The 288,358-nt window shown below is 45.6% G+C and overlaps 2 protein-coding genes and 1 pseudogene across 5 annotated transcripts; 2 read left to right on the top strand and 1 right to left on the bottom strand.

The window, feature by feature from the left end:
- Window positions 1–34,080: 34,080 nt before the first annotated feature.
- LOC308553167 (keratin, type I cytoskeletal 18 pseudogene) lies at window positions 34,081–35,173 on the top strand (annotated as a pseudogene). The gene has a single exon. The product of its transcript is annotated as a keratin, type I cytoskeletal 18 pseudogene (transcript).
- Window positions 35,174–47,500: 12,327 nt separating this feature from the next.
- Window positions 47,501–174,675, top strand: CRACR2A (calcium release activated channel regulator 2A). Of its 2 annotated transcripts, XM_081124309.1 has the most exons (21): window positions 47,501–47,622; window positions 65,240–65,394; window positions 65,711–65,782; window positions 67,035–67,085; window positions 99,493–99,743; window positions 107,816–107,927; window positions 109,070–109,253; window positions 113,245–113,391; window positions 131,519–131,609; window positions 135,304–135,399; window positions 137,238–137,425; window positions 142,560–142,631; window positions 146,300–146,345; window positions 148,314–148,420; window positions 150,482–150,821; window positions 154,123–154,255; window positions 158,895–158,976; window positions 159,090–159,204; window positions 169,654–169,755; window positions 171,897–171,973; window positions 173,547–174,675. In XM_081124309.1, exons 5-21 carry the CDS (start codon window positions 99,528–99,530, stop codon window positions 173,629–173,631), a joined length of 2,193 nt encoding a protein of 730 aa, XP_080980435.1. In that variant the 5' UTR covers window positions 47,501–47,622; window positions 65,240–65,394; window positions 65,711–65,782; window positions 67,035–67,085; window positions 99,493–99,527; the 3' UTR covers window positions 173,632–174,675. The 2 variants fall into 2 exon arrangements, with proteins under 2 accessions (XP_080980435.1, XP_080980434.1); XM_081124308.1 differs by lacking the exon at window positions 67,035–67,085.
- Window positions 174,676–192,866: 18,191 nt separating this feature from the next.
- On the bottom strand, window positions 192,867–275,280 carry PRMT8 (protein arginine methyltransferase 8). 2 transcript variants are annotated; one of them, XM_081128941.1, is made up of 10 exons: window positions 274,732–275,280; window positions 245,305–245,490; window positions 232,062–232,217; window positions 229,439–229,502; window positions 216,235–216,377; window positions 215,525–215,612; window positions 209,070–209,185; window positions 202,840–202,990; window positions 194,470–194,591; window positions 192,867–193,718 (listed from the first exon to the last, which is right to left on the bottom strand). In XM_081128941.1, exons 1-10 carry the CDS (start codon window positions 274,804–274,806, stop codon window positions 193,635–193,637), a joined length of 1,185 nt encoding a protein of 394 aa, XP_080985067.1. In that variant the 5' UTR covers window positions 274,807–275,280; the 3' UTR covers window positions 192,867–193,634. The 2 variants fall into 2 exon arrangements, with proteins under 2 accessions (XP_080985067.1, XP_080985068.1); XM_081128942.1 differs by lacking the exon at window positions 274,732–275,280 and adding an exon at window positions 257,687–257,879.
- Window positions 275,281–288,358: the final 13,078 nt, after the last annotated feature.

Genomic DNA, 288,358 nt, shown 5'->3' with positions numbered 1-288,358 from the left:
TGAAAATAAGATAAATTCTGCAAAGCAAGTTATGTTCACAGTTCTCTCAGCTCGGAATAGACTTGGACCATAAAATGCATGATAGATAAAAAACTAAATTTTAAGCAAAATGCACTAAAATAAAAAAGAATAAAGTAGCAGAGATTGAAGGTATTTTCAGTGTAGCGAGTGGTCTTTCAGAGAGAGTGGACCCCTTGCCAGATGACCTTTGAGAGCCCAACCTACTCTTTTTTGTTAAATGTATCAGGGTGACATTGGTGAATAAGATCATGTAAGTTTCAAGTGTACAGTTCTATGATACATCATCTGTATATAGACACAAAGTTTCATCTCCTTCTGTCACCATGTATTTGACCCACTTTACCCTCTTGAAGCTCCCCCTAACCTGCTTCCCCTCTGGTAACCACTGTCCTGTTCTCTGTGTCTATTAGCTTTTTTTTTGGTTTTCTTGTTTGCTCATTTGTTGCTTTCTGTTTTATACTCCACATATAAGTGAAATCACATGGTTCTTGTTCTCTTCCACTTGACTTACTTTGCTTAGCATGGTGCTCAGGGTCCGTCCACACTGTGACACATGGCAGTAGTTCATCTTTTCTTATGGCTGAGTAGTATCCCATTGTATATATGCACCGTACCTTTACCCAATCACCCACTGAGGGACACTTAGGCCATTATCATGTCTTCACCACCGTGAATAATGCTGCAGTGAACACAGGGATATATGTATGAATAAAAGTTTTCAATTTTTTTGAGTAAATACCCAGAAGTGGGATTGCTGGGTCATAAGGTAGCTCTATTCTTAATTTTAAAAACATGGTTTTATTGATTTGAGAGAGAGAGAGAGAAAGAGAGAGAAACATAGATGAGAGAACCATCGATTGGCTGCCTCACTCCCCCTACTGGATATCCAGTCCACAACCTGGGCATGTGCCCTGACTGGGAATCGAACCGGTGACCTCTCCGTGAGGGCTAATGCTCAACCAACTGAGCCACACCGGCCAGGGCTCCATTATTAATTTTTTTGAGGAATTTCCATACTGTTTTCTATAGTTGCTGCACCATTTACATTCCCATCAGCAGTATATGACAGTTCTTTTTTTCCCCACATCCTCTCCAACGCTTCTTATTTCTTGTTTCTTGATAATAGGCATCCTAACAGGTGTGAGGTGGTAGCTCTCTCATTGTGGTTTTAATTTGAATTTCCCTGTAGCTAGTGAAGTTGAGCATCTTTTCATAAATCTGCTGTCCATTTGTATGTCTTCTTGGGAAAAGTGTCTGTTCAGGTTCTTTCTCCACTTTTTAATGGACTGTTTGTTTTTGTTGTCGAGATGTATGAGTTCTTTATGTATTTGGATATTAGCCCATATTGGAGATACTGTTTACAAATATCTTCTCCCATTCAGTTGGTTGCCTTTTTGTTTTGTTGATGGTTTCTTTTGCTGGTTCCATTTGGTTCAAATGGAAGAGAACAAGAACCATGTGATTTCACTTATATGTGGAGAATAGAAACTTTTTAGTTTGACACAGTTCCCATTCATTTATTTTTCCTTTTACTTCCTTTGCCTTTGGGATCAAATCCATAAAATCCTCTTTGAGACCAAGGTCCATAAGTTTAGTACCTACATTTTCTTCTATGTATTTTATTGTTTCAGGTGTTATATTTAGGACTGATTCATTTGGGTTCATTTTTGTCCATGGTGTCACATAATATTCTAGTTTCATTCTTTTGCATGTGGCTTTTCAATTTTCTCAGCACCATTTATTGAAGAGTCTTTTTTCCCCTCCATTGTATGTTTTTGTCTCCTTTATCAAAAATTAGTTGCCTACATACATGTGGGTTTATTTCTGGGCTCCCAATTCTGTTTTATTAGTCTGTGTGTCTGTTTTTCTGCCAATACCATACTGTTTTATTATTTTAAAAAATATTTTTAATTGATTTTAGAGAGAGAGAAAGAGGGAGGGAGAGAGAGAAACATCAGTAAGAGAGAAACATCAACATTGGTCGGCTGCCTCCTGCACACTCCCTGCTGGGGATCAAGTTCACAACCTGGGTATGTGCCCTGACCGGGAATCGAGCTGGCAACCTTTCAGTGCATTGGACGATGCCCAATCAACTGAGCCACACCAGCCAGGGCCATTTTATTCATCTTTTCATCTCTAGCCAGACTTGAGCTTATACCTTTTAGGCAGAGCCTGATAGCCCAGGATTCCCACTGCTTGCCTGGAAATCAAAAGTCCTGAATTCAGTTTGTGACTCATTGTATGATTTTGACCAAAAGACATAACCAAGCCTCTTGCTTCCCCTGTCTGCAAAATGGGATCTGCTTTAGATGAAGGTCTTCATGTTTGTGTAGTTTCAGGAGACAAGATGTAATTCACACAAGGGACTATTGAATTCAGCTGCAGCAGATGGTAGATTAGAACAAAGGCAATTTCATCTTAAAGAACCTCAGATGGAAGTTGAGGAGCACTGACAGCACAATATGGAAAGTAAGAGAAAAACATCAAAAAGGAAAAGATAGAAATCCTGACAAAGAAATCACAGTGCATGTTTATTGAGGTTTTTCATTTTGATGATAGCAAAAGGGGATACATTTGCATGCCATGTAAATACTGTGTATCCTTAACAAAAGTCCTGTTTCTTTTCATAGAGCTCTTGAAGGACAGAAGAAACCCATCTCTCTGAACACCATTAGTCAGGGAACTGGTTAACGAGTTACCTTCTGAAGACTCTTAAACCCGGTGTCTACACAATACTTGAACTACTAGGGAAAGAACAAAACACAAGGAACATTGCGGGGGGGGGGGGGGGGCGGGGAGATAACTTCCCTCTATCTTCTGAGTTCTTGGCTGAGATTCCTGTAATGAAAGACAGATTAACAAGATGGGAGCAAACAGGTTTATTAACATGTATACCTTATGTATACATGAGAGGTATCCAGGGAAAAACAAGTAACTCCCTGAGGTGGCTTAGAATTCAGACTTCAATATCATCTTAATAGGGAAAGGTGGTGGTGGGTGAGGTGGGATAGAAGAAATGTAGGCCTCTTAGGAGACACTAAGTGTTTTTCAGGAAGGATGAACGGGTCCTTAGAAAAATAGATGGGAGGTAAGATAGTCTGTGACAGTTTGCCTGGGTGTGGTGGTGACTTTGTTTGGACACTGGCTCTGCTTCTAGCTCTGCTAAACCTCCAGCTGCACATTTTCCAGGACTGATCTAAGGAAAATGGGACTGGAAACAGAGAGCTATAATTAGATGCAAATAAACCTTCCACCACATCTCATTCTCCTGTGTGAGTCTTAGAAAATCCTTTTTCTCAAGATATCGCAAGAACCCCACTCGTACTAGCAATGGAGGAATTTCACCCATGCAGTCCTCCGATAACACTTCTAGTCTACTCTCCTATAATAAGAATCAATCCTCCCTGGCTGCTGAAACTCCTGAGGAGGGGAATTATGCAAAGTGATTTTTTCGGAGGATCTGTCTTTAGGCAGATAAAGGGCATTCAGAGAAAGCCTCTCCCTGCATTGGCTGTTTTTCAAGAGCCTACAGCTCAAAATTATCAAAGCAGCAAAGGTACATACATTCGGGTGGCATGTCCTGAACTCCTACAGTCATATTCTGCAGTGGTAAGTTCTGCTACCCTTCATTAATACAGGTGTACCTAGGAGATATTTCAGGTTTGGTTCCAGACCGCTGCAATGAAGCAAATATCATAATAAAGTGAGTCACACGAGTTTTTTGGTTTCCCAGTGCTTAAAATTATTTTTATTTACACTGTACGGTAGTCTATTAAGTGTGCAATAACATTATGTCTAAAAAGTAATGTACATACTTTAATTAAAAATACTTAATTGTTAAATAATGCTAACCATCGTCTGAGCCTTCAGCCAGATGTAATCTTTTTGTTGGTGGAAGGTCTTGCCTCGATGACGATGGCTGCCGACTGACCAGGGTTATGGTAGCTGTAGAAATTTCTTAAAATAAGACAATAATAAAGTTGCCTGATTGACTCTTCCTCTCATGAATGAGTTTTCTATGGCATGCAGTGCTGTTTGATAGCGTTTTTACTCACACTAGAACTTCTTTCAAAACTGGTCAGTTCTCGCAAATGTTGCCACTGCTTTATCAACTAAGTTTATATGATATTCTAAATCCTTTGTTGTCATTTCAACAATCTTAACAGCATCTTCACCAGGAGTAGATTTTATCTCAAGAAACCACTTTCTTTGCTCATCCATAAGAACCCAACTTCTTATCCTTTCCAGTTTTATCATGAGGTTGCAGCAATTCAGTCAATTCAGGCTCCACTTCTAAGTCTAGTTCTCTTGCTGTTTCCACCACACCTGCGCTTACTTCCTCCACTGAAGTTCTGACCCCCTCAAAGCCATTCATGAGGGTTGGAATCTACTTCTCCAAACTCCTGTTTAATGTTGACATTTTGACCCCTTCCCATGAGTCACAAATGTTTTTAATGGCATCTAGAACGGTGAATCCTTTCTGGAAGGTTTTTAATTTACTTTGCCCAGGCCCATCAGAGGAATCACTATCTGTGGCAGCAATAGCCTTACAAAATGTATTTCTTAAGTAATAAGACTTGAAAGTCAAAATTACTTCTTGATTCATGGGGGGGAAGAATGGATGTTATGTTAGCAGGCATGAAAACAACATTAATCTTGTTGTACATCTCCATCAGAGCTCTTGGGTGACAAGGTGCATTATTAATGAACAGTAATATTTTTAAAGGAATTTAAATTTTTTTTTTCTGAGTAGGTCTCAGCAATAGGCTTTAAATATTCAGCAAACCATGTTGTAAACAATGTGCTGTCATCGAGACTTTGTTCCTTTTATAGGTCACAGGCACAGTAGATTTAGCATGATTCTTAAGGGCCCTAGGGCTGTCAGAATGGTAAAGGAGCATTGGCTTCAATTTAAAGTCACCAAGTGCATTAGCCTCTAACAAGAGAGTCAGCCTGTCCCTTGAAGCTTCAAAGACCAGCATTGACTTATTCTCTCCAGCCATGAAAGTTCTAGATGGCATCTTCTTCTAAATAAACATATTCTTCCAATTTAAGGCTATTAAATCTACATTTAAAATCGGCTTGTTTAGAGTATTAATTATCTTAGCTACATTTCCTGGGTGATTTGCTACAGCTTCTACATCAGCACTTGCTGCTTCCCCTTGCACTTTTATTTATTTTTTCTTCTTCCAGTCAATAATAACTTTATTCTTAATTTACAAGTCAAAGATACATTAAACAAAGAATTTCCTGAAAAGCACTTTCTAAAATTTAAAGAGAAATTACAGTCTCACCTGCACAGCACTATTAAGAAGGCAGCTATTTTGTCCTGGCCCAATCAAGAGGCCTTGGCTCGGGGCTGGGACAGCACACTCCCAGGCTGGCACACTTTTCCAGGATTGCCACCCAGCTTCCATAGGAATTTCACCCATGCCATTTTCAAGCAATTTTGTTGGCATTAAAGCTAAGAATTATACACTTATGTGATATTTCTGATAAAATGGTGATATCTTGAACTGTCCACTGAAATTCACCACAGTCTATTACAGTAACATAAGCTCCTGAGTCCATATCTTTCCTGATGCTGAAAAGTTTGAGGACTTTGTCAAGTAAAAACAGGGTACATAAACATTAAGTTCTAAAAACTAAAAGAGAAGGCTATTTTAAACGAGGCCTTAAAGATTTTTTTATGTGTTAAATTTTAAAAGGTATTTGTGTAGCTTAAGATGAAAAAGATTTTTTTTTAAAACTGCTAAAAATAATGTCGATGAACAAATCATTTTCTTCAAAGCACAAGCCATTTGTCTTGATAGTTTGAAAAAGATGTAGCATTGGCATCTGGCACGATTCCTTTGGACATTTGTTTTCCTTATGCTCTTTTAATAAGAAAGAAGGCTCTCTCTTTCTCAGGTGAAGTTATGAAAGGTGACTCTGTATTTCATATCCATGTGACCAACTCTTTGAAGACTGTATCTGTGGTGGTACAAGTTGCATTCATTTCTTGATCTTATAATGCACACATACTGCACCCGGCCCTTTCTCTCCAGCAGGGCACCCCCCCGCTGGCCCAGCGCCGCCTTGCGCCCACACCAGGCTGAAACGCCAATCTCCGCCCACCCTGCGCTGCACTTTTATTTTATGGGATGGCTTCTTTCTTATACCTCATGAACCAACGTTTGCTAGTTGCAAACTTTTCTTCTGCATTTTTCTCACCTCTCTCAGCCTTCATAGAATTGAAGAGCTTTAGGGTCTTGCTCAGGATTAGGCTTTGGCTTAAGGGAATATTGTGGCTGGTTTGATCTTCTCTCCAAGCCACTAAAACCTTCTTCATATCAGCAATAAGGCTGTTTCATTTTCTTATCATTTGTGAGTTCAATAGAGTAGCACTTTTAATTTCCTTCAAGAACTTTCCAAAGGAAATTAAACCTGGTTAACTGGTGCAAGAGGCCTAGCTTTTGGCCTGTCATCAGCTTTAGACACACCTCCCGCACTAAGCTTAATCATTCCTAGATTTTAATTTAAAGTGAGAGATGTATGACTCTTCATTTCACTTGAACACTTAGAGGCCATTGTAAGGTTATTAGTTCGCCTAATTTCAATATTCTTGTGTCTCAGGGATTAGGGAGGCCCAAGAAAAGGAAGAGATGGGGGAGCTGCCAATTGGCGGAGCAGTCAGAACGCTCACATTTACTGATTAAGTTCACCATCTGATATGGGCACAGTTTGTGGTGCCCCAAAACACTTACAATAATGACATAAAAATCACTGGTCATATATCACCATAACAAGTAAAATAATGAAAAAGTTTGAAATATTGTGAGAATTACCAAAATGTGACACAGAGACACAAAGTGAGCAAATGTTGTTGGAAAAAATGGCGCCAATTGACTTACTCAGTGCAGGGTTACAAACAGACCTTCAGTTTGTAAAAAATGCAACACCCGCAAAGTGCAAATACAGCAACAAGCAATAAAACCAGATATGCCTTTATTTGCAAATAACAAAGTGTTTCTTGGATTGGAAGCAATGGGCATCATTACCCCAACAGTATTCGTTACCTTGTAGTTTAAAATCACTATAATTTGAGATACATTATCTGAGGATTTTAAGAAGCAATAAATGGATATGTCTGTTTTTAACAACTAATAGTACATCAAATTAATTAGGATCAAACTAAAATATAATCTTGATTTCCCTCTTTACTCCTCGTTTTGCCAGTTGGTTATCCCTAAGAAGGTGATTGATTATCTGGATGGAGAGCAAACTTCCCTTGTCTTCTAAAACTGAAGTTTAAAAGTGAACTTCCGTGGGTTTTCATAGTGATAAAGTGTTTTTCTAGGATGCATCATGGTCTATTTATTGTCCTTGGGAGAAAATTCCTGACCGCCTTGCACCTGTTTACCCAACATCTTGCCCACATCCAAAGGCAACTTGCACTGTCCTCCATGTCACCGCATTCCCACAGACGCTGGTTTGCCATGAAAATGAATAATGGTGTCTGATTCTTGCTTTCTCAGTCAGTCCATGAGGGGTGATCATATCTAGAGCTCAGAAGGAACTTCATAGCAGTCCTCGGTCCCCTAAAGAGCTACTATGCAGAAGATGGTGACCAGCTGCTCTGTCTTCTCTGAGAGCAGACTGGAGGGACCGGATTTCAACTACAGCGCAAGATCTTTGCGTTAGACATCAAGAAGAGTGGCCTGTTACAGGTTTCAGACACAGAATTGGTGACCAAGAGCAGCTATGAAATTTCGTGCCTTGAGGATCTTTAACAACAGGAAAGACAGGTAGATGGACCAGGCAACCTGCCAGGGTGGAGGTTATAAAGAGGCCACCCTTCACTGATCTCCCTCTAGGCAGACATGGACTTGCTCTTAGAAATGCTCTTTCACAAGACTTATGACAAGGTAGGTTCATAACTTATCTACTCTACTAGGCCCTAGCAATGTTTAGGGCAATGAGTGCTTGGCATGGTGCCTTGCGCATAGCAGACAGTCAAGAAAGATTTAGGAGTGAATGAATTCGACTCACATGAAATGTGTCTTTGGAATTCCTCAATTCCCCACCTTCTTTTTCACCCTCTTTCTCCTTTCAGCACCCTTCCCATCTCAGGTGACCTCCAAAATCTCTCCCGCTCAGAAGTTTTCGTAGTCTGGATTTCCCCGCATTGTTGCAACACCATTGCACCTTTCTTTGGAAACACTGATCTTATAAGCCATCCTTGAATGTGAATCCCTTAATAATAGAACAAAGCTTCCAATTATATATACATATTAGTTCACAAATCTATGGACTAGGCATTAGCAACCCCATTTTACAAATAAGCAAACGAGAGCTTAGAGAGATTGCAACATATCCAAGGCCAAATAGCTAATAAGGATGTAAGCTCACACCGGGCTACCTCCAAAGCCCAGCACTTAAACACAAGGCCATGCACGTTCTCTTGCCCAGGACTATACAAAATGTATATATATATATACTTAATATAGCACAAATATATTGCAAGGAGGAGAGCCCAAGACATCAGTCTCCAATGAGAGCAAATCCTGTTCACTGGGGTGAGAAAGACAGAAATTGAACTGTATGAGGAACTAAAGCCCCACCTTCATTCAAGACCTGTCCTGGTATCTATCTGTCTGCCCAGGTCTGCGTGCCCCTAGCCCAACTACTGCTCGGTGCCTGCAAAATGCAGGCAGGGCCTGTTGTCTACTGAGATGGTGAGTGTCGCAGGTGCCAGAGGCTGTAGAGGTGCTTAGGGCCCTGATACTTGAGTTTATGTTACTGCCTTGCAATCTGGGGACTCTAGCATTTCATCCACCTGCAGAGTTAATATCCTTCCTTCCCTTTCTGGCATTTGAACCACTGGAAATAGGATCTCTGTCAATAGTGCAGTCTGACAGTTTATTTTTACTCCTTCAGTTGCTTTTCATTCTCTTCTTGGATCATTAATCTGCTGTGGGAGGACTTTTGCTCAGACTTGGATCACAGAGGACCAAGGCTGTGATGGGTGTAGCTGCTATATCAGAAATAGCAAATACTGAAACCGTGGCACACTCTGCCCACGGGCCTTGTGCTCTGAGTTCTCCTAGCAAATCTCTTGCTTTTTGACCAAATCTGTCGATCTGCCCAGACTCCTTTTAAAGAAAGTTACAGATTTCCTCCCTGCAATTATAGTGTAATTCCCTGGGAAAATGTGGTTTAATTTGTACATAATTTTCTTGGATTGAATAAATCACCATAAAGCTATTTTCCATCAAAGTTTTGTTATTACATAGACTGAGAAAATTGTGCGATTATCATTTAGTGTGGGGACTGGCTTATTTTCAGTGGCACTTGTCTTAGTTTCTAACAACTATGTAAGAAATGATAGTTAGGGTAGGAGGAGCTAGAACTTGGAGCCTGTTTTGTTAGGATAATAAACTGGGAATATGCCCACTAAACTTAAATTCGCTGAGGATAAGGCCTATGTTATACATTTGTATCTATTAACTGTGGCATAGTGATTAGGACTATAGACTCTGAAACCAGACAGCCTGGGTTAAGACTCTGCCACGATGACCAGCAGGCTGTGTGCGTCAGTGTCTTGGTTAGTGAAACAGTACCTGTATCCCAGGGCTGTTGTGATGGTTAAATGAATTCATATATGTGAAGTGCTTAGAACACAGCCTAGAATGTAGTAAGTGCATTATAGCTAACATAGTACCTGCTGCCTGGTAGACTCAATAAACATTTGTGAGGAAGTAGCAGCAGCATTCCATGCCTCACCTGCAATAATCCCCACATGGTACGTTACCACTCCATCAAAAAGAAACACTGAATAGTTGAATTGACTGACCAAGGAGGAAGTGACATATTTCTCTTTGGGGTTTTTATAATGATATTGACTCTCCCCAGTCAGAGATTCCTGTGTATAGTACTTTATATTTACATGGAGCTAAAGACCTGGGGAAGAGCCCTGGCTGGTTTGGCTCAGTGGTTAGAATGTTGGCTTGTGGACTGAAGGGTCCTGGGTTCAGTTCTAGCCAAGGGCAGGTACCTCGGTTGTAGGCTCAATCTCAGCCCTCTGGGGCAAGTGTGCAAGGCAGCCAATGGATGTGTCTCCCTCACACCCATGTTTCCCTCCCTCCGTCTCTCTCTCTCTCTCTCTCTCCCACTCTTTTATATCCTTGTGTGAGGATTAAAAGACCTGGGGAAGAAAGAAGCACAGCGAGTTCTTCAGACGAAGGAAACAATTGTCCTCTGCTCACATTACCATACGCTAGTCCATATTGCCAACAAGCCACTGAGTTCCACTAGAGGGCGCACTGAGGTGGACATATCCTGAGCCAATAAATGCTGGAGACCTTCCCAGGGAGTTAGCCAGTGCCACCCACTCCCAGGGAGTCTCCTGACTAGATTTCTCAAGCATTGTTCTTGGTTCCTGGTGCATTTTCACACCACGGTGCCTCACACTACCAGCTGTCCCACTCATCATCATCCTTTGTCCCCTTTCTTGTGGCCCCAGCCCTCTGGGTAAGAATTATATAATTTATCAATTCACCATATTTAGATGTCATGGAAAACAGGGTTCTCTGATCCATTGGAGGCGAGTTGTTTGGTGATTTTCTGAGCATTATAGCTGTGGCAGATTCACTTCACTTCAGTGTGTCTTTGATATATGTTTGTACGCATGTAGACATATGCATATATACACATATGCATAGTATTTATAAATAATCATACTTGCATATACTTTTCTGTGATTTGAGAGAGAGATCAAGATTGATTTATTGTTCCACTTATTTATGCATTCATTGGTTGATTCTTATATGTGCCCTGACCGGGGGATCAAACCTGCAACGTTGGAGTATTAGGACATGTTCTAACCAATTGATCTACCCAGCCAGGGCTACATGCATATACTTTTTTTTCTTTTTAATATATCTTTACTGATTTCAGAGAGAGGAAGGGAGAGGAAGAGAGAGAGATAGAAACATCAATGAGGAGAGAGAGCCATTAATCGGCTGCCTCCTGCACGCCCCCGACTGGGGATCAAGCCTGCAACCCAGCATGTGCCCTGACCAGGAGTCGAACCGTGATCTCCTGGATCCTAGGCTGACACTCAACCGCTGAGCCACACCCAGCCGGACTACATGCATATACTTTTAAAAATATGTTTGTACTCATATTGCCCTAAACTTTAGAATCCCTTACTTCCCCTGCTTGGGCTTTCTATGTTCCTTCTACCTTCCAGTGACTGCAATCTACTGAACACTCACATGTCACCAAATATGAGGTGTAGTTCGATGCCTGGAAGAGAAAGAAAAGAAAAGGAAAAATTTGTTCCTTCCATACTTTGAAAGCATGAGAATGCTTTGTATTTTTCAGAAAAAATTAACTTTCCCAGCAGGTAAATTTGTAATTGCTACAAAGTCCAGTAGCTGACTATATTTTATACATACTTCAGTTTTGACATTTCCTTAGTAGATTGTCCCTTATCTCCACATAAGCCCTGCCTGGATTCCTTATCCTCCAGACTCAGCATGTTAATTCACTTGATTGACTGATTGACTGTGTGTGTGTGCCCATGCATGCTTGTGTGTGTGTATGTGTGAGAGAGGGGAGAGATCATGTGTGTGTGTGTGTGTGTGTGTGTGAGAGAGGGGAGAGACCATGTGTGTGTGTGTGTGTGTGTGTGTGTGTGTGTTTGCAAGGAGCAGAAACTCACTTCTGCTATCTCAAGAGGAAAGGGGTTTAGGACTGCATGAGAACTGGAACTGAAAAACATATCAGGATTTTGAGTTTTAGGACACCTGCCCTCTTTATCCTGCTTCAGAGTCTCTCATGACAACTCTTTTTATCTCCACATAGATGCTCTTCTTCCCTTTGGCTTTCGCTGGTCCATCTTCTCTATATTTTCCAGCCTGAATTCTGACTAGCTTGGCTCATTCCTACTACTCTATTGGACAGCACGTTTTTTGCTGCCTGCCTCATGGATTGACGCTCAGTCTCCGATTGGGCTACCTTGGGTAGTTGCATACTCTGACCTAATCAGTGGCCACTCCTGCCAAAAAAACTGGCCCTGCTATTTTGAAGGAGGAAAGGTGGGGCTATGGGCAGGGTGGCTAAATGGAACGATTAATGAAACAGGAACATTACAGTTCACCGCAGAGTATCCCTGATTGTTCTGGTATCTGTAACAAACAAACAAGAATAACTGTTGGGTGTTGTTATGTGCCAAATTTGTTCTATGTCCTTCATATGTAATCACTCATTTGGCCTTTTAGGATGTAGTATCAGGGTTGCCATATTTATCAAATAAAATACATAAGATGGATGTCCATGCAATATTTGGGACATCCTTATACTAAGAAATTATTTGTTGTTTATGTTAAATTTAACTTTAACTGGGAGTACTGTATTTTCTCTGGCAGCCCTATTTATGTCCATTGTACAGGTGAGGACATGGAGGCACAAAGAGACAGTTTGCCCAAGGACATACAGCTAGGAAGTGGCAGAGCCAATTTGGCTTCAATTCCTGTGTTCTTTACCACTGTGCTAAACTACCACTTTAAACCTATATCAATGGCAAGCACATGCAAACACACACACACAGGAGTCTTTTGTTCTTGTCATGCTTCAAAAATAAAAATCAACACTAAAGTATCCTTAGATGACTATCAGTCAGAATCCAGGCAAGAGACAGAAATCACAGCAGAAATTTGAATAGGGAAATTTGAATATAAACCCTTGTTAACCATTGAAAAGGTTGTTAACTATTAAAAGGGGTACAAGAAAATGCTCAGGGGGAGAGAGGCAGGAACTGCAGAAGGCAGCTACTATACCTAGGACTAAGGGAAAAGGGGACAGGAAGAAACTTAGAAACTCAGAGAAAAGGGCCGTGAACTGCTGGATTCAGACCTCTGCGGAGAATTTCCGGTTGTCACCGGAACATGCTGCTCACAGCGCAGTGAAGAGGAAACTGTCTGGAGGACACCCACTGTTGAACCACAAAATGCAGCCTGTTGCTTTATAAAATGCTGCTGGGACACTTGCAGAATGATCTGCTTCCTGCTACACTGAAAACCAGAAAACCAGAAGAAGATCCTTCTTTCTCTTCCAGCCTTGCTTTGCCTCTCCCACACTCCTATTATTGTCAAAACCTAACATCAAGACAGCTGGGAAAAGGGAAATATAGCCCGTAGAGTCCAGCTCCAGTATTACAAAGCAAGATAAACAAGGTAGGTTTGGAGCTGAAAGACGTTAAATTAATAACTGGCACGGATGGAAAGTACATGTTTCATCCTAGGGAAGGAAAGAAGCCCAAAACATCATCACACGAAAGGAAGATAGATTGACTAAGAGAGACATTTGGGCCTAAAAAACGGATGGTCTGCTTGAAAACATCACCACTCTGAGTAGAGCTATAAAATGCAGTCTGCTGCCAAGGTACTGGATAAGCAAGACAAGGTGTTTTAAAACCTCTTATGGAAAAATACACAGAATGCAGACAGTTTTTCAACTGAGCAAATGCCCAGTACAGAGTTATTATAGCTGAGAACTTAATTCTATAAGAAATTGAGTAAAAAAAAAATCAATCATTAAAGGATAGATGACTCTTTAGGGAATCTCTTTAGTTATTACTTTCCAAAGGATGGTGGTAAACATTTACTATGCAAACTATCACCCACCTCCCAAATACTTGACATTTCTGGAGAGTCTAACACTGATGATGGAGAGGCAGGAGCATAGACTTGGTGAACTGTGAAGACCCCATTCACTGCCAGAAGGGAATGAGTCTGAGGATGATGAATAGAGACAGCTCTCTCAATGCGAAGGAGAGTAAGTCAGGCATTGGGTCTGTTACCTTTACTCCTGAGATAGTAACTGTTCTACGCAGTCAGCAGTTACTTTTTTTCTACAGAACCCTGACTTTCCTGGCTCCATAGCAGTTTCTCTAATTGCAAGGTGTCCTCTCTGATTTGCTCTCCAGACAATTATGTCTGTCTTGCAAAGTGCTGACTCTCAGCCTTGCTGGGCTAATTGAACACATCACTCTTTGAAATGCCGATGATGCCAAGGTCAGTCCAAGGGGGCATTCTTCTATATTGGAAGCATGCTTCACCCTCCTGCCTACACTGGCAGTGGTGTCTCTTAGTACTTATGAAACATCTACCCCAGCTGTACCTGGCCTGCACTGATTGAGTCAAGGCCCAAGCCATTCTGTAGGCATGATGATACCTCCTACTTGTAGCTCATGCTTTACATTCATCCTCTTCTTTAAATTTGAGATCAGGGCTACATCCTACTCCTTTTTCAAATATCTAAGTGTGTTTTCATTTTCCTAATACTTCCTTGAGGAGCAATATAGCATAATGCTTAAAAGCAGGGGCCAGACTTCCTGCATTCAAATCCCATCTCTAACCTTTACCAGGTATATTAATTGGGTGAGATTTTAAATTCCTCTATGCCTAGTCTCCCCCCATATAGAATGAGCATAGTGCTAATATATATTTCAGAAGGCTATTATGAGAACTAATGTACACATAAGAAACATAGAGTAGGATCAACTGCCTTGGGAACTACCTTCTTGCCCTAAAGAATTAGAAGGTATTTGACAACAGAGAGTATAGAACTATGATTTCTGAAAGAAGAAAAACAAACTGTGTGAGCCCTATAATTGCCCCAGCTTACTGACTGGAGGCAGTTTACAGGCTGCAAAGCAGATCAAGGGAATCCAAAGGAAATCCTGCAGTCTCATTAAATTGATCAGTGCTCAGAAATTGGGGAGTCCAGGGAAGATAGAATTTATGGTGTAGAGAAGTGCCAGACAGCTGCAAAGTGCAGAGGGTTCCCCTCAGGTCTTTGGCTATTATATGCATTTGTGTGGAACAAAACTACACAAGGCTGAGGAAATAATCACAAGAAACACGTAGGCTAAGAAATTCCCAGAGCTCACACAAGGCTGGGGATAGTTCCCATTCCACTGACCAGAACAGAGAAAAATTGGGCAGAGTTATTAGAAGGGTCATTCTTTATAGGCAAGCTTTGCTTGGACCCACTTTATCAAGATTAAAAGCGAGCCTTAAACAAATAAACATACCTGCTAGCAACAATTATATTCAAGAACAAAACCCCAAGATTCTTTAAAGGAATAAAACAAGATCCAACATCAATATCATAAAATTCACAATGTTTATCATACAATAAGAAATTACCAGGCATCTGAAAATGCAGAAGAATATAACCTATAATTAGTAGAAAAATAATAGGAATGGATCAAATAATGAGAAAATGATGGCATTACCAGGTAAAAACCTTGAACAACTATTATAAATCTGCTAAAAGATGTAAAGAAAAACATGAACATGATGAAAAGAAAACTAGAATATATAATAAAAACCCAAGTACAACTTCTAGATATGAAAAATATATCTGATGTAAACAATACACTGAATGAGACTAGCTATAGATTGGAAACAGCAGAAGAAAAAAGTAGTGAAATTGATGGCATAATATAGAAATGACCCACATTGAGAAAAAAACTTAAAGAAGAAGAACAGAGCCTCACTGAACTGTGAGACAATATCAGTCTAAATACGTGTAACTAGCATCCAAACAAGAAGGGAGAGAAACAATACTTGAAGAAATAACAGCTTAAAGTTTTCCATTATAAATCTACAGATCCAAGAATCTCAACAAATGCCAATCAATGTAATCATAAGAAAAACTGCACCAAGAGACACCATATCAAACTTCTGAAAACAAATGATAGAATGAAAAAAATCTTAAACCAACCAGAAAAAGAAAAAGATACATTGTTTTAGCAGAACAAATAAAGAATGACAGCAGACTTCTTGTCATAAATTACTCAAGTTAGAAGACAATACAACAACATGTTAAAGTGCTGAAAGGATTAAAAAAACCCAACCACCATTTATATAGCTAGGGAAAACATCTTTCAAAAATGAAAACAAAATAAGCCTATTTTTCATGTGACTAAAAGCCAAGAGAACCCATCACCAATGACCTGCATTGAAGTAAATCTTAAATGAAGTTCTTTAGGCAAAAGGAAAGTGATAGCAAATAAAGATTTGGGTCAGACACAAAGAGGTGGAGAATGCTGAAAATGGCAAATATGTAGGTAAATATAAAACATATCTTTTATTACATTAAAAAAATTTTAAAGACAATTGATCATGTAAGGCAAAAATAAAAACACTGTATTGTGGAATTAATAAAATACATAGCAGTAAAATGCATGAAAACAGTAGCACAAAGGAAAGGAGAAGAAAGTGGAAGTATAATTTGTATGTTTCTTTCACAAGAAGGTGAAGAAGTATAGTATTATATAAAGATAGACTGTGATAAATTTAAGGTGGATATTGTAAATCCTGGAACAATTTCTTGTTTTTTTTTTTTTATTTTTTTTTTATTCATTTTTAGAGAGAAAGGAAGGGAGAGGGAAAGAGAGAGAGAAATATTGATGTGAGAGAGAAACATTGATGGGCTGCTTCCCACACACACCCTGACCAGGGGCCAAACCCACAACCTGCGCATGTACCCTGAGCAGGAATCAAACTGGTGACCTTTTGGTGCACAGGATATGCTCAACCAACTGAGCCACACTGACCAGGACCTGGAGCAATTTCTTTTAAAAAGAGATGAATAGTTAATAATTCATTAATGGAAATAAAATAGTATTATAAAAATTATTTAACTGACTCAAAAGAGGGCTAGAAAAGAGGAAAGAGGGAATAAGAACACAGAAGACACATAGAAGCTCTTAGCAAGATGACATTTAAACCCAAAGAAATTAAATAAAATATAAATGTCTAGACAGTTCAATTAAAAGCCAGAGATTATCAAATTGGATAAGCTGCACTCAAGAAACCCACTTTATACTGAAAGACACAGATAGGTTAAAATATATGGGTTGAAAAATATATACCATGCAAATACTAATTAAAAGAAAGTGGAAATGGCTATATTAATAATAAACAAGGTAGATTTTAGAATGAAGCAAATTATCAAAGATAAAAAGATATTTCACAGTGATAAAAAGTTTAATTCATCAAGAAGACAAAACAGCTTTGGCCAGGGTTGTTCAATAGGTTGAGCATTACTCCAAGCACCAACAGGTCACCGGTTTGCCCAGGTTGTGGGCTAGATCCTCAGTAGGAAGAAGCTGATGGATATTTCTCCCTCTCTCTCTCCCTCTCCCTTCTCTCTGAAATCAATTAAAAATATATTTAAAAAATTTTTAAAAAATGTATCACATCACTATGCATCTGTGTTTTTTTTTAATTTTTCAATTTATCTTTATTGTTGAAAGTGTTACAGATATCCCCCCTTTTTTCCCCATTATTCCCTCCACCCCATATTCCTGCCCCTCCCCCCCAAGCCTTCACCACACTATTGTCTGTGTCCATGGGTTATGCATATATGCATATAAGTTCTTTGATTAATCTCTCCTCACCCACTCCCCCACCCCCGACTTTCTACTGAAGGGGGATTCTATGTCTGGATCTATTTTGTTCCTCAGTCTATTTTGTTTATTAGATTCCACATATGAGTAAGATCATGTAAAACTGAATCAGGAAGAATCAGAAAACCTGAATAGGCTAACAACTAATGAAATCGAAGCAGTGATGAAAGAAAAACTCCCAGCAAACAAAAGCCCTGGTCCAGATGGCTTCACAGGGGAGCTTTCTAATTCTTTAAGTTGTAGGGTTAGATAGATTACTAAAAATTTTCTTGCTTTTTGAGGTAGGCTTGCATTGCTATGAACGTCCCTCTTAGGACTGCTTTCCCTATGTCCCATAGATTTTGGGTTGTTGTGTGTCCATTTTCATTTGTTTCCAGAAAGTTTTTGATTTATTTCTTGATCTTATAGGTAATATATTCAATGTTTAAGAACATGTTATTTAGCTTCCATGTGTCTGAATGTTTTTGAGTGTTTTTACTGTAGTTGATTTCTAATTTCATGCCCTTGTGATCTGAGGTGACTGATATGATTTCAACCTTCTTGAACTTGTAGAGACTAGTTTTGTGTCCTAACATGTGGTATATATTTGAGAATGACCCATGTGCACTTGAGAGGAGTGTATATTCTTCAGCTTTGGAGTGAAATGTTCTGTAAATGTCAATTAAATCCATCTGATCTAGTATGACATTTAGTCACTGCTTCTGTGTTGACTTTTTGTCTGGAAGATCTATCCAGTGAAGTCAGTGGAGTCCATGACTATGGCTGTATTGCTGTTTATCTCTCCCTTAAAGTCCTTAAGGTTATTATTGATAGGTCCTTATTTATTGACATTTTAATTCTTTATGCCTATGTTTCTCTCTCTATTTCTTCTTATTATTACAGCAGTCCCTTTAACATTTCTTGCAATGCTTCTATTTCTACTTCTAATTACAGCAGACCCTTTAACATTTCCTACAATGCTGGTTTGGTGGTGATAAACTCCTTTAGCCTTTTTTTGTCAGGGAAGTTCTTTATTTCACCATCTATTTTGAATGACAGCCTTGCTGGATAGAGTAGTCTTGGATTTAGATCCTTGTTTTGCATTACTTTGAATGCTTCATGCTATTCCCTTCTGGCCTGTAGAGTTTCTGATGAGAAGTCAGTTGACAGCCTTATGGGAGCTCCTTTGTAGGTAACAGATTGCTTTTCTCTTGCTGCCTTTAATATTCTGTCTTGAATTTTTGGCATTTATGATGTGTCTGGGCATGGGCCTCTTTGGATTCTTCTTGCTTGGGACTTTCAGTGCTTGCTGAACTTGTGTGTCTTTTTCCTTGACCAGGTTAGGGAAGTTTTCTGCCATTATTTCTTCAAACAGGTTCTCTAACCCTCGTTTACTTTTGACCTCCTCTAAGACTCTTATAATGCAAATACTGTTACATTCCATGTTGTCCCACAGTTCCCTTAGACTGTCCTCCTGTTTTTTAATTGTTTTTTCTTTTTGGATCTCCAATTGAGTGATTTTTTTCTACCCTGTCTTCTAATTTGCTGATCTAGTCTTCAGCTTCCTCTAATTTGCTGTTTATTCCTTCCAATGTATTCTTTATTTCTGCTATGTCATTCTTAATTTCCTTCATAGTTTCCATATCTTTTCTCATGCTGTTGAGCATCCTTACAATCAGTATTCTGAACTCTATATTTGATAGATTGCTTACCTCTGTTTCATTTAGCTCTTTTTCTGGAGACTTTTCTTGTTCTTTTATTTGGGGCTTGTTTTTTTTGTCTCCCCACTTTGGCTGCCTATTTGGGTTTGTTTCTATGTATTAGGTAGGCCTGCTAGGACTCTCAGTCTTTTTGGAAAGTCTCTGGTGCAGGCCAATGCCAGACACTGTTTGTGACTGGCCTTCAGAACCCTGTTTGGAGCTATCAACAACCCACAGCTTGAGGTCCCCTCTGTTGGGGCTGGGTGTGTTTGGACAGGACCAAGATACACACTAAAGTCTGCTTTTCCAAGGCCTGGGTCTAGAAGCAGATCAGGCAAAACTCAAAGCACTCTGAAGTCTGCCTCTTCCTGCAGGCTGATCAATCTAATTCTCTTAATGAGCCTCAGGCTGTAGAAACTCCACAGGTTAAGGCCAGAGTTTTCCAGCAGGGTGGGACAATTGCTTGCCCCTCAGGCAAAAGCTGCTTAGAAGGTAAATGTCTGCTTCTGCAGTATGGGGGAATGACTCAGCACAGGAATCCAGAGGAGTGCCCTCTGAGCTCTATCTCCAGAGCCCACAGCCCTAGATTCTTCTCACACAGCTCCAGTCCACTCTGCCCTTCCTCTGCTGGAGCTCAAGGTGAGTGGTTGCACACAAAACTTTGTGTGTTGGCTCTTTAAGAGGGTGCCTGCATTTCCAGCTGTCTCTCACTGGCAGACAGAAACCTGGCTGCTTTTCACAGCCAGATGTTCTGAGGGCACCTTTCTCAGTCTTGGTGCTCTTGGCTGGGGAGCCCACCTGGGGTTTAGGCCCCAGAGTCCTCAGTGGGAAACCCTCACAGCTGAGATATCCCTCCGAATTTTCAGCTGCTGCCTGTGGGAGCCCAGCCAGCCCTCTTGCGCCTCCACACTTCCTATCAGTCTCTATGTGGTCTCCACTTTTCCTCCTTGGTTATGATGGTGCTCCCCAGCTAGTCTTCAGTTGCAGTTGATTATTCAGGATGGTTTTGCTATACTTTAATTATAATTCCAGTGTCAGTGTAGCTTGCACTCAGTCTACCGCCATCTTTAATCTTATGCATCTATGTTTTTTAAAAATCAATTTAAAAAAAAAAGTTAAAATAAAGAAGACAGCCTGGACTGTGTGGTTCAGTGGTTAGAGCATTGGTGTGTGCACCAAAGGGTTGGGGTCCGATTCCTGGTCACAGGCAGGTACCTGGGTTTCAGGTTCGATCCCCAGCCCTGATCAGGGTGTGTGTGTGAGGCAACCAGTCAATGTGTCTCTGTCATATCTATGTTTCTCTCTCTCTATCTCTCTCCCCACCACTCCCTTCCACTCTCTAAAAAAAAAAAAAAAAAATCAATGGAAAATATCCTCGGGTGAGGATTAACCAAACAAAAAACATAAAGAAGACAAAACAATTCTAAATTTATAGAACTGAAAGGAAGAATTGACAAATACACAGTTATAACTGGAAATTTCAACTCTTCTCTCAACAATTGATAACACAAGTAGAAAATAATAGGAGAGGCTCTAGGAAGCTCAAAGGAGCAGTATAGCCTAAGTGTTATTTATAGCACATTCCACCCAACTAGAGCACAATGCACATTTTCTTAAAGCCCACATGGAACACTCACCACGATAGACCATCAACTGGTATATAAAATTGGTCTCAATAAATTTAAAATAATTGAAATCATATAGAGTATATTCTTTAGTCACAATAAAAAATAATAACATAAATACATCACAAAATCTGCAAATTACTGGAAACCCACAGTCAAAAAAGAAATTTAAAAGAAAATTAGAAAATGCTTTGAGCTGAATGAGAATGAAAACATTCATATTAAAATTTGTGAAATGCAGTTATAACAGAGCTTAGAAGAAGAGTTATTATATTGAATGATCACATTAGAAAATTTAAAAGGCCTTACATTAATAATCTTATCCTTCCACCTTACAAAACTATGAAAAGAAGAGCAAGTTAAACCTGAAGCAAGCAGAAAGAAGGAACTAATAAAGACAAAAAATAAACCAGTGATACAGAAAACACAGAGAAAACCAATAAAACTAAGAGCAGGTTCATTTAAAGAAATCAATAAAGTTGGATAAACCTCTAGCCAGCCTGATTATTAAAAGGAGAGAAGACACAAATTACCAATATCAGGAATGAAAAGGGGAACCTTACTACAGATTCTACAGATATTAAAGGAGTAATCAGAGAATGTGAACATTTTATGGCAACATATTCAACAATGTAAATGACACGAAAATTCCTTGAAAAACACAAAGCCCATTCAAGAAGAAGTAGATAAACTGGGAAGCTGTGTAACTATTTAAAAATTTGAATTTGTAATTTAAAACCTGCCCATGAACTTCAGGGCCAGTAGTTTCACCGCTGACCTCTAACAAACATTTAAAGAAGAAATAACACCAATCTTACACAAATGGCTTTAAAAAGCAGAGGAGAAGGAATGCCTTCTAACTGATTTTAGAAGTTCACCAGTATTCCAATATCAAAACCAGACAAAATTATTACTAGAAAGCTACAGACCAATGCTCCTCATGAGTATAAATGCAAAAAACCTTAACAGAACATTAGCACATAAATCCAGCAACATACAAAAAGAATAAACATCATTGCAAAGTGGAGTATATCCCAGGAACAAAATACTGATTTAATCTTTAAAATCAAGCAATCTAATTCATCACAATAATAGACACCAAAAACCCAAACAAACCCATAGATCATCTCAATAGATGTAAAAAAGATTTGAGAAAATTTAAATGTTCATTCATGATAAAAACTGTCAGCAAAGTAGGAATAGAATGGAACTTCCTCATACTAATGAATGGAATCTATGAGAAACCAACAGCTAACATCAGTGAACAACCATATGCTTCCTCCTTAAGGTTGGAAAGAAACGAGGACTTCTGCGCTCTTCACTTCTATTCAACATTATACCTGGTCTCTTTGTTAATGCAGTAAGGTAAGAAAAAGAAATGAAAGGAAGGGGGAGGAAGAAATAAATTGAAAATGAAGAAATAAAGCTATCTTTATTTATAATTGCTTTGATCTTGCATATACAAAAAATTTAATCTACAAAAAGTATATAGAAGTACAAAAAGGAATTGACAAAAATGTGAATAAAACTAATTAGATTTTAGCTAGATTGTACAATAAAAGGATAATACACAAAATATCCACTTTATTTCCATATACTAGCAATAAGTATTTGGAAATTGGAATAAAGACAATACAATTTCCAATAGTGCCAAACAACCTGAAATACTTAACAGTAAGTTTGCAAAAACATGTGCAAGACCTTTACACTAAAACTATATGCTTATGGATCAGGGAACTCATTATTGTTAAGATATCAGTTGTCCTCAAGTTGTTCTATAGATTCAACACAATATCAAGCTGATTCTTAAATTTATATGGAAATTCAGAGGTTTTAGAATCGCCAAGACAATTTTGAAAAAGAAGGAAATTGATGGGCTTGCACTACTTGATTTCAAGACATAGTAAAAACTGCATAAATCAAGAAAGTATGGTATTGGAATAAAGATAAACAAAACCCTCCAGAAATAGACCTTCACATATATGGATTTTTGTCAAAGCTACCAATTCTATGGGCAGAATGATAGTCTTTTTAATAAACAGCATTGGGACAAATGGATAGCCATATGAGAAAAAATGACTCTTATGTCATACCATACATAAAAATCTCATAATCTCATACCTAACCACAGAGCTAAAATTTTAAAACTTCTAGAAATGATAGGGGAAAAATTTTGAACCTTGGGTAGGTATAGATAGGACACAAAGAGCACAAACCAAAAGAACTGACAAATTAAACCTCAAAAAAAATTAACAGCTTTTGCTTTTGAAAAGACAGTGTCAAGAAAATAAAAAGGCAAGTTACAGACTAGGTAAAATATTTGCAAAACATATATCTGATAAAGGACTTGTGTATAAAAAAAGAACTCTTAACAATTAAATTACATGAAGATAAATTATTTATATTTTTAAAAAGGTACAAAAGATTTAAGTAGAACACTTCATAAAGAAAATACACTGTGGGGGAAAAGTAGATTTATAGTTGTGAGTACGCAAAACAATTTATTCTTGTTTTATCATTTATTAATTATTGTATTATATTCCATACAAACAACTGTAAACCCATTTTGCCCCACCCTGTATATGAATAGCAAATAAGCACATAAAAAGATGCTCAACATTATTTAGTCATTAGGGAAAGGCAAAGTAAAGCCATACTGAGATATTATTATATATCTATTAGAATGGCCAAAATTAAAGAGACTAGCAATATAAAGTGTTGATAAGGATGTGGATCAGCTGGAACTTTCATACATTGCCGGTGGGAATGCAAAAATGATGCAGCTGCTTTGGAAAACAGTCTGACAATTTTTTAGAGGGTCACTATATCACTCAGCAATCCCACTCTTATATGTTTACCTAACAGAAATGAAAATCTATGTCTAAAGGAAAACTTAATTGTACATGAATTTTCTTAGCAGCTTTATTCATAATAGCCTCAAACTGGAAACATCCCAAGTGTCCATGAGTTAGGGGATAAACAAATTGTGATATATTCATTCACAGTAAGACTGCTGATATGTGCTTGAAGTCAGAAACATTATGGTAAGTAAAAAAAGACACAAAAGACTACACGGTGTATGATTCCATTTATATGAAATTCTAGAAAAGGCAAAACTATCGTGATAAAAACAAGTAGCGCCTGGGGTCATGGATGTGAGAAGGGACTGATGGTAAAAAGGCCCCGAGGGCACTTTTGGAGATGATGGAAATGTTGTGTGCTGTTTGTGGTGGTGGTTACAGGGTATATATGTTAGTCAAAACTCATCAAACTACATTCTTAAAATGGAGAATGAATAAATAATGGAATAATATTCAGTAATAAAGAGATACAAACAGGTAACAATTTGGATAAATCTCACAGACATTGTGCTGAATGAAAGACGCTGGATACACAGGAATACGTATTGTATTATTCTGTTTCTTTGAAGTTCTAGAACAGGCAAAAAATCATCTAGGGCGAAAAACAATCAGGGATGTGGCTGCATCTGAAGCCGGGCTGGGGAGCATTTCCTGGGGAGAGGCCTGAAGTAACTTTCGGGGTGGTGGTAATATTCTGCGTTTTGAGTGAATGTGGGTTACACAGGCGTATACATTTGTCAAAACTCACTGAACTGAACGTTTAAATATCTATGGATTTCATTGTGTGTCAATTATTCCTCAGTACCATTTTCCTAAAAATAAAAAAAATGCTTTTATGTACACTGTTTAATTTATTCTTCAGGACAGCCCGAGAGAGGAATGCAGTGAAAACTCTCACCTGTTTCGTATTTCAAAAATGCAGTGTCCACTGAAAAACCGCATGACTTGCCAGAGGTCACACAGCTGGGGTCAGAGTTCAGTGTCCTCAGGCCTGTCGCGTTCCCCTGTTGCTCGCGCTGTGGTGGTTGTGGCGCACGGCCCACGGGGGAAGGAGAGCCTTTCGTCAATAAGCAAATGGAAGGTGGTGCTCCACGCACACACCAAACCTGTGTGTTTTCTGAAACAAGAGAATTCAAATAAAAACAGGAACAATAAAAACACTCTCCCCAGTGACATGTCACCTGGGCACGGCACAGCGTTTAAGTTGCCGTCCGTGTGCCGACGCTTTCTCCTCCCTTTGTTCAACTGTAAAACAAAAACACTCAAAGGGTAACAGAGCAATTGCCAGAGGACGCCTTGCAGCTGATCAGCAGAGCTGCTGGGTGCTGCTGCGCTCCACCTGCGCTTGCTGTGGAGCTCGGAGCCTGTGAAGCCGAGGCACGGTCAGCCTCACTGCAGAGGGCTCGTGCCCACAGGGAGGGCCCCCTCCTGCCTCACCGCCCCTTCTCCTGAGGCGCGGTCACGGCGGGAGCGACTGGTTTCCCCAGGCCGAGGGGCATCAATTTACCACTGATGGGATATGACATGAAAGGAGCTGGAATCTCAAGGTCCAATTGTATGAAGTCACAAGGATTTAGGGACGTATCGTCAGAGGGGAATAACAGCTAATACCTTGCTAGTTCAGAGATCAGATGGCTCAGTGGTTTTTCGTTCTGACTTGCCATGAAGAATTTGAGGAATACTCTGTACTGTGAACTGACTTCCAGATATTGTTACTGTTGATTGGCTTCTTTAAAAGGTTGCTTTGGTCTAAGTTCCAGCTTTGTCTGGTCCATGGTTTATATTTCCGGAAAAACTTCAGAATGGGCCTGTTCCTACGTCTTTCTACCTCTAGATGGGGCTCTTTTCATTCCATCCCAGATTTCAGTCTCCAAAAATGCCAGGGATGATAGCACAGGCATTAATTGGCATGCATTCTTTTTTTGAAGGTTTTCACACGAAGAATAATCCTCCCTCCCTCCCTCCCTCCCTCCCCCCCTCCCTTCCTTCTTTCCTTCCTTCCTCCCTCCTTCCTTCCTCATGCTCACAACTGTAACCTACTTTTGCCCACCCCGTACTTCGAGCCCAGGCAGTGAAATGGACTGAATCAAAGGAATGGAGAGTTTAGAGGTAGATGGGACTTCAGTGGCCAGTTAGTTCAGCTGAAGAAAAAGGTGCCCAAGTTAAATACAGCTTGTCAAGCGGCCGAACTAGGCAAAGAACCTAGGGCGGTTTAATTACATCAACTCAGTCTGAACTCTGCTTCTGATGGAAGCAGAAGACATTTTCGGAATCCTGGTGGCACGTCTTATGCTGGCCTTTTCTCGTCTCCGTGTTAGCGCAGTTGAATTTTTCAACTGTCACATGCAAGCAGCTAACCTCATCATTTTTCATTTCAGGGCCATTTTAGATGCTGCTGCTGGATTTGTGGAGAAGTTACTGCCTTAGCCAAATGTGTGCTTGTTTTTTTAATGACACTATTAGCCTCCTCTCACCCTCCTCCCACCTGATCTTTTAAAATGTCAGCGCCTGACTTACCACACCTCTCACCCCTCCATTACTCTTTCTGAGCTCCAAGCCCTCTCTCTCTCTTCTCCTTTCAGCTTCCATCGAGGGACCTCTGGCCTCAGCAGGTGTATTACATTCACCACACCAGCCGGCCCAATAGTCTAGGGAACAACAGTTGGAGTGAAAGTGAATAAAGATTTTGCATAATTGTCCACCTTCTCTCGATTTGGCCTGGAGCTTCCCTGATCCTCTGTGGGGTATTACTTAAGGATCTTTGTCCATACAGTGGAATTAATAGTGATCAGACAGATCCCAAAACAGCACGATGCACACCCGTGTTTGCCTACCACTATGCTGGCAGTGGCCACCAGCCCACCTGGTATTTGAAACACTAGGGACTGTGTTATGCAAAGGCCACCCTAATTTTCTAAGCTGCTGAAGGTACTGACTTCTGAGCAAATCATGCCCTTGGCACCTCTCCAGGAGGCCCTGAGCCACAGGTAGCTCTGCTCACCTGGGACACCAAAAGACAGGAGCTCATTTTCTGTTCATGGCCTCCTGGAGGCCACCAGACTTCATGGTCTCAGACTGGATGGGGCCTAAAGGTCATCCAGTACGACATCCATATTTTTGTGATTATATTAGAAAATCCTCTGGGTGTAAGTTATAAACCTTGTCAAGATGAAGCCCAAGTCTGTGTCTCTATTATTTAAATGCCTTTGGAGTCAAGAGGAGGTTAATATTGCCTAAATCTTAACTGGTATTCAGTGTCCACATGATCTGACTCCAACTTATACCTGTAGTCATACCTGCTACTGCTCTATAGTACGAAGTCTGTATTTTAGCAAAAGGATATTGTTTGTCTCCCAAATACTTACTGTGCTTTACCATTTCTAAAATTCTCTTTGTCCAGGCATATGTCCTTTCTACGTATATTTGTCACAGTCCTTCAGCTCTGTCACTCAAAAGTCATATCCAGGCCCCTGATTTCAATAGCACACTCTCCATAAAGACTTTCCAGTTGCCCTGGCTGAAAAGCTTCTCCCTTCCTTGCAACTCCCATAGCTCAGTTTGCATCCCTGTCGCGTGCTGTGTAATGGTTCAGTTATCCGTGTACACACTATCTACCCTCCTGCTTTAATCCCATTGTAAACTGTCCAGGACAGACCATTTGCTGTGAGCTCTACATCCCCCACAGCATGTAGGGAAGGCTTTTGCACCTAATAGGCAAGTAAGAAAACATTTGTTGTGAAATTAATGAGAATCATGAAATGAAGAGTTAAGGAATTTTGGAGCCTGGGAAAGCTCAGCTGGTGACTGGGGCCAAAGTGAAAGAGAGAGGCAAGAGCAGGAAATGTACTAGTTTGATCTTTCTTCGGAGGCAGCCAGCTGTAGCCCCAACTAAATTCTCTCCTTTAAAAAAATAAAAAAGGCAAACAGCCACCAAAATTGGCAGAGGAAGTGATGACGTCAACCTTTCATTCCTTCACAGCTGTATCACTCAAGTAAAGCTCAATAGCTCAGACACTAAATTATTACATCTTCAGCCCCCTCCTCTTCCACCTAGGTTTTCTGGAACACACGCGCGCGCGCACACACACACACACACGTTCCTGGGGGACAAACAACAAGTATGTTTTAGAAGCTTGGTAGGTATGCCTGGTAGAGCAGAAAGTGTCATCCAGAATATGTGTATGTAAGGTACACTTCAGTTCTTTGGTAAAGGCCAAGGTTGTAGATAAGAATTTATTTTTGTTAGATTTATAATGCACATGGACTATTATTGGTTTCAGAGGTATCTCCATATCATGATGCTGAAAAGTATTGAGCAAGTGTCTGGAAGCCTGGCACGTGTCCCAGAGATCCTGAGAGTCCACAGAGATGAAGGATGGCTGAGTAAGACTGGCTTTGGCTAAGGCTAAAGAGCAGCCAGTCCGCGTAGGTCAGTAGGAGGGAGAGGGACTTTGTTGTAGCAGGATGCCATTGTCTCCACAGATGAGGAGCTGTCACTCTGGGCTTTGATCTTCCAGAGGTCACCTCTCCCTTGCTGAATCAGTACTGAGCATCAGATTTTCTCTTATAGACTTACTGATGTATCATTTACTCACCTTACAATTTACCCTTTCAAATGTGTAATTTAATTATTTTTAGTAAATTTCTAAAGTTGTGCAATCATCACGATTCAGTCTTAGAACATTGCTATCATCCTGAAAATTCTATTAAGTTTATTTGCAGTCAATATACACTCTCACCCACCCCCTTTCTTGACATTTAATATAAATGAAATTACATAATATATATAGTTTTTGCACCTGGCTTCTTTAAGCATGTTTTTTGTTTGTTTATTTTTAGGTTCATCCATGTTGTAACCTATAGCAGTATTTTGTTCCTTCCTATTGCTGAATAGTATTTCATTGTGTGGACATAGAACATTGGGCTTATCCATTCACCAGCTGGTAGACATTTGGATTACTTCCAGTTTGGGACTACTGTAAACAACGCTGCTATGAACATTCACTTACATGTCTTTTGTGGACATGTCTTCATTTCTCTTGGATGGATTTCTTAGAGTGAAATTGCTGGGTTTGGAGGTAAGTTTATTCTAATTTAAAGAAACAATCAGTTTCCAAAGTAGATGTACCGTTTTCATTCCTGCCAGGAATGTGTGAGGGTTCTGTTTTTCCGTATCTTCATCGATACTGTTCTTCTGAGTATAGCATTGTGAGGATGTAGTGGTATCACATGATTTTGAATTGCATTTCCTAATGACCAACTTTTTGTGTGTTTACTAGCTATTCATAAGTTTTCCTTGGCAAATGTTTAAGACTTTTACCCATTTTTAATCAACTTGTGTACTTACTATTGAGTTGTAAAAGTTTTTTACATTCTAGATACAAGCCCTTAATCAGACACATGTTTTGCAAATACTTTATCCCAGTCTGTAGCTGATCTTTTTATTTTGTTAAGGTTGTTTTTTGAAGCACAAAGGTGTTTACATTTAATAAAGTGCCATTTATCCATTTTTTAATGGCTCCTGTTTTGAAGCCATAAAGATTTCACAAGTTTTCTCAAAGATTTTTCTCCTGATTTTTTCTAAAAGTTTCATAGTTTTAGCTCTTACACTTAGAGCTATAGTCTATAGTCACATTATAGAGCCATAACGTGAGAGAAGGCAAGGCTCTTCTGTAATGTGAGAAAGGCAAGGCTCTTCTATAATGTGAGAGAAGGCTCTTCTTATTTTACTGCATATGGACATCCTTTAACCCAGACCCTGTTGTTGTAAAAATTATCATATCTCCATTGAATTATCTCATTACTTTGGTTGAAAATCAATTGACCATAAATATAAGGTTTTATTTCTGGACTCTCAATTCTATTCCAATAATACGTATGCCCATCTTGATGCCAACACCACATTGCCTTTACTACTAAAGCCTTTTAGTAAGTTTTGCAATCATGCAGTGTAAATCCAACTTTTTTCTTCTCTTACAAAATTGTCTTGGCTACTCTAGTTCTTTTGTGTTTCCATATAAATTTTAGTATCAACTTGTTATTTCTACCAAAAAGCCTGATGGGATTTTAATAAGTTGATCCTATAAACCAATTTAGGGAGATTTGACATCTGAACAATATTGAGCCTTCCAATCCATGAACATTTTGTCTTCATTTATTAAGATTTCACTTTAACTTTAATTGGTTTTTCTTTTTCTAGGTTCCTAAAGTGAAAACTTAAATGACGGGTTTTAGATCTTTCTTTTCTAATATATGCATTCAATCAATGCTATAATTTCTCTCTAAGCACTGTTTTCACTGCATTCCACAAATTTTGATAAGTTGTATTCCATTTTCATGTAGTTCAAAATATTTTAAAATTTCTCTTCAGACTTCTTTCACCTGTGTGTTATTTACAAATATGATGTTTAATCTGCAACTGTTTGGGGAATTTTCCAGTTACCTTTCTGTTATTGATTTCTAGTTTAATTTCATTGTGGTGAGAACATACTTCGTATGATTTCTATTCTTTTAAATTTGTTAGGGTTTGTTTAATGGTTGTATACCTTGCTAAATATTCCATATGAGCTTGAGAAGAATGTGTATTCTACTTTTGTTGGATGAATTATTACAGAATGCCAATTAGATCTAGTCGATTGATTGTGCTGTTCAATCCAACTATATCCTTATTATTTTCTGCCTACCCAATTCATCCATTACTGAAAGAGGAGTTGAAATCTCTAACTATAACACTGGATTCGTCTATTTCTCCTTGCAGTTCTGCAAGTTTTTGCATATTTTGACACTCTGCTGTTAGGTGCATACAGGTTAAGGATTGTGTCTTCTTGGGGAACTGAGCCCTTTATCACTACGTGATGCCCTTCTTTATCTCTGATAATTTATCTTGTTCTGCAGTCTGCTTTGTCTAAAATTAATACAGCAACTATAGCTCTTTTGATTAGTGTTAGCATGGTATCTCTTTCTCCACCCCTTTAATTTAATCTACTGGTGTCTTTATATTTAAAGTGGGTTTCTTATAGACAACATATAGTTTGGTCTTGTGTTTTTATCCATAGTGACAGTCTCTGTCTTTTAATTTCTGTATTTGCCATTAACGATTGAAGTGTTTTTTATAGTTGGATTAATATCTGCTGTATTTAGAAGATCTTTTATTTGTTGCACTTACTTTTTATTTAAAATTTTTTTTCCCTCTTTTCCTATCTTTTCTGGTTTTTATTGAGCATTTTATATGATTCCATTCCCTCCTCTCTTAACATCAATTATACTTCTTTTAAAAATATTTTAGTATTATTGTAGAGTTTAAAATATATGTTTACAACTAATCAAAGTCCACTTTCATTTTTTTTATTTTTAAATTTTTTAAAAAACTATTTTATTTTTTTTATTTTTAAATATATCTTTATTGATTTCAGAGAGAGGAAAGGAGAGAGAGAGAGATAGAAACATCAATGATAAGAAAGTCATTGATCGGCAGCCTCCTGCACGCCCCCTACTGGGGATCGAGCCCGCAACCTGGGCATGTGCCCTGACCAGGAATTGAACCCCGATCACCTGGATCCTAGGTTGATGCTCAACTACTGAGCCACGCCTGGCCAGGCTTAAAGTCCACTTTCAAATGTCTATATTTATAATTCTCAATTCCTCCCTCCTGTTTCTTATAATATTGCTGTTATTCACTTATCTATATGTTATAATCATCCAATACATTATTACTGTTATTACTTTGCACAAATAGTTATCTATTAGATCAATTAAAAATAAGAAAAGCAAAATATTTTACTGTACTTCACTTATTAATTCTCTGATGTTCTTCCTTTGATTATATAGATCCAAGTTTCTGAACTAAGTCATCTAAGTCATTTTTTAATCTCTTTAAAGAGCTTTTTGTAAAACATTTTTTGGAGGGCAGGCCTACTGGTGATACATTTCCTCAGCTTTTGTCCAAAAAAAGTATTTATTCTTCACTTTTGAAGGAATATTTTGCTGAATACAGAATTCTAGGTTGGTAGGTTTTTTCTTTCAAAAATTTAAAATGTTTTGCATGACTCTCTTGCTTGCATGGTTTCTGATCAGAAGTTCAATGTAATTTTTATACTTGTTCCTCGGTAGGTAAAGTGTCCCTCCCTCACCCTGACCTAACTTTTTAAAGGACTTCCTCTGCCTTGGTTTTCTGAAGTTTAAATATGATATGCCTAGGTACAGATTTTGGGGTATTTATCCTTTTTGGTGTTCTCTGACCTTCCTATAGTTTGGTGTCTGTCATTAATTTTGAAAAATCCTCAGCTATTCTTCTCAGATTTCTTCTGCTCCTTTCCCTCTGTTTTCTTTTTCTGGTACTCCCATTACACATATGTTATACCTTTTGTAATTGTCCCACAAATTCTTGGATATTGTTCTTTTTCTTTTTTCTTTTTTTTCTTTGTGTTTTAATTTGGGAAGTTTCTATTGACATGCCTTCATTCTTGCCAACTCTTTCCTCAGCTGTGTGGCTCCAGTCTACTGATGAAGTCGAAAAAGGCATTCTTCATTTATGCTACAGTATATTTAATTTCTAACATTCCTTTTTATTCTTTCTTAGAATTTTTATCTCTCTGCTCACACCTATCTGTTTTTGCATGTTGTCTACTTTTTTATTAGAGCACTTCACATATTAATCATAGTAATTTTTATTTTATTATTTTAATTTTTTTAGAGATTTTTTATTGATTTCTAAAGAGAGAACAAGGGAGGGGGGAAGAGAGAGAGAGAAAGAGAGAGAGAGAGAGAGAGAGAGAGAGAGAGAGAGAAGAGCATTGATCAGCTGTTTCCTGCATGCCTCCTACTGGGGATTGAGCTTGAAATCCTGGCATATGCCCTGGCTGGGAACTGAATCGGCAGCCTTTCGGTGCATGGGATGACATCCAATCAACTGAGTCACATGGGCCAGGTCAACCATAGTTATTTTTAATTCTCTATCTCAGAATTTCAAAATCTGTGCCATATCGGAGTCTGGTTCTAATGCTTACTTTGTCTCTTCAGACTGGTTTTTCTTGCCTTTTGGCATGCCTTGTACTGCCTTGTTGAAAGCAGGCATAATGTATTAGGTAATAAGAACTGAGGCAAATAGGCCTTTAGTGTGAGGTTTTATATTAATCTGGCTAGGAGCTGGGCTGTGTTTAAAATTTATTGTAGCTTAGGTGCCAGAGGCTTCAGTTACCTCTAACAACCTTGTGTTTTTCAGCTCTTTCAGTTGTAATGTGCTATTATTCTACTGGAGCCCTGTTGAGGTGGTGGTGAGGTGTTGGGAAGGGGAAGCATTCTATAATCTTATGATTAAATCTCAGTGTTTTAGTGTGCCTGAGTTTCTGGGCTGTAACTTCAGAACTTTTTTTTTTTCTTTGTCTCTTTTTTCCCCTTTAGATGAGACGGGAAGGCTATAGGGAGCCTGAGTTGGCTAACTGCCCTTCCCCCAAGGTTGATAGGCTCTGGAAAAGTTGGTCCCTTGGAGAGAAGCTTTTGCTGTGGAGGAAGCTCTGAACACATATGCAAATTGTTACTTTTCCCCTCACCTCTGCCTGAAACATGAGGGCGTTTTTGTTGGATCCTCACCTTGAGAATCTGGTGGGGTTCCCGAATGTAAAGCCCATGAAATTGCACCTCCAGGAGTTTCTCTCTCTCAAGCAAATCCACATTGAGCCTCCAGCAATTCATCAAAATGATCATTTAAGTGTTCCTACCATTTTATGGCAGCAGTGGCTACTTCCCTAGGTAAGCTGATAGAGAATGTGATTTCTCTGTATTCACCCATCTCTCCAGTTTTGAGGGTAGTGCTTTGCCCTGGGGCACCAATTTTCTGATGAGTCTAAGAAAAGTCATTTACTTTCAGTTTGTTCAGCTTTTCTTGTACAAGGATGGAAGTGATGAATTGTAAGCTCTTTCCATGTCATAGCTGAAACTGGGATCCCTCCTTTCTTTTACTTTTAGTTTCTTTGTTTCTTTGAATCTAAGCTGTTTTTCTTGTTGACAGCACATAGTTTTTGGTCTTGCTCTTTTTTATTCATATGATAATCTGTGCCTTTCAAGTTGTGAACGAAAAAAGGACCACATACGAAACCTGACAAGCTGAGGGGAGTCCTGCATGGCAACCTTACAAACTCAGAGACTGGAAGTAACCACATAGAGTGGTTTGAAAGGAAAGCTTCCTAACTGGGTGCTTGAATCTGAATCTTGGCTTCTCACCTTACTTCCTGAACAACAAGAGCTTCAGCACCTGCTCCAGCTTCTCCACAAACTATTGGACCCTGGGCTCCCTGAAGTCCTACTGGGCCAGGCTAGCCAGCTGTGCAGCCAGCAGCTACACAGGTGCTGGGGGCTGGGGATCCTGGATCTCTCTGCCCCACTCCACCAGTGTGTAGAGTGGCTAAGGGTTTGAGGGCCTCACTGCAAGGATGGCCAAGGGTCTGGCAGGCATGGGGGCATCCAGAGTGAGGAGACTACACAATGCCTGAATGAGGCCTGGCCTCCTACCTGAAGAGGGTGAGAAGCTTGGCGGCTGATAATTGCAGACTGAAGAGCAAAATCCAGGAATACCTGGAGAAGAAAGGACCCCAGGACAGAGCCTGGGGCATTATTTCAAGACCATCAAGGATCCAAGGACTCATATCTTTGCAGGTTCTGTGGACAATACCCGCATCATTCTGCAGGTTGGCAATGCCCATCTTGCTGCTGCTGCTGACTTCAGAGTCAAGTATGAGACAGAGCTGGCCATGTGCTAGTCTGTGGAGAGTGACATCAATGGGCTCTGAAAGGTCACTGATGACACCAGTAATGCTCAGTTGCAGCTGGAGACAGAGATCGAGTCTCTCAAGGAGGAGTTACTCTTCATGAAGGAGACCCATGAGAAAGAAATAAATGGTCTACAAAACCAGATCGCCAACTCTGGGTTGACCATGGAGTTGGATTCCACATATCTCAGGACCTCTGCAAGATCATGGTGGACATCTGGGCCCAGTTTGACAAGCTGGCTCAGAAGAACTAAGAGGAGCTAGACAAGTACTGGTCCCAGCAGACTGAGGAGAACACCACAATGGTCACCTTATGGACCACTGAGATAGGAGCTGCTGAGATGACACTCATGGAGCTGAGACATATGGTCCTATCCTTGGAGATCAGCCTGGACTCGATGAGAAATCTGAAGGCCAGTTTTGAAAACAGCCTGAGGGGGGGTGAAGATGCGCTATGCCATATAGATGAAATAGCTCAACAGGATCTGATGCACCTGGAATCAGAGCTGGCCCAGACCGGGCAGAGGGGCTGTGCCAGACTCAGGAGTATGAGGTCCTGCTGAACATCAATATCAAGCTGGAGGCTGAGATCGCCACCTACTGCTGCCTGCTGGAAGGAGGGGAGGACTTCCATCTCGGTGACTCTCTAGACAACAGCCACCCCATACAATCCATCCAAAAGACCACCACCACCCTCAGGATTGTGGACAGCAAAGTGGTGTCTGAGAACAATGACACCCAAGTTCTGAGGCATTAAAGGCAGCGGAAATGGGGCACTCCTTGGGAGGGAGCAGGCAGCCAATAAAAGTTCAGAGATCATTGAAAAAAACACATACAACAAAACTTCCTAATTAAAGGCGAGTCATAGTGGGTAGGCAAGTGCTAGGCCAGTATCTTCCTTGACAAAGGTCAGTCTTTACCTGAACTGAGCCTGTCTATCATCTTTTTGCATCTATGATAACATACCTTTAGAATGTCAGAGTAGCCCCCTTTGCCCAGACCTCTCAGGGCACAACCTCTCACCAGAGCCCCTCATTGCTATCTTGTTCTCTGGCACACCATCTCTATGTGCTGTACCCACCAATGTAAAAGAAGTGTGTGTCTATCCATTTTACTTTTTATCCATTCCCAGAGATTTCCCTGCTTTGCTTTCTCCCACCTCCATAATCTATCACCACTGAATTTCATGTAACCCCTTTATGTCTTTCCCTTTGATTCTGATGTATAAAATAAGTGGTAAAGCTGTCATTTTCCAAAGCATTTTTTCAATCTGTTGAGATTTTGCTTCCTGGCAATTGTCATAATTTTGGCTCAAATAAACATAAAAATTCTCTACAGGTTTGGACATTTCTTATGTAGACAAAGTGGAATGTTTAGTTACAATTCTGTTACCAATTCCAATGTGTGGAATTTCCCCTCATATTACCAAGCAATTCTCCAACACCAGCTGGGTGTCCTAACAATTCAACCCAATTGTGACCACACAGTATCCCCAGAGATAGCATCAGATTGCACAGGTTAAGTGCTCCAGCCCATAAGACTGCCCTCACTTCAGATGCCAATCACAAGTCTAGGTTGCCACCTGTGCTTCTGACTGACTGGCTGGAAATCAGAGGTTCCCCATGACACCCTCCTTGGGTTCAATTAATTTTCTAGAACAGCTCACAGAACTCAGGAAACAAGTTTACTCACTAGATCACCAGTTTATTACAAAGAATATTAAAAGACACAAATCAACAGATATGTAGGGCAAAGTCCAGAACAAAGGAACTTCTGTCCTTGTGAAGTTCAGGGCCTGCCATGGTAGAACGTGGAAGTGTTCTTGCTCCCCAACCCAGCAGTTCAACCTGTGGGATTTCCCCCTCCTTTTGGGTTCTTTTGGAAGCTCCATTACACAAGCATGATTAATTAAATCATTGGCCATTGATGATTAACTCAATCTCTGGCCCCTCCCTCTTCCTCAGAAATGAGGGGGTGGGACTGAAAGCTCTAAACCCCTAATCACTGTTGGTTCCCCTGGCAACTAGCTCTCCTATCTTTAGGGGGTTTCCAAAAGTCACCTCATTGACATAAATCCAGTTGTGGTGGAAAGTGGTTTGTTTTGAATAACAAGACACCTATTTCACCTTTATGGCTCTAAAGCAATTTCAGACACTGAGGACAAGAGGCCAAATATTATAATCAAAGATGCTCCCATTGCTCTGAATTGCTTAGGAAATTCCAAAGGTTTGAGGAAATGTGAGTCAGGAACCCTGGACAAAGGCCAAATACAAATTTAATATAAATCATAATATCAGAATAGTCCATTTATATCTAGTGCAGTTACTGATATGGTTGGATTTACATCTGCTTTTTTGCTATGTGTTTCCTATTTTTCTCCCTTCATTTCTCTCCTCCTTTACTTCCTTTTCTTGTGTCAAATAATTATTTCTAATGTCATTTTAATTCCTCTGTTGATTTTGTTGTTATATTTTTAGTTATTTTCTTAGTGGTTGCTCTAGGTATTACAATATACATCTCAATTTATCATAATTTAATTCAGAATAATACTAAATTAATTCTAGACATTTGCGCAGCCTTTATGACTCAGTTGGTTGAGCAGCGTCCCACGCACCAGAAGGTCGCCAGTCTGATTCCTAGTCAGGGCTCAGTTGCAGGCTCTATTCAATCCCCAGTAGGGGGCGTGCAGGAGGCAGCTTATTAATGTTTCTCTCACTGATGTTTCTATCTCTCTCCCTCTCCCTTTCTCTCTCTGAAATAAAAACATATTTTAAAAAATAGAAACTTTGTTCCAATATATCTTCTTTTCCCTTCCCCTCCTTTGTTCTATTATTGGCATAACTATTTCTACATATGTTACATATTAAACAATACAGTGTTGTAATTTTTGCTTTATATAACTTTGTCTTTTAACAAAGTTAGGAGAAAAAAATGAGAATACATATTATAGAGTCTTTTATATTTACCCACATATTTGTCATTTCTGGAACTCTTCATTCGTACTGTGGATTTGAGTATTATCTGGTATAACTTCCCTTTCAGCCTAAAGGACTTCTTTTATTTTTTAAGTTTATTTTATTTTTTTATTGTTCAAAATATTACAGATGTCCCTTTTTCTCCCCATTGCCCCTTTCCATCCCTCCTCCACCCCTCTCCCCAGTCCCACACCATATTATTGTCTGTGTCCTTGGGTTGTGCATATATGCATATAAATTCTTTGGTTAATCTCTCCCCACCCACCCACCCACCCACCCACCCCCACCTTCCCTCTGAGATTCGTCAGTCTGATCCATGCTTCTATGTCATTGAATCTATTTTGTTCATCAGTTTATTAAGTTCTTTAGGTTCCACATATAAGTGAGATCATGTGATGTTTGTCTTTCTCTGCCTGGCTTATTTCGCTTAGCATAATATTCTCCATGTCCATCCATACTGTCCCAAAGGGTAAGAGATCTTTCTTCTTTACAGCTGCATAGTATTCTGTGGTGTAAATATCCCACAGCTTTTTTATCCACTCACCTATTGATGGGCACTGTTTCCAGATCTTAGCTATTGTAAATTGTGCTACTGTGAACATAGGGTGCATATATTCTTTCTGATTAGTGTTTCAGGATTCTTAGAATACATCCTAAAGGACTCCCTTTAGCATTCCTTATAAGGTATGTCTGCTAGCAAAACATTGTCTTGGTCTTTGATTATCTGGGAATATCTTTACTTTGTCTTCATTTGTGAAGAATAGTTTTGCTAGATATAGAATTCTTGGTTGTCAGACATTTTTCAGCACTTGACTATGTTGTTCCACTGCCTCATAGCCTCCATTGTTTTGAGTTGATTTATTTGTGTAATTTCCATATTTTTATTGAGATTTTTAAATTTGTTGAATCATTGTTGTCATACTTTACTTAAATTTTTGAATATAGTTTTTTTGTTTTTTTTTAGTTTCTTAAACATATTTCTAATAGCTAAAGATAGTCTGATAAACCCAAAATCTTAGGGACACACAGAGATAGTTTTTATTGACTTTTTTCCCCACTGAATGTAGTTCTACTTTCTTATTCTTTTGTTTGTCTTATAATTTCTTTGCTGAAAATTGGGTATTTTACATAGTGAATTTTAGCAACTATATATTCTAATTTCCCCAAGTGTTGTTATTTTGTGTGTTTAATAATTTCCCTAGACTAAACCCATAAAGTCTACCTTTTCTGAAATGTGCATCCACAAATGTCTCTGCTGTTTTGTTTTTCTTACTTTTTGTTCTTAAGCCTAGCTTCCTATAGTCACCTTCATGTCTGCCTAGATTAGTGTTCAGCTGAAGACTGGCCAGAGGTTGTATTTAAATACCTTGAGCCAGTAAGGCCTCCACTCTGTTGATAGATCTGTGAATGAGATGGGGAGCACATTGAAATGTCAAGCTTTTGTTTTTAACTCTACCCAGGCTTCTATTTTCCAACAAGCCCTTGAATCTCTCTGTATGTATAGGTAGGTTCCACTGGCGAAGGAGGTGAGGGTGGCTTGGGCTGCTCCTGTTGCTGTAGCACATACACACAACCTTGATCAACCCATGACATGTGGTCAGTGTGGCTCAGTTGGTTGGGTGTTGTCTCAGGGCACAGGCACAGGTTGTAGGCTCCATCCCTGGTAGGGGGTTTGCAGGAGGCAGCCAATCGATGTTCTGCTCTCACATGGATATTTCTCTCCCTCTCTCCCTCTCCCTTCCTCTCTCTAAAAATCAATAAAACTATTTAAAAGGAAAAATAAAAAGGAAATAGGAAGAGTGTATCCATCTTCCCATGGCTGCTTCACCTCCTTCAATTCCCTGTTAAATTCCCCAGTCCATGGTTTGCTCTGCAATTTCAGGCTAGCAGAGCTGCTGACCCTCTCTGTCTGCTTGCTCCTGAGATCACCCTTTAAACAGATGCTGCTCCAAATCAAGTTAGACCACTTTACCAGTGACAAAAAGCAGCTGGCTTGTGTGTGAGTTTTGTTTGTTGTTGCTTTATGCTCCTGGTTTTCACAGCCTGCCCTGATTGAACTAGCAAACAACAGAGTGTGTGGGATGGGGACAGCTCCAGGCAAGAATACCACATACTGGTGCTAACCTTATGCAAAATTCAATAGTCTTCATGAACAAATATTTCTCAGTATGCTGCATGTCTCCAGTCAGTTCCAGAGTTCTGAAATGGTGGTTTTTGATGGTTTTGACCAAGCATTATAGTTGCTTTTTGAAAAAAAGAAAAAAGGTTTAACAACCTCTTAACATTCTTGTGCTGGAAATTACTCTTCTGAGCATAAGGTTTTTAACAGTGTCCTTCTCAAGCCTGGAGAGGTGATATGCAAGGTGGGTAAGAGCTCTGGGTGGCAAGCTTTCTAGTATGGATTCTGCTAATGACTAGCTCTTGCCCTTTGCAGTTTCCTTAACAGAAAAGCAATGGGGGTTGGACAGGGTGATCTCCTCAACTCCTTCCATTTTGAAAATGTGAAGTTTCTAATAGAATTCAGAATTCAGCTAATAAATTTACACAGTGGACCTGAAAAGATTAATTGATTTTGTCCTTTCTATAACCTCGATGTAATTTTTAAATAAAATTTTGTTTTCAAGGAAGGTTGTGTGTGTGTGTCCATCTAAGATGAAGCAATGGTCTTTTGGCTCCAGTGGATCAGGAAGGTATGGTTTTGTTTCTCCTCCCCTCCCCTCTTCTGCCCTCCCCTCCCCTCCTCTCCCCACCCTTCTCTCCCCTCCACCCTCCTCTCCTCTCTTCTCCTATCTCTCCCTGCCTCTCTCTCTCTCATCCTAACACTGTGGGCCCTGACTTAATCCTGGACACTGTACAAAGTGATTTTTACCTGAATGATCTCATTTACTTCCCACAATAACCTCATCAGGTAGCTCCTGTCCTTAATTTTACAGATAAGTGAGGAGAAAAATTCCCCTTTCCCTCCTTGGGTTCTTCTGGCTAGCCAAATATTCAAATCAACAAGAGACAGATTGACAAGAGAAACTCAAATTTAATTTTCTGTGCACGGGAACCCCAAGTATATGAGAGAGTCAGAGACTCTGCATACACAAGAGATTCCAAGACAGAAAGGAAACGTGTGCTATTTATGCTATTCCGAGCTAGGGATGAAGTAAGGCACCCTGGGGCTTCAGAAGGTCATTGCAGGGAGAACATATGTTCAGTAATTAGTAGTTTGCCCTGCCCTATAGAGAGGTCAAAAAAAGGTTATCTCTAATATCTTATTATGGGCAAGGCCCCTAATTATAATTCTTATAGATAGTTAAGCGGGGTGAGGGAGGCAGAAGTTTTTCTTAGGCCTGCAGGGTCCCAGTTGCTTTTAGCTCAAAGTAATCTGCATACCACAGAGGCACATCTTGGGTGGCTGAACCCTACTTAAGAAAACGGGAGATCAAAGAAACTTCCTGGTTCGCTCAAGCTAAATAGTTAGTTGGTCTCTACCTCTCAAGCCCCTTCCATTCCACCATACCAACCCCACAAATAACTGGGTATTAAGACAGCATGTGAACATGTCTCTAAAAGAAGTGGCTGGGAGTTAGGAGCAAGCTGCTCTGAGGCGTGAGTGAGGTCTTTCTGCTGGAGGCAGTATCAGGGCCAGATCTTGCTCTAGACTTTGGATAGAGATGGCGGGAGGGCCCTTCAGACAGCAAGACATTGCTGTTAGAAAGTCAATGTAGGGCTCTTTATAGCCCATTTGTGGGTGAAGAGTGAGAGGCAAGCTCGGAGGTGGTTTTGGAAGCCAGCCTAAAGGTTTTGGCTTTTATTCAGAAAACACAGAAGAGGTGTTCATGGCAGGTGTCTCTATGAGGGAAGGGACACATCTGGAGCTGTGCTTTACATATATCATATCTGACAACCGAGATCCTACAGGCTCAAGAAAAACTTCTGGCCTCCTCAACTATCTAGAAGAATTTGAATTAGAGGCAGAGACTAAGAACAGAAGATCAAGGTAGTAGCTGAGAGAGAGGTGATGAAACCTGAGACAAGGTAATGAATCAGGAAAGGAGACTATGGGAGGCAAGAGGTATTACAGAGGAAGCCACGGGACTTAGGTGGACTTGACAGCCTTTTTTTAAAAACAAATTTATCTTAAAATTTATCTTTATAACAACCTTTTGAATCAGTAGCAAAATTTGATTATACTTCTGATATTTTATTTCTATTTAATTTTCTACTTTCTAGCCTCTGGATTGTTTGTCCTAAAAATAGTGTTAAGCAGTTGCTGCTTTATTTTTGTTTTCTAATGAATCAAGAAATGGCTGTATATTTTTTAAATAGGTCATTTAACTCTTACTTTCTTAAATTACAGATTGTCAACTAGTATAATTTTTGATGTCTAAAATCTATTCTTGGTTGAGAGCAAACACAAGCTTAGAAAAACCAAAAGACTTTTCCCTTACCAAAACAAAGCACCTTCCAAAAATGGTGATGTTTCTTGGCAAGCATTTGATGGTGGAAAAATAAGGAAATATGGAGCCATCTCATAATGAGACAGGCAGCAGCTTTCCTTTTTCTTCACCACTCTCAGGACCTAGTTGGGTCCCCCAGACTCGAGGCCTGAACACCCTCTTTGGCTTACAACACTCTCTGTTTTTCTTTCTTGTGTTTCTTGTTTTCTTATTTATTACATTAATAGCCAGGGTACTGTGGTTGGGTGTTGTATATACGTGTATACATGCCCAAGAAAGCAAAATTATGAGGAAAAAAAGAACTGTACTTTCCTTTCTCAAACATTCTATAAATAGAAAAATACTAGATACAAAACATTAATTCCATCATTCCCAGAGGAGCTAACTTCACCTCTATTTTCCTGCACTTTGGGGGCAGCACATTACTCATTATAGGGTCTTAAAATTTTTTTTTTTTTAGCAAAAGTCATGATATGGCTTCTCCTGTCCTCTAGGAGACATCTTTGATTATATGGTGCCTTTTCTTTCTCTGCTCTATAAACATGGGATTCAGAGATTTGTGATAGAAAAAACAATATCCCATATAAGGCAGCACCTGGTCCTCAGTCTCTCAGAGGCCACTTGGAGGGAGGAGGGGATGGAATGAAGTCTTGCATTCAAGGCCAGGAGCAGTCACATCACTACACCTCTTGCCCTGGACCACAGTCACCTCATCTGTAATACTTGGCTCTACAATGTTCAGTCTCTTCTGGCTCCATAACTCTCTGCACCTGAATGATGAAGTCCATTCTTGTTCCTGGATAGAGAGTAGGTCGTTGCTCTGCCCTGTCCTGCCTCTGAAGGACTCCAGGTTTATGAATCTCATAAAAGAAGTACATGGCTTTCATAATATCCTCAAGGAGACCTTATTTCTTCTACATTCTAGCCTTATTTTTCAATAACAGCTATAAGCCTGTACCTGGCCCCTGTGATCTTATAAAAAAATGCCTCCTGTCCACCCAAGCCCAACACAGTCAAGGAGCTGAAAAACAATGGGTGTGGATACAGGGCGGTCTCCCTCTGGAGTCGGCCTGCTCTGGTAGGGCGGCCAGCCCTCTAGCCCTCGCGGCTGTTTGATTTGGCCTTTGCTGGGGAGGCTCTGGGAGGTGGGGCAGATGCTGCCATCTGGATGGAGCCCCGGAGAGTCAATATTGAATAGTCTGTTTGTTTGCTTTGGCCTCCACCTGTTGGAAACTTTGTAATTGGAGCCACTCATAAAAGGGAAGGAGGACAGCAGAGGAATTCCTGTACTGGAACGGAGAATGTTTTCAGTGTTCCCCTGCCGGGACCACGCAAGAGAAACTGTCCTTTAGTTATAGTTGAGAGCAGCATGTGAAGCAAGAAAACAGTCAGCAATGCCAGGAGGAAGGGTGCCATGAAGCTTAAAGGTGACTCAGGAAACACACCTTCTGCAAGGATCTCTGCGCCCTCCAAGCCCACTTGCTACTCTCCCCTATTGGGTGGCCTCCACCCACCCACTCCAGAGGAGGCAGCAACTCACAGCACCACTGTCTAAATGCCATCTGCCCCACTGGTCTACCCAGACGCCCCCCCCTATTATCGATTTTCCTATGCCATAGAGAAAAGGGCCCATCATCTAGGAGCTCCACCCACTTTCCGCCCATGCCTCTCTCATCTTTATCTCCTTCCTCCTGTTTCTGAGACCTGGTGGCTTCCCCACGCCCTCTTGTCCTCTCCAGTCCTCTCGCTTCTTTTTGGACCAGAGCCGCTGACCCTCCGTACTCCCCATCCCTTCTCTTCGTCAGATTCTTGACCTCAACCTACAAACTTCTGCAAGGCCCCCCTGAGCTTCTCTTCTCCCTTTAGCGCCCACACTGTCTCCTTCCCTCCCCAGCTAATCTCCTTGAGAGTGGTCCCTCCACACTCCTCCATTCCCTCACTTCCCTTTCACTCTCAAACCACTCTGTGGAAGCTTCCGGCATTATTCCAAAACAAAAATGAAAACAAAATGAAACACAACAAAATCCCCTGTTCTTGGGCCAGTGAACTTCGAATTGCCTGCTCCAGGCTTCATCATGTGCATTTACCCTTCATACTCAACTATCGTGAAGTAGATTCCTCTTACATGTCAGGCATATAGGCTAGGAGAATACAAAAATATCCCTAATAAAGCCCAAGTGTCCTTGGATGAAGAGCCCATTCGGTTGACTTTATTTACCCTTTTCCTGGAGCCAGCTGGGTCTGGGCAGGTAGAGGGAACCAAAGGCTTGTAGGAGAGGACTCTGGGGTAAAAGGTGAGGTTTGTGGGGGGGATGACATGAGCAATGCTTATAGGGCTCCAACCACACACATTTCCTGGTATTTCCAAGATAGAGCAGTGGCCTGCCGGGTCTTGCAGCAGCTATTTGGGGCTACAGCTATTTGGCAAGCAGCTGGTGGCGGGGTAGGCTAACGTAGCTGGGGAAGGTGGGCTGAGTGAGCTGAATCCTGGCCATGTTCCCGCCCTGTACTCCGCAGCTACCCTGCCTCTCTCACAACAACCATCTATTCCCTGGCCAACTCCCTGGAAACCCAAGAGCTCCAGGGAAGACCTAGGTAAAGAACCAGCTGTACAGCTTGCAGGGTCCAATGCAACATAAAAATGCAGAGCCTCTTGTTCATAATTAGTAAGAATTCAAGGAGGTGACAGCAAAGCATTAAACCAAGCAAGAGGCTCTTCTGGGGTTCAACTGTCTAGGTCAATGCCCAGGAGGCTGGCCCTGACTAGCTTTTTATTCATTACCTTGTGGTTGCTCAACAAGTACCCTTTAAATGAATGAGTTTGGGCTTCTCCAGCAACTCTGGATAGGAAGTTGAAGATCCGTATCCTTCCTGAGCTCCAGGATGCCTGCCTAGCGTGGGGCCACCAGTGAGGGCCTGCCCTGCCTCAGTTTCCTGTATCCAGGCATGAAAAGAATCATCTCTGCTGCGGGCTGAGAGTGAGAGATGCACAAGCTGCACTTTCAGCTCTTCATGCAGTGATTCTGTGATTTTGGAGGAAGCCACAGATGTGTTCTCTGAAGGGGATGTGCCAGGCAAATTAAAGATGGCACCATAAAACCCAAAAGATATGGTTAGTGTTCGCAGCATGAAATGTCTGAGAGTTCTGGGATAGCCTAAAGCAGCGATTTTCAACCGGTGTGTCGCAGGGATTTTTAAAACATGCCATACCTGACTGTTTAGTCAGAGGCACTGACCTCTTTTCCTTAGATTGTCAAATAAAAGAATGACAACAGCCAGCACAACAATAGCCATCCGGTGGGAATGAATCAAAATTATGCCTATTTTTTGTCAGATCGGCAGAAAATATATTTTTGGGTGTGCCGCAGAATTATAGTAATTAGTTTATGTGTGCCAGGAGATGGAAAAGGTTGAAAATTGCTGACCTGAAGCACAGTTGTTTTTCCGCCCTATGAGACAGGCATAGTGAGACCCAGAGACCTGCGGAGGGGTGCCCTTCTCGTGATGGGATCCGACAGGAAGCAGAGTCACGTCAGAGACAAGTGCATGTTGCTCAGTGAGGAAACCAGCCCTTAGTAGCAGTAACTCCTTAGATAGATGAGTCCCAGCCTTTCCAACCTTCTTATGAAATAATTCAATCAATGATAACAAAAATATCAAAAAGAGCAAACACATTTGGCATTTAAAAAATATATATGTTTTTATTGATTTCAGAGGGAGAAAAGGAAAGGAGAGGGATAGACAGATAGAAACATCAATGGTGAGAGAGTCATCGATCGGCTGCCTCCTGCACACCCCCTACTGAAGACTGAACCCGCAACTCGGGCATGTGCCCCGACCAGAAATCCAACAGTGACCTCCTGGTTCATAGGTCGATGCTCAGCCACTGAGCTACACCGGCCGGACCACATTTGGCATTTTTACATACCAGCTAGTGTTCTAACCCCTTTAAAGATACATATTTACTTAGATCCCTAGAACAACCCTGTGATACAGGGACTTTTACTATCCACATGCTACTTATGAAGAAAAGTTCAGTGACTTGTCAAGGCCATAGCTGACAACTTGGAGCATCAAGGTTCGAATCCAGCTCTGGCTTTCAAAGTGAGTATTTAACCATAAATATCTTAATCCTTCATGGGACTGTGAGGGCAAACTATTGCCAACATGTGGAATTGCTTTAGAAGAGAAAGGCAATCGAAACCTGCAAGATAACAGTATTAATGATATTTAACAACAGTAACAATGGTAGATACCTCTGGTGCCACTGGATCTCTCCAGCCTCAGTTTTTTCCTCTGTAAAATGGGAATGGGTAAGTTTTGCATCAGATAATCTCTAAGATCTTTTCCATTTCTGAGATTCTGACATGAAAAGTGCCCTTTTCCTCACTCGGGCTGAAAGAAGGGCAAGCCATTCAGTGCAGCCTGTTTTGCTCCTTAGGAGGCCAGCCCCCAAACTTGTGTGTTTGAGCAACATCAGGGCCAACCACCCTGACCTTGGAATCAACACAGTAAATATACCCCAGAACTGGAACAGAAAAGACCAATGCATAGGACTGGGCATAAGACCAGAAGGAAGGCTGGGGAGGTGGCCCAACAGCCTCCTGAAACTCTAGTGGGAAGGGGAGACTGGTGCAGCTCTTCTCTTGGGTGGGTGGGGTTGGGGGAGGTTGTGGACTGGTCACTCCCTGGGCTTCAAGGAGAGGAAAGGATACCACATGGATTTATGATAGCTGCTTAGTAAGTGTTTATTTCTGTTCCTCCAGGAACAGGGCTAGTGTGGAGGGATGGAGAGAGGAAGAGGGAGAGGAAAGGGAGTCTACTATATACACCAGCATGAGAATGACAGGCTCATCAAGAAGGGGCTGGGCTCTTCTGCTGGGGCCAGCGTCTGGGGAAGGAGTCACTGAAAATGGGTCATTTCAGTGGGGCCTGGCTGGATTAGTATTTCAACAGGCAGAGAAGAAAGGGGAGGGGCATTCCAGGCAAAGTGAGAACTCCCAGCAGCTGGAGTTTGGCAACACCCTGTGTTTCGAGAGCAGGGGTGCATGTCTGTTTGGGGGATGCGAGGCGAGGCTGGAAAGTTAGTTTGTGGCCAGAGAGCAGGCATGGAGAGCCTTGTGTACCAGGGTGAGGGTTTCCTTCAGCCTGATGGCCTCAGGAGGCCTTTGAAGATTTATTTAAAGCTTTATTAAACATATTCATTGGATGCTTTTCTGTTATACAAGCATTCATGCCCACAAAAGAACATACAGAAGCGACAGGAAAGTATAAGGACAAAATCCCCAGAGAACAGCTGCAGAGGACTGGAGGTTGCAGGTTTTCAGGGATGCATACCCATACCTCTCTCCAGCGGGCCGCAAGGTTCTGGACTGATTGACCTCCTCTAAACAAATGCCAGGCGCTGCAACCTGTTAACCTTCTGGAATCAGTGCCAGGGGCTTTAGGGGGACTGGGGAACAGAGGGGCCCCACTAGTCAGGCCTACCAAGTCAGCCGCAGCCCCGCCCTCGCCACCGGGCGCCCTGGCCGGCTGAGATCTCCTCCCTCTCTGCCCGGACCCCGCGGCGCGCCGAGCGTGCAGATTCTGGAGGGCGCCCAGGGGGTGGCGGCGGCAGCGCGGACTACCGGCCCCGCCTCCGCTCTGCGCCGCGGGGGGCTCGTCCAGCCCGCGGGGCTCCAGGAGGACAGAGTCGCCCGAGCAGCCCGCGGGGCAGGCGGCTACCTGACGGCTGTGAGCCCAGCGGGGCGGCGGCAGTTGGAAGGGAAGGCGGCCACTCCGAGGTACGGGGGAGGAAGGGGACGGGTGGGCGTTTTCCCAGCCGGCTCCGGCCCGCGCACGCCGGGAGGACGGCACCTCTGCCCGCTTCCCCGCGGCAGCCCAGTGAGCATATGTGTGCGCAGCACATGGGGTTCCCGGGAGGGCCGGCTGGAGACTGTGCGCTGGGGGGGAGCAGCTGAGCGCCCCGACCGTGCCCTGCCTGGCCTTGCTCCCTTGCCTTAGATAACTCTGCCACTCAGAACCCCGAGGGGGACTGGAGGTGCGCCTGGGAGCAGTGGGGCTGAGATCCGGAAAGGACCTCAGGGGCCTTTGGCCACATCCAGCCTCTTCATTTTACAGAGTGAAGTGACTGCCCCAGGGCCACAGTTCTAGAAACCAGAACTTCTCACTTGCAGGTCAGTGCTGCTAGGAACTCTTGCCGCCTGGGCCTAGACTACCTCACAGCTGTTGCCACTTGCAGAAACAAAGGACTGGGAGAGACAAAGTCAGAAAGTCAGAAAGAAACAAAAAGAGAGCTTCCCAGAGCAAAGAAAGAAGGTCAGGAAATGGGCTGCTGCTGGGGCTGCACTTCCTCCCTGGCCCCATTGGTGCTGTGGTCTGGCCTGTGTGACTCAGCTGCCTTGCTGACTCTGGCCCAGGTGTGTGTGAGTGTGTATGTGTGTGTGCATGTGTGTGCAGGAGTGTATGTGTCTGTGTATGTATGCACGGGGAAGCGGTGAATCTATCTGAGCATTTGGGAAAGCCCTCTAAATCTGTATACCTGTCCGCTTACAATGAACTTGTTGGGAACCTGCCCAGTGTTTGGCCCTTGGAAGGATACCAGGAATCCTAAATGAATTAGCTTTGTGTTACTCTAGAGGGCAGAAAGGGCCCATGCAGGAGTCCCTAGGGGAGATCAGAGTTCAAGAGGGAGAACCTGACAACCTGACTCATGAGGTAGTGAGTTCCCTGTCTCTGGAAGAAACCAGACCATACCAGAGAATTTTCTTCTCAAGGATATGGGCATAGGGATATGAAACTAGGACAGCTTACTCCACATAGAATCAGGATTTTAGTTTGAGGGTCCAGGGTTCATGCCCCTTTTTTAGGTAAAATCACCATGCATGACCTCATTGGGTGATGTTTGCCTGTAAGAGCTACTCTGCATATTTTTGAATGAAAATTGGGAGGCTTCACAGATGACCTCTGAGGTCCTTTCACCTCTCAGTACTCTACTGTAAGAGTGATGAATGCCATGAGTCTCGGGGACTTTGGAGGAGGGGTTCCACTTCTGGAAGGAGTGGATCAGGATGGCATTCTGGAGGTGGCACTTAGGCTGTGCCTTGAGGAGGAGGCTGGGTCTGGGCATTTCTGGGGCAGGGATGCCTGAGCAGTCATGGAGGTGGGATGTGTCTGGGGACAAGGGAAAATGTAGTGGAGATGTGGTGAGGAATGTAGGTTGGGATCAGATGGCTGGAATTTTTGGAATTGTGTTGAGGAATGGTGGAAGCCTGTAGCATTAGGCTAGGGAACTTGAACTTCATTGTTAAGCCTGGGGGTGTTTTGATGGGAAGGGGAATGGTGCTATTGGGGCTGGGTTCAGAAGAACTTCACGTTTGGCAGCAATATTTGAGATGCACTAACAGTGAAGGGAGCGGTAGGGGGAGAACCTGGGAAGGAGAAGATTGCAGTGACCATGTGCAGCTGAATAGGACTGTTGGGAATGGAGCGGAAGGGGCATGACCAGAGACATTGCTAAAAGGGATGTGTGTGTCGGGGAGAAATAGGCCAGGGCCCATGGTAGCACCTTATCACACATGATCTTATTTAATCCTCCAACAACTTTATGAGGAGTTTATTATCTCTACGAATTTTGTAGAGGAAGAGAATGAGACTCAGAGGTTAAACAACTTGTCCAAGGTCACGCAGTGAATAAGTGGCGGGGCAGGGATTTGAACCCAGAGACAGATGAAATAGATCCAATCTGGTAGCTGAATAAATGTCAGAGGCCAGAGCAGAGGAGGAGACCATGATGATGATTTGGGTTCCAGTATTGGGCAGGGAACGCCAGGAGGTGGGTCAGGTTTGGTGACTGATTGCAGGTGTGGGAGCCTGTGATGTTACCGTGCATGGGGACAAGGGCTGCAGTGGCCATTGGTTTTGAACCCCCTGGCCCTAGGCTCCTTGCCGTGAATTTGCTGAAGGTGCTCTTCGAGCCTCTAGGCTGCTGGAATGGATGCTGGAAGGTGCTGGGAGAAGTTGTGCCAAGGGAGATTGGTGGGGATCCCCTGGGATCTGGCAAGTCAGTCACTGAATTCACATCATTCCCTTGCTTTTCTCCCACCCAGAAAAATTGCCTGTTCTATCTCAGTGCACAGGGGACTCAGGTATTTGCCCTGACTCGTTGGGCTAGAGTTAGTTCAGGTTATCATGTTTCCCCAGGCTTGGTTCCTCCTATATTTGACTTCTAAAAAGGGCTAGCCAGGTCCTAAAGATGTGGTTACAGACTATTGTGGAACAGTTTCAGGAGCCTAAGAATAGGCCCGGGCCTCTTACAATGTCATAGCATCTGGTGATCTAGGGACAAGTATGCCCTATTTTGCAGATGGGGAAACTGAGCTTCAGAAAATCATGGTCCTTGACAAGTAGTTAGTGAGTGGCAGAGGGGAACAGACCTTTGGGCTCCTGACTCTCAGGTTTTGCTCTCAACACCGCCACTTGGGGAGGCAGTTGTTTGGAGAGCAGCCTCCAGCCTCCCCCATAAAATAGCCCTTGGGACTGTTTTTAGAGATAGGTTCCAGCATTCGATGGACCATTGCAAGCTGTTATTCTCTTTTGTCCCCTTAAACAACACAAACTCACGCACATATACAAAATACCACATTATTTCCACTCATCTGTCTAGTGGGCAGGCAATTTCTTTGACATCTCAAGTTGTTTCCTTCCTCTAAGAGAAATTTGGTAAGGCATAGTTTAGTTAGAGAGCCAGAAAGTGTCCTATCCAAGTGTGCAGGGCAGTGCACGAAAGATACCTGTGTGCACCTGGCACCCTAGGGCACTGATGGAGCCCAAGAAAGGAGAGGATGGCTGTGCGAGAAGAGGAAGGAGAGGGAGAGGCAAAGTAAAGAGAAAAAGGAAAATTCAAGTTTATGGCACAGACTCCTCAGTGCTCATGGGCAGAACTTCCCTGGGGACATACACTGTGGGAACCTGGCTCCCCAATACTCAGAGAGGCAGCACAAAGCAGGGAGAGAAAAAAACACACAAGAGCTAGTCAGCCTTAGGATTTATTGTGCAACCGTTCACTTTTGAGAGTGAAGAGAGAGTATTAATAATGATGCTGGGACAACAGGCTTAAGCCAGGATGTCCTGGGCACACTGCTCATCCTCAGGACAACCAGTATACATTAAGTACCAGACATGTGTTTGCTTATTTAAGCCTCACTACAACCCAACTGAGTAGGCACTGCTATTATTCCCATGTTATAGAAAAATTAATAGAGGAACAGAGAGGCAAATATCATGCCCATTGACCATGCAGCCGGTAAATGGAAGAAGCAGGATTTGAACCCAGGCGGTTTGGCTCTGCCAGTCCATGCCTCCAGCATCACTCTATGCTAGCCCTCCACTCAACTGCCCTCTTCTAGGACTCAGCAGTGACCTTTTGGGTCTTTGTTTCCCACTGGAAGCTGCTCTCAATGGCCAATTTAGTATGATTTATCTGCATAAAAAATGAATTTGTGGTTGCGGCCGAGGTGCTGGGATGGGGTAGGGAGAAGCGCTCTGTAGGTTTTGTCGTCTACACACTGCTCCTTGTTTAAACCAGCCTTGGCCACATGTCTAATTCATTCTCACCTTGTACCCACTCGGCCCTTTCAGACTAAGTCACTGAGCACGGATGGACTGGGTTGAACATAGAAAAACCCTCATGAAGGCCATTGTTGGGAATGGGTTCCTGGAGGCCCTAATCTGCCTGGGGTAACTCGACAAATTTGATGGACAAATTTGCATGTAGGGTCTAGACCCCCTAGCTTGAGGAATATGGAATTTTCTTTTGTAACAGATTTTTCCGGAGACAGTGCATTCCCTCCTTCAGTTTGCTTTGGCTCTCAGCCCTGGCTTTCTCTGAATGTCAGCAGGGCTCTTTCTTGCCCAGCCTGCTTGTTGACACATCCGGGATGGGCTGGTCAAGGGAGGCATGTACAGGGGCAGAGCCTGACCCTAGGTGATGCTCCAGGCCTTTCTAGGAGATGCAGGGAGGTGGGGGCAGACAACTTCACACATGATTCAGAGTCCAAGGGCCTCTGTCCCCACTGAACCTGAGCTGAAGACCCCTTATTCACACAATAGAGATGCCCTACCCAGGGCTGGAAAAATGTGTAGCTGGGCCCAAGAACTCGTGGAAGGGTGGGAATTGTGCCTGGTGTAAGAGAGCTCTGGCGGCGTGGTTAGATTGGCTCAGCACCCAGCCCTCTGCTCTCAGCTCCACTGGGTCTGTGCAGTTCTGTGCCCTGTTGGGCTTAGGAAAAGTGAAAAGGGTGAGACTTAGCACACATGCTGTGGGTGTGCCAAGACCTGATGGGACCAGCTCAGTGACCTCCCTGGGCTGCATTTGCATTTCTGAACAGGCAGCTTCCTAATTCCCTTTTAAACTCACAGTAGCACAGGGAAGTAAGAAGGTGGCTACAATGGCTCAATTACCAGTGCAGACAAGAGGAATATCTCCTATTATCTGGGTGATTGGTTTATTTTCACTTTATTTACTTTAGCGATTGCTCAGTATTGAGCACCAGGACTTGCAGCTGGTCTGAGTTCTCCTGGTAAAGGCTCGCTGCTTTGCCACACTGAATCCACGTCAGCGCATACCCTCACCGCTGGTGTGGAAGGTCGGCTTGGTGCTGACGTGGGGAGGGAGACCAGCTTCCTGCAGCCCCACCCTGATGACACACGGAGCTTCAGGGACTCTCTTCCCATGGCACCTCTAGGCTGGATGCACATAGTGTACCAGGCACGGCTGAGAGCTTGGCATAAACAAACTCAATCCTTCTTACGGCCTGTGGGACAGGTACTATTACCAACATTCTCCCCACTCTATAGATGAGGTTTCTCGGGATAGAGCGACTTACTGAAGGTCAACCAGTTATTAAGAGGCTGAGTTGGAATTTGAACTCAGGCAGCCTGGCCCCAGGGCCATGTCCTCAACCATCCCTCAGCCTGCCCCTCCGAATGCTGAGGTTCTGTAACCGGTCATGTGTTCTCAGGATTCACCCTGTAAATCCGAGTTTCTTCCCCCTTCAGTGAAATGGGAATAATTACCTGCCATTTCATCTCAGGTGAGCACCTGGGTGTGAAAAGGCGCCATGGTGAAGGCTCACCTGGCCTTGTCAGTTGTGGTGGCTTTATATGTTGAGAGTTTGTTCCTGAGTTCTGGAGTCTGGAGTCCAACTTCCCCTTGTTGGTCCCTGTCCGCGTGCCAGAATTCCTCAGACGGCCAGGACAGAATCTCTTACCTGATTAGCAGTGATGCCCATCGGGCCAGCTCAGGGTCCCAGGGGATCTGGTTAAGAAGAGAGGGTGTAGTCCCTTCAGCCACCATTTACAGGCCCCTTGGAGGGAGGATCTAAAAAGATAACCAATGCCGTTAGAGTTCATTGACTAGCAGAGTCAAGGGTATTTCTTGTGGCTTCACAGAGGAGGTGGGGTTTGAGCTGGACCTAGAGGAATGGGCAGACTCTGGACAGCCATTGGGCAGAATGGGAGCATTGAAAGCAGGGTCTATGACACAGCATGGAGCATGTGCGCAAAGCGTGTTGGTGGATGGCAAGAGGGTCCTCCTGCTTGGAGGGTCCCCTGGGGGTCTGTGTCACCAGCTCACTCTGTCCAGCTTCTAGGGGCTTTCAATGACTGGGAAGTGGGGGAACGATCAGCTTGGAAATGCTGTGTGGTCAGGCCCAGGCCGTGAGCATTCACAGCCACTGTTCCCTGAGGCACAAGGACAGCCCTTTACACCCTTCACATGGAGGTCTCAAGTTGGCATGCCCTTCTGGGGACACGAATGAGGTCAGAGAGGTCATGGAAAGGGGGTTAGAGATGCTGGCTGGAGGGACTACGCCTGTCTTCAGCCAGGGGTTGCTTTTCTGTGCAGAAGAAGAAGTAGTCTGTCAAAGCCACTGTCTCTGTAGCCTGTGCGGCAGTGCAAGGTAGCAGCTTTCCTCCCGAGGGCAAGGATTTTCTGAACAAGGCAGCAGCCCCGTCCCCAGATAGGAACACGGAGTGGGAGGGGAAGGGGTCCTTGGAAGTTTCATTCTCTTTCATCTGATTTATGGTCAGAAATTACAATCGGGAAGTACCATCAGGCAAGACAAATTGTTCTGCATAAGAACCTTAAGATCTTTCTCTGGTGTCCTGGTCTGTGGTAGCTTTTGGTTTTCTGGTCTTCCTGGAGCTTGTATGAGATGGACATCTGGATAAGCATCAGCTCCGTGCAAGGAGATCTTGACTCATGGCCTTCGGGGTCTGGGTGTCTGGGTGCCCCGACCCTGCCTTCCCTAGGGAATCCCGCAGATAGAAGGCGATTCCAACTCTCCTTCACACTGTTTTTGTTTTAGTGTCTAAAGTGGCCTGAGAATTGGGTTTTAAGATATTGTTTTTTTGTTTTTTTTTGTAACTTAGTCTTTCTTTTATTGGAGTAAAATATACATCACATAAAATTTACAATTTTAACCATTTCTAAGTGTAAAGTTCAGTGGTATTAAGAACACTCACAGTGTGGTGCAGCCACCACCACCATCTCCAGAGCTTGTTTTATCTTCCCATCTAATTGGTATTAACCCTGGCTCCAAAGAGTGCCACAGTCTCACTCTGTCTCAGCGTCCCTGGGCACAGTGGCCTCACCATCGGAGGCCCTCTCTACTTGGGCCATCTTTCTGCTTCTATTTCTTGTTACTTTCTAGTTTTTTAATTCTCTGCTTCAGCCAAAGGAGCTTTTGTGAGTCTCCCCTCCTTCGGGCTGGGTTCTGTGCTAAGCACTTAATATAGCACTTTGTACATTTCTCCCAATGGTCCTATAAGGTGGTTATTATCATCCACCTTTTCCTGATGAAGAAGCAGCATCAGAAATGTAACATACCCAAGGCCTTAGCAGTTTCAGAGCCCAGATTGGATCCTGGACTCTCTGATCCTTCTTCCTTCATCTGGAACGGAATGTCATTGTATGAATCAAACACAGCCAGTCTGCCTCACACATTTGTGTGTACTCTAAGAGGTTTCTAGAATCTGCATGAATTTGGGTATCTACTATATGAACTCTCTTCCATTAAGACTCTTAATTGGAGTCTTTAGCCAAAAAGAATTTGCTTGAAAACAGCTTAATTACATGCCATAGATAAACAGCTAATGGAACTTACCAAACCACTAAATTAAGCTTTTCAACTAATTACACATGTATTACAGAAATTCGAGTTTAGCCTTGACCCTGGGCTCTACACAGGCAGAGAGATGTGGAATCTTCTCTGGCCTGCAGGGGCTTGGTCACAGTGTCAGTTCTTGTTCTTGATCATGATCGCTTGTGCTTTTCTGTCCCTCCTGGAGTCTTGCTGGAGCTTGACTCTGCTCAGGGCAAGGCAGGTTACTCCTAGGGTATGATTGTCCTGGCTGCAAATATGGCTAAGAGCATTTCCTATTTCTTGAGCAGGCATTCTTCCTGGCATTTTTATCTTCTGCTGTGTATCTCTCTGGCACATTTCCTGTTGCTTGTCCTTACCCTCTCTATAGACTGCACTAGCCCTGCTGTGTTGCCCTGTGCGCAGATTTTGGGGGTTGTCTTTGTTTGGGGCTTGGGGTTCCAGCTTCAGTAGATGTGGCTTAACTCTGGGAATGAAGTCAGCACCCAGCAGACTTTCACATGGACCCATGCATAATAAGATAATTTATTGAGTCCCACCATATGTCACACACTGTTTCTCATTAAGACTTAATATCTCCAATTTATAGACAAGGAAACTGAGGCTCAGGGAGGTTATAAAGTTTTCTGAGTTCACACACCTAGTTCTGGTATAGACACCTACATCACAGACACCTCATCCATGCCATTGATCCCTCTGCACCAGACTGGCTCCCTATGAAGGGCTGACCTTTTGGGTTGTGAGGTCTGCTGGATAACAGAGCTCTCTTAACACACCTGTGAAATGGGAGCAGGATCCCCTGACTCCAGATTGGGTGAGCTGCCCCAGGCATGGGCCAGTCAGAAATATAGGGGTGGACCAACCATAATTTAAACAAAGTCTGCCATAGAACTTCTTTTTAAGGAATGCAGTTTTAATGTAATTGAACCACAGCTTGAATTAGAAACAGAGACACAAAAAGGAACTGCTAAGTGAAATGAATGTTAATGAAAAAAAAAATTACTAGACCTTCATTATGTAATCACACATTGCAAACAAAAAAATTTTTTAACATGCAAGCCCCATTTACTGGAGTTAGAAATAGAATAAAAAGCTCTAATTTGTACTGAATAATAATCATATTATATCACATAGCACACCTGAATTTTTTGATACTTTAAGGGTAAATCAATGTGGTTTTACTGAATGCTAATACCAAAAAACAAAAACTTCAAAAAAACAAAATGGATCAACAGATACTTATTGAGCACCTACTGTGTGCAGTGCATTGTTTTGGGAGAAGGAACAAAGGCTATAATACTTCCTTTGACACATATGTGACTAGTGGCAAGCGAGAGGGACAGATGATATGTGCTCTGTAAGGAAACGGGTTATGGTTAAGGCTTAAGCAGTTAGGTAAGAACTGAGCTGGGCCTTCCAGGATGGCAGAATTCACCAGATAGGTGGTAACAGGAAGTCTTGGGAAGAATGTTCCATGAGGGTCCTTAAGTTCACTTTATTTTACTTTGTTATTATTTTTTAAAATATATCTTTATTGATTTCAGAGAGAGGAAAGGAGAGGGAGAGAGAGATAGAAACATCAGTGATGAGAGAATCGTCATTGATCAGCTGCCTCCTGCACGTCCCTGACTGGGGATCGAGCCCACAACCCGGGCATGTGCCCTGACAGGGAATCAAACCTCAATCCCCTGGATCCTAGGTCGATGCTCAACTGTTGAGCCATGCCCGGCTGGGCCTTAAGTTCATTTATTAGACCATGCTTGAGGACCAGTCTACATGGAAATTAAACCAGTGAAGTTCTACCCAGGCCATAAGTCATGCCTCTACCCTAGCAACATTTCTGAGGGTTACCTCCTCCCATGCTGGCCTTCACCAACTCAGTTTACCATGTAAGAGATGTGAGGAGCCAGGATGCGATTCTGGCCTCTGATTCTCCTCTTCCATGTAGACAGGGATATCCTGTAGAATCAAACACATCTCGCCCTGCCTGGGCACGTGAGTGTCTACTCTGAGAAGTTTCTAGGATCTGTTTGAACATGTGTTATATGGACCATGCTGCATTAGGATGGAGAAGGCATTTAGAACCCTGTGGAAGGTGCTGTGGGGCTGTGGAGTGGAAGCTGGCATGGCCTCCCTCAGAGACTCGCCCTCTTCATACAAAGCTGTCCACCAGGAAAGCCAACCAAAACAGACCAAGGGGAGAAGCCCAGGCGATAACTCTGAACAATAAGCTCACTATTCTTTCACGTTTGCTACCGGATTTCCTTTCAGTCCTGGTTATAGGGCCCAAGGCAGCTTTTCACAGTTTACCATGTCTGAGGCCTGGTAATGGTGGTTAGTCCCATCCTCTCTAGCCCGCCTGCCTGGGTTCCTGACTTGTTAACAATCTGTGCCGCAGTCCTATGCTGTCTGTAGCCTGCCAGAGCTCCCAGAGGCACTTTAGAAAGAGGTGTCTACTAGCACAGTGACAGTGACAGCTGACTGTCTTGCCCTCACCCAGATAACACACGTGTCCACTCCACTGCTGATGGAGGGTAGCCTGTTAACTCCAGGCTGACTGGGTCTAATGAGTGCTCCTGAGCATGTTTTCTTGTTCTGGGCTAAGTCACAGCTGAGTGACTAAGTTGTGCCTAAGTCCTCCTTCCATGCCCCATCTGAATGATGCCAACTTGATGGAAGTCCTGTACGGGCCTCTTAGGATGCATTTCTTCTAGGACCTCTCACAGGAGAGTCGGCCAGAAAGCTCAGGCAGAGCAGTTGTGCTCGGCAGCAGACTCTGGCAGGAAGAGCTTCTCCACTTGCTCACTGTGGGCCTCAGTTGCCCCGGGAGTAAAATAGCTGCCCTTCACATCTCTTAGGCATGTCATACTGGTAGAATGAAACACTGACAACGTGAAAGTACTTTATAAAGATAAAGCATTTTGAATGGGGCTGCTTATATTTTTTGCAGCCAAGTAGTTTCCATCTATTCATTGGGTTGGGCTAAATTAACCATTTGCTTCATAGGTCATTATAGTAGGTCCATGGGGTGTCAGCTCAGGCCTTAGTGCCCTTCACCAATGGATGAGCTGCACAGTCCAGTTAGGGAATTGAGGCTCAGCCAGCATCCCCTAGTCCAGAGCTCTCTGGCCTGGCAAGCAAGACTCTTGGGCAGAAGTGGGGAAAATCTGGGCTACATGGGGCCTGGGGAGCCAGGCTCTGCTTCCATCCAAAATAGCATGAGGATGCCCCACAAGTATAGTGGGAATCTGAGGCTTTATTGTCATTAAGAAACAGTCCATGGTGTGTCCTGATATCCAGAGCTTCTGCCCTTCTTTTGCAAATATTTGCCCAGGGGTGTGGAGAGTGGAGATAACTGCAAATAACAAAGTTGGAGGGTGATGTGTCAGTGAGTGCAGAAGGGTGTGGCCAGACATCTGTCAGCTTGACTTGGTATAGATTCAAGTCAAATCTAATTCACCTAGTACCTCCCTGAGCTACCACATGGGACTATTATTATCATCCTTAACTAGAGGTGAGGAACTTAGAAGCTAAGTAACTTGCTCAAGGACACAAAGCTAGTACATGTAGAATCTGAATTCAAATGCAGGTGCTTGGACTGCAGAGCCCATGGACTGCACAGTTGACCCCTGAACAACACAGGTTGAAGCTGTGCGAGTCCACGTATTCGCCGATTTTTTAAACTAACTGTGCACTTACTCCCATTATTGAAGGGTCAGCTCCTCTGGGAATTTGCACATGCATGGATTTTCAACTGTGTGGGAGGCGGGCTCCTCTAACTCCCATGCCGCTCAGGGGCCAACTGTAGTACCTGGTGATGATCCTTCTCATTGCAGACTCTTTGTGCAGTTTGCACAGTAGTCTCAGACTCTGCTTTTAAATTTTACGACAGTGCAGTGAGGTATTATGCTGAGTGTTGTGCATCTTAAATTAAATTATAACTGAAAACAATAAACTATAAAATGCTCTACAAATACATATGATCTAATTATTGCCTTCAATTTACAGGTGAGGAAAACACAAATAACAAATGTCAGAGTAAGGATGTGAGCCCAGGTCTTAGAACTCCAGGACTAGTGCTATTTGTTTCCTTGACCATTAAGGAGAGATTGGTTCTGGGTTGATCTGTCCCCCTGCCTCCTTACCCACCAAATTGTTGCCAAACGAAAATTAGGCAGAGAACTTAAAGGAGAATAAACTAACTTTTCTTATCAGCTTTATATTGCTTAGACTTCTTTGTCCTTAATGAAACAAAGGATTAAGGATGGATCTGGGGAGGGTGTCTGAGCACGAGTCCTGGGGTACAGAAGCTACGGCTGAGGCATCATTTGCCTGCTGCTGTCTCTTAGTTGGGGGAGAATCTTGGGGAGGAGGTTGGGCAGGATTGGCCACTTTGAACCTGTGGATGGGCCAACATGTATTTTGTGACCTCATAAAGCTGAGAACACAAATTATTTTAAAATTGCGAGTTAAACTGGAATCCAGGGTATAGCCCTGGGACTTGCGTATACACATACACTGTTTTTTGAATAAAGAAATCATAAATGTTGTTTGAAAGATCCTAGGCTTGATACTGAAAAGACGAAAAGAAAACAACCCCTAAATGTCAGTTCTGTAGTAGATTCACACAATATGAAAAGGTGCCAGAATTTTATCTCCTACCTGAAAGCAAGTAATTCTTTGTTGCTAACAATATGTTATTTGCTTGGTTAGTCATTAATGTTTGAAGATAAGGAATTAACGTTTTTTTTACACTTAGGTGCTGAGCTAAATTGAGAGCATTATACGTGTTTGCTCCTGTATTGCCCACAAAACCCTTGCATAAGTGGCACTATTACATGAATTTTTAAGATGAGTATATCAAGATTCTGAGAGGCCCTGGTCCAGTCGCTAAGTTGGTTAGAGCATCATCCTGATACACCAAGGTTTTGGGTTCGTTCTCCGGTCAGGGCACATGTAAGAGTCAACTAAGAAAAACATAAATAAGTGAACAATAAATGAATCTCTCTCCCTCTCTTCCTTGCTCTCTGAGAATCAATTAAAAAAAAGATTCTGAGAGATTAAGTAACTTGATTCAAGTATCCCAGACTGTAAGAAACCACAGCAAGATATGAATATGAATAGGTCTGTCTCCAAACCTATGTTATTTCCTCAGCAACAGGCTGAGAAAATCCATTTTCATTTCCTTTATTCTCCATTCTTTCGTTAATCTCAGATCTTCCACCTAGATTCTCTTTCCTTCTGTCTGAAATACATCTTTTTAAAAATGTCCTTTGATGAGGGTCTGCTTGTGGCAGACTCCCCCAGTTTTGTTTATCGGATAAATGTCTTCATTTCCCTTATTTTTAAACCATATTTTCTTCAGAATTCCCAGATGACAATCAACATTTTTTTAGCATGTTGAAGGTCTTCTGCCACTATCTTCTGGCTTGTAATCATTTAAAGGTAACTTGTCTTTTCCCTCTGGCTGAGTTTGAGGTACTCTCTTTGTCTTTGGCGTTCTGCAGCTTCACTGAGATATAACTGGGACTCATTGGCATTCTTGTATGTGTGTATTGGTATGTTTCCTTACTTATGGAAGATTTTTAGCCATTATCTATTCAACACTCTCATTTTTCCTTTGGGACTCCAATTAGACATGTTAACCACTATTTTTCATGTCTCATAAGCTCTTTCATATTTTTCGGAGTCTTTATCTTTCTGTGCTGTGTTTTGGCTAATTGATTTTAATGTAGCTTCCAGCTCACTGCTTCTTTCTCAGACTGTATCTAACATGCTGGGAAGTCTGTCCATAGTTTGTCATTTTAGTTATTTAATTTTTATTTCTAAAAATTCTCTTTGGTTCATTTAAAAAAAAAAATTCTTGGTTATTTATGATATTTTTTTGTTCCGTGCACCTATTTGCAAGCTTGTCTTTAACTTCTAATTAATATTACATTATAGTCATTATCATAGTCAGACCTGGACATTCCAAAAAAGTCCCTGGCCAGTGAATTCCTTCCCTTTTTTGCCAGCTTTTAGAAACATAGTTTTTTTGTGTGTTTTTTAAAATACACTTTTATTGATTTCAGAGAGAGGAAGGGATATAGTTTTAAAATATTTTATTCAAGATTTTTATTTGTTTTCAATGGGAGGGTCAATCTAAGGCCTACCGTATTGCTGGAAATAAAAGTCTAGCCTATTTATTTAAAATTGATAAAATGATGAGAGGGAAAAGTAATCAAATGGAAGTTAGCTTTTGGGACCTGGAATTGCCCACACTGTACTGAAGGCATTTTATGAATGCCCCGAACAGTGTATGAGGTGCCTTAATGAGAAGCCACCTACAGTGTGGCTCACTTACCAGAATGGCAAGACCATGGACTTGATCTACTTGGCACCCTACCCCCAGAAGACATGACACCACAAGTACATGACAAAACCAGAGGACAAGATTTTCTGGGGACTTCCTGTTAGAAGGAATCATTTTATCTCTAGGGGCTTAGAAGCCCCTTAGGAGAGGAATGATTCCTAAGACTTGTTTCCCACTTGGTGGTGTGAACCCTACCAGAGTCACTGGAGCTTAGCCTTATGTCTGCTTGGAATTCTGCTTTAATTCTTCCATCTCAGTAGTCCTCTGGGAGTATTCAGAATAGATGTAGAGGGACCACAGATCCCAACTGGCCTCAACCTCTCCTCCTCATTTATTGCATCCAGTCTCTCAGTCCTCTTGATCTCACCTTCTAAATAGCTCTAGAATCTGTTCATCTGTACCTACTTATCTGCCACCACCCTGGTCCAGGACACCACCATTTCTTGACTGAACTGTAATAATTTCCTAACTGATCTCAATGTATCTATTCCCTCCCCCTCCCCTTTCCTCCTAAATTCATTCCCCACAGCAGCCAAAGTGATCTTTTAAAAAATGCAAATTAGATCATGTCTGTCCCAAACTTTTAGCTCTTACTTCAGTGATTTCCTGTGACTGCTTGGATAAAGTCCTAGGTCTTCAACCTGGCTCACAGAGCCCTGTTTTTTAACCTTACCCCCAATCATTCCCTGCTATGTTAAAACTGTTCTAGCTCCTTGGTTTCCTTCTATTTCCTGAACATATGAAAGCTCTTTCTCCCTGAGGGCATCTGTAGAACACCCTTCATCCCATTTCCTTTTTTCATTCCTACTCATCTTGTGGGACCCACTGAAATGTACCTTTCTTTCCCTCATCTTCTGTCTGGTTTAGTCCTGGTGCTCTGTGCTCCCTATCGCAAGCATGCTATATGTCTTCATGTCTTTATCAGAGCATTTACCTCAGTAGTGATCCCATAATTATTTTGTAGTTTCTGTTCATCCCCACTACCTGTTAAAAGCTGGTTCATGTACGTCCTGCTCGTCACTATATCCCTGACACAGAGCACAAAGCCTGGCATGTAGTAGATGCTGTTCATTTAGAGGCCAAATCTCCGAATGAGTCTGGCTGCTGCCCCCATCCCTTCACTGGAACTGCTCTTGCTAAGTTCACTCATGACCTCTTCACTGCTAACCTTAGTGTTTCTTCTCAGTCTTCACTTTTGATGCCTCTATGTTTGAAATCGGTGTCAACTCTCCATTTCTTTTTTTAAAAAATATGTCTTTATTGATTTCAGAAAGAGGAAGGGAGAGGGAGAGATAGAAACATCAGTGATGAGAGAATCATTGATTGGCTGCCTCCTGCACGACTCCTGCTGGGAATCGAGCCCATAACCCGCATGTGCCCTGACGGTGAATCGAACCGTGATCTCCTGGATCCTAGATTGATGCTCGACCTCTGAGCCATGCCAGCCAGGCAGCCCTCTCTTTCTTTAAGCATTCTTCAACTTTCTTCTTCCTTTGATTTTGAGATGTCATTCTTTCCTTTATTTTCTTCTCTCTAAGCTCTGTTTCTGAGCCACCCTTGCTATCTTGCTCTGGCTGCCACTTCAAAGCTAGCATCCTGCCTGATTCCAGCCTTCACTCCTTTCCTCCTACACAGACTGAGCAGTCTTAATACTACCGTCTATGGCTTCAACCATCCCATTGATGCTGTTGAACCCCAAACTTATGTATCTAGTGCTGACCCGACCCCTGAGCACCAGATGCCCTTTCTCCTTCCGTTCTGAACATTTTCATCTCGATGTCCCACAGACATCTCAGCCTTCACATTTCCCAAATGGAGCCAAGTGTCTTTCCTGCCAATCTTGTTCATCTTCCAGCGTCGCCAGTCTGGCTGAATAGTTTCACCAGTGACCTCACCTCTGAAGCTAGAAGCCCTGGAGTCATCCTGGATACCTCTGCCAGCGCTGTGTGCGATGTCCAACTGTTATCTCATGCTGTCTCTCGAACCTGTGCCCATTCCTCCTTCCTCTGTGCTGCCACAACCTTAGTGCAGCCCCCGCTGTTGCTGGTCTGACCCATCGCCTCACCTCTTACCTGGGCTCCCTCGTTCCGGCCTCTCCCCCCTCAAGCCCATTCATAACATTGACACCTGAGATCTCATCCCAAGAAAAAAGCTTAATCCTGCCACTTCCTGCATCACTTCCACCTTTCTCCCTAGTGCCTGTACACGAAGCCCATCCTCCTTAGATGATATGTAAGGTTCTGCACATCTCCCCAGTTTCCTCTTCTGCCCACCGTTTATATTCCTCTGAATGTGCTTGTCCTTCTCATTACGTGCGTATAGTGCAGAGCAGGGGGTTTCAAAGGTAAGCGGGCATCAGACTCACGTGCAAGCCTTGTTAGAACACAAAATGCTGGACCTCACCCCCAGAAGCTCTGATTTAGTAAGTCAGAAATGGGGCCCAAGATCTGAATTTGTAACAGGTTCCCAGGGGTGGCTGGTTCTGGCGACTAATATGAGAACCACCAGCATGGGCTGGTAGCGAGTGTGAGCCCACGAACATTACTCACTTCCTGTCTCACTGCACCTCTCCGTGCCCCAGTTTACTTTTCCATAAGAAGGGCTAATAATATGAGGTGCCTCATGGGCTTGGGGGAGGATTCGACGAGTTAATACTCAAAAAGCACTAAAAACAGTGCCTGCTTCATCGTAAGGGTTCAGGGCATAGCTCGTCATTAAATATATCTTTATTCATATCCTTGGTGATGAGTGTCTGCCGCCTTCACTCTTTTCTGCTCACAATCTTCTATTTTCTTTTAAGAAGTTTCTTTTCCGAGGTGCTTTTGAAAACCCTCCCCCTCGCCCCTTCATCCTGCCACCCTGGCTCCTCCTCGGCCTCTCCTCTTGCTCACACCCCAGTGTGCACATCCTACCGAGCGTCCGCCACATGGCGCTCACCTCCTGCCGGAGTGGTCTCACCCGTTGCGCACTCTTCAAGGCTGTGACTGTTCCATCACAGGGACTCGAAAATGTTCATTAAATAACTGAATGGGCTTATGTTGTAGAACTGAATACTATTGAAAATATGGTAAAACGTGCCCAGTCTGGGCAAAGGACTGAATGCTAAGAAAAGGTGGAGCGAAGAGAATGACATGGAAGTTCGGGAATGTTGTAGTCAGTGTAGTGGGATTATGCTTCAGGAACGTGAGCCTGTCTTCCCAGAACACCTGAGTGCACATCACTTAGGACAGTCCTACAGGCAGCAAAACCCCCAACGCAGTGGACATAAGCATCGAGGATATTCATTACTGTTATAACAGGATGCTGGAGGAAGGGTGGCACCAGAGTTTAATGCAGTGGGTCAGTGATGGCATCAGGGACCCAGGTTCCTTTTTCTTTCTTTGCTTTTCCCTCCTGCTTCCCACTCACTGTCACAGTGTAGCTGCAGGTCACAGTGTAGCTGCAGAAGGTCACAGTGTGGCTGAACAAGGAGAGGTTTCTGCATCTTCCTTTCTAAGAGCCAGGAAAATATTTCCAGGATCCTTCCCCAAGGAGGCCCCTCTTCATGTCTCCATGACTAATGGTGTGTCAGAAACCTACCTCTAGCCTACCCCCTGGCAAAGGGCCTGCATTTGCTTTGTCTGATGAGGCTCCTGAGCTGGGCATACAGTGGCACCATGAATGGTGAACACAATTGGAGTTCTGTTTGAAAGGAGGAAGTCATGTTGTAGAGGTGAGCAACAGTGTCGGCCATGAAAACCTGACCCAGAACCTGGATACAAGTTTATTTGAGAAGTCACAGGATGCAAATTAAATGATTGTAAGAGTCTTTTCTACCCTGAGAATCTAAAATGAATTACTTGAAGTCAAAGTCAGGAGACTTTCTTCTGTCTGCTCCACTTGCAGGTCCTGCCCTGACCACAGCTGCCCTTCAGGATACTGGCTCGGAGCCACAGCTGGGCCATCAGGCTGCTTGTCAAAGGTGGGGCTCCAGCGACTTGTGCCGTTTCTCATGAGCCCAGCCTGGGGCTGCACCTGGCACTCAGCACGCCACATCCCAGGTGAGAGCTGCAGGAGGAACCTGGGATTCAGAGGGAGCTTCAGGAGAGTTCAGTTAAGGTGGGCCGCCTCCCCATCCCCAGGTGTGTAACTGGACGCGAAGTTTGCTTATGGAAAGAATTGGAGGCTCCTAGAGGCAGGTATGGGGAGAGCCTCTCCTGCAAGAAGGCTGGGCCAAATAAGCAGATGTTCTGAATGACACAGAAAACAGTATCTCTGTAGGCGTCTCTGGTTTTCTGTAGCCCTCTTAGAAACTGTTAGTCAGCTTATCAAAGTGGACTCGCAAACTACATGGATCTTGTGTTCTCTGCTTGTCAGATTCGTGGAGAGCTGCGGAACAGGCTCTTCATCCCTCCAGGCTCTGGCTGTCTGAACAGAAAAAGAAAGCTGGTAAGAAACATGAGAGGAACTCCCACCCAGGGTAGCAGATAATGATCATGGACAGCAGCGGGTATCCACAGTGGGTAAGAAGTTTGGATCATGCTAGAAGTGGTGGTAATAGCTTCTAGAAGTTGTTCACTAGCCTGACATTCTAAAGTTTGCCCAGTTCTTCCAGACACACAATCAGGAGCACTAAAATGAAACACGTGGAAGACTGAGTCCGGGGCAGTGCAGTGGGGTTTAGTTGCGAGGGACTTCTATGGTATTCGCTGGTTGGGGGGGCGAGTGCAGTATCACTAATTGGGCCATTATATGTGTTGTTACATTTTATGTGTCTGTCTTAAATCTTCAATCAAATTGTCAACTCCCCGAGGCCAGTAATAAAATATTTCATTTCTCTTATATTCTTCACAAGGTCAGTACTCAGTAATTATTACTGGTTGATTTTTCAATGTACACCTAAACAATGAAACTGTCGGTAAAGGGCCTAGAATTTTCATTCATTTGGGCAGAGCTGTCATCACTATCCATTGAGCACCTTCTGAGATGAACAGCGTCAAATACCTTTGCCACTTGAACTGGCCTGAGTATGCTCATTTCCTAGGCCTGTCTAGACAAAATACCACAAACAAGGCGATTGAAAACAACTGAAATGTATTGTCTCACAATTCTGGAGGAAAGAAGTCCAAGTCAAGGTGTTGGCAGGGCCCTTATTCCCTCTAACCTGCGGGGGAATCCTTTCCTGTCTATTCTTAGCTCCTGGTGGTTTGCTGGCAATCTTTAGTGTTTCTTGGCTTGTGGTCACGTAATCCAAGCTCTGCTTCATTGTCACATGGTGTTCTGTCTACCTGTCTCTATCTTTATATGACTACCTTCTTATAAGGACACCAGTCATATGACCTCATCTTAACTAATAACATCTACAATGACCTTATTTCTAAATAAGATCCCATTCTGCCGTACTGGGGCTTAGGACCCCAACTTGCCTTTATTTGGAGATCACAATTCACCCCAGAACACAAAGCGAGCTCATTCACGGGGACAAGACTAGAACATACAAAGGGCTAGGGGTAAATATTAACTTTGTCCCGTGGCGCTGACTGGAAGGGGCAGGAAGAAGAGGCAGCAGGGCCACATGCCCTCTGCTCTCTCGTCACTCTCCGGGTACCTTTATTTGGGCTGGGGCCCAGCTGGACACACCACACTGGTGTCTGTGCTGCAGCGGAGGAATTCCATGCTCCTATTGCTCCTCTTTTCATAGGACAAGTCAGGAAGCGGCCTCAATGCTGGGAACAGATCATTGGGATTCCAGGTAACCTTAACTTTGGAGGAAAGGGGAGGAGCCCCACCTCATCCTGTGGAAAGTTGCCCCCTTTGCCCTAAGAGAGGAAGAGCTAATGGGCCCAACCTGCTCATTGCCAGGTAACTCAAATAGCGTTCTGGATACCAGATACTGAACAACCTGCTTGTCTCCAAGCCTAGTGAAACCTGGACTTCATGCTGCCAACTTTCTGCTTCCCCAGTTTGAGATCCTTTAATGCAAAAATTGTAAACCAGAGGCCCACCGGCCATTTGTAACCTGTACATGTGTTTTGGTTACCGTGGCTGGTGTTCAACATATTTTTATATTACTTTTTGAATAAGCAATATATTTACATAGTTCAAAAAACAAATCATTATAGAAAGATAGCTAGTGAAATCTTATCCTGGCCTCCATCTGCCTGTCCAGCCCCCTCCCCTGCTATCACTTTTATTACTTCCTTACACGTTCTTCTAGAGTTTCTTATTGCAAATACAAGTCAGTACAGACATGCATTTTGCCTCCATCCTTTGCTTTCTTACATAATTATAGTGCACTATACACTTTTTCTAGCTTGCTTTTTTCACTTATCTTGGAGATCTTTCCCTGTCAATATGCCAAGAGCTTCCTCACTCTTTTGTCAGGGGCATGTCAACTCCGTCGTGTAGAGGCACCATCATTTATTTAACCAAAACCCTACTGACGGACGCAGGCTGTTTTCAGTCATTTGCTGTTTATTACCAGTCGTGCTGCAGTGAGTAAAACTGCCATTTTGTACTATAATATAATATCTAGAAATTCTGAAACATCTTTGAATTATCAAAATGGCTGGAAACACTGGGTTCTAAGAACTGTATGTTGACAATCGTTTGGACTGAGTAGCTGCTGTTTCTAAGGGTCCTTAACACTGGGTCCGGCCCGCTCCCCGCTGACTTTCCCCCACCACCTTTCCTCCCTCTGTTTCTTTGAGGCTGAGTGCTGACTGCCCTGGAGCATCTCGATTGTGCTGTTTTTCTTATGGTAGATTCAGAAGGAAGGGAAATCGCTCTTGTACTCATGCTCTTTCAAGTAGAAAATAAAAGCCAAGGAAGCTGTTTTTCTCCAAGAAGAAAAGGGGCAGGCAGATTTCTTTGTGAATGTGATTCTGTTCCTTTTGCATGTGGTGAGTTGGCTCATCGGTGCTGCTCGTCTGGGGCTTGAGTGTGCAGCCTGGCCTGGTACGTCCGTGCCCTTTTCTCATCTCCTAGTAGAACGGAGGAACTCCACTTGCTGGCTGCTTTATTTAGCACATCCAAGGCAGCTTCTTGCAGACCAGCAATAAAAATGAGCAAGACAGTCAAATGTATTATTCTGTTACATGTATTCTCTCACCAGAGCCCCATGAGGATGTCATATTCCTATTCCCATTTCATAGACAAGGAAAGAGTAACAGAGTGAAGTCGCTTGACCAAAATTCATAACTTGTACTTTGCAGAGCTAGTATCTGAAACCAAGAACTTCTGGCTCTGGAACCTGCTGTTTTAGCCAATATATTTTGCTGCCTCCAAACTCTTTTTTTTTTTTTTTTTTTAAGAGTGTGGCTTACAGTTAAACTTCTCACCTTTTCAGTTTGTTGTCAATGGTGGTATGGTGACACGTCAGGACAAAGATGAGAGAACATCTCTGAAATAGGTGGGAGGTGTCAGGACAAAGATGAGAGAACATCTCTGAAATAGGTGGGAGGTGACGTGCTTCAGAGAAGGCATGAGGTGAGAGTGCGCTGTTGTTCCCTCACAGAGGCGCACCCTTTGTGGCCTGTCACACTGCATAGAGTGGAATTGGCTGCAATGCCCCCTTTGCTCTTGCAGTGCCCAGGCGTGTGCAGAGCAAGGCACGGTGCCAGATGGGAGATAAGATGAATGGGCCACACCCTGGTCCAGGAGCTTACTTAGGACATGTCAACAGAAGCTGCAGTGCCACCTGGTGAATGCGGCACTGGAGTGACATGCATGGGACAGGCTGGGTCCTGAATGTGATAAAAGAGATAAATTCACTGTGGGGTAGCAAGGTGGGTGGCTTGTAGTTGTCCTGTGTCTTTGTCTCTGCTGGATGGAGGAAGGAAGTGAGGCCCGGAAGTAGAGGCTGCCCGCTAAGGTGTTGAGCCATCTTTCTAGCCACAGCCCAAGGTGAAGGTGACAACGGCTGCAGCTGTGGAGGCTGTGGACTCTTTGGAGATGAGCTCAGTCAGGGTTGAAAGCTGGGCTGGAGGAAACTGCTTTCCCCTTTCCTGCATCCCTTCTCAGCTTTTCTTATTCCTGGCCCTTGGTTTAATGGCTGAGCTAAGCTGCCTCCCTATGGGGCACTTACCCTGGGAGTCAGAACCCCGCCAGCTGAGGGGGAGTGGGGGAGGACAGGAGGGCACAGTTCACAGGTCACCATGTTCCACCTTTCACATCACACTTCAGCAGAGGGATCTGCAGGCCGGAGCTTCTTGTCTCAGAGAGAGAGGCTCCTTTCCTGGCTTTTTATTTGTTGCCTTTCTTCTTTCTTCTCTCCCAAGTTTGCATGCACAGCATTTGTCATCTCTGTGGTTATCTTAGAACAATAGGGGTTCTGCTTTTTACTTATTCTTTCTCTGAATGTGACACTAACCACAGCAGCCTCCAGGCAAAGGGAGTGGGGCGGGGCCAGTTGCTCTTTGTTCAAATACTATACCGTGGTCTTTAAAAGCAAAGCGCAGCTGATGCTAGTGGTGAAATTATACAAGACAGAGGTGTTGAAACTTGGTCCAAGTGACTGTTGGGGTTCTGTTGCCAGTGCTCCTGTGGATGAGTAATGGAAACTCAGCTTTTTCTGGTTAAATAGGAGATTTCACAGTCCTGATGAAGTACAGACAGCCAGCACTACAGGGCTACAGCCACATGTACTTCTCTGTGCTGGCATCTGTGTGGACCTACAAGAGAAGTATCCCACCCTCTTCCTGCCCTCAGGGAACTTATTGACAAGAAGAAGACAAAACATACAGTTGACCTACCCTCTTGGGCCCATTTCCTCATTCGAGAAATGAGTGAGGTTGGGCTTTACCAGTTTCCTCCCCGGGTCAGCGCTGCCCCTAGAGGAGTGACTCAGTAACTCTCTGCGGGCGCACGGACCACCTGGGCTCGTTAACATGCGCGTTCCAGCTCAGGAGGTCTGTCCAAGGCTTAAGTTCTGCACGTCCAACAGACTCCCAGGTGCTGCTGCTGATGCAAGGCTCGCAGGGCTTTGAGTACTCTGGCCCTGGGGGTGGCTCTGAGTTGCCACAACGGCAGGGGGATGCCCCTGGCACTGCTGGGTGGGGGCTAGGCAGACTAGTCATGATTCTAAGTGCAGATGTCCATCAGTGAATTGTCACCTGCCAAACTCAATCCACTGTACATATAAATCAGTAAGTACTTCTTATATAGTAATACTGAATGTTTTCAGAGAAGTTATGCCAAAAGCCCAGTAATCTAGGAGACCATTGCTTTGGGAAGAGAAGCCTAAATGGAATAAAGACAAAGCCTTGACATGACTGGATAATGTCTCCACTGCCTGCATCCTGCCTGGATCAGAGCATTTCCAGGCACACGCTGAGCTGGAAAGCATGTCTGTGCAGCATGCAGTTACCGCAGAAGCAGGGAAGTCACTGCAGATTTGCAACAGGAGACTTGAGATGCTGTCTGACAGACATAGACCTAGGACAACACATTGCTAAATTAACAGAAGCATATGAATATCACCGTCTCAATGAACTTCTATAGAGAAGCTGTTTTTAAATTTATATTCTAATCTATATAATATATTTATACTTATAGTGCAGTGATAAGAAATCTCTTGGAAAAAAATGGATATTACAATGATTTACTTGGGGGTTGCCTTTGTTTTTCATTCTTACTCTAATAGTCTCCCTAGGGATCTACCAAACAACTTTTTCTGATCCACCTCCTTTCCCCCTGCCTACACAAAAGGGACATGGTTTCCAAGGCTTTTTAATGCCAAAAACAATGTGTACCTCTGCTCTGTGGGTGGGGTTTTCAGTCCTGTCCCATGTTTCAGCATAATACATAACTATACTTATATGTAAGGCTTAGCTCCTACAAAAGAGGAATATGCTTTCCTGCTTTCTCTACTTCCACATGTGCAGTTTAATTCAGCATGTTATCTCTGCTTCAGTTGAAGTTATTACCTTCTCCCTATTGTCAGATCCAGACAGGATGGTGGGCTTGTTGTTTCTCGTCCTAGCGTTTTTATTCTGCGGTCCTCTGGTCTTTCATTCCCTTGTAGTCTCTGAGCAGTATTGAGTCTAATCTCATCCACTACACGTAGGTGTAAGCGTTGACTACTTCATTATGTGTTCCCATGCAGTCGTGCGTGAGCACTTACATATTGAAATACTTATTATTTTATTATAAATTGCATTCCTTTTTTCTCCTTTATATTACAGTTAGAGCTAAATTTTGCATACGGGCTGACTGACTAATCTACTAGTTTCACTTAAGGCGGTAAAGAGAAGATTTCCAAATATTTGTTATGAAAATGGTGCATTGATTGGAGCGGGTGGAGCACCCCTGGATTAAGTGATCTCTCTGACATTCTTTGTGCAACATTTAAAGAACAATAGATGATGGTGTGATTTGTGACTAACTTGAGAATAATCCTAGAGGAGAAAGCAATCAGTGAAAGATGGTATTGCTTATAATTACTGCCTGGATGAGATACCATGAGTCCTTAAGACTTAAAATAGTGGCTTTCCCCAGGTTGTACTTTAGAAACTGGGAAATTTAAACACACATTCACACAAGCACTTACACACACACACACACACCTCACACCTTGACCCCACCCAGAATCATTTGAAACTCAGTATCTGGATTGAGGCCTAGGTACCTGGAGCCAAAATCTTTCCCAAGGATTCTAATGGTTTGTGAGGTTGTGATGCTTGTAGCGGGGTGAAGGGTAAAAAGATAGGTCCCGTCTTAACTGCCAGAACTTATAAATGTGACCCTCTCAGAAAAAGGCTCTTTCAGGTTACAGATCTCCAGCTGGGATCATCCTGGATTATCCAGGTGGGCCCTACGTTCAGTCAGTGACCTTTTAAGAGGCACTCAGAGGAGAGACACACAGAGAGAAGGCCATGTGGAAACAGAGGAGAGACACACAGGGGCACAGTCTGGAGTTATGGAGCCACAAACCAAGGAAAGCCTGGAGGTGCTAGCAGCCAGAAGTAAGGAATGACCTGTCCCCTCAAGTCTTCAGAGGGAGCACAGCCCTGTGGACACCTTGAGTTAGGACTTCTGGCCTCGAGACCTGGTCAAGCATACATTTCTGTTGTTCTGAGACACCTAATTTGCGATAATTTGTTTTGACAGCCCTAGGAAACTAATACACTGCCTAAAGGGTGAATAAAATTTGGTGAGATGGGAGGAATATAGGAGCTTTTCAGATGTGGAAGCAAAATGAGTGAAAGTGAGAAGGCCTGACTGGAGGAGAAAAGGGAGGCAGGACGACTAGAAGAGTGGCTGAGAGGAGAGGAAGCGAGTTCTATAGAGCTCACCAGAGAATGCCCTGTGTGGAAGGATGCCCTCCTCTCCGTTCTGTCCTGTCCTGTCCTGTCCTGTCCTGTCCTGTCCTATTCAGGGAGTAGTATTTGCTGCCCCTCCCTAGATCCCCAAAGGCCCAAGAAGCCAGGAGAGTGGGTTTGTACTTCATTCCACAAGTGGGAACCACTAAAGGATGCTGAGGGGGAGCAATGTGGCGAGGTTGTAGGGAGGCCTGCCTGCCTGGCCTGGGTCGCATGCCTGAACACTGGTGCCTGAATCCTTCCTGCTGTCCACCTCTCCCCAACACCAGCAGCCCCATCTTGCCGTGGTGGCCTCATGAATGTGAGCAAAGCAATTTGTTTCCCAGCTGGAATTCCAGAGGAAAGTGCTGACTGGTTGGGTAGATCTGCCCGTGACTTGGGAGTTGATCCTTCCCACAGATCCCTGCAGGAAGTCACACAATTTTGAATGAACTCCAGAGGGCCCATCTTCACCCACTGCGTTGGGATGAGAGCAGCCAGCCTTGAAGCACGCACAGTGCCTACTGGACTTTCTCAGTAACCAGCCAGTTATCTTGTGTAGGCATCTCCCGGGCACGGCTTGCTTTCTGCAGACTTAGGCAAGGGAAACTTTCATTAATGATGCTTGTGAAGTCAGAGTCCTCCCTGACTTCTCGGGCTGGCACGGCAGGAGCTGAGGGGCGAGAGTGCTTGTACAGGAACTCACTAATCACATTACAGGTGATTAGGTTTGTTTCCTGAGCTCCCTCAGAGAGGGCCAGTAGTGTGGGAGTGGAGAGATCACCCTGAGCATGATTGCCTTAGGGTGGAGAAGCCATTATGTACTTACTGCTTGGTAAGAACCATCTAGGGACTGCACTGCACTGAGCTGGGATGGGGATGGGGTCCAGACTGGATGCAGATTGAAGGGGACACAGAGGGGAGCCCCGACCCACAGTTATTCTTAGTCTTCAGCTGTCGGATGGGTTGGGGATTTAACATTATCCATCGTCCCAGAAATGAACAAAGGGCATAGGAACCCCTTGATTTCATTTTCTGGGAATGAGTATCTTTAAAGGAAGGAGGTCATTTCCTTCCATGGATGGCACTGTGGCACTGTTAGGTCTGGTTTAGCGTTGAAAGAGATGCTGCAGGGCGCTAGGTGCGGGTCAGAAGGGAGCTATGGGCCTCAAGGAGAATTTTGGGATCCCCTGGATAGGAGACCCTGGTGGAAGTCATTCTGGGCATCTTTTTGCATACAGGAACCCTGCACCCATCCCTGCCCATTGTGGATTGTGATGGAGAAGGGCATCTTCAAGTGAGAGGTGGAGCTGAAGTTAGGGGTCAGGGATGGAGGGCGATTGCTGGTGTGGTCTCATGGGCACTGAGCTGCCCTCTCTCGAGACCTTAATTTCACTGGGATCCTAAGGCAGAGGACCAGTGACCATGTTTCCAGTTGAGCAGTAGAGTATTCTGAATGCAAACACTTGGTTTCAAGCCTCCACTCCACTCTTCCTACTTCCAAGAAAACCTAGAGGATTTTCCCAGGGTTGGTGGAGGGGTGGATAAATCTGACTCAACTGACAGTCTGAACTGTGAGGAGAAACAGTGGACTCCAGACAGCGAGCTCCGTCAGAGAATCCCAGCCATGGTGAGAGGGCTAGTCTGGCTGCTTTCCCACACGTGGCTTCAACCCAGAGAAGGGGCATTCCAGAGACCAGCCACAGATCTGCTCAACAGACATGCTGAGTGCTGCTTGGGCTCACCCCAGGAAGGCGCTGGGGTACTCCTGGGAACAAGACGGGCCCTGGCCGCAGGGAGCTTACAGCCCCAGCTGGAGAAAGGTGTTAACTCATTACACATGTGCTTACTCATGACAGTGGCATACATGCTAGGGAGGGCTTCCAAGTCCCTGAGGACACACAGTAGTAAACCTAGTCTGGAGGGTCTTAAAGTCATCTGTGCAGCTTACCCAATTTACAGATGAGGACATTGAGGCCCAGAGAGGGGAAGGAAGTTGGTAGAGCTGACTAGTGAGTCAGTAATCAAGATGGGACTGGACACCACCCCAACTCTCAATCCTGTTTTCATCTGGGCAGGGGAGTTGATTTCCATGTGGTCCTTATTACCTACAAAATAAAGAGTCACACCCTCAGGTTTCAGTTCATCCTAGAAGCATCTGTTGACTCCTGTTACGTGCTGTGACCTCTAGGAGCTAAACATTTAGTCGGGACAGGCATGAATAAATGCAGTGTGTTGAGTCACAAACACAAAGGACCATAGCAACACAGAGAACAAGCAACTAAGTACTTGGCTTGGCATTCGGGGCCTTCTAGCCCCCTGCACCCATGCTTCTCATTCCATGTGCACACCCATGCATGCTGTCCTCTTACATTTCCCCAAGTGCCCTCCCCTCACCGCAGCCCTGGGGACACTTTGTGCTGCTCCTCTGGCTGGAATGGTCTCCCCCCTCCCCTCCCCTCCCCTCCCCTCCCCTCCCCTCCCCTCCCCTCCCCTCCCCTCCCCTCCCCTCCCCTCCCCTCCCCTCCCCTCCCCTCCCCTCCCCTCCCCTCCCCATTCTACCTGTCCTGCAGCAGGGCCCATGTGCATACTCCATCCTCCAGGGTCGTGATTTATCATCCAAATCATGTTATCATTTGCTGAATTTTTCTTGAAAAACACATTTTATTGTATAACTAATATATGTGTATTGTAAGAAGAAATCAGAGACTGTGGCAAACAGTAAAGAAGAGAATAAAAACTACCCAGTAAACAGATAACCATTTTAACATTGAGGTATATTTTCTTCCCACTTTTTTTCAACATTGTGTGTGTGTATGTGTGTGTCCACGCACACACACATACACACACTTTTCTCATCGCCTTTCCTCATTCTGCTTTACATTTTCGTCTGTTGCGTGCACCTATCTTTTTTAGACTGTGAGCTGTTTGAAGGCATGGATAATGTCACTCGCTTTTTATCTCTGCTAATAGCACAGCATCTTGCACTAGGAGTCTCTGCACATGTTAGCCGAGGAGAACCACTTCATGAATTTGTTTGGCTTTGGAACTCAGCACATAATTATTTTGAGGAAGCAAATTGGCTGCCCTGACGACTGATGCTTGTTTAAAACTTGTTTGAGTTCCTTGAGCACCAGTCTCTGCCGGCCACTCTGCTGTGTGGCTGGGGAAGGGACTGGAAATCCAGTGATTCAACACGTGGCTGAGACACGGGGTGATTAAGCGAGCTCTGCATCCCGAGTGCAGTTGTGTTGAAAGCAGCTCCACCCTGCTATCCGACTGAGGCTCCTTTCTTGCTTTAGAGCAACACCACTGATTCTGGCAAATCTTTCTTTATCCTTTCTGATAAAAAACAGTGTTGGCGGTTCACCCGGGGGGAAGTGGGTGAGATTTTCTTCTCTGACAAATCAGTTTGGGCTCTAAATACTCTTTGCTTAGATTAACATTCAGGAGGCTCCTGAGCTAGGGTTGGAAATGGAAATAGCACAGGCTCTTTTCTAAAAAGCTCAATGTCAGAAGTTGGGACCAAGTCAGAAGGGGTGTTCACTCCACAGGCCACGGGTGAGAGCAAAGCAGAGCCCACGAGAGGATGTCAGGGGCGGAAAAGCAGCAGAAACTGTTCACGGAGCCCCAGGATCCCTTCAAGGCAGGTGTGGAAAACACGAGAGGCTGGTGCATAGATGGCAAAGAACAGTAAAGGCAGATAGGAGGGGGACAAGCCCGTGTGCCCTCTGAGCTTTGCAGTTGACGATGGCGGGTGTTTGTGATTTAGATGTTTTTCTTTCTTTCAAGAAGATGTGGCATAGCCAAAACTATTCCTAGAATTAAATATTTCAGAGGGAATTTCATTATCAGATCAAGGAAAAAGTCTGCAAGGTTTTGCTTCTGATGAAAAACATCTAAAACCAAGTAAAACCAAAGAGAAGCCTTAAACAAACAAGTTATTGATTTGGGTGATGCTGAGAAATCTCTGCTGGAGCCTCTTTTGGAGCAAAAGAGTGGAGAAGAGAGTGAGGAAGCGCTTAGGGCGCTTAGGGCTCAGCTTTTGAGCCTGCCTTCTGCACACGGGTATTTCTCTCTGTACACACTGGGAAAAAGAAATGAAATCAGTGGGGTCTGGTGGTTTACACAGTGCAGATGAGGATCTGTGGGCCCTGAGGCAAGGCCAAGTGACTTGCCCAAAGCGAAGACATTAGTGGTATTGAAGGAATATGCTTTAAAAAAAATCCCAAATCTGGTTTTCTTTCGGCCAACTCTGTGTTGCCTGTGGGACATAAAGGGTTTTAGTGGAAAGAACATAGGTTTGGGATGCAATTGGTTTGAATCCCGGCTGTTTTTTGGACAAGTTTTTAATATTTTTTCCAACCATAGTTGACTAATTTGTACAAAACACAGGCTGCCCCTAAACTGCCTCAGGACTGTCCCCACTTTCTCAAGAATGACCTCCAGCTCTTGAAAGCTCTCCTCCAGGCCTCATACACTCACTGGCTCTTTCATTCACTCAGGGCCTGCTCCGGGTGCTAAGGACACAACAGGGAACCGAAGTGCCAAATCCTTAACCTTCACCAAACTCCTGTTCCAAACCAGGCTGTGCAGTAGGAGTATAACATGAGCCATGCATGCAATTTTCACTTTTCTACTAGCTGCATTAGAAGAAGTAGATAAAGTTAATTTTAATATTCTATTTAACCTAATATACCCCAAATATTATCATTTCAGCATAGTCTCGTTCTAAAAATTTATTAATACATTTTACATTCTTTTTAAATTAAAGTATAATTGACATACACCATTACATTAGTTCAGGTGTATAACATAATGATTCAATCTTTGCATATATGCTGTGAAATGATCACTCTTAGTCCAGTTAACATCTGTCACCATACATAACTAACAGAATTTTTTCTTATGGTAAGAACTTACCCACTTTCTTAGCAGCTTTCAAATATACAATACAGTGTTATTAACTCTAGTCACCACGCTATACTTTACATCCCCAGGACTTACTATTTTATAACCAGGAGTGTGTACCTTTTGACCACCTTCACCATTTCACCCACCTCTAACACCCACCTCTGGCAACACCAATCAGTTGAGCTTGGTTTTTTGTTTGTTTGTTTTTTAAATTCTACATATAGGTGAGATCATATGGTATTTGTCTTTCTCTGTCTGACTTGTTTCATTTAGTATATGCCCTCAAGATTCATCCATTCCTTGTGTTTGAAATAGGTTACTCTCCTAGGACATTTCAGTTTGGACTGGCCACATTGCAAGTGCTCAATAGCCTTGTGTGGCTTGTGACTGCCGTACTGGACAGCTCAGTTCTAGAGTTCAGAAGCGGGACTCTGCCATTCACCCAAGTATGAAGCTCTTCACTGCAGGCCTTGCCCAAGGGAGAGTGCTGCCTCCTCAGCCAATGGGCCTCTCCCAGGGTCACCAGGCCACCCTGCTAGAGCACCCTAATTTCACACAGAAAGAAAATACCACACCACAGAGTTCTGTCCCATTCTCTGAGTTGAGATGAGAGAATGACATTGAGTTGTCCTCTCTGTAATAATAACAATAACAACAAAAACATAATTAGTACTCAGTGAGTGCTAGAAATGGGGGCCAGGGCCTGTGCTAAGCACTTCATTATCTTCACTGTGCCTTTATGAGAGAGGTACTATCATTACCCATGTTTAAGAGAGGAGGAAAGTGGAGACCCCTCAAGATTCCACCAAAGAACTACCAGATTTGAAAAATGAATTCAGTACAGTAGCAGGATATAAGATAAATATTCAGAAATCTGTTGCATTTTTATACACCAATAATGAACTAACAGAAAGGGGAACTAAGAAAACAATCCCATTTACAATTGCATAAAAAATACCTAGGAATAAATTTAACCAAAGAGGTTAAAGACCTGTATTCAGAAAATTATAAGATCCTGAAGAAAGAAATTGAGGAAGATAGAAATAAATGGAAGCATATACCATGTTCATGGATAGGAAGAATTAACATCATTAAAATGCCCATACTACCCTAAGCAATCTACAGATTGAATGCAGTTTCTATCAATGGCATAGTTTACAGAGCTAAAATAATCTAAAAATTTATATGGAACCACAGAAGACCCAGAATATCCATGACAACCTTGAGAAAGAACAAAGTTGGAGGTATCACACCACCTGAAATCAAACAATATTACAAGGCCATAGTAATCAAAACACCATCGTACTGGCATAAAAACAGAAGTATAGATCAATGGAATAAAATAGAGAGCCCAGAAATAAACCCACACCTATATGGTCAATTAATATGTGACAAAGGAGGCAAGAACATACAATGGGGTAAAAATAGTCTATTCAATAAATAGTGTTGGGAAAATTGGAAAAATACCTGCAAAAAAATGAAACCAGACCACCTTCTTACGCCATACACAAGAATAAACTAAAAATGAATTAAAGACTTGAATGTAACACTCAAAACCATAAAACTCTTAGAAGAAAACATAGTAAAATCTCTGTCATTTAGCAATATTTTTTTCTGATAGATCTTGTCAGGCAAGGGAAACAAAAGAAAAAAGAAACAAATGGGACTACATCAAATTAAAGAGTTTTTGCACAGCAAAGGAAACCATCAACAAAATGAATAGACAGCCTACTGAATCGGAGAAGATATTCGCCAATGATACATCTGATAAGGGGTTACTATCCAAAATTTATAAGGAACTCGTACAAGTCCACACCAAAAAACAAAACCACAAACAAACCAAAAAAACAATCCAAGAATACAGATGGCCAATAGACATATGAAAAGATTCTCAGTGTTACGAATCATCAGAGAGATGCAAATTAAAACCACAGTGAGCTATCACCCCATACCTGTCAGAATGGCTACCATCAATAAATCAACAAACAAGTATTGGTGAGGATGTGGAGAAAACAGAAGCCTAGTACACTGCTGGTTAGAGTGCAGACTGGTGCAGCCACTGTGGAAAACAGTATGGAGGGTCCTCAAAAAATTAAAAGTGGAACTGCCTTATGATCTAGTGATTCCACCTCTCGGTATATATCCAAAGAAACCCAAAACACTAATTCAAAAGAGTATATGCACCCTTACGTTCATTGCAGCCTTATTTACAATAGCCAAAATATGGAAGCCACCTAAGTGTCCATCAATAGACGAGTGGATAAAGAAAGTGGTCATACATATTTACAGTGGAATATTACGTGGTTATAAAAAAGAATGAAATCTTAACATTTGTGATAGCATTGGTAGACCTAGGGGGTATTATGCTAAGTGAAAAAAATCAGTCAGAGAAAGACAAGTACCATATGATTTCACTTATATGTGGAATCTAAAGAACAAAATAAATGTACAAACAAAATAGAAACAGACTCATAGACATAAAGAACAGATTGATGGTTGATAGAGGGGAAGGGTGTTGGAGGACTGGGTGAAAAAGGTGAAGGGATTAGGAAGGACAAATTGGTAGTTACAAAATAGTCAAGGGGATGTAAAGTACAGCATAGGGAATATAGTCAATACTATTATAATAACTATGTATGGTGCCAGGTGGGTACTGGAAATATCAGGGGGGACACTTTGTAAAGTGTATGATTGTCTAACCACTGTGCTGTACACCTGAAACTAATACAAAGTTACTATTGAATTAAACTGTAATTGAAAAATAAAATTTAAAAAAGAGAGAGAGAGGAGGAAAGTTGCTCAGAGAAATCAGATAACTTGCTGTGGGTCGCATGAGTCGTAAATGACAGACTTGGGACTTGAACCCAGGGCTGTCTAAAGCCAAAGCTTTGTGTTCTTCAAACAACAAAAAGACAAGGAGATTCAGGATGAGCACAGGTTTCCTGAGCTTGCTCACAGTGCACCTGCGAAGCCAAAATGCTCTGGAGATGAAGGTGTTAGTGACGATGGCTCAGTGTCACAGTGAGGGGTATATGTGAGACCTCTGGCACCCCCAGGCCCAGCCCTCACCAGCTATAGTCCAGGATCCATAACTACTGGCATGTTCATATTACAAATGAGATATTAACTCATAGGCATAGATGACAAAAATCTCTGTTGATTCTAAGGCACCATATGAAAGCTTGCTATCATTATTGTATGGTTATCACTATTATTCTTGTTCAGTCGGTGGTGTGTCCAGGGAACACACCGTAGCCCAGATCACTGCAGTGAGACCTACAATATCAAATGGCAACTGAGAACATACCCTGACTTGAATATCTGTTCTTAGTAGATCCCAGCACCTGAAAGTTTTTGAGCTTAGCTTATGGATATTTTGCAGTAAAACCCAAGTGTACATGCACTCATTAGCCAGGTGTTTTCATCATTTACCAGCTTGTCTGGTGCTGAAATCAGTCTTTATGTTCAGCCTTGGGTGACCAGCAGCTGTCCTGCCTCTTCAGAGATTCGAGAGACACTTAGAAACCCTTAAGCTGACATAATAGCTGAGCCCCAGGCCTCCTCTTTCAAGTCTCAGGACAGGCGAGAGGCTGGGAAGCCAGCCACCCTTGTCCAGAGGAGAAAGGGCCTACAGTGGGTGGGGTGGGGCTGTTTGTGCTGCAGGTTTCTTGGGCATTCTCACAGCTTGATAAATGGGATTACCTGGAAGAACATCTAAATCCCTTCACTCTCTGAGGCCCACCTCCTCCACAGAAGCCTGTCCTGACCTGTCAGCCCCCTCCAGTCCTCTCCCACCTCTAAGGTCCTATTGTCTTAAATGCCTGGGCCACCCACTCAGACTCTGAAGCCCTGTCTTGAATTGTTAGCTACACACTTTATGTATGGCTGTGTCCTTTTCTTTCCAGTCCCTTACTTCTGTGACCTCTCCCGGGGACAATCACATGCAGACTTGTGACATCTCTGATGATCTGGTTGGTCAACATCACCTTATTTCAGAGAAGGCTTAAGGAGGCTATTCCATTACTGTAAGTGCACATGATGTCCATAGTGAAATTTTATTTTGGCTTTGAGTGCTGCCTCTCCATCTAGAATGTATGTCCTTTGGAAACTGGGATCTTGTCATCTTGTCCTCAACAAGAATGTGTGCCTGACATTACTTGGGGACTCAGTGACAATGTATTGCTCAATACTGAGCGAAGGGCTAGTGTCCCAATCCAGATCAGTGCCCTCTGATGCTAGCCATTTGTGAAACACCCTTTACTTTTCTTTTACACAGTTACCATGATTTGCATCATATATTCATTAATTTGTTAAGACCTTTCCTCCACACTGGGAGACCTTTTTGGTTCCTCTGTGTCCCCAGCACCCAGTACAATGCCTGGAACCCAGTAGGGCTTGGTGAAGATTAGGTCAATAACTGCACATATGAACAAATCCACTTGGTCTCTGTAGGAGAGGGTGAAGCTGGGGAGAGGAGGGAGTTAGCACCTGGTGCTGGTGGCTTTCTGAAGGGAGGTCAGCTCCAGAAAGCCATGTGGAATAATGGCAAACACATTGGCTGAGATGTCGGAACCTTAGTGCATTGTCCTGCACTAAGGTCTATTCTTTATGTAACCTTGAGACGATCTTGTGAGGGTTGAAGGAGATATTTTTGCAAAATTGCTTTGTAAACCATAAAGTGGCATGGTACGATGTTATTCATCATCCTAAGATCTGGTCCCTGCCTGCCCATCCAAATAGATTTCTTATTAATTTGATTTATCTAGGCCGTGTTCTCATTTTTAAAAAATGTGTTTTCCCCTTATTGCAAAAGTAATACAGTATAATAACAAAACTATTAGGAAATTCAAAAGGAAATAAAAAAATAAACCATCTCATAAGATTACCACCTAGAAATAATACTATTAACTTCTTCTGTATAGCGCAACTATATATATTTGTTATGTAGAGCCCTAAATGTGTATAGCCTAAGTTTCCCAGGTGTTGGCAGTTGGGGGCAGACAGGGCAACATTGCTCTCCATTCTCTAGTGCTCTGGCTTTGCTGAAGGCCGCTGCCTGGGAAGCCACTAGAGGGTGGAGCCTCCCCACTCTGCTTCCAGCAGCAATGCCAGAGGGGTAGGTACTGAGAACTCGACTTCCTCCAGGACTTTTTGCTATCTGAAAATACTTACTGGGTTTATGTATGTATTGTTCGTCTCTCTCTAGTGGGATCTAAGTCTACCAGGTCCAAAGCTTGCTGGATTTCCATTATTGCTGCCTCTTTGGCACCTAGAACAGTGCCTGCACATAGCAAACACTCACTGAATGGACGAATGAACACCCAAGTACTGTATTACCTCATATGGAATACCAGGCACTTGCTTCAAATAAGCTATGCCTGTGAACTGTACAGAGAGAGACCAAATTCAATGGTACTATACATCTGGTCTGCCAGACTAGCTATTGGGAGATTTGGCCTCAGCAGGGCTACGATAGAGAATCCCAACTTCCCTTGCAATCACTGCTGTTGCCTGCAGTAATTTCAGGCCTACATGCTCTCAGACCATGTTACTTAGCATGCGGCCAAAGCACCCTGCAAAGTTTGTCTCCAGGTTCACAGCGCTAATCAACATCACCAAACTGGCCCATCGTCTCCCTGTCTCAAAGCCTGCTCCAGCACCTTACAGGTTGGTGTCCTTATGGGGCCCTTAGGCTTTTCTTATAAATCCTACCGCATCTTTCTTAGGTAGGACAGTGATTCTGGCCACAATTCTCTATCTTCATCTTCAAGGGTGAGCTTCAATGGTGCAGGCAGCATTTGTGGATTGGATGCAAAGAGCTGAAAGATGATTGACGAAAGCTGGGGCTGCTGAGAGGAGGTGTCCAGTTAGCCCTGAGGCTACCTCTTTCTCATGCACAAGAGTCTCCCCTGCTGGGCTGAACCGGGCTCCAGACTCAAGTCGATAAGCAGACTTCCCACAGTACTACCTCCACCTCTCCTCATCTCCAAAACCTGGAAAACGATGGGACCAGCCCAGTCTTCTTCTGGGTCATTGCAGCACTAATGGGAGGGACATTCTCCCCCAATTGCCATAAACCCCTTCCCCTGTGGCACCCAGGGGAAAACAGGTGCTTTCATCTCTGTGTTTCCCAGGCAGAATTCAAACACGGGTCACAAAAGTGCTCTCCAGACTTGAAGAGTTATCCATGCTCTCAGGGGCCAGGACCTGCCAGCTGAGTGAGAGATCAAAAGGCGACAGGGCACCCCACAGCCCCTGGTCCTCAGGCCTCAAGTCTGTGAAGTCTGTGTGGGTGCCTCTGCCTTTGATTTTAATATTTATGAAGATCATTAGCAGGCACTTAGATTCCAGAAACTGAGCTCATCAGACTGGCCATTATTTTCTCAAGTCTACTCGAGGACACAGTTGTCCCCCGCACCCCAGCTTTATTGAAATATAATTGCCATACACCATTGTATAAGTTTTAGGTACACATAATGATTTGATATATGTGTATATTGCAAAATGATCAGCACAGTAAGTCTAGTTAACATTCATCACCACACATAGTTACAATATTTTTTCTTGTCATAAGAGAACTTTTAGGATTTGCTCCCTTAGCAACTTTCAAATACACAACACAGTATTGTTAGCTATAGCCACCATGCTGTACGTTACATCCCCAGGACTTACTCATCTTATAACTGGAAGTTTGTTCTTTTTGACCACCTTCACCTATTTCTCTTTCCTTTCCCCCACACCCCACCCCTGGCAGCCACCAATCTGTATTAGGTACCTATGAGTTCAGTTTGTTTTTTGTTTTGTTTCTAATTTCACATGCGAGATCATATAGTATTTGTCTTTCTCTGACTGACTTATTTAATTTAGTATAATGCCCGCAAGGTCCCCAACCATATTGTCAACAAATAGCAGAATTTCCTTCTTTGTTATGGCTGAATAATCTTCCTTTGTGTATAGATACCACCTCTTCTTTATCCATTCATCGTTGATGGACTCTTAGGCTGTTTTTATAACTTCACTATTGTGAATAGTGCTGCAGTGAACACAGAGTGCCGCTATCCCTTTTGGATAGTGATTTCATTTCCTTAGGACATATATAGTGGTGAGCAAAAGTAGGTTCACAGTTGTTCCCATGGAAAGAGACATGCAGGTTATGATTATTACAATAGCTTTATTAACTCTGTGTTTTGTGTAAACTGTAAACCCACTTTTACCCACCCTGTATACCCAGAAGTGGAATTGCTGGATCATATGGTTGTTTTATTTTTAATCTTTTGAGGAACCTCCATACTGTTTTCCATAGTGGCTATATCAGTTTACATTTCTACCAACAATGCACAAGGGTTCCCTTTTTTCCACATCCTCGCCAGCATTGGTTATGTTGTCTTTTTTGTGACACCCAGACAGGTGAGAGGTGATATCCCATGGTGGTTTTGATTTGTATTTCCCTAATAATTAGTGATGTCGAGCACCTTTTTATGTACCTGTTGGCCATTTGTATAGCTTCTTTGAAAAGATGTCTATTCAGGTTCTTTGCCCATTTTTAACTGGATTATTTGGGTATGTTTTTTTTTATGCTATTGAGTTGTGTCATTTACTTATATATTTTGATATAATTAACTCTTTTCAGATATGCCGTTGGCAAATATTATCTCCTATTCTGGAGATTGTCTTTTCACTTTTAATCATTTCTTTTGCTGAGTAGAACCTTTTTAGTTTGTGGTAATCACACTTGTTTGTTTTTGTTTGTTACTTGTGTTTTAGGTGTCAGATCCAAAAAATCATTGTCAAGACCCATGTCAAAGAGACTTTTCCCTATGTTTTTTCTAGGAGTTTTATAGTTTCAGGTCTTACATTTAAGTCTTTAATCCATTTTGCATTAACTTTTGTGAGTGGTATAGATAAGGGTCTAGTTTCATTTTTTTGCATGTGGTAATCCAATTTTTCCAGCACTGTTTATTGAAGAGACAGTCTTTTTCTCATTGAGTATCCTTGGTTCCCTCATCAAAGATTAGTTGACCACGTATGCATGGGTTTATTTCTGGGATCTTAATTCTGTTGACTGGTTTATGTGTCTGTTTTTATGCCAGCATCATACTGTTCTGATTTTTATAGCTATGTAGTATAGTTTGAAATTAGGAAATGTGATGCCTCCAGTTTTGTTCTACTTTCTCAGGATTGCTTTGGTTATTTAGGGTCTTTTGTGGTTCCAAATGAATTTGGGGATTTTCTTATTCCATTTTTGTAAAAACTGCCCTTGGATTGAATCTATAAATGGCTTTGGGTAGTATGGACACTTTAACAATATTAATTTTTCCAATCCATGATCCCAGAATATCTTTCCATTTATTCATGTTTTCTTCAATTTCTTTCATTAGTGTCTTACAGTTTTTGACCTCCTTAAATTTTATTGTTTTTTATGCTATTTTAAATGGAATTGTTTTCTTTATTTCTTTTTCAAATAATTCATTGTTACTACATAGAAATGCTACTGATTTTTATGTATTGATTTTTGTATCCTGCAACTTTATTGAATTTGTTGATTGGATTTAACAGTTTTTGGTGGAGCCTTTAACATCTTCTATACATAAAATCAGGTCATCAACAACAAACAGTTTTTTTCTTTCTTTCTGATTCAAATTACTTTTATTTTTTTTCTTCCTTGATTATTCTGGCTAAGATTTCCAGTACTATGTTGAACTGAACTGATGATAGTGGGCATCCTTGTCTTGTTTCTGATCTGAGTATGATAATTGCTGTAGGTTTGTTATACATGTTCTTTATGATGTTGAAGTATGTTCCTTCTATACCCAATTTGTTGAGTGTTTTATCATGAATGGATGTTAAATTTTGTCAAATGCTCTTTCTGCATCTATGATTTTTATCTTTTATTCTATTAATGTGATGTATCACATTTATTGATTTCTGTATCTTGAACCACCCTTGCATTCCAGGGATGGTGTATGATCCTTTTAATGTGTTGTTAAATTTGGTTTGCTAGTATTTTGGTAGAATTTTTGCATCTATATTCATCAGGGATATGAGGACACAGGTTCTTAGATACTAGATGACAACAATCTGCTCCATTCCACTTGGGAATCTGGTGAAATAAGTAGATATTACTTAAGTTTAAGAGATGATTCTGGAAGAGGCAGCTCTTTTACATGTATGCAGAAGAGCCTAGAATCTTTGTTGGCCTCTCTCTATGAGGAGCCACTTGTCACTCCACAGCTGCTTATCACTCCCAGGAGCCAATTCTGCCATGGAGCATTCCCCTGCCCTCCTCTCTCTGCTCTCTGACCTCTCCCATGGCAATGATGAGGATATGTTAGCATATGTGCACAGCATCACTGTTCACTTTCTTATCCAGTGTCTCCTCTGGCCCTCCTCCACCGGGACAGGTAGGAAATAGTTATTTCCACTTTTTCAGAGAAATGAACCAATTTCCCAAGGTCACATAATGGTGAAGTTAACACTTGAGCCTGATTTTTTTTATTTTTATGCACATGCAAAACCTTTCTTGGGTATTGCATTCCTGCCATCCTCCTGAAAGAGGGGCTTAGGACAGAACAAGAATGGGGAATGGAGAGGTAACTCAGATGAGGAGTTAGATGGGGAACGGGTTGGGAACTGCTTTCTAAGTTGCCAGTTGGGGTTATTCCTGAAGGCTGGATTCTTTGTTGTCCTTATTCTCTACCAGCCACTAAACTTCATGCTAAGAATGTGCCATGCAAACTCAGAGTGATCCCTGCAAGACTGTGACTTGGGAGAAAATGTTTGAATCTAGCTCTATGAGTGGCCGCTGCCCCACTTAGTACCTTGCACATTAAACAGTGGTTCTTGGTTTTCTGCTTCAACTTGAATCAGAAAAAAAACATAAGGTTATATACTTTTTAAACTTCTTCTTACATATGTTCATTTATTTAACTTAATCAATGAACCAGATATTTTGTTAAGTGCAAGAAATGATATATGATTCCTTCTCTCAAGGCATTTGCAGGTGTGTGTGTGTGTGTGTGTGTGTGTATGTGTGTGTGTGTGTGAGAGAGAGAGAGAGAGAGAGAGAAGGAAGGAGGTGGGGGAGCACAGACAAGTAAATCTTTAATTTCTACAGTGGATGTAGCCCGGGAGGCTGTGGAAGCCCAGAGGAAGAGCATATAAATCAGGCTGTGCTGAGGTCAGGATGACTTTTCAGAGAAAGTGCCTCTTAACATAGACAAAGGGAAGGTCATGCCAGTCAAGTGAATGGTATGTTTGAAGATACAGAGGCATTAAAGAGCTGGAGAGAATAGGAAATAATTTGGAGAGAAGAGAAAGTGCTGGAGATAAATGTAAAGAGGTGGTGGTGGTCCTGTGTGTTTAAGATGACTCTGAAGCTGTTTCCTGAGGTAGTACTACTGTTTTAAAAATGCCAACCAGAATTAAATACAAGCTGCTTTTTTTTGGATTATCCACTCATTTGGATTATCTCTGCCAGAACTGACCTCCGTGTCCTTAAACACTTAAGATTAAATAAATGAAACAGAATAGAAAAGTATGGAGAGTTGTGGTTAGTGGCTTTGCTTTGGGGGCCATTCTGAGTTGTTTCTTCTGCAGTTCTCCTTGTATGCACACACTGCTCTTCTCACATCGTCTCTCTCCATTATTCGTATCTTGTCCCCCTAAAGATTGTAAGTTCATTGAGGAAAGGGCTGGTCTTAAACATATCTTTATAACTTTCCCAGCATCTGCCTGGTTCAGTGCCTTCTATGTGCCCGGGGAGAGCCCAAAGATGAGTTTTTTCAGGAGCAGTTGGAACATCATGATCCAAGGGAAAATAGGGGCTTTGAGAGTGAAGAGCTAAGAGTTGGGGGCCTGAGGGTAGACGTAAAAAAGATAAATATTAGGGTTGGAGACTTGGCAGAGAATGTTTGAAACTGAGAGGATGAAGGAGAACGTATTTAACAGAAAACATGCAAGATGTTCTCATTAGCGCTGAGTCAAGAGAGTTGTCTTAGGTTGGTTTCCCCAGAAGCGCATACTGAGAGGGGGACCCATGTGCAAGTGATTCATTCAGGAAATGTTCCCAGGAGGACCCAGCACAGGAGCAGGAAGCAGGACAGAACAGGGGAAGAAGCCAGAGTGTGAGGTTAGGCAGTTTCAGCCTTAGCCTGGACCCACAATGTGTTCAAAAGTATAATCACTAGTCCGCATTTGGCCCTGCTGGAGGCCAGGGCGCTGGGCTTTCATACCTCTGCACCCGGCAGACACTGGCTAAGGGGCTGTTGAGAAGTGACTGGGAAACTTCAGGCACTTCTGGGTTGGTCCATGTGGACAGAGTGGCTCGAGCAGCCCAAGGGCCAGCCTTCTCAGAGTCAACGGGTGTAGGGAGTTAGGAGCAAAGGCACATAGGAGCTGGGGGTGGGGCATGGGGAAGTATACACATATCTGAGGGGTGTGGGTGGGGCGTTGAGAGGGTCACCTTGCTAACTGCACCCCTGTGTCCAGTGGTACCTCCCTGACCCCACTTCCTCCTCTGCAAAGGGCAGATAGTGTTACTTGCTCATATTGCAGAATGATAGCGAAAATGAAACAAAATGAGAGGGGGCGCAGACTGGTGTTGACAGCAATAAGACATTACGTAAAGCCAGGTGCTATTATTGCATCTCTCCCTGCCAGGCCCAGAGGCTGCATTAGCTCTGCTCTTCTCCAGGCACCGTCTTGCAGGCATTGCACTGATGGTCTTTGAAAAGAGCCTGTTTGTGCTGGAAAGAAAACAGGCACTTTTTAAATGTTGATAAATTTTGCAGCAGTTTCTTTAATATATACTAGCCACCTTGAACTACGTCTAATTAACCACCAGACACCATGCTGTGGCTGTGTTTGGTTTTGATGTGCTCATCAGCATATGGAGAGCTAATCATAACAGGACTTAGCTCTTATAAAATGCCTTTTATCTTCAAAGTGGTTTACAACCACTAATTATTAGAGGAATTAGGAGGAACAGCAGCCATCTCACAGATACCTGAAACCATTAGCGAGGGCCTTTGATGTATCTTATAATAGAGCAAGAGAAGTGTGAAAGGGGATGTTTAATAATAGTTGTCCAGACCTGGAAGAGGTATTTTATAGAGGTAGGACACAGCTGTTCCCTTTCTCCCTTGAGGCTAGAACAAGGAACTTGAATCTAATTTGAGGAAAAAGGAGGCAAGATATAGTGGCTGCATAAACAACAGCAGGCCCCAGAGTGGTGAGGCCTCCCTCTCAAAGGCGCCTCCAAACACTTGCCCCTTTATATGGGCTGCCGGTGGGGCACGTGGCCCTTCTGGTGGCATGAGTTTCCATCCAGCTGGGGCAGTCAGTGGTAGATTGATGGGCTTCTTGGTTGTATCCCCTCATGTAGTATTTTTTTGCTTTGTTGCTTTTTTGTTCATTAGTTTATTTTGTTAGAATTTTTCTGGGGTATAGAATTTGAATTCTATAAGAAGAATAGTGACAGGAGCTGACACTCATAAGGTACTACCCCACCCATCATTTTACAGGTGAGGAAAGAGGCTCAGAGAGCCAAAGAATCCTGTTTGTGGCCATGTGGCTGGTGCCCAGGTGGTCTGCCCTTGGAGTTTGTGCTCTTATCCACGGTAGCAGGAGGCCCATCAGAGAATGGGTGGGATTTGCCCAAAGCTCCCCTGCACTACGTGTCAAAGAAGCGCACAGCCATCTCATACGGAACAGGGAAGGTCTTGTTTCCAGGCTGGTCTGGCTCCAGTGCTGATACTTGAGTCTTGAGCGATGGGGAGGTGGGGGGGTGAACGGTGCCCCTCGAAGCAGCACCTTGGCCTGTCTGTCCTCACTGAGAAGATCCTTACATCTGCTTCGCTGCCCTGGTCCCACCAGAGGGTTTACCCTGGGCCATGGGGATGAGGAGTGGGCACGAGCATGAACAGCAGCCAGGCCACCTGTGAAACTGGAGGTTTGGTTAAAGCACTTTTCTCCCACATACTAAGATGAATTTAAAACAGGCCCTGTCCTGTAAGTCCAGGGTGGGAACAGCCTAAAGTGGCATCAGCCACTGTGGCCTGTGCAGACAGTGCTAGGGACACAGAAATGACCTCGCAGGACACCTGGGCAGAAACACGAGCCTCACAATTTCTTTCTCAGTGAGAGCTGACAATGGCCACATGGAAAAATGACACCCTAGAAATAGGGGGTTATGATAAATTAGGGCTTTCCCCTACCTCGGCCCGGAAACTGATCGTTACACACTGTGCTGTCTTTTTCCCCCAACACCATTTCTGACACCAAATGTGTGTCCTATGACTCAGTTCAATTTTGACACTAGCGCAGACCCCACAGGTTAAGGGCTTCATCTCACAAGACTGTCCCCATTCAGATTCCAGTCCCAGGCTGTCACCCATGTGTCTGACTGACCAGCTTTACATTCTGGGCTTCCCACAACCCCCTCCTCAGGTTAAATGATTTGCTGGAACAACTGTCAGAACCCAGGAAAGTGCTTTACTTACTCTTACCAGCTTATTATAAAGGATGTAACTCAGGAACAGCCAGAGGGGAGAGATGCTCAGGGCAAGGTGTAGGGAGAAGGTACAGAGCCTTTCAGAGCACACCACTTCCCAGGTCCTCAAGGTATTTACCAACTGGAAGCTCTCCTGTCAGCTAGGGCTTTTATGGAGGTTTCCTGACATAGGCATGATTGATTAAATAACTGGTGGTTGAACTCAAGCTCCAGCCCCTCTCCTTCCTAGAGGTGGAGAGTGGGGGGACCAGAAAATTCCAACCCTCTAATCACGTGGTTGGTTCCTCTGGCAACCAGTCTCTATCGGAGGCTATCTAGGGTCTACCTAGAGCCATCTCATTATCAGATACTCAAGATGGAGGAAAAGGGCTCATTATAAGTAATAAAAGACCGTCCTTCCACTCAGGAAATTACAAAGGTTTTAGGAGCTCTGTGCCAGGAACTAGAAACAAAGATCCAATATATATTTTTCATTATACCACAACTATTTACCACTCTGAGCTCTCACTCTTAATGGTCTTAATAAGAAACAAACACACATTTATTGAGCACCTGTTGTATGCAAAGTACCAGGCTGGGAATTGGTGGGACATTTGTTCATTCAAATGAGCAAATATCAATTTCATTCTTATTAAGACTTATTGATGGGGCTTCTGCCTTTGAGGAAGAAAGAAGAAATATCACGTACACTTGAAAATCTAGTTCACCAGACCAAGAAGTACGTTTTAATGCCCGAAGCATGAAAGAGGACTCGGAGAAACAGACGCCTAAGCAGTCTAGCCTGGGTGGTCAGGGAAGTCTTCTCAGAGGAGGTGGACTTAAAACTCGGCCCTGAAGGCATGTACAATACCGAGAGCTGGAGCGGACCTATAGAGTGTTCTTACCGGAGGGAGAAGGAATTGCAAAACTTTCCTTTGTTGAGTCCTAGAAAACAATTACAAGCCCTATTATGCACCTGGTCTTTTCTCTTAACTCTCAGTGGTGTCAAGTTTGAGTCCCAGCTCTGCTTGCTCAAGACCCTAGATGTGTCACTTAACCTCTTGGAAATGAGATTCTCATTAATAAAAGAGAAAAAAGGCAGCCAGTCCTGACATCGTCACAGGATCACTATGGAAATGAGATAATAGAAGTGGAAGTTCTTTTTAAACTGTGGAGTGCAATTAGTGTCATTATTGGTTTATAGTATGTCTTTCATTATTTCATCACCTCCTGAAGTGTCATCTTACTATCAGAATTTTGAACTAAAAAGGATAATACTGAAAATGCCTTAGAAATAATCACAGGAGCTCACATTTACCAACTCCTTACTAGGTGCCAGGCATAATTTCTAAGTGTTTAACATGTTTTAAGTTATTTAGTCCTCACATGAAGTATATCTGTCACCTACATTTTACAGATGGGGAAACTGAGTCCTGGAGAGGTTAATAACTTGCTCAGGGCCCTGCAGCTAGGAAGTGGTGGAGGCAGGGTTTGAGCCTAGGGAAATTTGGCTCTTACCATCCTGCCATGTTGCCTTCAGGAAGCTCAAGTTAGGTGGGATTCCTCTTTCTCTTGGGGAGGAAGAGAGAGATGGAGCTTTCTCTCTGCCCTGGTCCCCAGCCTTTCCCCACCTCACGCTCCACATTTTCTCCTGTTGCTGGTGGAAATGGGGTTCTTGCGGTGTCATGAGAAAAGCATTTCGGGGCCATGCAAGGGAGGACAAGGTGTAATGGTAAGATTTATTGAAGCTGGAGCAAACACAAAGATTGTCCCCAGGTCCCTGGAGTCTCACCCATGGCCGGGTGGTTCAGCTCGGTCCCACTGTGGAAGAAGTCCAGCATTGTCTGCACCAAGCCCAGAAGAAGGGCCGGGGTCCAGAAATCCCGTGTCATCAGTTCAGCCCATGCCAAAGCTTGATCCAGTTCAGCCGCCGTCCCCATCCAGCTGGTTTTCTCTTTGTTCCCGGCTGTGCTCGGGCTCGGGCTGCATTGCCAAACCCAGGCCTGCGCTTGGAGCTGCCCTTGGGCCTGAGCCTGTGAGCCCGTGAATGCGCGAGCAAAGGACCGTGTGTTACCCAGAGAGGCCTTTGTGAAGTTTTGATTATATAACCTCAGGCTTTCAAACTGGCCGGTCTCTTTCCCAGTCCTTCCAGGGCCCTTTTCCCAGGCTAGATGCCTCCCCCTTACGTTCACCACCTTGGCTCCGGATGTGTGCCCAGCAGAGGATTCCCTTCTGTCGTCTTATCTTTCCCGTGGCAATTCTGGCAAACGGCCGGTGACCCATCTGCCCTGCCCGCTTCAGGTATCAGGTCCCGAATGGAGGATGCAGCGGTCCCAGAGGGTGTGAAGCTGTAGCTCTCAACCAAATGAAGCTCAGCCAGTTCTGCTCCCTTGTTTATTAGGCTTAATGTCTGATTCCGTGTGCTCCCTTCCTTTGTTTATAACTAACTACTTATGCTAATGTTCCCTAGGGAAAAGCAGGGTTGGGGTGCCTCAGGGTTGGCCCAGAGCCTCTCCTAACTCCACCTCCCCATGTGACAAATGCTGTCAGGGTCCCACCCACATCGGTGGGCCTGACCATTTCCATGTCTTCAGGCAACTTGCAGCTGCCAGTGTCTGTCTCTTTGCCTGGGGGCTTTTCCGCACCCACACCACACACAAGGCAGACTGGAGTGTGGGGAATTAATGACCCTCAGGAGCAGCCCTCACGCAGTGACTGAGGGTTTGGTATATAAATACCCAGCTCCTTTGCCCTTGGGGTTGGATGATTGAGACATGGGGTGTACACTAAGTTGCAGAGCTCCCTGAGATTAAGCTCCAGGAAGGCACAGCTGCTTTCCAATAGCTGGCTGCAGCAGGCAACATTTATTGGCTCCCTTCCCTTCCGTTTCACTTCCCACTCTCCGGACAGACCACTTGTACTCAAATCTTTGTCTCAAGGTCTTCTGTGACATCACCTGTTAAGGGTCGAATCGCATCCCCCCAAAAGGTATGTTGAAGTCCTAACCCTCAGTACCTCAGAACCCTGTGTGAGGACAGAGGTAGAGATTAGAGGGGTGGTGTGGCTGCGAGCCAGGGAACACCAAGGACTGCCAGCCTCCGCCTGAAGCCAGGAAGAGGCAAGGAGATATGCTCCCCAGTGTCTCAAAGGAGCACGGCCCTGCTGACATCTTGATTTTGGACTTCTGGCCTTCACAGCTGTGAGAGAATGAATTTCTGTTGTTTAAAGCCAGCAATCCTAGGAAATGTATACAACTTCCATTTGAGGCCTCGATTCTTTCTTAACTCGCTCCTTCCCAAGCGGCCCACCTCGCACCATTCTCTGAGCTTCCCACACCCATTCTTACGGGGGCTACCTTTGAAACCCTTGCTCAGCAAGCCCCCTGGGCCCTCTGCATTTTGACAGGGCGCACCTGTCTCCGCCTTCGTGTGACACTGCCAACTCAGAGCTAATGGCTGAGAGCTGGGCTACGGCTGCACATGGAGCATCCCTCCACTGGAGCTGGGTAATTAAGGAGATTTGAATGGATCCTGAAGATGCTTTGGGGCTTTTGATTTCCTAACTGTGTGCTGTAGGAGAGATTCAAGGGAGATCAGGGTGGATTAGTGGCTCCTTTCAAGTTTGCAAGGGGTGTGATGTGGAGGGAGCTACCAGCTGTTCCCCATCTCTGATGAGCCCAGGGTGGGGGGGAAATTAGCTTAGAAACCTTTAGGAGGGGTTTAGGCTTGATCTGTGAACTTTCTGACTGCGGCAGTTACTAAGCTGTTAGAATTACTCTGGGAGTCTGGGAAATATTCCTGGAAATGGTCAAAGGCTGGATAATTTCCATCTGTGTATAAAGGCTTTTGTGGACTCCTGGAGGGAGAGGAGTGGTCTGCACGCTCGGGGAGAGACAGGCAGATGAACAGTAGTTTCTCTGACCATACTGTTGAATGTCTTGAGGTTTTTTTTTCTTAATCCCTTCTCCTTTGTCACCTAGCCTCCCTACCCCTTCCCCTCTGACAGTTATGACTCTGTTTCTATTTTGTTTGTTAGTTTATTTTGTTCATTAGATTCCATATATAAGTGGGATCATATATGGGAGTGGGGGGAGGCGAGAGAGAGCACAGGGGGGATAAATGGTGATGGAAGGAGACATGACTTGGGATGGTGAGCACACACTACAGTATATGATTGAGGTGTTGTAGAACTGTACACATGAAACTGATATCATTTTATTAACCAATGTAACTGCAGTAAATTCAATTTTAAAAAAAGTAGTTTGTCTGTTCCCTTTGTGACGGTGATAGCCCCTGCCCCCTGCCTTGGACCATACCCCACCATTTCCCTTTTGTAAGTATGCTGTCTGTTGGTCTAAAAACTCTTTGAGACAGAAAGCTGTCTTCAGCTCTGAGCCCAAGACATCCTGGGCTCCATCCAAATGTGCGACAGCCGAGCCTGTCACAGGGCTTCCATTTTGTTTTGAGATGAAAGTGGAGCACGTCTGTTGTTCTGTCTTCCATTCCCTTTAGAAAACCCACAGATACTGTGCAAAGATTGCAGGTCAAGCAAAGCCAAGCAGTAAGAGGAAGGGGGCTGAACTCGCAATGGGGAATGGGCTTCAGGAGGGGCTCTGCCTGCTCCCTTTTTTCCAGCGGGACTGAGGGTTTTCACAGGGAAATTACTTAATTTTCAGCCATTTCCTGCCTGCCAGAGATGAATGTAAAAGGAGGAATCGAGCCCCTGAGATGAATGGCAGTAGGCAGGGCTAGATTTGCAAGTCCCGGAGGGCATAAGAAGGTTCTGGTCTAGACCTATTCTATTTTTAAAAAAATACATTTATCGAGCTATTGACATACCTGAACTGCATATATTTAAAGTATACAATTTGATGTTTTGATATATATTTGTATATATGTGTGTGTATGTATGTAGATATCTCCATGAAACTATTACCACAACTGAGACTGAACATACCCATACCCCCCAAAAAGTATCCTTTTTCTTTGCAGTTCCTTCCTTTTCACCCTTCTCCTCTCTTATCTCTTTTCTGTCACTATAGATTGTCTTCAATTTTATAATTTTATATATATTAAATCAAATAGTATGTACTCTTGCCTGGTCAGTGTGGCTCAGTGGTTGAGTGTCTATCTATGAACCTGGAAGTCACGGTGCGATTCCTGGTCAGGGCTCATGCCCGGGTTTCGGGCTCGATCCCCAGCAGTGGGCGTGCAGGAGGCAGCCGAGCAATGACTCTCTCTCATCATTGATGTTTCTTTCTCTCTCTTTCCCTTCCTCTCTCTGAAGTCAATACAGATATATTTTAAAAAATAGTTTGTACTCTTTTTGTCTGGCTTCTTTCACTCACATGATTATTTTGTTGCTTGGATGGATCTGGCTTCCCTTTCGTGGGAGTGGCATTCCATTGTATGCACACACCTCAGTTTCTTTCCCATTCTGCTGGTGAGCATTTCTGTTGTTTTGGCTACTGTAGCTAAAGCTTCTATAGATATGCGTGTACGAGTCTTTGTATGGACATATGCTTTGATTCTCTTGGGTAAATATTTAGCAGTGGGGTGGCTGGATCATTAGGTAGAAGTTTGTTTGACTTTTTAATGAAGCTACCAAATGTTTTCTAAAGGGATTGTACCATCCTACAGTCCCACCAGCAATGTAAGAGAGTGCCACCTAATTGTGCCACATCCTTGCCAAGACTTGGTATGGTCAGTCTTTTTCCTTTTAGCTATTCCAATAAGTGTGTGATGGTATTTCATTGCTGTTTAAATTGTATTTCCCTTACGATGAATGATGTTGAACATTTTCATGTAGTTATTTGATATTCATATATCTTATTTGATCAAGTACCTCTTCAAATGTTCTTCCCATTTTAAAAATTGAGTTGTTTATTTTTTTTAGAAGTTTTGAGAGTTCTTTATATAATCTCGATCAAAATACTCTATCAGATATGTGCTTTGCAAATATTTTCCCCCAGCCTGTGGCTTAAATGGCATCTTTCAAAGAGCAGAAATTTTAACTTTTGATCAAGCCCAAATTATCAGGGTCACAAAGATGTTTTCTTCTCGAAGTTTTATATATTTTGATTTTACATTTAGGTCTGTGATCCATTTTGAGTCAATTTCTGTATATAGCATAATGTACGAATTGAAATTTTTTTGCATATTGATATCCAATTACTCTAATACCATTTGCTGAAAAGATTGTACTTTCTCTGCTGGATTGACTTTACATCTTTGTCAAAAATCAATTATATATACAGATCTATTTTTGGATTCTCTATTCTGTATTCTGTTTCATAATCTATTTCTGTCTTTATGCCGATCCCACACTGTCTTGATTACTATAGATTTATGTCTTGAAATCTAGTGTTAGTCTTCCAATTTTGTTCTTTTTCAAAACTGTTTTGGCTATTTAAGTTCTTTGTATTTCCATACAAATTTTGAATTGGCTTGTCAATTCCTTAAAAAAACCCCCAAAAAACCCAGCATCTTGGGATTTTGATTGGGATTGAGATGAATCTGTACATGAATTTAGAGAGAAATTACTTCTTAATAGTATTGAGTCTTCCAATTCATGAATATGCATATATCTCCATTTATTTCTGTTTTCTTTAATTTTTCTTATCAATATTTTATAGCTTTCAGTGTACAGGTGTTACACATTTTTTGGCAGATATATCCCTAAGTATTTCATATTTTTTATGTTATTGTAAGTGACATTTTCATTTCAGCTTCAACTTTTTTGCTGGTATACAGAAATACAATTGATTGTTATATAGAGAACTTGTATCCTTTAACTTTGACAAAGTCACAGATTAGTTCTAGTAGCATTTTCTGGAATTCATCAGATTTTCTGCCTAAACAATAATGTTGTCTAGGAATAAGGACAATTTATTTCTTCCTTTCCAATCTAGATCTTTTGGGGGTTTTTCTTGCCTCATTGAACTGGCTAGAATCTCCAATACAATGTTGAATAGAAGTGGTAAGAGCAGACATTCTTATCTTTTTCTTTATCATAACGGAAAGCATTTGGTTTTTCATGATGAAGTATGATGTTAGGTGTTTGGCTTTTTTTTGTTTGTTTTTTAAAATATATCTTTATTGATTTCAAAGAGAGGAAGGGAGAGGGAGAGAGAGAGATAGAAACATCAACGATGACAGAGTCGTCATTGATCAGCTGCCTCCTACACCCCCCCAACTGGGGATCGAGCCTGCAACCCAGGCATGTGCCCTGACTGGGAATCAAATCATGATCTCCTGGGTCCTAGGTCAGTGCTCAACCATTGAGCCACGCCAGGCCGGGCTATATTTTTAAATTCAAATATTGTCATAAATTTGAAATTTGGACTTAGTTTACTTCCCAAAAGTTCAGATGGAAAACCCAAGGATATTGATATTTTCTTTTATCACATTAACCCAATTTTTCATTAATAACTTTCTATTATTTTGAAATGTCAGACTTCCAGACTGTTAGATAGAGAAGGGTCCTTAAAGACAAACAGACCCAGTCTTCTCATTATACAGATGAGAAAACTGAGGCCCCAACATGTCACTTGTTCAAGGTCTCTTGAGTAGCAGCGGAGTCCAGACTAGAAGTGGGTTTTGTGTGCCTTCCTCTATGACATCACACTGCAGTGCACTTCTGGAAACACTCCTTCAGGGGCTTTAAGGACCTGATTTAGGTGTGGGATTTGTGATTCTGTGTTGGCTGAAGACATCCTCAGGTGTCACCAAACTACGCCTGGGAAATCCAGTGCAGCAGGAAACATCTTGACGACAGGATGCACTTTCTCATCCATCCATCGTGGTCCCCACAGGCCTGTGGCAGAGGCCAAGAACTTGTTGATTGTGAGTGATATAGGAGAGTGCATCTGAGTGAGGGGAGCCTTCCACCCTTGGCAATACTGAGGAGTCAGGACAGTGTGGGATATCAAATACAAGCTACATGACCTTGCATTTAAATCACAGATTTGTACAAACTGTTACGTGGCCTTGGTCAAGTCACTCAACCTCTCTGAACCTCAATAAAATGGAGATGATAATATCTATTTCAGAGAGATGAGAGAAATAAATGACGAAATGTATACAGAGACCATTACTTGGTGCCTACTTACAAGTAAACACTCAATAAGTGGTAGCTGGTCTATCAGGATCTGTTTTGTTGTTTGTTTAAATTAAGAGAATTTATTTTCAGGCTTCCTCTACCTACTTCCTCTCAATCTGGTAGTGTCTATTTTCTTTCCCCGCTCTTCTCTTTTCTCTTTGATGGGCTGGCTGATCTATTAGCGATCATGGCACACTTCCCCTTGTCCTGAGCTTCTGCTAATTAAGAGGTGGTTGCTAAGAGATGCTGGGGCATACTGGTGAGCAGTTCTGTGCTTCTCTCTCGCCCCCTGTCATTCTTTCTCAGCCTCACTCCATCCCCATCACACCCACCTCTCTCTCATCTTTTATTCTCAGGGTCTGAAAAGACTTGAAGAAACTGACAAACCTAGATGGCTACCCCTGACCAGAGAGTGGTCTCTCGACCCCGGAGACCTACCCGAGGACCAAAGGGGAGTCGGGCCTGCCTGGGTTCCCTGGACAACCTGGAGTGTACGGAGACCCAGGAGCTGGTGCTGGCAGAGGCAGCCATGCTGAGCAAGGCACAAGAATTCTTCCAGACCTGCGATGCAGAGGGCAAGGGCTTCATCGCCAGGAGGGATATGCAGGTAAGAGGGGTCCCCCTGGGCCTGTCCACCTGGAATGCCAAACGGCCCGAGTCTCCGTCTCAGGTTGGAGGCAATGTCTTTAACAGAAAAGATGTCATTAACTGTGTCCTGGAAGGAGACATGAGTCCAAGCTCTCCTGGTTTCTGTCTTTTTCTGGCCTATGCTTGGTGTCGTACTCAGGGGTTATTTCCCGTCTCTGAGTCAGTAACTCCCCAGGGTTGGGGAGAGGGTGACGGCAACATAAGGGGCTGAAGTAAGAGATGGTGAAGAACCCTCTGAATCAGAGGTGGAAAGGCGCCGACCTGTTGCTTCACAAGCTCTGAGCTCTGCCGAAGTCCTTCCTGCAAGGTGCCACTTGTGTCGGGGCAACACCCTGGAGGAAGGCGTTTCTGGAGCTCATCTTGTCTGCCCCTCACCCTGAAACCCAACCACACTTACCCTCTGTAAGCATTTCCAGAGCGAGGTCCTCAGTGCATGCCATTTCCTAGTGTGGGGCTCAGCAAACTGTCTGTAAAGGGCCAGAGAATAATATTTTAGGCTCTATGGGCGAGGGAGTCTCTATCTTGACTACTCAACTCTGCGCTGTAGCATGAACTGCCATAGGCAATATGTAAATGAGAGAATGGCCTTGTTCCAATAAAACTTTATTTATGGACACTGAAATTTGAATTTTATATAATTTTCATACATCACCAAATATTTTTTAAATTTTTTTTCAACCATTTACAAATGTAAAGGCCATTATTAGCTCACTGGTCATACAGAAACGGGATAGGTCAGTTTTATAGCCCAGGGCATAGTTTGCCCACACTTGGTCTGGTGCCTTTCCATCTTTAGTGTCAAAAGGTTCTTCTTGGTGTCTCACTTAAATCTCTTATGCTGCAGTCATGATTTCACCCTGATGTGAGCAAATAAAATGCAGGTTCCACTAGAGCTCTATGGAAGCATCTCTTTTCCACATCTTGTCACCACTTGCTCTGTCAAGAACATTTCTGGAGGGAAACCTAGCTATGTTATTAGGAGAAAAACCTGCAATGGCCAGGTCTTTCTAAGTCTAGGTTTTCAAAATACACTAAAGTTGGACAATGAAATGTAGACCTCATTAGTATCAGTCCCATCACTGCTCACATGTGTGAGTCACAGGTGTATAGGCCAAGAATGAGCTGGATATTAGCTGGCCCCAGAGGATGGTGCCTCCAGGCTTCTCCCGGCACCTTCCACCATCCAGTAGTTACACAAATTGAAGGAAAAGACCTGGGAAATAGAACTAGCTAAGCCCACAAGTGAGCTCAGGCCACCCTTGTTTTCAGTAGTTCTGTCACTGAAACTCATTCCCAAAGGCTCACGTAATTTCACATGGAAGATTTAGTGTATTTTGAAACCAGTGACAAAACCCTGTCTGCGAACTTTATTCCCAGGTCTGTGGTAGTGGTGCTTGGTGGTCATAGTTCCAATGGCATCCTTCACTTTTGCTCATCCCCTCCAGAAACGAAGGAAGGGAATTCACATTTATTGAGGGTCATCCTGGGCCGCATGCATTGTGCAGTCACTGAATGGATCCCAACTAACCTTCACTGAAGCCCACTCCTTAATGAAGGGAGGGAGACGCATGGAGAATCTACACTGCCAAGTGTAAATTGTTAAAGAAATCTTGTATTTGACTTGGAATGAAGTCAGAAATGTTGAGCCCAGACATACCAATTCAGCTATACCCCTCCTCAGTCTTCCTCCCTCAGTCCTCGCTCCTGACCCCAGCACAAGGGAAGGGGGTAGGCATCCCACCCAGCAGATGCATTTGCATCCATGGCCCTTATTTCTACCAGCTCCTCAGTTGTCTGAAATTTCTGCGTAACTGTGAACAGTGAAGCATTGGAAACTTTTTATTTTTCAGACTAAGGAAGTGCTATGAAGAGAGAGAACACAACATGTCATTTAAGTACCGTCTATCTGATGCTTTCACTGATTATGTCTGGAGAAAGGTTCCCCAGGGTTGGGGAACCTTTTTTCTGCCGAGGGCCATTTGGATATTTATAACATCATTTGCGAGCCATACAAAATCATCAACTTAAAATTAGCTATGAAAAAAGCTCCTAGATTTATTGAATTTCAAGTCCCGCCTGCGGTTACCTTGGCAGGGCCAGACCAAATGAATTCGCGGGTAGACGTTCCCCACCCCTGATACAGACAATGAACAGCCTCCTCTCGTCACTGACCCTGGGCTGTCTGTGTAAGGCCCACGTGCCTCATGGTTCTCCTGGACAGAATTTACAGATATCTGCCTGTTGCCTGTCACTCCCGCATGCAGCTCCTTTACAGGGTGGTCGTCGCTCCTTTGGTTGGTGGCCAGCTCCTTGGACCCGGCCACTACCACCTTTCTCAACATCAGCTCCTAGCACAGCCTCGTGGGAATGGGGGGAGGAGAGTTCAGAGTGTTCATAGATAAAAAAGCCCAGCCACCAGGAAAGGCCCTGTAAGGCAGAGAGTGGCTCTCAAGGAAGGAGAGGCTGTGGGCCACATGGGATGGGGAACCTAGGGACTGGAGAAAGCAGGTGGAGAGGCAGAGCTGGAACAAAACCATGGAGAGCTCACTGCGCTTTTGAAAAATGAATGCAAGAGTTAAGCTCCTCCCCTAGTACTCCTGTTCTTTCTCCTGATTAACAAAAATCCATGTGCAGAGGGTGAGATGGACTTCATGGTCATCTGAGCGGTGGGGAGACTGCCACAGTGGGCTGAGCCCCCGCAGGAGGCAGTCGGCCTGCCCTGATGGAGGAGGGAGCACAAGAGGAAGGAGCAGGGGCCAGGAGAAGTCTTTCTCCTTTGAGATCCCTGAAGGGACCCGAGGTGGGGAGCATTGAGGACAGGGGGGCAAGCTGCTTTCTGCTTGGGCTCCTTGTGCAGATGGCCTGCTACAGGGACGGCAGACGGTGGACCCTGACCTGTGTGAACAGTTTGGGCAGCCGTGTGAGAGTCCTCAGCTCCACCCATAGCCCCTCAGACTTCACTCCCCCTCCACAAGGAACCTCTCCGGGTTCCAAGGGATCACTCCAGGCAGAATTAAAGTACAGATTGCTTTTCTAGGTGGGGTCTGTGCAGTCCCCCAGAGAAGCAGAGGGCCCTGGAGGCCCAAGGGCCCCAAGTGAAAGTCAGTCCTGCCACACAGGGACAGAGGGGCATGAAAGAGCCAGGATGGAGAGGGCATGGAGGGACTCCTGCCTCTGGGGGAGGGAGATGGAGGACATGATGGGAAGAGTTCTCTCTGAAGAAATCTAGAGCCTCAAAAACCCCGTTTCCCTGATATTTTAGAGGAGTGAAATCATTATCTACCTCCCAACACTGCCTAGAACTTCTGGCTTAGCCAGACTGTTAAGAATCATCTAGGAACTGGCAGACCAACCAAGTCTGGCCCAGCAGCTGTTCTTGCAAGTGGAGTTCTATTGGAACACGATGTGCTCGCCCATTTGCATACGGTCCACAGCAGCCTTCACACTCCCAGGGCAGAGCTGAGCAGTTGGTGACAAAGACCACAGGGCCTGCAAAGCCCCTTTATAAGAAAAAGTTAGCTGACTCCTGATTTAGGTTAACAAGAAGACTTTTAAAGATTCTTTTTTGTAAATTAACCTGAGTTTTAATCCTGAATCTGTAATTTACTAGCAATGTGAGTTTGGATGTCTCATTGCCCTCTGGCCGCGGTTCCTCCCCTGTGAGCTATTGTAGTGCCTCCCAGTGTAGAAGAGAATAAGTGAGCAGATGCAGCAGAGCGCTTAACCCTGAGACAGGGCCTGGAAATCCCTCCGTACACTCACTTGTGTGTTTTTGGTGCAGGGTGGGAGGGGGACTTGTATCCCATGTCTTAACCCAGACCCCAGTGTCCTCCACACTGTGGCTTTTAAAAATTGTGGTAAATTGTATATAACATAAAATTTACCATTTTAACATTTTTTCAGTGTATAGTTCAGTGATATTCAATATGTGCCCTTTCTACCATCCATCTCCAGAACTCTTTCATCTTGCAAAGCAGAAATTACGTGCCCATTAAAGATTACTCCCCACTCCTCCCCCCAGTTCCTGGTAACCACCCTTCTACTTTCTGTCTATGAATTTTACTACTCCAGGTACCTCGTATAAGTGGAATCACACAGTATTTGCCCTTTTGTGACTGCCTAGTTTACTTAGCAAAATGTCTTCAAGGTCCATCCACATTGTAGCATGTGTGAGGCTGCCCTCCCTTTTTAAGGCTGAGTGAAACTCCATTGTCCACACATGCCTCATTTTGTTTCTTTAGTCACCAGACAATAAACCCTTGGGTTGCTTCAGGTCCTTGAGTTGAATAACAGTGCTGTGAGCATGCGTATATAAATATTCTTCAAGTTCCTGCTTTCAATTATTTTGGATATATACCCAGAAGTGAAATTACTGGGTCATATAATAATTTTTAATTTTTTGAGAAACTGCCATACGGTTTTCCATGCTGGCTGTGCTATCATGCTGTGATTTTAAGTGCAAGTCATCTGTCCTTCTTCAGAGATAAACAAAGGACTTTTCTGCTGAAGAAGGTGCCTTCTGTTTGTGTCTAGCTGGTGCTATTCTTGTTTGTGTCCAGTCTACGTGAGTGAGGGCAATTTTGCTTCTTATAAGACACTTGGCAAAATCTGCAGACATTTTTTATTGAAACAACTAGAGAGGAAGGTGTTACTGGCATCTGCTAAGTAACGTCCAGGGATGTTGCTAAATATCTTATAATGCACAAAACAGCTCCTAATTCTCTATTCCAAATGTCACTAGTGCAGAGGTTGAGAAACCCTAGTCTACACCAAGTAACCAGCTGGAACCAAGCACATCAAACCACAAAGCAGAAAAAAGGTAGGTCCTGCCTCCCAGAACTCACATTCTTACCTTGAAGGTTTTTGGTTCTGGAAGCTGAGCTCTACCACAGGGAAGAGAGTGGTTGGTACTGGGACAGAGATCTGAACAGGATGCTGTGGAAGCCCCCAAAGGAGGGACACTCATTCTGGCCATAACGATGGAGCTCTTCTGGTTTTCTGTTTAATGAGTGTTTTCTTAGACATATTTAAAGCAGTGCAAACATTTGCTTTAAGCTACATGAGGCATGTTACTGGGCTGATGACCAGGAAGGTAGAGGGGTCCGGCTGGAGCGCAGCAGAAGACAGCATTTTCCTGAGGCTCTGGGAGCCTGAGCCCTCAGTGCTGCTGCTGCAGGATTGCACCCAGGTCCAGATTCCCCAGTTTGTACGAATCTACAGTATGCTGGTCAGGAGTCTAGACCAGTGTTCCATAAATAGGAGTTCAGGATCCCCTGTGATCACTCTTAGTCACACATTTATTTATTCAACAAATATATAAATATTCTATGTTTGTCAGCACTGGGCTAGATCCTGGGGACACACTAGTGAAGAAAAATGATTGGGGTTCCTGTTCTCAGAGCTTCCAGTCCCCTGAAGGAGCAGACACTATTCCACAAATCACTTCTACAGTATGTAAAATACAGGCCAAGGTGAGACCTGTGAATGAGAGAAATGAGTTTGGGGAGCCTCTATGTGCTGGCCTAACCTGGGGCCACAGAACTTACTGAGGAAGTGAGGCCAGAGCTGAGAGGGAAGCGGGAATGCAGAGTTACTGGAAGGCAGAGGGAGGCCAGTGTTCACAGGAGTCTCGGGATTCTGAAGAGGTGGCGAGGCCCTGGGCCATGGGAATAGGGCGAGCTGACGTCCTCCCAGGTCTCTCCTCTCCCCTGCCTGCCCTTCCAGGTGGTGGAAGTTAAACAGGGTCTCTGCAAACCCCGGACGTGGTGGCGCTGGCCAAAGAGACTCTCGGCGGCAGGTGGGCAGGTGTGGGATGGGTAAGCAGACGGAGTGAGAGGGCGAGTACCCCGGAGGACCGCTGGACCACAGCAGGAGCCCGGGGTGGGAACTGGGTCTTCATCCCAGCGCTGGTCTCTGCTGTGACTTGAGGCAAATCTCAGAGCCTCACAGGTTGCTTGTGCGGTGGGATGAATAATCTGGTCCAGAGACAGTGCACTAGGTACCCAGGGGATGAGACCACAGTAAGCTGATTTACATGGCGCTGCTCGCCCCGAGAGGAAAGATAAATAAGAGATAATTGTAGTTATTAAGACTAAAGGATTTTTCAAGTATGGCCAGTAAAAGGGGCTACAGAATCTGGCGTGGTGCAGCTTGCAGAGAAGGCTGAGGGGGGGAGGGAGGAGGAATATTCCCAAAGGATTGGAATCTGGGTAGAGCAGGAGCGTGGGTTTTCACGCACCTCCAATGTGATGCGTTTTGTTTCCGTGGAGCCAGTAAACTTCCTGCTTGTAAACTGGCTCCTCACTCCCCATTCTTTCTCTCCCTGTGGCTGCTGAGACAGCTGGCTTATGGATCGCTGGGAAGCCAGAGGCTCTGCTGTATGCTAAGCAGATGCACTTCTAGAATTTTGCACACACCCTCACTCCCCTTCCTTTAAAAAAACAAAACTCATTCATGTTTAATTCAGTTCTCCTAAATGGCTTTCACATCATTCCGTCTTCCTACTTTGTAATGCATCATAGTCTCCTGTAATGCACATACCTGCCAAATTAAACTGTAAGGCTTATCAGCTAGCAGATTGTCACAGGATCAAGCCAAGTATTCTTGCATGTTACGTTATGGGCTTTCACACCTGCCAGCTCTTTTTTTTTTTCCTGTCCAGATGAGTATATACTTCTTTTCTGCAGCCCTGTGTTCATTGACTTCAGCTGTCAGTCACTTTCACATTGGCAGGCAATTAATTCTGTGCAGTTGTCCTTTGGGTAACTGGGAGGGAGGATAGGGTCCACTAGGATAGACAATGAGTTCCTTGAGGAGTCCTCATTTGGAGACTTAGGTTACTGGGGTATAAGAGGAAATTTGTTTCAACTATGCAAATTAACCTTGACTTGGGGCCACTGCACACCAGGCAGAAGGCGAGAGGGCAGCTCAGCCACGTTCTTCTTCATCCCATCAGTTGGTCCCTGGCTTCCATCCCAGTGCGGTCCTAGTCAGCCCAGGATTCAGGTCGGTGTTATTTATGACCTCCTCACATGCCATCTTGCCCAGGTTCCCTTAAAACACAAATACTCTTGGGAATTGATACCTAAGCCCATGACAGTTAACACCCTATCAGGAATTAGTTGGGAGCCAGCAGGGAGCAGGAGTGGGGCACAGACTGGTGTGATGCATGCAGCTCACTCAGAGGGAAGAAGGGGCCAATCTAGTCCCCACTCAGAGCTGAAGGACCAACGTGTGTCCAGAGAACTTATGAATGTGGTGCTGGGTGCTGGGACATGAGTGGCCTTCATCATGGGTCTGAGAGTGTGACCCATGCCTGCACCTCAGCAGGGAAGTTGCACGGCAGAGGAAAGGGGCTCAGGCAGAGTGAGAAAAACTGGGCACAAAACCTGCTTCTGCTGGTCACTCACTGAGCCAGTGGCTTTGGTGGGTCAGGATCTCTCTCTCCCGCTCTCTCTGCCGGGCACTGTGCCGTATTCCTTACATTTGTTACCTCATTTAACTTGACAGCACCGTGTCATGTGGGTATCACCCTACAGCAGGATTCAGTCCTGTACAGTTTCAGGTACAGTCAGTCCTTTACAGTTGTGATGAGTGCCAGCTTTGGAGTCAGACCTGGATTTGACTCCTGGCAATGTCACTTACTGGCTAGGCAACCTTGGGACAGGCCGTTTAACTTCACACTTCATCTATAAGATGGAGATAATAATGCACACTTCCAAGGATTGTCATGAGAATTCAATGCAAATATACATTTATAAATATAAAAATATATAAATATTGTGCCAAGTATATCCACATTTATATAGATATTTGTAACTCACTTAGCAAATTGCCTGGCATGTTGGTAGGCACCCAGTAAACGGTCGACATTCTAATACTCTGAAAAGGAGAAGGGTGGTGAAGTGGTCTTTAGAAGCTCGCTTCTGGCTTTGGTGGGACAGGGCTAAGTCTGGACATTTTTTGGCAGGAGGTCCCAGGCCGCCCTCTGTGGTCTTCAGTGTTAACCAGTGCGGTCTGGGTTGTTTTCAGAGGCTCCATAAAGAGTTGCCCCTCAGCTTGGAGGACCTGGAGGATGTGTTTGATGCCCTGGATGCTGATGGCAATGGCTTTCTGACACCAGAGGAGTTCACCACTGGGTTTAGTAAGTTCTGATGGGTGCTGGGGCCCCAAGGTGTGGGTCTCCCTAACTCTACATAAAGTGCACCCTCCCCCACCACATCTGAGCACAGCTTTCCTGCCTTCCTGAAGTCTTCAGGCTCTGGATTTCAGAGCCTCTTTTCACATGTCCTCCTTGGCTGCTCACATCACTGCTCTCTCAGTACTCACCACACTGTCACTGCCAAGTTCCCTGCCACCCAGGAATGGCAAGAGGAATACAGAGAAGCTCTGGCAGAAAGCCTGGCATGAAAGGGGGAGCTGAGTTGATATTTCCAGCCTCTCCTTTCTGCCTTGATACTGGAGGCCGACAAAGTGAGATGACTGCAGGGCTCGCTCCAACGCGAGTCTGGCCGAGTCTTCCGGGATAAGGGGGCCAGCGACCAGAGGTCTTTCTAGAGCATTTGAATAGGCCAGTCATTCTCAAGGTAACCAGAAGGAAGGAGATCAGAGACCCATGAAGAATACAAAAGCCAAACAAACAGTTATGCCATCAAGTTAGACTGATCCAATATTGATTAGAGCAGGTACTAATCAGATAAATCAATAAGCAGATTTCACCACACATCATGCTCATACAAGGTGCCGTATAGTTTGCTGTGAAGGACCTGACGCCTTTCCTGGCCTACAGGAGCTTGTAAGTGACTTAGGAGGATAGACAGGTTGCTTCACTACTGGGCCAAATGAGTACCGAAAAGTGCCCCCAAAGCCGGACAGTAACCTGTGAATGTGAAGTACAGCGATGCTGCTGGTAGGGACAACTAGATGATAACATGGAGCATGGGCAGTCAGGTTGCTGGGGTGCAACGGAGAGATAGGTTTTGTCGTTTAGAGAAGAAATCAGTGAAGAGAGGAGTTCTAAGCCAGACTTTAAAGCACTGAGAACCACCAAGGTGCCCGAGTACTTGTCATGCATCTTGCCTTTCCCTGGTTCTAGCATTTCTGACAGAAGCTCTTGAAAGTAGGAAAGACACAAAATCCAGAACATGGTATCCCAGGATCTTTGCTATGGGGGTTTCCCTTTTCTTCTCTCGGATGAACCTCAAATGATTCCTGGCAACTGAGAAAGCAAAGGTCTTCCTGGGTGAGTATTGCCTGATTCAGATCCTCCTGCCATGCATCCCTCAGGTCACTTCTTCTTCAGCCAGAATAAGCCAAGTCAGGAAGATGCAGGTGAACAGGCGGCCCAGCTCCCGGGGGAGAAGGTGTATCAGTCCAGAGCAGAAGGAGATCTGGGTGACATGGACGAAGATGAGGAAGCCCAGTTCCAGATGCTGATGGACAGACTTGGAGCCCAAAATGTTTTGGAAGAGTAAGTGATGACAGTGAGTGGGGGCATAGAGCCCAGCCTAAGAGCAACCTCTTTACCTGCTCCACTCAACCATTAATGTTTGATAAGCCCCAGAGCCAGGCCCCAGGGCCTGTGCTGCCAGCTACAAGACCTGCTCCATGCAGCCTACCCTTTGCAATGACTTGTGTGTCACAGTCTAGGGGCTCTGTCTCTTCTTTTCCCACTTTTTCCTTGGGAGTCACTCTATCCCCCTGCTCTCCCACTGTCTGCATCTCCTACTGTTCATTATCAGCACTACCCGTGGCTCAGTGAGCAGTGCTCACACATCAGAGGGCTTGCCAGGCCCTGAGGGTTTCCAGTGCGTTTTGCCTTAGACTTCACCATCAGCTCACCAGCATTGCCACCTCCATTGGAGCCAACCCAGGGTCTCTAGGGCTGCGGTGCATCCCAGCCAGACCACCGTGGCGTGCTCCTGGCGAAGGCACCCTATGTGGAAGTGTCTGCACATTGTATCCCGGAGCCAAACCAAACCTGTCAGGAAGCCGAAGCAGGAAATTAATCAGTTTTTACCAGCCCACCACTTGTATAATCAGCAGCTCAGCTGAAAATTTTAGATGGTTGGAACTTCAAACAAAACATAGTACCCCAGTTTCATTTTTTTGCAAAAAGTGTTTTGGAATAAAGAGACATATGAATCTGAGCCCTAACGTTTAAAATGGAATGAAATGAAATGATATAAAATAAAGTGATGGTATAGCTAATGGAAACCAGACAGTGGCCTGAAACATATGGAATACGTTTTGCCCCTAATTCCATTGCCTTTCGCCTTTACGTGTTTGGGTCTCTGGGTCTTGGGTTTGGTGTGTGTTTCACGTGGGGTGGGAATGGCCTAATGATTGACGCTAATGTGTCCTGAGCTTGGGAAGAGGAGACTCTGTGGTGGAAGGTGATAAACAGGAAGCAAGAGAGAAGGAGCCTGAGACAACGTGCAGGCCAAAGAAAGTGTATTGCTCTGTGAAATTTTTAGCAAGTGACAGAGTGTGCAAATGATTTGATTGACTGTGTCAGAGTTGAGAAAGGCTGGGAAAGCCTGTGCCAGGCAAGGAAGAGGCAGGCAGAGGCCTAGGAGAGAGCCCTGTGGGAGGCTCTGGCCAGGGAGTGAAACGACACAGAGGCAGCGGCAACGGTTTTGCTCGGCCTTAGAGGGGCTGGTACAGGCGCAGATCTGCAGAGCTGGGGTGGGGCAGGCGGATGTGCTGGGAGCAGGTATGTGGGAAGCTCGCTAGTCAGACACCTGACTCAGCTTCTCCAGGGACATGAGGCTAGAGCACAGTGACCACTGCCAGTGACTCTGTGAGGCCTCCTCCTGGAGGAGGGGGAAGGAGAGGGCAGTGTGGGTGAGCCCAAGGACTGTAATGACAGAGAGGTGCCTCTCTACCCCCATCACTTGTGGAGTAGCCACCTTCTTGGCAGGGCTCTCAAATCAGAGTCCAACAGATGTTACTCTGGGGACTTATGTCAGAGGCAGAACTGAGTCAACACAAGATATCCTGGAGAAAAGAAGGCTCTGGGGAAGGTTTTAAGAGTGGTCTACAAAAATCGATACACAGAAGATGGTGCCCAGCAGTTTCCATCCTCACTGAAGTTGAAGAAGGAAGTAGGATTAGTTGCAGCATGAGGGTCATGACCGTGGGACTCCAGATAAGGAAAGAGGAGACTGTGAAGACTTTAAGACTTCACGCATCAAGGTGGTTTGTGTGTTGTCCTGGAAGCAGGGAGATGGACACATTGACGTCCCAGAATACCTTCTAGCTTTGCACTCTTATATCTTTCCAAGAGGAGTACCCTGGGTATAGAATGGACATCTGGACTCCCAACTTCTTTTTCTTTTTTTAAATTAATCCGCCCTCGATGATATGTTTTTTTAAAATTGATTTTTAGAGAGAGAGGAAGGAGGGAGAGAAAGAGAGACAGAGAGAGAAACATTGATGTGAGAGGGAAACATTGATCATTTCCCTCCTGTATGCACCCTGACCAGGGATTGAACCCACAACCTCGGTATGTGCCCTGACTATGAACATGCAACCTTTTGGTGTACAATACAACACTCCAACCAACTGAGCTCCTGGCCAGGGCTGAATTCCCAACTTTTTTTGATGGTCTAATGCACTGAGTGATTTTGCTGCTTATGGGCCCGGCTTATTTTTTATTAAGGGTTGAAAGACTTGTCTCTTCTTCAGAAACCTGGAGGAGGTGACATGGCCATGACTAAGTGGTTGGAAGAGCTTTGGAAGAGGGTCAGGTGGGTCTGCAAATCTCACTGGAAGCTCCACTCCAGTTGGTGGTTCTGTCAGGCCCCATTAGGAATGTGGCAGATGTGAAAAGACAGACCTAAGCTAGCAAGATGAATCTTGATTTTTGTAATGCATTTACTTCATGAGAGGAGCAAACTGTCACAGTGACAGGAGGCCACTGTGGTATCTTCCTGAGACCTTTTATCCCTGAAACTTTTGTGCCATGTCCACTGTGCCTAAATAATTAAGAGGACAGCCACAACGTGTTCAGTGTGGGGAAAATGGAGCTCATTATGAGAAACGAGGAGGCTCCTTACCTCTCCCTCATTTGTTTTCCAGATTCCCTCATGTCATCTGGTTCAATGCCAGGTTTTCAACAGATAGTAAATACTTGTCAGGTGGATAGGTGGGTAGATGGGTAGGGGAGGTGGTTGGATAAATGGATGGATGGGTGGATGGATGGGTGGATGGATAGGTGGTCTAGATGAGTTGGATGTTTGGATGAGATGGAGCAAAGGAAGGAAGGAGGGAGGGAGGAGGGAGGGAGGGAGGGATGATTGGACAGGTGATGAGATAGATAACTAACCAAAGGTAGTCTGTTTCCAGTTGGCCTCTTCTCATAGAGAGGTATCTATGTTCCAGGCACATTGCGAACATGGAAGTGCCTGGGGTGATATCAAATATCACTTTTGAGGGAAGTTCCTCAAATATGGTGCTTGTGATAGAAGCACAAAGGATTTTATTCGTTATCCTGAGGGTTTCTGGTCATAGCTACCCTCATATCATAGTGGTTTTAGAATTTAAGGGGGTGCAAGTCAGACTGCTGTCTGGCTCAGTGGATCATTGGCTGTAGATTACGGAGTTTCTCCAGAGAGGGGAGCAGAGTCCACTGTGAACACATCCTTATTTCTCTCTGCTGGCCAGCGTGACCCTACATATGCATGCACACACATATGTGCCCAGTGTGCCTGTTTCGGGGGGAGCAGTTTCTGGCCATGTCCCTGTATGTCTTTGTCTCTCTGCCTGCTCTGTCCCTCCCGACTTTGTCTTTCCATGTATGTGCACACATCTTTCAGACTTGCCACTTCCCTTCCTTTCACCTGTCAGTCATTCCTGATGCCACCAGGCCCCACTGGGGTATTGCTTACTCTCTTCCATTTCCTGCAGTGACAACTGCTTTCTGCGATCCATCAGATGGCATGCTTTTCCCTCTCAGCTGTGAGGACCTTCCTTCCCAGGGCAGTCCCACAGCACTTTTCCCCACATGCACCGGGCTCCCGTCCTGCTCTCTTCTTCTGGGCGTCTGAGATGTGCTCAGCACGTGGCTGTGCATGCTCAGCACCACCAGCCCATCGAGAAAGATGGGGGAGTGGAAGCAGCCAGGCAAGGCAGATAAGGAGGCCAACACGGGAGGCAGGCAGCCCCGAGTTTGCCTCCCAGCTCCATCATTCACAAGCCGAGTAGCTGAGACAGCTCCTTCACCTCTCCTCTCTGCATCCGAGTCCTCGGCTGTGAGTGGGTGTTGGCAGCGCCTGCCTCAGAGGTTGCTGTGAGATAAAATGAGCTACTGGGCACGCAGCAAGCACTGGGTGAATGTTAGCCATTGTTGTCATAATGATAACCATATTTCTGGCTGGCTGTTTCACATCTGGGGACTTCTGTGTTCCCTTAAAGCCTCATTCCCAACTCCGACGTTAACCTCTCTTTTCCTCTTGCAGTGAAAGTGACGTCAAGCAACTCTGGCTGCAGCTGAAGAAGGATGAGCCTCACTTACTCTCCAACTTTGAGGATTTCCTGACCAGAATCTTCTCCCAGCTCCAAGAAGCCCACGAGGAGAAGAACGAACTGGAGTGTGCCCTGAAAAAGTGGGTACCCTCAGCTGCTCTCTGTGCATCTGTGTGAAAAACAGGAATGCAAAGGGCACGTTCTCTTATATTCTGTAGTGCCAGGGTGGGGGCCGGCCCTGTAGCTGTCATAATGTGTGTGTGCGCGCGCGTGTGTGTACATATATATGTTTAAGTCCTTGTTCACATTTATTAGGCCCTCACCATATGCTAGGCACTATTCTAAATGCTTTATATAGACTAGCTCATTTGGATTTATTTTATTTTTTAAATTTATTTTTAAATCCTCACCCAAGGATATGTGTTTTTTTTAATTGATTTTAGAGAGAGAGGAAAGGAGAGAAAGAGAGAGAATCATCAATCAGTTGCCCCCCATATGTGCCTCAGCCAGGGATCAAACCTACAACCTTTTGGTGCACAGGGCAACACTCCAACCAACTGAACCACTCAGTCAGGGCTCATTTGGATTTATTTTTATCCATGTTACAGATTAGGAAATTGAAGGACTGAAAGGTTAAATAACAAGCACCAGAATACACGGCTTGCAAATGGCAGAGCTGGGATTCAGAGAGAGACAGCCTGGCACCCGAGACCAGTTGGAAAAACTACCTGTCTCTGGACAGGAAGACCCCAGCATCCTGGACATACCTCTCCAACTCTGGACTGGCCCTTGGTTCACTGAATTTCCCCCTCCTGATCACTCTCTGCCTTTATGGCCTCATATCTCTCCTGCTGCCCTCTTTGCCCCCAGGGCCTCTCCAGATAACTAGAGATTTCTAGGATTCCTCCTTTGCCTGGAGGAGGCAGGGCCAGGCCAGGTGAACACCAGCACCTGTAGAGGCTGCTTAGGAATCAGATGGGAGTCAGCCAGGCCCCTGTGGGCCACAGATGCAGGACCAGCCTAGTGATGCCCACTCACCTGTGGGAAGGGAATGAGTGTGCCCTTGGGGCGCTGTGCTTGTCCAGAGCCATTGAATGTGCATTACAGCAGTGAGCTCATGTGTTGTGAAACATGATGCAACTAAGGATGATGCATAATCCTGAATGTGCTGCCAAATGGAGGGCCAAGTGTAGGTAGAGCTCGGAAGCATGCTGAGGTGGCCTTCCTCCATGCCTCAGCCCCCACCTTGTCCTCACCTGGAGATCCGCCTATATTCCACAGGAATCCTCAGCAATTCCAACACAGACAATGCACCCCTCTGTGCGGATACTTCCCCACAAAGCTTCCTGGTGCCCCGACCACCTCCCGGGGGCAGTGTTTCAGAGTCTGTGTGGAAATGGCCTTAGTGAAAGCACTCAAGCCCCTAATTTAAAGAGATTGTCATGTGCCTTACTGTGCAGGTCAGCTGTCCATACATTACCCTGAGCTCCTTTGCATCTGGGCCTCCCTAACATTAATTCTAACAATAACTTGCTGAGGTCCATGGTACACATAGGTCTGGAAAACAGGCCCTTTAAGACCCTGAGTTATGAGAAATTTGTGACCAAGTAGTGCTGGAGGGAACACGGTTTGGGAGAAGCCTCTAAGGCTCAGAGAAAGGAGGGGCTGAAGGTACATTTCTGAATAGTCTTTAGCTGACTAATCTGTGAGCCAGACAGATCCACGTTTGAATGTTGGCTCTGCCACTTGACTGTGTGACTTAGGCCAAGTTACTTACTCTTTCTGAGTCTCAGCTTCCTTATCTGTAAAATTATGCTGATAATAGTATCCATCTCAGAGTTCTGAGGATTAAATGTGATAATACATGTAAGCATTTGGAATAGTGCAGGTACATAAGTATTCAGTGAATGTTAAAATAATAATACTTATTGTTTTAAATGTTTGTTAGTCTTAAAGGATTTGCCAGGTTGAGGTGGAGAGTTTAAGCCTTGATATAATCAGAGGTGAACTGTAAGGGCCCATTTACCCTTTCAGGCAGCCGGTGGGTCCATGGCATCACCTGGAAATTTCTTAGAAATGCAGAATCTCAGGTCTGGCCCTGTCCCACTGAACCTACATTTTAGCAAGATGTCCAGGTGCTTTGTATATGAATTTGAGAAGCAGGAGGCTGGGAACCAGGACCTCTGGGTTTGTCATGTGTGGCTCTCCAACCAGCCAGCTCTGTCTCTGGGCCTGTCTGAGTCTTGGTTTTTCCACCCGTAAAATGGGGGAAATGAGGAGGCTGGATTATCCTCACAGTACCCTATTCCCCTCTGACCACAGCTTTGATCATACCAGGAGCCACAGCACAAGTCAGGTGGCAACCCCCAGAGAGGAGGGTACTCCTGTTCACTAAGGAGGTGAGGGTGGTTGCAGCCTGAATGAGCCCACCCATGGCCTGGAATCTTATTTGCAGGACACTGCTCTGCTGGTCTGCACTCCTGCAGAGAGAGGCCAGGACTCCTGAGTTGCTCCAGAGCCTCTTAACCCTTATATCCACTTTAAAGTGGCCTCTGTTAGTGCTTTTGCCCTAATTTAGTGATTGCTTAAGAAGTTTTGAGATGAATAGTAAGGTCAGTCTTGGCTGCATGTGCAAAACTAGCTCAGCCAAAGGTTCCAGCCCTCCGAGCCCATCATCTGTTGATATCTTGCTAGTTACACCCATCTTGGGGTCAGCTGATGAAGTCCCACTCCTGGTTGGGAGCTCTGGTGGGATTGAGGATTCACTGCGCTCTCTTGCCAGTCCCAGGGGTGTTTTCTGGGTACAGAACTGGAGAACTGCAGGCTGTAGTGATCAGAACACTGTACTGGGACAGGAGAAGCCTGAGTTTTTGCCTCTGCACTGCCACTGACCACCTGTGTGAGCTTAGGCAACTTGCTTTACCTCTCTGCGCATTAGTTTCCTTTTTGGTAACACGAGAGAACGAGATTGTGCTTATCAAACTTTTTTTAATGGTGACTCACTAGAAGAAACGTGCTTGATTTTGTAACTTCCATACACTTAAACATGTGTTTAACTGAAACAAAAGTTTCGTAAAATAGTGCTCACCCTTATTGTATGTGTCATGCTTTGATATTCTCTATTAGAGTCTCTTTTGTTCTCTTCAAGACAAAAAAAAAGGAAAGAAAGAAAGAGAGAGAGAGAGAGAGAAAGAAAGAAAGGAAGGAAGGAAGGAAGGAAGGAAGGAAGGAAGGAAGGAAGGAAGGAAGGAAGGAAGGAAAAAAGAAAGAAAGAAGAAAGAAAGAAAGGAAGGAAGGAAGGAAGGAAGGAAGGAAGGAAGGAAGGAAGGAAGGAAGGAAGGAAGGAAGGAAGGAAGGAAGGAAGAAGAAAGAAAGAAAGGAAAGAAAGAAAGAAAGAAAGAAAGAAAGAAAGAAAGAAAGAAAGAAAGAAAGAAAGAAAGAAAGAAAGAAAGAAAGAAAGAAAGAAAGAAAGAAAGAAAGAAAGAAAGAAAGAAAGAAAGAAAGAAAGAAAGAAAGAAAGAAAGAAAGAAAGAAAGAAAGAAAGTCGGCCGGCACATCCTGCTTCTGGGTTATGACTGGACCAGATGGCATATAAGGGCTGCTAGAGCCCAGAAGTTGAACAGGAAACGGGAATCCCCAATAGGGTATAGAACATTTCAATGGGATTCTTTACAGATGACTCAGGGTAAAGTTAAGTGGTTCTGGGGCATCTTCTAAGAGATGAGTTTGGAGGTTTGGGATTGTTTGTGGGAGAAAGAGAAAGGCATTCGTGAAGGAAGTGCTGGGGAATGGCTTGATTCAGGCTGGAGCCAGGAATCCTGAGAAGCGTCAGAGCATCTCCCAGGCTCCTCCACAGCTTGCTTTTCAGTGCAGGGCAAAGCACTTCAATTCCACCTGGGAAATGTGCACCCATCCTGGAGATGGTGGTGGGAGCTCAGGTCATTACCGCTGTGTCCATTTCAGGACCAGGCACCAAGGATACGGTCCACGTGTTTCTAGTAGCCCACGTTTGACGAGCACATATTCTGAGCCAGGATCTGAGTAAAGCACATAGAACACAGAGTGCCTGTCTTTGAGGAGTTTACGATCACACTAATGAGGCAGAGCTTATACCCATAAAAATTCTGCCACAAAGCCAGCCAGAAAATTCCTATGCCGTTGAAACACTAGACAGCGTTGCCATTGGCAGCAGTGGCCTCTGCTACCTCCTCTTCTTACAAACCACACACCTCGTTTCTTTCTCCCACTGGGCCCAGAGGAGATGGGACTGACCTTGGGGGGAATCTGGCCTCACTCAGGTCAAGTAGGACAGGGACTTACTGTCCCAGTTCCCCAGGCTGGGCTATGTCCCTCAGGCTTACAGTTTTGCTGCAGTGAGTGGAACAGGCCCCCAGCTTCCTCTTCAGGTTCATCTCCAGGTTTGGGGAGGTAGGAGCATGCAGCTAAATTGAGTGCTTGGGGAAAGTTCTTGAAAGCTGATGTCAGGAGACCCAACTTCTATCCATTATCAGAAATAACCCGGGGCCCTCCTCACCTCACTGCCTCAGATTTTTTTAAACCTGCATATTGGGAATAAGAAAAGAGGCCAGCCTGAGAGTATGCAATCTCCCAGCCCCTTGTCCTTTGGGACAGAGGTTGAGGAAATCTCAGAGTTGAGTTTGAAGCCTGGGTATAATGTTTGACTGTTTGACTCTATCGTGTGTCCACTGGGAAGTAGCCACAGTCCTATGGGGTGAGGTGGGAGACAAGGTCAAATGCAGGAACCTTAGGCTACAGCCCAGTTCCTCTGCTGAACTTCCAGAGTGAGATGTGCTCCATCCGTGCCTCTCCTTCTCCCTAGGGAAGTGGGGTTAGGTTGTCACTGTGCCACTCTCTTGTGTCCACTGGGCAGAGGTCCGGAGAACTTTGCCTTTAGCATGAGGGAAATGGTTTAGACTGAGGAAGAGCTTCTGGCCATCAGAATTAAGAATTTCTTTGAACTGGAAAGCATCCCCCCCAATGACCTTTTCTTGGAAAAGAAGCTTGAGCTCTCTGGATGTAGAGCGATGCTGTCTGGAGGCAGGAGTAGATTTGGGCCTTCCACCAGAGTTATTGGGGGATGCCGAGGTCCCATCCCAGAAGTACCCAATTCCCTTGGTCTAGGGTGGGGATTCAGAGCCTGTCAGGATCCAACCCCCAGGCTAGGGGTAAAGATGGATTGGCTGTGTCTGGGGAGTGCTTTGAGCTTTGGGGGAAAAAAGTTATTTATTTATTTATTTATTTATTTATTTATTTATTTATTTATTTATTTTTATCTTTCCATCACCATTTATCCCCTCTATGCCCTCTTCTACCTCCCTGCCCTCTGCAATCACCACACTGTTGTCCATGTCCATGAGTTCTCTCTCTCTTTTTTCTTGGAGGAATTGAGCAAAAAAACAGCTTTCTAGATCAAAGGCTGGCCACGGGCTGCGCCCGGCCTGCCCTTGCTCAGTCCTCTGTAGCTCCATAGCCTGGAAATGCCAATCAGGCTGCCTGTTCCTCCTCATCAGTGGATCACACTTGGCCTTGACAAGCTTAACACTCCCCAGGCCCTCGCTGGAATCAGTTTCTCACCTGCAGTCTTTCCTTGTCCAAGTGAGTCAGGCCTCAGGCGGTTTCTTGGGAGTGTGCAGGCCCTGAAATTACAGCCCCTGCCCAGCCACTGTCCAGGTGCTTTCTGTCTAGAGCGGTTTCCCTGGGCTCTGGGACCATGTCCAGGCCAGGAGAGAATGTGTTTTACAGCCTGGCGGGCAGTCCCAACTATGATACCCGCTCCCCTAACACAAGCCTGAGAATTGGTATTTCATGGTGTGGAGCTCCAGGGACCTGAGAATCTTTGGGGGAGTGGGGTAATCATTTCTTTGGGATTTCCTCCAGGTAAGGCAACAAATAAAGCATCATATATAAGGCAGGTGGCCTTGTGTACCACCTGGGAAAGGCCTTAGCTGCATAGTTCTTGAATGCTAGCTTGCTTCAGAATGACCAGAGATTAAAACAGATTCCTAGTCTCTTTCCCAGAGAGTCTAAATTGGTGCATCTTGGGAAGGTGCCCTGGAATGTGCATCTTAGCCCACCCCCCCCAATGATTCTGATGCAGGCACGCCACAGGCCACACTTTGAGAAATGCTGCTACAGCTTGTCCTTCCAGAATGTTATCAGCCTGCAAAAGGTACACGGGGTGCCCTTCCGTCTGTAATTTTACTCCTGCTCTGAGAGTAAAGATAAGTTCTCCGGGAGGGTTCGAGGTAATGAGGCTATGGCTTAATCAGGCCGTAGCCTGTGTTTTACTGGTGTATTATTATCTGAGGGAGCAGCACGCTGTTCACATCGCCCTGAGAGCAAGTGGAAAGGTGAGGACTGTTTGTGCTCTGCGCGCTCCATGGGCACCATTTGTAAACCTAGCTAATGAAAAATGGTTTGCTTTATAGGATGGGATAAAGCTGCAAAGTTGGTTTATACAAGACAGCAGAATCTAATTAGGGAGAAAACATCCATCTTGAAAATTCAATTGGTTTCACAGCCTTTGCAGAATTTTCTACAAATTCTTGTTTTCCTTTTATTAAGCTCTACTCTAATCATGTGTGCATGTGCATGTGTGAGAGAGAGACAGACATACAGTTAGAGTCCAAGAAGAGCTGTTTTCAGGGAAACAAGAAAATAGAAAAAAAGAATTTTCTAGTAAGAGCTTCTCTTTGCTGTCTGGAAACTGCAACTGCCTGAAGAAGGTGGCAGGGGGCAGTGGCGAGTCTGAATCCCTCTCTTTTCTCATCTCAACCGCAAAGCTGACTGAGGCTGAACTTGCTTCCATTTTCTTCTGTGGAAAATAGCAGGTTCCTTGGGACTTCTCCAGTCCAAAGTCTTCACTCTGGGATCAGTGCATGTGGAGCGGGGGTGGAGGAGATGTGGGAAAGGGAGTCAGGCCATGGCCATGACCTTGGCCCTCCCCAGCCCTGTAGTGCAGTCAGTCTGCCCCATTCCTTGCTCCAGTTTCTGCTCATTCCACAACTGACATGCTCCAGATGGAATTTGGATTGCCAATGATCCTAAATGCAAATGTAGGGAGTTGTCAGTTTTAAAACTTAGGATGCTTGGGAAGACAGTGTGCTGTTGTGCATGGAACATGGGACTGGGAGTCGAGGCCTGGGTTCTCCCCCTACTCTGACCCAGGGAATCTGGGTGACCACAGGCTGTTTCCTTCACTGCTTTGACCCTCATATTCTTCACATGCAAAACAAAGGAGGTGGAATACATGAGCTTTTTAAGCTCAGAGTCTGTGATGGGGAGGGGAAGGATTCTTCCTTCTTCGCATTTGCTTTTCACCAGACTTTGCCCACCAGGAGACACTCATCAGGCCATTGCCTGCGCACAGAAGCCCATGAAATAAGGGTAATTACTCCCCAAGGCTGCCTTGAGTTCAGCTTCTGAAATTTATCTAAGATGTAGAGAAATGTCATTTGTTCCGTCCAAGGTCAAGACTACACCTTCATTTAGGGAAGAAAAATGGTATTTTTTTTTTCTTTCCTGGAATGATTTCAGTGCACCCCTGCCTAGAACCTAGAAGGTGAACTGGATAACTTTCTGAGACCCCCCTGAAATCCAAACGGGTTTTGTTTCTAAGTGAAGGCAAAGGAGAGAAGTAACAGGAAGAAAAATGTTCTGATCAAGTAATATTCTAGAGCAGGAAGGTCTTGGCCTGTGGTATTGCATAGTAATGCTTTGCTCTAGCGTGGTACCTTAACTCTTAGTGTGCAAAGCACTTGGTGAAGGTTCATGAATTTTCACAGCCCCCGGGGGAGGCTGGCAGGACAAGTTTTTGCTAACTACCTCTCGCCTTCCAGTTGGTTCCCTGTAAAGGCCTCTCAGAACGTACGTCTTGATTTCATGAGAATCACTATTTCCCTACCCTTGCCTTCTTCCCACACATCCCAGCCTCCCATCTCTACTACCACGCATGCATGTGCACACACGCACACACACAAACACACAGACGTTTATGCTCCTCCTTTAGAGCGGGGCATGTGCCACAGTCAGACACCTGTGCTTTTTGCACTGGCCTTCAGGGGCACTCATTCTTTCAGATCCCTCACTGCCCATATATCATTGTTATTCTTCCCCTCACTGTTGAAAATCTCCCTTTCCTAGGCTCAGCCTTTTTTAACTTTCCCCAGGCAACTCTACCACCGTCCCCCACCGCCAGAGCAGGCAGCTTCCTCCACTTTCCTCCAATCAGGGCTCTGTGGTCACAGGGTCACAGTCAGCAGGAGCCCAGCAAGGCACCGTGGGCTGGGGTCTGCTTCACTGTGTGAGCCTCCTGACTGTCTTTTCTTTGTGCCACTTTAGCACTGGGCTTGGTGTTCGTAGGTGCTAAATTCCTGGCGTGCAGAGACCATTCCATAAGCCTAAATTATTTTACCCAGATTGTTGCTTTATGAAGAACTTAATCAATACTTTTTAAGGTTGGTAGTGATATTATAGATCTCTCCCTCTCCACATTGACTCTTCTCTACTGGGCCACCCCAGCTCGTGTCCTTCCCCTAATGCCTTCCCATTCCTGGATGCATCTTCATATCACATACACCAAACTGCTGCATGATTCCCCTGCAGTTTCTACTTGCTCCTTGGCTGAAATCTGAAGGAACTGTGGAGTAGCAACTCGCAAAATGGGGTCCACAGGCTTCTGGAGAATCAGAAAACTTATTTCATTAAAATTGATTCAATATAGCCTATCTGCTACCCTTCATATTAGACACTTCCACTTGCATATTCTTTTTTTATTTAAATTTTTATTGTTGACACCATTGCAGATGTCCCCACTCCCCAGCCCCCTTTGCCTCCCTCCACCCAGCTCTCACCTCCCCCTTCACCCAGCCCTCACCTCCCCCTTCCTTGGCCTTCACCAAACTATTGTCTATGTCCATGGGCTTTTCATATAAGTTCTTTAATCCCTTCACTTTCCATTATTGAGTTCCACCCTCTCCCCTCTGGCATTTGTCATTCTGTTCCATGTATTCATGCCTTTGGTTCTATTTTGTTTTTCAGTTTATTTTGTTCATTAGATTCCACACATTAGTGAGATTATATGATATTTGTCTTTCTCTGACTCGCTTATTTCACTTAGCATAAGACTCTCCAGGTCCATCCATACGGTCACAGAGGGTAAGAGATCCTTCTTTTTTACAGCTGTGTAGTATTCCATTGTGCAAATATACCACAGGGTTTTTTATCCACTCATCTTCTGATGAGCACTTGGGCTGTTTCTAGGTCTTGGCCATTGCAAATGATGCTACTATGAACATAGGGGTGCATATATTCTTTCTGATTGGTGTTTTGGGATTCTTAGGATATATACCCAGAAGTGGGATCATGGGTTCAAAAGGCAGTTCCATTTTTAATTTTCTGAGGAACCTCCATACTGTTTTCCATAGTGGCTGCACCAGTCTGCATTCCCACCAACAATGCACTAGGTTTCCCTTTTCTCCACATCCTCGCCAGCACTTGTTGTTTGTTGATTTATTGATGGTAGCCATTCTGACAGGTGTGAGGTGATACCTCATTATAGTTTTAATTTGCATCTCTCTGATGATTACTGATGTTGATCATTTTTTCATATGTCTTATTGGCCATCTGTATGTCCTCTTTGGATAAGTGTCTATTCAGGACCTTTGCCCATTTTTTAATTGGATTGTTTGTCTTTCTGGTGTTGTGTTGTATAAGTTCGTTATGTATTTTGGAGATTAACCTCTTATCTGATGAACCATAGGCAAATATGTTCTCCCAAACTGTGTGTTCCATTTTCATTATGTTAATGGTTTCTTTTGATGTGCAGAAGCTTTTTAGTTTGATGTAGTCCATTTGTTTATTTTTTCCTTTGTTTCCCTTGCCTTGGAGACATCAGCAAAAATATTGCTCCAAGAGATGTCTGATATTTTACTGCCTATGTTTTCTTCTAGGATTTTTATGGTTTCATGACTTACATTTAAGTTTGTTATTAATTTTGAGTTTATTCTTGGGTATGATGTAAGTTGTTGGTCTAGCGCATTTTTTTGCAGTACCTGTCCAATTTTCCAAACACCATTTATTCAAGAGACTCTCTTTATTCCATTGTATGTTCTTGCCTCCTTTTTCAAATGTAAATTGACCATAATGGCATGGGTGGATTTCTTTGTTCTGTTCCATTGATCTATATGCCTGTTCTTGTGCCAGTACCAGGCTGTTTTGATAACAGTGGCTTTGTAGTATAACTTGATATCTGGTATTGCGATCCCTCCAACATTGTTCTTCTTTCTCAAGATTCTTGAGGCTGTTTGGTGTCTTTTTTGGTTCCATATAAATTTTTGAAATATTTGTTCTAGATCTGTGAAATGTGTCATTGGTATTTTAATAGGAATTGCATTGAATCTACAGATTGCTTTGGGTACTATGGACATTTAATGATGTTAATTCTTCCAATCCATTAACATGGTATATGCTTCCACTGGTTTGAATCTTTCTCTGTTGTTTTCTTCAATGTCTTATAGTCTTTTACCTCCTTGGTTAAATTTATTCCTAGGTACATTTTTGTTGTTGTTGCAATAGTAAATGGAATTGTTTTCTTAGTTTCTCTTTCTGAAAGTTTGTTATTGGTGTATAAAAATGCCACCAATTTCTGGATATTAATTTTGTATCCTACTTTGCCAAATTCATTTATTAGATCTAGTTGTCTTTTGGTGGTGTCTTTACGGTTTTCTTGTACAATATTATGTCATCTGTGAATGACAGTTTTACTTCCTCTTTTCCAATTTGGATGCCTTTCATTTCTCCTTCTTGTCTATTCACTGTGACTAGGACTTCTAGCACTATGTTGAATAAGAGTTGTGAAAGTGGTGGACATCCCTATCTTTTTCTGATCTTAAGAGAAATACTTTTAGTTTTTGCTCATTGAGTATGATATTGGTTGTAGGTTTTTCATAGATTGTCTTTATTTTGTGGATGTATGATCCCTCTATTCCCACCTTGCTGAGAGTTTTTATCATAAATGGGTGCTGGATTTTATCAAATGCTTTTTCTGCATCTTTTGGTATGATCATGTGATTTTTATCTTTCATTTTGTTTGTGTGATGTATCACATTTATTGATTTGTGGATATTGTATCAACCTAGCATCCCTAGAATAAACCCACTTGTCATGGTATATGATCTTTTTAATGTATAGGTTCCAGTTTGCTAATATATATATATTTAAAGCAAATATATTTCTTTCCTTTTTCCTTCTTTTTTTTTAAATATGTCTTTATTGATTTCAGAGAGAGGAAGGAAGAGGGAGAGAGATAGAAACATCAATGATGAAAGGGTCCTACAGGGGATCAAGTTCACTACCTGGGCATGTACCCTGACCAGGAATCGAACCACGATCTCCTGGATCATCATAGGTCAATGCTCATCCACTGAGCCACACCAGCCAGGACAGTTTGCTAATATTTTGTTGAGAACTTTAGCAACTATGTTCATAAACAATATTGGCCTATAATTTTGTTTCTTTGTAATGTCTTTGTCTGGTTTGGGAATTACAATAATACTGGCTTCATAAAAAGAGTTTGGAAATTTTTGGAATTCTTTGAGGAGGATAGATGTTAGTTCTTTGAATGTTTGCCTGTGAAGCCAGTACTTTTTTTGCTGGGAGGTGTTTTTTTTTTTTTTATTACTGCTTCAATTTCATTAGTTTTTGTCCGTCTATTATGATTCTTCCTGATTCAGTTTTGGAAGATTGTATGTTTCTAGGAATGTCTCCATTTTGCCCAGGTCGTCCAATTTGTTGGCATATAGTTGTTCATAGTATTTTTTAAATAATCCTTTGTATTTCTGCGGTACCAGTTGTTACTTCACCTCTTTCATTTCTGATTTTATTTATTTGGGTCCCCTCTCTTTATTTCTTGGTGAGTCTAGCTAAAAGTTCATCAATCTTGTTTACCTATCAAAGAACCAACTCTTGGTTACATTGATCTTTTGTATTTTTTTTAAGACTCTATGTCATTTATTTCCACTCTGATCTTTATTACTTCCTTCCTTCTGCTTACTTTGGGCTTTTCTTGTTCTTCTTCTAGTTCTTTTAAGTGAGGGGTTAGATTGTTTATTTCAGGTTTTTCTTGCTTCTTAAAGTAGGCTTGTAATGCTATGACCTTTTCCCTCACAACTGCTTTTACCGTGTCTCATAAATTTTGGATTGTGTGTTCATTTTCATTTATTTCCAGGTAATTTGTTATTTCTTCCTTGATCTCCATGGTAACCCATTCATTGTTTAATAACATCCTATTTAGCCTTCATGTGTTTGAGTGTTTTTTAAATTGTAATTGATTTCTAGTTTCATGCTATTGTGATCTGAGAAGATGCTTGATATGATTTCAATCTTCTTGAATTTATTAAGACTTATTTTGTGTCCTAACATGTGGTCTATCTTAGAGAATGTTCCATGTGCACTTGAGAAGAATGTATATTCTGGGATAAAATGTTCTTTAAATATCAATTAAAATCATCATCTGGAGAGTCCTCCTTTTATTTGGGGGTTGTTTCTTTGTCGCCTCATTTTAGCTGTCTCTTTGTGTTTCTTTCTATGTATTAGATAGCATTGCTATGACTCCCAGTCTTCGTGGGTGGCCTTATGTAGTAAGTGTCCTATGGGACCCAGTGGTGCATTCTCCTTGACCTCTTGAGCCTGATGCTCTAAGAATGTCCTTTGTGTTCATTATTTGGGCTTTCCTGTTGTAATTGGGTCTTGATTGTTGTTGTCTTGTTCATGGGTGCGATCTCCCCTCAGACTGGCTGACTGTGAGGCTCAACCTTGACCACGTCATGCAAGGTGTTGTACAGGTATTCTCACTACACTTTTCAGAACTACAGAGTCTTTGCCGGCCCCTTATTGCTTCTTCCCAGAGCGCCCACATCCAGAAACTGTCACATGCATATTCTTATTTAATCCTTACAACCCTTTTATAATGTAGGTATTATTATCTGATTTTTCAAATACAGATAACCTCAGGCTCACTGAGGTATTGTGACTTGTCCAAGACCAAAAAGCTTTTACATGCCAGAACCAGGGTTTGAACTGACTGAGGCCTTTTAACTCTGCGTCTAATGAACTCTGAGCCAACTATACCTGTCATCAGGGTTCTTATGACCTAGACCACCCTGGAATATGCTAGAGAAGCCATCATAGTGAAAGGAGAGGATAAATATTATTTACTCTGGCTGGCTCCTTCACACATTTGTTTCTCTGTCCCCCTGAGAACTCATGTCTCTTTCGTTCCCTTTTCTTTCATCTATCTCTTCTCTGCCTCCTCTTCTACATATAGCTTAAAATAACTAAGCATAGACAGCAGACAATGAAATAATTAAACACTGCCCTGGGGGCGGGGGGGGCGATGTTTGAGAATGGCTAATAGAAGACAGGTTTAATATTTATGTCCACAATTATTAATTACTTGTTCAGAGAGCTTTATTATAGATTGTTGTCCTTGTCTTGTTCAACATTTTTACCAATGGCATAAATAAAGGCAGATAAGGGGCATACTTCGTAGTATAAAGTTCCATCCATAAAGAAAATACAATGGATATAAAACTTTGTGTATCAAACAACATAGCAACAAAATATATAAGGCAGGAGCTTTTAGAAAAACAAAGGAAACCTGATAAAAACAAGATTTATGAAGACTTTTAGAAAAATTTAATAAACTTATCTCAAATTTGATACATTAGTCAGGCAAAAAGAATATTAAATATATACAGTATTTGAAACCATCAACCAGCAGGCTTAATTTAAGAGACTAATGTAGAGTATGTGCCCCATACATGCTTAAATACATATGCTTCTCATAGAACTTACATAAAATTGATAGTGTTTTTGGTTACAAAAGAAAGGTTAATAGATTCTGTAAAGTAAATACCTTACCAGTATATTCTCTTATTATAATACAATGAAACTGGAAACCAATAGTTTGTATATTTTTTAAAAAGTCTTCAAAATAACTCTCAGATAAATGAAGTAATCAAAACCAACATTATAGATTATTTAGCTTATATTATGATTGAAAATTTAAAATATAACAAAATTCAGAAGGTCATTGAGTACACTGAACAGCCTGTTGGAATCCATTAATACAGGCTGGGAAGATGGACTGAATCTAACAAACATGAAACCTAGCAGAATTACATTTAAGATTTGGCCAAAATCCAAAAAGCCAATGGCAGAAGCACAAAGTGGGAGAGAGATGATTCAGTAGCACAATCTTTAAAACAAAAACTATCACAGATCCATAAAGTTTAGAGTTTTTATTTGACAAATGGGTTTAGCATTCATCAACTATGATGCGACTACCAAGAAAAGTCATGTGATGTTAGACTGCATGAATAGATATACAGCATCTAGAGCAAGAGAGGCAATAACCCAGCTCTAATCTATACTGATCAATCTTCATACACAAGGCATTTAATTCGGGATCCATGACCTGAGAAAATCAAGTTAAAGCCCATTTTGAAAGGCATAAAGGATTTGGTGAAGGGACTTACCAAAAAAAAAAAATCCATGTGATACATGATTAGAGGAAGCAGAGAGGCATGGCTTGAACCCAAGGCTACTCCTTGAAGTCTTAATGCTGTTTCAAATATATGAAAGGTTTTTAATGGAGAGGAGGGATATGGTCACAGAACGACATATTTCTATGAGCCAGAATATTCCAAAGATGAAAGAGTTGCTTAGAGATCCAGCAAGTTTCCTGTCACTGGAGATGTTCTAACCTAGTTTGATTAAATACTTAGTGAGGATATTGTGGCAAGGATTTTAACACTGGAAAAATAGGTGGCTGGATCAGACAAATCTTTCAGTCTTGAAATTCTTCAAGTCCCCTGGAAACTGGTGTTACCCCAAGATGGTCCACAGTCTTCTGATTTTGGTATGCATTCTGAGTTTGTGCTCAAACATTAACATTTTGAGCATAGGTTCGATGGGTAGCATAAATATCTGAGTTTTATAACCTAGTTGAGACAACATTAACCCAAATGAAACAGTTGTTCAGGACTTTAAAATTAAATGTCACATAAATACATGTGGTATCCTAAGAGTTTAGAGAAGGGGGTCAGTGAGAGTTGGAATAGATGGGGAAAGCTCATGGAGAAGACTTCAAAGTCTATGTGTGCTTCAGGCAATAAGAGTGGTTTTAGAAATTGTGGCAACAAGAATGTATATAATAAGCAAACATAATTGGTTGCCTTTTTCCTTTGATGGCAGAATAAGGTGTGCCTGGCTGAAACACCACACACTGTGCACACAGATCTTTTTAGTATATCTTGCCATTATTGCTCTCACAGCTCCCTGTGGATGAAGGCTTTGGCTCTGCAGCTCGTGCTTTCACACAGCCTTGTCTCTAACGGATTGGTCTGACAGCGGTTTTTATTGACTAAGCTTTCTGTTTTTCATCTTCCTGATTGCCTCTGACCCTTTCAAAACCCAGCAACCCTTCTATCTTTGAAACTAAGACCCTCTTCCCCTTGGGGGAACACTGGTCCTTGCACTCCACAGCCCCTGATAATAATTACCATAATAAATAACCCTTACATTTATTTAAGGCTTGGTAGTTCCAAATGCTTTCCATACCTGCCCTCTTGTTTGTCATTCATCACGACAGTGCTGGGAGGAACACAGGGCAGGTGCTACCCTTGGATCTAAGGTCAGAGCAATTGCCCAAGGTAACATGAGGAAATGAGCTGGCTCTGGGATCAGCAACCAGGGCTCTGACTCCTAAGCTGACTTATCATGTGTCTGATCCAGGCTGGTCATGAGTCAGGGCTCGTCCTCAAAAGTCTTTCAGGCTTGGGCAGTCTCCCAGGAGGCCAGCCAAGCCAACACATTTCCAAAGGCTGGGTTCCATTCCATGTACCAGTCTGGTTGGGCCCAGGATCACTGATGCCCGCTTGGACTCCAGTGCTTCTTTGCAGCGGACTCAGTCCGTGTGAATGAGGGCCAGGACTACACACCTTTCAGAGGTGACATCTGCCTTCCCTCCATTGTTTTCTTTTTTTAGCAGTTTGCAAAATTACTTCAAGACTAGCAAACTGACCCGTGAGCACAAAAACATAGTGTTTATCAATTTAATCAAATAAAACTTAGAGCAAAGTTAATGTAACACATTTAATGATAGTACAGAGTTAATGCTCTGAATGGTTTTTAAGCATAAATGGTAAACAGCTTATATGAATGACTGTAATTAGTATTACTTTAACAGAGCCAAATTAAATTTTTAATTCCTCTCATCTCACTTTATTAGTTCTCCAATATTTATATAGTTGGAACTGCTGTCTAAAGTTTCCTTGACATCATTTGCCATTAAGCATCTGAATTTCTTCAAGCACAGGAAGATAATTCCAGGGACCAAGAGACCATCCTTCTTTCTGAAATTTCTTGCAAACTGTATTCATTTCTGTCCCTGAGATGTTCCTATTTAACAGCAGGTGCCTCTGCTCCTTATTTCCTTCTGAGATTTTCTTGTAATTGCTATGGGTTAGCTTAGAACAAAAGTAACAATCTAAAACATCTGTCATTTACCAAGAACAGATCTCTTATTCTTAGCCAAAAAGATATGTGTTATACCCAGAATGTCAAACACAATGATAAACACAGGACTGCAGCTCATGGAAGTCTTGGAGAGCTGTCACCTTTTGCTGAGCACATCCTAGGGCCATTGCCACACTCACTCAAAGTCAAGTTTCTGGTATTGGAGGTACAGCTAAGAAAGGGAACTCAAAGGCTTGTACTCTGATGAGTGACCTTGACCATAGAGATTCATACCAGTTCCTTTGTCTGCGTCTCTTTGGTGGTTTCTGTAGAATTGAAAGGATGCCAGTCAAAATGGCTCCTCAGTCATTGCTCAGTCTGTGCTTGTGGTGTTAATGTCCCTGACAGGCAACAAGTGAGGAAGGGGCAGCAAGTAGGCATCAGGGACAGCTGGCACTGGATTAGTCCCAAGTGGACATAGAGAAGTAGAAGCTAAAATGATGGGAGGCTCAGGGGAATATATACGTGCCCATCCTTGATGTTTTCTTCAGAAATCTCCCCAATACCCCTTAGAACTGAAACCAATTATTCCTCAATTATTAAAGTCGCCTTACTTGAATCAAAGGCAGAGGGGGAAAGATGTGTGTGTTACATGCTCAAAACAGACCTTGAGAGCCATGACTTCAGCCTGTTCACTGGAGTTCCCTTAATAGGAGAGAAAGAGGGCAGAGAGTGAGGGGCAGACAGGGCCTTTCACTGCAAGTCAAAGAAAGGTATAAAAATGCAGACCCCTGGGAATGTTAGTGCTGTTGTGATAACTTCCAGTCTCAGTTCAAATGCAAATATCTGATCCTTCCTGTTTGAATTTGGGGAGCATTTGAAGGAAGATCTATTACTGGGAGAAAAGGAAGAACAACCCCAGGGTGACCTGCAAACCTTGTCCCCACAGCTTCTTTTGTCTTCATCTCTGTGTAGGAGCCCAGTTCCTATGAACTTCCTTCCCATCCTGTGGGGCTCCTCTGAGTAGGGAAAGAATGCTGAGTGGGAATGAAGACATCTCATTGTAACTCCAGACTTTAACCAGCCTCACCCATCCCATACTGTCTGCCTGTGGCCCCGGGCCTAGAAGGCATGAGCACCTGGGCAGGTGTGGCCCCTTCCTTTTTAGGGGGTGTAGTAGCGGTGGTTGTCATTGTCATGTAGTCTTTTGAGATCTTATGAGAAATGTGTATCACACAAACTTCAGCACACAAATTTAGGAGATAGTGCAGTTCAGACGGTGCTGACGTAGCCAGGTGGACAGAACACGTCTAAAGTGAGAATGAGATAGAACAAGAAACCAACAGGAAAGAAGCCCACACTTCATGTTGTCTACAAGCATAAGGGTCAGCAGCAGGAGGGAGGGTGAGTGTAGCAGAGTCCAGGGCCTTGGTGTTGAAATAAAGCAGAGTAATGGAAGATGGAGCCAGGGCGGCTTCGCTGAGGAGCATGTGCATGGCCGGGAGTGATGGGCGGGAGACGGGAGGAAGAGAGGGTCCCGCTGGCCTCTGTGGTCAGCTTATCCTGAGGACTTGATCCTGCACCTCTGGCTGACCTGGCCTACACCATGCCACCCCACCACCCCAGCTCTGGGTGGGGCTCTGGTGCCCAAGCTCCAGAACTTGCTTCTGTGGGATAAAGGGATTTCAGTGTAGACCTCATTAGATGCTCCTTTTGCTATCTCTGCAGGAAAATTGCTGCTTACGATGAAGAAATCCAGCATCTCTATGAGGAGATGGAGCAGCAAATCAAGAGTGAGAAGGAGCAGTTTCTCTTGAAAGTAAGAACCCCTCCCGGTGTTAGGCCCTGCGGGCCAGGTTGATCTCGCCTACTCTGACTACATTCCCAAGTCACGATCGCAATGCCTCACCCATGGCACTACTGTTCTCACTTTCTCTGCTTGATTTATTTATTCAAGGCATTCGTCACCTTCAAACATGGCATATAATGTACCTGTTTATTTTTATTGATTGTGTCTGTCTCCTCCTACTAACAGGTAAGCTCCACAAGAGCAGTGATCTTTTATTTTTAAAAAAATACATTTTTATTGATTTTAGAGACAGAGGAAGGGAGAGGGAGAGAGAAGAAACATTGATGTGAGAGAGAAACATCAATTGGCTGCCTCCTGTACACATGTGACCTGACCAAGAATCAAACCATTAACCTTTTCAGTACATGGGACGGTGCTCAACCAACTGAGCCACACTGGCCAGGGCAAGAGCAGGGATATTTAAATTTTACTTACTAATGTATCCTCAGCACCTGGACCATGCATGCTCAACAATTGTTTGTTGGATCAATTAAAGAATGAACAAGTGAACATATAAATAAATGAAGGGATGAAAGTGCATGCTTTACCAGTTAGAGCAGCCTGAAGACTGGGTCTGACACTGGCTGGTCTCTAGACCCATATGGCAGGCTCACCCAAACGCACCAGCCCATTCTGCTCCCTAAGGGGATCATCCTTAGAGCCTGTACATCCCACCCTTTCCCCTTAGAAAATTTAATACCCAAGACAAATCAAATCCCATCTTTCTCAGATACCATGGGAGAAAATTTAAAACTCACATTTTCTATTCCTAGTCTGGCACTTAGCCTCCTACCTAGCCCTGCTATTTGTCTTGGGAAGTCAGAAATGGTAAAAGCATTACCTTTCCCAAGCTAAGCTAAGCATATCCATATCATAAAGCATATTCATGAAACAAAACTACAAGAAACTCTGTTATCCATTTCTGAATTATTTACTTGGTAGGTTCTCAGCAGAAGAGTCTTCGATCTTGAACAGTGGCCTCCTGTCTTAGTCAGTTTGGATCACTATTACAAAAATATCATAAACTGGTTGGCTTACAAACAACAACGTTTATTTCTCACCATTCTGGAGGCTGGACGTCTGAGAGCAGGGTGGTCAGGTTCTGGTGAGAACCCTGTTCCGGGCTGCGCACTGCCAGCTACTCTTTGTTTCCTCACAAGGCAGATGGGGCAAGAAGGCCCTCCGGGGTCTCTTTTATAAGAGCACCAATCACCTCCCAAAGGCCACACATTTTAATACCATCACCTTGGGGTTAGGCGACAGCATATAAAATTTCGGGGGACACACATAGAGACATCATCCTCTGCCACTCAGCACTGAGCCTGGGCTGTTGTCACAACTTCCTTTCTCAGGCTAATGCAGGTGGGTTGGAATCATTTTATAATTGTATGCCCCTTTGATTATCTATGCCACAGCTTCATTTATTATCACAGATGTCATTTACTTGGAGAGGGAGTCTGGATGCCTTCCAGAAAAAGCCCATCACGTTGTTTAACATTGGAGACTTGTCAGCATTTCCAGACCTTGCCCCCTGCTCTCTTTTAGAGCTTTAGAACGTTCTGGCTACCCTCCAACCTTTAGCGTAGTGAAACATGCCCCTTCTTTAGCCAGGACCTTGACCTGTTGTCATGGCCCAGGCAGAGGGGCAAGTGCGCCAGAGCTCATACTGTGAGTATCTGGCAGACAGAGCTCACACACTCCTCACCTGGCAGACCCTAAGATAGTCTTCCGAGAACAGCAGCCACCCCCACCCCAGTAGGAGAGCCACTTGCTTTATCCCAAATGACCTACTGCCCAGAGGGGCTGAGCTCTGGCGCATTCCCCCCTCTGCCTGGGCCATGACGACAGGGCAAGGTCCTGGCTAAGAAAGGGGCATGTTTCTACAAGCGAAAGGTAGGCCAACACATGGGGACTGGGAGTGGGAAGAGGTCGGAGGAAAAAATTCAAGGACAAATTAGTATCAGGCAGGTGACTGACCCTGCTGCTGCCTCGCCTACCTACCGCCTTCTGGTCCCTGCATCTCCCTTCTCCGTAGCAAACACCTTCCAGACTCAGTGCCTAGATTTCTGTTTTTTGCATAAACATGGGAACTGTTAGCATGTGCTGTCCCATCCTACTAAGCCTTTGGATGCGCAGGCTTTGCCTGACCACAGTGTGAGGACAGTGGTGTTACAGTTTATGATAGAGTGGAAAAAGCAGGACCCTCTGGCCAGGGTTTGGAATGTGGCTCTGCATTTATCAGGTTGTTTGACCACGGGAGAAATAGTCACTTGCACACTCCAGCTCCAGGGTGACAGACTCTTCAAAACTCTGTGCTGGTGGGGCAGTAAGACACTCCACAGGCCCATCATGGGGTGGCAGCGTCCGCGTGGGGATCTGGAGCTGCTTTCCTCCCCGGCACTGCCCATCGGGTACCTGCTCTGTGAGCGGCAGACAAGCCAAATGAAGCAGGTTCCCTATAACAGAAGTTGAGAGCATGAGCTGCCTCATCATATCTGCCTCTGCCATTGCATGTGGTTGAGATGAGGACAATCACAGGCTGTCCCTGAGCTGCAGTTACCTGCCTGAAAATGGGCAAAAGAACCAGATAGCATCTACAAAGGATGAGCCCAGGAAATACCCTGAGCCTTTGAACAGAGGTGTGCGAAGTTCTCTGCCCTGAGAGCGGTCATGATCCTTGACGGTCATGCCCAACCTGCCAGCCAGGACAGGGCTGTCCCTCCCGTGCAGTCTCCAGGGCTGTCCTCCTTGGAAGGCATTGTTCCATGAGATGGGGGCCCCAGGCCTGCTGTAGCAAGTTACGTAGAGGTTATAATGGTTTCTCTTCTGCCTATGTGGGTTGCACCTGTGTTCTGCCTTTGGGCAAGTGGAAAGCTACAAGTGGTGAGGGTATTTTTGTTTCTGTTCTATGTACAAAGACACCATGATTTAGAAGAATGAAGCAAGTTAGTTGGGCAAGGCAGGGCCTGGAACCCGAGTCTCCTGGCACCCAGCTCAGGGCCCTTACACCATTCCAGGTTCTGCTGAGAGTGTCAGGCATCCTAACAACCTACACACTTTCTTCTTTATCCCACAACCAGGTCCCTTCGCACCTGCATTGTCAGGACCTCTGCATCCTGGGTGGGGCGCTCAGTTCCGGGATGGGAGGGAAGGGCTATTGAACAGGGGGCAGATACATCAGGAGGCAGGGGAAACCTCAGCCACGGTGGGGAAACAGGACCTAGACCTGCAGAAGTGATTCCCTGTTGTTTCCAGAGTAAGGGCCATTTAAGGGATCAAATGTCAGGGCCCAATGTGGAATAGAATATCCAAATGGAAGGATAATCCACCTCCCAGTTTAACAGATGAGGAGACAGCCTGAGATTTGAGCTCAGGTCCCTATTCTCTTCTCCCTGCTCAGTATTCCCCCACTTACTGACATTGCCTCTTTTGGGGGGTGGGGGCAGTGCATGATCACCAGTCAAGTCTCACCGAGCACTTGCACTCTCTCCATCTCATTGGGCACCAAACAGCTGGCAGGTCACTGAAGCCCTGGAGTGTTGTGGGAGGGTCCCAAAGTCCACAAGGATGGGCAGGCCCTGCTGTTGAGCAGGTTTAACGTGGGAAAAAAATTTTCATCCCAGGCGTGTTTAGGCCTCACATGTCCCTGTCTCTGGCTTGACAGGACACAGAGCGGTTTCAGGCCCGCAGTCAGGAGCTGGAGCAGAAGCTGTTATCTAAGGAGCAGGAGCTGGAGCAGCTCGCCCAGAAGCAGAAGCGGGTATGCCGTGTCCTCAGACGCCCAGCTCACTGCTTCCTCTTCTCTGGCTCTGGCCCACTTTCCCTGCCATTCTCTTAAGGACTTCTCTTTTTTCAATCTGAGAGGAACCATTTAGCTGTGCAAGATAGCATTTGAAATCACAGATGATCCCAAGATAAAGCCTTTGCTTCTCCAATGCCAGGTGTTTAACTTGAGAAGTTGCTGAGAATTCTCCCTTGAAGTATCTGCAGACATTGCCGTATAATTGTGCCCAGGAGCCACCCGGATGCCAAAACATTAATTTGTTTCCTGCATGTTGTATAAGAGAAGAGGGGAATGCCGGGGTATAAGGGACACAGTCTCTGGTAGTTTGGGGGAGGCTGCACAGTAATGTCTTCCCACCAGGATGACCATGGGTGCCTCCAGCTGGAAGAGGCTCTTCGAAGGTCAAATTTCCCATCCCTGGGTTCCCCTGCGTGAGGTTCATCAGCCTCCTTTGTGACTGTTCCATCATCTTGCAGGATGGATGCAGAGAGCAGATGCTCCTCTGATGCCTGCAGCGCGCAGGCTGGGAGGTGCACTGTGCAGGGCAGTGTCCATCCACTATGGCTGGGAGCACCCGGCCAATGACCCCAGGAAGATCGGTTACCTAGACAAACCTCACGCTCCCAGCCTCCTCTCCAAAGCAAGGGCTTGTGGGGGAGAGAAGCCAGAGTGCCCCTTGTTCTCCTGTTTTGTTTTGTTTTGTGCTGGAAGGAATCCAGCCCTGGACAGACCCAGACACATTGCTTCTGTTTGAATAGAGAGGGCTATTTTTAGCAACATGTTAAATATGCTTGAAGACACCCCATGCTAAGGCTGGAGACTGCTCCACTCCTGCTGCTCCCCAATCTATGGATTTTGCTTGCTTTCTTCGGCATCAAGATGATTTCAGCTCCAGGAACTGCCAGCTGTCCTCCTGTCCCCCTTCCACAGCTGTACTTTGCTTCCGCTGCTCTTTCCCCTCCTCACTATTGTGCATTAAGTTCTTACCAACTAGAGTTATCCCCGTGCGTGAATGATTCCACTTGGTTTATTTACCGCACGCTCACCTGATTACACAGGAGCCCCTTGAGAGTCACACAAAATTCCTCATTGCTTCTTCCTCCCCCCCTTACTGGCTGCATTCATTGGACTAAATTTATCATAATCAACCTGCCTTAGCTTGATGCTTCTTCTGTTGAGAGGGTTGGAAGCTCTGCAGGGCATAATCACCAGCTAAGAAAAGCTGAAGTTGCACAAATGCAGGTTTTAGTTGCTTTAAGAACATGTTTGCTTTGACCTGTTTTAGCTATTTCTTATGAATTTTCAGGGTCTCTGGTTACCATACAGAGCTTCTGTAGATTAAAGGAACTGGACTTACATAGCTGAGAGAAGGAGAGGTAATAGATAGATTTACTCTCAGTGTTCAGAATTGGAAAGGACGTTTTATGAGGATGCCCCATAACTGTTTTCCATTCCATTGATGGACTAGGAGAAGAAATTGGCTTAAGGGACAATAGGAAGTATTTGTGGTAGACATCAAGGCCATTGATGAGATGATGATGATGATCGTCATTGAAGTAAGAGATGCAGATGGATGTGGAATTTCCTTTCCTAGTAGCCCTGTGGAGATGGGAGAGATGAGATATGCTCTGGAAGCTCCTCCTGCCTCCTAAAGTGTATACTGTATGTGCAAATGAAGGACCAGGACAAAGCTTAGGGAGGTTCGAGGGCAGTGAGGGGTATAGCAGTGGTCCCTGCCCACCAAGTGGAGAAAGCTAGGTGAGGCCAGGGCAGGCCTTGCCCGCCATTCCTCTCTGTCCCCCATTCCTTTCCAGCTGGAGGGCCAGTGCACAGCCCTGCATAATGACAAACATGAAACCAAGGCCGAGAATACCAAGCTGAAACTCACCAACCAGGAGCTGGCCCGGGAGCTGGAGCGGACCTCCCGAGAGCTGCAGGATGCCCAGCAACAGCTGGAAAGCCTCCAGCAAGAGGCCTGCAAACTCCACCAGGAGAAGGAGATGTGAGTCTGGCCTTCAGGTACCCCCATCGCTGCTCTCTAGCTCCCTCCCTGTGATGACCGTGCAATCTCCCTTCTCTGACACCCTGTCCCCTTGCCTGTAAAATGGGAATGGGCTTCTTGCTTTCTGGATCTCGCCTAGGATTCTGAAACTATTAAGCAGACCAATGCTGTGCTGAGCATTACCTAGGATGACGAGAAATATACAGCTCTGTTCTTGGAAAATTTATTGTGTGATCAGAAAGATGTTTTCCAACCAACAAATATATTTCATTCTGTGAGAAAATACTGAGTGAGCAGGCAGACCAGACATGACTGTCATAGTTTAGAGACCTGGGAGACTGAAGTAGATGAGAGTGAAACCTGACGACTTCCCAGGTTGATATATAACTGGATGGGGAATATGACGGTGCCCAGGAATCTTCACTCTAGCTCTGCGACTTTTTCCCCACCAGTGTTTCCTTCATGGTGGGGGGAGCCCCACACCTCTCAGAGCCTGGTTTGATACTGAACTGCTTCTGGTGTCAGCCGCAGGGCTCAGCTTGTGAGGCAGAGGCACCCCTGAGCAGGTTCAAGGTGCACGCTATGTGTTAAGCTGGAGAAGTTGCTGAGGAATATCAGCATTTCTCTTGTAGGAGTGTTAGGTTTTCAGACCAAATGCACTCCGAGGCCCAGGAAGAGGAATCACACTTGTTCATTTATTCATTCATTTCTCTATATATCTATGTACTTATTATTTGGCAAATATTTATTGAAAACTACTCTGTGCCAGATATTGTGCTGGGCATGCAGCATATCTCATGTCACTAATTTGACATTATCTCATGTGACCTTTACAGCATCCTGACATGGCAGGGACTCCTATCATCAACTTTGATTTTTAGATGAGGAAACTGAGGTACGGAGGTTTTCAGCATCTGTCCAAGATGCTTAGTGCTAGACATATCTTGCTGACACCTCCTAGGGAATAATGAACCAGCTAGAAAATATTGAGACAGGCATTGGACTGGCCACCATTCAGTCACTCATTTGTTCATACACTCATTCATTTATTCATCCATCCATTCTGCAAAATGTTTTTGTGTGCCTGGTCCTGTGCTGGGTAGGATGAAAAGTCTGATTTCATAAGAAAGGGCAGCATGTTCACGCTCCTTGTTCAAAAGTAAAAGCCCTCACTCTGTGGAACTATTGGCAAAATGTTGATCCATCAGCCTAGATCAAATTGTCCTGCTGTCTGCCTCACATGTGTGTGGGATTGATTACCTAGGATGAAAGGAGGTGTTTGGATTTAAAGTTTTACTTAGTAAGATATCTCCAGTTAAATATATAGACACACACACGTATATGTATATGTATATGTATATGTATATGTATATGTATATGTATATGTATATGTATATGTATATGTATATGTATATGTATATGTACATGTATTCCCAAGTAGCTGACTTAAAACAAAACCCCTCCACTCCAATTCTTGGGTGACCAATGCAAGGACAGTGTATTTCATTGTAAACGAGCAAAATCAGTTCCTCATTGAGAGCAGGTCAACAAGGCACAGGCATTTAACTTTACAAACAGAATTAAGGATTCAGGCTCTTAAAATTCAATCAAGTTCTAAAAGCAACAAACATCTGAAGGCACAGGCATTAGAACAGCAAATGGAAATGAGCACCCAGCATGCAGTACCCGATCACAACACATCACAACACGAGGATTAAAATCTTCCCGATGCCTTATCTTAATTAACCACGCCAGAGATACAGTCTCTGGATGTTGGAAATTTAAAAAGAGGGAAGGAGGGTTAGGAGGAAAAGATAAATGATTCCAGACTGTCATGACTTGGTTTGGAGAGACTCGCAATGTCCTGCGCAGTCAGAAAGTGTGCTGGAGCCCAGGAGAGCATATCCTGTCCTGTCCAGGGAGGTCAGGAGAGAAGGGCAGAGAGAGCCTTAGCTCGTTCTCTGTAGAACAGAATCCCAGACCCACAGGACTGACAGGACCTTAATACTCTAATCCATCTCTCATCTTATAAATGAAGAAAATGAAGGTCAGAGAGGTATAGTGACCAACCCCAAGCAACACAGCTAGTTAGTGCCAGAATATGGGGCAGAGCCTAGTTCTGATGTTCTCTGCTTCTCCTGACAGTGTCTTGCTGCTTGATGCTGCTTTGGAGCAGCTGAGAGGGGAAAGGGTGCGGTTCAGAGATAAACAGACTTAGTCATTTATCAGCTAGAATTCTGAGTGGGCAAATTAATGTTCCTGTTCTCTGAAGATGTTCGAGGAAGGAGAACTAGATTTTCAAATAAGATAAAGAAAGAACAGGCAAGCCAGGAAGGTAATATAAAGATGAAGGCCAGCTGGAAAGCAGCACCTCTCTGCTTATTTTGTTAATTAACTTTTTTGGGGGGTAGTTTATGACAAGGCACAAAATTCAAAGGGCACAAGAGGCTATACACTCAAAAAAAGGTTTGCCCCTACTCCCTGCCCCATCACTCCAGGCCTCCAGCTACCCAGACGCCACCAGTCATAGTTTCTTGGGGATCCTTCCAGGGAACTCTATGCTTCTGCAAATGCGAGTGCCTCCCCCCCCCCCCGATTTTCATTTACAAAATGGCAGCACATTATTCTGCATTTGCCTGCATTTTTCACTTGACAGTATATTTCGGAGTGTGCTCCATAACTCATCCATCTCCTAAAAACATAACCAACAGCAGTTCCCTAACGGCAACCATAAACCTCTCGCCAACCACTCCTGTGAAAATGGCAACTTCTTTCCCTTTTAGTTCATATATTACCAATATAAACTTTTAGAATGTCTAGGTTAGAGGGACTTTCAAGGTCATTTAATCAAATATCCAAGTGCCTTTTTTTTCAGAAATACTTTTCTTTTTGTTAGCACAAAACAATCTGAATGTGTGTGTGTGTGTGTGTGTGTGTGTGTGAGAAACTTTTGGACAACATGGGCTTGAACTGTGCGAGTCCGCTTAGCTCATGTAAAGGTCATCTGTATTTTCTATTCCCGATTAGTGGGAATCTGTGTAAGTGGGGGGCTGACTTCAGTTATACGGATTTTCAACTGAGCAGGGGATTGGCGCCCCTAACCCCCACATTGTTCAAGGGTCAGCTGTATATCTATCTTTATCCATCCAACTGGATGTATGTTTACTAGACAAATGGACAGATGTGTTTGCATCGATATGTAATGTAATATGTGTGTGTTGGTATAACTCCAGGAGTCAGCTGGTTCTGTGAAAACAGGGCCAGAGAAGACCTGGAACACCTTCTCATTTAGGAATTGGGTCCTCAGCCAGACACCCTGGGAGAACTCAGACCTGAGATCTCCAATGAGTGGTTTTCCTCAGGAGGGGGAAAGCTCTGCTCCCTGCTGCCCCAGGAGAGAAGCAGGACCGGGGCTGGGGTGCACAAAGCCAGGCCAAGCAAGCTTAGCTCCCTGGCACAGACGCAGCCAGGGGGCAGCTCTAACTCTGCTAATCAGAGCAGAATCCTAGACAGCGATTTGGGGACCCAGTTTGGATAATGGGAAATACATTGTTTTCCCTCAAGTTGAAATTAATTTGGTAATAAAATGTTAAGGATTTGCAGCTCTGCAGGAGCCAGAGAAGTTTTGTTGCTTAATTAGGATTGTCTGAGGTGAACTTAGAATTTGATTCAGTCTGTTACTGTCCTAAATTGACTTTATAATTATTCTATAAAGGGGGGGGAAGCTCACCACAGATACCTCTTCAGGAACCAGGTTATTGTGAGCTTGGCGAGAGTCTTATGGACCCAGCAAGCTGGTTCTGTTTTCACCAGCTCAATAATGACATTGATGGGGTGGCAGAGGGTGACTGTCCTTGTCCAGCCCAGTGTGTGCACAATCCAGGTGCCCTGACAGCTTCTGGAAGGTGACGAAATTATCAGGCTGTAAGATGCTCCCTACACTACTACATGCCGTGCTGTGGTTTGGAGAGGTGAAGCTTCGGATTCTTTGTGTGAACCATGGTGCAGAGCAGAGAGGAAAGGATGGAGGCAAAACTGTGAAGTTATGCGAGGTTTATTTTCCAGTGTCACCTGATTCTGCTTTTTTCCTTTCTTCCCTGAGTAGTGTTGAATACCTCCCCAACTTACCCCTTCCCTTCCCTCCCTCCCTCCCTCCCTCCCTCCCTCCCTCCCTCCCTCCCTCCCTCCCTCCCTCCCTCCCTCCCTCCCTCCCTTCCCTCCTCTCTTTCTTCTCCCATCCTGCCATCCTTCCCTCCCTAGCCCTCCTTCCTGTCCTCTCTTCTTTCTTTCCTTCTGCTGTTTCTTGTTGACTCTGCCCCTTGCCAGGCCCTGCAGTGCGGATACAGATGTAAACAAGCTGGACACCCCCCACCTTGCTAAGTTGCCTTCCAGCCACCCATGTAACTCTCAGCTTCTCTCTCCCTTCCTCAGAACTCCTGATATGATTGACATGTCCACACTGTGATAGAAACGACTGATTATAACTGATGCATTAATAGCTAGAGAAAAGAAATCCTAAGTGAAAGAAATGAGTGCCCAAGAGTGGAAACCCCAGATATCTGAGAACAGATTGGACACTTTGGGGGAAGGTGAAGCAGGAAAATGATTCTTCGAGAGCTCAAAATAAGCTAATCCAGCATCCAGGGGGAAAGAATACCAGCTCTGCTTTTGCCCTCCAAGACTGGACTGGAGAATATTGGTTCTAATTCCCTGAGCTCTGGGTGGCAGGACCCTTTGGAGCCTGGGAAAAGCGTGCCATTATCTATCGTAGAGTCATGCTGAGGTGGCGCGTGAGTGGCTTCGGAAAGAGCAGGTCTGGGGCCAGGCGGCCTTGATTAGGACCCTGGATTGCTTGTGTGGGCTGGGAGAGTTATCAAACCTCTTTGACTGTGTCTGTAAAATGGGGATGATTCTACTTTTCAAATAAGGTGTCTGTGACAACTGAGATTATGGCTGTGAGCACTTGCAGGTGACAGGTGCTCTCCAAGGAAGACCATATTCCTCTAAACCCCTCTGTCCCCCTGGTGTCCCCACCGCCTGCTGGTTCCAGTGTGAGGGGTCCTGAGCGCCTTACACCCCATAGCTCACCCTCCGCAGAGCAGCCGCTCATCACTGCTGCTTGCCTCCTCCTCAGGGAAGTGTACCGGGTCACCGAGAGTCTGCAGCGGGAGAAGTCGGGGCTCCTGAAGCAGCTGGATTTCCTGAGGTGGGTCAGCACCAGACGTGTTCTGAGAGCACGTCCCAGATGCCTCAGGTTGGGGGCCAGGCTGAGTCTGCCCTCCCTACGCGCTGGAAAAACGTAACCACTGAGAGAGCACCCTCATTTCCCTTGCCCTTATCATATTGTGTGGACAGCCGAGCACCACCCTCTCCATGGTGTTCCGCCCCTTCTCACACACACGCCCACTTCGCTCTCCAGTTTGTGCCGCTGTGGGTGGGCCCTGCCTCATCCTTCTCGGTGTCTCACAGCACCTTGCACCGCCCTTGCTCAAGTAGGAGCGGAACTCAATTTATTGAGCATCCTCTCTGTGCCAGCCACAGTATCCCTGTCATCGTCAACAAACCTTAGGGAAGTAGGGCAGTTGTTAATACAGGAGTTAACTGAGGAAGTCGCTGTAAGGAAATGAGATATTTTACCAGAAGTGACACAGCGACTCACTGGTGGAGCCAGAACTGAGATCCGCATCGGGCTGATTCTCTTTATCCTGCCATATTCCGTTCCTGTTTTTGAATGAGTACAGGCACACCTTATTTTACTGTGCTTTGCAGATATTGTGGTTTTTTTTACAAATTAAAGGTTTGTGGCAACCGTGCATCCGGCAAGCCTGTTGGCATAACAAGGCTCAGGTGATGGGTCACACTTTTTAGCAATAAAGTATTTTTAAATTAAGGTTTGTACATTATTTAGACATCATGCTATTGCACGCTTAATAGATTACAGTGTAGACTGAACATTACTTTTATACACACTGGGAAAACAAAAACATCACGTGACTTGCTTTATCGCGACACTCGCTTTGTTGCCATGGTCAGCAATCTCCGAGGTCTGCCTACAAATGAATCCAAACAGCACCAGGAAGGGAGTTTCCTTAGCCTGCTAAAACTCATTGTAAATTCAAAGCTCATTGGTCTGGAATGTGCCAGGAAACCAAGCCAAACCAAAACCCACCAAACCTGTGAGGGGAAAGATGGCATTTTCAGTTTTGCCTCTGAGGTTTCTAAGTGCCTGCTGCCTGCCGAACACCTCCTGGGCATAGCGATGAGGCAGAAGGACCTTGGGTTCTGGTTTGTAAAGTGCAGAGCTTTTAAATCAGGTAAGTTATGAAGCTTTTGTTTTGCTTTTATCTAAAAGCAAGCTAAGGTCACTGTGTCTGACATTCATGATGCTACCAAATGGAAAAGTGCTTCAGACTGAATGCCTTTCAGATTTGCTGCACTCGGCACATGATTCCAACAGGCCCCAAAGGCCAGGGAGACAAAAGGGGTTCTTAGGTGGCCAAGTTCTCAACCATTTGAGAGAAGACATTGATTCTTAGGAAGGCTTTAGTGAAAGGAAGAGATTAAGATGTTCAAGGACATTTTTGGTTTTGTCCTTTCTGTTATACTTAGAAAACAAGAAAAGGGCAGATCCAACACGAATGAGCAGAGGGGAATAGCAAGGCAGCACTCCGCAGACACTCAGTCTTTTTAGTGGAGACCAGCATTGTGCAGAACCACGTGGCTGGAGCTACTGCACTGTTACCAAGCTTAGACTCTGCCAACTGGCGAAAGCTGAGATGTGGGGAGAAGGCCCCACGGCAGGTCTCTCCTCCATGGTGAAGTCTCAGGTAGTGACCCAGAGCAATGGGGAAACAGAAACTGAGGAGAGAAAACTGGGAGAGGGGTGGGAATAGAGGGAACGTGGAGGGTGGTGGTGGTGGAATCAGGACAGTGGCCCCGATGTGACGGGATGCAGAGGGGACTGCCCCCTCCTAAGGGAAGTGCAGCAAATGGAAGGAAGTTCAGGGCACTTGGTCAGGAACACATACTTTGCATCTGTATCTGGTTCAAGACCCAGCACTGCCCCTCATTACCGTATGTGACCTGGGACAATTGACCTAACCAGTTGAGTCTTAGTTTCCCTCCCACCTCCCAGGCTTGAGACTCAGATGATAGATGTGAGCAGCAATCACAACAAGGGAGTGTTGTGAAGGAAAGTGGACACATGCAAAGAGTCTAGCATTTCTTTAAGTACTGAAGTTTCTGCTTGGGCATGGCCACACAAAGCATGAAACAGCAGCAAACTCCCCGATAGAGATGTAGCTCCCGGGCTCCCCAAGCCTTCCCCAGACACAAGGCTGCTAACATCACTACCTGTACAGAGAGAGGGTCGTTCCGACATGAGAAGCTCCCTTTGCATCCTCAGGGTTTATAAGAACCTTCCCCGTCCCTCCCCACTGGTTCTGAAACCCAGGCTGTGTGCCTGCCTGCTCACCAGATGCATGCAGCTGGTACAGAACAACCGCACGTTCAGTGTGTCCTGCAGCCCCGGCCACTGAGGCCGTTACTCCGGCCTGTCTCAGATCTGCACCTGCCGTGAGCAGCTCACTTAGTGGAGTGCCTGCCCACGGTCCGTGCCCAGTAAGTGGCCACGTTACAATGATGACGGCCAGACCACACTGTGCCCTCCCTTTGGAGAGACCTATAAACTTACTATAATATTTCTTATATAGTATCTCTTGTTCTCCCTTCCGCATCCAGCTACTTTCCCTTTCTTTAATTACTTTCAATAAAACTTTCAAAATAATTGTTTGCACTTATATTCACTGTCTCCATTTCCTTTCCTCACATTCTCACCCTCTAGTCAGGCTTTTCCTACCACTGGTCCACTGACAGAGGAACCAATGACCAACGTGTTGCTTAAAATATTGGCCAATTTTCAGGGCTCACCCTTGTCCCCAGCAGTCTGTTCTTGGCACAGCAGCTACAGGGGGCCTTTGAAAACCTGAGTCAGATCAGAACACTCCTCGGCCATCCCACGCCCACCCTCCACAGCTTTATCTCTCATCTGGAGTCAAAGTCAAAGTTCTTACAACGGCCCACAGGCCATGAATGGCAGGTCCCTCCTCTATCTGTCCTCTGACCTTGCCTCCTGATGCTCCCCCTCTGAGCGCCCCGCTGCCCTCCGCTCTGCCCCTCAGGCACACCAGGCATACCCCAGCGCCAGGCCTTGCCCTGGCAGCCCCCTCTGCCTATGATGCTCTTCCCCCAAATACCTGCAGAGCTCCTTGCTCCTCCTATGAATCCGCTCAGCTGCTGCCTTCTCAGCGAGGCCTCCCCTGACCACACTGTTGAAACACCGCTCTGCCCTCTGACACACTTCATTTCACTCCCACTCTCTGTTTCTCAGCAACAGTTACGGCTGCACTAAAACACAAATTCTCCGAGGGCAGGAACTTCTTCTTTTGTTCATTAGCATAACTTTGATAGCCAGCACAGTGCCTGGCAAGGAGTGGGTGCCCAGGAGACACTTGTTGAGTGGATGTAGGCACAAATGAATGGCTCAGAGAGGACACACAGCCCTCGGAGCGATTCACATGTGCAGCTGGAACTCCTGGGCGCCCTGGGGGAGGCTGCCCTGGTGATGGCACAGACCAGTGCGTGATCTGAAGGGCGTGGGTGCCGCATGGCCGCTCTGTCTACCCCCTTCCTCTGAGTTGATTTACACAGACTACCCTCTGCCGTGAACCACAGTCTCTAAGGAAAGAGGCTCCACATGCTGCCTGGGCCTCCCACACCAAGCCGCCTCTGTATCCAACCCACGGGCAAACCGCTGTTACTGGCTCTGTCGACTGCAAACTCCATGTTTGAATAGATTCCCCTTTTCCACCACAGGGAACGGAACAAGCACCTTCGGGATGAACGGGACATATGTTTTCAGGTAAGTGCCTGGTGCCCCATTCCCCTGGGGAAAGACAAGGACTATGGTCCAGTGGCAGCCAGTACAGGACTGGCCAACAATGTCCTGAAGCTCGGGGTCTGGTTGCTCCTTTCTGTGTGGCAGGACCATGGCATATGCTTTTTTGAAAATAATAAAAATGCAGGGTGACCTCCAGGGTAACAGTGTGTTAATTTTCCATGAAGTCACACACTTCCCTCTTGGCATAACAAGTCAGAAATATTAAGGAGGGTCACGCAGTTATGTAGAAATGGTAATTCTATCCATGAGATGGCGCAGTTGAAATGTCATGATCACTTTACCCCAAAGTGCTCGCAGCTCTTTTCTTCATTAAAATTTTTATCTCTTGGTGAAAAATTTGCATTTTCCACTGTCATAGGATAAATTCAAATGTATGTTTTACAATTTACATAGTTGATTTTATGCACAATTTTTTTACCCTGCGGGAACCCTGCTTCTCCATACCTGAGGACCACACTTACATACTTTCCCAAATAGCACAGAGTTCTATATTTATTTAAAATCTTCCTTGTAGGCTGCATTAAACAAAATCCAGGATCTCACATTCCCCTATTTTCATTCCTTTTAGGCAGCAGTTGTTGGATGCTCTAAAGGGAAGAAAAATGGGGGCAGGACTGATTGGTGCGAGTTTTTAATTATTAGAATTATCACACCATGAATTTCACGTGTGTCCTTGGGCAAGTCATTCACCTCCTTGGGCCATGACCCCGACTACCATATGAGGAAAGGGAATTCTTACCCTCCCCCCCCCCCCCAAATTGTAGGGATTTTTGAGAACAACTCTTCGATAAAGGAATCTTGCGCTGGACCCTTAGCTGAATAGTGGCCTAAATGCAGTCACAGGAGGCAGCCAGTGTGCCCTGAATGAGTGCGCCCTAGTTTATAACAGCAAATCCTGGAGGGGCCTTGTTCCACTGTTTCTTTTCTATCACTGACTCACAGCAAACACCTCTGCTGCCCACCATGTGTCCTAGTAGAGCAAGGCTTCAGCCTACATGTTTGTTTAATGAGTGAAATGGTTATGATTGTTTTAGAGTAACACCGAATTTATTTTAAAACTTCCAACCAAATGTCATCCTAATCCCTTGACCTTGCTTCCCCTCACCTGCCAGACTCATCTCACTTTGGAAAGGGAATGGACTTAATAACCCTTGTGGGGAATAGAAGAAAGGGATAAAATCATGTTCCTGCTGAATAATAATTAAAGATTAACTTGGAATCTTTATAATCCTACCTTCAGAGGCCCTGGGGGGGTCCTACCCCACCCTCCTTAAGGATCATCAGGATTCATGGGGATGGCTGGTTAATGAGAGATTCTTCTAGGGACCGTTGGGGAGTGTTGGCAAAGAGGGTGTAAGCTCCCACCCAACCCGGGCTCTTCGTTACAGATGTGTGAGCCATTTATCCACACCCAGCCCACGTCCACAGAGGGTTTGAAATGCCCTATGTAGCTTAGTAGCTGTGGACAGGGCACTGGGTTAATTGATCCTCTGGGCAACTTTCTTTCTCATATCTGAGACTTTGGGAATGAAAGGAACTGGCGACACACTGGAGAGTGTGATTTAAAGAGGCACAGAGTCTTTTCTGTCCATAAACATTTTCCCTATACATTCCACATTTATCTCTTTTTACTTGTGCTCTTGCAAATTATCAGTAGTCCTGTGAAGGACCATATCATGGACCCCAGGCTCTAAACTGGGTATTGGTTCATTTGATTAGGTTATTAGAGAGGAAGTGGAGGAATTCTGGTGAGAGATGGTGGCAAAAGGGTAGAGCAGGTGGATGCTAGCAGCGAGACCAGAACATCGTTTGTTTACTTCAGAGTTTTGTTTAGGGCCTGACCTATGAGTGGGAAAGTTGAGCCCTTTCTGCTCAAACATTGGGACGAACCAGCAGGCAAGGATCTGAGGGCTTTTTGTGTTTCTACAGAAAGATAAGGCAGCCAAGGCAAACACAGCTGCTGCCAAGGCAAGCTGGAAACAGAGATCCGGCTCTGTGATAGGCAAATATATGGACGGCAGAGGGTTTCTTAGAAGGTAAGTCATCCTCTATTTGTTCATGCATTTATCTGTTTATTGATCTTGTGCTCACTGGGAACAGGCCCTGAGCCTGTGCTGAGTGCAGACTGGACCTCAAGAAGTGGCTCTGGTGGGGAAACCTGGGGTCAGCTGTGCTCATTCCCGTTCAATCTTGGAGGACATACCCTTTCTTGTTCTGACACCCAAGTGAGAGAAGCCTTGTGCAGAGCTAGCCCTAGGACAGGCCATTTCCTTTTCTGGTCCCTCCCCTCTGCCCAGTTCCCGTATGTGCCTGCAGAGAGGACTGAAGCCATGCTGTAGATTAGCAGAGGAAAGAGAACAGGAGAGGTCAGGGAGAGATGGAGGTGTGGTGTGATGATGCCCTGTTGGCTGTTGAGCAGAACGGATGCACTTGGTTTTGCAGGGACATGACTGTTTGGGCTCTGAGGGCCAATTAAAGTGTCATATGGAATCGCCAATAGTTGAACTCCTTTTGGGCCTGTCCTTGACAGGTTCCTTTCAATGATTCATATTTAATTAACTCACAGATGACATGTTTTGTCCCTGTTGAACAACACACAATCGAATCCCCAAAGGTGGGGCTCATAGCTTATTCAAAGAGACCAACCAATCCCCTTCTTCCTCTTCCTGTTGGCACATGCTCCATCCACATCTATGGCCCCGAGAGGTAGAGGCAGTGTCACCTAGGAGACACTGAGGACAGCAAGCATGAAATAAACAAGCAAAGGGAGATGAGTCTGAGATGTCAGTCAACTGATGAGTCAAGTCTTTGGACCTGATCATCGTGAATTCCTTTCTAAGTAGATGAACAGTGAGGTACAATTTTGGAGCTAAATTTGTGCAATTATAGTTGGCCTTTTGGTTCCTCAGAACTGAATATGTTCATTGATTGGTTCATTCAACAGCATTTACTGATTGCCTACTCTGTAGTAGACATTCTTCTGAGTTCTGTGAAGATTCCAAAGATAAATTAGACGTGAGTCCTGTCATTAATATCTGTTGTCGAGTGCCTACTATGTGCAAGATTCTGTGCTGTGTGCTGGGTATACAGTGGCCAACAAATGTGCACGTAGGCTCTGAGGCCACTTCCTCCTGACTTGCAGGATCACTGAAAAAGGAAAAGAAAGGAAGGAGAGGCAGGCCTAGATAGCCTACCTGGCTTCCTTCTGACTCAAAGCCCTTTCTCTAGTGGGTGGCTGCCTCTGAGTCGATAGACATCTGACTAGTGGGGGCTCCTCCCAGAGTAGCAGTACGTCTCCCTTATGTTGCCAAGGGCTGCTTTGTGATCATGTCTTTTTTATGCATTATCTTATTTGTGAGGTAGACAGGGCAGTGGGCCACGTTTTATGGTGGGGAAACTGAGGCTCTAAGTGTCTTACCTAGGGACACACAGTTAGTTAGGGCTGGTGTTGGAACCAGAGTCGAGGTCATCTAATTGTTAATCTAGGATGTTTTATTTCCAGATGCTATGTTCCTTTCTTCACACCCTTTACTTCTCCATCTTAACATTTCTCACAATTTGTAAAAATATATTTAGTTTTGTCATTATTGCTTTAGCCCCTCCACTAAGCTGAGCATTCCATGAGGACAGGCTGGATCCATTTGTTCATGACTGTGACATTAGCTTAATACCTGGTAGATCATCATTATCACCTTCACCATCATCACCTTCCCTATCATCACCTTTACCATCACCTTCACCATCATCACCTTCACCATCACCACCTTCATCACCTTCACTGTCATCACCTTCACTATCACCACCTTCACCATCACCTTCACCATCACCATCACCACCTTCACCATCACCTTCACCATCACCACCTTCACCATCACCTTCACCATCATCACCTTCACCATCACCTTCACCCATCAGGCACTTGTATAAGTGTAGTGAGTGAATGAACTACAGAATTCTGGGTCTGATTTTCCTTTTCCTGGAACTCTCTGCTTCCAAGGTGTGGTGCCCTTTTGGCATATGTCAGAAAGCTGTGTGGCTTCGATATTGATACATTTTATAATTTTCTCCCTCTTCTTCTTTCTTCCCCACCCAAATAGCCAGTCAGAGGAGGAAGAAGATGTGTTTGGCACGCTGAGGAGGAGAAGCTCCCTGGGCCTGAGTGGGTATCCCCTTGAAGAGGAGCCAGGGACCACGGAGCCAGGGGCTGAGGGTCCACTCCCCCGGGCGCTCCGCAGAATCATCTCCATTGAAGAAGACCCCCTACCCCAGCTCCTGGATGGCGGCTTTGAGCGGCCGTCGCTTAGGAAATGCCCAGAAGAGGAGGAAGTCTCCGACCAGGGGGTGGAAGGACAAAGAGAGCAGGCCCAACCTTCTCAGCTGGAACTCACGCCCACATCTCCTCGAGGGCAGCCGGTTGGAAAAGAAGCTCTGTCTAAGGTAAGGACACATCCCACCTCGGTGTTAGACGTCACTCTTATGCCATGCCCAACGGGAGTTTGGGAAGTCAGATGCGGCAGGTCTTGTGATTCAACGTATTTGTGTCCTTCGAATATCACCTCCCCCTGCTTAGCTGAGTGTCTTGTGGGAGACTCAGGGGTCCTGGTAAATTCTCCTTATAACTTCTGATGTTTGTCCCATTCCCTAGCCTTTGCTCTCTTTTTGGATTCAGTGTGATGCCAACCTCATGTCCCACCTGAACTCCCACCAGATCTTCCTCTAAACTGAGGGGAGAAGGGGGCCATACGAGTCATCTTCCTCTGGTTCATGGTGATGATGTTCTATGGCTTGTTTGTGACCTAGGCCTAGGAATAGGCTCCTTGAGCCCCACCACCCACTACTTGACCCCCAAAGCAGCTTTAGAAATGTCCATGGCAGTGTGGAAGTCTCCTGCCTGCACACGGGGCAGCGCTTTAGAACCCAGCCCTTGCCACCTTGAGCAACTCCATGGTCGTATTAGCATGTGTGACAGGAAGACTTCTCTGGCCACTGTGCAGGGACTTCTTGGCATCGGCTATCATTCTTGGGCCTGGATTAAGATTTATGCCTGTGTATCAGAGGATTAAGATTTATTCCTCTGAAGGGTAGAATGGTGGGGATCCAGAGCCTAGGGAAGGGTGGAGAACTGGGGGCATCCACTGGTGGGTGGGGCCCCTCCCCCATCTCCTATCTGTCCTTCCTCAACCCTGTCAGTGCACAGACCTATACATATGGGCAGTGGGCACAGGTGAGGTTTTCAGTACCTCACACTGTCCCCCCGAATGTGAAAGAAGTGTCGAGAGGCCAGGGTGAAGGGAAGAGGCTAAGCATGTGTCTGCCGTGGCATTTGATCCTTGCAGTTGTCTGATGAGGTGTCAGAAATTCAGTCCGCCTTCTGGCAGACAGAGAAGTGAAGCCCAGAGGGGCGCGGCCTGGCCCAGCCTTCTTGCCCTGCCCTCACACACTGCGGCTCCACCAGGTTGAGCTGCCTTCCAGCTGGGACAGAAACTGTGGCCATGAGGAAATATGACCCCCTGGAAGCCACAGACAGCCTCAACAGAGGCTCTGCTCCTCAGGAGGTGCTGCCAGGCAGGCCCTCTGGGCAACGCTGCTAAGCCAGAAACTGTGCAACCTTTCTGGACAGGAGTTTGATTTTGATAACAGGAATCAAGAACTGGCAAATACCTCATCCTTTGAACCAGAACTTCTACTTCTAGCAGTCTTTTCTCAGGGAATAACCAAAGTCAGGCAAGAATGTAATGCGAGAATGTAAGTGTATAATAACAAACCATTGAAAACCTAATAAGATATAAACTATAGCATATTAATTCACTAGACTATTACACTGCTGTGAAAAATCCCATTTTCAAAAAATTGTAGTGACCCAGAGAAATATTTATAATTTAATAATATATGAAAAGAATAAAATTATAATATCTCAAGTCACTCTCAATAAGGCATATTGATTCATCTATATAGAAAAAAGGCCTGGAAGAAATGCATTTGAACGTGAATAGTGGCCACTGAGGGCATTGGGGTAGATTATAATCATTGTTTTCCTTCCTACTTTTTTGTATTTTCTAATTCTAAAAAAATTGTGCATATTACTTTTATTTTTAAAGATTTTTTTGTTTTTAAGTGGTGGGAAGGAGAACAGCAGACTATTCTTCAGCTCCTTTGCCCCAGTTGGGTGGGGTCACTGTGGATTGTCCCTAGGGGACACAGGTTAGGTGCGTGAATATTGCAAAGGAGTTTGCTGCACCTGAGAGGTGCATCCTGCCTGGAGCTGAACCATCAATAAATGTGTTTATCTTCTTTGACCTGTAAAAAAAATAGTGTTCTATCTGGGGGTGGGGGGGTACAGGGCTAAAGATTAGGCACAGCCTCTATAGCCAGGATCTGTTCCTCCCACCCTGGGCCTCTCATTTCTCACCCATACCTGGGCCTGAGGATACAGATTGCTGCTCTGAGCTTTAGTCTCAAACAAATTACAGGTAGAGGTCCAGGGGCTGAGCAGAGACTGGCAGAGAGCCGATGCCCTTGATATTGCAAGAGTAAAGAAAATGGGGCAGGGAACATAGTTTTTTTAGTGTGGAGTATTGTTTTCTTTAAATTTAAATTCCTGTAATTGACCTTGAATTCCTACTTAAATACTGCATGGAATTGATTTCTCCCCAAAAGGCTGCTAGTGGCTTTTCTCTGAAACTCAAATACTGCTAGGATCTGCTGTCACTCCACTCCATTATAGCATTTGCTCAATGAGAGGAGCTAATTCCCCCTGATCCACTTCTAAACAGATTCAAAAGAGTTTCCTCATTTGGCCCAGCAGTGCTGGGCTGAGTCTGAAGGCAGGATTGGGGGCAGCCAGCAAACAGCTCTCCCCAAGGAATGAGGGCTCCAAGGAAAGGAATAACCCTGTGCGGGAAGGCTAGGGTCTAGGCAAGTCCATTCCCAGCTGGGCTATAGCGACCCAGACCAGCGGGCAGCCGTTCCCCTCCCCTCCTGCTGCTGGGCAGGGGAGGAGCAGCAGAGGCTGCTGGACTCTGGGAGGCTCTGCCAGCCTGATGTTACAGATTGCCCAGCCTACTAGGTGGAGACTGGCACTCCTTCCTTCCCAGGGCAGATGAGGATCCTAGATGGAAGCTGATGAGATGGGACAGAAAAGCAAAGGGCAAGGAGGCAAGAGTGTCCTCTGTCAGTCCAGGCTTTCAATGATGGGGCAGAAACAAAAGCCCCTACCCCAGCCTGGCTGTCTCTGCTGCTCTGAAAGAGATAAGTTGTCTTTTTTCTGTCTCCCCTCCTCCCTGCAAATAGCCCACCTTATCCCCCGTTTCACTATCTAGAGAATCTCTGCCTCCACTTTATGTCTCAGTTCAAGGTGTCTGCTGAGTGGATCCTGGGCTCCTCCTTGCTGCTCCCAGAGCACCTGGAACATTGTGTTGAGGTTGTTTGTTTACACGCCTACCCCTTTCACTCCACCACAAACCAGGCCTCCTCCTCTCCCTGCGTCTTAGGCTCAGCACAGGGCCTGAAGCACAGCAGGCAGACAACAAATATTAGTGGAGTAAATGTCCCTCTTCCTCCTGCTGATGCCTTGAGCCCAAAGCTACCTGCATCCAAGGCTGGGCAGCCTCCCTGGTGCCAGTGCTTACTGTCCCCTGGACACTGTAGGACACTGTAGGGACTGGTGAAGGGCAGGCTGTGGCAGGAGCAGGGGCTAGCGACCATTCCTGCAGCTGGCCAGACTGTCTGCCGTCCACAGGAGGAAGATCCTCCCTCCACCCCAGACCGGCTCTTCAAGATTGTGTTTGTGGGCAACTCCGCGGTTGGGAAGACATCCTTCCTGAGGAGATTCTGTGATGACCACTTCTCCCCTGGCATGACAGCCACGGTGGGTAAGTTCTCACCCCTAAACTGCTCCCGGCTTGCAGTTGGGAAGGGAGATTGTGAGAAGGGGGCCATGGGAGGGACCTGGAGCCCAGTGGGAGAGGCTGTGGGCCCTCAGGGAGAGGAAGCTGGGTCTGCTTGCTCCACAGTGAGGCTGAGAGGGACAAGGTGAAGTCCACCTCCTGCAGAGCGCTAGCTGCTAGGCTCACTCCCAGGGGGAGGGGGCCACTGAGAGCTTCCTATGACTAGCCTGAGTGGTACTGAAGTTGGCAAGGATGGACTTTGGGCCCCTTTTACCCTCTCTGAGCCTGTCTCTCTCTTATCATTCCTTCCCACTTTCAGCAGGGCCCTGAATCTTCATGCTCCTGCTGGGGTTCATCCCCCACCCCCCAGGCCACCACAATCCCTACCTCCCCCATGGGCCAACTGCTTCTGTGCCCTGACCCTCCCGGGGTGTGTGTGTGTGTGTGCGCGCGTGCGCGTGTGTAGATGGGTGGGATGGAGGACAGAGCCCTAGATGGCTCCTTTACTCAGCAGATGTTACCCGTCCTATATCCCAGGTCTGCTGGGTAGCAGCTGGAGTTCACTGTAGAAGCTCATTAGGCCCAGCTATTAGTGGGTGATCATGGCTTAATGTGCGCCCACTCTTGGGAAATATTTTATTTAGAGGACGTCCTCCCTTCCCCCAAAGTTGCTCATTGCATTGGAACATGTGGTAAGACCCACAGGCATATTGACCTCTTAGCTTTTGCCAAGTTGAATCACTCAAGCAAAAAATAAGTCCATTGAGTGCCTACAATGTACCATTTAACCACATTGATAAGCCAACTGTATTAAAAAACACATTGATATGATCTGAATATTTACTGTGGGCTTTTATATTTATCATTTCACTCTATCTTCACACAACCCTGGGAGGCAAGTATTGTTATCAGCCCAATGGACAGATCAGGTAACTGAGGCCCAGAGAGGTTAAGAGGCTTGTTGACATTCCCGTCAGCTGGTTGGTATAGATACTGGCCTCCCCCCTCCCCCCACACCTCTTCTATTCCATTCCACAGTGTCCCTAGTAATACTGATTGTGCGTGCTCAGCACCCAGTGGGTTTCGAGGACACTCTCCCGCCACAGGAGTGGACGGAGGTTGGTGCAGGCAGGGGAGGCTGCTGAAGTTCAGTAGAGTGTCAGAAGTCCTGGCTCTTTATCTCGGCTCTGCCACTAACCAGCTATGTACTTCTGGGGGACACATTCTCTCTGGGTCACACAAGACTGCTTCCAAGCCTGAGTCTCTGTCCAGAACATCTTTGACCTCTGGGTGTTTGACAGCTGTTCCCATAGACAAACTTTTCCTGCCCCAGAACCCTGCCAGGGGAGACTCCATGTTCTTCCTTTCATCCTGAACTGGCCCTTCCTTCCAACTTTCCTGGTACAGGTGGGTCTCTTCCCATATGCTTTAGAGTGCCATTCTTAGTGTTGTGCCTGTTCCCATACTGTTATCACATCAGGAATATCCTCCTGTCCTCTCCCTTCTGCTCCACCCAAAAACTGAGAGCACCCCAAGATGAAGAATTAAGACCCTAGTGGAAAGAAGGGCAGAGTCTATGAACCAAGCCCAGAGGAGCCTGGCCTTGTCTGGCCTGGAGAGAAATGGCTGGGAGTGAGCCATGTGCACTGAGCATGGTGACCCAGGAGGCAATGGCTGTGGAGATGGACTCAACTTCCCAGGAGATCATTCAATAGGGTGGGCCCCACAAGTCATGGCTCAAGTACAGGCCCATGGGAGGCAGCAGAACCAATGTAAAGACCTCAGGCCCTCAAAGACCCCTTTCAAGCATGTGCATGTAGGTGCCTCTCCCGTTAGAATCAGGAATTAGGGTTCATTTACATTTCCAACTTGTGCCCCTGGGATGGAAGTCTCTAAAAAGAGAAAACCAAACTAATTTGCACTTCCCAGGAGGCCAATTATGGAAACACCTACAAGTTAGGAAGAGAAAAAATATCAAAGGTTCCAAATCAGGAATGCCCTTTCTCACACTGTGCAAAACACACAGAAGCAGCAGCTCAAATTTGTGTCCCAGCCACGCAGCAGGCCTTGCTCTGGTGCACCTGTCAGTAAGCACAGTCACAGCAGCCACCTGAAAGATGCTCCCTGGAAAGGGACAGAAAAGCCACAGAGTCCTGGCCTGCTAGGGCCAAAGCAGTCCAACCCTAGATCGGAGCTCTAGCCAACCACCTGACCGGGGCAGCAGCCCCTGAATATGAACACAGTACTAACGGGGACTAGGCAGCCTTATAAAGCTCACCTCATCATCAAAGGGGCCTTCCTGGCTTCCCACTGCCTCATAGGAACATGACTTGTACTCAACTCCTGGCTTGTACATAATGTAAGTTCTACAGAACAGCAGTGTGGCTTGAGCACCTGCCTACACCACCTTAGGACCACACGATTCCTTCACAAGCAAGTGCTTGGGCCTTGTGGGTGTCCTGGGGATGTCAAAGGGTGGTTTTTATAGAACAATGGAGCTCATTTTGTAAATGAGGGGACTGTTTATTAGAGGCTAAAGCTCCCTAGAACCTGGGACTCCGAGTCCAGTGCTCTTTCCTCTGCCTCACATTGAGTCACAGCCCCTGCTTTTCCCAACAGAATGTACTCTGTGCTTTCTGGGCCACTAGTTGGGTTTCTATCCCACTCCCTATCTCTATAGAGAAATACCTAGATTTTTCTCCATGACAACTTGCCAGCACTCCCACATCTGTCCTGCTCTAAATGACAGCTTGGGCCTGTCCTGTCACCCTTCCTAGAGTTCATCAACCAGCTCTAGTCCACACCATCCCACAACACAACACACTTCGCTGTGACAGGGCTCCTGATTTCCAGCTGTCATTTAGGAACCAGATAGGTTGAGAGTTGGAGGTCACCTCTATGTGTTCATTGAATGCTACAGCTGAACAGATTCTAAGCACCCAACTCACCTCCTCCACACCCTCCATCACACTTCAGTTTATAGATGAGAACAGTGAAACTGCCCCCAAATGAGATAAAGTGATGTCATCAAGGTCACGTAGCTGGTCAAAGGCAAAACTGAGACAGGAACACACAACATGGTTGCCTGGTTCCTGGGGTGTTAGAACTGGTGGTGGTCTTACAAGTCAGTGTAGTTCAGGACCTCTGGTCCCATGTTGTTGTGTTACCTCTTCTGTTGGACTTGACTTCTTGAGTCTCTACTCCCCCTTGCCCCCATGAGCTTATCTGCTTCCTGGGCCTTCCTGTCTGAGGCTGCAGAGAGAAGCACCAGTACCCAGCAGGGACTCACACCAAGCTCACCACAGCACAGAGCCCGTTTTTTCCAGCACTCTTTGGTCCACCTCTCTCTCTGCAAGATAAGCATCCTGTCTTCCAGCAAAACAATTAGCCAGTGAGGTAAAACAGGACCATGAAGGCAGCAGAGACCTGGCTGCCCCTTTTGTCTTTGAGCCTTTCCATCAAGGAGAGGACTCTGTCCTCGGGGCTTCCCGCCTTGGGCTGGCTGGTTTCAGATCAGGCCCTGACGGTGTGCTGACAGTGGTTGGCATTCTCCTGAGTTGTTGTCAGAAAGTAGGCAGCCCCTTCAGTCTCCCAGAGCACAGACTGGGAAGCCCTTCCACTTTTAGCTAAGAAGAAAGCTCACCTTGGATTCAGCTCCCAGCCAGTTGTAATCCATTTGGATGGAAGCACTTAGCCCTGGACTTTCTAAGTGAAATAAAGCTGCCAGGTGTCCCTGTGCCCAGGATACTGTTTCCAAGATCTGATACCTTAAAGGAGAAAGAGTTTTTGAATCTCATTAAGCACTTGAGATCATTCTTAAATGAGGTAGGAGAGAGGAATGTCTGTTATCAAAGAACCTCTGAGGGCTGCTGTGGGCTCAGAATGCATGATCCTGACCTTGTTCCCTCTCTCTGTGGCCCCTGACTCCAGGTGGGGTCTCAGCCTCAGAGAGACAATTTTAGATGGCCCAGTGGCTGGGAGCAGAAGCTCTAATCCCATCTCAAGGGTGAATGGTGCTGTTGAGTCCCTCCCCCATCCTCTCCTCTTCTAGCCCTCCCTCCACCTGCCACCCCTTCCCTACCTCCGGTCCTCCACAGAGCTTTGCGGTGGCTGATGCAAGTTGGAGAGTATGATCCATCCCCAGGAATATTTGAACTTTATCAAGGGAATTTTTAAATGACTTTAGGGAGAAAGGAAGGAAGGAGGGAAGGAGGAAGGAAGGAAGAAAAAAGAAAAGAGGATTGGAGGAAGAAATTTAAGGACAGTCTTTCCTCCTCCATCTTTGCAGCAAGGGAGTAAGTTCATGAAATAACAATTGTCTTTGCATTGGCATATTGCTTTTGCATATGTGATCTCATTTGAACCTATGATAGTATCCCTAAGGAGGGTATGGATTACATTACATTACAGTGAGGAGCCAGCAGTTTGAGCAGTTAGGTGATTTGATAATAAATGGCCAAGATAGAATCAGGTCCTGCGCCTCCCTGTCCAGTGCTCTGTCTTTCCCCACATCACCTCCCAGGAGCTACACAAGGAGGGTTGTCAGCCTTGGCCTGACGTGGTTCCAGATGTGTTGAGGCACCATGTTCTGATTTGGAAGTAACAGGCCCATTCCACCTTGCAGGCATCGACTACCGTGTGAAGATGGTACGTGTGGGTAACTCTCAGGTAGCCCTGCAGCTGTGGGACACGGCTGGGCAGGAGAGGTAAGGAGCCAACCCTGAAGTAACCCTGCCTCCTCCATTCCCCCAATAGGGTCAAAGGTCTGGGCTGCAGAGGGAGGCTGTGCCTCCCCTGACCTGTGGCCCTTCGGTGGCAGGTATCGTTGCATCACCCAGCAGTTCTTCAGAAAGGCCGATGGTGTCATCGTCATGTATGACCTCACAGCCAAACAGTCCTTCCTGTCCGTCCGGCAGTGGCTAAGCAGCGTGGAGGTGAGCTGGTGACCTTCCTAGGAGCACTGTGCTGGCCTCCTGCCTTTCCTTTCTTCTCTGCCCATCTCCTGCATGTCCTCTGCTCTTTCAAACCCTGATCAGAACCCACCTTCTTCAGGAACTGACCAGTTCAGGCACTCATGTGTTTGTTCACCCAAGTGCCCAGTACCAAGCTAGCTACTGGGGGCTCTAAAGTGACCAAGACAGATGCAGCCCCTGCTCCCATGGATGGGATATAAAAAATACAGATCACACCAATAATGTCACTATGATTTCAGTAAGTGCTATGAGTGATGGGACACAGGATTAGAGGAGGGGCAGAGTAGAATGTCAAGAAAGGTTTTCCTGAGAAATGGTTGTTTAAACTGAGTCTCAACTGAGCTGTTCTCCCATTCTCACCACCCCCTCCCCCACCCCCTGCGTTTCTAGCTCCAATGAGCTCAGCTGTGCCCAGCCTAACAGTGACACACACAGTGCTTTGGGGCATCTGTCACAACCCTTCACACTAGGGGAGGTTGATCCACAGTGTGAGGGCCCGAGGCTCATCCCAAAGTCACCTTTGGCGGGGCCCACAAGGAACAGTGCTCTTATTTGAATTCTGGATTATCTCTAAGACTTATACTTGCAATATGTCCCTTTTTACTTCTTGGCCATCTACATGCTCTTCCTCTACCAATGAATGCAAGGCCAAGGGCAGAGTGGGCAAGCCACTTCTTTTAATAGGGTCTTGCTGATTTAGTCACAGAGCAGTCAAGTAGGATATCCCAGGTCCTTCCACCAGCAAGATTCAGGCAGTGTTCATTTATTTCTTCAAAACACTTCCAATCACTCTTCTAGGGTGTGGGAATTAGAGCAGCAGGTAAACGAAACAGTACCCCTGTCCTCATGGAGCTTACGTTCAACCTCTATTCAAGCCCATAGACCTTGCGTGGACCCTTTACCTACTTATCACACTGTCGCACAGCTATAAAGGACATGGTTCCCAGCTAAGATCCCTACTCACTCTATGCCTCCTGGCAACTGAAGCTGCATCTTTGCCATTGTAATCCCATGCTTGCATGGGGCCCTGTAGAACTAGTGTTCAACTGATGTTGGATGCAAGGATGGATGCTATATCGCTGTGCAGTCAGAAAACTGGAGTTGTTCATTTCTTCATCTCTTTGGCCCTAACATCTATGATTCCTCCCACCAAAATCTGTTGTTCTTGTAGCTTAGACTGGCTGAACTGCTCTTTCCTTTACTCTTAATCCACATCATTCTAATTCCCCCAAAATAGGGAACAAGAATGGAAGTCAGATTCAAGGGTTTCTCAGAAATTTGCTTAATACAAATTATTTCTCAAAATTATTGAGCCTGAAATACTTATAATAGAGAAAATGTACATTTTGAAATGTAGTGAGTGGCTCTACACCAAACTGTAATGGAAGCAAATGGTGTGGGTCATCTGGAAGTGGTTCCTGTCTAAACTGGGATTTTGGACATGACTTTTCTTTGACAGCACCAGTGATCTATCTTCCTCATAGAAGTTAAGCACCAGGAGAGATTTTAGTGTTTACCTGATCCAGTGGTTTTTAAACTTTCTCTGTTGGAACCCTGGAATCAGAGTGACACTCTCCAGGGACTGGGGCTCGGCAGGGAAAGGTGTAGCCGTCACAGTTCTAGGCCACTCTACTTCTTTCAGTTTGGCATATTGGAGGTCCAGGTACAATTTCACTAGATAAGAGGGTTTCCCTTTGAAAATCACTGATCTAAGAACCATCTCATTCTCAAATTAAGAGGTTGAGGACATGCTCTGGCTGGGTGGCTCAGTTGGTTGGGACATCATCCCAGATACCAAAATGTTGCGGGTTTGGTTCCCTGTTGGGTCACATACCCTGGTTGTGGGTTCAATCCCCAGTCACTGTGTGTATGGGAGGCAACTGATTGATGTTTCTAACATTGATGTTTCTCTCTCTCTCTTTTCTTTTCTCTCTCTCTAAAAATCAATAAAAACATATTCTTGGGTGAGGATTTTTAAAAAAAAGAAGAAAAAAAAGTTGAGGCCATGACTTTTTTCAGGGGGGGTAAGGTCAACTATTCTTTTCCCAGCCACAAACACTTTTTTCTTTTTTAATTACACTTTATATACAACATTGTATTCGTTTCAGGTGTATAACATAATGATTAGACATTTATATACCTTACAAAGTGTTTCCCCCAGTAAATCTAGTACCCACCTGGCACCACACTTAGTTATTATAATATTATTGACTACATTCCCTAGGCTGTACTTTATATTCTGATGACTATTTTGTAACTGCCAATTTGTACTTCTTTAGTTTGTACTTCCCTTCACCTTTTTTTTTTTAACCAATCCTTCCAGTTCCCCTCTCACCTGGTGACTGTCAGTTTGTCCTCTGTATCTATGAGTTTGTTTCTGTTTTGTTTGTTAGTTAATTTTGGATTCCACATATAAGTGAAATCATATGGTATTTGTCTTTTGCTGTATGACTTATTTCACTTAGTGTAATACTCTCTAAGCCCATTCATGTTGTCTCGAATGGCAGGATTTTATTCCTTGTTATGTCTGAGTAAAACTCCATGTATATATGCACCACATCTTCTTTATCCATTTGTCTCTTGATGGACACTTAAGTTTCCATATCTTGGCCATTGTAAATAATGCTGCAATGAACTTCAGGGTGCATATATTCTTTTGAATTAGTGTTTTGGGTTTCTTCTGATATGTACCCAGAAGTGGAAATACTGGGTCATGAGGCAGTTGCATTTTTAATTTTTTGAGAAACTCCCCCATAATGTTTTCCAGAGTGGCTGCACCAGTCTGCATTCTCACCAACTGTGCACAGGGTTTCCTTTTCTCCACATCTTTGCCAACACTTGTTTGATTTACTGATGATAGCCATTCTTACAGGTGTGAGGTGATAGCTCATTGTGATTTTACTTTGCATTTCCTTGATAACTAGTGATGTTGAGGATCTTTTCATATGTCTATTGGCCATCTGTATGTCCTCTTGGGAGAAATGTCTATTCAGGTCCTCTGCCCATTTTTTAACTGGATTGTTTGTTCTTTGGTGTTGAGTTGTCTGACTTCCTTATAAATTTTGGAAATTAACCCCTTATCAGATATATCATTGGTGAATATCTTCTCCCATTCAGTAGATTTTTTTTATGTTTTGTTGATAGTTCCCTTCACTGTGCAAAAACATTTTATTTTGATATAGTCACATCTGTTTATTTTTTTTTTATTTCCCTTGCCTGAAGAGATATATCCAAAAAAAAATTGCTAAGAGTAATATCAAAGAGTTTATTTCCTATGTTTTTTTCTGCGAGTTTTATGGTTTTGAGTCTTACATTTAAGTCTTTTATCCATTTTGAGTTTATTCTTTTGTGTGGTGTAAGAAAGTGATTTTCATTCTTTTGCATGTATCTCTGTCTAGTTTTCCCAACACCATTTATTGAAGAGACCATCTTTACCCCATTGTATATTCTTGCCCCCTTTGTCATAGATTAATTGACTATATAGGTATAGGTTTATTTCTGGGCTTTCTGTTTTGTTCCATTGCTCTGTGTCTGTTTTTGTGCCAGTACTATGTTGTTTCGATTACTATAACCTGTAGTTTAATTTGCAATCAGGTAGTGTGATACCTCCAACTATGATCTTTCTCAAGATTTCTTTGGCCATTCGGGGTCTTTTGTAGTTCTATATAAATTTTAAGATTATTTGTTCTAGTTCAGTGAAAAATGCCATTGGTATTTTGATAGGGATTACATTGATTCTGTAGATTGCTTTGGGAAGTATGGACATTTTAACAATGTTAATTCTTTCTATCCATGAGCATGGTATATGCTTCCTTTTATTTGTATCTTCTTCAATGTCTTTCTTCATTGTCTTATAGTTTTCTGAGTACAGGTCTTTTACCTCCTCGATTACATTTATTCCTTGGTATTTTATTCTTTTTGATGCAATTGTAAATGGGATGGTTTTCTTTTTTATAATTTTTTTTTCAAAGAGAGGAAGGGGGAGGGAGAGAGAGAGAGAAACATCAGTGATGAGAGAGAGTCATTGATTGGCTGCCTCTTGCATGTCCTCCCACTGGGGATCAAGCCTGCAACCTGGGCATGTGCCCCAAGCAGGAATCGAACCATGACCTCCTGGTTCATAAGACAACACTCAACTACTGAGCCATGCTGATCAGGCTGGGATTGTTTTCTTAATTTATCTTTCTGATTATTCATTATTGGTATATAAAAATGAAATCAATTTTTGAATATTAATTTTGTATCCTGCTTTTTTACTGAATTTATTTATTAGGTTTAATAATTTTTGGTATCATCTTTAGAGTTCTTTATATACGGCATCATATCATCTCCAAATAATGACAGTTTTACTTCTTCTTTTCCAGTTTGGATGCCTGCTATGTCTTTTTCTTGTCTGATTACTGTAGCTAGAACTTCTAGTACTATGTCGCACAAAAGTGGTGAAAGTAGACATTCTTGTCTTGTTCCTGATCTTAAAGAGAAAACTTTTAGCTTTTCATCATTGAGTTTGATGTTAGCTGTGGGTTTGTCATATATGTCCCAGCTACAAACATTTAATTGTTCACAGTATCTGAATTTTGATATGTACTAGAGCTGGACAGAGGAAATTTAAATAGTCTGGGATTAATAGGGATAAATGGAGTCAAATTTATGGAACTTCCCTCTTTGCCATCATTAGTGGGGTATAGTTACTAAGGCTCCTGTTTTGCACAGAGAGCCTGGGATTTAGCAGGAGAGGTGGAAGGTCAGAGTGAATTTGGTGTTGATGGTGGAGGTGAAGAAATATCAGAGAGCCACCATTACAGCTTGAATTATGAATTCAGTCATTCTTCAGAAAAACTATGCCACGTGCTGGATGTCTGGCATATTCTGTACGGGGTGGAGCTAAAAGCGTTGTCAGCATGTGCCCAGCAAGGGTCCCCATGGAGCCCCAGTGCCTCTATGGGCTCAGATGGCAATTCCATAGGTGGTTAACTCAGAATTATCTATGTATGGATGGGGCTTTTTTGTATAATTTGTAGTTTGAGTCCTCCTTTTGTAAATTAGCAAAAGGTACAGTTAAACTCTCAATGACTATTACAAACCTGGATGAACATCAGGATCACCTGTGGAGCTTTCAAACAAAACAGATACCAGGGCCTTCTCCCAGATAGAATGATTCAGGGCCTGGAAATTAAAAACTAACTAAATAAATAGCAATTTCCCAAGTGATTCCCAATCGCCATGGTTCCCAGCATAAACAAGTGGTTCTCAAACTTTAATAAGCATAGGAATGTCCTGGCTATCTTGATAAAATGCAGAATCTGACTCAGCAGGTCTGGGCTGGGCCTGAGATGCTGCATTTCTAACAAGTGCTCAGAGGAAGCCAATGCTGCTGGTATAGGGACCACACTTTGAGAAGCAAGCCTCTAAATCGAATTAAAAGATGTCCATGTCCCTTCTACGAGAATGTTCTGAGCATCTCCCACATGTCCAGCACCGGTGAGGCACTCCTGAGGACTCAGTAGGAGGGACCCAGTTTGGCAGTGCAAGTTTCGAGAGTGGGTGCAGAGGCGGTCAGAAGGCGGACTGCATGTTGAAGGTATGGAGCAGGGCGTCATAAAGCAATAATTCTCAAGATTCTTGAAAAACTAACTCATTCTGCCGTGTCAACCAGCAATCATAGGTGTCAAGTGATAGATTAAAACTTGACACCTAATTTGACTGGCGGGGAACTGAAAATAATAAGTACTTTATATTTGTGAAGCATCTTATTTTTTCATAGAGCTCCAAGCATTTTGCCAACTCCCTCACCTGGGTAAGGGAGTGTGGAAGGGGGGCTCTAATAACAGGCTCCAGGTTCTGAAGCCTTAATATTAAGCGAATGCTGGCCACTGTTCTCAGTGCCCCTTCTTCCCTCAACCTGAAAAGCAGTACAAGGAGAAAGGGCTAAAATTGCCCCAGATTATACAGGGCAAAGACTTACTCTTGGAAGAGGTTCTGTGGTGGGAACAGATGGAGTTATGGAGTTCCCTGAAAAGGCAGCTCTCACCGTCCCGGCTTGGCCACTTTGTGGTCTTGAAGCTATTGCCAGTCACTCAATGAAGGAGTGGACCAGAGGCTCTGAAAGGTCCCTCCTGGCCCCCACATTCTACAGAGTATGGCATTTGACTCTCAGGAGGTGGGGGAAGGCATGGGGGAGGAGTGTGTGTGCCTCAGAGGGACCCTAAAGGATCCTTCCAGCCCAGAGGAACCAAAATCCTTTGGCACACAGAACAACCTTGCTTTATGAGATGGGAGCGCCCTGCTCCCATGACTTTCTCCTTCCCTGCCTGCCCTTATCCTCCCTGCCTGCTTCCCCTTGCCTGCCAGCTTTCTGCAGAAGAGGCCCAAGCTGGGCCCAGACAGACTCTGTGCCGATTCTCCTGCCCTTTTACATTTCCTATGCACCTTACAGGAAATCAAAGCAGTTAGTCATTCCTGCCAACTCAGCATTCCCAAGCCTCCCTCCCTCCCTCTCATCTCTGCTAGTTTAATCAGGCCAATGTAAACAAGAAACTGGTTGGACTCTAAGTGCCCTATGTTTAGACCGTGGGACACACTGGACATCTGAAGACTGTGGGGCCCGGATCAGGCAGAGAAAATAGGATTTAGTATGAGCCTGAGTGGGCTGGTATTTCCCCAAACCCAGATTTCTGGTCCCTAGTGTCTCAGCCCTGGCATGTTGAACTTCTGTTTTAGATCTTTTTGTCATTCTAGAGCACTATATTGTTAGATCTGTGAGCCAAGGAAGTGGAATGTGGCTGGTATCATTAGGCCAACCAGACCAGTGTCTTTGAGCTGGAAAAATACTTGGAGATTAATCCAATGCAGCCTTTTCTTTTATAGATGAGAAATTCTGAGATCCAGAGAGAGGAAGTGACTTGTCCAAAGGCACCTACGGCTTGTCAGAGGGCACAACCAGAACTAAAATCTAGGCCTTTGCCACTGCATGATGCTTCTCTCTCACCACATGGCCCATGGTCAAAATCTACTTCTGAAAAATAGGTGTTCCTTTCCTTTTCAGTCCTTCCAGCCTTGGTCTCAAAGCAGGACAGTTAGTGCTTCAGCTGAAAGGGGTCAGGCCTACTTTCCTCTCCTTCTGTGGACTGCTAGCTAATTCTCATTCTGGGATCCTTGTCGTTGGTGACAATTGCAGCACAGAGCAAAAAATAGCAGTTCGATTTCCCCCCCCCCACACATCCAAGTTGAGCTTGAAGTGCTGGCAGTTTAAACGAACTACACAAATAAATCTTGTTTTGACTCATAGTCCAAGGGGTGGATAAATATGGAAACCCCCAAGATATAATTTTGCAGTCATTTTTTTCTTAGCAGAACTGCATGCTTTAATGTGCTGAGAAATTTTTTTTCTGGCTCCAGAGAAATAGCAGCACTACCCCAGCTAAGTGCTTTTCTTGCCTCCCAGCAAATAGATGTTAACACACACACACACACACACACACTCACACACTACAACCAACCAAACCCAACAGCTGCACACGCAGTGCTGAATGTCAATCCTCTGCTTCAGATTGACAGCCTTTGTTATTTAAAGTCAGAGATGTGTAATCTTTCGAATTGCAACTAGTCTCTTCCAACAAGCTCAAGTTCACAAAAAGGCAACTGAAGTGATCAAAGGTGTAGAGAGACTTCTGTATCTAAGTCAGAGGATGGAAACCAGCTCTAGAGGCCTATTTCACAGCTCAGAGAAGAGAGGAGTAAAGAGAAGTGATTGGGGCAAGCCCCACTGAGGGACAGCAGAGCCAGGGCAAAGCCAGGTCTCCCGCAGAGAGAGTGTGTGCCCAGCTAAGGAGCTTCAGTTGCTTCTGTCTGACCTGGCATGCCTGTGGGATTTTACCAACATCTATAGAAATGTCAATGGAGGCTGGGGGACCTTAGACGTGTTCTCCAGAGGAGGTGCACTTTGGACTTTTAAAGGAAATGTTGCTTCATCTGGTGGATAATTATAAGCATCTTTGTGCCAAGCAGTATGTAGGCTGAAAGCCTAGTTATGTGTGCAGAAAGGGTGAAGTTTAGGCTCAGGTTAAAGTGAGAGAGCATGAGGAGACACCCGCCCAGCCCCAACCCCTCCCCATGCCCTGTGTCAGAGACTAATTCGAGGCTGGAGTGACATCCACTAACTGCCCATGATAGCACACCCTCCAACCTTATGTGTGGTCTCACTTATTTTTGCCATGTCTTTGGAGAGAAACCTAATTCTCCTTTATCATTGGCAGGCCAAGGCCCGTGGGAGGGAGTGAGTTGTCCAGAGTGTCAGTGTAAGAGGGACAATGCAAAGAGCACAAACCACAGCTCCAGCTGGGCGCTTGGATACTTTCTGCTCCTTCTAAGCTCTTCTATTTTTATATCCAGGAATTTCTTTTCAAAAGAAGACTGCCCCCTCTTTCTCCAAGAGGCACACTGTTGTGCATGGCGCACAGGACTCAAATGTCGGACTCATGACTGTCCCCTACCTCATCCTATTCGGTCCTTCAGTACCAGCGTCCCCTTTGGAAGGGAGGAAATTGAGGCGACCACCGGTACCAGAATCGGGTTAGACTTCTGCCCTGAGATTTCAAATCTGATGCTCATATTTTCAGAGTTTTCATGTCAAGCAATCTCACAAGCCTTAGTCATTCCTCACACATAAGTCTACAAATATTTCTCCTGTGCTCCAAACAGCAAGCCTTTTGGCCCATTTCCCTCCTTCCTCCTCTTTTCTTCCTTTTCTGTAAAAAATTCTTTACCCAACTTTCTGTGGCACAGCACAGTCAGAGAATGAGGGTAGTCCCATTAATTGACACTCTGGTAATAGGGAGCCACAGCATTCTCTATATACCATAAGTGGGATTTTCACTTGCAGATTTTTAGAATATGGTGCAATCCACCTAACACATCAACTACAGTGCACATAATTGAATCTGTTTTGAAGGATCAGGAGACAGTGTAAGATCTTGTAGTGCCTTTGAGTATCATTACCAACACCATTTACCATCTTACCATGAATATGTGGAAACACTGCTTTTAGAGAGTTCTAGTTACTAAAACACTAAATAGCAGAGAGTTTGTTGGAAATCAGAATTTAGAGGGAAACATGAGAGAATTGTGGACCCATAATATACTAAAGGGTCCTCGTAATTCAGTGACTTTGGTGCTGATTGTTCTTTTGGATTCTCTGAGCCTTGACATTCTCATTTAATAATTTTTTTTCATGACTGAACTGCAATAAAAATGAATGTGTAGTTTAAAGAACCATTGAAGCTTAGTTTAAAATGTAATTTCTTTAAACTCAAACTAAGTGCACCTATCAGATGGACTTGGACATGAATTGAAACGGTAACATAAAGTAGCTGAGCTATTGGCAAAGCTATAACTCTGTGCTACCTTCTTATCCCACAGCCCTCTTTATTTAGTAAAACATTTAGCTTCAATGAATAACTCTTCATTGCCAAATTATGATCAAAAGCCTTTAATTAAATATCTCACAAAGTAAAAATAACAACCTGCTTAAATGTGAACATTACCCTATGTCCTCACTTTATAGCTGTGAGGCCGGGGCCCTTTGCCCTCCGTAGGGGGACGAACAGTACACCCCTTTCGCAAGGGAAGGCGTCATGGTGTAGGGACTGCGGGGTGCACAGGCCCCTGCTGCTCTGCCACAGCCACTGAAGGGCTAAATAGGGTTGACCCCTTGAATGACTCTGGCCCAAGAAGTGCAGTTGCTACGGCCACACAGTTCTTACCTGTGCAGGACTTCTTTTGGAGCCAGAGCACCCAGTGCCAAGGCTCTGCAGCGTCCCATGCGGTGACACCCAGTGAGGCACACAGGCATTTTCCAGGCACTATGAACCCAATGCCATGAGTCAGATTTTTACCCAACCCTCGGGGAGCTTAACATGCCCAATATGAGGCCCCTGGAGATGCCACTTCTAATCACAGCAGCCCCTAGAACAGCTCCAAACCACACTGCATTAATTCCTTTGGTTCATTCTGGTTCATTTATACTAAGCTTGGTCATGTCTTCAGGGATGCTGCAAGGCCTGGAAAAAGGACATGTGGTTCAACTGTGCCTTCATCCTGATACCCACTCCCAGCACACCTGGGGGGCCTGCATGTTCTGTCCTAGCATCCAAGGAGACTGGTGAGGGAGGGGCCACTTCACTGACAGGCACCCAGAGGCAGGCCTCAGGCACCTGGCAGAAGCCTTGTAAACTGAGGCTGGCACAGAAGGTGGCTCTCTCTCAGCTTTCTGGATGACTCTGTTGTCACCTGGCCTATTGTGCCAGTAGGTGATTCTCAAGCCAGGTATATCTTTCCATCCTGCATTTCAAGCCTGCCCTCTGGATTCTCCTTATGGATGCCTCTCTGAGTGGGGGATTGTCTGTTCCACAGGACGCTGTGGGAGACTGCATTCCCGTACTTCTGCTGGGCAATAAAATTGACAACGAGAAAGAGCGGGAAGTTCCCCGGGCCCTCGGAGAACAGCTTGCCAAGGTAAAGGGGAGGCATTTCTATCTCAATGGGCAGGGTAGGACATCCCTCCCAGAGCCTTGGGGGGTGCCTTCTCTGAAAGCCCCTGGGAAGGAAGCAGGTGGGCAAAGTGGGTGTCCTGGCATCATGGGAGTGGTCCAGCTCCTGAGCATGTGGAACTTTCCATAGGAAGCCACAGATTGTCAGCTGGAGTTGGCTAGGCATGACTAGGGAATGGGGAGTTTTCCCAAATCTTTCCCTTAGAACTCAGAATTACAAATTCTGAGACAGTGAGAAGTTACTTCTTTAGTCCCTATCTGGTGCTTAAATCCCGTCGTCTGTGTTTCCACTTGATCGCCTCCAGGGATGAAGCACTCGCTCACTGCAAGGCTGTTCTTCTTTGGACAGTTCTGTCAGAGAGTTCATCCTTTCTATCAGATTGAGCCTCGAAGCTGTGAACTCAAGATAAACACAGGGCATGCACTGGACGGCCTACTAATAAAGCAGGTGGCAGCCCTCTTGCCCAGACCCAGAACTAGTAAAGCTTGATGGAAATCAGGCAGCAAACATGCAGTGCTGTCCCCTGGGCTGCTCCACTCCTCAGTGTGGTGTTCAGGGAACTGTGTGTCGGGAAATGTAGGGGTGCTGTCCGGCCCCAGGATTCATAAGTTTAGTGTGCTCAATCTAAACAGAGGCTCTTGCCCTCAGCGGCTGGGAAAACAGTACAGATGGTAAGATACAAGGAAAAGGGAGGAAGAGGGGCCTGGCAGGTGTTCTTGTGGAGAGTCACCAAGCAGCTGCACACCCACAGTCCCTCATCCTCAGTTCCCAAATCCAAAGAGCTCTGAAAACAAAAAGGGGCTTTGCATTTCATCAGGCAGAGAAATCTGACCAGAACAGACATGTGGCTATCGATGGTCTTTGTGTGCCACTCTTGGAATGAATATTCAAGTGTTTCACTGAGGAAATATTAATATGTTTGATGATAGGAGGCTGTCCCATACCCAAGGGTATTATATAATACAGGGTATACACGCATTATCTTTCTGCAACTCTTATTTCTGGATTCCAAAATACATCCGAATCCAAGGATTTTGATTAAGAAACTGCAGACCTGTATTTCTATCATCCCATTTTCTTTTCTTTTTTCTTTTTTTTGGTCCTTGAAACAAAAACTGAGGCTCAGAGAGATTAAGTGATTTATTCAAATTATCACACAACTCCTCAGTGGTGGAGTCTGGACTTGAAGCTGGAAGACAATTGTGTCTTCTAATCCCCCTCCCCCTCCCATGGAGCTTCATTCTTCACAGCCTGAGCAGGAGTCGGGGTCTGCCTGAAATGCGGCAGAGGGGGTTATCACAGAGCTGGGCCTGTGGCATGTGCAGCAGGAAAGCTGAATGGGGAGCCAGCATTTGCAGAGCCTCTTGATCTGCAGCCACAAAAAAAGCGTTCTCACTCAACTGCCTGCATCCCCACAGGACACCAGCCTCCAGGGTTCAGTGCCATTAGCATTGTCATAAGGAAGCAGGACAGCTGTTCACGGGAGTGATAAATGGAATATGATGAGCGTTGGCCAAGGGCCCGCATGCAGCAAGCCTCTGCCGGGTGAAGTGATGGACAGCTGTCCTGGGGCACGGGCACTGATAGCCCAGGCAGCTGGAGCCTTAATTAACTGGTGTGAAGGAGAAGTCCTATTGGAGCGCCTCAGGGACTTCTGCCCAAGGCCCATTTCGTGCCAGTGTCTTGGGAAAAGCACTCTGCTGGGAGCCCTGCCATTAACTAAATACATGCCTGGAGCAGGCCGGCCACTTAACACCTCTAGCCTTGGCCTTCCTGCCTGTGAAGTGGGAAGAATCTTGCCCACCCTGGCCTCTGTGTGTGAAAGAAAATGGGCACATACACACGCTACCTGAGAGCAATCTGAGAAAGTGTGAACACTAAGGCAGCTTATGCTTTTGTTGTTTTACAACTTATAGCTCACTGGGAGACGGTTACAAAGCTTGCATTAGTTGAGGGGCCTGAGAAGACAGAAATCCCCCCCTTAGAGTGGGGTGGGGTGGGGAGGAATTAAAGGGACTGGGAGGAAGCAGGTGTGCCGGTAGATGCCAGTGATGTTCTCCAGTACCCCCTCCTCCCGCATTTACTCTCTCTGTCTATGATTCTAGGAGAACAACCTGATCTTCTATGAATGCAGCGCCTATTCTGGTCACAACACCAAAGAGTCCCTGCTCCATCTGGCCAGGTAGAGTCTCAGCTCTGGGTGATGTGACTGCTGCGCTGTCTGATGGGGACCACTACTTTCACTACCACCCCCCAACCGGCACCCCCACTGCCCACCCCCAACCTCAAAGCATTCACCACCACCACCACATTCCTCACCCCCACCTCTGGGTCTGTCTTCTGTCTGCCTGAGCGTCTGGGTAAAGGGGCTGGTGGCATGTGCCTTTGTGTGGGATCCCAGAGGTCAGGGACAGCCTTCTGAAATAAAAATACCAGAAAGAAAGCCCCCCTGCCTGTCACTGGGGCTGCAGTCTTCTCAAGTCATAAAAGCTGCCTTTTTCCCAGGAATTCTCTTTTCTGAATTGTTGACACTATTACAGATGTCCCCCCCTTTGCCCCCCCTTTACCCACCTCCACCCAGCCCTTGCCTCCCCTCCCTCTAGTTACCACCACACTGAAGTCTATGTCCTCTTTTTAAATGCAAATGATCCTGGGAAAGGTCATAGCATAGGTCTCAACACTAGCTTTTGTCTTAGCTGGGAGCAGTTGACAGCCAGCTGGGAGCAAAGATGGGTTAGGGGAGAGGGGGGAGGGGGAGCCAAGGAGAAGAGGGGCTGTGATGGGAGACCAGAGGCACCCAAGGTGCTGGCATTCAAAGAGCTGGTCCATGGAAAGATGGTTCCATAAGCCTCTGACTACCCCAAAATTAAGAATCCACCACACACGGGGCCCTGTTTCCCATTCTTGAACATTCACTCCTTTATCTATCTAGGCATTTATTTTGTTCCATCCATGCACTCAGCTAACAAAGACTTAATAGTGCTCATTTGTGCTCAGCATTCATTCTGGGGCATCTAAAAATATTTTTATTTGAGTAATTAAGAACCCAGAACAACTTCTTCTGTGCATTGGCAAGGTTGTGGAGTTATGGAAGATCACAGGAAAAGTTCTAAGCTTTTCTCTGCACTGATTTTCAGAGCAAGTCACCCTGCCTCTCTGAGCTTTGCCCCTAATGTAGGAACACCAATCATGCCTCCCTTTCCCTCTCACAGGCTGTTGTGAGAATCAAAACAGACGCTGAAGGTGAAATCACTTTGACAGTATAAAGAGGGATGAGATACTTAAAGCTATTTTTAATCCTTCACCTCCTATATTTAACCTGGAGTTGTGGCCACATGGGACAGCCCTTCCATAGAGTTAATAGCTGAGAAATATTTTTTCTGAGCCTCTATGTGTTCTGGATACTGTGATAGGTTGCAGAGATGCAGAAACAAAAGATACAGTCTCTGCTCGCAGCAGCTCCTTCAGTGCTGAGGGAGTGCTGAGGTTTTAACAGAAGGGTCAGAGTGCTATCATGGCACTTACACCACCTAAAGGATCAAGGGAGGCTTCCTGGAGGACGTGTGAAGGATCCATATTGACTAAACTCTGGCTTTACAAACTATAGTCATATACCTGTATTCCCCAGAGGGAGACTTGGCATACTCTCTCTGATGCTCTGGTGAGGCTGAGCTCCCTTGGTGTTACCCAGACGGCCTGTAACCTGAGGGCTTAGCAGCTCTCCACTACCGACACTGTACTTTCCCCTCTCCTAGGATCCTCAAGGAGCAAGAAGACACAGTGAGGGAGGACACCATTCAGGTTGACCGCCCTGCCAAGAAGAAATCCTGCTGCAGCTGATAGGCTCCTCCCAGGACTGTTCCACCCAGGCGTGGGGTCACAGGGTCTACCTTGAGACCTGCACGTGGCTCCTGCACAGATGCCCCTACCAAGGCCAGCCCAGACCTTTGTCCTTGACAGTGACTCTCCTCAACCAAAAGGAAGGGGAGCACCTCCAGGCAGGAAAGCTGCTCTTGAAGCATCCCGGAGCTTTCTTCTCCCTTCTTTCTCTAGATTCCAGATGCCCATTCCTTTCCCTCCCTCCCTCCACCTCCAACTTGGCTTCCTGGGGGAAAGAAACAGATGGGCTTTTCCAGAAAAGCCACCACGTGCCTTTTCCACCTCCCTTCTCCCCCTCCCCATCCCTTGCCTTTAGGAGCCGCGGCACTGCGGTTGCCATGGTAACTGTGCAGGGCCGACTTGCTGCTTCCTGCAGGCCACAGATACAGCGCTTGGGCAGTGAATGCCAGGGTAGTAGGTCTGACTTTGGCTCCCATCCGCTGGACACCAATGGGACACTCAGCATATGCTTCACGGACCTCGAGATGACTGTGTGGTGTTGAGGGGAGCAAACCAAGGCACCCCATCCTATTTCCCACCTCTTCCCCCACCCCAGGAACCCTGGTTCTTCCCAGGCTTTAGGGCCCAGCCTCTCTCAGCAGCCATGGGGCCCATGGCATTTGCCCCCACAGGTGCTCAGGAACGTGCCTTACAAAGAACCCACAGCCTCTTCTTCTCACCCTCGCACAGCCAGGACTCCTAGCTGGACTGGGGTGACAAATGTGTACCTGGGGTTAGGGAGTGGCTTCCTGTTTAACTCTCAGAGATGAAAAGAAAACTAGGGGAAAAAAGCCCATCTGCTGCTAAACAGAGCGACCATTTCTGGAGGGTATAAATAAACTAGCTATGTAAAGCCATTTTCTAAATGTTTCTCAAAATAGCTCCCTGAAAAATCATATGTGGTGATTAAGAGGGTAGATTGACAAGCAGGCAGTGAGGCCCAACACCAGGTCCATTATTACTGACTTGATTTTATTTGATTTGATTTTTTCAAAAGACTGTATTAAAAAAAGAAAAAAAGTGTGGCTGTGATGGTGACATTTTGCTGGTGTCTGTGAACCGAGTGTCGCTGCCCACACCGTGATTGCAGCGGCACAGGGCACTGGGATGCGAAATGGTCTGGGCTTGCGGCGGGTCCTTCAGCTGGGTGCTGGTGAGTGCCAGCCCCTGGCGCTGCTCCAGCGTCACGGGCTGGCTGGCGGTGGGGCTGGCAAGGGCGCTCTTAGCCTGGGTGGGAAGTTGGAGGAAAAGACCATAAAGATCACTGCCAATTACTACTCTTGGGCTGTGGACCCAGGCCCCACAGCGGAGTAGGCCGTGAGGGGAGAGGGGCAGAAAGTGTCCACGTGCCTCCAGAAGATCACTCAAGACAACTGTACACAGTCAACCAGGCTGGGGAGAGGCCAGGGTTCCCAAGGCCATTCCCTGCAACCTCCTCCCCAGGCCCCCAAAAGGGTCAACAGGTAAGTGCCCAACTCCTTTCTGCAGACTCCTTTCTTCTCTGTCATCCACCTTTGTAGGCACCAGGGAGCCCATGAAGGGTGCAGAACAGAAACCAGCATTGAGCACCGGGAGGTGCCCCATGATCTCGGGCAAGCCAGCTCCCTCCCTGGGCCCCCGTCTCATCAGTAAAATGAAGAGTGGCCTATTGGACGCTTCAGGCTCTTTCCTCTCAGAATGCTTATGATGACAATCATTTTTCAACTTAAGCTGCCCTGGACCCAAGTCAAAGTCTGAGGGGAACTCACAGGAGACTCCTTTTCCTAGGAGAGGGCAGTGGTGATGGTTTCATTAGTGGGGTGCCTGGGGGATGGGTCGCCAGCAGTGGGCCTCTCGTATCTGTGCGTGTTGCTGGTGAATTTGTGTGGTGTGTGTATGGAGTGTGGGTAGAAGGTAGGGAGGGATAGCCAAGGAGAAAGGAGAGCAGCTGTCTTACTTCTGACGGAAAACAGGGATGGCAGTTGGGATTTATGGGGCAAACAGGTTCTCCCTGGGGTTCCCTGAGCCCACAGATGCATTTGTCCCCAAACACCTAATCTCTGGCTCAGGGCCGCATTTTTGCATTTAGGGAAAGTGAATTCTGGATTTAGAGCAGGGTGGGGTGACCTTAGTGCCTGGCCTTCCAGCATGTGGGGGTAAACTCCCACGAATCCTCAAAGGTCCCAAGAGAGAGCAAGGCAGGAAGGCTCTTCACGCCTCTGCTGCTCCTTTTTCCATGCCACTTGAAGAAGTATGGAACATGGGGACATCAGAGAGACTCTGAGAAGTTCTATGTCTCCAGGTCTCAGCCTCTCCTTCTTTCCCATTTCTTTTAAGCATCATGGTGATCAAAGTCACCCAGGGACTGTCAGCCTGTCCACGAGTCAGCAGTGCTATGAAAAACCTCTGTCTCCATCCTATTTACATTGTGTTAGGCTCTTGAGCAAGTCACTCACCAGGTTTTATATTTATCTGTAGATTGGAAGTTTCAACATCAACCTCACAGGGACATTTTAAGCATTAAATAAAGCAATATATATGAAGTACTTAGTACAGTGCCCAGCCCATAATAAGTGCTAACAAATAGGGGCTATTATTGTTGTCAATGTGGAGTTGTTGCCCAGACCTTTTGCCTTGCTTCAGTTTCATATTGGAACCAACTAACACCAAGTGTCTACCTGAAACTAAGCAAACCTACCTCTTTTGAGTGCCCAACTACCCAGCCCATTTGCCTGGCTGATGAGCTTGTATCTCGCTTTGCCTCATGACCTTACTCTCCCTTTGGTTTTCCAGTCAGTGTCTATAGCTTACCAGTGCCTATGGTCTGCTTTCAGCCCACAGTCCACTCTCCCTTCCTGCCTGTGGTTCTCCAGGACTCAGACAGCAGCTCAGACCTGGTGCCAGCTTCTGGGTGTTTACCTGGGAATGACCCGTGCTCATTGCCACCCTTGGATCCTCACTCTTTCCCGTATTCTTACTCCTTGAGCTTCTTTTGGGGTCTGCTGCTGACCTCAGCCCTGAGCTGCCAAACCATGAGCTCCAGCACTGGGCTAACACCCAAAATGCTTTGCTCCTTGTCTAGCATTCATTTTTCTTCACAGTCTCTTTGGGGTCTTTTCCATTTCTCTGTGATACCCTAGCTTTCTTCCACCTATCCTTATCCTGTTTTCCTTCTTTATTCTTAATACCTCCACCCAGTCTTGAACTCTCCTCCTTCCTGCTTTCCCTCTAGCCCACTCCAGGCCATACTTGTATGCTCTATTAAAAATGGCTCAGCCCTTTGTCTCTGTCATTAGAAGTCACTGCTCCAAAAGATCTTAAACCAATATCTGCTAAGGTGTTAATACAAATGGTGGCTTCATGGCTATATTTATATTTTAACAAAGAACTCTAAGGGAGACTAATACTTTAACCCAAAGGAATGAATTACCAGTGGCAGACTATTAAGCACCATATTGGGCCACAGGAGTCACCTATTTAAGACAGAGCGGCCTTCTCCTACACTGCTCTTAAAGACCTCAGTTTTCTTCATGTACTTTGGGGCTCTATTTCTAGGTTCACATATGTTTATAATTGTTTATGTCTTCTTGATGAATTAACCCTTTATCATTATAAAGTGTCCTTCTTTGTCTTTATAACAATTTTTGTCTAAAGTCTATTTTGTCTGACACTAGTATAGTCACAACAGCTGTCTGTCAGTTGCTGTTTGCATGGTTTATTTTTCCATCTTTTTACTTTCAACCTATTTGTGCCTTTTAATCTAAAATGATTCTCTTATAGACATCATATAGTTGGATCATGTTTTTAAATCTATTCTTCCAATCTCTTTTAGTTGGAAATTTTAATCTGTTTACATTTAATGTAATTAGTAAATTAAGATTTATGCCTGCCATTTTGCTATTTCTTTTCTATACTTCAGTTTCTTTTTTGTTCCTCTGTTCCTCCATTACTGCCTTCTTTTGTGTTAAATAATTATTTTCTAGTGTATTATTTTAATTCCCCCTTTTTAAAATTTACTATATTTTTAAAACTTTTTTTCTTGGTGGTTGCCCTGGGTTGCTATTACTACCTCATTTATAACAGCCCAGTTTGGATTAATACCAACTTAATTTCAATTCAAATCTTTGCTTTTGAATAGTTTCATTCCCTTACGTTGTTATTGTTACAAATTACATATTTATACATTTTGTTCCCATCAACTTAGATTTATAGTTACTTTATGCAGTTAACTTCTAAATCAGACAGAAAAGAGGAGTTAAAGCAAAAAATACATTTATACCATTTTCTATATTTAATTATGCAATTGCCTTTACCAGTGACCATTATTTCTTTATGTTGATTCAAGTTATTATCTAGTGTTCTTTTATTTCAGTAGTATTTCTCATAGAGCAGGTCTGCTGGAGAAAAACTTTCTCATTTTGTTTATCTGGAAATGACTGAAGGATAACTGCCAGATATAGAACTTTTGGTTTACAGCTCCCCCTACCATCACCACCCACTTCCCTCAGAAGTTAGTATTTTGAATATACCATTCCATTGTTTTGGGCCTCCATGGTTTCTGATGAGAAATCAGCTGTTAATCTTATCAAGGTTCCTTTGTATTTGAGGAATTGCTTCTTGCTGCTTTGATGTGTCTAGTTATGGATCTCTTTGAGTTTATCATATTTGGAGTTGATTGAGCTTCTTGAATGTATAGATTAATGGATTTATTCAAATTTGGGGAGTGTTTGGCATTAATATTCTTTCTGCCTCTTTCTTCCTATCTTTTCTAAGACTCCTATTGTGCATATGTTGGCATGTTTTATGGTGTTTCACAGGTTTCTGAGGCTCTGTCCTTTTTTCTTCATTCTTTACCCTTTGTGTTCCTGGGACCTGATTATCTCAATTGCCCCATCTCAAAGTTCATTGATTCTTTCTTCTGCCTGCTCAAATATGCTATTGAGATCCTCTAGTGAATTTTTCATTTTCATTATTGTACTTTTCAACTCCAGAATTTCTATTTGGTTCTTTTTTATAATTTATACCTCTTTGTTGATATTCTGTATTCAAAGAGACATTGTTCTCATACTTTTCTGTAGTCTTTTAGACATTATACCCTTTAGGTCTTTGAACATATTTAAAATAGCTGATTTAAAGTTTCAAAGACCTGATTCACAAATTAAACTCTGCATACCATCCCTGCTTTCTTCATTATACTCCACACCACATAGCCAGGACTCTGGGCTCATTCCTTAGCCCTACCACTAACCTTTTCCCCAAAATATTTCTTCTCTTCTGGATTGGAGGAAGGACATGAAACTCAGAAGTCCTTCAGATCTGAGAATTCTCTTCTCCACTTTGAGCTTCTGGATGCTGTGCTGGAGATGAGCAACCCAGTTCCTTGGAAGTAAAGAAGGCCAGAAATCCTCAGGAAGTTTCTCCTCCTGTCAAGAATACAGACATTCTACAAAGCTTCACTCAAAAGGCATAGGTGAAAAAAGACTGCAAATCAGAAGCTTTTTTTTTTTTTTTTAAAAAAAAGGCAGATTAATGACTTCAAAATAATGAAATCACAGTACACAAACTTACAAAATCCAAGACTTAAGTGCTCTGTTGCTGACTGGCCCTAGGAATACTGCCTTCTCTCCTCCTGTCACCTGAGGAATAGAAATTGGCTATACAAATTCTAATCAGGTTCAGTCCAAATTCATAGGATTTTACATTATTGGTTATTCCTTCTCTTCTTATGCTGGGGTTGGGGGGGGGGCAGTACTGATGATGGTTGACAGGATATAAGAACTTTCTAAACCTCTCCCACTTCCTAAATTTATTAATGTTTCCATTATTAGACATGTTAATTATCAACAGTAGAAGTAACAAAGAACATCATAACTCCAACCTTTCACACAGTTCACAGGAGCCAAGTTAAGTGAACTGTCCTACTTAGGAAAAAAACCTTGCTAGAAATGATGGGGGTTGGGAAACCATATGGCACTTGGGAGAGGACCTGAAATCAATGTGGAAACAGGAGCATTGGTGAGGTGTGTCATTTGTCACCCTGGGGCAAGACTGAGTCAGGTCCAAGAGCTGACCCTCTCTCAGGGCTGGGATTTTATCAGGGCTTTGGCTCTTATTCAGAAGTGGTACTCACAGGCCCTGTCATAGAACCAGGAGTTTCCTCTTCCGACAAATGAGGACTCACAGGAATAGTGAGGCCTGTGCTATCATAATGAGTTATGGCTTGATCCACCTGACCTATAAAAATAAATACTACACATAAAAACACCACACTGCTAAGCAAAAATGCCCAAAGAACATGGACAGAGAGAATACAGTTTTTTTAAAACTTTAAAACAGAAATTGAAATGTGGACTTCAAGGGGACTTAAAATGTTTGAGTAATGTGACTATGGAACTGGAATGCTTCAAGCATGTGTAGCACTAGGTCAAGGGCAGAGTGTCAGGGGCATTCAATATCTGGTTCATGGGCTCCCCAGGGCATTCTGTAATGATAATGTGTGGTGATTATTTATACACACTGCCCCCAGGGCTCTAATGAGCAAAATGCACTTCTGAGGCAGGACCATTCATCTCTGTCACCTCATGTTTAGGGCAATGTCTGGCAAACAATGTTTGCCTAAAGGAGCACCCAGGAGCAGAGCATCACGTCTCAAGAACAAGGCCCACCACTTGGTGAGTTCACTCCCCTAGAGCCTCAGGTCCCAAAGTTTGGACAACTGGGCCCCTATGTGCTGGTAGACTCATGGGGTATGCCTCGCTGGTTCAAATGAGGTGCTGCTTCAGGCTTTTCAAACAAAGTGCTGAGGAGCATTCTAGCTGCTGCAATTTAATTGCCTTTCAGACAATGTGATGCCCACCAGAGCATTCCATCTCATCACCCTGCAAACTCTCCAGCTGCCACTAGTAGCAATCCATTACCCACAGGCAGCTCAACAACTCTATTTGACTTGAGCTCCATGCTTCTGCACATTAAAAAGATACTTGCTTGCCCTGTTCTCCTTCATCCTGGTGTGGAACCAGATATCTTTATCCAGGCTGTGTACCTCACAAGTTGTATTACCTTGGGCAAAACCTGGAGCTGCATGATACTGTGAGCCCCAGCTTCCAAGTCTGAACAATAGTGCCCTCTGCTCCAGTGCCCTCACAGGGTAGTGTGAAGGTCGAATGAGAACTCTGAGGAAAGGGCTTAGTCAACTGAAAGTCTACAGACAAATGTTAGTTATTAAATTTGTGCAAGAGACCAAGACAAAACAAAATAGGAAAGAGAAAGAAAATCCCACACTTCTTGGTAACTGGGAGAAGATGAGGCCTCAGGTAAGAGCATCTCCCATTTCCCTGGGCCAATAGAATAGGAAAACTTGCATTCCTTCAACCTAGAGTCTTTTGACTAAGAATACCTTGTACCTTCTCTCTCTGTTCTTATATTGGACGGGGCCAGCATTGCAGACTACAACGTTCTCACCAGCAGGGCTCTGGTCTCATTCATTTTTGTACTTACTGGGCCCTAGTAGGTAGGCAATAAACATGAGGTGCTGGATGGGTGGATTTGCTGCCCATCAGGACTTTATAGCACATTTCTAATTGAACCTTTACATACGTTTATAAAACACTCACTTCAGGATGGTGAAAAAGTTCTGAAGTTGGAAGGTATTGATGGTTGTAGACAATATTGTGAATGTACTCAATGCCACTGAGTTATACATTTAAAAATGGTTAAAATTATAAATTTTGTTATGTATATTTTACCTGAGTACATTTTTTAAAAAACTACCTTCACAAACATTTATATTCAATGAATAAATGGATGGATTCTCTTCAGTGCCCAACATCTGGGCTCTGAGATGCTCAATGTTTGTCTCAGGTTATGTCAGAGATGAGGGAGCAGGAAAGGAAGACGAGATTACTTATGGCCCTTGGATCCTCAGAATACTTGAGGAAACACCTAGAAACCTACAGTGTACATTAACATGCCACAAAAATGCCATGACAACAATCCCCAGGCTCCCCTTCTTTGAAGGGCCTCAAGCCAACCCCTCCCAACCCCCACCCAACCAGGGAGGGGCTCTCAGAGTGCTCCTGGCACCTCTGCCACTGCCCAGCACACACTGCTCTTTAAGAGTTGGGCTCTCCCTGTAGGTAAGCTCCTGGGATAGGACCTTCATATCCCGCATGCCAACAGGAACACCTAGCCTGGCTCCAGAGTAGGGGTTCAGTGAGAGTGTGTTGAACGACAACAAACAATGAACGTCAAATGTCTTTTGTTGTTCCTGGAATTTTGTTGCATTTACTACAGCAAGAAATACATTCATTAGTACCCAGAAATATTTTGGTTTTGCAAGATTTATGTTGTAATAATTAATGGTAAGGAGACTGGGAACCAGCATAGAAGGATTGGAGTGGGAGATGGACCTGCATATTGTGTTCAAGGAGGGCTGACTTTGGTGTTATAATTGTTCTGAGTGACCCAAGAGGGCCAGAAATGCAGAGCATGGACTGTGATTTATCCCAAAGAAGTTTATCCCAGTAAGCGTGGCCCAGCAATGGAACAGGCTGCCTCTTTCGGTAGTGAGCTCTCTAACATTAGAGGTGTTCAAGCAGATGTTGAACACTCTGCTTTTGGGAATGCCAGTGAGAAGCTAGATATGGTGAATTACAAAAGCCTCACATCTACCGCACCAACCCCAAGAACCTGTTCGAACTGAGACAGAGGTGAAAGAATGTAGTATAAGGCGTAACAAGGAGTCAGGATGGGCTAAGCTGGGAAGCCTCCTTGGACGAGCAGAATGTTGGGCTAGTTCATTTCTTTAGTTCATTTTCCCACAAATCCTCCACTTTCTCTCCTTCTCTATCTCTTCCCCTACTTTCCCTCTGTTTCTTCCTTTTCTTTTTCTTCCTGTCTTTCCACCATCCTCTCCATCCCCTAATCCCCAGCCTGTGTTCCCACATCAGGGATTGGAAAGCACCTGGCCTAAAAGTCTACCAGAGAGGTTTCAGCTTGGGGAGTGGTGCTGAACCCTCACCAATGTCCCGCCAGCTCCTCTACCAGGGCAAGGGAAATTACCAGCTTCACACTGTGGGCCTATTTAAATCAGCCTCTCATGTCTGAGGATTTAAAACTATGGCAGAAGTCAGCATCCTAAATGCAAGAAACACAAGCAGATGAGGCTGCATTTTCCTTCCTCTGTGCTGGTCCTTCTCTCTTTACTTTTCTTCCCCCTTCTCTCTCCGGCTCCCTCCCAGAGGGCCATGAGGGGCATCTTCCCCCTCTCCCCATCTCTCTTCTTCTCTCAGTCGCATGAAGTCTGCAGCCTGAGCAATGACTGGGAGGCCCTGGAATCTATCTAAGTTCCCTCTTAATTTGGTAGGAGACAAGTAAGACCCCCTGTGAGTGCTGGGCTCCCTTACTCCCAAGCTCACTGCTGCCTGACCATTGGTCTTTTGCATTGACTATTGTGTGCAAATGCAGTGCCAGACTGAATCGAGAGCCCAGCGCACCAAGCTCCCTCCACTCACAGATGAGGAGACTGTGGCTCAGGCAGGAGGAAGGACTTGCCAGGGTCTCGGGTCAGTGAGCAGGCATGCTGGCTCCTGGCCATCCTGTATGTCCATAGCTGGCCTTCCCAATGCTATGTGTTCTGCTTTCTGGGAAGGCCTTTTCTACCCCAAAGTCCCACGACTCTCAGTAATCCACCTGTGAGAGTTTCACAGGCTCCCATCATTGCACAGGCTCCTGGTCTCGCCAGGGGTATTCACTGGGAGCCTGTTCTGGAGCCTTGGCCCGCGTTGGTTGCTCTAATCCAATTTTCTCCTGCTGTGATTTAAGTCACATTTCCTCTAGTCCCGGAGCATCATCTCTTTGAGACATGATAAGTGGGCCCCACAGCATGCCCCGCCTCTGTGGGCAAGAGGGTGGCCAGTTGCCAGGCTGCAGTGGTTGGAATCAGGAGAACTGCTTCACTCCAGCAGCAGCACGGCTCTGCTCCACACACCGCGGAGGGAGTGGTCCAGCCCGCACTCGCTCTCAACCTTCGCTGCCCATTGGACTCACTGGGGTTTTTCTTTATTTTAACTAGTTTCTTTTTATTTATTTCCTTTTTGATTGTTTTATTTAATTATTTTTTTAAATTCTTGCTCTCCCCTCCTGCCATAAACTCTGATTTAATTATAACTTAGAAGAGGTTTTAAAAATTGCTTAACATTACCATTATTAGCAACAACAATCATGGAATGCAATAATAGAAAGTGAAAAATCTTCTGCTTATGTGTGAACATTTTCTTGATCTTGGATCTGCTCTTGTGTGCTTCATGTCTTTGCCCATGCTCTTCCATCTGTCTGGACTCTTTAAGAGAATTTTAATGACTTGTCCATGGCCTTGCAACAGGCCATTAGTAAAGCAGATGGCCAATAGGGTTCTGAGACCTCCCTGGTCCTGCATACCCTCTCAGTTGCCAGGCTGTGGATAGTGGTCACCTTCTGATGCCCTACACTCAAGAGTGAAAGTTGGGGCTCAAGTGCTACACTGAATCATTATATGTCTGTGGGTACACAACACACACACACACACTGATGAAACCACACAGTTTACCCATTTTAATTGTATCCCTGACTCCCTCCCCCATTGTCCTACCATTCATAGCCTGAGATACTTTCCATGAAAGTTTGAATATGTGCCATTACACAATACCCTTGGGACATTAAAAAAACAAGAAAAAAATGAAGGTGCTCAAAGCCAGTGAAGGAGCTCTCCTAGCAAATGGGCAGGAAAGGAGAGGCTGTGCAGAATACTTCGGGGAGGGAGACATTAGTGGGATTAAGTTGCCCTTGGGCTTGGAGAGGAAGGATTGGTGAAGGCAGTCATGTTTTTATTTATTTATTTATTTATTTTACCCTCACCCTAGGATATTTTTTCCATTGCTTTTCAGAGAGAGTGGAAGGAAGAGAGAGAAAAAGAGAGAAACATTGATGTGAGAGAGACACATGGATTGGCTGCCTGCCACACACATGGATCAAGCCTGCAACTGAGATACATGCCCCTGACTGGAATTGAACACCCCCTGTGAATCATTTTCTCTCTGTGGAAACTGAGGCTCGGTGAGCATGAGGACCTCCTCCAGAAAACAGCTAGGGAGCCAGGACTTCACTGGCCCAGGACCCTTAAGTCCAGGGCTGGAGCCACTATGCTTAATATGCAGTCAAGTAGCTTGCCCACAGCTCCCATCTGCTGGTCATCTCTCCCCAGGCCCCCTGAGCCTGGACACCTGCCCAGCTCTACTCCCCTGCTCTCCCCTCACCTTCCTCAGAAGCCCACATCTCCAAGGCCCACTCATGAGGAATACTTGGGAGTGACACATGAAAGGGAATCTAATCAGAGATAACCAATAAGCAATATTAGCAGAGCCAAATTAACTCCCCGCCTGGACAAGAGTCACCCGGCCCTGGCCAGCCAGCAGCCAGCATCCTTAATTCTATTTCCTGACAGTTATTAAAATTATTTTCCAAGAGATAGTCCCATTTCAGTGGAGTCACAGACTAATAAAGTACAGTCAAGCACTGGAGGAGCCTAGGGTCCTGGCCTGCCCCCCGTTTCCTCTAGCTCCTCATTGGCAAAGCCTCCAGAACTCTCTCTGCAGTCCAGGAAGGAACTTCATTTCCTCCTCCAGCCTTATTTCTCACACTGATCCCTGCCCCTCCAAAAGCCCAGGGCCATTCTACTCTCCTCCACTAAAAAGTTAGGATCTTCTTGGAAAGCTCTGAGTTCAGGTTCATAAAATAAGAGCTGTGGTACTGCAGAGTTAGGAAATCAGATTCTTCACACTGGGTGAGGGTCTGGAGACCACTGTAAGGTAGCACTTTCATTTCATAAATGAGAACACTGAGGCCTGGAAGGGGACAGTGCTCCTCAAGGCCACACAGTATGTTCCCAGAGTAAGAGCAGCAGGTGGGCCAGCAGCTGACAGGAGGGTCATGGCAGTGAGTCATCCATTATCTGTTCACTGAACACCTACAACGGGCCAGGGCTGTGCTAGACACTGAAATACAAACCCAAGTGAGATATGGAAAATTCCCTCTTGGACAACATCACAGTTTAGGGGAAGAGAGACACAAAAACAGATGCTGATACTATGGTGCTAAGTGTGGGCTCAGGGGCACAGGGAGCCAAGTGTGAGGCCAACATGTTCAAGCCCCAGAGATGCTCACAGCCTGGAATGTGTCAGAGCCGCGGCTGGTCATCATAGTCATAGCAGATAACACACAGAATGCTTACCTCATCCCAGGCATGGCTCCATTTGACCCTTACCACCTTCCTCTGAGGAAGATCATAGGATTACCACCAGTTTACAGGTAAAGGAAACTGAGGCAGAGAGAGGCTAACTGACAAGGTTACACAGCCAGGGGTGGGAGAATTGAGATTTGAACTCAGTCCTCCAGCTCCACAGTCCACGTTCCACCATGCCCCACACTCCTCTGCTCTTGAGTGACTGTGGGTCCTCAGTTTTGACACCATGGCAATCCTCCTGCCGCCATGACCAGGTGTGAGCTCTGCACCACACAGTGGGTGGCTTCAGTATGTCATGTTTAATGACCTCAGGTCACGCCAAGCCCTGGCCCTGATCTGACCTCTTATGGCCTCTAATCCAGGTATCTCCAAGACCACCTTTAGAACTGTTTCCAAGCGACAGAGCATTGCGCCTCTTGTCTTTGGCCCCATGAGGCAAGCTCTCCAACCCACAGTGGGCGGACATACTGGAATTGCTTGTCCCTCCCTTGCTGGCAGAGCTCAGTCACCTGCATGGTCTTACTCGGGGCCCTCAAGTTTCAGAACAGGAAGCTACCATTCATAAGCAGCCGCGGGCATCGCAGGCCACGAGGGTACGTCACCTGGCCAGCCCCTGCTTTCTCACCTAACACTCGCAGCAACCCTGTGAGAAAGGTATTATTATCATCCCTGCTAGACAGGGCAAGCAGCCACCCAGGGCCAGGGAGCTCCAGGAACTCACTGCAGGTCTCAGAGCCAAGCTTCAATCCCAGGTCTGATTATCCCCAAGGCTGGTTGGAGTTTCACGGCATCATCTGTGACCATGAAACCGAGCACTGAGCCTGTGAAGCCTGTGTCCTTGGCTTCAAGCATGATGTTCTATCCAGCTGAGCCAACCAACCGTGGCCAGAAAGCAATTGTCATAGTATCAGAAACCCATTAGAATCCATGGAGCCTCTGAAAGACACTTCAAGAAGAAGTCTCTGAGCTGAAAGTGATGCCAAGCATGCTCCCCTGGAAACAGCTGCCTGGGGCTGGAAGACAGCTGAACAGTCCCGAAATGCAGATCCAGCCTCTCACAGACCCTACCAACCACCTCCACCTCCCAGACAATTACATCTCTGAGCCGAGAGGAAGCCATCCTGTGGGAAGAACAGGATGACATGACACCAGAAAGGCTAATACAAGTGATCTCAGAGTTGCACAGGTTGCTCCCTGGCAGATTCCCAACCAGTGAATGAAGCAGTCCTGTAATGAAGCAGTCTGTCTTCAAGCCATTTTCCACAACAGCCACCCAAGGAAGCCTCCATCTCCACCCTCCACTGTGGCTCCTACAGGTCCTGTCGGTTTCACATGTATCTTTCTGTGGCTCATTTTCTCAGGCAGGCAGTGGGTTCACTCTACTGCCATTTTCCAGAAGAAACAACTGCCAAATTGAGCTCATTCGATTGTGAGCATGTGTGGCATGCTAATCTTGTCCTGTCACTTACCTCGCTAAAAGCCAGCAGTGTCTTCTCACTGCCCAAGGGAAAAGTCTCCTTGATATAATTCACGAGGCTCTTGACCATGGGCCCTGGTTGCATCTCTTGGGAAAAGCAGGATGTGTCGGATTCCAAAATAAAGTGAACTTTTTATTACTACTGCTCTTCTCCATGGGTTGCAAAAGAGCATTAGACCTAGACAGTCTCAAGGTCACCAGGAAGTCGCTGTGATTAGAAATGTAGGCCAACAGATCCAGAAACCAAGACTGTGCCCAGAGAGCCCCAGGTGGGGCTGTGGAATCTCAATAACTGAGGCTCTTTGAGTTCCAATTGAAGGTCAAATGCATGGACACCAGCCAGTTGTTGCCTGCCCAAGGGCTAAGACTGGGCTGTAAGAGCTCCACAAGCCACTGAAGGCTTTAAAGAGCTAGTGAACCAGAGCCATAAAATAGGCCACTTTTGCTCAGGGCTTTTTGCAAAAACTCTACATGTGTGTCACCTACAGTGCTGTCCCCCAATTTGAGCCAGTCAGTGGCCCTGGAGGCTGGCCAGCTGCTGACCAAGGCTGTGATGGCAGCACCTGCTGCTCACCAGCCTCAGGCACTGGCATCCAGTGTGCTTCCCAATGACAGAGCTGGAGTACAGGGCAGAAATATTAGTAAAATAATATTATAACTGGAATTTCCATTGTACTTTACAGTTTACAAACATGTTTTCCTTTTTTTTCGTTTTATTTGAATCACCTCCTTTTGAGTTTCATGGATGTGTAGCGACTTGCCCAAAGTCACAGAGTGAGCAGCAGTGATGGGGCTTGACTTGGTCCTTTGGCTTCAAACCTCATGTCATGAGTTTTTCAGTGACTGTCACTTGCCTTACAAGGTAGGGAGAGCAAGGGTCCTGGGTCTAGTGAGCCAGCATACTGGGTGTTTTCTCTGCCCAGTTTGCTCTGGCTGCTCTTGAGGCTGAGGTGTTAGCTGCAGCCTAGTGGCTGGAATAGGCACTTCTCCCTTCTGCTGTTAGAAATGACCTGTTGCTAGGACAAAAAAGGGCCTGAGGCCTCCTTCTCTGAAAATGGCCAGCTGGACCCTCCTGTGGAATTTGCAGAGAGTGGAGATGTACTCTTCTTCTATTTCGTGGGCTTAATGACTAAGAGGCACTAAGGAAGCAACACACCTCACCTCCTACCTTGACATAGCTTATGTCACTGAGCTTGGCTAAGACTGTGGATGGCTTACTGGGTGAGACAGGTAGAGCAGGGTTGGCTAAGGATGATGGCTGAGGGACCGCATTTCTCAGTATTTAGACAAGAGCAGGCCCGGCCTGCCCAGACACTGACACCCAGGTAGTACATGCTATGAAGGCAAGGACGGTGCCTGCTGACACTGTGGTATTGCTATGCCCAGCTCAGATCCCAGAGCCCATTAACTATCCAATAAGTGTTTGTTGGCCAAACTTATGATCACTTTACATGTTGTGTCTGAGACTTAGCTAAAAATGTGCCAATTGCTTCCAATGGACCACCACAGGGCAGCCGGGGAGGCTCGGGATGGGGAGCTGGCACATCGAGGGTGGTCAGGCAGACAGGTGTGAGGAGATGACCCATCCTCAGGAAGTCAGGCTTATCTGGCAGTCACAAGGCCACAAGCTCAGGCTCAGATACCACGACATGAGGCAGCCTGAGGGGCTAAGGCCAGCTAGAGCGCCTTACAGGTGGGGTGGCACTCAGAAACCAGGTGAGCAAAGAGGTGCCATTCAAGACTCCAGGCAGGTAGCAGGGATCCAGAAAAATCTGTCTTTAAGAAAAGGGCTCCAAAAATCAGGCTGGGGACCTTCTGTGTAGTGGGGTGGGAGGGGTTTTAAGAACAAGACAAAGCTCACATACCGCACAGGATCCGGGAGTTAAAGACAGGAGATCAAGGCAGGACAGGTACCTAATGATTGGAACTGGCCAGAGTCCTGGCCAGGTGACCACCCCAAGGCATCAGGATAGACTGAGACCTCTGGCTTAATTTAATCCTGTTACTAAGTTCTGGAGCGAGGCTGGGCCAAGAGATGGAGTGCCAGGTGTGATGCCAAAGGGAGAGGAAGGTGCAGGAAACCAAGTAGGACCTGGCAAAGGAGGGACATCCTTCACAGAGTGGCTTTTATGAAAGGAAAAAAAAGTCAGCATCTCCCCAGGGCATAGACAGAGGGACAGGAGCCTGGTGGTCCTAGAGTCACTCCCAGACGTGTTCCACAAGAATCAAGCTGGTCAGTTATCACCCTGTGATCTCCCACCCACACCCCTACTCTGTTAAGGAGAAAACACAGGCAGAAGGAGGCAGGTCCTGCCCTCGGAACCTGTGGTCTAGTGGGGAAGAGAGACCATGCCTGCAATGCACCTCGGAGCAAGCGCAGAATGAGCCAGGTACAAACAAATAAGCCCACAAAAGAGGCACCACCACTGTAGGTCTGGGGAAAAGGGGAAACAAAGGGAGATGTTCCTCAGAAAGGGAGAAAAGTAGTAGGGTTTTGCATAGTCTCAAAAAAAAGTCAGATTAGCTTTTCATAAGTCAAGTCATTTTTACAGCATCTCTATCATCATGCCCAAACCTAACCTTACACACTAACTTCTATTCAGAACATGCGCAAAGCAGATATTGCTTATTTTCCATGGAATCAGAGAGAAATGACAATTTCCCCTGCAGCACTCCTGGGGCAGGATGGGGGTGCTGCTGTGAATTGCTTCTTTGTGCCTCCCAGGCTTCACTCTGCACCCCAGGAGCAGAGAGAGTGGATGGTGTGGTGGGGGCCGAAGACCCAGGGCCAGGGCAGGCTGCAGGGTGACCCTCTTCTCCTCTGAAGGCTGGAGAAGCCTAAAAGACTGCTGGGTCTTGTCTCTGCCAGCCTCCTGTCCCCCAAGAGTGTTAGGGATGCCTGCACGTCCCAAACACCTGAGCTCCTGGGAGGCTATCATCCTGGTTGCTCTTGGTGATGTAAGATTTTACCCACAGACCATGAATTCTCCACAAAGTTGGAGGCCTTACTCTTCAAGGCCAGGCAGAATTCAAGCTCCCTGACTCTCACTGCAGTGAAAACCCACCAGTGAGTTTCCCTAGAAGGCCCTCTGGGGACCCCACCCCATGTCCTTCCTCAACCCTTTCCCTCTTCTAACTCAGTTGTCCCCTCTTAAGTTTCTCGATTTTTCTGGTTTAATATGTGTAGACTAAAAGCATTACACGATTTTCACTGTATTTGTCTCTAGGTGCTGAGAGAGGCCTCCTGGGCTGGAGGTTCGGAAGAAGCAGCCCGGTCGGCAGACGGCATGGGGAGCCGGGTTGTGCTCGCTGCCCTGCTCCGCCCCTCCTCCCTGACTTTCAGAGCCTCAGCTACAACATGGGTGGGGAGCACCTCACGCCTAAGTCCCAGGGCTTTGGGGAAACCAACAAGCAAGCAAACGCCAGAGAGTTATGAAAGGGAAGGGCCATTGCCACTGAAGTCAGTTATCATTTTTAAGGCCACTGCCATCCCCAGGACACCCACCCCCAGGCAAGCCAAGGCCTCCTCGGCATCCTCCTGTCCTGGGCCGTCAGCCAGACCACTTCCTCTAAGTGGCCTATTTGCCTTCCCAGACCCTGGAATGTCTCCCCCAGGAGAGATGATGACACAGATGAGACTGCCTGGCCACGAAGCTAAAGAATGACCAATAACAAACCAAATCAAAACACTTCACCAGTTCTGGCAAAAGACATTGTATTTCTATCTTCGGAGATTCTGTTACCACTCTTGGACTAAGGCTAGAAGTTTCCCCGCAAGGTCACTTATGGAAAACGCGGGCTCCAAGGGGCCCCGCACCGCTTCTCTCGGGGCCTCTGAGTACTGCTGTGCAGTTTGTACCCTGCACAAAACCAGGCCGAGGGGCAAGTGAAATCCACTTGCCTGCCAAGCAGAGCAGCCACAGAGCTATGTGCTCCTCCAGAAGCCCCTCTGAAAATTCAGACAAAGGCCCCTCTCTGCTGACAGAGCTTGTCCCTCTTTCTGAGTGATGATGGTTCCAGAGAGAATAGAGCCGATAGGGGTGGGAGAGAACAAAGGTGCAGGCAAGTGGAAATGTGGTTCTGGGCCAGGTGGTAGGTGCCCAGCTAAGACCCAAAGCCTCTTTGGGGCTGCAGAAAGTGTTTTAGGTGAAACTGCACAGGTCTGGTGGGCAGGGGGGAAGGGAAGAGAGAGTCCCAGGCAGCACTGACCTTAGAGTATTAGGGCTGCGAGGACTTTCAAGTCACCTACATAAGTCATTTTCAAAGGTGTTTGGTTCTAGTCTTGGTTCCTTTTCATTTCTTTATTTTATTTTTATTTACAGTAGAATTTTTTTCCCAAAAAACAAAACAAAACACAGAGAAAGGAAAAATTGGTCTTTTTGAATCTGGGGAGGGGAGACTCAGAGCTCTGCCCACTTAGCCCCTGACACCTCCCACAAGCCCCCAGTACCCCCAAGACACAGTGTGGAAAGTGCTCACTTGGTCCAGCTCCCTAGTTTCAGTGGTGATGAGGCCAAGGCCAAAGACTGTGGTGTGACTTGCCCAAGGTCCACACTGCATTGAAGGCACAACCGAGCTAGACCCCATGGCCCAGGCACCTGGCGCCATTCCTTCCCGACACCAAAGAGGCAGGCTCTTACACTACCTGGCAATTGAATATTCAAGGCAGCTGCCTGGGTCCCTGTCCATAGGTGAGGTTTCCATCTTTTCCTCAAGTAACCAGTCCCAGCCACAGAACTCTCTCATCTGGTCTGTCCTCTCCATGATGGGAATGGAGCCCAAAATCTTAGAGGTGGCACAATGAAGAAGTTGGGAGGACTGGAGATTTACCAACCACACTGGGGAAGGGAGCTGTGGTGGGAAACTGGGTGCCACCTCGAGGACCAAGTGTCTTTCACTTGAGCTCAGTGGGAAGGCCCCATTCAAGGTGGGTGGGCTCCTGCTGAGGCGGAGGGTGACATGCCAAGTCAGACACTGGCCCAGGGGTGAGGGGGCAGGGAAGAGATCATCCACCACCACTCTCTGTGTCTGCTTAGATTCTCAGCACTCTGGACAAGGACTGTCCCTCCATTGGCCTACTGACTTTTCCTTCAGGCCCTGTCCCAGTCTCTCCCCAGTGACTCAAGACTACAAGCTCAGCTGCTGTCTCCTGCTTTCTCCAGACCCTCCCAACAGCATGCACATCCCAGATTCCTGCTCCCGACCATGGCTTCCTCCAGGCTACATGCGGCCTCCCATTCTAGAGCGTTCTCAGTTAGCTCATGTCCCCTCCCCAGCTCCGGGACCCTCTTCCTACCCCCAAGAGTCTGCAGGGGGGCGACTTCACAGCTGTTCTACGGAGGAGCTTCCTTCTTGGAGCAGGGAGCAACCAAGGTGCTGCCCCTTTGATTCCTGTTCCATTATGGCCTCGGACTTGCTCCCCCAGCCCTCCCGCTCCAGAGCACCAGGAACACAGCGCCCCATTGCTTCACTCTCATGTGCATTTATTGAGCGCCCACAGAGTGCTTGGTACTATGCTCATGGTTTGGAGCCACGGTCTAGTCAAAAGAAGACCAGAGCTAGTACAGAAAACGTTTCATAGCTGTTTACATCTGGTAAGGAATGGGAGAGGGGAGAGCTAATCACAAAACAAAGTCCTATTTGAAAGCAACAAAATCTCCTCTGAGAGTAATATATGCTCTACGCGCCCGCGCGTGCGCGCACGCCCTGAATGAACCCTTGGGTGTACCCAGTGGTTGAATACGCATGCATATACAGTGTTGTGGGTAAATAAGCGACTGTATATGCTCTAGGTGCACACGCACGCACACGCCACCGCACAGACAGAATCTGGCTTATTCTATCAAAGACGCTAGCCTCCAGGTTCTAGTGAAGCGCTCTGCCCTAGATGCCTGCAGCATGCAAAACGGAAGATCAGAGATCCACAGTAAAGGAGGGCAGCGGGTATACACGGGTACTTCTGTCCTCGGGCCAGCCGCAGCACTGGGGGTCGCTCTTGGTCAGCGACAGCAAAGCTGTTGTGAGGGGCTCACAGAGCAGAGCTGAGCAGCTGGAGGTCATCTGTCCAGTGTGAGGGCCACCGGAGCCCTGGTGAGTTCCCCAATCTTCAAGGCAGAATTTAAAACTCGGGTTTTCGAGTGTGTAGTCCAGCAAACAGTATTCCTTGTCACAGTGCCACAGATCGAGGTGAGAGTTTTTTTCTCGCTCACTCTCTGCAGCTTCCCACGTGTGCTAACGCATTTTGTAGTCATTAGATACAGATGTTTCACACAGCTGTCCCTTGAAATCCAAGTCTACTGTGAAATCGAGGTCTCGCTGCAGAGAAGGAGCGAAGGGTCACAGCGTTAGTGCGGTCGGAAGTGCCGGCACCACTCCCCTCCCTGCAGGCAGATGGCTGGGTAGCTACTGTGCTCCTAAGGTTTGCTAGCTAAGGAGTTCCCACGAACAGCCCTCGGGAATCTATTCTGGTGCTTCATTATCCTCACAGGAAGTTCTTTGATTCCTAACCTAAATCCTTCCTGTCATAATATAAGCTGCTCCCTCTGATTTCATCCTGGGAGAATGGGTGAGTCTTCTGCGGTATAACCCTCAAGGCCTTCTGTCGACTCTTAGTGCCCTTGCCCACAGCCAGGGTGGCTCAAAAGGAAGGAATCACACCGTCTCCACCCCACCAGGCCAGCTGAAGAAATGCAAACCACACTTCTTCTGGGCCACCAGAAACTCTCAATTTCCTGGCTCAGCTTGTCCTAAATGAAGTGAAACTCATGGCAACAGTCCCCGTCCTCGAAGCCCGTCTGTGAAGAGCCAGAAGCTGTGCTCAAGGCTGAGTCGGAGGCAGGGGGAAGGGGGCTAGAAAACGTCTCTAATTCCTGAGCTTTAAGGGGCCAATGTTGGAATCCTTCAGTAAGGCCTAGTTACATCCAAGCCCAGCTTCCTACTGCCTCCTCTAGTAACTTTCCTGACTGAGCACAAGGCACTTAGGCATCTGGGCCAGTGGGTCCTGGGACCAGTACTGCCATCCCTTCTCTTTGACCCCTGCCCACACCGAGGCTGCCTCAGCACTCACCACATTTTTGGCATTTGGCTTCATGGAGATGGTCCCATAGAGCTCTTCCCCCCTCCGGACGGTGAGGTAATCTTCCAAGTAGAAGACCGTCTGCTTCCAGTGTGTGTAGGGGGCATCTGGGGCTACGGGGCGAAGGAGAGGGTGGTAGGACACAGGAGTCAGAGAAGACGTCTCCAGAAGGGCTGAGGCTGGGACCCTGCCTACAAGTTGCTGGCTTTCCTCTGGGACTTTCTGACCCCCACACAACACTCTTGTTGGGTCAGTGCCAGACTTCAAGTTCCCACCAGAACTACCCCCTCAGCCCCAGTGATCCCCCCCTCCATCGGATCCCCAACCCCTCAGGGCTACAGGTCTTAGCTGTAGATCAGAAGAAAAGCTGATTTACAAATTCATACCAAGCAGTGGAGGACCATACCCTCACCAGCTAAACTTTATAACACAAATGAACCCCCAAACGCAACTGTTTTGTTTTTTCTTTAGTGCGACAGTGAAGAAGACTTTCAGACAGTGTGGGGGAGATTCGTAGAGTAGGCCGTCCTGTCTCTCCTTAAATAACTTCATTTCTGCAAACGCCACAGCTAACCCAGTTTCCGCAGTTCAGTGACATCCAGTCCTACAAATAGCTTTCCCTGCCGGCTTCTCTGCCCTAGAATCAACATTAGTACCCTTGGCCCAGGCCTGCCAGGGGTCTCAGCTGTGCCTGCCTAACCGGATCAAATTGAAACGAGCGATGATTCTCATTTCGCAGCCCCAACACTGGTCTACAGCTCACACCTCCTGCATGCTCCAAAGCCATGCCTCCTCTGTATTTGCCACTAAATAGCACCCATCTCCTCTCAGCACGCTACAAATTCTGCAGCTAAACGAGAGGTCCGGTTAATGGGCATCTTCCTCAGCTGCAGCCGTCTTTGGAACACTCTTCCCTCCCTACTGACTACTCACCAGGCTCTCTCTTCCCATCTTTCAAGGTCACTTCCTCTGTGAAGCCCTGCCTGACCGCCCACCTGGATTAAGGGCACCCTGAGCTTGTGTCACCGGGCTGTCATGCTGTGGCATAAGTGCCTTTTTTTTCACTTGTTTGTGTCCTCCACGAGACTGCAATCTCCACTAAGCCAGGGGCCGTGCCAGGCCTGTTCACTGTTATATCCTCAGTGCTTACCAGCACACTTAGTAGATCTATAAGCACTGAATAAATGAATGATTTTTTTGGTATAAAACCAGAGTAGATAAGACATTCCATGATGCTTCGATGCACCCACAGATGTTCAGTTACACTGGGGCTTTAGAACCTATGTACGATAGAAGAGCCCATCTTATAGTCAGTTCTTCTTGGCCCTTTAGGCTCTTATCTTCCTCTACCAGGATACAGGACTCGTTGATACTGATTTCCTCTTTGCTTACAACCAGAGTTAAAGATGAGAAGACTTGGGGGGAACATAATAAGTGTGTTTCAAACACTACAAAAAGCTGTCACATGGAAAGACTTATGTGTGGCCTTCTATGTGGCTTTAGAGGCAGAACAAAGGTTAGTGGGTGGGAATGACTAGAAGACAGATGTTTAATTCGTCAGAAAGAATTAATGCTGTAGCACAATCTTATGAGCTACCTGGGGTCCACTGACTTGTGATTTATCATGCACAGAGTTAGACCAGGTGGTCTCTAAGATCTTTCAAGCCCTATTTTAATGGAGGTAAAGAGTTTGTCTTTCCTTGCCCTTTGCAATGAACTGGCTTGATCATATTTCAGTGGTTTGGATACAGACTTGAATAGCCTTCAGTGTGTGCATGTGGGAAATCGATGCAAACTCAAGGTCATGGAGGGGAAGAGCAGCCTGAACATTTAGAAGGGCTTGAAGGAGGGTTATGAACGTGCGATCTGTGCCTCTCAGATCCTGGATCCCCAAACATATCCAGCCTTCCTGGCCTCTAAGGCATACTGCTGTCTACAGACGAAGTCCACCTGCTCCCAGCACCTTCCCTGCCAACTACATCTAAATAAATTGTCAAGAGACAGTCTCCGGTGTGTGTAGAAAAGAGCAGTGTATGACTGACAGCACTCTCACCCCCGCTTCCACCTACAGCAGCTCAGACAGGTGTCTCTCCTGTTTTCAAAGACCTTCAGGCAAGGAGATTCAAGCGGCTTCTTTCTGTCACCTAATCAGATGCCTCGTGAGAATCCCAGAGACTTCACTGGCTCAGATTTGCCAGCCACCAAGCCTAGGAGTCTGCCTCTGATGGTAATGACCCTCCCCCCCAAAAAACTTGCCAGCCCTGAGTTGGAAGAAAGTCATCTCCTCCCCCACCATCAACATCAAAAGATTAAGAACTTCCCCAAAGTCTTATTTCCATGATGGGTCCATTAGTTATGAATTAATTATCTAAACCAGTCTTCTCAGTCCTAATTCTCCAATAAGATGTCCAGAAGAGACTTATTAAACTTCAACTGTTTCCACTCTACTAGGGATTGAAATTCAGTATTTCTGGGGGTGAGAAGGGGGCAGGTTTGCCAAGACTTAAAAATCCCCCCTCCCGCCCAGTGATGCAGATGAACAGCCATGGCTGAACTCGCGTAGCAAACCTAATCGTTCAAATCTGATAACTTCTCTTGGATGGGTGTCAGAGGGAAGGACCTTAAAGTAGGCAACAGCGGACCCAGTTCCAGTTTCCACTTTGACAAGTATTTGCACCCTGACCCTGGGGCTCATTTTCTACACCTGCAGAATGTGGGGTGCTGTGGGGATTAGATGGATGAGAGTGAGGAAAAGATACACCGAGGGCAACCCAACATTCTGCTGTGCACGGCAGCTCCCGTTTACTTGTTTTCCGGCATTGACTAACAGCTCTGCCTTTCGCTCTCAAGGCGTCCTCACTTGAAAGATAAATTATATGGTCGCCCTACCTAAAGCATATTAGGCCCGTGTTAGGGAGTTACTACGCATTAGGCGGTTATTTCATCTTTATGGAAAGTGACGTATCATCTTACGTATCCATAAACTGTGGCTGCGACCGGCAAAGGTGTGCTGCCTGACTCTGGTGGTCTAGCATGTCCAGGGAAGCATCCAGGAAGCTGCTGTGCACAAAGGGGAGCACTCCCCATGGGGCTGTGGACGACATCTAGGGTTCTGGTCAGCGAACAGGCCTTTCCTTCTCCTCCCCTACCCTCAGCTTCCTCTGCTATGAAGATACCTTCATGCTCTCAGTATCTGACCCCTTTTCTCCCTCCCTCAGGCCCCTCTCCTCACAGTCTCTCTGGGTTCTGGATTATGGACAGCTTGTGTTTTGTATTTTGAAGTGAGTGTGACCAGTACTGTCTGCAGTATTCCAAGTGCATATGCATCCATCCATCCATCCATCCATCCATCCATCCAACAGACATCTATTCAAGATGCCTATCATGTGCCAGATATGGTCCTAAATTTGGGGAAAAGCAACCAATACAACCTTGCCCCGCTCAGATCCTGCCACCTAAGTGAGAAGACAATTAGGTCTGGTGTGAGTTGTGACCGCAAGGGGCCATGGGAACAAACAGCAGGGGCTTCTCACAGAATTTTCCTGGTGCTTTTAGAAAGGGAATGGAAGCCCACTTTCTGTTTCACTTCCCAGTGGCTAAGTGGAATCTAATACCCTTTCCAGCTGCAAATTTGTAATTATATCCCCTAGGGGGCTCACACACTGCCTGAAGAATTAAAGACTATGCACCAAGAAGCTTCTCTGACCTGAGAAAATGACTGTGTCACAGGATGGCAAAGCTACAAAGAGCTGCCAGGCCACCTAGGTCCAATGGTATCCTGTCACACATAACAAGCTCAAGGCCCAGAGATTATGTTGCTCAAGGTCACCTTCAGCATGCTGACTCCTGGAAAAACCAGGATTCAAATCCAGGCCTGCTCATACTCAGTCTACTGCCCTTCTACCTACCACACAGCAGCCCTAGGGTCCCAGTTCCAATTTCCTCCCCCTACCTGCCCAGGATGTGCCAGAGCGGTGAGTGGGGCAGTTGGGCCTGCTGGCTGGCACAGCCTGAAACTCTGGGTGCCTGTGCCCATTATGGCTCCTGCCTGGAGCTAGAGAGGAGGTGGTAGCCCATTAAAAGGGATTGTTTTCAAGCCACACAATACTTGATGTGTTTTGGAGAGGGCTCCCAGAGCCAGCTGCTGTTGGGCTGAGATGGAAACACGGTTGGGGGTTGATGAAGAGGGGCCACATAAGCAGGCTACGCTTTGCAAAAAGTTCAAAAATAGCTGAGACCAAACAATATGTTGTTTAGGCCTATACACACATGTGATGAAATTTTTCTAAAACAGCAAAGGGATAAAGAACACAAAATTCAGGATAATGTTCATCTAGCTGTGATATGGGGCAGGGCAGGGATAGGAGTAGAGCATCCAAGTGGATGGAAAGGTATGGATAGCATTTAAGTAATTAAGTTAGCTGGTGATCTCACAGGGATTTAGAATGTAGCTGAATTAATTACTTACACTTATTAATTATAACCATATTTGTTAATAATGGGTTTCTGGTTAACATTTATATTCTAATAATTTATTTCTTAACTAATATATGTACATTCCAATAATAATAATAGTCTTATTTCTAGTTACTATTTACTTTATTCTGATCCTGAGTTAGGTGGTGAGGTCACAGGTATTCATTATATTAGTTAATAAATCAGCAAAAAGTGAACTGTGCATGACCCAACGATGACAGTATGTCATGAACCAGTAATTGAGATTAATCTAATTCTGTGCATCTGGGGTCCTTAAAAACAAAAAGGAAATCTTCTTTCTTTGGTGGTCCGAGCTCAGAAGGTCTGCATAAAGCCCACTTTCAAGCCCATGCTAACTGGTAAGGACTTCTGCTGTGTACTAGAAGCAAAGTCCCATGCTGACATCTCAGGGTGGCTGAGAAAGCAGCTGAAAAATGTAATTTCCCCTGATCACTATGTATGTGGAGATGCTGTGGCAGGAGGGATCTGTCAGCCAGCAGGCATACTGTCTGGGTGAGGCCAGAGGCATACCGCAGCCAGGAGATGGAATTGCTTTTCCAGGGGATGTCAGCACTGGTCACATTCTCAGCCATTTGCTGAGGCAGGCTTGGCAAAGGTAGTGGTTTCAATCTTGATCATGTAGCACAATCACCTGGAAAACTTAAGGCACAGATTTCTGGGCCCCACCCCAGAATTTCTGACTCAGTAGGTCTGAGGTAGGGCTCAAGAATTTGCATTTTTAACAAGTTCCCGATGATGCTGATGCTGCTGGTCCATGGACCACACTTTGAGAGTTTCTGCACCAAGGCACAGGAAATGAGGACTACAGGAACTCCAAATGTTCTTTCAGAACCTAAGTTCCTGTGCACAGGGGAGGGGACATAATGCCGTAACAGCAAAATACAAAGGAGCATGCTCAGACCTTGAGCTAGACCCAAGGTCTTTGAGCTTATAAAACACATTCATCTTCATGTTGCTCCTAGGGGCTTGTGTGGGACTATGGTGGGCGTGACCAAGGAACAGAAAGGAAAGGAGCCAGTGGTTGACGACTTAACACTTTAAATTCTCACCTTCTCCCAGGCAGCCCAGGGCTGACTTTTTTGATTCTGAATTTGAATTTAAACAAGACTCCACCATGTGGAAGGCATCAGGAATGTTGTTCCTGCCACCATAGAGCCAGAGAGCCACCTCTGGACAGGGTTCACCAGGCTGTCTGCTTGACCTCAGGGACCCCAGCTGAGAGTATAAGGGCTGGAGCCCAGGCTTTCAAAAGCCAGGACTTTTCCCATAGTACCCTTGCCAACTGACTTTCTCGTCACCCGCAGCAGGGCAGGCCCTGCTGAAGGCATCATCCTGGAGGTGGTGGAGGCAGAAGCAGCCACTGTGATTCCACCCCAGGCCTCCAGTCACAGTTCTGATCCCAAGCAGGCTCCTCAGCCCTCTCATGGCCCCCACTCCTCACCATTGTGAGGCTGAGTGTTCTCCATTCTTCAAGGTCTAGGTAAAATCTCCCTGTTCCCTCCTGGCTATTTCTGCCCATCAAGAAGGTGAGCTTGCAGACTGCCCCTTTAAGAAGGGAAACAGCTGTGACAACCCAGATTGGGCACCTCTGGTTTCCCCAGGGCAAGGAGCACCAGCACTGGCCTGAATGATGGAGACTAGAAAACCCTGGTATTGGCAATTGGGAGACACTTGTTCTGGGGAAAAAAAAAACCTTCTGTGAGGGATTAGCTAAGACCCTTGCCTCCTCTGTTAACAGGTAAGAAAGGATCGTTATCACCATGTCTTCCAGAAGTGAATTATCACATCCTCAAATTCTGGTAGGACCCACCTATTCCTGCCACAGGCACACTCACCCACAACTACATGCTCCCAGTTCCCAGGGAGACTCCACAAGAATGGTGATCTGAATACATCCCCGAGGGAAGAAGTCATATTTTTACACGCTTATTTAACAGGTATTTGTTTAGGATCTGCTGTGAGTCAAGCATTGCCAAAGGAGCCAGGAGTGCAGAGACTAATGAGATGTGATCCCGACTTGTGGGAAGACCAAAGATTGCAAAAATGGGTAGAAATGTTGAATAAATGATGGCACGTCCTACATTGAATTCCTGTGTAGTTGTTTAAAAAAGAAAGTAGATATCTCTGTGAGGCTATGGAAGTCCCTCCAAGACATACTGTTAACAAAGGAAAGGTAGCATTAAGGCAGTGTGTATGGGACGAGCCAACCTGTGTGTTTTAAATGCTGTAGTTTGATACTGTACTCTAGTTATGTAAGATGCCGCCAGGGGCAGCTGGGCATAGCGTTCAAGGAACTCTATGTACTATTTTTACTTCTGTTGAGTCTATAATTATTTCAGATAAAAAGAATAAAAGAGGTGTATATAGATATGTATGTATTTGTGCACCACTGAAATTGTTTGGAAGGACACGAAAGAAATCCTTAACAATATATACCTGTGAGGTGTGCAACTGGGGTGAATGGGGAGAGGGCATTTTCCTTGACTTCTTATACTCTTTGTTATCTTTGCTTTGTGTATATGCATCACTTTAAACATGGACATGACAAAGCTAAGTACAGGGCATTAGGGAACCCGAGAAGGACACCTAAGCTTGACCCAAGAGGGAAGCAGGGGCTCGAGTAATACTGTGCTGGGGTTGGCCAGGTGAGAAAGTGAGCACAGGGGATGTGTTATGGGCTGAACTGTGTCCCCCCAAAATTCCCATGCTAAAGTCCTAACCCTCAATACCTCAGAATGTGACTCTACTTGGAGCTGGGTCCTTAAAGAGGTGATTAAGTTAAAATGAGGCCATGAGAACAGGCCCTAATCCAATCTGGATGGTGTCCTTTTAGAAGGAGATTAGGACACATACAGGGATCCCAGGGATATGTGCACACAGAAGAAAGACCATATGAGGACACAGGGAGAAGGCAGGCATCTGTGGGTCAAGGAGAGAGGCCTTGGGAGAAACCAACCCTGCTGACATCTTCACCTTGGACTTCTAGCTTCCAGGACTGTGAGAAATAAATTTCTGTTGCTTAAGCCCCCCAGTCTGTGATAATGTTATGGCAGCCCTTGCAAACTAACACAGGAGGAAAGGAGGTGACAAGAGCTTCTGACATAAAGATCCTCTTGCTCCCATGGCACACTGTGATGGACATGGGTGTGCAGAGGCAATTCCCAGAGATTTAAGAGCCTCACTGAGTTCAGGGAACTGCAAGGTGCTTAGTATGAACGGGACAGGGGTGGAAGGTGAAGTAAAGGAGGGTGAGAAATGAGAGTGTAGGAGTGGGCTAGGGCCAGGTCACAGAACCCCCACTTACCCAGCTAACATATTGGGGCTTATCTGCTACAGGCAGTGAGGCACCTCTGCAGGAGGACTGGGAGGGACAGTGTGGGTGGTCTTTGGGGAACCTTGTCAGGGACTTAGTAAGGATGGATTGGGTTGGACATAGTAAAGAAAGCAGGAGACACAGGGACACCATTTGCAGTCTGCTGAATCTGTAGTAAGGCTTCACAGGGGGAGAGAAACTCTAATTCCACTGTTTCCTTACCACTCACACAAAATATGCTCTAGAAATGCTAAATGAACAAATGTGCATTTGAAAAGGGGCCCAAACCCCTGCTTCTCCCCACTTAAGCTCTCTCTCAACTCTGGCCCAGCCAGCCACAGTTTTATTTACCTTCTCCTTGGGCAGCCAAGAGTGTGGGGTCACGGGATTACTCCAATTACTCCACAGCTGCAGAGGCTTAAGAGGTGCCAAGTAAGGGCCCCTGGCTAATGCCCAGGTCCTTCCCCCAAGTTGGGGTCAGCCCTGTGTCACTGCCCACAGAGACTCAGCATGGGGGAAGGGACGGTCTGAAATGCCATCAAAACGCTCACCTGTGGAAAACCCCATTTTCTTGTGGCACTTGGTAAATTCAATATTGAAATAGGTCACCAGGGCGTGGATGTAGTCATTGCGCTGGATCTGCAGGCAGAAGGCAGACGTGAACGACAGCTCTTCCGTCTTGACCGTGTAAATGTCCACCTCCTGCAGCCCAGAGAAGAGAGAAGGCCGGACACTTAGCACCCGTACCAGGGCTGGGTCCTGGTGGGCAGCTGCATTCCTGTGGGGGACTACCTACTGAAGACTTTCCAGGTTGTCCTTGCTCTAAGGATCACTTCCCACCTCCCTCCCTATGACCCCTTCCATCCTTTCTAGGGTGGAGCAATCATGCAACAGATATGAGTCATAATCCAGGGGGAACAGCATTAAAAGGGTAAATCTGAGGGTGGGGGCTGAGGAGGGGAGGGGAGAGAAAGGAAGCTTAATCAGACAGAGCATCCCTAAACCCAACCCGAATGTCCTCAGAGTGGCCGTCTCAGCATCACTTGGCTCATCTAGTGGTTTCCACAGTGTGTTCCGAGATGACAAGCATCGGCTTCACCTGGGAGCAAATTCTGAGGGGTGGAGGGTAGAGGGGAGGGCATCCCAGCCCTACTGAACCAAAACAGCAACCTGTGCTTTATCAAGTCCTCCCAGCGATTCAGGTGAACCAGACTACTCATTTCCCAGTTTTTTGAAATGTAAGTGCTAGGCAATAGGAGGCATCAAGTATTATTACAGAGTGAGGACCCAAGCCTACCCTCAATCAGAGGCTTCACTAAAGGAAGCTCTGCTGGCCATTTTTAACAAGCCTGGACAGTTAAAAAAAAGAAAAGGGAGGAATAAGAGGTGAGAGTTTTTCAGTTCTGGCTGGAGAACGAAGAACTAATACTCCAACAATTTCAGCTGGGAAGTGGCTGAAAATCAATCTCGCGTGGGGAGCAAGTGTAATAAAAGTTTGCAATGTGCTGTTCTTTCTGTGTGCAGAATGCTGGCTGCTTTTTGCTGACTCCAATGAGACAGGGCAAACCTTCCAAGAGCCCAAGAGGCACCCAGTCAGCTTTCAGTGAGGTCTCAGGAAGGACTTCCCACTGCCGGCTGTGTAGCAAGGCCTTCTGTCCTGAAGGCTGCAAGAGCCAGACACCTGTGTGCCTGGAACGTTTCCCAGGGCTCTCCTGAGACCCAGATAATGGAACATGTTGGGAATAATTAGGACAGGGGTCTGAGGGTGGGAAACAAGAGCAGGGGAGAGACAAAGTGATGTAGCAGAATCGCTGGGAGGACTTGATAAAGCACAGGTTGCTGTTTTGGTTCAGTAGGGCTGGGATGCCCTCCCCTCTACCCTCCACCCCTCAGAATTTGCTCCCAGGTGAAGCCGATCCCTTATCACTACATATTTCTAGGATACATAAGTGAAAAGCAGATGTGAAGCACCCAGGGGCCTTCCCAGAGAAGTCCTGCCTCCATGGGACAACGGGGGAGGAGGTGTAGTCAAGGGAGCCAGCAGATCAGGGCCCTAGGCGAGCAGTCTTGACATCCCCATGGGGAGCTGAAGCTCTGACCTGTTAGTTGGGAAGAGGTGGGACTGCAGGTTCAGGGAAATGTGGGAGCCCCTCAGTAAGGCTAAGGTTGGGGAACAAAAGCTGAAAAAATGGTGAGCCTGGGGTAGCGCATGCAGAATTAGAAAGCAAGTGCACTATAGCCAACACGAGAGCGCCCTCGGGAGATGCCCGGTAAGTGGGGGTCTGGTGCTCGCTTGAACACCTTAGGGATGATGAATTCACTGCCTTCCAGGCAGCTGGTTCCATTCCCTGACTCCTCCAATTGGTAGATCCCTCCTGTAATGAACGAGAGCCCGCACTGATCTCTGCAGCCTCCACCCACAGAATAGGCCGAATGCCGGTGCCAGCTCACACAGGTCCCCAAAACTTTTCTTCTCCCAGGTAAACTGCCTCTGTTTTTCCATTTGCTTCTCGTAAGTCATGCTTCCTGACTCTTTCCAGCCTCTGACCTCAAAGAGCACACTGCTGGCTCCTACTGCATTTACTCAGCCAACCCCCTCCCTCTACTTCATCCCTCTCACAATCCTTTTTCCTTTCTCCCTGGTACCCAAGTGGAGGGATCCTCTATGACATGTCACCCAGTTAGTTTGGGCCGTGACTCCAGTTCTGGAAATCTTTTTAGACCCAGTGCCTGTCAGCCTTCATGACATTCATTCCCTCCCACTCACATGTTGTCCACAGGTTCCCTCCAGCTCGACAACTCTTAGAGCAAGCTGTGGCTGACTGCATTTTTATTAATGGCATCAGCACAGTCCACCAGGCTCCCAGTGTCTACACTCAGTGACTTTTCCATCTCCTTCTTAGTGAGGGCCAGCTGGGCAGACTCCAGGCTTTTTCTAAGGTCTGTGGTATTTTCTCTCTTGGTCCCCTCTGCCACCAGCCTAGCCTGGTCTTTCTACCCTACTTCTGGCTCATCTCAGCAGCCTCACCACCTTTGCCTTGTTCCTGCCATTAGACTGGAGCTTTGTAGGGGCAGAGAGTGCACCTATTGGTCTGTGCACCCTGGCTGTGTGACATAGCACCTGACACTCATCAGCCTTCCCCCAAGAGGTCTCCTGTGTGACAACTTCCCTCCCTTTCCCAGGTTTCTCCTTCATACCAACTGCCTAATCTCTCAGATCCATTCAGACTGTGCCGCTCCCTGCATCCAAAACCTTCCATGAGTCCTCATGGTTTAGCTAAAAATATCCAAGTTTATCGGCCTGAACACAGAAAGGCAGGAGGGGGTGCTGGAAAGTAGGCTCCGTGACACATCTAGACCTGGCTCTTCCTCCTTCTGTCACTCCCTCACTTCACACACACATACACACACGCACACACACACACATACCCATCTATCAGGAATTCCATCTCTATAGGGTGTTGTTCTTAGCCTTCCATCAACCAAATGTCAGTTATCAACTGTATTAGCTGACAGTGTTCACTAGGTCCTGCAGACATTTGCATTTTATGGGGACCAATGAAGAAATAAAAACCTTCAAGGCAGAAGTAATGGGCCTATACATTAAAATGGTGACATGGAGGCAGTGGGTCTTTTGGAGTGGGGGCTGGGCCATCTCTGAGTATGGGATCAGCTGTGGCTGGGCTTCTGAGACATGGACCCCCTCTGGGCTCAACTCTACCCTTTCTCAAACCCTAGGTCTACAGAGTCAAACCCAGTTATCCCGGTTCCCCCAAGTCCAGACCCCTTTGCTGGAAGGTTTCTTTCTTTTCACAGCAGCAACGGCATCTGGGAGACTCCCTGACTTGGCCCCAGGTGACCCCCATGAAGCGGAAGGCTCCAAAGGCATCAGTTACTCAGAAGAGCCCCTGGTCGCCCCTATCCCCACCACTCAATAATGTTACAAATGGATGTCTTAGAGCAGAAGTCTGGTCAAAACAGAGTCTTAATTATAATAAAGTGTCACACTCTGCAATGTTAATAGCATGAAAATAGCAATTAAGTGTGTGAAGAAGGGCAAGTGTTTTCCCAACAGGCTGCTTAGCACATTAGCGAGAGAGCTGCTGGAGGGGGCTCCTGGTGGAGGAAGCAATCACAGCCAGTCTGCAGCCTTCTCAGAGGAGTGAGGGAGAGGGGGTACCGGGAGGGGGAGGGGCAGGGCTGCAGCTCAGGGCTCCAGGCCTGGCACATCCTCACTCTGCCCCTCTATAACAGGGAAGTGAGAAGCTAGGAAAATTCCAGAGCAGGAGGAATAGGGAAACTGAGACAAGAAAATTAAACAAGGTCAATCAGTTTGGGCAGCGTACAGCCAGTTTGCCACAAGATCTTATCTCCCAACCAAGGATGCTTAAGAACAAATGGCTAATGTCTCTCCTCCCTAACCAGAGAATACATAGCTTAAATCGCCCTGGAACTGCTAAGGCAGGAGGGGAGAAGGGGAAAAGGAAAGAAGGGAGAGTTTATCTCACCCACTAAACAAAGAGTCAGCTGCCTTAGGGAAGGGGGAGAAAAGGGGGAGTTTTGTCTCACTCCTTAAACAGAGAATCCAGCAGTCTCTGGGCTTGTCAAGATAAAATTGCAAAATGTTTCTCATAAATTCTGGGAAAGCCATAAACAAAGTAAAAGGGAGAACTAGAGAGCCAGTCTGTACCAAGATATCCAGCAGAGGAATTTTAAAACCTGTAGACGGAAAAGTATAAAAAGCCAAACCTCTACCAAGTGGGGCACCTCAGATTAGCTGAGAGAGTCGGTCTATGCTTTATAAGCCAAATGTATTTTGATAGATTTGCTTGCCTTGCTTCTTTAATAAATTTACTTGCTTTATTTCTTTAATAAATTTGCTTTACTACAATGCAACCATCTGGGGTCACTCATTTGAATTCTTTCCCATGAAACTGACAAGAACCGAGGAGGAGACAGCCCTCCCCCTTCAACTCAGGGGGCTGTCCAATAACACCTTTTCTGGTATTTCTGGTGCCTGTAACACCTTCTTCACTGAGCCTGGCTGCTTGGCCCCTGGCTGCACTCAGGTGTTACCAAGGGAAAGTCTCTTGCTGGTTCCTGGCTGGGACGGGGTGGAGAAAGGAGTCCAGTGTGGCCTGGGTAGATGGAAGCAGGCCAGTCCACAGTGTGACCAGCAAATGTACAGAGGTGCAGTGTCACCCCAGCAGGTCAGGGGCAGAAAGCACACTGAAGGAATTTTATCCCCACGCTGAAGCTGTGACATACAGCTGCCTAGTGGTCAAATAGAGCTGCCATGTATCACTCTGGCAAATGTAGTTGCACAGTCGATTTCTATCTATTCCATAATATTACAGAAATGTTTTGCACTGTGGTGAGCTTGTTTCAGGTGTACTTTCCTGGTTCTTATTTGAGGCACTCAAAGGGAGATGTTTCGAAAACAGAAGGGCTGGTAGGTAGAAGTTGAAGCACATGTTTGCTCACAGTTAATCCTGCCTGGACTTGGAACTGGCCACATTAAGTAGTTAGAATCCTGTCAATGGGGAGTCCAAGGCTTAGACTTGAAACCAAACCTCTTAGATAGAATGTTACGAAGGGGAGGCAGCATCTGTTGAGACCTCTGTGAGGCTCATCTAGTTTTATTTGCTCTTGGAGGTGCCTTCTAAATGCTGCGGTAATACTACAAACCAAGGATTGTGGTTCTTGGGAAGACCGTGCCCGGGGACAAAGGACAGTTCTCATCTAGCAAATCAGCAGTTTACATTAGTCTTTCAGAAACTCCTCCTCATCCTCAGCAGCCCTGGGCCCCTCCCCCTTCATACACTGTAAATGCCTCAGTCCCCCACACCAGTATTTCCAGAAAAGAGGTGAAACCAGAGCAGGCAAGTATGTTTTAGCAAGATGAGGGCTGGGTGGGCTGATGAATACTTACATAAATAAATCCAGATTTTTAAATTAAAAAATCAACTTGAACCATATGAAATTAATGTCTTTCTAGCTTTTAAAAAACAATCACATATCAGTAGTTTAGATGATTCAACATGATATATTAACATATATAAATGCAAAGGCTTAGCAGAAGGACTGGAAAGCACAATCCAACATGTGAACAGCAGTTCCCTCTAGGAGGAGCATGCGGTTGAAAGGGAGGGGAGGTCAAGGGGATCTTTGAGTTTTACTCCCCCAAATTTGGCTTATTTGAATATTCAATAATGAGAGCACACTAGGGACTGATATGATGAGGATGCTGACCACGTGCTCTGCATCTGCACTGAAGAAAGCCTTGGAAGAAAAGATGTTACAGCATTACAAACAGGAATGCTCAGGAAGTGGGGTGTATTGCTGTCTGGACGTCCCACGTGTGCTAGGATGTGGGAGTGTAATGACGATTACACAGCAGATTGAGTATTGGATTTCTTTCCTAAGAGGGCCATCCAGCTCTGAATGGAGTAGCTTTCTCAAACCTGAGCAAACACTCCTGCCTCCAGGATGCCCTCCCCTCTATTACCCTCTCTCCCAGCCCATCCCTGCCCCAACACCACCCAGGGACACCTACTGACTCCCTCCCTTCAGCTGTGCCACCGTGGACTCCAGTCGCTCTTTGTATGATGTTTTGACTGGCCACCTTGTGATGCCAGAGGCTCTGGTCAAGGTGGTCTTGCCTCACCAGGCCGGGGCCATGCAGTAGCTGGTGATGCCTTTACTCCAGGCCCACCACTCTCCAGGGTGGCACAGCTGGGTTCCCGGCATGCCCAGGCCCAAGCAGGATGAATCTGCAGACCTTTATTAAACAGGCATTGGTCACCACTTGCTTTGGGTCCACGATGTCCACCAGGGGCTCCTTCATGGCAACGTCCCGGATGCAGGTCATGTCAAAGCCATAGACATTCTCCCACCCTGAGGGAACAGAGCAAGACATGAGGGCCAGCAGCAGGACCCCCAGAAATCTCCCAGACACTGAGTACTAAAGCATGGCATGCCCAAGAGGGTGAGGGGCAGCCCATGTCCCCCTACATCAAAATAGGAGAAGAATGGCTCATCTGGGTGGAGAGCTTGCAATGTGCCAAATGCTGTTTTACACTATCTCATGTGTATAGGTCCCACTTTATAGTTAAGAAAACTAAAGCTCAGAAAGGCTGAGAAACTTCTCTAAGGTCACACAGCTAGAATGCTACAAAGCTAGGCCTAAGACTAGAACCCAAATTACCTGTCTTTTCCTATACTTACTTTCCTGTCCCCCTTTCTGAGCTATCAGAGTCTCCTATGAACTCTCTTACCTGCCATGCGCATTTCTGTGTCAGTGCCTTTGCCCAGCCATTCTGCACATGTAGAAGGCCCATCTCTCTCCCTTCTCCTGTCCCCGCCCACTGAACCTTTAATGCAGCAAAGAGAAACATGGGCTTGTAAAGTGAAAGAGGCTGTAGTTTGAATCTCAGCACCATCACTTACTAGTTAAGCCTTGTGCAAATTCCCTAATCTCTCTGAACCTCAGTTTTTCTCAACTGCAAAATGAGGGGGCTGTCCATGACAGTCTACCTCTCTCACATGCCATGACGCAGTCACTAAGGAGCTATCCCATAAGAACTATCCCTCAGGTGGGACACAAACCATCTTCGCGGAGCTCCTTGGCCTCTTGGGGTAGCTCATAAGATACTTTGAGAAGGAGAAAGATTTAGGGTGAAGGATTGGTGAGTAAATGAATGCAAGTCTCACGGCCCAAGACCACCCTTAAATGATGGTAATCATTGCCAACAATGATTGACCAACAATCCCAGGCCAGACTCTTCATTCCAGCTACCCGGAAACCCCATGAGGATGCTTATATATGACACATGAGAAACCAGGGCTGGGAGAAGTTGACACCTGACTCATATGAAGTATTGGGCCCAATGTCATGCATCAGGGAAATGGTGGTGCTAGGGCTCAAACACAGCTTGTACCTTGACCCTTCGGCGCACTGACCCAGTGTAACAGTACCAGGAATACAAGTTCCTCTCCCCACAATACAGAGGCTGACCTGGTAGGGGCTTTGGTTACTAGGCAGCTGAATTGTCTGCTTACTCGGACGGGCTTAGAAATGCATTGAAGGGGAGATATTTTTCTCTAAAATCTTTTGGGATTAAATTTTCTTTTAAAATGTTCATCAAATACATGATATGTTAGGAAACTATGTCCCTATATGTTTGGGAGAGGGGCGTGTGAGGAGGGAACAAAGAACAGGCAGTGGAGCTGTGTTCCTTTGACTCACGCTTTTCTAAGGCACACAAAGACCTCCCTCGGGGAGAAGAGGCAGAGAAAATAACAATCTCCCAGAGACGGAGCAGTTGTGAAAGTCTGGCTTGAGGATAAGATGACAGTCATGTCCCATTAAATCACCCGAGGCTGGTGCCAAATTCCAAATCGAAACCTGCATTTGGAGAAGGAAGCTGCTCGGTTGGCAACAAGACATGCATCAGAGAAGACCCCCTTCTAAAATCTGGAAATAGCCACCCTCCTCTCTCCAGGTGAAACACACTCACTAAGACACGCCGCCTCCATCTAAAATCCTTCCTTAAGAGGCCTGTGCCACGCTCCTGCTCTTACTCTCTCACGGCCATGGCACAGGTTGTGGTTTAGTGCAAGTGTTGTGCAAATACCTGAGAGTCTGTGTGTGTAATAGTTAAAGGCCTGGGCTTTGGAGTTCGTATCTGGGCTCTGCCACTTACTTGCTTTGTAACCTTCATAAGAATTTAACCTCTCAAAGAGTTGCTTTCTTCTTTCCTTTTTAGGCATTAGTTCATGTCCTATGTCCCTGGCTAGACTACCCTACCTTCAGTTACTCAGGAGACGGATCACCCAGGACATTAGATGTTTTGCTCTCCTTTCTGCTGATCATTCATTTCCCATGACCTCCCTGGGCATAAGCAGAGCAGGGATGGGAGACGACACAAATCAAGCAGATTAATTTTTGTTGCAATTCTGTTCTGTCTGTCGAAGGAGTGAATGTGGAGTAAGGCCAGTGGCTACCAGGAAATATTGTTATTAATTTTCTGGTGATTTAAAAATAACATCAGAAGGATCTGTGAACTTTTGCTTAAGGATTAAAACAAACTCTTTAAAAGAACTGCACTACTGTGCAATGAATGTAACTAAAGCAACAAGGAAGCCCAGACCTACCAAAACCACATACTAGATTGACTCAGATCACCACTTAATAGCCTGGTAGAGGAAAAGGCGTGCTCTTTTCTGGGAATAAATACCATTCATCTTCTCTACTATTCTTTTACTGACAATTTCCAGCATTAATAAAAAATTACAAAACATGAAAGAAAGAAAAATCATGACCCATTGCCAAAAGGAAAAATAGTCAAAAGAGTCAGATTCAGAGGGTGCTCGGATGTTAGAATTACTCAACAGAAACTTTAAAGTGCCTATACTAAATATGTTTAAAAATCTAATGGAAAAACATGCATGGAAGATACAGAATTTCATTGATGATATAGGAACTCTACAAAAGAACCAATGGAAATGCTAGAAATAAAAACCCAGCATCAGAGACAATTCTTTCAATGAGCTTACTAGCAGAATGAATAGATCCATCAGAGGAAATAATGAATAAACTTGAGAACAGGTCCATAAAAATTATCCAAACTTAAACATACAGAGGAAAAAGAACAAAAACAACAACAAAAACAGATCACTCAAGATCAATGGAACAATATCAAACAACTTCTAACATATGTATATTTGGAGTCCCTGAAGAAGAGAAAGAGAATCCGGCAGTAAAAGAGGTATTTGTAAAGATAACAGCTGAAATGTTTCCTAATCTAATGAAATCATCAGCCTACGGATCCCACAATTCCACAGAACCCCAAGTGGGATAGAAACAAAGAAAAACACACCTAGGCACATCAAAGTCAAGTTGATGTATATCAAAATAAAATCTCAGAAGCAGCTGGGGGAGAAGAAATATGAAGAACCGGGGAACGCATTTTACATTCCATTGGTGAGAGCTGCAGCCACATCCTCCCTCCTCACCCTGGCCCTGGCAATTTGAGTTTCTCCAATCAGGCTAATGAGACCACCTCTGAGAAGCACAGAGCAAATGCCACCAGGTGCCACTTATAGTTTCTCTTCTAGACAGAAGAAAAGGTGTTTATAATAGTTTTATATATTTTAGGCTCTCAGAAACAAAGTTAACTCCTTGTATAAATGAGGCCAGAGCCAGAGACTGGCTCTGGATTTGGGGGTAAAAGAGGAGAATCCATGCACAGCAACTGAGCCTTCCCAGAGGTCCTGCCCTCCTGCCCTCCTGCCCTCCAGCCCTCCAGCTGCGGCCTGCTGGCTCGGCGGGGGGCCTTCCTTTTCATCTTCTCACAAGCCAGCAAGCTCTCGTCCATCCTGCTGACTCTCAGCGTTTGTAGATTCATGCACTGGGTGAGATTCATGTAGTGGGTAAGAAATCAAACAGAATACGCTCCAAGTTTCCTTCCAATTTTGAGGTTCTATGACTCTCCTCCATAGTATAAATTTTTAAAAAATGATTGCTCCTCTCTCAAGTGTAAACAGTACATGCCGCATATGCCTCTGCTGGTTTACTTTTATTCCTTCCTCTGCGACCCATTCGTTCACATGCCTAGCACATGCCAGTCATTTGCCCGCTTTCTGTGTGCTCTCTAGCAGTTGGCGAGCACACTGAGGGCGGGTTCTGATTTCACACACTCTTCCGTTCCCATGTTGCATGTGGTTGAGAAAGGAAAGGAGAGGAGAGGAGGGAAAGGATAGGAAGGGGAGGAGAGGAGAGGAGGGGAGAGGAGAGGTGGGAAGGAAAGAGGGGAGGAAAGGAAGCTGTTTTCCTAACTATTTATTTTCTGAAAGGGCCTGGGCATGTCTCACTCTCCTGCCCCACTTCAAGATTTTTCTTTTTTAGCTGGTTCTTGAGCCAACTGAAGTTTGCTTACAATTGTTCCCTTAGCAACCAGCAACCTTTATGCTTTACTTTTGATTTAGAACTCAAGAGTAACCAAAATCTTTATTTATTTGAAACAGATTTCTAAGTGGGGTTGCCTCCTTTACTAAAAACAAAAACACATCATTTAAAAAAACCACTTAAATAGGAAACTTAACAGTATTTTAAATAAATTTAAATGTGTGTTTAATTTTTGTTTCTGTTTGTTTTTTTGACAGATATTCCACAGCAAGCATTCCACAAGAGAAAATGGGACTGATTTTCAATTGTTTTCTTTCCCAGAAGCTATGAAAATTGCAACAGGCAGTGCAAGGCTAAATCACATGATCTCCAGTTCTGACTGGCACCTGGGTAGCGGTGCTCCCCCTAGTCCCTCACAGGGCCCGTCCAGTCCTCTTCTGGCCCCTGCTGGCTCATTACAAGGTGACATCACAGAGGTTCTCAGACACAATCCAGGTAAGGGAGGAGGAAAGATATGTTTGCTTTTAAACCATGTGGAAGTTACTTAAAGAGCTGTGTGTGGGGTCGCAGCTCAATAAATATTTAAGTGCACATGAGAGTGAAGATTGCACCTGAAGGTTCTCCTCAGAACACTATTAGGTGCCATTACACAGCAAGAACTCCAACAGCAACCTTATAATGCAGCTCCAGGGCAAAATGTGTCCCATTTAGACATACATTTGATCAATGCTGAGTTGTGTCTGCAAACTCTGTGAGAGCACATCTGTCCCAGATTCTGAGCCACTGGAGGCCAGAAAGCTTAGCAGTCAGGTGCTCTTGCCAGAGTCAGGAGCAGAAAGGGACTTAGTGAGTGGTGGTTCGGAGACCAGACCCTGGTGCAGCACAGCACCAAGAACTTTTGTGTCCTTCGATATGCTTCGTCTCACTTAATCCTCATGCCAGGTCTATGGGATTGGTGATATTATCTCTAACTGAGGCCCAAGGATGGTAGGTAATTTGCTCAAAGTGACCCAGGTAGGATTTGAACCCAAGGCTGGCAGATTTCAAAGCATGGTCATCTAAATAACCTAGGCTACCCTACTTCTCAATCCTTGTCAAGTGTTAGAAATGATGCCAGATCGGCTGCAGACAGAGAGCACAGAGCCTCAAACAACCGTCACATTTCTGTCTTCTTCTGAACCTGAACTTCATGCTTTGATGTTATATTTCCAGAAGGGTATGAACACACACAGACACACACATTCCATAGCACAGTCCAGCTGAGGGCTCATCAGTGGCAGTAACAGCTATTAGAGGGCAATGTTGTGAATCAATTTGCAGAACTACTGAGTCTCAGCCTCTCAGAGCAAGAGGCATTTACTTATCTGCTCAGTCTGTGGCCCTCAACAGTCATCTGCCAAAGAGGCTGGACCACTGGAGGGGCAGGAACCCCAGATCTGCTGAGTTCATTGGACTTCTGGAGTTTCTTCTGGACTTTTGAATTGTGTGTGTTGCATGTGTGAGGGGTTCTTTGCTCCTTTATCCTGTTTGGTTCTGGTTGGGGAGATGTGGCCATTTCTAACTATATGAAAGGTTAGAAAGGAGGTTTGGTATAATCTCATTGAGGCTTAGGCTTGTGTCACTAGGAAAAGTTATCCTTTAAATTAAATAGAACAAAACAGTCCATTTTGGAGCAGATAAAACAATGAAGGTATTTTTTGGCTTTTTTTTTTTTTTTAAGAGAACAAGTTTTCAGCTGATAAAGCACTATGAATACAGATTTGGATATGAGTCTCCTGGACCACACACACACACGCATGCACACGTTCAGCCTCTATCCCTTCCCACCCTCACTGCTTCCCCAAAGGAACCCCAGAGATGAATACATATTTTACTTAATGTGAAGGAGAACAGATATCATTTTGATAAGTCTTAGTAGTGTGAGGCAGGAGTCAGGATGATTGGCTTGGCTGGAGACCTGCCATTTCTGACGCCTGTGGTGGACTTTTGGGATAGCTAAACCGGCTGACACCTAGCCACCTGGCCTGCTATTCTTTGCAAAAGATCAGCTTCTGTGGCTTCAACTTATTTATCATTCACATTGCATTTATTCTCTCACCCCAGGACATTTATCTTATACCAGCCATGCTGTTTATTTTCTCTCTGTAAACCTGCCACCCTTGGGACTAGAGGAAAACATTTACAGAGAGAAGAATCTAGAAAGGCTCAGGTGAATCCACAAATATAGCAGTGTGTTTATATACTAGCTGCTCATCTCAGGTCCGCTGAAGTGCCTCCCACCCTAAACATGAAAAAAAAGCCCAACAGAGAATGAAAAGGTGACTTACAGTGGATTTTGAAGTCCTTGTACTGTCTGTCTTCAATTGCTACCACGTACAAAGCTGCCCGGTCTGGAAACATAAGCCCTCCAGGTTTCTGTTGATGAATTGTGGGGAAATGGGTCTCGTAATCTATTCACCTGACAAAGACATCACATTTTGAACTGCACATAGAGTCACCAGACAGGCATCCCCTTGCCAACATTTCTCATTCAGCAGGCTGTCACCCTGGCCAGGGTTAGGGCTCAGATGGCAATGCTCACTTTTTATTTTGGAGCAATGAGAATTTGAGGGACCCAGGTGGAATCAATAGAGCAAATAAAGTAGGAGGAGGGGAAGTAAGTGCACTGAGGAAGAGTGGAAGATGATATGACCTCTTAGCCTGGAGAAGCCAAAGTAAGGAGCATTCTTGGCTCTTGGGCAGCCATGCAATCCTAAGTATTTGACCAGAATAGACTTTTGTCTATTGAAACACAGAATGGGTTTCAATTGTGGTGAAAGAAGCCGAGGTTAGACCTACAGAAGAGCATTGTGACAGTTAGACATTTTGGACCCAGGAACAATCATTCTGTTCCCTGAAGCAGATCTGGTTTAAAGAGGGGGGACTGAAAGAGGTGACCTTCTAGCCCAAGTCCTCATATTCTTCCTAGGCTGAAGGCTAGGGGTGGAGTGGCAAGACAGCTAGAGATCAACAACGGGAGAGCATGCAGGACACTTACCAGCCACTTGTCCCTGGCAAAGATGACTGTGTTGAGCATTGACTCATAGAAGAGACAGTAGCCCATCCACTCGCTGATGATGATGTCAACCTTCTCCACAGGCAGTTCCACCTCTTCCACTTTACCCTTAAATATGGTGATGACTGGAAAATAAGAACCCCAAGGCCACACTTGGCAGGGCCACATCTACAGATTTTAGCCTGGTCCTGATTCTACTTTTAGGTAGGGACATACCTCACCCTTCACCACGCTAGTTTATACTAAGAGAATTGAAAGTGACTTGCACGTTTCCCCCCTAAAATTTACTGAGCAGTTACTATGCCTTGGACTAAGCCCATGACATGCACCATGTTATGTAATCCTCCCAGCAACTCTATGAAATAAACACTTTGTTATTATTTGTATTTACAACTAAGGAAACTGAGGCTTAGGGAGGTTACATGGTGCGGTGGAAATAGAGCCCAGGTCTGATATGCAATGACTAACACTCTTCTCATGGCCCCCACTCATGTTAGGCTCCCCTGACAATTCAAACCCAAAGAAAGCTGGGTGATGCCTCTATTGCTCTTGCATCTGTTCACAGCCAGGGCTCATCACCCGGTGGGTTCATGAGGGAGGCAGTTTAGTGTTTTGACAAGAGCATGGGCTCTGCAGTCAGAAAAACCTGCGCTTAAGTGTTGGACATTCTCATTATTAGCTGTATTACTTTCTACAAGTTACCTGACCAAACCAAACTCCAGTTCCCCAGAGAACAACCCAGGAACGTGACACATACTTAGCAGATGGTTGTACTGATGAAATGAAATAACACATGTGAAGTGCCAGGCTCAGAGCTGGGGTTCAGCAGAAGGTAGACATTATCTTACATTTCTCCCTTGTTGACCAGCCCATAGAGAGGTGGAGGGGGTGGGGCCAGGACAAAGCCCCTGATCTAACTGGCTTCTGCTAATGAGTCACTTCCAAGACCTTCTGGTCCTTCTGTGGCAGAAGAAACTTCTTTGCTGGATTTTTGATCATTTGACATACACATACACCTAATTTTGGAGGCTCTTTTTGTGTTCGTTGTTATAAAGATCAGAGTGAAAGCTCTCTTAGATGCCGCTGTGAAATCGACAGGGTGATGTACTGGTTGGCTGGTTCCATCTGAACATTTCCTCTGAAAGGTTACACATATTCATGCTCTCAAACTCTCTTTCTGTGCCATCTTCTGAAAAATTACACAATGCCTGAGCTTTGTTGGGAAATTGAACAATGGCCTGTGCTCAGGAGTTTTCACAAAACCCAAAAGTCACATCTGTTCTGAATCTGAGTTTCACAAAAATTAATTTGAATTGGAGGCTTCTAGATGGCAAAGCACACACAGGTCACTGGCTTTATTTCCTGTCTTCACAGCGGATAATGCAGGTGGGAGATGGAATGCCCATTAGCAGCCTCTAATGATGGTCTTCTCTCCAATATCTGGTATTTAATTAAGGCTTAATCAGATAAGGCCTCCTCTATCAAGAATCAGACACTTGGCAGATGTACACCAGCCCAGATCACTCTAGATTGAGGCCCAGGCTCATGTGACCCTCTTGGTTACTGCTCATAAGCCCTACCCTTAAGACGTAAGAACAGGAAGGGCCAGTCTTCTCTAAAAGGTTAGAAGGGGGTGGGAGGAGAAGGTGTTTAAGTTTTGCTTCTCTGGGGCCTCTCCCTGAGACCCAAAGGCAGGAACTCAACCCAGCGCAGGGCCCAGGAAGCACCAAGAAAATTCACAAGAGGACAGAGTAAAGGACTTTTGAAAATGCAAATAGAGTGCCCAATTATTTCTTATTCTTAAAAAGAACTGACACATATGCCTGATCCACCTGCTTAGTAATTTGCATGCAAAGCCTGGCTTGTCTTATTTTTGTAAACATTTTTAAAGTGTTTCAATGGTCTCCCTTTCTTTTCTCTGTGCACATGTCTTGAAGGTTCTTCCCTAATGTCTGCATATATCTGTGAGGCACAAACATTCAAAGAACAAGTGAGTGAATGAATGAATGAATGAATGAATGCCTTAGATCATGGCCTCCCGGGGGCCCAGGAAGATATCTTCTCCTGCCTGTGGTGCCCCATGACCTCCACTTTGGGTGCCTAGTGCAAGGTTCACCATGAAGATTTATGGCCTAGGCTCTAGTAGGACTGAAAACAGCAAAAGTGGACAAAAACTTATAGTTTAGTCCCACAGATAGGTATGAATGGAACATTCCTTGGGTGCTCCCAGAATGAGTGAATGCTACCCCTGTTCTCCGCACTAGCCATTTTACCCATTTGCTGCTATAGATACTAAGATACAGACATATGAAAATACAGTAGGTCACAGAACAGCAAAAATCACAGTTTCTTCTTACAAAAAAGCAGAAGGAATCAATTAACCCTATAATGCACTCAACAATCTGGGCCTCTGTTCATTTAACATTGTCCTTCTGCATCCAAACATTTCTCAAAGCAGATGTGGCCCTTACTTGGCTTGATGAGTGGATGGACCCTTTGTGAAAGGAAAGACACACCTCCCTTCAGTCCAGCTGTGGATGGATCTCACACCCCATTCATCCCCTTACCCAGGTGCTTTTGTGCAGTGCCCAACCTGCGCAACCTTACACTGGGGTCCTGGAGGCAGAAAATTTATGCTCTGTTCCAGCTGACAACTAACCTTGATTAAAGAATTTCTCTCTTTTGGAGCCTCAGTTTCCTCACTGGGGGAAAAAGAAATGAGGGAGGTTGAATCTGAAAATCCCTAAGATCATTTGCAGCTCCAAAATGCTTTGATTTTTCAAATATGTACTCAGCATGTGTAGGTATTCTGGGAGTCTGGGGAATAACTGGTGTCAATAAAGAAACGGTGCCTGCAATGTCCAGTTTGACTCTAATTTCCACCAACTTCTCAAGTCTGATTTTTTTTAAAAAGAGACCACATTGTTTCTATGGACCCAAATGCAATTGCCCAGCTGTGTCATCAGGGGTAGTCTCTCCTAACAATTACTTAAACTATGAGATTCAGTTTCCCAATCTGCAAAATGCTACCCCTTTATGGCAGTTAATTAGGGGTTATTGGCCAGTGTATGGTACTGAATTGACTCAAAGAGCTGTGTGGGTGTACACAGCTACCGATGTCCCTGTTCCATGGTAGCCTTTTCAAGGAGATCTTAGCCACTGATATTAAGGCTCTGAGCAGCAATGGGCTGCAGGGCCCTACTCCTGATCTGGATTCCATATCACAAATACTATGTCAACTCAAGGTTGAGGTCACTCTTTAGAGCTGTGTTTTTATTCCATATGGATGATGGAAAGTTTGTTCAACTAGAGATGGCAGGACCCTGGCTGGTAAAGTTTGAAATGATTAATCATAATTAAATACACAACAGGAAGCAATAAACTCCGAATTGGGAGATTTCCGCCTGTAACTACAAGTTTACAAATTAGACATCCAGATTTTGGGGGCTTGTTTTCAGTGGGATTTTTTCCTTTTGGCTTGAGTGATTATTACATAAATGTAGTCATTCTTATTCATGGTCACTCATTTAACCATTTAGGTTTCTTTTTGGTTGGATTTTGTTTGTTTGTTTGTTTGTTTGTTTTTTACAAGTCAGACCAGCCTGATCTCATTTGGGCCTCCAGTGTGTTCATTAGAGTCAGGTAACCCCACAGGGTCGATAGGAGTGGTCTCCCCATTGCAGCCTCCTCACTGTTTCCCAGAGCAGATCTTGTCCCATGGAAGCATGGGCATGAGGGGCGTGAGTTCGAGGACCAGCAGCAGAGCCTCCCCAGTGCCACCCCCACCTCAGCCCAGCCACTTGCTGCCCCTGCCATGCCGCCTGCCACACACCTTCTGAGGGCCTGATGCACCTCTAGTCTATGGTCTCCTCCTCTTGGTTGTGTATTTCAGCTTCCTATTTCTGGGATCTAGCAGAGCACTTGCCTCCTTACAAACATTCAAAGATTGTTACTGAATGAACGAATGGATGAGTAAGCAACTTTGAAAAGGGGGGTATTGGATTCAGAGACAACAGATCTTTTAACTAGTCCTAATTATGACAGTAAAAAATTATTGGCATTTGAATACCAGCTTGCAGAGTGATTTCACATATATTGTCTCAATAATTCTCATTGCTCCATTTGTCTAATGAGAGAACTGGAATTTACAGAAGTCAAAAGGTAGAGCCAAAACCTAGCCTGTTGTGTACAAGTCACCAACTTTCGAGATTCCTTTCCTTCATCTGCAAATGACCAGACTATCCAACTCACTTACCTCGTAGGATTGTTGTACACACCACAAGAAATCAGAGAAGGCTAAGTACAACCCATCCTTCCCCTGAAAGCTGGTCAGTTGGTTGGTAGGGTGAAGAGAGGTGGAATCATCATAGAGGTAGAACCCATCAGTCCCACCTCGACTTCCCACTGTCATCTTCTCCAGGGTCCAGATACATGGACAAACTTCTTACAAGGTTAGACCCAGCCCCATTCTTAAGCCAGTGATGATGGAAGAAACAGAACACCAACATCATTACCCTCAATATCTAGTGGCACCTGGGATATATCCTGCAGAAAACAGACCCTGTAACTAGAGTGGCATCATCAATCAGGCCCAGGCACTAGATATACTCAATATAGTAGAAACTTAAATATGGTTCCCCTCTCTCTTCCCAAGTCCTCTATTCACCCAAGAACATAGGGCTTGAGCTTCTTTCTGCCTTGTCCCCAGTGCATAATCTGCTTGGCTTCATGTCCTAGCTTGTTCTGGCTCCCTTGAGGGCTGAGAGCCCAGTCTGCTTAGCTGGAGCTCGACTTTGGCCAGAGCCCTTCCCTGGCCAGAATTCCTGCTTGGCATGTCTCCTTCCCTAGGCACTGGCTAGACTAGTACTCGGGTAATCAAAACCATACAAAGACTCGTCCCCACCTGAAATTATCATCAACCACTTGGAACCCTTAGCATGGTGCAGCCAGGGCAGATCCCCAACACACTGGCTACATGCAGATGATTTTGTGGGCTGGGTCTATGGGGAGGGAATTAAGAAGGGAGAAGTACTAGACAGAGTGGTCGAAATCAGGGGGAATGCAGAAGGCAACCAAACTTCCCCTAGGCTCAAGGATTCAGAAAAGCATGCCAGGCTTCACTCACTAATTATACATGGGACATGCAGTACATGTCCCACCCCAGGGAATGGCAGTCCTTCTGGTAAACACTCTTCCATCTACTCTCAGCATACTGAGCTCTCTTAGTCTCTTGGGTCTCAGCTTCAATGCCTTGTTTTTTAAAAAAGGGTCCTCTTTCCAGTGCTGTGCTGTTCAATGTTTAGTAACAGGCTCCGCTAAGGGGGAAAAGCCCTGATTTGTAGCATTTGTTGATGTCTGTGGTGTAAATACTTCCACCATGGCTGATTTCAGCTCCCACCACCGTCACTTGTGGCAGGTTGGAAAGAGAGGCACAGAATCAGCTCCAAAGGCCAGGCGAGCAGCTCCAGCAAGCCACCGCCACCACCCAATCGAAGGTGGATGCCCCATTTTTCTCAACAACCCCAACATGCTTCTTTCTAGGCACTTTCACAAGTTTAATTCTATTGTGATATTGTTTGTTCACTTGCTTTGATGTCTGTCTTCTCTGTGAGACTGTAAGCTTCAAGGAGAGCCAAGACCTTGTCTGTCCCATTTGCCATTGACTCCCCAGCACCTGGTACAGGGCCTGGAGACTCAATATGTCCAAAGGAACAGATGCAGGAACCCAGTTCTAAGACTATTAATGGGGTTCCCCAGCAGTTTGGAAAGGAAGTAACAACTGCCAGGAGCCACTAGTACAGGTTCATTAAAAACCGTTATGGCTGATTCATCTCATGTCTTCTTTTGACAGGGTTATTGGTCAAGTTAATAAATGAAGTAATAATAAAAATACTTACCATGTATTGGCTGCTTACTGCCCTCCAGATACTGCTTATTTTACACAGTGGTGTACTGATAGATACTTAACAACTGACTCTCCAGGAAAGAAGTCCTGATTTTGCATTTGCTAGTTTCTGTAGTATAAATGCTCCCACTGTGGCCAACTTCCAGACACCCAAGTGACTTCATCCATTCCACAGATCTACTGACAATTTAACAATTGGCTCTCAGGAGCTTGCAGAGCCCATTCCAGTACACCATGCCTTTACATACAGGAACTTTGTGACCCTCACAATGACTCTATCAAGTGTGTGCCACTATAATTCCCATTTCACAGATGAGGAAACAGACACAGAAAGTGAGTTTGGCATGACTTCGCCTCTGCGGCATCTTCACGGGGAAGGTGACAAATTATTGTGTAGGTTCACAACTGGCTACGTGACTGGATTCCAAAGTGCAGATGAAGAGCTGAGCATGAACCAGCCTGAAGAAGCATCCACACTCACCCGGGGCACCTACCCAATATGTAGGTAACACCAGACAAAGAGCAATGACCTCAGGAGAGCAATGCTCTGTTTGTAAGGAAGGACCAAAACTCACAACATGATATTTAATATAAATAAGAGTGAGACTCAGTTTGGATTCCAAACATCCACTAAGTAGATACAGGTTGGGAGCTACAGCTTGCCAGTCACGCAGGCAAGAGTAATTGATCCTGGCTCCTTACCCTCGTGGCATGGCCTTTCCCACAACTGCTAATGGAAACTGGAGCCACATTGGTATAAGTACAGCATCTGGGCCAGTGGCCTGGCTGTGTTTATTTCTTAGCTTGACTCTCCAAGGGTGAGAAAAATGCTGAGGCATGGGCAGAATAAAAGGTGACTCAAAACCAGCACAAGCCTGGCTGGTTTGGCTCAGTGGTTAAAGCGTCAGCCTGCAGAGTGAAGCGTCCCCGGTTCAATTCCAGCCAAGGGCACATACCTGGGTTTGTAGGCTCTATCCCCGGCCCACCCATGGGAGAGGCAACCAATCGATGTTTCTTTCTCTCTCTCTCCCCCTTCCACTCTCTCTGAAAAGCAATGGAAAAAATATCTTCAGGTGAGGATTAAAAAAACAACAACACACAGCACAAAAGGTAAAGGAACTGAGGCCAGTGTGTAGCCTGGAGATGTGGGAGGAGGGCAACCATATGAAGGAGTCTCCTCACTCCATCTGTCTCCAAAGGAGCATTGGGAAGCAGAATCCACCCAGGGGAAGGCAGTGCTTCTAACAATCACTGCTCTCAGAAGACTAGTGGTGAGGACCCCATTGAGCGCTCATCCAGGGACTGGATGGCTGCAGAGCACAGAGGAATACTGCAGGAGCAGAGCATCCAAGCACCATCTATAAAAGGCTTGGAGCTATGTGGCCAAGAAAGAGCAAAGCATAGATCATTAAGCCTGAAAGGACCTATAGTTCATGCTTGTTAAGCATCTACTACACACAAGGCCTCATATTAGGCACTTGACGTACCTTATCTCTAATTCCCCAACAACCCTGCAAGCTGATCATTGACTTATCTCCTCTACTGGGAGCAAGCAGAGCTCAGAAAGGTGAAGTGATGTGCCAAAGTCCCCCTAATGTTACGCTGCAAGGCTCCTCTGTCCATTGTCACTCTGTTGTCAAGCAACACTCAGGCCCCTTCCATCTCAGGTGTGTTTTAGGACACATACCAGTAGAAGGAAAGGAGGAATACACTTATTTTCCTTTAGTTTGCTGAGAAGTAAAAAGAGTACACTTTTTCTTTTTTCTTCTAGAACTATAAAAATTATATTAATCCCTGAGCTCCCATGTCAACTTTTACAAATGAATCTACCTTTTTAAGCATCTCAGCAGCCCACTGGTTTCCTTGGTAGGGAAAGAGAGGAAATAATAGTTGTCAGAGCCAAAGTCAAAGAGGAGGCTGTGAGCATGTGCGGGGGCCACACGTGTGGAAGCAGCCGTGTGAGGGCTGCGCGGCCACAGCAGGTGGCTTCGTGGAGGTGCGTGGCTACACGTGAATAATCAGCCTGAGGAGCTGTGTGGAGGTGGAGCGGGAGAGAGACTGATTGATTCTGGGTGGCAGGTATTTTATGTCCGTGTTGTTATTTATGTCTCTACACCTACACTCCTGAGACCCACACAAATGCTGGCTGACACAGCATTTCAAAACCATTTCCATGGACACATTCATGCAGTTAAGCTGTCCTCTATCTGGTACACATGCCTGGCAGGGCCTGGCTGGCTCACCGTTCCACCCACTGTTGTTGCCCCCCCCCACCCCCTGGGAGGAAGAGATGGAGGCAACTCTGCCTTTTAAGGCCCCTGGGCCTGGGGTTCCCTCCTTCTCAGCACTGTGTGTGTGAGGGGCAGGAACAGGGACAGGGCACTATTCACTTGAGGACAGTGGTTTGTCCTTCTTGGGCCTTTGCCTTAGTAACAGAATCAAGTGTGAGCCATCAGCATATGAAGCATGGAGCAATCCCACCCTGAAGCTATCAGGTGGGGCTGAGTAGGCTAGACCTCTGTGCTTCCCGGGGAGGGGTGGGGTGTGATGCCACCGCAGTCGAACGTGAGGTGTTGAAGCTTGAGCAGGTAAGGGCAGCCCAGCACAGTATGTCAGAGCCAGAGCGGGGTGAGCAGGGCATCCCTGGTGCGGGAGGGCGAAGTGCAGGGGCTCAGGGGGGCCTCGGCAGCCTGGCTCAGCCAACTGGAGCCTGAGCAGGGGAGGCAGCCTGGCACAGGGTGTTGGAGCCCAGCACCGCTGGGTGACAGAAGCATCTGCTGGGGGCAGGAAGTGCTGACAATGGGAAGTTGTTTACACACAAAGGGATTGATCCAATACACAGACATAGTCAGAATAATAGGAGCTAGAGTTTTCACCCTCAGAGAAATGAGTCACAAACAAGGGAATGGGAAGGGCCATAAAAGTTAGACGCTGCGGTGCTGAATTAGAAGTGGAAGTGTTACATGACAATATGTATAGACAGATGTAGAAATGTGTGTTATATAAGTGCGTATGTACACACACACACACACACACACACACACTTCCTTTCTACCTGGACAGCCTAGGGGCATCAGCACCCTAAAATCAGTGGGCACACCTAGCCCCGGGTCCACATTTCTAAATGCCACTGTCCACTAAACGGAATCAAGACTCTGAGGAGAGACGGCTGATTCTAGAACAGAGGCATGGAAAGTACAAGGAGAAACATTTGTACCGGAAAATGAGAACACTCACAAGTGAGAGAGGCATGTCAAAAGGACTTAGAAACCAGCTTGATGATGCTCCCAGTGACCAAATCGGGGGCAATTTGAGTATCAAAGTAAGTCCTGGTAATAACAGATACAATCTGTTGAATAAAATGGGAAATTAATGATGAAGAATGAAATAGTTACATGGTTTTGAAGTACGTGCCCCAGAAAATCTTACTAATCACGAAGGGGGAAAGAGCAACTTGACCATGAAGGAGCCTGGCAGACATTGCTTGAACCACATGATCAAAGTCAGTGGTGTCAGTAACCCAGCAAATCAAAACCACAGGCCACCCAGCCCTCGTTTCTCAGCAGTTGAGCATCAACTTATGATCCAGGAGATCACAGTTCGATTCCCAGTCAGGGCACATGTCTAGTTTAGGGTTCAATCCCCAGCAGGGGGCATGCAGGAGGCAGCCGATCAATGACTCTCTCATCAGTGATGTTTCTATCTCTCTCTCCCTCTCCCTTCCTCTTTCTGCAATCAATAAAGATATATATATATATATGTATATAGTTAAAAACACAAGCAGAAAAAACCACATGCCACCTGCTAGTACTCACTGAGAACAGTGTGGGTCGGGTGTTCCTGCAGGATGCATCACCTGAACCCAATGGTGAAGAAGAGTCTCACAACCCAAACCGAGGGACAGCCACAGAACGCTGGCAGTGTGGTCGAAGGCCAGGAAAGTTGAGGAAAGTGTGTTCTGTTTGAACTAGAGACATGATGACTAAATGCTCTGGGACTGGATCCTTTTGCTATGGATACGACTGTAACAACCAGCAAAATGTGACGAGGATCTGAGCACTAGATAATCACGACGTATTCATGCTACCCTCCTGATTTCCATGGTTGCCCTGTGGTTATACAGGAAAATGTCCTTGCTTGTAGGCATGTACACTAATGTATTCAGGGATGAGGGCCATCATGTCACAACTTACTTTCAAATGGCTAAAAAAACAAAGCTGCATTTGCACCTGTTCTGTCAATTGGAATGTTTCAAGGCTACAAGAAAGAAGAGCCAAAGGAAGGGAAGGGGAATTGAGAAAGCTACAGAAATCTGGGGCAGGGGAAGGGAGGTGGGGACCATGAATTGTGAACCAGAAGGAGTGACCAGGGGCTGAGTAATCTTTCTCCTGGCAAGCTTTCAGGGCCAAGCTGCCCTCCTCCCAAAGGTCAGGGATCTCTCAGCTGCTGTTAGTTCCCACCCACTCTGGGCGCACCCCACACTCCACTACCAGTGGTGCAAGGCAGTGCAGGGAGCTGAGCCCAGAAGGCTGTGGTTCCAGACCCCAAAAGCCGACAACAACAGAGACAGATGAAGAGTAAGGGGCTGGGCAGACCCTCTAAGGGCAGGAATCACTGTGCAAGTGAAATCTGGGCAGAGGCAAGGAAATTGTCTAAATGTTCTCTGAGGCCCCTTAGAGCCCAGAGCTGAGGCTCCATAACCCTGAGAGGAAATCCAATTCTACATCTATTTTAATTTTCATTTTCAGGGTTGGCAGGCACTCACTGAACTTCCACATGAACTTTAGGAAAGAGTACAGGAATGAGAGCTGAAACCAAAGTCTCTGCTCCACATCTCCTATCTTCAGTCTCCACATCTGTTAAATAGGAAACCATTTGTCCTATTTCACAGAGTTGGGGAAAGAGAGGTCAGGTGAAAACACGCAGATGCCAGGCTGTGTCACCCTTGTAGAGAAAGAATCACCATTTCTTTTTCCATCTTTGGTAGGCGAGTAGAGAGGTCACCTCTCTGCCCCTTCTACCAAGCTCCAATACTTTCCTGAGGAGGGTACAAAAGAGATCTGACCCCTAAGTGAACCAAGACAGGTTGAACGCCAAGCTTAGGTAAGGAGTATCTGGGCAACATTTCCGTACTCAAGCTAGAAAGAGGCCTCTGGCTCTCAGCTCTGCTCATGGCCCCGTAGCTGTGCTCTCCCATTATCCTTAGCCATTTTCACTCACACTGATTTACCTCCACCCCCTTCACCCCCTCACTTCCTCCTTCACCTAGCTTAGATTTCATGGCCCATTATTGTTGTAACTCTGGCTCCTCCCTCCTTCTGTTGTGTCCTCCCAGCAAAGTCCCTACCCAGGCAGCTCTCCCCTCCACTCACAGTAGGAGAACTGAGCTCACTGCATAGCTATGTCCACACACCTCTAACAAGGGTGACCACTCCCAGCCATCCCCACTAGCCCATTGTGTTTGCTCTCCCTCTAAAAGACCCTTCTAGGCCTTCTTATCTCCTGTAAACACACTTACCCCTCTCCCCTCCTGGTCTTTTCCATCAATGACAGTCTCATTCTTCACTGAGAAAATGGAAACAACAAAGCAAAGGGGTTTCCCACCACTAGCCCACCTCCATGTGGACCCACACGCCCTCTATTACTGTAGTTAAACTATCTCTACTCCAAGAAAAAGGCCAACACTCTGCCTGTGCTTTGCACCCCAGGCCCTCTTACCTTCTCAAGGTCCTTGTTCCAGAATTTACGTTTTCTTGTATCTGCAATTTTGTTTCTCTCTACTGGACCATTGAATCATACACATGCTTTCATATCTCTTAGGCTTAAAAACAACAACTCACTTCCTTGACCCCACATCTCCCAGTAGCTACTACTCCATTTTTCTGTTCCCCATTGCAGCCAGAAGACTTATTTATTGTCCTCATTTCACAGTCTCCCCCTAACCTACTCTAACTGAACTTTGGCCTCCATCCTACACTCAGTCTGCTCTTGTTAAGGGCACCGGTAACCTCCATGTAGCCTAATTCAATGGTTACTCCTCTGTTCTTATCTTACTTGATCTCAGCATTCCCGAGGGTGAACCACTTCCCCCTTCCCTTGGTTTCCTGGTCCTCCCCTCTCCCGCATGCCCATCAACCTCACCAAATGTATCTTCTCTGCCTCTCTGCTGGCCCCTCCTCTGCTGCTTACCTCCAAATGTTGGAATGCCCGAGAGCCTTATCTTTGGCCCATTTCTTTACCAATGCTTCATCTCTAAGTGACCTCATCGTGTAACTTTAAATAATATCTGTATGTTGAGGACTCCCAATCCTTTCTCCATAGAGACTGCTTTTCCTTTGTTTAAAATACTCAAAAGGCCTCCATCATCCTTAGAAACTTGTTTTCTTAGTTTGCAAACTCTACATGACCTGGCCCCACTCAACACAGGGTCTGGTGACTAAATCTCATTCTGCTGACTGATAGCTGATACAAGATTCAAGGACCTCTTCTAATCAGGAGCATTTGTGGGCATGAGTGTGTCCAAGCTGGGCTATAGGGAGAAGGGCCTGGAGAATGCTGCAATGTGTGGGAAAGGCGAAAGGAAGGGAAGGGAAGGGAAGGGAAGGGAAGGGAAGGGAAGGGAAGGGAAGGGAAGGGAAGGGAAGGGAAGGGAAGGGAAGGGAAGGGAAGGGAAGGGAAGGGAAGGGAAGGGAAGGGAAGGGAAGGGAAGGGAAGGGAAGGGAAGGGAAAACACCTCTATACTCAGACTCCGGCTTGAAGAAGGTCCTGCTTCCGTGGACAAGCCAACTACTGAGCTAGCCCCATCAGCAGCAAGGCCTGTGGGCAGTAGAGGACCATAGTTTCCCAAAGGCAGAGGCTGGGTCTGCCAGTGGGAGGGTGATGGGGAGATGTAGGGCTGGGGGTTGTGCAGAGGGAAGAGAAGGAGGAATAGCTGCCATTTTGAAAAACTCAATAGATTGTCCATAGCTGGGGCCAAGCAGAGGGTTTTTACTAAATTCTTAGTAAAAACTAAAAATTTAGCCACAGGCTGGGCTAAGAATTTAGCCACAGGAAGTTGAGTTGGGACAAACGTGTCTTGGCTGACATGGCAGGGCCTGGGACCCTTGGGACCCTCAGAACTCCATGACCCTAGTCCTGCAAGCAGGGCCTCAGCTGAGCCCCACCTCCCCAAAGCGAAGTGCTCTGTACTCTTCTCTCATGTCAGTCTATGCCACCCAAACAAGGAAGTACAAGACCCCTCCTCTCTCCATCCATGGGAAAACACACAGAGGTATGTCTTACTGTTGTCCAAGTGGTTGGCCTTAATGATCTTCTCTGAGTAGTCAGAAATACTGGAGCATTCGATCTAAAAAGGGCACAGAACAAAGGAGCAGTGCATCAAAAATACAACCAACACCAAGTTAACAAATGGAGAAGCTGAGGCCTCCAGGGTTGCAGTAACTTGCCCACAGCAGTCACTGCTCATGTGTGGCAGATTAAAAACTACAACGCAGCCCTCCCAACTTTCAGGCCAGCAGCTCATTCACTAAATCGGGCTGCCTGTGCTGTGAGGCTGAAACCCACCCTGCGCTTTGCAATGGAAGCCCGTGTCTGAGTTGGGAGATTCAGGAAGAGCTGGCAGACCTCACTCTTCTGACCAGGAAAGCATGGATGAGATGGCATAGCCACTGTCCTCCCAGGAGAGGATGCAGGACCGACCAGAGGTGCTGTGAGCCTCCCACATCAGCCCTCACCAGTTAAACTTGAAACATTCCAAGATAGGGGCCATCTGGGAAAGTCAAGTCAGGGCCAACATTCTCCAGGGCACATACAAGTTAACTTTCACCTCTTCCACAGTCTCCACCTTTGAAAGAATTGATTCTTTTTAATCTAAGTCTCTCCATGCTCCCAAAATCTCCTGAGCAGAAGGCCAAGGTAGTTGAGGGATTAGCTGACCATCAGCTCAGAGAAGAACCTTGTGGGAGTAGCAGGAGATCAAAACCCAGCCTGGGGGCTAGAGGCCCTGGGCATGCCAAGGAGGGCCAAGGGGTGCTGCAAACAGAGGGGCAGCTGCCAAGAGCCTTTCTTACCTCCTTAGCTGGCCCTACACAGACACCAGCCTGCATTAAGTCCCTGGGGATGCCCTCACCTCCACACTCAGGCCCCACCAAAGACTGCTCCCAGGGCCTTGCGTATTTGCATAGGGGCACTGAGGAGGTTGCTGGCAGCCTCCCTCCAAGCCTGGGGGAAGGTAAGGGCACCTACAGGGTCAGGAAGGAGTAACTCTGGTAGAGGAGGCAGACCCTAGCCAGGGCTCAGATCCCAGAAGATGGGTGTTTCCCTGAGGTACAGGTTATGTGACAACAATCCTGTTGGCTGCAGGACTGTTTCTCTCCTCTTCTTTCCCTGCCTCGCTACGTTTCCATTCCATCTGCAAGAGGGTACTGAGCTTGGTCATGGAGAACATGGGACCTGGGGCCAGACAGCCTGGATTCGCATCTGGCCTCTGTCAATTTCTTCCTGTGCCTCAGTTTCCTCATTAGTAAGGTGACAGCCCCTGTTTCCTATGGAAAAAGTGAGGATGAAACAAGCACTGGCGGGACCTCCAAAAGCACACGGGACTCGTGAGGCTGCGTTCATATTTTTCTCACTTTTTCTTTTTCCTACCTTTGCCTTTCCCCTTTCCCTCTCTTTTTTCTTTACTCTCATTTCATTTTGCCCATTTTTCTTTCGTACTTTCTAGTTTCTTTTCTTTAACCTTTTTTGGTGGTCCTCTCCCATGCCTCTAGCTTTCCTCTGAGTCTCTTCATCTTTCGGTCTCTCTCCATTTCTCTCATGTCTGTCTGTCTATTTCATTATCTTCATTTGTTGTCTCTGTCAATCTCCTCTCTCTCTCTCTCCCTCCCTTTCTCCCCTCTTCTCTCTCTCTCCTGCCATCCCGTCTCCCCTACTGGAGAAGAGCTATGGGTAGAAGGGGAGCCTGGAACAGAAGAAACTGAACTGTGAAATGAGCCAAATGGAAAGAAGCCTGGCTAACTGTGGCAGAGCTGTTTATAAAAGAGCTGTTACAGCAAAAGAGCAGGAGGCAGACAGATTGGGACCAGTGATCACAGCTAGAAGGCACTTGGTAGGAGCCTCCTGACAGCTCCTTGGCCAGAGACCCTCCACCGACTTGGAGGCCCCTGCTGACTTAGAAGGCAGTGACAGGTGGCCCTTCCTCTCCCTGCACAGCTACACTGTGGGAGCGAGAGGAGGGCTGGGAGGTTTCCCAGAGGGTCAGCCTCCACCTCTAGCCAGAGAGGCTGTAGCAGCCAGAGTAGCAGAATTTAGATCTACCAAACTGCCCTCTAAAGGACAAAGGAAGAGGGTTTTCTTCTTATCTCCTAGGGCCCTATTCTGACTACACTAATAAACACTGAGCACCTGTCATGTGCCGGCCCTGTTCTAAGCACATTACATATACATTAAACTTTTTACCCCTCACAATGACCCCAAGGGCAAGATACTGTTATCATACCCAGTTTATAGATGGTGAAACTGAGGACAGAGAAGTGAACTGCCCATGGTCACACATCTCATGAGTGGAAGGGCAGAGATTCAGCCAGAGCTCACACATGTAACCATCCCGCACTGCCCCTCAAGCACTGTCAGTCAGGTAATGGTAACACTGAAATGGTTTCAGAAGAGTGAAAAATCCTCTGCAAATGTCAGCAGTCACTGGGGCCAAGGAGCCAGGAGAATGCCCGTGTGACAGGGAGCTGTGGGAGATTGTCCTGCTTCCTGAGAATCACACAACTATTCCCTCGAGTGCGTGACCTCAGCAAAGAGATGGACCAGGGTTTGTCCTTCTAGGAGGGGCTAGAGAAGGCAGAGGGCAGGGCCAGCTCCATGGAGACCACCGTGAGGGAGGGAGTGGCACGCTCACCCCAAACACCTTCTTGGCTCCTGCTTTAGCAGCAAACATGGAAAGGATCCCGGTGCCACTCCCCACGTCCAGCACCACTTTGTCCTTGAACACGTGTTTGTTGTGGTACATGGAGTTCCTGTAAGTGAGCGTCCGCACTTCATCCTTCAGCATTTCCTGCATGAAAGAAAAGGAAGGTCAGTGTCAATGTATTCAAGGTACTTGGGAGTACAACAGGGTCACAGGCCCTAGGGCTGTCCCACCAAATTCTTCAATGATCTTCAAGATGTCACTAGACAAACCCCAGAAGAGTGCTGTGGGGCAGGTAGGGCAGCTAGGCCAGCGGTTACCTGCATCATTACAAACAACTTCAGCCCTAAAACTCTACCCAAGAAAGGTAGCTTTGTACTATCAAAGGAGAAACTCATGTCCAGGCCTGGGAAAGCTCCAGTGTACAAAAAACAAAGCAAAAGGAAGTATCGGTAGGATGCAGCACGAGAGACTCAAGTTACACCTGAAGCAAAACTTTCTGCGATGGTAGAGTATTGTTGTTGAAAAGTTATTAAAGGAGGTCTTTTATGTGTATATTATTTTTGTTTGTTTTTAGGAATAGAAAACATGTTCCTTTATCTACCATCATTTAAGTGCTTTGTGGTAAGAAAGAAGCTAGATTACCCATTATAACTGCCTCTGGCCCAAGGAGAACATGACTAATCTGTGATGGTGATGAGGCAGGGGCCTTTGCCCATGCAAGGTATGAGCAAACACTCTAAGTCATCACCAAAAGTACTGGGATTTTGGGAGTATAATTTTAGAATAATTTTTAGTATAACTTGCATACAATAAAAAACCACAGATTTTAAATGTAGAGCTAAGTGTAAGAGTTTTGACAAATGTACACCTGTGTAACCACCACCATAATCAAGATGCAGAACATTTCCATCATCCCAGGAAATCTTTCAGGCCCCACTCCAGACAACCAATGATCTAATTTTTATCACCAACGCTTCCTTCTGCTGGATTTAGAACTTCATATAAATTGATCATACAATATGTACACTTTTGTGTCTGATTCCTTTTGCTCAAAGATTTTGAGATTCATTCATTCTCTTGCATGCATCCAAGGTTTGTTCCTTTTTTGTTGCTGCTGCTGTCGATCTCATTCTTGGCCTTGTTCTTTGCTGCTGACTGGCATTTCACTGCGTGACCATACCACAGTGTAGTTATCCATTCACTTGTTGACGGGCATTTGCATGTTATGAATAAAAGTATTACGAACATTCTCATACAAACATTTTTGAGGAGGTATGTTTTTATTTTCTTTGAGCAAATATCTAGGAGTGGGTGTCGGGAGTCTTAAGAATAGGTGTTTCTTTATATTAGAAATTGCCTAAGTTTTTCAAAATAGTTGTGCCATCCCGGCCGGCGTGGCTCAGTGGTTAGAGCACCGCCCCATGCACCAAAGGGTCGCAGGTTCAATTCCCAGTCAAGGACGTGTATCTGGGTTGCAGGTTTGATCCCATATGTGGGGAGGCATTCAATCGATGTGTCTCTCACATCAATGTTTCTCTCTCTCTCTTCCTTTCCCTCCCTTTCACTCTCTCTAAAAATCAATGAAAAAATATCTTCAGGTGAGGATAAAAAAAAAAAGTTGTGCCATTTTATGAACCCACCAGCAATATATGAGAGTTCAAGTTGCTTTACATGCTGGCCAGTTAGTTTTATTCGTCTTTTTAATGTTGCTTATTATAGGTCAGCATTTTTCAACCTTTTTCATCTCATGGCACACATAAGGTAATTACTAAAATTCTGTGGAACACCAAAAAGTATATTTTTTAGACAATCTGACCAAAAAAATAGGTATAATTTCAATTCATTCACAGTGGATGGTTATTGCTGTGTTGGCTGTTGCCATTTTTTTATTTGACAATCTAAGGGGCCTCTGACTAAAGAGTCAGGTGTTGCATGTTTTAAACATTCTTGGGGCACACTGGTTGAAAATCACTGTTATACTGGATATAAACTGATATCTCATTGTAGTTTTCATTGTATTTCCATGATGGCTGTTGATACAGTTAATTTTCCATGTGTCTATTGACTGTTCATATGCATCTTCTTTTGTTAAGTGTCTGTTCATTTTTTTCTTGAACTATTTGCCTTTCCCTTATTAATCATAGAAGTTTATATATTCTGGAAACATCCTTTGTCAGATATACACATTGTGAATATCTTCTGCTAATCTGTGATTTGCTTTTTCGTTTTCTTTCTTTCTTTTTTTTTTATAAATATATCTTTATTGATTTCAGAGAGAGGAAAGGAGAGGGAGAGAGAGAGATAGAAATATCAATGATGAGAGAGCCATTGATCGAGCCCACAACCCGGGCATGTGCCCTGACCGGGAATCGAACCCCGATCACCTGGATCCTAGGTCGACGCTCAACCACTGAGCCACACCAGGCCGGGCTCGTTTTCTTAATGTTGTCTTTTGAAAAGCAGTTTTTAATTTTAATTAAGACCAATTTTTTAGTTTTTACTTTTTTGATTAGAATTTTTTGTCTACCCCAAGGTCACAAAGATATTCTCTTATGTTTTCTTCCAGAAGTTTTATAGTTATGACTTTTAGGCTTAGGTCTATGATTCATGTCAAATTAATTTGTGTATACGGTTTAAGTTAGGGGTGCGAGTTTATTTTTTTTCATGCAAATAGATGGCTTAAGCACCAGGTTCATTTCCTCACTGAATTACATGAGAGAGATCCTTTGAAACAAACTTTCCTTTGTTTCTAGTATATTGCCACCTTTGTCAAAATCAATTGACTGTACATGTGCGTCCTGTCTGATCTGTTCCATTAATATACCAGTTCAATGCTCATTTGATCACCATAGTTTTATATTAACTTTGAAATGAAGTAGTGTGAGTCCTCCAGCTTAGTTCTTCTTTTATATGATTATTTTGGTTTTTTTAGATACTCAGCATTTTCACATACATTTTAGGAGCAGTTTGACAATTCATACAGAATAGCCTGCTGGAATTGTTTGGAACTGCATTGACTCTGTAGATCAATTTGGGGAGAATTGATATCTTAGCAATATTGAGTCTTACGATTCAAGAACACTGATGCAGGTCTCCATTTATTTATGTCTTGATTAATTTTTCTCTGCAATATTTTACAGATTTCAGTATAGAGGTCTTATATTTTTAATTAAACTTATTCTTGACTATTTTATTTTATGGGACTACATGTGATAATTTAAATTTTTTGTTTTCCAATTATTAGTATATATATTGACCTTGTGTTTTACACCTTGCTCACTTCACATATTAATTCTAGTAGGATTTCTTTTGTAGATTCCTTTGTTTTTTAATGTTAATAAATATTGTCACTTATGAATAAAGACAATTTCACTTCTTTTTCCCTACCTGTATGCCTTTTATTTTTAGTTCTTTCCTCTTGCTACGCTGCACTGGCAAGGATGGCCGTTGAGTAATATGTTAGAATTGGAGAAGTCAGGCATCCTTCCTTTGTTCCAGTGATATATAAATGTCACCAATTGGGTGTAATTTTAGCTGTGGATTCTCCATAAATGTCTTTTACCAGACTGAGAAGTTATCGTCTGTTTCTAATTTTCTGAGAGTTTATATCATGAATTGGTGTTGAATTTTGTCACATACTTTTTCTACATTTATTGAGATGATTATGACTTCTCTCCTTTGTTCTGTTAATGTGTTTAACTCCAAAGATTGGTTTCAAATGTTGAAACAACACTTTGTCATGATGTATATTACCTTCTTAAGTATTGTTGGGTTTTATTTACTAATATTTTATTGCAGATTTTTGTGTCTGTGTTATGATACATGTAGATCTGTAACTTTCTCTTATCTTTTCTGGTAATTAATTATGCTGAGCTAATCACACAAGTTAGGAAGTGTTATCTCTTCATACATTTGCTGAAAAAGTGTGGGTGAAATTGATGTTTTTCTTCCTTAAATGTCTATATAATTCACCAGTAAAACCATCTGGGCCCGGAGTCCTTTTTGTCGGAAGATTTTAAATTATGAATTCAATTTATTTAATAGATAGAGGGCTATTTTCTTTTCCTATGCATTCTTACATCAACTTTGACAAGGTATTTTTCCAAAGAATTTATCCATTTCCATTAAGATGTCAAATTTATGGGTATAATATTGTCATGATGGTCTCTAATGACCTGCTGAGTGTCTATATGATCTGTAGTAATGTTCTTGCCTTTGTTTATTTATAATCTGTGTTTTCTCTGATTTTTTTCTTGATCAGTCTAGTTAGATGTTTCAATTTAATTAGTATTTTCAAAAACTAACTTTTGGCTCTGCTGGCTTTCTTTAATGTTTTATTTCTACTTCATTGATTTCTGTTCTCATCTTTATTATTTCTTTCCTTTGACTTGTGTAGATTTTATTTGCTCTTTTTTCTTTACTTCATAAGGTAGAAGCTTTGACCATTCATTTTATTTTTTATTTTTTTCATAATAAAAACATCTAAGCTATAAACTTTCCTCTAAAGATTTCTTTAACTGATTCCCACAAATTTTCATATGTTGTGTGTCTTAGATCAGGCTCTTATAACAGAATACCATAGACTGGGTGGCTGAAAAAACAAACATTTATTTCTCATAGTTCTGGAACCTCAGAAACCAAGATTAAGGTGCCAGCAGATCCAGTATCAGGGTTGGGGGAGGAGGGAGGAACTTGCTTCCTGGTTTACAGATGTTGTCTGCTTTGTGTCCTCACATGGCAGAGAGCAGAGTGAGATAGCAAGCCCTCATGTCTCTTCTCAAAAAGGCACTAATCCCATTCATGAGGGGTGATCCTCATGCCTTAGTTACCTCCCATTAGGTACCTCCTAATAGCATCATATTGGGGGTTAAGATTTCAACATGCAAAATTTGAGGGGACACATCAGTTCATAGCATTAGCATTGTGTTTTTATTATCATCCCATTTGGAATATTTTCTAACTTCTTGTGACTTCCTGACTCTGTTTCCCGTGCTGCTTAATTTCCAAATATTTGAAGATTTTTCTAGATAATTTATTGCTTCTGGTTTCTAATTTAATTCTATTGTGATAAAAACCACACTGCATAATTTAAACCTTTCGAAATTCATTGAGATTAGTTTATGGCCCAGCATATGATCTATCTTACCGAATGTTTCAATATGAACTCAAAAAGAATGTGCATTCTGTAGATTGGTGGTGCAGCATTCTATAGATGCCAATGAGGTCAAATTATTTGATTATGTCAGAAAATTGTTCAAATTTTCCCCAGCCTTACTGATTTTTTTTGTACATTCACTCTATCAATTACCAAGAAAGAAGTGCTAACACAAATCTTTACCTATGATTGGGGATTTGTATTTTTCTCCCTCTAGTTCTGTAAATTTTGCTTCATGCTGTGCAGCTCTGTGCACACATGTTCAATGGCTTTGTAACATGTCACCTTGGCCACCTGAACTATATTTCACAGAATTCTCTTTCTACTATGTTTCCAGTTAGGAGGGGTCACAAGAGAGACTCTTGTGAGAGTTGGAAGGCAAAAAGGTGGCAGGAACCATTTTATAGTGCACACATGTCATTGCTGATGTGTTGATTCACCTCATTAGCATGACACAGCAGCTGCAATTAACTCTGTTCAAATTCAGCTTCTCTGACTCCAGGGCCAGGGGTATGTGTGCTCAGCTCCACGGTGAAACACCCCAGGCTCTACAGGCTATGCTTGCCACCGAGGTCAAAGGCAAGAGAATGAACATGTGTTTTAACCTGTCGTAGGATTCAAGCTTATGCTTATGGGTTCTAGCTGCTCCTGATCTCCCCTTATTTTATATCCAAATTTCTTTTCTAGCTACCTATATAGATTTATATAGATTGCTTTATATATTTATATAAATATGTAAATATATATATATATATATATATCCTGTGTGTGTGTGTGTGTACACACTACTGGATCTGCTTCCATTGTGGAACCTTGACTGATAGAGTTTGGTACCAAGAATAGCTCCTAAGGAACAGAACCTAAGGGTGTGTTATCTGAGTCAGTTCTGAGTTTTAAAAGCACTAGTAAGCTCAGCTGGGCATGGCTCAGTGGTTGAGTATGGATCTAGGATCCAGGAGATCATGATTGGATTCCTGGTCAAGGCACATGCCGGGACTGCGGGCTCGATCCCCAGTCGAGGGCATGCAGGAGGCAGCTGATCAATGACGACTCGCTCATCATTGATGTTTCTATCTCTCTCTCACCCTCTCCTTTCCTTTCTCTGAAATCAATAAAGATATATTAAAAAAATAAATAAAAATTAAAGGCACTAGTAACTCTATTGCCATTGGTAAAGAGTTTACTAGTAGTCACTGGCATGAAATGGCAAAGGAGTTACTCAAATTTTAGCTTTACCTGTAATAGAGAACCTATAGAAGACAAGACTGGATGGCCAAGTATTTGCTACTTTAGCATATTTTGGTCAAGACGGGGAAAATAATGGAGTGGTTTGGTTGGTTCATTACTATTAACTCTGCTAGAAAAGTTGGAGAAAGAAAATCATGAGCACAAGGATTTAAAATTCCCAGTTCAGGGTCTGAATATAGCACCTAAAAGCTTCTATGACTTCTCTGAAAACAAACAAAGAAACAAACAAAAAGTGTATTTCCTGTAGGTGCAGGGCCAAGATTTCTGAAAACCAAATCCAAAGTCTAATCCTACAGATGCCCAAGTTATAACATAAATTGAATTCCCTCTTTGGAGGGTCTCTTTTGTTAAAGTTGAGGCATCTATTGGGAAGAAATGGGATCCTGAATATCAGAATTGTAACATATGGGCAAATTCTGGAGAATCCAGGACCTCAAGTCTCTAAATTACCCAGAGTTTTCTTTGCCAGTAGAAGCACCTTCTACCCCTGCCTGAGGGAGTTTCCCTTTTCCTGAAGAATCGCATTGGTCTCCTTTGAGGTACTTGCTTGCAAGGCACTGCTGATTTTCCAGGCCCTACCCCACCAACCTTCTTACCTGCTACCCCTACAACTAGATTCAACTCCAAGCAGGCCCGAAGGGTATAAAGTGTAACTCACTGGGAGGTGTGATACACATCAAAAGAAATCCATGATATTTTTTATTTATATAGATTGAAAGCTGGGGGATATATATGGAAATGTACATTAAAGGTGTGGGATCAACATGGAAAGAATATAAAGCTGGACTGGGCCAAGTTTATTGATATAGGACCACTAAGCAGAGATTCTGGATTCACCATTTTAGCTCCAAGGGCTTGAAAGCTTCTAACTGTTGGTTTGGTTAATTGACTGAAACATGGACCCAAAGTTATTCTACACAAATGAAATTGAAATGTTGGAATTTTCTCAGTATACTGAAGAGGGAGGTACCCAAAGGCTTAGGGAGGTTAGAACATTACCCTGAACTTATCATGTGAGACCTACTCACCAACACCAGAGAACACCTTTCACCATAGCTGTGAGAAATAAATTTGTGAAAGGAGTCCAGCATCCTTGAAGAGCTCTGTGGTGGCTCTTCTCTCTAAGTCAGAAATTATAGGAGGAATTTCTACCATCAAACTAAGATGCCTAAATGCTGTGGGAATAACATCAAACTGAGATCCTGAGGTAGCAGGAGCCAAATTGCAACACTTAATCACCAAAGATGAGGTGGGTGTGGTTACACTGAAGGACATAGAAGCCAAAGATTTTCAGAGTAGTCTGAGTTGCAAAGACCTCTGATGTTTACTAGTAGATCACAGTGTCTCAGAAAAGAAACAGGTGAGAAGCATACTAAATTCTTGCCTAATATGTTTAAGCAGAAAAGACATAGGTCTCATGAACAGAAGTCTGGCTTGAATCACCAAAACAGAGAGTCAGAGTACCTCCGTGATTCCCAAACTTGAGTTAGTTTACAGAACCCTTTGAATGAAGGAAAAGCGATGTCCCAAGTGGGGAAATCCTGTTACACTGCCAAAAACCGATGCTGTTAGTCATCTTCCAGCCTTCCCCAAGAGGGCTTATAGCCATTTATCAGGGTGATGACATTGGAGGGGGGGAAAAAAGACAGATTTTTGAGGATTACTGGACACTGGCTCTGAACTAACACTAGTTCCATGAGACCCATCAGTCCAGAAGACTAATTCTCAGAGACCCATCCTCATTCAGTTAGCCTATTTGGCCTGTCCAGAAGACAGAGATGGATCTTGGAGAATAACCAGGGATTATCATAAACATAATCAGGTGGTAATTCCATTTGTAGCAGTTGTTTCAGATGTGGCTTCATTGCTTGAGCAAACTAATATAGAAAGTTATTGTTTTTTTATCACTTTTAGAAATTTATCCACCTATATTTTTTCCAATATTTTTTCAGTCCCATTCTTTCTCTTCTCTGGAACTCCAATTACTCGCATGTTTTACCACTTGATTCTGTCCCACAAGTCACTGAGCTTGTTATCAATTGTTTTCTCTCTTTATGAATGATTTCTACTGACCTGTCTTCAAGTTCATAGATCTTTTCTTTCTGTGTATCCCATCTGCTATTAATCCCATCCAGTAAATATCTGGTTCAGATCCTGTATTTTTATTGTAGGGTTTCATGTATTAAGTCCATTTTCTCTTGGAGATTTTTAAAAATATCATATTTATTGTAGTTATTTTAAACTGTTTTTCTGATAATTCCAAGGCCTTGACTGTTTATAGATGTTTCTATTGACTAATTTTCCTCTTGACTATGGGCAAAATTCTGTTTCTTCACATCTTCTAATTCTTATTTTATGCTGTAGATAATGTGTAAGGAACACCACCAGCTGAAGTTAGTTTTTATTGTTCTTCATCTTTCCAAAAAGGACTGTCTTTTTCTTTTTTAGGTAGCTAGAGTGATGGTCTGATCAGTTAAACCCAATCATGAGTTGATCAAGGTTTGTGGCTTTAATCTTTCTTTTAGGGACTTGGAATTCAACCGCAGGGACTAAAAGATCTTATATTCACTTTTCAGCAGAGCCACTGCTTCCTGTGCTGCCCCAGGGCTCACATATTCGGTCATACTAGAATTTGAAGAATGTAAGGGTTTAGTCAGATTGAGTTCACTTTTGGCTCTAAATTATTTGAAAGTGAGTTCCCGGAGATGTCTGGGGCCAAACACTCCAAGGGTGCTAGACATCAAAACGGCAAGACCTCAAAGTATGAGACTACAGACTGCAGATGGTTTCCCCAGAACCAGGCACAGGACATGGTGTATAACCCATGCTCTATAAATAGGAATATGGTAAAGTATAGTGGAGCCAGAATTCCTACATTCAAATCATAGCTCCAATGCTTTTGAGCTCTCTGATCCAGAACATCAATTTGTATCTCAATTCCCCCATCTGGAATATGGGGTAATAAGAGCACCTACTTCATAGAATTGTTGTGAGGGTTAAATAAATATAGTAAGTATTACATAAGTGTTAGCTCTGGCTTTTTGTGACAACAATGACCCTTTTCATCCCTGCAAAGAAATTGTTGAAGGTGATCAGAGAATGGAGACAAAACAAAGGCAGATCTTTCTGATCTCTCTCAATCACAGCCATGGTTAAAAGTCCTCATAGCCTTTCCTGATGGAATTAGATTGGCCCAGTACCTCTGCAGATCTATTGTTGCTGAAGCGGAGCTGCCTTAGTGCCCCCCCCCCCTTGATTCATTGCCTATTGTCATTTCTTTGGCCCCTTCTTCCCTTCCTTAAGGCTCCAGACTGCAGGCGGTTTGGAGACACCAGTTCTGGTAGAAGAAAAGTGGTGACTTAGCAAATCTTCCTCCACTTGGCCTGCCCAAAGCAAAGGCTCTTTCCTCCTCTACTCCTGCTTTAATCATCCTTGGGAGAGAACGGCCCAGAGACGTCGAAAAAGCTTCAGACAGAGCGTGCCGCTCCTTGGTGAGAAATTCCCATCTCAGGCTGCAGATGACTCTGTCTCCCAGCTTTCTTGCCTATTAAACATGTGACAGCACATTTGACTAATTGCTGAGAAGTGAGGCCCCGAAGAATGTTTCAAAAGCAACTGCAGCAAGCTTGTCAGAAGAACTGAGCTGGCCAGGAGTGGGATGGGTGCCCGGGGCTCGGGGGCTGGGAACACAGCCCCGCTGGCAGGCAGCTGAGGCACCATGCCCAGGGCCTGTCAAAGATGCCGAGAATTCAGAGCTGGGAGCTGGGAGGTCACAGAGCTGGCCCTCTCCACTCTGAGCAGAGGCCTCACTAGGCACCCATCTGTCACTTCTGTTCCTGGTCAAGATTCCATTCTTCTCAGAGAGGCCTTGGGATGGGAGGCCACAGTGCCCTCTCCCTCGTCCCGCCCTCTGAAGGTTGAGTACAGAGTCCTGTCTGGATGGAGTCATGGGATGGAAGAACAGAAGTGTCCAGAACCACCTCCTGCTTTGCTCTCCAGCCCCCAACAGTGTCCTTCTCCAAACTCAGCACTTCTTGTTTGTATCTGCAGAGTCATCAAACCCAAGCCATCCCGCACATGTTTCCTAAACACTCACTGATCGCTATTAATCAGCAAGCTGGCAGGGCTGCTGCCTGCCCTGTGAGCATCTTGTTAATGATGGGAGCAGACTGCCAAACGGCCAGCTCGGCTCCGGATGGTGAGATGTGGGTCTTGCCCAGACTGAGGAGGCAAAGGCATCGCTGCGAGCTGTCTGGCACAGAATGGAGATCCCTGGAGCTTGATAACAAAAAATGAGCAGGCCCTCTCTCTGTGAAGAACAATGTGAAGAATCCATCCACTCGCCCCTCCCCATTTCCTGCCAGACAACCTTGGAGACCAAAAACAGGGCGGAGGGAAAACTCCAACTAGGAAGGAAGGCCAACTAGCCACCTCTACATGACAGACCTTTGAGTTTCCCTGAGGCCAGGATCTAGAGATGGCCAGCAGCAGCAGCAGGAGGGACTTAAGCTAGGTGGTCAGAAGTACTTCCTGATGTGAAGGATGCTAAAACTATTCCAGGGCTGGTTACCTATGACCGGCGGATGCTTTACTCCAATTTAATTAGCTCAGTCTACACTATGTTTACATATCTTCATGCACAAATTTGATTTTTCTACCAATACATGAAATTGAGGGGATCTACTGTAATATTTATTTGATGACCCTTGGTGTCCTCTCAGTGGAGATCATACCCTGCTGGATGCTGGGCCATGGTGCTGGCCAGGCTTCACTGAGTGATGAGATCAGCAGCCACGTGAATAAACCTTTGCCAATCAGATGATGTGCCAAGCCCTGGGTTACAGGCTGGGGAACCAAGTCCTGAAGGAATTATAAAGATTAGTAATAGTCCAGGAGAAAACATTCTAGGTGCCAAAGTGTTGCCCAGCAAGAACTTAGCAATTCAGAGGGAGGTGTCAGAGAAGCCAATTAGAGGAGGCTCTGTCGGGGAGTGGAGCCTGAAGACTGGGGAGGAATGGGAATGAGGTGCACATCGTGGTGGGTTGGTTTCTATCAGGAGGGATTTCAGGCAGGCCCAAGGGGAAGCATATTGGGGCCCCTGGAACTGCTGTTTCTTCCCAGGAATCTGCCCTGAAATAGGTGCCCCAGAACCACAGGCCTGTTAGAATTTGTCACATGGAGGGCATATCCTTTCATTAGCACCAGGGTTTTGAGGAGGGGAGCTCTTGAAGGAGTCTTTCTCCCTCCCAGAGCCTCTCACAGGCCAGGACAGGGCTCCGTGGACCATCCCACCCCCCCACCCCCCATGGAAGGTGCAACAACTCACCAATCCGCCCTAAGTGGACACCTGATCCACCAAGAGCGGCCAGCTTGACTGCCCAGGCCTTCCTGGGCCAGGTCCCCAGAACTAAACACAGGGCCCAACCCCCCCCCCCCACCCCACTGCAGGCCCCAGGCCGAAGCTTTTATATGGAGAGCAGTTCTCAGGGGGCCAAACCTTGAGGCTCCCCAGGCTGAGCCTGAGTCTAGTGGTAACTGAGGGACTTCACCCCCATTCTTTACCACCACATGAAACTGCAAAGAAACCAGCAGGCACAAGGTCAACATTTCCAGCAAGAATGAACTGTTTTAGCAGCTGTGCAACTTCATAGATAGGAATGAAACCCCTGAGCCTAAAACGGGAAGGTTTCATCTCTAACGCTGCCAATTATTAGCCTGTAGCCTCAAGCGCAAATGGAAGCAGCAGGGATGAGCAAAGGTGCAGCTGGCGCATAAGGTCTTATATCCTCATCTGTAAAATGGGGGCAGATAATAACACCAACCTCATAGGACTGACCTGAGGGATAAATGAACCAAGAATATAAAATGCCAGGAACAACAGCATCTTGTTGTAAGCACATAAAAAAATGCTGGCCATTGTTATTAAACACATGCCTGGCAATGGCAGCGTGGTCACTTCCATACTGGAAGGAGTTACAGAAGCATCTGGTAGGAAGGAGGAGCTTTGAGACGCATTTTGAAAAGGTATTTGCATAGCAAGCAAACCTATGTTCCCTTTTCAATATTTCTTCAGACCATGAAGGGATAATAGAAATATTTTCTTCGTAGGGTTCTTAGGATGATTGAATGAAATGGCACATATACCGTGCTTAGAACAGTGAGCACTCAGTTAATGTAGGTGTTTATTTGCGGTGGCTTGAGAGTGCTGCAGGTGATGAAGGCAGGGCAGGGGGTGGGGGGAATAGCTCACAGAAGTCTTCCCTGCTATGGTTTAAGACAAGCATTTACACACTGGAATTTCCTAAGACCCAATCAGGGTGCTAGACCTACACCAGGTTTCCAAGGACGCTTGCTGCATTTCTTACCTGGAGGCACTCATTGGTACAGGACAAACCTAAGAGGTCATGTTTGTCCCGGTCTGAAGACCAGACATCATGACCTCCAGAAGGCCCTTTGGCTTTAGGACCATAGCTGCGAAGCATCTGAGCTCCTAGAGAAAGCACCAAGGATATTCAGTCCACCTGGATCACCCGAACTGAGGGTGGGGAAGAGACACAGGTGCCAGACTATAAAACAAAGAAACCCTGAGCACTCCTTGCTCACCAGCTGAGCAACACAGAAATACACTTTCACCTACTCACCTGCTCCAGGCCTGGCCCTGACCCCCTCCCAGAGGGACCCGTGGATGGAGAGAGGGTCAGGAGCTTCGGACCACTGGGAGAACTCACTTCATGACAGTGGAGAGTTGAACACACGCTGCCTCAGAGAACAGCGATGGAACAGCAGAGCCAAGCTTGCCCCGTTCGGCCAGCAGCTCAGATGGTTTACCTCGTGGATCCCAAAGTGGGCATAGGAGTCGAAGTAATAATCTCTTGAGGTCATCTCCTCTGGGTTCAGCAGCTTAGACATCTTGCCCCGTCCTGGACAGCTGGGTTGAGTGGACACATGATGAACACATTGCACAGGCTTGGATGGGACCACAGGCTGGGGGGGCTGAGAGGGGGGACTGCTCACCTGAGGGTGAAAAGAGGGAACCTGGTGTTAACAGTGACAGCGAGGCCCTGCCCTCTGAGATTTTGCCCCCTCCCTGCCTGGTCCCTGAGCCCAGCTCCAGTCAGCCACAGCAGCCACTCCCGAGGGGTGGGTGGTGCCATCAGGCTTTCAGGCAGTCACAAGGTGGCCGAGGCGGCACAGACCTGGATTTAACCCCGTTCCATCTCTTAGTGGTCAGATGACTTGAGCCCATCTAGGCCCCAGTTTCCATCTCCGTTAAATGGGGACAACAACACCTTCCTTTAGAGGCGAATAGTAAACATCGAGGGGAAGGATGTGCAGCATAGCATCACACAGCACGGCGGCTGGGGAATGGGTTCCAACGCCCATCTACCGAAACCTGAATCCCAGCTCCGCCACTTACTAGCCATACCACCTGAGCAAAGTTATTAACCCCTTGGTGCCTCAGTTTCCCCTTATCTAAAATAGGAACAAAATGGTTCCCATCTCCTGGAGTTGTCCTGAGGATTCAACAAGTTGGTATTTGTAAAGTGCTTAGAAAAGGGCCAAGCACTAAGTGTTTGTTAAACTGAGTCTCACCTGCCCCCTTAGGAAGATCACACTCATGGGCTTCTCTCCACCCAACAGGCAGCACCCAAAATGCAGTCTCTTAGGTTCTGGATTCTCACACCTGTTGTCTTGCCCTCTGGTTTCTGATTCACAATTTTGCTCTGAATTTCAGCAGAAGTTTACTTGGAACTGTGAAGACCCACACTGTTGGTGACCTGCCCGGGCATTACTATCACCTCAGTCCCAACTGGGTTCCTCAGTCCCAACACCTGGCCTAGCTGCGCACCCCACTGCTTGCTGCCCCTCCACCTCCACAGACCAGTGGGTGGAGGGAGAAGGAGATAGAAGCTAAGGGAACTTCTGGGGCCCAGAAGTTTAAGCCTCACAGCAGAAGCACAGTTCTTCCAAGAGAAGAGCCTCCCCCTCTTTGGAGTGTAGGGAATCTAGGCGTGTAAGCTCAGCAAAGGCCTTAGAGCAGGGAAGCATCTTTGAAAACAGAGAGGCAGCAGTGTCCAGTATTGGTCGGCTGGGGCTGCGAATCAGGGCCCCGGGATCCCGTCCTGGATCTAGTAAAATTAAAAATAGGTATTGAGAGGCAGACAGCACAGTGCAAGAATGCAAACCCCAGGGCCACACTGCCTGGCTTTGAAACCCAGCTCTGCTACTTGTTGGCTGACAAACGCCTTTGGGAAGTCACTTTGTCATCACTGTGCCTCAGCTTCCTCCTCTGTAAGCTGAGATCAAAATAAAAACTACTTGAAGGGGTTGTCCAGAAGTTTGGATAGGTCAATATATGTAAAGATATTAGAACACTGTCTGGCATATAGTAAGTTCTTTATTATTATTATTATTATTATTATTATATTATTATTATTCAGATTACATAAACATGTCCTTGTTCTCTGCCTCAATTTTCTCATCTGTGAGCTGGGTCAGCTCAGACTTCCTATCTCCTTTCCAGCAAAGGAAATAGGGAGGTCCTAGGACAGAGCAAGATCAAGAAAAACTAGTGATTTTGTCCCTTCATCATGCTGTTGGCACAGCCCCAAGACTGCCCGGGGCTGGAGGAGAACCAGTTGGGGGATGTGATGGTCCCATTTTCCTGGTGTATCTAGGCTACAGCCTCTGGGAAATAAGCAGGCTTCCCAGTTTAGCAACATCGGATTTCAGGTCGCAGAGATCCCAGGCTGGTTGGCAGAGGCAGTCGGGGCTGCCTCATTAGAATGCAGCAGGTGTGCCCACCCTCAGCTTGGGATGTTGGTCACGGTCTTGGGGAGGCTAAAAATAGACTGTCAATTGCACACTCCCGTGCTGGCTGCAGAGTCACCTCTAAAGCTGAAAAGGCTCTGTGCATGAAGCTGACCCCAATCTTGACTCTATTTAAATATATTAAGAAGAGAAAAAGTCCTAGGTGGTTCAGGCAGCATGTGTGGTCAAGGTCACAGGGGCTTCCTGCACCGCTTAGCTGCCATTCAACTCTGATTGCAAGGTCCCCTATTCCATGGGGGTCCCTGAGACTCTTTCCCTAGCAGCCAATTTACAAAGTGTCGACCATGTGCACGCATTACATTCGTGACAGAAGGAAATAAATAGATATGGAGGGTCATTCAGATCAATAACCATAGGTCATGGGAACAAAATGGTGACTGTGGTCCCATCCCTGCTGTCACAGATTGTCAGCCAGCTCAGCCTCCTGCAGAGGGGACTTGACTTTGCCCATTAGCTCATAGGTGAGCCCTGTCCCAGGAGGCTGGGAGTGGGGTGGGAAAGAGCAGCGGCCCGTGATCCCTGGGCATTCAGCCAGCTGGGTGGTGCTTTTCATTCCACAGATACCTAGTGAGCATCTGTTGCAGCGAGGCACCGTGGGGGTCCTGTGGGAGCAGCAGACAGGACAGTGCCCTCAAAGCAGCCTGCTTCCCAGTAGGAGTGTAAGACCTTTGAGGGCTCCACTAGATGATGGAATAAGGTTTGTTTTACAAGAGAAGCTCAAGCAAATTGTCCTAGGGGCTCAAAGAAGAGAAAATTCATTTCCATTTAAAGAGTCAGAAAAGCCTGGGATAGCAGCTGTGGGGTAGGTGGGAAGCTTTCTGAATGGATTTTGGTAGGTGGCGGTGGTGGGGAGGACTCTAGGAGGAGGGGGTGCTTGAGCAAAGAAGTAAAGGGGCAGGAAAGCAGTGAGCTTGTTTGGGGAGCAACTTGACGGAGATAGTGGGAGATTCAGCTGAAAGGAAATTGTGGCCAGGCTGTGATGTAATTAAACACAGGACAATGGGGAGCTGTTGGCAATTTGTAACCAGGGAGTTCTAGGTTTGAGCTCTACTTTAGGAAGATGAATGTGGTGGCGGTGTACCACAGGGGCAAGGAGGAGAAAGGAAGAGCGAAAGCACTGGCATTGGGGAGGCAAGGTATGGACTTAGGAGGCTATTTGTAGAGTTCAGTCAAGAAGCAATGGGGACCTGAAGCACTGTTGTGTAAGAGGGGCTGCCTGCCTGTGAAGCTGCAGAGAGAATCTATGGGAGTTGGCCACTGACGGTACGTCAGGAACCAAAGATGATGTCAACAGTTCAAGCCTGGGGGACTAGGAAAATGGTGGTGGCATTAACAGAAACAAGCAAGTGAGCAGGGAGGGCAGGCTGGGTGGGGAAATGATGAATGTCAGTTTCGATATGTGAAGTGTGCAATGTCACTGAGTCATGTAAGAGAAGATGTCCAGCAAGCAGACAGCAATGCAGTCCCAGGCAGTAGATATCACAAACCAAATTAAAGGCAAGTGGTAAGCAGAGTACATTTCTACCATTCACGGTAGGCAGTTAATAGCCTTAATATGGAGCAAGCTCTTACAAACCAATGAGAAAGAGAAGAGCATCTGATTTAACACTGGACAAAGGAGCTTATAGCCAGTTCACCTGAGAATAAACACAAATGGCAAATTAACGTCCAGCAAAAGTAGTTAAGTTGTTTAGAAATCAGGTAACTTTAAATTAAAACAAAAAAGTTAGAATTTTAAAATACCAAATAAGCTCAGCCCCCCCACCCCACCCCCCAAAAACTAAAACTCGGCATTTTTAATGGCTGCAGAAAAATAGGTACTTTCATACAAGTCTAGTGAGACCTTTTTGGAGGGTAGTTTGATAAAACCCATTAAAGGTGATAAAAAGCACAAATATGTTAGCCCAATAATTTCATTTTTTGGACTATATCCTAAGGAAAGAATCACGGACAATCATAAATATGTAGCTAAAAGAATTTTGTGATAGCACTATTTAATGGCATGAAATAGGAGTTGACTTAGAGGCTCCACAAAGCACAAGAGATTACGTGAACTGACACAGTGTAGGCTACGCAGCCTTTTAAATGCTGTGGAAGCGTGTTTAATAACACAGAAATATAACCACGATAAGCTGTGGGTTGAGAAGAACACGTGGGAGAAGAATAGGTAGTGTGATTGCATTTTGAAAATTAAAACCTGTTCATGCCTATGTGTGATGAAGGGGGACTTGGGGATTGTCACAGGGCGTTGGATTGTCAACAGTTCGTTCTTTCCTTTCTTGGGCTTGTTTATATTTTCTAAAATTTATTCCATTAACATGCTGCTTTTGTAAATAGCAAAAGGTAATATTGGGGGGAAAAAGGAAATGTGATCTTAGAGCTCTAGGGCGAAGCTGAGGCTGGCACTCTGGATTTGGAACCCACCTGCACTGGGGGGGACTGGGGGGTTCACGTGGGAGAGACCCCTAGGAAAGGAGGTCGAAGGGGATGAGAAGCTGAAACATTATCCTCTGAGGACCTTGGAGGCATCAGGAGGCCCAGGGAGAGAGAGAGATGTCCTCACTGTTCCAGTTCTGTGACTACCCCTCCTCTGAGGACATGCGACCCACACACTGCACTCCGGTGATCAGGCAAGGGCACCAAAACTAAAACAGCTGCCCTCCAGCCTGGCATATCCACAAGGATGCTATGCTCTGGAAGCTGTGCAGTCACCGCTAAAGCTGAAAAGGCTCTGTGCACAAAGCTGACCCCAATCTTGATTCTATTTAAATATATTAAGAAGAGAAAAAGTTCTAGCTGGTCCAGGCAGCGTGTGTGGTCAAGGTCACAGGGGCCTCCTGCACCACTTAGCTGCCATTCAACTCTGATTGCAAGGTCCCCTTTCCACGGGGCTCCCTGAGACTCTTTCCCCAGCAGTCAACTTACTATGCACAACACATTGCATTTATGAGGCAAAGGGATGAATGGCTTTGTTTTTTTGGGAGGGGGGATCATTCAGATCAATAAACACAGGTCATGGGAACAAAGAGGTGACTGTGGCCCCATCCCTGGTGTCACAGGTTGTCAGCCCAGCTCAGCCTCCTGCAGAGGGGGCTTGCACTCTGCCCGTGAGCTCATAGGTGATCCTTGTCCCAGGAGGCTGGGAGTGGGGTGGGAAAGAGCAGTGGCCCATGATCCCTGGGCATTCAGCTAGCTGGGTGGTGCTTTTCATTCCACAGATACCTAGTGAGCATCTGTTGCAGCGAGGCACCGTGAGGGTCCTGTGGGAGAAGCAAATGTACAGGAACCCTCTAGGTCCTCATGTAGGCATACAGGAATCCATATAGGAATCCTTGTCTCTGGAAGCCATTAAAGATGGTTCAGCCACAATGGAAGACCCTTAGGAGGGGCTCTGAAAACTCAGTCTTTGGCCCACCTGCCTGCCCTCCCATGGCCCGGACAGACTCAAGACATGTAGGAGCTGGGTCTTGGGGGATTAAGGTGGGCTCATCTGTAAAGTCAGAAGCCTTGACTCCTATATAGGCCACAGTGGGAAAGAGAGCTCTGGGTGAAGGCAGCCGTCAAATATTAACCAATCTCGTACATGCTGGCTGAGATGTGAGCAAAATATTGGGAATCACACAGGGGAGGAAGCCAGACACGCATCGCTCCTTCTTCCTCCCCACATTTACTCACCAGGTGTGATCTAAACTGTGGCCCATGTAGTTGGTAATCACATAGAGTGACCCCTTCAAGCACTGTCTGTCTGCCTTTAGGTATGGACCACAGCTTCACCTGAAAGGGGAACATTCCAATGGCATAAAGTCAAGCAGCAGCGAGGAAAGGGCTCTTCTGGGCATTGGGACCTCTCCTATTGCCCACAAATATACAGCTTTCATGTCTGCTTTGGCCAAAGTCCTGGTTCCACCCTCATACCTAGTCTCCTGCACCCATGTTTCCTAGCATCTGGACTAAAAGATGGGACCCAGCAGAGCCACACTGAAGTCAGCCTCCCCAGAAAGGAAGTGCTATGCTAAACAGACAGCCCTAGCTCACTGCTTCTCACCAGGGGTTAGAAGTCTGCGAGTCTGGGCGATGGGGAGAAGGGTCTAGATGCTTTTGGTCCTACAAGATGGTGTGGTCTTCCTGTACACGATCCGAGGGCACCCTGGCTTATTCATTTGTCAACAGGCATCCTTATGTGCCTTATTAGAGTTGGCTTTTTAAAGGCACAGACACTCTAGATTCCTTTAGGGTAAGGCCAGACACAAATGCATGTCACAGAGTGTCAGCTACTGTCACCCACTGAGATCTTCCTGTTTTACAGTGTCCCTGACTGTAACTCCGGCTTCTCAGAGGGCCCATTCTCACATGCTTTTTTATTACCTTAAGACTCAAGCCCCTCCAAGGTTAGGCTCCTGGAATCCACTTCCCTCACCATTATGAGTCCCCATTCTCTCACTGGGGAATGCTGCCAGGAGGCCTGCCAGGACTCTTGACTGAGCCAGGGCTTACAGAGGGGTCTACGGCAGTGGTTCTCAAAGTGTGGTCCCCAGACCACCAACATTAGCATCACCTGGGCACTTGTAAGAAATGCAAATTCACCCTGGTCAGTGTGGCTCGGTTGATTGAGCATTGTTGCATGCACAGAGGCCACTTGTTCAATTCCTGGTCATGGCACATGCCCAGGTTACTGGCTCCATCCCTGTGGGGGGCATGCAGGAGGCACCCGACTGATGTTTCTCATCAATGTTTCTCTCCCTCGCCCTTCCTCTCTCTCTAACAATCAATAAAAACATATTTTTTTTAAAAAAAGGAATGCAAAACTTGGGCCTTATGGAAACAGAATCTCTAGGGTGGGGACCAGCAATCTATTTCAACAATCCCTCCATGTGATTCTGATGCAGCTCAAAGTTTGAGAACCTCTAGGCTAAAGTTTCATTTTTCTACATTGTATTCCACAGAATAGGTACTCTGTGGTGGACTCCGTGGTGAAGTAAGTTTGGGCAAATAGCTAAAGAAATCTCTTTTCTTTTTTTAGCTTTATTGAGATATAATTGACATATAATATTGTGTACACTGTAACGATTTGATGTATGTACATATTGCAAAATATAGAGATTTCTTAATCGTAATCTTTTTAAGCCTTTAATTTGCTAAAATGAATTGTGAATCTCCAAGAGGGAATTAGGGTATCTAGTGCTACCAAATTTATGCTTATGGCACCCTTTTCTCTTGAGGGATCTGTAAACGTCTCTAGAAATTAGAGTTCTGAGGGAACCTTCTGGGTACTCTGATTTAGGACAGTGTTTCTCTATTACAACCTGCATCAGTCACCCTGGAGTGAGTCTCAGGCCCACCTCAGAAGAAAGAAATCCAAAGCTGTCTGGGTGAGACCCACACGCTGAATGTTGAACCAGCTCCCCCAGTGCCACCTGTGAAACCCTGGTCCAGACAGGGCTGGGGACAGCTACCTGCCTTCCCTGCTCCTTTCTGACCTCTGCTGTGGCCCTCAGAGGCCAGCCTGGCACTGTCTCGTGCTACTGTGATTCCCAATGTCTGAGCAGGGCCAAGGGCACCTGGAAGAGAGGCAGACACAGGTTTACAGAAAGCACCTTTGTTCTCACAGCCAAAGACCTGGGATTGGATTTAGGCTCTGCCACCTTCAGGCTGGGTGACCTTGGGCCAGTCCCTAATATGCTGTCACTGCCAGGGCCACCATGCAGCTCGACACAAAGGGCATTGTGCCCTGGTGCTTCCCATCAGCCCCTGACTATCTCTGAGGTACAGCAGCGTGACTGACTCAAATCAAGATGTATTGCTCCTACCCGGCCCTGCCTCCCTCTGGCTCCTGGATCAGGAATTGCTGGGAAGGAATCTACTGAATTTGTTGGGCTTGACCTATTTTTTAGATAAACTGGGGCTATTTTCCAGCTATTAGTCACTTTTCTCCCAAGCCTCCACATATTAAATTCTTTTATATCCTCAGATATTTTGGCTGCAAGAGATGTCAGGTTAATTGGATACTTGGCTCGTGGCTCTTCCTACTTAATGGGCTTAAAAAGCAGACTTCCTCTCTTTTTCCTCTCTCTTCCCTCCCCAGGCAACAGGAGCCTCTTTCTCTCCTTTGACTTGAAGGAGGTCACCGAGCACTTGGCTTCCCTCTCCACTTTCCTTCACAGCAGATGTGCAGAAAGACATGGCCAATCCCCTCACACCTGCAGTTCACCTGGAGTCGGACCAAGCTTTAGTCCCAGATTTGAGTTAAATCATCCCTGTGGGACCTGAGCTGGGCTCGTGACTCTCTATCCCAGGCCGGGGTCGTTGGTGGAGGTGGAGGGTGTTGGGCAGATAGAGTACCTGTGGATTCTGGTCTTGGTTCTCTCTTCCCCTATTCAGGTCGCTATGCAAAAGCCAAGTAACCTTTCCTACCCTCAGTTTCCTCTTTTGTGAAATGACAACAGCTGTGTGTCCTGCCTCTTTCACAGGCCTACAGTGATGACTGAAAGATGCTGAATGTGTAAATATTTGGAGAAAGTTTTAAAGTGTGGTACAGGAGTTTGAGACTTCCATCTCTGGAAATGTGGCTCTAGGCCCTGAAGCTATTTTTGGAGGCTCCCTGGACCCTTCACTGGCACTGGACACAGTGACTTGAGCTGCTCTTAGCTCTTCATTCTGCTCACGCTTTGACCCTGGTCCCTACCCTCCACATTGTCCACTCTCTAGGCTCCATTCTGCCCCCCTTCCTAGGGGCTTTCTGAGTGTTACGCAGTTGCTGTCTCAGGAACGTGGCCGTCATGGGAAGTCAGTCTCTGACACCTGGTCTCTCCTGCTCTTATCCTGAACTCCTATGGCCTCTGCAACCAATTATAATCTGTGTTTTGTTGGCAAACAGTTTTATTCGAATTGTCTCACAACTGCAGGTGTTAACTTCTACAATGAAGAAGCGAATTCCTTCAGACCAGTAACCAGACCTTAGGTGTCATTGTTTCCCCTTAACACTGGGGCTCAATAGATATGCTGATTGCAGTATCCTTGCACTTCGGCAGGGTCAGTGTTGCCCTGCATAAGTGTGTTACGAAAGTGGAGAAAAGGAGGCTCCTGCCCACCATGCACTCAGCGACCTTTCAATCCCCTGAGAGGGTGGGGAGGTGGCAGCCAGAAAGACAAAACTGAGAAGAATCACCGCCAGAATCTTAATAACACTCAACAAGTAGAGCACGCAATGGTACTCCAAACGTCTTTACCAAGAAGTGTCTTATCTCCTGGGATTTCCAAGAGAAGAAAATCTCTTGCAAATATAGAATACATTTACTAAGTGCCCATAATTCCATGCATATAGACTACCGGTGGCTTCAAGTGCAGATTCAAATATTTGTCAGATACTTTTCCAACAATCCCTTCACACCCAAGTAAAGCAAGGCCAAAATCGAAGATCATATTCTGTGGCTCAGAGAAGCTGACCAACTGATTTAACCCATACAGCATAGCTGCTCAGGACCCAGGAGCTGACCCCTCACAGAGTCTTGGGCCCCATCATCTGTCCACTAAGCCAGTGGCTGGAGAAAAACACGCAACGAAGTCATGTTACAAAGTCACAAAGACAATCACAAACTGCTGGCCAAGACCATCACCACACCAGCTTAGTCTAGATTCCCATCTGGTTTCCATAGACTCCTCCAGATGCTTCCCTTCTAATTCTGCCAAACTATTAGTCCAAATAAATATATTTCCACCCTAGCTTCTTAGCAGAAGTGACTGACTCTTTTAATCAGAGATTCTGATGTAAACATTCACTGAAAATACTGACATTCCAACTAGAAAGGGAAGGATGTCAGCCAGCTGGCAATATTCGTGTCTACTCCAAAGGTGACCTCAAATTAACCAAAGACATGTTCCAGGTAACTGGTTTGTTAAAAGGACTCCCAGGCAACGCTGATGATCTGTTTAAAAGCTGAAAAAAAAATGTAAGAAATATACAGTTTTCGAGATATTAGACATCAGGCAATGAAAACCTGTGTTCCTGAGAGATGACACACAAATAAGGTGAACCCCATAATGGCCCAGCTTATTGCCTGGTGCGAGTACCTGAGCAGTGGTGTAGGGAGCATGAACCCAGGCAGAGTTAGGAAAATCTCTTGGTGGCAGAGACAGAGGTGGGAATCAGAACAGCAAGGCACCTAGAGTTTGCAAGGCAACATACTTAGAAGCCTATACAGAGAGGGGGCTTTGTAGAGAGTGGAGAGAATGGCCCTCAGGTCCTCATCGGAGACTGACCAAATCATGCATGTGAAGAAGTTGCATGAGGCCAGGAAGATAACCACTGAAAAGATAGGGGGACTAGCCTGTGGTACTCACACAGAGCCAGAAATGGTTCTTGTGCCACCAGGCCAGAGTGGAAAACCTCGTAATTCACGAATACTCATAAGAGGTTTTTCTGTTTCCTTCAGCTGTGGAAATTAGCCCTAGATTAAAGACTTCTCTGATTCTACCAAACAAAGCTTAGAAGATCTGAAAGGGTTAAAGTCTCCAAGTAATTTAACTCTGTCCCAGAACAAAGCTTAGAAATACAAAATATCCAGAAATATCCAACACCAACAAGATCTGGATTCCACAATGTCTGGCATTCTGTCAAAAATTATCAGGCTTGCCAAAGAAGTAGGAAAATACTACCTAAGAGGAGAAAAAACAGTCACTCTGCAGCAACCCAGAAAAAAACCCAGATGATGGAATTGGTAGACAAGGTCATTAAAATTGTTATTGTAACTTGATTTCATATGTCCAAGAAACTAGCGGAAAGATTAATCATATTAAATAGAGACATGGAAGACATAAAAATGACCCAAACTGAATTCTAGAGAAAAAAACTGTATGTGATGAAAGATACACTGGATTAGATTAACAGCAATTTAGACATTACAGAAGAAAAGACTGGTGAACTTGACACAAGGAAATAAAAACTATCCAAAAAAAGACACAAAGAGAAAAAAGACTGGAAAAAAGTTATATAGAGCACCAGTGAGCTGTGGAATAGCCTTAAGTGGCTTAGTACACATGAAATTGTAGTTCCCAAAGGAAGGGGAAACAGAAAAATATCTAAAGAAATATTAGAATGATGGCTGAAATTTTCTAAATTGATAAAAAACCATAAACTTGAAGATCCAAAAAGTTCAACAAACCCTGAGGAAAAGAAATTCAGGGGGTGGGGGTGTTTGGTGGGAACTACACCAAGTTGTATCACAATCAAATTGCTTCAAACCACTGATAAACAGAAAATCTTAAAAGCATTCAGAGGGGGGATGTACACATGCTACATATAGAGGAACTAGTATCAGCACAGCCAACTTCTTATAAGAAACAACACAGGTCAGCGCTGGCCGGTGTGACTCAGTGGTTAGAGCATCAGCCCACACACCAAAGGGTCCCGGGCGACAGGTTCAATTCTCGGTCAAGGGCACATACCTGGGTTGCAGGTTCAATTCCCGGCAACCAACCGATGTGTCTCTGTCACGTGGAAGTTCCCTCTCTCTCTCTCTTCTCTCTCTCTCTCTCTCTCTCTCCTCTCTTTCTCTCTCTCTCTCTCTTCTTTTCCTTCCCTCCCTCCCTTCCACTCTCTCTAAAAATCAATGGAATAAAAATATCCTCAGATGGGGATTAACTAAAACAAAAGCACAGGTCAGAAGACAGGTCAGCAACACCTTTAGAGTACTGAAAGGAAAAAAGAAAAATTGCCAAAGAATTCTATAAACAGTGTAAATATCTTCGAAATACAAGGTAAAGGAAAGATTTTTTTGAGACATACCAAAGCTGAAAGTTTTCATTACCCACGGGCCCACACTATAAGAAATGTGAAAGGACATCCTGGGCCAGAAGAAAATGATATCAGATGGAAATCTGGGTCCCTGCCAAGAATGAACTCCCGAATCAAAGACTGGGGCAGGGGCGCTAAATGCAGCACACGAAGCATCTGCCGGTCAAGTTAACACCTTCGTGTGACTCATTCACCGGGTACCTCCACTCCCCAAAAGAGGAAAAAAGTACCCCTTTCATTTTAATAATGAGGGGAAAGAGGAAGAAAACCAGACCGAGAGGCTATATTCCCAGGAAGACCATGAGTCCTGGAGCCTGGGAAAGGTCTCGTCTGGAAGCCCAGGGAGGTCATGTGCTAAAGACAGAGGTAGGACAGCCAGAGGCCAACTGCCACCCCCTCAGGGACCTGGGTTCGAAGCGTTTACTCCTGACCCCTGCATCCGCCACATGCCCGTGAGGCCCTGCGACCCCTCCAGCCCCCTCCTGCTGTTCAGTCTCTGTCACCCCGGTCTCCATTCTGTTCTTCGTTCCCACCTAGGGACTTTGCACGAGCTGTCGCCCCATATATTTGAATGGTTCCCTCTTTCACCTCATTCGGTTCTCGATTCAAATGTCACCTTCACAGAGCGGCCTCTCAAGACGACTCCGTCGGCAGCCGCCTCCACCTGTGTCTCATTCTACACCCTTGCCTGCTTTAATTTTCTTCAGAACTCTTGTCGGCACCTGACACTAATTCGTTTATTTCTTTATGTCCGTCTTCCCCATAAAACGAAAGCTCTATAAATGCACGCAGCATCAGGCGCTGCTGCAGTCCCAGCTGACAGAGCCCACCTGACGCTGAGTGGGTGTTTAATAAAAATGTGTGGAAGGCATGAATAAATGAGCACATGAACAAACGAATGATTTCCTTAACGGGGTGCCTGGGGCAGCTACGCACAGAACGGGACTGAAAAGCACAGGAAGTCAGTCCCGGAGGCCCACTCTCAGCCCCGAGCCAGGCACACGGTGGAGAAGGGCGTCTCCCCCCCGTCCACGCTCGACAGCCCCCTCTGTGCTGGCTCTGAGATGCTCCCCCACACGAAGGGCCCGCTCTGCCCTGCTGTCTCTCAGAAGGAGGCTGAGCACTCCAGAGCCCAGGAAAGCTGGGCTAGTTTTGTCCGTGAGGCCTAAGGGTAAGCTTGAGGCTACCAGAGTCCTCACAGATAAGGTTCAGATTCATTCGCAAGGCTTACCATCGTCTGCTCCCCACCATGATCTGACTCCTGCCTACTCCTCAGGTTCCCTCTTCAAATGCTGCTCCAGCCCTATTGCCCTTCTCTGGGTCCCCTTATTGCACTGTGCCTGTGCCTCCTGGCCTTGGTACCTGCTGTTCCCCTGCCTAGAATCACCAGCTCCTCCCTCTCTCCTGCCACCTACCTGCCCGAGCCCACACGTGGAGAACTCCAGTAAGTCTTCAACAACACTCAGATGTCATTCCCTACACCAAGCCCACTTTGATCACCTTCCCCCACTGAGTTAAACGGTGAAGAAGTCAGTCACAGAACATGTACTCTGCCCATTACAGAAGGATAGATCTCGACAGAATGGCAGCCCCTCTCTAAGGGCAGCCTTTTGAAGTTGCTAATCACAGGGTCCCCAGGTCTCTTACTAGGAATCAGGGGATTTCCCCTTCCACGAGCGGCACAGTCCCTTCCCACCTGAGTGTCATGGAATTCCCCCTCCTGTGCATCCACCAGGCAGTTCTGAGCAGGGCCCTTGTTTCATCTCTGCAGAAAAAAAAGCCTGTAGTTCTGATCAGCTAAGAAACATGAAGGAATGGAGGGAACTGAAGCAAGCAGCCCTCAGGAGGCCTGCCTTTGCCTCTCTTCTTCCTGCACTGCAATTCTTCGTAAACGCTTAAGTCTTATTTTAAATTACAAGCCTTGTCTTTTTCCCCAACTCCCTTCTCTAGGTGCTTCCCTGGCATCCCTCCTATTGTTTTCACAATACCCCTGCAACTGCTGGTGTCCTCTCTGACTCCCCTGACAAAGCATGAGCTCCTCAAAAGCAAGGACTGTTTCCTACTCAGTTGCATTCCCAGGGCTTATCCTAAGGCCTGGCATGGGAGTAACACATCGTACATTCCCAGTGAACACTTATTGAAGGAACGGCTGACTGAATGCACAGATGGATGCATGGACAAACAGCTCTGCAGAGGAGACCAAGAATCAAAGAGTTGAAGTGGCTTCCCCACAGGACCCTGATGTCAGCAAATGATGGAACTCAGGGCTTCCGTGCTGCCAGTCAGCCCCAGGCAGGATTGCTGAGCACCTGGAATGTTTCTTCAGAATCCAGGTTCCCCTTCCATTCCCCAAGCATCTTCCCAAGTCTCAGGGGCGCGTGTGTCATCTCAGTTTTCTTTGCGTCTAACTCTGACATGAAAATCAGGTCTGCTTTTCTGAATTCACCCAGGACTGGTGAGCACCTAGCAATCCTAATCAGCATCACAACCACAAACCAACAACAACCCTATGCTGAGTAGGTTTTCATTATTATTTCATTTGCTCTTCATACCAGTCTTTTGAAGAAAGAATACATGACCCCCATTTAATATATATGAAAAATGTGGCTCAGAAGAAAATAACTGGTTCAAAGTCATGGCGTTAAAAATTGGGAGAACATGGAGTCAAGCCTACAGGACACTGCTTCATATTTTAACACAGGTTCGTGTTGCTCCAAGGTCAAGATCCTGAGGTGTAGGTGGCCAGTAATGACAGACCCTGCCCCCAATGCTTCCTAATCAATGTCATCCCTTTTAGGTGTAGCATTCTCTTCTGGATGATCTCTTAAGTACCTCACCATTTTCACACTTGGGCACAAATATTGAGTTCTCTCCTGGATCACCCCAACAAACTGGCAAGGGTCTTCCTTAATTTAGGCTTGTAAAAAGATCTTGAAGAGGAAAGTTTTTACTTGGGCCGTTTGCGAAGGCTAGGGACTACACAGAGATCCTCGGCCTCAGGGCCAGGATCATGTAGGGAGAAAAGGCACACACTTGGATCCCAGGGCTCTGATTTCTGGTCCCAGCTTTGCTACGACCTCACTGTGTATCCTTGAGTCAACCGTGACCCTCTTTGGACTTGGATTCCCATCTCAGAAAGAGAAGGGACTGAATCCAATACTATGGATCAAACAGGCATGTCTAAAGGGACCGATCTAGTGACAGGAACCAGTGGAGTGAGTGGCTGCAGGTGATGACAGCCACCATGGGCAGCAGGGGGACTGTGGCAGGTAGAGAACAGGCACCTCCTCTAAGTGGTGGCCAGTGTCTCATGCTGTTATCTCCTGGTCAGAAGATCGTATGTAGAATACCAGCATACTTAGAAGAGGGCCTTCAGACATCATTTGGTCTACACCCCTACCTTCAGAGGCAGGGGTTCCCCTAATCCAACTTGCACTGGTGATCTCCAATGAAGCAGCTGATGCATTTGGAAAGTCTCCAAGAGTCTGGGTGAGCAACTCCTCTCCAACCACACCTTGCAGCCAGAAAAGCCAGTCACATCCCAACACCAACCTGGTCACGGGTTCCAGACCCAGCCAGAACTCTGACATTGAGCCAACCAGTCATCACCCTTGGAGGAAAGTGAACTGTAGGATTTCTATAGGGGACAAAGACAACCTTGCGGGGAGCAGAAAAGACAGGCTGAATTTAGCAGATAAACAACAGCAACCTGACTCATGGGACCATAAGGGCTGCGAGCCTAGCTTTGGCCCTGAAGCCAACTCTCTGACCTTGACAAAGTATCTTTCCCCAGAGCCTCCCTCTCCAAAAGACAGTCGTGATCACTCTGCCCCTTTCCTCCACCCAGCTCCTCCTTATCATACACGATTGAGGGCCTGGGAACAGATTCCAAGATGTGCTAAGTCACCCTAGGCTACTTGAAGGAAATCAATGGAGCAATACCTGGCGTGATTGATCACTCACTGTCTAAAATTGGACAGAATGAAGTACTACAAAATAATATACTGGAGGGAATGGATCTGCCAAGGCAACAAATGGAAATAAAATTGTTGCTATTAAACATTTTCCCAAGACTAGTTAGTAATTTTTGGTGTCCTCTTTACTCAGATACGGGCTCTTGTGTCCAGAGCCCTTAAGGGACCAATGCTCTGCACTTCCCTGACAGTGATGGGGAAAGTGATATGGAAGAGGCAAGTTTACCATGGAAAGAGAAGATACTCTATCACCGAGTACAATTATATCCACTGAAAACCGCAATAGGAAGAGTAGAATTAACACCTGAAAACCCAAAAGGGACCTCAATGAGTCATGCGGTCCTGCCCCCTGGCTTCAGGTAAATTGTTATTAACCAGGCCCAAAGAGCCTACACTGGGGCCCTAGCCAGCTACTCAACTTAAATATAAATCCCCTGCTCAAGCCAAGATGTAAAGGAAATTAAACAGGAGTTAGCTGTTCAACAGCACATGCCGTGTTTGGTTTAGGGGTCAGAGCTCTGCAAAGGGGCTTCCAGAATCCCCAAGACCAAGCCCATTGTGTCATGAGATATAGAGGAAGAAACAGGGCTTGGAAGCCCACATTAGAATTTCTAAGAGGGCTGGGTGATGCTGGGGGATTGAATAATGTCCCATAAGGAGCTACCAGGACACCTCCTTGTGGATTCAGACACTGCTCCAGGTCTTTTCTCTATCATAACCTTTGTCCTTCCTTCTCACAGAGGATAATGCAGCATGGTAAGTGCAGAGCAACCTGAGGGCCTCAAACTCCTTGATTCTTGGTTCTGCAGTGCACTCAGGGTCAAATAGAGCCTCAGAGAAGACTCGTCCCATAGTAAGCAAGTTGCAGAGCTTGGACTATATCACTCAGGTCTCCTGAATCCCATGACCTTTATTCTAATTTTATTTAATATTGAAGCATCTCCACTAAGGCCAAATGGGGTGGAGAATGGTGATCCCTGATGTTAACTCACAATGACAATCAGAAGCAGAACAACCACTCTGCATTGCTCCTCTGAGCAAGCAATCACTACCCATAACTCATTCATTCATTCACTCAATCAACCAACATTTAACGAGCCCTTCTGGAGTCCAGGCATCGTGCTGCAGTGTGGAGAATGGACTGGCAGTGAGCAAGAGCAGAGGCTGGAAAGCCAGGTACAGTGGCCTGGACAAGAGATAATGAGGGTCTGACCTAAGGCGGTGAGGAAAGGGAGAAGGAAAGGAAAGAAAATGATGCTAAGAAAGTAGAATGCACAGGATTTTGATATAAATTATCTGGGACTGGGGTGGGAGAGGTGAGAGGAAGGGAGGCCTCTAGTATAATTCCCGATTTCTGGCTAGGGTGCAGGAGAGAACGGCAGTGCCCTTGGTGGAAGCAGGCACCGGGGAGGAGCAGATGAGCAAGTCTGGGAGAACTCAGTGCAGGTCCTGTTGAATCTAAAGTGCCTGCAAAACACTGAGGAAGAGAGTCCAGCCAGAGGTGCAGGCCTGGGTGTCAGAAGTCCTGGGAGAGATGAGGTCGTCCGGGAAGAGTAAGCCAGAGACAGCGTTGTTAAGAGGCGAGCAAGGAAGAAAGAGCCGCAGGAAAGCTCGAGAGAGAACAGTCTCAGAGATGTGGGAGCAGCAGGAGAAAGTAAGACTTAGGACCCCAGAGAGGAGAGGGTTTCAAGAAAAACGCAACAACCAGCAGTGACTAACGCCTTTGGCTGGTCAGGTGAGATGATAATCCACTGCGATGGGTAACAAGGGGGTCTCCAAGGCTGGTGGCAAGAGCGTGTCAGGGGAGGGTGATTGCAGGGTGGCCACAGAATCATCCCCCGGTGTGGAGCGAGGCTGCTGCACCAGGCACAGTGCCCACGGGACCCGACTTGGTCCTGTATCCTGGGAGATAAGTGAGGTCCCAGCACTTTAGAAAGAATGGTCCAGCACGCTCACTGGGGAAGACAAAGAAGTGTGGCTTTAAGAGATTTAAAACTCAAATCTTCCCTTTCTTTTTCCTCTACTCTCGTATACATTTGGAACAGGCGAGGCCTGTGACACCTGAGTAAGGTTGTGCATCAATGCCTGGTGAAACAGGTATTGAAGGAGTGGCTGCCAGGGACTGAATTCTCTCCAACATCCAGGCCCTCAGCCCAGGCCACAAAGCCCAGAGCCAAGACTCTGGGGCTGCCTCCCCCTGGCAGCTGAAGAGTAAGCCCGTCACAGTCTCTCCTGCCTGAGAAAGAGCCATTGCTCTTAGAAGCACAGAAGCCCATGCTGGGAAAGTGGGAAAGAAAGGAGGAGGCTGAGCCAGCAGGGGCACAGCCAAAAAAGGGCAGAGGTTTCTGGAGGGAGATTCTTTCCTCCCAGATAAATACTTGCCCTCAACCTGCCTACCCTATGTCCTTTGTTCAAGCCGGGGCCCTAGAAGGGGTCAGCTCCCCACCAAGCCGAAGTCCAGTTTGAGGCCACCTTCCCGCTTTCCCCAAACCTTCCTTTTCTGTGCGATTTGCCACCACGGGGAAACATCTCGCATCTTCAACAGCACGAGTTTAGCACACGTGGGCATGTCTGGACAGGGAAGCCATGGAGGGGATGGCCATGAGCTATTTCCAACTCTACTGACAACTCATTGAAGGGAAATAGGCGCAGAGTTGCACTGGGAGCGCTTGAGACAGCAAGGGAGTGATAGCAAAATGTCAGGCGTGCACACACCTCCTCCTGTTCAAACGTCCTCTGACCCCAGTTATTTCAGCCCGCCGCCACCGCGTGGGACAGAGCAGGATCACACCATCCGTTTTTCATACAGTGACTGAGTCAGAGAGGGCAGCTGGCAGCGGAGTGAGGACCCTGGGTTCTGCCTCTTGGTTCTCTGCTCTCTCTGTGCTGCCCGGGATCAGCTGAGGGCCTGAAGAACTGGATGAATGACCAAGGAAAGTCGAAGCAGTTTCTCCCTGGGGCTCAGGACAGAGGCCGACTGTCTGGACCAGATGGTGTGGGGTCCCCCTCAGAGGTGGGAGAACGAACCTAAGACGTTCTGAAGCAGACTGGAAGAAGACAGGGAGGTGGGCGCAGGCTTGGCAGAGCTTCAGTTAAACATCCAAGAAAAGCCACCAGCTCTGGCCTTGTGGACAGGGTCCTAGAGCCCTGCAGCGTAGGCGGCCCCAGCCGTTGGTTTTCTTCACTTCCTGGAATATGGAGCACTTTATTTTTAACCTTATAGACGGGAGAGTGGATGTCAGTGCTGAACCAAGACAACTATGAATAAACGAGGCCTGGGAAAAGCTGGGGGCAGAGCGCCTGGCGCCAGAACAGGAGTCTGGGGCCCGAAGTGCCCGTAATTAGGAGCCAGACTCTCAGGGCTGCTCAGCTGCCTGTCTGAGGGCCTCGCCCATTATGTCCCCTGCTCAGATCAGCCAATGATGATGTGTCAGGCCAAGCGGGAAAAAAATATATTGGCTGATCCAAACCCCAAAACTCCCCTGCCTCAAGCAAAGGTTTTCAGTGGAGACTCCACAGTCTCTCTGCCACCTCTAGCTACTGCCGAAGTGCAGGGAATTCCCGCTGCCTCAGGCAAAGCCCTGACTCCCAGCCCTTCTTGAGACTTATGTTGTGCCTGTTCAAGAGGCATTAAAGTTCTACTGCTATTTATCCGAAAGTCTCTTCTTACCCAGCTTGCACTGACTCTAAACGTTCTCTCTGCAGTTTGGGCTTTGTCCCTCGGCAGTGAACCTCTAACTGGAATAGCCTAGCTACTTGCTTTGGGTTAGCAGATGATGACATGAGAGGGAGCTTCCTCTCACAGTTGCATCCTATGAGACTGACACAGTCTGAAGCGGTGGATTAGGAAGGAAGCAATAAATAGCTATTCATTTAAACTCTGGCATTCATAGGACATTTTCCATACAGGAATGGTACATGCAATGCCACTCATTGAACAAGTGGATTTAAACCTCTAATAGGTAGGTTCTGGGAGTCAATGTGAGCCACACAGACAGAGCCCCTGCTCTCACAGAGTTTCTGGTAGACTTACAGACAAGGAGATCAGCAAATAAAGTACAGTGTGATGCGTGCTGTGAAGCAGGATGCACAGGCACTATAGGGTCACATAGGAGGGAGAACTAAACCAGACTGGGGCAAGCGGGTGTCAGGGAAGGCTTCCTGGAAGAAGTGACGTCTAAGCTGAGACCGGAAGGAAAGGTAGGAGATTACCAGGTGATGAGGGGAGGTAAGCAGTTGAGTACAGCTGGACAGAAGGGAAGGACTTACAAGAAATGAGGGTGGAACAGGGCTCAGGGGCATGATTGAGCAGAGCCATGGTAAGGAGGGGGCTCTTTCTCCTAACGGTAATGGAAAAGCCACTGGAGGGCTTTAAGGAGAGGCTTAGTATAACCAGATTTTCACTTCAGATGCTGCCATGGGAACTGATCAAAGCAAGGAAATGCAGGATGTGTGGAGAGCATCCAGGAGGGTGCTGCGGCGATCCGGGCAAGAGATGGGACTTGAACCAGGACAATAGAAGTCGGGCCGCAAAGAGAAGGTTCGATTCAAGACAAAGGGGACAAACTCTTGAGGTGTAGAATCATCGGCCCTTGCTGTAGAGAAAGAGACTTAATACTAAGCAAAGTGAGGATAGCAGGAGAGAGGCACATTGGTAGGAAGAGACAATATTCCAGAGGGGGCCCTGAAGAGTATGAGGCACCTGTGAGACATCTGAGCGGGTGGCAATGTCCTGAAGGCAGTCAGACACACGGGTCCAGGCTCAGAAGAGAGGTCTGGGGATTAGAAAGAGATTCTAACAAAAGGAAGTTGGCATAATACATGTCTGATATACAAGCTTACTTCCTTTATTCATTCAATAAATATTCATCAGTCTCCTACTATATACCTGGAGGCAACAGTTGAACTAACACACATTAATAGAGAACGTTCCTTAATTGGGATCTTCTCTACACCTGTGAGGGGCTGTAATCGCTTGTGTGGGATCCTCTGATCGGGGCTCCTGAGAGAAGTGCTGTCATAACTGCTCGTCAGGGAGAGATGAAGCCCTCGAATGTAACTGTCGGTGGGAACTGCCGTCTTTCACTTTCTGGCAGGCCCAGCCTTAAAAGGCCACCACTTCACTTTAGTTCAGCTAACAAGAGATTATCTTTCACAACAGAGCTACAGATGGGATCCTAATTGACGAATTTGTGAATAGCCATTCTCTTTATAGTGGCATTATCCCAATATTGCTGGCATTCCCTTAGCTGTGCTACCCCCAGCCAGGCCTCACATACAGTGGATATACTCTACTGGATTCATAGCCAAGGGGACAAGCAGTGTGGCTCAGTAATTACACATCTATTTTGCAACGTGAGCCTGGTCAGTAACTCTGTCCTCACTCTCCCCCTCCATGCCTCAGTTTCCCTCAGGGGGAACATGGGAATGGTCACCAACCAATCCAGTAATCAACAAATAGGAATTACGCCCTTCCCCGCAGCAAGGTTTATGAGGGGCTCAGAGGAGATGGAGACCTTGGCTTTTCCCTCAGGAGGTGTGCAATATGGCGTGATTTACTCTCCCGTCCCCCATTTCTCTCACATTGGTAGGGGCTCAATGAGGTTTCAGTTTCATTCTCTAGATGATGAGTTCTAGATCCTAGAGTGTGGAGACGGATGGGCCAGCCTGTGGGTCACAGAGAACACTGTTCCTCCTGCAACTGGGGCACTTCGCTAGGGGTCTAGTGGCCCTCTAGGCAGGGGGTGACAAAGAGCCATCTTCAGCTGTCTTTGTGGCTCTGGCTGGCTGGCCTGAGAGTGACTGAACCAATGACTCAATGACCTGAATCAAAGATGCCTCCCTTGGTGGTTCTGCTCTGGCCTCTGCCACCACTAACTCAATAATGTCACCAGTAAAGGCCCTTTATTCATCTGTTCCCACTTTGGGACACTACTGGATAAACCCAGATTACAAATAATAGCTAATCTTTCTTGGCCATTTACCATGTGCCAGATGTGTGCTTTGCATGAAATAACTTATTTAATCCTGAAAATAACTCAATGGAATAAAGTGTTATTACCATATTCCAGACAACTGCAGTAACTTGTACAAGCTAGCAAGCAGCAGAGCTGAGATCTGAATCCAGGCCTACTAATCCCGGAGGCTGCGTACTTAACCTACGCACAAAACTACCTCAGACTGAGGAGCCAGAGGCCCACATGGTTTAATTGTTTTGAAAGTGCCAAAAAAATCCTTATGCTTCCTGCCCTCCAGCATAGCCTTCAAATAGGCTAGTAATGTGCTCACAATTCTACCACTAAAATAATCCCTGTGGCAACAACAAAGCAAATCCCCTGGGAGGCTGAGGAAATGGAGCACATGGAGCCTGTTACAGACTGACAGCTCCAGTCATGGGCCCTTTCCCACGCATGGAAGTTAACCAGTTCCTTCCCAAGTCTCTCAGCAAGAGGAAGCTGGTGTGGGGCAAAGGTGAGGACCAGCTTGAGGTTCAGGACACAGAAAAAATGGGGAAAGAGGCCCAAGTCAGCAGCAGAACACATCCCAACTCTAAGAAAACCCTAGCTCCTCTACTTACTAGCACTATCATCTTGGTCAAGTTAATCAACCACCACAGGTTTCTGTTTCTTTAACTGCAAAATGGGAATATGAAGAATGGGAATATTCTTTCTCTTCATATTTTAAGTTTCTATTCTGGTACCTCTGATGCCTTCATAGTCTAGTAGACTGGAAAAAACCATGAGTCTTGGTAGCTAGAAAACCAGAGTTTAAGTCCCGGCTCCATCAGGTACTAGCTGTGGGATCTTGGGCAAGTAACACTAACTTTCTGCGCTTTGGTTTCTTCACCGTGCAATGGGGATACTATGTAACTCATAGTATGCATGGTGTACATTACGCAATATGTGTCTGTGTGTAGCTATATACCAAAGCATTTTAAGTGTCACATGAAAAGGAGAGAGATCTCATTTTGCACAATTCCTAGACCTTATATAGAGAAACACTGGTTTTAGATACTACATATCTGGATATGTTAGAAAATTAACACCAACAAATGAAACAATCAATCAAATGCTACATTTAGAGGAGGTAGAAATGGCATTGACCTAGGAGTAAACAAGGCCTCAAGACTGAAGAGCTCTGTGGCACTGGGTAAGTTTTTCCATCTCTTAGTTTAAAAAATGATCTGACTTTTCATCCAGCTCTAAGATTCTGACTTTATGAAAATGTGTACATCAAGCCGTTTGCTCTCATAAAATTACATTTTAAAAAGAGATCTTTACTCATGGGTCACCCATTACAAATCTGTGGAAAGCCGTGGTGCTCAAGGGAATTCTAATAACAAGTGACGCAGAAAAGCCATTTGATGTGTGAAATACCCCACGGGCTGGATAACACTGGAGAGGCAAATCTCAAATACTCCTGGCCTGGCTATTCCTATTAGACGGCAACTACCAGAACACCAGAGCAAGGGGTCGAAATCACCTGAACAGAAACTACCAGAGATGGTGACACAGCCTTTACTACGGCCCAAAGTGCAAAGGCAACTGGCCAACTTTTATCTCCTTTTAGAATAACATGAGCAGAGGTGACTCAGATTGCAACAGAAGAGACTGAGCTCAGACCTAAGGAAGAACTTCCCGACTACTGAGCTGCACAAGGAGTTTGGGGAAGTTGCCTCCTCTGAAGCTTTTTGCCAAGTGGCCACCTGCGCATCCTGGGTTAAGTAAGCGTCCTGCAGAAAAAGCATGGACGGTGACCTTGTGGAGGTCTGTTCACAACGGAACAATGTCTGCTTTTTACACACCACCACCATTCCGCTTCCAGTTACCTCTGCAATTCACATATTGTCACGTTGCCCACTTGTTTCCTGTTGGCACAGTAGGCTCCAAGGTGCGAGCACTGTTTTTACAGATTTCTGCATGTCCCACACTGGTACGTGGTAATCTCTTCACAGCACAGCTAGCAAGGAGGAGGAAATGGAGCCCGCTCCTGAACTGGAGACGGGAGTGCTGTGCTTCACCCTGTTGGCAGCCAAAAGCCAATTTAGGACTCTCCAAAAAGCCAAGTTTCCTAGGAAAAAAAAAATGTGGGTATCTTCTTAATTCGCCAGAGCTCACTAGGGACTAAAATAGGTGTTTGCTGAGGGAGGGAAAAACTGTGGTGGACTATGGTTTATGGATCATTTCAGTGGAGAAACGAGGAAATGGGAGAGCATCCGGTTTGCACTTTTTCGGCAAAACTTCCAAAAGCCAGCAGGATAATAATCATAAACAGTTACTGAGCACTCACCGAATTCTAAACCCTTTGCGTGAATTAACTCGTTAAATCATCATAACAACCTTCTGAGGCCCCAAGGGGTTAAGTCATGTTCAACATAACAACACATCTAAGCTCAGAGCTGGATTTTACACCAAGCAGGCTGGTGCCCAAGGCTACAAGGCTAGTTAGCCCCACCCCTCCTCTTCAAAAAGAGACCTGGATACCGACCATCCTCAGAGAAATACGCCTGTATCCTGCCTCCTCCTACCCTCTTTAAAAAATTTTTTTTAAATATATCTTTATTGATTTCAGAGAGAGGAAAGGAGAGGGAGAGAGAGAGAAACGTCAGTGATGAGGGAGTTATCATTGATCGGCTGCCTCCTGCACGCCCCCAACTGGGGATCGAGCCCGCAACCCGGGCATGTGCCGTGACGGGGAATCGAACCTTGAACTCCTGGATCCTAGGTTGATGCTCAAGCCCTGAGCCACGCCCGGCCGAACCTCTTGCCCTCTTCCTCCTCAGTTCCCTGACCCTTTAACTGACAGGAACTCCCTGAGGAGAGGCATCCATTAGCTAAAACCACCAGCGTACCCACGTCAGAAGTCAGCTCAGGTCTCCCCGGCACTCACACAGCAGCACTCACTGAGACCCCTAATCCTGCTGTCGTAATGTAGGATTTCCCCCAGCCCACGATTACTCTCTCTCCCAGAGTCAGTAAGGCAATAAAACATTCAAGAAACAGTCTCCAAAATGACTCCTCTGATAAAACTGTTCTATCACCCTTAGGGCTCTCCTTGGAGGTGTTAAAACCCCAGTCAGGGAGTCAACATCATCAACAATGCATCAGACTTTCTCCAAGACAGCTGCTCACAAGGGTCCATTATCCCCCATGGTTCATAATTGGGCAATGTGATTAATCCATTTATCTGCCATTCAGAAGAACACCACATAGTAAGAGCCAGTAATTGCCAAGTATTGAACAGATACATGAATAACCAAAATGTACCCATGCTTTCTGTTGCTGCTGCATCTTGGTTCTCAGGATATTTACTCACTTTGAGTTTTAAAGATCCACAGTAATGTAAGTATAGCAGAGGGGTGGGAGACAGGAAGCCGTGAGTGGCAAAAACCCAGGAGGCTCATGAGCTTGTTCCTAATTCCATGAATCAATTCAGAAGACATTTAGCAACATTTATTATTTACTGTGTGTTAGGCACAGTGTTAAGAACAAGGGAATTTTTTAAAGTTCATTATCTAACTGGAGAAACAGGCATATAAGAAGCCAATTATCTTTAATAGAAAAAGTGAGAGGCAGGTGTGAAAAACAAAAAGGAGCACTTACTCTCTATGGGGGTGGGGGGTAAATGGCAGATCTGGGAAGGCTGCCCAGAGGAAGTGACCTTTGAGCTGGGTTTTGCAGGTTGAGGAAGACTTTTTTTTTTTCCAGAGAGAAGTTGGGGAGAGCAGCCCAGGCAGATGGATCAGCATGCACAAAAGCATTCAGGCGTGGTGTCAGTGGCCTATGCAGAGAACTGCATGGGGCAGATATTAAAGGGCCTTGTACACATGCTAAGAAAACTGGGCTCTCTTCTGAATCCTATATGCAATAGGGCAACATGGCGAGCTTTTAAAGAGATGTCTGAGCCTGAGCAGATGTGTGCCTCTGAAAGCCCACTGAGCAGTGAGAGCCAGGCTAGCTAGGGAAGAGGGCCAGCCGCTGAGAGGCTACTGCCTTCGTGAGGGCAGAGGCGAGGACGACCTGCCTCAGGCACTGAGAGTGCACTGAAAAGGAGGCTGGGCTGGAGGTTTTGCAGACATTTTGGAAGGCCACATCAGGTTTCTGGTGATGTGTGGGGAACAGGGCAGGAGAAGAGGCTGATGGGAGCGGGGACCAGTGTGTGGTGATGGCCTCAGCAGGGGAGGAGAAGCATATTTAAGGGAGCCAGAGAAAGCAGCATGGAACTAACATTGCTGGGTGTTTACCATGTGGCAGAGTCCCCTCATTTCCTTATGTCCACAAGGAAATCAGCTCAAGTTAAAGAAGCCGCGGCCAGAGTGGTTAAAGAGCGCACTCAGGGCCACCCAATGTCAATGGAGCCCTCCAAACCCGTGCTCTTGAAGCCCCAGCTCCGGACTTTACTTGTTGAGAAGGGTTCGACTTACAATACAAGTAGTCTTATTCTTCACTTTCTCCTTGCCTAACAATTAGAATAGCTTTCCCTATCTTTACCTTGCGAAAGAGCACCTTCTGCCCTGGCCGGTGTTGCTCAGTGGTTGGAGTGCCAGCCTGAGCACTGAAGGGTGGGGTTGTGGGCTGGATTCTCAATCAAGGTTGGATCCTCAGCCCCGGTGGGGGCATGTGGGAGGCAACCAATCGATGTTTCTCTCTCTCTCCCTCTCCCTGTCCCACACTCCTTCCCCTCTCTCTAAAAATCAATGGAAAAAGCATCCTCAGGTGAGGATTAGTAACAACAAAATTTTTTTTTAAAAACACCTTCTCCCATCATCCTTGTCTATCCCCAACATTTCTTCTCTTTCTTCCAAAGTAACCCTCACTTCCCCACCCTCATTCACACATGGCATCTTTTTGGAAGTACGAACGTAGGGCAAGGGGCAAAGAATCAGAAATGGGATCAAACTGTTCCAAGACTGACTTAGCCAGCCAGGTGACTTTCAGAAATCACTGAACCTTTCAGCCTCAGTGTCCTCAACTGTAGAGTGGGCACAAAAAATGAATATTAACCTTTGCTTATTTCATGGGATTATTGTGAGGATGAAAGGAGATAAAGTGCTTGCAAACAACACCAACAAAAGGCAGGAAAAGGTGATACAGGATTATCTGGGTGATCCGGCACCACTGTCTACCAGACTGTGAGTCCCTGCAGAGCAGGGGCCTGTTGGTCTTCATCTAATTATTCCTGATACAGAGTCAGTGTTTCATAAAGATATGCTCAATTAAGAACAAGGACTACTACCACCACCAGTGAGCGTGTGTGTGTGCGTGCACACACACACACACACCATAGAGGCATCCTTATCCCCACTTCTCTCCCCCACCATACATGCAGGCAAACCCACAATTCCCCACTTTTGGAAGTACTGCTCTAGTCCTGGCTTATTCCAAAAACAGCCAGTTCCTGGAGAAAAACCAAGTGATTGTCACGCTGCCTGGATGGCTTCATTGGGCATGTCTGAACACTAGGTAAATCTGAATTCCTCCCCATCTAACGGAAGTTGCTAAGGACTGAACCCCCAGACGCACTCCCCTTTAAGGAGCCCCCATGGGCCTGCCCCACCCACTGCCGCTGCGTGCAACGTTTTTGTTTTTTTTGTTTTTCCCTCACAGGAGCTCAGAGCCTCTACTGCTATTTTCATTGATGCCTTGAGCAGAGCTGGCATGTGCAACTGCTGAGAAGGGGGAGCGCAGAACCGCGGGGGAAGCAAGTAAAAATAGCCTGGAGCGTGTAGCTATGCCTGCTACGGACGCCTTTAACCCTGGCCAAGATAGGGAGCTCAGCAGCCGCTGCTGCACGCTGAGGAACCCACCCCTCACAACAGCTGGGTGCGGGGGGGGGGCTAGATACCCTAAAAAACTTTTTTTAGGAACCAAGAGGAATGGGGAAGGAGGGGAGCAAGGGGGCTGTTTCTAGCTTCCAGCACTCCGTCCACCTAGCAGCAGGGACTGCTACGTGCCTGCTAGTCCAACAATTTACAGCAGCGCAGCCTTGACTTGGAGCTATTTTTAGAAACCTCTTCGGAGGGTGGGTGATCAGAGAGAGGAGGGCGAGGGTATTCGTAAGGCTAGCTTTCCGCTGTGAGGCTAAGAGCCTTGCACTGCACGGCATTCTAAACGTCTGCTCTCCGGCGGGGAGGGATAGGAGAGAGCAAGTGTCCAGGGGATCACAGGCTTACTGGCTTTGCCCTCACTCAAGGAGAGGGCATTAGCTACTGAATACCCCACTGTTTTCAAGCCCCAGAGTGTGTTTGTTTCCAGATCGACAGTTGCCAGATGCATGCTGCTGCTAGTCTCTAAGAGAATGGGGTTTTAAAAAGCTTTGCTGCCTACGCTGTGGGGGTAGGGGTTAACTGCAGTTCAGACCTCGCGGGAAGAAGATTGGGGAAGGGTCTCTACACCTTTTTGCATTCCAGAAAGACAGAGAGACAATCCCCGCCGCACACCTCCATCCTTGCCCCACGCTGCATATGGGTAACCATATGTGAAATGTACGGCGGCCCCACCAGACACCGCGCTATTAATAGAGCCTGGGAGAGTTTGCTCCCTGCCATTCTCCTGCCACCGAGTAAGGGATGATCTTCACACACTTACCCCATTCCGCCCCCACCTGGGCTCATCGCTCTCCAGGAAGGTAAGGGGACTGCCCACGCTGATCCCCTTCGTGACTACAGGTGCCCAGAGCCTACGGACTAGTCCAGCTATAATGACAGCAGGGTCAGTGCGAGGCCAGAGACCACAGCCTTCAGAATTGGGGCGCAAGACCCAGCAGGGCTCTTTGCGGCTCAGGGCCAACTCGAGAGCAGAGAAAGGGCAGCTATTGGGTTGCAAAGACGGGGGGCAAGAGCGCAATTTGAGGAGCTAGAGCGACATTCAAAAGCTGCTGCGGGACGAGTGACTGCAGACCCATTTGTCGCTGCAGCCGGAGGCGCAAAAAACCACCACCGAGGGCGCGGGCTCGGCTGCGGCAGGAGCGGGCGCTGTCCCTGGTCCTGAAGCTGGCGGCCGCCGGCGCTCGCTCCCCGGGTGTAGCGCCCCGGAGAGGGCTGTGACATTCGAGGATTGCAGACAGCTCCCGGCCCCCATCCGGGCCGGACGGTGTCTCCGCCGTGCCCGAGTCCCACCGCCAGCCCAGCTTTGCCCCCCGCGGTTGGGAGCCCTCCGCGGTGCTGCGGGGACCGAGAGCTCGGGGACTCAAGCTTGAAGGGTAAACCTGAGGCGGCGGCGGGAGGGGGTCAAGGCACTGCAGGGAGCAGACCTGGCCCGGGATCGCCCATCCCGGCTCTGCGCCGGCCCGGACTCTGGAGCCGTAACGGAGCCGGGGAGAGGGCAGGGGCGCGCAGCTGCCCAGGACCTGGGACTTGGGGAGAAAGAAGCGAGCGGCGGGTGGTAGGAGAGCAAGATGGGATGCGAGCGACTCTTTTGCATTTTCAAGGGGGGGCGGGGGGCTGAGACATGCACTGGCTCCCCCCTACCCCAACACACACACACACACACACACACACACACCCCGGGCCGGCAGAAGCAAGCGGGATGGAAGGAGCGGGGGAAAGTTTGGCTCTAGGTGTTGAGCGGCGGCGGCGGCGGCGGCGGAGACAGCGAGGGCGGCGCGGTCGCCGGGCGGGCAGCGGGGTCGCCCGGAGCCCCGGGCCTCTCGCCTCCTTACCTCGGTGTTCTCGGCAGCGTTCTCCGCCATTTTCCTCCTTAGGAGCAGGCAGCGGGAGGAGTGTTTCATGCCCATAAGAGCCAGCAAGGGTTTGGTGACACAGAGATAGTAGAGAAAGAGAGAGCTGGTGTAGCTTTAAAAGAGATAGAGAATGGGAGGAAGAAAAAAAAAAAAACGAAAAAAAAAAACAAAAAACCCAACCCAGCCCCTCTGCCGGAGCGTCAGCGGATACAATCAACCACGGTTGAGTCTTTCCTGCAGTCTCCACTTTGTTTTATTTTCCTCCCTTCTCATCCGCTTCGGATTCCTTCACACAGTTTCAAGTTCTTCTCGCGCACCCGACCCCCTCCCCGCCCCTCGCCACCCGCGCTGCGGGCTAAACGGGCGGGAGGCAACCCCGAAGGCTCCGCGGCGGCGGCGGCGTCTCTCTGGCCGCTGGCTGCTCGCGAAGTCCGGCCGGCCGGAGGCAGCCTCCAACTCCTCTCAACTTCTGCGGATCCGCTGGGCGAAGCAACACGCTTCCTGCGCGTCTCTCCTAGGGGCTGAGCCGGTGAGTGGGGGCGGGGTAGGCGGCTCGGCGGAGCTGGCGGCTGGGCGCGGACCGGGAGCCCCCTGCGCCCCCGGGCCCGCCCCCTCCACCGGCTGCGAGGGTCTCTCGGCCGCCCCCACTCCCCGCGCGGCGGACAGCTTGCGCGGGGGCCAGGGCTGCGCGGACGCCGGGGGCCACGCGGGAGGCTCGGAGAATGCAGGCGCCGGAGCAGGACTCGTGCAGGTTCTTAGACCCGAGCGTGCGCCCTCCCGCCGAGGACAAGCCCCGGGCGAGACTGGACCCCAGTTACCTCGCCCCCACCCCAACTCTCCCGCTCCTCTGCCAGTGCCTGGATCCTTACTTGGCGAAGGGTTTGGAGAGCGAAGGGGTAGGTGTGTGAATGAAGGAGGGTCCTTAACTCCTTCAACTCTAGGACTAAGTGTGGTGTCAGGATCTCTCCTTTTCTCCCCCGCCCCCCCCCCATCCAGGGCACTTGGGGCTCCAAGCCTCTCTCAGGCTGAGAGGGCCAAGCGAAGGTTCAGCCAGAAGCGGCTTGGGAAGGAGGGTGGGAGAAAGTCAAATGGAAGAGCCTGAGGTCATGCGCCCCCTAACCTAATTTTCCCTGTCCCCCGCCCCCCAACCCCATTTTTCTTCTCCCTCTTCACCCCTCCCCCGTTGTCACCAGATTTTGAAGTCCCTTTTATGGAGAGAGGGAGGATGTCACGTACCCGTTAGGATTTTCTCGATCCTTTTTAAAGGGAGTTTGGGCGGCAGCAGGGGTGTGAATTTTTATACAATGCATTCCTGTCTTCACTTTCAGAGGGTTTTCTTTTTTTTTCTTCCCCCCAGTCTTACTGGCCATCTGTCGGGCTGGTGGGAGACAGAACAAAGGGGAGGGAGAACTGTTGTCTCCCCTGGGAGGGGATCCACCGTTGTCTCTCCCATTACAACAGGCCACTCAAGCAGGCTCCTTCAAAGACAGCTGCACTTTCAAGCTTTCAGCCCACAAGCCATGGACCGGGACCTAAGAGAGATGCTCCCTGAGCATCCTGACTCACTTCACTACATCCTTCTGCCTACATGGGAAGATCAGTCCGGCGTGCATGTACTTTGTTTTTGAACATCACCTTTGACAGCCAAGACATGTGAGCCTGATTGTCCTCAACTAACCCCAGAGTCCATTGATAAAATGGGCCAGAATCTAAGGAAGCCTTCATCACCTGGTCCTGGGGAAAAGAGAGGACCCGTTGCAATACGTGGAGGGGGGGACTGGGGAGTAGGGGTGGGAGAGAAAGAAGAGTGAAAAGAGAATGGTAAAGAGGCTGGAATTGTGTGTGTGTGTGTGTGTGTGTGTGTGTGTGTAGGAGGAAGCAAAGCAAATTTAATGGGGGAAGAAAAAAAGAACTGAACTTCCTCAGTCTTTTCCCTTCTCAGACCACAGACCTGGATCAGTGTCCGGGGTGAGTGCACAGAGACTTTGTCAACACCTGGTCATTCTCCTTCCCTTTCACATCCTGCTAACTTGCAGAAAGTGATAGAGGGGTAAATAAGGTGAATCTAAAGAATAGCTTTAAATCTGAAAAGTGAACTCCATTTTCTCTAAGTATCTTTGTCAGAGACAAAAGATCTGGAGACGTATGATCCCCTCCCAAGAGAGTTTCAGTACTTGTCCAATCAAAGAAAACCAGAAAGGAAGAAAGTATCCTCACAGCTCATTTTACAAATAAGGACACTGAGAACAGAGATAGGACATTGGTCCACGATCCTTCAGGCAGCTGTGGGCATTTCTGAGAGCAGCTCCCCGGCCTCCTGACGTTCAGTTCAACACTCTCCTCTGACCCCGCCCCACACTGCCTCTGCCTGTGCCATGTACCCATTCCGTGACTAACTGGGGAGGAGGGGAGCTGAGACAAGCTCCCACTAAAATAGGCTACTGCCTATGGGTGATTATGTTGCTATGAGAACCCCAGTGGGTGTGTTTCCTCCATTCTCTGTTGAAATCTTTTGCTTTGCTTGGCTTCTCCCCAAGCACAGACACCGCTCCCCTTGGAATGGGGCGTGGAGAGGCCGAGATGGAGACCTGTATTCTCACGGCAAGAGTTTTCTGTTCCAACCCATTCAACCCAGAGCCAGCCTGAGGCTGCCAGTGAGGAACCTAGGCCGGGGCTGGTTCCATGGCTGGTGGACAAGGGAGCTGTCTTTTTTGTTGTTGTTAATCATCACTTGAGGATACTTTTTCCTTTTATTTTTGTTCATTGATTTTATTTTTTTTAGGTGGTGGGGAAGGAGAGGGAAGAGAGAAAGAGAGAGGGAGCGACACACATTGATTGGTTGCCTTCTGCACGCACCCCAACGGGGTTGGGGATCCAACCTGCAACCCAGGTACGTGCCCCTGACCGGGAATCAAACCAGTCAGTGCCTGAGCTCTAACCGCTGAACCACACTCGCTGGAGCCAAGAGAGCTGTCTTGAAAGTGGATACTCCAGTCCTCTGTTGAGCCATTTTAGAGCAGAGAGGAGCTGTCCCTGCTATGCTCCTACTTAATTACAAATTCACAAGCAAAATAATTGTTACTTTCAGACACTAAGTTTTGGGGTGATTTGTTGTTACATAGCAAAAGATTTCCTGAAAACCCATCTCCTAGGGTTTTGAAAATTTTGTGATGCATGAGAAGTGCCTAGCACATAGGAGGCATTTTGTCGTATTTTCTTACCATCCCCACCATTTATAGAAATTCAGTCTTCTTTATCTCTCTTGCATAAGTATATTAGGTTATTTAATTTAATCATTCTACAAAGAATTTACTAGGCATTGCTTATATGCCTAGCTCATCTGGGCTTTGCAAGAGGCAACAAAATATATGGAACTGACCATTGAGGAGCTCTTAATTTAGTCACCTTGAATGCCTTGAAATGTACAGAACTTTTGTAGAAGAACTTTGGAAGGTATTTTGATAGGAAGGAAGAAGAAATATGAGATGATAAAGTATACGGGGAATTCACCAAGACATAAGTTAAATGGGCAGTTTGGGACTATAGGTCCTACTAAGTTAAGAGGTCCTACTAAGTTAAAAGTGATATTTTGCTATATCACTTTTCTTATACTAGATCCAACACAACAAAACATATTGAATAGTACCTGTGAAGTGCTAGTGGTAACAACACAGTGTTAACATCTGCTAGGTTCTGAGTTAAACCTCTAGAGCATGTATTACATGCCAGAGACTCTCCTAGTCCTACTGTGTTCTCATGAAGTCTTTCAACAATCATTGCAGTCAGTACTGTTATCATCTCTGCAAAACAGATGATATAGAAACACAGAGAATTGCCCAAGTGGTAGAGTGAGGGTTTGAATCTAAGATGCCTTATTCCATAGTATGACTTTCAAGAGGTTAAGCAGTTTCCAGGAACAAGGCAATGGTTCTCAACCTTGGCTGTACAGTAGAATAATCTGGGAAGCTTTAAAAACAACAATGTTTTGGCTCCACACCCAAGGAGTATGATTTAAGGGGGCCCGGATGCCAGGATTTTTTTAGGTCCCTGGGTGATCCTAGTGGGCATTCATGGTTTATGACAATCAGATAAAGATACCTGGAGGAGATAAAAAGACCAGCAGAGAAAGAAGATCCCTAAGTTATAGAGAGGGCCCCCCAAAACTACAAGAACACCTACATTATAGACAAGCCCATCACAAACACAAGATTCTTGAGTGAAGCTGTGCTGATAGTTGAGCCAGCATGCAAAGGTTGGAATGAGACTCTTGGGGAAGGCTACAATTGGATAAGTTATCCAGCTTTATGAGGTGCCACAGAAGGCATGAGTTTCCTGTCACTGGAAGGCTCAGTTAGGTTACTTGTTTGGCATAGCTATTGCTGCAAACCCTAGAAGGTTTAGAAAAAGCCGCAGGAGTTCCACCTGCCGCATGCGGTTACTGCATACTTGTCTCCTTTCATCTCTGAGCCCTCCAGAAGATGACTGTAGTAGGCTCAACTACAGGAGCCAACCAACACTTCCTTTGCTGCGTCCCCAAATCCAGTGCCTGGAGAATCAGGATGCAGTTTCTCTAACCTGTAGACTACACAGTCTGGGAAAGCCAGCCTCAGGCTTGTTCAGATTTGGTTGCTGTAATAAAAGCTGTGTATAGACATGTCATGTGGCTTCCCCCTCCTCCTCCTAGGGGAACCTCACACGTGGCCAGGGCTCACATGTGGCTCAAACACACTGTGCAGTGAGTCCACTGCTCCTCAAAACTCAGGCCACAGCCATTACCCATCATCACCTCCGGGCAGCAAACCTGGTGATGTTCTTAGTGTCTTCTGGGCCAGATGGGAGTCCAGCTGAGGCCACAGCAGCCAGCTACTAGGCTGAGCCTCCAGGAAGCCCCACAGTTGCGCAAAAGCCTCCACAGTCTTAATTTTTCTAACCCAAGGCCCAGTTATTTCTTAATGTTCTAAAGAACAACTTACAAGGGTGCCACCAGTGCCTGCAAAGTGTTTTGTTTTGTTTTGTTTTTTGTTTTGTTTTCTGGCCATTAAAACGGAAATGTTATCTCTTCCTTGCTCTGATATTGTTGATTGAATCAATTCACTCTAGTTTTGTGCTGGATATGATACCGTTTCGTTTGATTATTTATTCTAACACTACTTGGGAGGCATTTTCTTAGTAATTCTGCATTAATAGCTTTATCCTTTGTGTTTTATGCCCCTAAAAAGCTAAATATTAGACTATTGTTACCTACCTTTCTCTCACAGGGAGAACCCAAAAGACATCTAGACATTTTCTCAGTGACCTGTGATGGAACCCAAACTCCTTTGGAAAAGTGGGAAGAGGGATGCAGTGACAGAGCCCTAAAGACATTAAAATATTTTTTAAATGTTCTCACAACAGAAATAAGCTTTTTCCTCTTGGTTGCAAACTTCACTCATTTCCTCCTTTTCAAATCTTTCATTAAAGGATCGATTTTTCTGGAAAGTCTCTCCTGAACCCCTCAAAGCCATCTAGAAATCAGTTCCATCTATCTTGTGCAACAACTCAACATACATTTTCTTCAATTAGCCTTTACATAGCAACTACTATGAACCAAGCACTGTGCTGGATGTTCTGGGCTGGAAAATGAAAAAAAAATATATAGATTGGTCCTTGTAGATTAAATGTAGCAATAATCAATGGCTTGTAGTCATGTAGGCTCTGTGAAAAGTACCTATTGATATGGACAGGGAGACCCTGGAGGCTATGGAGACTGGACAAGGAACAGAGTAGCCTCCAATCAAGGGTGGGAACACATTCTTTCTCAAAATACTAAAGTTCTTGTGTGCCTCCAAAACTTTCATAGATAGTTTTGCAGCCTTGCCCCCTGAAAAGGAATTCTGTGCAGATGGCACATGGGGCATAACACATTGTGTGATATGCCCTAGTGTGGGGCTGATTTCTGGTGATTCAGGGGTAGCCTGGCCTGAAAATGCACAATAAGCAGAGATGGCTAAGCAAAGCTCTGCTTGATTCTACCTGGTTCCTTTCTGGACCATTTAACCACCCTGAACTTGTCTCTTCCCAGAGGGTTTGTTATTTTAATTTAAGCTTTGTTAGATTTTTCTAATTTAAAACTCTACCCCTCTAGGGTAATATTAACATTTTGCTGTATGTCCTCCATGTTTTGCTCATGCAAATGTGCATGTACCTATGAGCGCGTGCTCTTGGTATATATTGTGTAAAAGTGGAATCATATTGTACACAAACCAGCAACTTGCTTTGTTCATTAAACGGCGTATTATAGACTTCTTTTCAGGTCATTACATGTAAATCCAAATTATTGTTTTTAGAAGCTACATAATGTCTCACTGTATGGATAAAGCATACTTTTTTAAACCAGGACCCTACTGATGGATTTTCATATTGTTCCTGGTTTCCTGTCATTCTAAGCAATATTGCAATAAATGTCTTCCATATATACTCTTATGAACAGGAGCTTTTATTTCCACTTGATAGTTTCCCCAAAGTGTTGTCTTTTTAATATATATTGCCAGATCCTTCCCAAAATTTGATTTCTCAGACTGTAGCTTGAACTCTTGGAAGTCACAAATTCAACCTTCCTTCCACTTCCCTCTTGTAATGTCATGTGCAAAAACATCTACTGCATTCAAAGCCCTGGATCAGGCACTGAAGAGGCAGGTCCATGAAATAAGAGATACAATCCTTGTTCAAAGATGTTTCCTGCACCAAGAGCTTTACAATGTCTGGGAAAGGGTTCATGAGAGAAGCTGAGAAATGGGATAGCTCTCCCTGGAGGGACACCAGATTGCTTCCAAGTGCTAGGCAGCAGAGCATGAATTTGTTGTTACTGAGAAACAATAAGGATAAAAAAAAAAAAAATTGGCATCAGTCACCTGCCACGCAGGTGGAATGGCCACAAAGGATACTCAGGCCTGCAGGGCCATCCTCAGTTCCCTTTTCTTCTAGAAGGCTGTGCCTGGGTGGATGGCAGAATGTCACTGCTGCTTGTGCATAGTGCCCAATGGAAACCCTACCACCTGGAAAACCACACTCTCCACTTCCCAGAAGAGTCTTGTTTGGCTTCCTTTTAAAACAATATTTGCTGCATTCAGACTTGCCTACCCCGTTACCTCTTAATCCAAGGAAACCATACCATTTAAAAGCTCCCATCTGAGTCTATCAGAGGGTGCTTCTAAGTGTGAGAGAGGCCAAAGGGGAAAGCAGTGAGAGGAAGGAGCCCCTGGGCAGAGCCTGGGGGAAGGAGCAGGGGCTTTGTGATCTGCAGACCAGTAAGTTAACTGCTCCACTGTTTAAAATGGCTTAATGGGCCTCTCTCTTTAGCAGAGGGGCTGTGAGAATCAAATGAGCCAATGTAGATGACACATCTAGCACAGTTTTGGGGAAACGGTGTTTTAATATAAGTGAGTTTCCTTTCCAATATATCTTTCTGGAAGACCATGCCTATCCACATGAGATAGACATATAGTGTAGTGTGTGAAAAGAGCGTCACTGCAGGGGTCAGCAGACTTGTACCCTAGTCCTAGCTCTGTCATTAAACAGCAGGATGCCCTGGAGAAAGTCACTTTACCTCTCAGGGCCCATTACCTCTCCTTTAAAAGAAGAAATTTGCTCCCTGGCCAGTGTTGCTCAGTGGTTAGAGTGTCTACCAGAGCACAGAAGGGTCATGGGTTCAATTCCCGGTCAAGGGCACTTGGGTTGCAGGTTCAACCCCCTGCCCAGGTCAGGGTATGTGCAGGAGGCAATCAATCTCTCTCTCTCTCTCAATCAGTCAATGGAAAAAATATCCTTAGTGAGGATTAACTAATATAAAATAAAATATAATAAAATAAAATTTAAAAAATAATACGATAAAATATAATAATAAAGGGTTTGCATGAACCAGGCCCTACATGCCCTTTCTGCTTTGTCACTTCATGAATGGTGTAAATTCTAGTTCTGACCATGCCCAAATAACAAATGCTGGTCACATGCATGTCACTCCAAAATTCAACACCGATGGCCAAAACGAAGGCTGAAGAGTAGGAGTGATGGAATGGAAAGTTACAAGTCAGAGATTCACAAAAGAGGCCTGTACGGAGTGTTGAGTATAACATTCACTCCTGCACTGGGCTATGGTTAAGGCTTTCCAGAGGTCAAAAGGACTTTTTTTTCTTTTTTAAAGAGTGTTATTTGACTCCAGCAGCCTCAAAGGCAATAACCCAGCAGCCATTGTAAACAGTCACCATTTGATCTCCCCATCCCTTGTCATTGCAGAGCTCCAATAGGGGAACCAGTGAATTTCTGGATAACAGACTACTGCTCTGTAGTGAGCACAACCCCATCAGCTCTCCAGGATCCATGTCCACACATGAATAGTGCAAATGAGCAGGTTATCCAAAAAGCACTTCTTTTTTTACTCAATTTATGTATCCAGGTACATGTAAATAGGATTTCTACCTGTCTAGTGATTCCTGGCTTCAAACATATTCAAATCAATGTGCTGTCCCGCAGACACAATGGTAGCCATGGATGACGGTCTGCAATGCAGCCAGCTGGGTTGCTGGAGTGGCCAGCCAGAGTCCTCCTCTTACCAGGAGCAGCCCACTCCGTGACTAATTCACCTGTGGGAAAAGCAGAAGTCAGTCATCATCCAAGCACACCTCTCAGGATCAGGGATTGTTCAAGTTATTCCACAGGAAAAACTATGTGAAGGCTAAGTGATGTTTTAAAACCACACAGCAAGAGAAGAGTGACTTTGATTTCTTGGACCACCCAGGTATGCTTTTAATTAAGATGCAGCTGTGGCTTCCAGAGGGAAGGGTTTTCCTCTCCTGGGATGGAAATACTGCTCACAAAGCACAGGGCTGTCTCCTATGGATGTGGTTCTTCTCTCCTAGGGCCTTACAGAGGGACAGGGAGCATGGTGACCTCAGAATGGTGACTGCAGGCCACGTGCCACTCCGGGCTGGGCACTGCACTAAGTGCATTATACACACTGCCCCACTGCATCCTCACACCAAACCCAGGGCTTAGCTGCGTTGCCATCCCCATTGTACAGATGATGAAAGGGTGGCTGAGAGAAGTTAAGGAACTTGCTCAAGTCACACAGCTAGTAAGGGATTGAGCTCTGCCTGGAGCCCATGGCCCCCTACTCCACAGCTGAAGGGCACAGACCTCAGAACTGCACTGTCCTGGTTTTAAATCCAGAGTCTGATATTTTAACTCTGACTTTGGGCACATCGCTTAACTTCTGAGTCCAGAATTTCTTATCTGTGGAAAGAGTTGGGTCTGGTAAAACTATTGATCAGGTCTGCTGTACAGCTTACCCCCAAAACAGGCTCTTCATAGGCCTCAGTAACTGGGTATGAAGGCATGTGGCACCTGGCTGGACGTGACCCACTTAGCTCAGCAAAACTGCACCTGCTGCTACCTTAGACTGTCAGGCACAACTACAGGTGTAGAAATATGCCCCACTCCAGAGGCCAGAGTATCTGTCAGCCTGGCAATGGCTCTAGACAGGTTAACCATCAAAATGGCACCCGTCACCCTGTATTCTTCCTGCAGCTCTTCCTGTCACATCTGCTTAGTAACCACTCTAAGTGGTGTCACTCTGGGTTGCATACTATATTTGCAGATATGGAGGACACCGATTTTTTTTTTTAACTTCTGGAAAACTCAGCTTATTTATGCAGTGGCTAAAGCTGCCACATAACTATATCAGGACTTAATACATCCTGAGCAAGTGTGGGATTAATCACAGGAAGGAAGGAAAGATTCAGCAATTTGGCAAATAGATGGTGGGGGAAGAAGCAGATAATGATATCAGAACAGCTTTGCATATATGCCGGACTCTTCCAGCCTGCAAAGATGACTTCTTTTTCAAACAGATCTTCATCTGAACCTTTTCCTCCTGGCCTGCACACCAGGCACTGGAAAGTTCACGGCATGGTTTCTGACCGGGAGCCTCTGACCAAATTTTGTCTTCTCCCTTGTGGCTCATTTTATCTCCAGTTACTTAGGACAATAACTGGGTTTCTCCCCTCCTTCTACTGATTGATAACGGGGTCCCTGAAACTGTTCTTGCTTCTGAGCTTCCCAGACTGACTTTGGAGCAGACTTTCCAGTGCTGTAGAATCAGAGCCGAAGATTGGGTGGGTAAGAAGGGAGACTGCATCAATGAACTACTGGACTTTCTCTAAGCAGGGCCAAGGGCTCCTTTCCCTGGCCCTGGGATCAGAGTCCTTTTTTGTCTACTGATATCTCAGGCAGGGTTCAAACTATATAAGAGGAACTGCAGTAACACCAGGCTGCTCCAGCCTGTGTCACATCAAATAACAATTTCCCAAAGTTTTTCTTCTCGATCCTTCTTGTGACAGAGAGCCCCTCCCCCTATAAAGGCCTCCCTTAGAGTATCTAGGAGACCTTGTAGGACCACATCATATGTACTCACACTGAGTCTCCTTTTTCATCTTTGAGCTCCCCTTAGTCAATGTCCAATAACCTCGAGGTTGCTTTCAGGAGCCTATGTGGCCCACACTGACAATGTCCCTCATAAGGATGTTGATGGCTATGCCAGGGATGCTGTCTCTAGGCACACCCAGCAACTGCCAGATGTTGAGCAGGAGCAGAGACAGATCTGATGAGCCTCCAAGCCCACTCTTAGTGCTTCGAGTTTTATCTAGACTCTTGGAGAAACACTCCTTTCCATTTCTGGCCCAAACCCTTCCATTCCTCTGTAAGGGCACAAAGCCCAGTGTCAGGGTAGAATGTAGATAACCCACCATCCCCTCTGTTTTGTCTCTTCCCTTGTCTTCCACTCAGAAAATATTACAAACCCCTCCCTTCTTCATCCATAGAAAGTACCCCTGGAGGTCAATTCATGCAAATGAAGCCTTGGGAGAGTTGAGGAGACCTGGCTCCAAGAGAGTCTCATCTTGATGTCCATACATGGGAAGCACTGGGTGGGGTGTCCTCTGATGGCAAGGTGTGGGCAGCTCTGTCTTTCCTTTTGGAGTCCCAAATGTTTGCTCATGCCTTGTAAAGGGAATTTCTTGCCAATGTATCGGGTCATGTTCTGTCTTATTTAGCAGGGCAGGTAGTAGTAGCATTTTTGGGTATCCACATTAGGGTGAAGCCCCTCCCAACTCTACCTTTCTTTTCTGACAAGTTTCAGAATCTCTCTTCCTTAGCTTCTCCTCCATGTCACCACCACCATTAGCTATTGACTTTTTGGAGAAATAGCTCTTGCAGTTTATTAGCTATCAGCTGTTGGTGGCCCTCCCAGAGGTACTTGCATCTCAAAAGGACACTCTGAAAGCATTTCACCCCCGAGTTACAAAAGAATGAATCTCTAATGGTGGAAAGTCAAGCATCAGTGACAGGCTGGTAGAAGCATGATTTGGGAGTGGAAGTTCACTCTGCTCTCTTTAAAATCATGTTACACTAATATTTCATTCTGCCTGCTGCTAAGTTATGCTCTGGCTTACAGGCTGCAGAGAAAACACAGAGTTCTAAGGTCAGGAAACACTGAACTGGAATCAGGAGACTCAAATCCTAGTCCCAGCTCTGCCATGAGTTGCTAAAGACCCTGGGGAAAGGGTGGTGTCAAGACAGAGACCCCTGAGAAATGGGAGGGGGTAGCTATGGTCTGCCTTTGCCCTAGTGTCCTTCGTAATCCAGGTTTTCAACTCTTCCTCTGTAATGTGAGGAGACTGGACAAGCTGAATTCATGGGTCACTTTCAATTTTTTTATTCTATTATTGTGAACGCTGTGGTTGGCATTCAGAGTAGAGATACTGCCCTCCAGCTCTCAGAACAAACTAGTAGAAGGGGGGAGATATATTGGGGAAGCTTGTGCTTTGAGGGCTCAGGCACTAAGGCCTTAAGAATACCCCACCTATCTTCAAAGTTGTTTTTCTCTAAAAAAAAGACAAGCTTTAAATACCACCTCCTCCTCTTGAGAAGCTCAAATGCTCATGGTCTGCTGGTAGAAATCTGTTTTAAAATATTGCATTCAAGCCAGGCTTGCAGAGAAGGTTTCTCTAGCTGGGAATTTAGAGAGAAATATCCTGGCCAGGGTTCTTCCCTTACGTGCACATGGAAGGAACGTGCTGGTAAAATGCATCTGTGGACTGGGTCTTCCGGGTAACTGCTTGCAAGGCAGCCAGAAACAACTGTTGTTCCTCTACCACTCTCCCCTTCACATTCCTTACCCTCCCTTTGTCATCACTACCATAGCTTCCTCTAGTTCTGCTCAGATGCTTTTAAGTGGGTATATAGTGCCTGAAGCATGACTTAGAAAATATGAGGGTTGAACCTGACACTAACATGTAACATATAAAAACTCTGCACAGTGGGTTCAAGAACCAAGAGGCCTTTTCATTCCTGGGCAAAGATGGCATGAGGCCATGTGCATCCAATGCTCTTCGAGGGTGGGGAGAATTCTCAGACTAGTCCCTTCCCTAAGGTCAGTGGTCTGCAAGGAAGCAACTTCACCTTCTTTGGTCAATGGCAAGTAAAATCCAGGAAAACCTTCCCAAGAGATGCTACAGTAGCTGACTCTTTGTGGGTATTTTTTAATAAGTGGAGAAAACAGTTATCTGAGGAAATGGTTTTAATTCAGTCCTGCTTAGAACCAGGGGGCAGGGCACATAGTTTCAGGGCTTCGCTGCTAGAGGGCACAGCCTATGCAATTACAATAAAAGGACTAAAAAATATTAGCCAAGTTGCTGGGGCTTCTCTGAAGACAGTCAATTGAGCTTGGTTGGTTCCCAGCCTCTCTTTGATCTAGAGAGTCAAAGAGAACCATGTGATAAAGGTCCATCTAGGTGAAGGGAAGATCAACAAGGACTCTGCTCCACACAGGGCTAGGCCCTACCTCCACAGGAGAAGCCACCAGAGAAACACAGACTTGGGCTGGGAACATAAGCTCCGCATGGTTTTCTCAAACATGATTATGCAAAGAATAGAAATCGAGAGGGGAAAATTACTTTAATAACATAAGGATTTTTAAAGAGCTTCCAAATCCTACCCTGACAAAAGATCCAGGCCGCTTCCCAGCCAGAACCTGTTGTACTTCAGCTTGAACTCTGGTGACATTTGGGGTAGCCCCATATGCCTCCTTTCACTCCCACCAGGAGGTTTCTGGAAGCAGCACTGTATGGATTTGCCTGGACTTCTGGTACCTATGGCCTCCTATGACAATTTTTGTTTCCTTCCTTCCCAAGGCTGTAAGGGCCTTTTCCTGATCATTCTTTCCCCTGTCCGAAATTGCCAGGCCACTGGGCAGAATTCCCAGTGGCCCAGGCCATGCCTCCCTCTGCTCAGCTGGGCATACACCGATGTTCTGATCCATCTAGGTCTGCCATTGTGCTGCTTCCAATTAGAAGAAGTCACAGAGGTGTGATTACTGAAATCCAGAGCATCAGTCTGAGGAGCCAGAGAATTTCCCCAGCCTCATCCCCTCTGAGCACTCATGGAATGGATTGGAGAATTAAGAGATAGCAAACATTTAATGGGATGATAGAAACCCTAGCCAGGTAGCCATAACTCTTTAGGCTCCAGAGACAAAACAAGGTCTTGGATGCAGGATGAGAGAAGATTGCCAATA

Source organism: Miniopterus schreibersii (assembly GCF_964146895.1).
Source record: "Miniopterus schreibersii genome assembly, chromosome: 2".
In the NCBI taxonomy this organism is placed as follows: Eukaryota; Metazoa; Chordata; class Mammalia; order Chiroptera; family Miniopteridae; genus Miniopterus; species Miniopterus schreibersii.
The sequence above is the reverse complement of the archived record's forward strand: the minus strand, read 5'-3'. Positions and strand labels throughout refer to the sequence as shown.

Bases quoted from the DNA above. Each gene is read 5' to 3' on its own strand.
- CRACR2A (XM_081124308.1), top strand. From the start codon at position 99,528: ATGGCTACCCCTGACCAGAGAGTGGTCTCTCGACCCCGGAGACCTACC. The intron at 109,254-113,244 runs GTAAGTGATGAC...TTCCTCTTGCAG, and splicing joins GCCCAAAATGTTTTGGAAGA to TGAAAGTGACGTCAAGCAAC. The intron at 171,974-173,546 runs GTAGAGTCTCAG...CCCCTCTCCTAG, and splicing joins TCCCTGCTCCATCTGGCCAG to GATCCTCAAGGAGCAAGAAG.
- PRMT8 (XM_081128941.1), bottom strand. From the start codon at position 274,806: ATGGGCATGAAACACTCCTCCCGCTGCCTGCTCCTAAGGAGGAAAATG. The intron at 229,503-232,061 runs GTGAGCGTGCCA...TGCCCTTTTTAG, and splicing joins GAGCCAAGAAGGTGTTTGGG to ATCGAATGCTCCAGTATTTC. The intron at 202,991-209,069 runs GTCTGCAGATTC...TCTGGGCTGCAG, and splicing joins CCAATGCCTGTTTAATAAAG to GAGGTGGACATTTACACGGT.